At 51.3% G+C, this 280,290-nt stretch overlaps 5 protein-coding genes and 8 long non-coding RNA genes across 77 annotated transcripts in view; 7 read left to right on the top strand and 6 right to left on the bottom strand.

Moving 5' to 3' along the window:
* Nucleotides 1-5,576, top strand: part of LOC144336049 (uncharacterized) — a 6,903-nt gene extending 1,327 nt beyond the window's left edge. The window contains exon 2 of the long non-coding RNA XR_013407449.1: nt 2,599-5,576. This is a non-coding gene — a long non-coding RNA (uncharacterized LOC144336049). The remainder of the gene's footprint in view (nt 1-2,598) is intronic.
* The window catches only part of CARD14 (caspase recruitment domain family member 14), a 75,927-nt gene extending 9,977 nt beyond the window's left edge, over nt 1-65,950 (bottom strand). The window contains exons 1-19 of one of the 2 annotated variants that reach the window (XM_077973151.1): nt 65,835-65,950; nt 42,927-43,053; nt 40,040-40,659; nt 33,711-33,748; nt 31,788-32,506; nt 28,503-28,831; nt 22,482-22,627; nt 18,743-18,973; nt 17,589-17,726; nt 15,977-16,302; nt 11,624-11,791; nt 10,313-10,432; nt 9,288-9,413; nt 8,716-8,865; nt 7,556-7,672; nt 4,543-4,685; nt 4,247-4,341; nt 1,888-1,951; nt 1,472-1,664 (exon numbers count right to left, since the gene is read on the bottom strand). In XM_077973151.1, the coding sequence (XP_077829277.1) occupies nt 1,472-1,664; nt 1,888-1,951; nt 4,247-4,341; nt 4,543-4,685; nt 7,556-7,672; nt 8,716-8,865; nt 9,288-9,413; nt 10,313-10,432; nt 11,624-11,791; nt 15,977-16,302; nt 17,589-17,726; nt 18,743-18,953 (1,851 nt within the window). In that variant the 5' untranslated portion in view covers nt 18,954-18,973; nt 22,482-22,627; nt 28,503-28,831; ... (3 more) ...; nt 42,927-43,053; nt 65,835-65,950. Of the gene's footprint in view, nt 1-1,471; nt 1,665-1,887; nt 1,952-4,246; nt 4,342-4,542; nt 4,686-7,555; nt 7,673-8,715; nt 8,866-9,287; nt 9,414-10,312; nt 10,433-11,623; nt 11,792-15,976; nt 16,303-17,588; nt 17,727-18,742; nt 18,974-22,481; nt 22,628-28,502; nt 28,874-31,787; nt 32,507-33,710; nt 33,749-40,039; nt 40,660-42,926; nt 43,054-65,834 lie in introns of those variants that run through there. The other variant, XM_077973153.1, reaches the window with a different exon arrangement.
* A 101-nt stretch (nt 65,951-66,051) lies between these two features.
* Nucleotides 66,052-80,955, top strand: EIF4A3 (eukaryotic translation initiation factor 4A3). Of its 2 annotated transcripts, NM_001266416.1 has the most exon segments (12): nt 66,091-66,302; nt 68,797-68,869; nt 71,156-71,222; nt 71,626-71,688; nt 72,842-72,974; nt 73,238-73,318; nt 77,220-77,361; nt 78,117-78,255; nt 78,893-79,008; nt 79,888-79,995; nt 80,092-80,219; nt 80,712-80,946. In NM_001266416.1, coding segments are annotated over 12 exon segments (1,236 nt in total). In that variant the 5' UTR covers nt 66,091-66,133; the 3' UTR covers nt 80,729-80,946.
* A 954-nt stretch (nt 80,956-81,909) lies between these two features.
* Nucleotides 81,910-91,907, bottom strand: LOC144336045 (uncharacterized). The gene is made up of 2 exons (XR_013407445.1): nt 91,179-91,907; nt 81,910-82,792 (listed from the first exon to the last, which is right to left on the bottom strand). It is a non-coding gene; the product is annotated as an uncharacterized LOC144336045 (long non-coding RNA).
* On the top strand, nt 83,187-86,684 carry LOC144336044 (uncharacterized). The gene is made up of 2 exons (XR_013407444.1): nt 83,187-83,731; nt 85,987-86,684. It is a non-coding gene; the product is annotated as an uncharacterized LOC144336044 (long non-coding RNA).
* Nucleotides 84,085-85,894, bottom strand: LOC144336052 (uncharacterized). The gene is made up of 2 exons (XR_013407452.1): nt 85,799-85,894; nt 84,085-85,023 (listed from the first exon to the last, which is right to left on the bottom strand). It is a non-coding gene; the product is annotated as an uncharacterized LOC144336052 (long non-coding RNA).
* Nucleotides 91,908-96,160: 4,253 nt separating the features above from the next.
* GAA (alpha glucosidase) lies at nt 96,161-115,856 on the bottom strand. 12 transcript variants are annotated; one of them, XR_013407421.1, is made up of 21 exons: nt 115,771-115,856; nt 115,519-115,598; nt 112,284-112,858; nt 111,505-111,650; nt 108,917-109,082; nt 108,736-108,832; nt 108,185-108,304; nt 107,987-108,105; nt 107,766-107,897; nt 106,566-106,676; nt 105,788-105,901; nt 105,604-105,688; nt 104,518-104,635; nt 103,934-104,067; nt 103,618-103,769; nt 103,281-103,429; nt 98,874-99,015; nt 98,196-98,389; nt 97,680-97,882; nt 97,232-97,384; nt 96,161-96,766 (listed from the first exon to the last, which is right to left on the bottom strand). XR_013407421.1 is itself a non-coding variant. In XM_077973121.1 (21 exons), exons 3-21 carry the CDS (start codon nt 112,827-112,829, stop codon nt 96,707-96,709), a joined length of 2,859 nt encoding a protein of 952 aa, XP_077829247.1. In that variant the 5' UTR covers nt 112,830-112,858; nt 115,519-115,598; nt 115,689-115,856; the 3' UTR covers nt 96,161-96,706. The 12 variants fall into 12 exon arrangements, 8 of the variants coding, with proteins under 8 accessions (XP_077829247.1, XP_077829246.1, XP_077829248.1 ...); XM_077973121.1 differs by having other exon boundaries at nt 97,680-97,844; nt 98,240-98,389; nt 115,689-115,856; XM_077973120.1 differs by having other exon boundaries at nt 97,680-97,844; nt 98,240-98,389; nt 115,703-115,856.
* A 906-nt stretch (nt 115,857-116,762) lies between these two features.
* Nucleotides 116,763-179,947, bottom strand: CCDC40 (coiled-coil domain 40 molecular ruler complex subunit). 2 transcript variants are annotated; one of them, XM_015120498.3, is made up of 20 exons: nt 179,242-179,944; nt 177,690-177,753; nt 175,264-175,731; nt 169,678-169,801; nt 167,689-167,867; nt 166,470-166,553; nt 166,176-166,395; nt 158,572-158,729; nt 158,245-158,367; nt 152,129-152,250; nt 136,969-137,212; nt 136,700-136,882; nt 132,290-132,535; nt 131,003-131,216; nt 129,455-129,624; nt 129,073-129,164; nt 127,303-127,423; nt 122,231-122,419; nt 120,244-120,402; nt 116,763-117,840 (listed from the first exon to the last, which is right to left on the bottom strand). In XM_015120498.3, exons 1-20 carry the CDS (start codon nt 179,268-179,270, stop codon nt 117,592-117,594), a joined length of 3,438 nt encoding a protein of 1,145 aa, XP_014975984.2. In that variant the 5' UTR covers nt 179,271-179,944; the 3' UTR covers nt 116,763-117,591. The 2 variants fall into 2 exon arrangements, with proteins under 2 accessions (XP_014975984.2, XP_077829242.1); XM_077973116.1 differs by lacking the exons at nt 116,763-117,840; nt 120,244-120,402; nt 122,231-122,419; nt 127,303-127,423 and adding an exon at nt 128,204-128,870 and having other exon boundaries at nt 179,242-179,947.
* On the top strand, nt 145,664-152,332 carry LOC114673200 (uncharacterized). Its single transcript, XR_013407431.1, has 4 exons — nt 145,664-145,795; nt 147,085-147,161; nt 151,353-151,588; nt 151,701-152,332. It is a non-coding gene; the product is annotated as an uncharacterized LOC114673200 (long non-coding RNA).
* Nucleotides 152,560-154,330, top strand: LOC144336033 (uncharacterized). Its single transcript, XR_013407426.1, has 2 exons — nt 152,560-152,892; nt 153,285-154,330. It is a non-coding gene; the product is annotated as an uncharacterized LOC144336033 (long non-coding RNA).
* A 59-nt stretch (nt 179,948-180,006) lies between the features above and the next one.
* TBC1D16 (TBC1 domain family member 16) lies at nt 180,007-279,799 on the top strand. 51 transcript variants are annotated; one of them, XM_077969174.1, is made up of 12 exons: nt 180,007-180,139; nt 200,919-201,161; nt 203,463-204,060; nt 262,687-262,827; nt 263,688-263,835; nt 264,704-264,868; nt 265,416-265,564; nt 266,273-266,407; nt 267,440-267,626; nt 270,276-270,455; nt 273,198-273,344; nt 274,351-279,799. In XM_077969174.1, the coding sequence occupies exons 2-12, from the start codon at nt 200,981-200,983 to the stop codon at nt 274,597-274,599; spliced, it is 2,280 nt and encodes a 759-aa protein (XP_077825300.1). In that variant the 5' UTR covers nt 180,007-180,139; nt 200,919-200,980; the 3' UTR covers nt 274,600-279,799.
* LOC144336041 (uncharacterized) lies at nt 236,634-241,059 on the bottom strand. The gene is made up of 3 exons (XR_013407436.1): nt 240,843-241,059; nt 238,708-239,924; nt 236,634-237,891 (listed from the first exon to the last, which is right to left on the bottom strand). It is a non-coding gene; the product is annotated as an uncharacterized LOC144336041 (long non-coding RNA).
* On the top strand, nt 254,473-260,537 carry LOC144336042 (uncharacterized). Its single transcript, XR_013407437.1, has 2 exons — nt 254,473-257,780; nt 260,408-260,537. It is a non-coding gene; the product is annotated as an uncharacterized LOC144336042 (long non-coding RNA).
* Nucleotides 279,800-280,290: the final 491 nt, after the last annotated feature.

The raw sequence follows: 280,290 nt of genomic DNA, 5'->3' as shown, positions 1-280,290 counted from the left end.
TGCTCTGTCACCCAGGCTCGAGTACAGTGGTGCAATCATAGCTCACTGCAGCCTCAATCTCCTGGGCTCAGGCATCTGAGTAGCCAGGACTATGGGCATGCACCACTGTGCCCAGAAGTATTTCTTTTCCTAAAGTTTAATAATTCTGCTTCTGCTTTTAGGCCACATCAAAGTCACCCTCTGCCCATGTATTCACTTAATAATAATTAGTTAGATTGTACTTTTTTTTGAAACAGAGTCTGACTCTGTCACCCAGACTGGAGTGCAGTGGTGCGATCTCAGCATACTGCAACCTCTGCTTCCCGTGCTCAAGCGATTCTCCTGCCTCAGCCTCCCAAGTAGCTGGGACTACTTGGCGCCCACCACCACGCCTGGCTAATTTTTGTGTTTTTAGTAGAGATGGAGTTTTGCCATGTTGGCCAGGCTGGTCTCGAACTCCTGACCTCAAGTGATCTGCCTGCCTCAGCCTCCTGCTGGGATTACAGGCGTGAGCCACTGCGCCCAGCCAGGTTGTACATTTGTGTCCATTTATCTTCTCAGCAGTTTTGTGCATTTTATAACAACAAAAAAAAAGTTTTAGAAAATGTCCCCAAATTAGCTGGGCATGGTAGCACATGCTTGTGGTCTGGTCTCAGCTACTTAAGAGGCTGAGGTAGGAGGATCAATTGAGCCTGGGGAGGTCGAGCTGTGATTGCACCACTGCACTCTAGCCTGGGTGACAGAGTGAGACCCTGTTTCAAAAGAACAAAAAAAAGAAAAGAAAAGAAAAGATCGATGACTCACACCTGTAATCCCAGCACTTTGGGAGGCCGAGGCGGGTGGATCACAAGATCAGGAGATCGAGATCATTCTGGCTAACACGGTGAAACCCTGTCTCTACTAAAAACACACACACGCACAAATTAGCCGGGTGCGGTGGCGGGCGCCTATAGTCCCAGCTACTCAGGAGGCTTAGGCAGGATAATGGCGTGAACCCCAGAGGCGGAGCTTGCAGTGAGCGGAGATTGTGCCATTGCACTCCAGGCTGGGCAACAGAGCAAGACTCCCATCTCAAAAAAAAAAAAAAAAGAAAGAAAAGAAAAGAAATGCCCCAGTGGTTAAAATAGTGAATTATATGTCATGTGTATTTGAAATGCCCCAGTGGTTAAAATAGTGAATTATATGTCACGTGTATTTTACTGCACACACCCAAGTGACCACCACCAGCCCTGTCAAAGGGCCTCATGCAAAGACCCCTGGTCAGAAGTGCCACATAGCAGCAGCCACCGCGGGTGGTGTGCTGGGTTCCCCACGGCATGACTCTCATTTATAAATGAGCGGAACGCTTTACATCAGCCCAGGAAAGAGCAGGGGCCTAGCCCAGAGTGGATCTGCATGGTCTGGGGGATCTGAAGTCTGTCTGGGTCACCCCACCCACTGCCGCTGCCCCCATGAAGAGCCCGGGGGACAGGAGGGGCCTCGCGCGACTCACCATCACGATCTGGGTGCCCGGGCGCAAGGCCATCTGATCCGCCGCCGAGCCCGGGGTGACCCGGTGGATGAAGATGCCCGTGAGGTTCCCGCCGATGACGCCGATCTGCTCCAGCAACGCATCCCCCTGGAACGCCAGCACCGTGACCTGGCTCAGGATCCTGCGGGCTGGCCTCCGCCGCATGAGGACGCCGCTGCAGGCCGGGAGACGACCGGCTTGTGCACTGCCCAGAGTAGGAGAGCCGGCAAGGCCACCTCCCCATTGCTTCCCTCTGGCCCCAGTGTTCTGGAATTCTCCTCCCCCTCCATGGCCCCATGTGCTTCACCTCCCAGTGGTGATAGGACACTCACCCTCTGCTCTGCCACCCCCAGCCCTGGTTCCCCAGCCAGCCTTGGAGGGTCCCCCCTGCTGCTCACCTCTCCAAGACATCAAGGCTTCCAGGTGAGAATGGCTGCAGGCTGCTTTCCAGCTGGGGAAGGTCTGGGAGGAAGCCAAGAGCTCACAGATCTTGGTCACCCCATTGCTGATGGGGCTTCCTGTAACCTCAGCCCCTTCTCCCTCAGCCTCAGGCACCCCCTGCCTGTTCCATCCTCTGTGCTGAGGCTGAACTTTCTCTTCCTCCACCCCTTCCTCAATGCTTGGACGCTGATTTCATCTTTCCTAAAATCACTGTAACTAGTGAGGAGCTGCAACTGGGAAGGTCTGAGCACCACATGCTATTTTGTGATATTTGAATGAGTTGCCAACATTTGAAAGACAGGAAGATTTCACCTAAAATCTGGATTTCTGGCTTCACTTGAAAAAATATCTGCTGCATTTCTGCACTGACCTGTATTTCTGCGTGGACCTGCATTTCAGGACTGGCCTGCATTATTGCACTGACCTCCATGTCTGCATGGGCCTGCACTGGCCTGCCTTTCTTTTTTTTTTTTTTGAGACAGAGTCTCGCTCTGTCCCCCAGGCTGGAGAACAGCGGCGTGATCTCGGCTCACTGCAACCTCCACCTCCCGGGTTCAAGCAATTCTTCTGCCTCAGCCTCCTGAGTAGCTGGGACTACAGGCATGCACCACCACACCCGAATAATTTTCGTATTTTTAGTAGAGACAGGATTTCACCATGTTGACCAGGCTGGTCTTGAACTCCTGACCTCGTGATCCACCTGCTTTGGCCTCCCAAAGTGCTGGGATTACAGGTGGGAGCTACTGCGCGCAGCCCTGGCCTGCCTTTCTACATGGATCTGCATTTCTTTTGTTGTTGTTAGTGTTGTTGAGACGGAGTCTTGCTCTGTTGCCAGGCTGGAGTGCAGTGGCGCGATCTTGGCTCACTGCAACCTCCGCCTCCCAGGTTCAAGTGATTCTCCTGCCTCGGCCTCCCGAGTAGCTGGAACTACGGGTGTGCACCACCACTCCCAGGTAACTTTTGTATTTTTAGTAGAGACGAGGTTTCACCGTGTTGGCCAGGATGGTCTCGATCTCTTGACCTCGTGATCCACCCACCTCAGCCTCCCAAACATGCACCTGCATTTCTATGCAGACCTGCACTACTGTACTTCCCTGCATTTCCACGCTGGCCTGCATTTCTGTGGGGCAGCAATGACTGGCACTGGCCAGCGGCTGCCTGCTCCTTACCCCAGACCCCTCTGCTTCCCAGCTGGTCGTGGCAGGTCTCTGAGTTGTCAATCCTAGGACTAGAGGCTCCCCAGGGTCTCCCAAGCTCTAGCATTTTCCTGTACAGCCTGTGAGCACCCGAGCCAGGGAGCAGCCTGCCAGGGTCCACGGCTGCAAGTCTCACTCTGTGAACCACACAGGAGAACCAGGGCCAGCACAGACCTAAGAGTTCCCTAGGCCTGGCTCACAGGCAAAAACCCACTGGGATCACATTCAAAGCCAATGAAATGAGGTGTGTACTCTGGATGTATTTGAGGTCAATTCCACTAAAAGTATATGCAACCAGGGCATTATGCAGAATCCTCACAGAGGAAAAATACAGACGAATAAGCTCTCCCTTCTCATCTCACATCTAATTTAGATATGCCTTGGGTGGACTCTGTCAGTTTATCGCTGTTATACATAAAAACCTGTATGAGTCCCCAGAGATGACGGTTTCTGGTCGTGCGACCCACAGGAGGCACCTGGGCAGCGCGGGGCACTTGCGCCCCCTGGTGGCCATGAGGTGAATTCCAGATGGGGAGCAAAGCACCTACTGTGTGCAAGGCCAAAGGCTGGGAGCCAGTTGCGCTGAGGTGGAAAGGCGAAGGCACCCACCCGTGATGGGCCCATGGACTTTGGAAGGAGAGAGGGCTGGTCCAATCACAAACAGAAATGAGCCACAAGAGAAGCACGAGGCCTTAGAGCCACCGCCTGAGAGGAGAGATGCTCCCTTCAGGTAGATGTCACGCTGTGCCTGGCCTCAGCCTGGCACCACTAAGCGACCCTGCCTGCTGCCGTCTGAAACCACTGGGAAGCCCAAGCGTTGCAGATCAGAGCAGGGGGCTGGGTGCTGAGCGGGGCGTGGATCAAACACAACTTCCCTGGCTCTAGGGGAAAACACAAGGACGCCAGCAAACAGAGCGCAGCTGGCCTTTGGCTTATGCTGGCTGGCAGGCAGGACTTTCCCAAAGTGCAAGGTCGAGGCCAAGGTCAAGGCCCAGGGCAGAAGCTGAGCTGTGTTTCTATCTGCTCTTTCCCTGGAGAGAGGCCCCGGCCTTCTCATCCGCTCCCTGCTCTGCCCAGGGGAGGCAGGCTGCTGTGAAGGTTCAGGGTTGGGCACGCTCACCTGCCCTGTCTAGGAGCTCATCATCCAGGTGTGGGTCGCCCGCCTTAGCTCCCGGCGGGGCTCCTGGGTCTCCCTCCAGGATTTCCAGGCAGCTGCTGCAAAGCACAAGCAGCAGCAGGCTCAAACTACACCACCTGCTCCCTCTGAGTCCCCACGCCCCAAGCACTGGCCCCCAGCACCTGCCAGCTCCGCTTTGAGGGCAGGAGCTGCTGCCTGCAACACCCAGATGCCCTGAGGTCTAGGTTGGTGTCTCTGGTGAGTTGCCAGGAAGGACCCCAGTGCCACACGTGCTCTACCTGAACGACCAGGGTTCTTCCCCGAAGTCCTCAGCCACCCGCTTGCACAGGGACTGCTGGCTGGGGGGCACGGGGCTGCTGGAGCGGAAGCTGTCCGCCAGCTCGCGGCTGGATGTGTTGCTCAGGTCCGACCAGAGCTGAGACTGGAGGAGGGAGAGCAGAGGTCAGTGGGGCACGCACGAGGGCACCCCGAGACTCCTCCCTCGCTCCCCCACGGTGTAGAGAGAGTGAGCCACAGTGAGAACTGAGTGGAGATGAGGCAGCAGGAGGGGAAGGAAATGTGACCCCATGTGACATGGGGTCACATGCATTGAGCGCCTGCTGTATGCCAGACACTGGGGTCACGTGCACTGAGCGCCTGCTGTATGCCAGACACTGGGGTCACGTGCACTGAGCGCCTGCTGTATGCCAGACACTGGGGTCACGTGCACTGAGCGCCTGCTGTATGCCAGACACTGGGGTCACGTGCACTGAGCGCCTGCTGTATGCCAGACACTGGGGTCACGTGCACTGAGCGCCTGCTGTATGCCAGACACTGGGGTCACGTGCACTGAGCGCCTGCTGTATGCCAGACACTGGGGTCACGTGCACTGAGTGCCTGCTGTATGCCAGACACTGGGGTCACGTGCACTGAGCGCCTGCTGTATGTCCGGCACTCTATTAGCTGCTTGGCTTAGTTCTCAGGATAAATCTGTAAGGTGGCGCTGCTGTCCCATTTGACATGTAAAGTGATGTAGTTTGGCCATGTGTTCCCACCCAAATCTCACCTTGAATTGTAATAATTCCCTCAGGTCAAGGGTGGGACCAGGTGGAGATAACTGAATCATGGGGTACGGTTCTCCCATGCTGTTCTCGTGATAGTGAGTGAGTTCTCACAAGATCTGATGGTTTTATAAAGGGCTTCCCCCTTTGCTGAGCACTCATTCTCTCTCCTGCCGCTCTGCGAAGAGGTGCCTTCTGCCATGATTGTAAGTTTCCTGAGGCCTCTCCAGTCATGCTGAACTATGAGTCAATTAAACTTCTTTCTTTATAAATTACCCAGTCTCGGGTATGTCTTTACTATCAGCATGAGAACAAACTAATGCACAAAGCGACTGAGGCCCAGAGAGATTGAGTTAGCGGCTAGGGAGGGCAGGCTGCATTCAGAATGCACACTGACAAATGTGACATGCGAGGCACTGAGGCCACCAGGTGTGTGGGGTAGGTCTGAATCCAGCCCATTCTTTCACTAATAAGTATTCCTGGAGCAGCTACTATGTGCCAGGTCCTTTGATGGTGTCAGATGTACAACTGAGGACAGGCACCATCCTTGGTGTGGGGGAACCAATGGGCACCCATGGACCAGTGAGGTGGAGTGAGGCATTCCAGGGCTGTGGGCAACATGGGCAGGGCAGGGAGGCCAGGGCGGACTCTTTGGAGAAAGTGGCACAGAGGAGTGAGGTGGAGTGTGTGTGTTGGGGGCACATTCCAGACAGAGAGAGCAACAGAGCAGTGGCACACAGAGAGCCCAGGCTGTAGGAGGCAGTCCCCCTAGAGCGGCCAGATTAGAAAGCCGGGGCAGGAGCAGCGTGGCTGGAGGGGAGCTGATTGGTCAGTCGCCCACGAGGTCGGTGAATGAGGACGGTGTGTCCTGGTGAGCAGAGCTGCTGGGAGCCAGTTCTGAGCACCTGAGGTCCCTTCCCTTCCCTCCCTGACCCGACCCGCCCCCAGGGAAGGGAAACATGGCTGGACTCTGTCCTGTGGGGAATGGGGGGCACAGGGGGGCATTAAGGCAGATGCAAGAGTCGATTCAGTTGAGGGTTTGGACTGCTCTGGCCCAGGGAGTCCCAGCACTGACAGTGACATCTTCCCCTTGTGTGCACTCAGTGTTCTGGGGAAGATCCTGGCCTCCCCCGACTCTTTGAGTGGCCAGCGGGGCAAGTGAGCCTGGGCCTGATGCTCTTGGGGTGCTGCTGGGATGGTCCAGGAGGGAAACACCAGGTCCACCCCAAGGCATGGCAAAGGGATGTCAGGCTCATCTGCTTCTCACCCTCCCTCCCTCCCGGCTCCCGGCATCCTGCGGCACTGGGGCTTTGACCCCAGCATCCTCTCTCCCTCCCTCCCGGCTCCCGGCATCCTGCGGCACTGGGGCTTTGACCCCAGCATCCTCATGCCACATGCCCACTGTGGTGGGACCACCTCTTTACTTTGCCAAAGGGTGAGGGCAGATGCCAGGGACCTGAGGCTCCAGAAACCACAGTGAGGCTGGCATCCCGGGAACTGTCTGTACCAGGTTGAATCGGGTCCCCTGGAAACTCATGTCCAGGGACCATCTGTGCCAGGTTGAATTGGGTCCCTTGGAAACTCATGTCTGGGGACCGTGTTTACCAGGTTGAATCGGGTCCCCTGGAAATTCATGTCTGGGGACTGTCTGTACCAGGTTGAATCGGGTTCCCTGGAAACTCATGTCCACCCTGCAAATTGTGAATGTGACCTTCTTTGGGAACAGGATTTTCAGACGGGTACCCTGTCAGCACTTTGACTTTGGACTTCTGGCCTCCAGGACTGTGACAGAATCAACCTCTGATGTTTAAAAGTCTCGCAATAGGGCCAGGTGCAGTGGCTCATGCCTGTAATCTCAGCATTTTGGGAGGCTGAGGCTGGCAGATCATTTAAGGTCAGGAGTTCAAGACCAGCCTGGCCAATATGTTGAAACCCCATCTCTACTAAAAATACAAAAATTAGCTGGACATGGTGGTGGGTGTCTGTAATCCCAGCTACTTGGGTGGCTGAGGCAAGAGAATCGCTTGAACCTGGGAGGTGGAGGTTGCAGTGAGCCGAAATCACATCACTGCACTCCAGCCTGGGTGACAGAGCAGACTCTGTCTCAAAAAATGAAATAAACTCTCACAATTGCACCAACCTCTTCCCTGTGGGGACAGGGTGGAAGGAGGCCCACTTTTGTCCTGACAGAGGAGCCCCTGGCTGGCCCAGAGGGTCAAAGCAGTGAGGGAGGTGGGAGGAGCGGCCATACCTCCGTGGAGCTGACGAGGCTGCCGTCGCTGTCGCCTCTGGGGCGGATGGCGTGCATCCGCACCAGCCGCTGCTTCTCCCGTGGACAGGGCTCCCTGGTCCTGGCTTCCTGCTTGAGCTGCCAAAGACAGGCCAAACAGGCTGGTTAATTCAGGAAAGGCTCCTGTTCGAGGCCCGGGGGGTTTCTACCAGGTCAGCACCACCCGTTCCACCCTCCCCAGCAGTTTCCTCTCATCAGCTTCCAGAGAAAACAATCATGTCCCTGTCCTCTGAGCCTGGGACCCCAGCGTCACAGGATCACAGGAGCTGCCAATCAACGAGACTGAAAGAAACCAGCTGGACACACAGCATTTCATTTCTTTTAGAATATGGGTGATTTACCAGTTCTACGAATAATATATAATACACACACACACACACACACACACAGAGAGAGAGAGAGAGAGAAAATTGGAGGTAGGGAAGCAGAACCAGTTAGAGAAGAAAATAAAATCCACCCGTCATCTCACGCTCAGAATGAGCACAGCCTGCACGCTGGCGCCTGCCTCAGGGTTTTTCTCTGCGTGCACACGTGTGTTTTCACCATCGATGTGGGACGCTGGCCGTGTAGGGGTGAGGCAGGTGGATTCTGCATGCAGAGGGAGGAGCTCCTGTGCCTCCCTGGGGGCTGGAGCTGGAGCTGCCTGCCAGCCCAGAGCGGAGGCTTTCTAAGAATCCCGGCTGTCTGGGAACATGCTCCCTCTGTTACATGCAGGTCTGTCTTTCCGCTCTCAGACGCTAGGCTTTTAAGCATTTCAGGAACACAGCATCTACACTGCAAATGGCTGCCTGTGGACAGCTTCCAACGCCGACTGCCACATCCATCACCACACTCGACAGGTTCCAGAACCTTCCGCTAAGCTCCCCGTTCTATGATACGGAAGCAGACTCTACTTGTCTACCGGGCACCTTCAAGGTTGCACGGCACCATTCACGCGTGGGAGCCGGTGTGTCGGTCAACACAGTGACACTGGGCCGTCTCTGCAGGTGCAGCGTGTGGCCCAGCCTGGGACCCTGCCTGTCCTCCTGGTGCCTCCCTGGGCCACCCTGGGGCCCAGCTCTGTCCCGCTGTCCCCGCAGCCCCTGCCTGGCCTCCAGCTCGGGTCAGCCGGGAGCACTCACCACGCCCGGAGGCTCTGCCTGCAGCTGGCGGAGCTGTGTGCGCAGCTCACAGACCTGGTCCGTCAGCTCGAACACCTGCCTGCGGAGGGAGTCCTTCTCCACCAGGCTCTGCGAAATCTCTCTCTGAGCACTGTCCCTTGCGGAGTATGCCTGTGGGCCAAGACGGGAGGAAGGAGGCCAAGCCATCACCACGGGGGAGCCTCAGCTAGAGAAGGAGAGCCCTGTTTCTAGCCCGTGCTCATCTGAATCCACTAAATGGCCCACGCTGAGTTGTGCAAACTTAGGATTCATTTCAATTCATATTCATGTGTGCAGTTTCAACAAAACCCAATATTTGGGGTGCACTTTCTCAGGGTCATGTGCCAAGAATAAAAGCAAGAAGGACAATAGAGACAGCGTATGGACAATAGGCATGGGGGAGTGAGGAAACGTCATGTGGATCAAGGAAAGAGACCCTGTAATCTGGGACCAGCTGCCATCGAGGACAGGGAGCTATGAGACTGTCCCCGGAACCAGCCCTCCCCTGGGGAAGCAAGCACTGGGTGGCGGGGTGGGCCTGGCCTCTTAGGTACCTGGTCTCGCTCCTTCTGCAGCTCGCACACCTGGGCCTGCAGCGCGTTCACCTTCTCCCTGTAGAGCTGGCAGGCCATCTTACTCTTCTGGAACTGCAGCAGGGTCTGTTCCTTCTCTTCCCAGTACTGGACAGAGTGGGACACATGGCCTGTGGAGCTCAGCAGCTCTGAGGGTCTGGGCTGAGGAGGGGGTCGGGGAGCCCAGGGGTGGAGGGAGGGAGGTAGTTCTAGGGATGAAATAAGGTCAATTCTCACTCGTCTCTCTTTTTTTTTTTTTTTTGAGACGGAGACTTGCTGCAATGCCAAGGCTAGAGTGCAGCAGCACGATCTCAGCTCACTGCAACCTCTGCTTCCACGGTTCAAGCGATTCTCATACCTCTGCCTCCCTAGTAGCTGGGATTACAGGCACACACCACCAGGCCCTCTACTAAAAAAAATACAGCTAATTTTTTATTTTTAGTAGAGACAGGGTCTCACTATATTGGCCAGGCTGGTCTCGAACCCCTGGCCTCAAGTAATCTGCCTGCCTCGGCCTCCCAAAGTGCTGATTATACGTGTGGGCCACCGTGCCTGGCCTCACTCGTCTCTTAAGTGCTAGATTTCGAGGCATATCAAGACAGTTGCTTAGGCTGTTTATATCTGAATTAAAACAATGAGTGGATGTTACATGCATAGTTGTGTTTTGCTTTTTTAATGTCCCAAAAAAAAATTCCCCCTCCCTGTCCTCTTCTCTTCCACCGTCTCCTTTCCTCCCCGTTCCCTCCTCACCTAAGTCCCTGGCTCTCCCTGGGGCCCCGGGCCCTGAAATCCCCTGTGTTTGAATCACGCATCTGCCTGACCATGGTCTTAGCTGTGGGGTGTGAGTCGGAGCTCAGGGTGGCGCTGACAAAGCAGGTCGACCGTTTCGTTCAGCAAAATTATGTGAGCTCGGTGTGGATGAAGGAATCTGGCTTCCCCACGGACCTGTCCGCGCCCCCGGGACCAGCCCCAGGAGGGTCACAGGAGAGGAAGGGGTCACACAGCACCTGCTCTCGCTGCCTCTCAGCGGCCACGGCCCGCTCCCGCAGTGAGTGGATGCGCTCCACCAGCTCCTGTCGGCTCCCCCGCGCCTCGTCCAGGCTCTGCTCCAGAATGTCCTTCTCCGCCTGGGGCAGAGAGAGGTCATTTTGGGGTGCTGGCTTCCCCAGAGGCCTGCCCTACGCAAGCAGAATCCCAAGGAGACGGCGGCAACTTCACGGTCAGGTGTGTGGACGGACGGAGTCTTACTGCTGTACACTGGGCGGGGAGAAGCCACGGAAGAGCCACCCACCACGCCTGGAAAACGTGCACATTCACGTCCAAGGAGAAAGGAACGCAGGAAGCTGGCGACCTCTCAGGACACCTATTCCTCCCTTTACCAGGTCAGGCCTCTCCTCCAGCAGATCTCCCGGCAGTTCCGCGGCGAGGGAGAAACCAGCAGACGGGTTGTTCCCTCTGACACTCACTTCCCAGGAAGCAGCTAATAAACAGGGACACAATCCAGGCTGCAGGAGGGCCGGTGCCCCAGGCCCAGTGAATGCTTGTGGAAGGAATATCTCAATACTAATCTACTGAGAGGGGCGAGGAGGAGAAGCCGAGGGTCATTGCTCACTCACTGCTCTGCTTCAGAACCGCCCTCTCTCCCGTGCACGTGAGGCCCAGAGGGCGGAATCTTTCCAGGCAGAAAGGTTTCTTTCCCCATCTTTAACACGAATCCCATGTTTTACAATTGGCCAAGTCCCCTCCAAAACACAGTGGCTGCAGTAAACCCACCGAGTGGGGCACCTCCAGCGGCTTTCGTTTTCATTTGTTTGAAACAGGGTCTCCCTCTGTCGCCCAGGCTGGAGTGCAGTGCCGTGATCTCAGCTCCCCGCAGCCTGAAACTGTCAGGGTCAAGCGATCCTCCCATCTCAGCCTCCTGAGTAGCTGGGACCACAGGTGTGCACCACCATGCCCGGCTACTTCTTGTGTTTTTTGTAGAGATGGGGTCTCGCCACGTGGCCCAGGCTGGTCTTGAACTCCTGAGCTCAAGCTATCCGCCCATCTCGGCCTCCCAAGTGCTGGGATTACAGGAATGAGCCACTGTGCCCAGTTCCAGCTTTTAATACTGGTTCCAGCAGCTTTTAATTGTGCCAATTTTGGGGTCTGGGGAACAGCAGGAAGGAAGGAGGTAAAGAGAAAGTGGGTGAGAAGAGTCACCGAATTTCACCTCCTGTCCTTCGCCTCACCTTAATTAAACCATCTGCCAGAAACCCCACAGCCTGGGGCCAAGCCCCCAAGGCAGGAGGCTGCTCTCCGCCCGGGGGACCGGAACCTACCAGGCTGAAAGTCAGCGAGCGCAGTTTCTCATTCTCCTCCTTCAGGCGGTTCAGCTCCTCGTCCCCGGACTCCTGGTCGCTGGCCGTCCTCAGGGACTGCTCTTGCAGTTCCAGCTCGCAGGAGGAAACCACGTTGACTCGCTGCAGCTCCTGCCTCAGTAGATACAGCTGTGCAGGGGGGAGGCGACAGGAAGGGCGATGGAAACGGCTTCTCCCCTGACCAGGAGCTGGGTGGATTTCTCACCCTTCCTCCTGATGATGCTTTTCACACTCAGGGGGCTTCCGGCCTTGAGACTGAAAAACCCACAAAAGGGTTCACCTAATGAACAGTCCCAAATATTCGTCTGGGGCTGGGAGGACAGAGGCCTTTCAGCTCTGTTGTGTAGATGAGGCACCATGGTTGAACTCCATGCAGGGTTAGGGTCCCAGGAATAGACCAAGAGGCCTTGATAACCAGCTCCTGGATCTCTACAGCTGAGCAGCCGGCAGTGAGGGCCAGCATGCTCCCCGGCTTCCCTGCTTGTCCATATTCTTCTAAATACATCAATAAAGGGAATTTGGCGTCATGGGAATCAGTAAGAAGTGACAGAGAGGAAAGCCAGGTCGGATGGGGTGGATGTGCCTGGGAACGTGGGACTGGGGCTATTCAGACAGCAAAGCCCTGTACTGATTTGCAATCTGTGTGCAGGGCCCTGGCCTTCCAGGACTGTCCCACCAGGTCCTGCTGGCCTCCTTCCTCTGGACAGCAGAAACTCGAAGCTTGAGCAACGGGTCCGGCCTCTTCCCATCCTGGCGTGGCAGCCCTGGGGAGGCAGGACTTCTCCCATGAGGCAAGCCCGGGAAGTCTGTATGTCAGGGTGGGTGCTGGTGTTCACCCCTGGGCTGTGGCCAAGAAGGACCTTTCCACCTGGACGTTCCCCTCCCGACACCCGCTTAGCACATTCTCAATTCGCAAGTACCCAGCTCCTGCAATGGTCCAGCTGGGCTGGGCACGTCACAGTCTACAGATTCCAAAAGTAAAATCAAGTCAGAGTTGGAAGGGAACAGGAAAACATGAGACTGAAAGTGAACCAGAACAAATGAACCGAATTCTATTTCCCACAGACGCCATAACCACAATGAAGAGAGAGACAGACAGACAAGGACAGAGAGAGCGAAGCTACAGTGACTCACAAACACGGCGTTTGATTACAAACCCTCAGCCTTGAGCAAGACTGGGTGGTGGGGGGAGGTGAATTACAACCAAATCCAGTGCTCATCTGAGTGGGGTTGTTAATGGCAGTGGTATGGGCAGAGTGGTTCTGAAGCGATGTGAGATGTACTGCAGGACTGAGCATGGTGGAATGTGCTGGTCACGCGGGGAGCAGGGTTCCCACTGGGGAAGGAACACACACGTACGGAACGGGAGAAAGCAAGAAAAAGCCGCGGGGCATGGGTTGGAATTAGAGGTATGGGTGAGAACACAAGATTTCCGAAGTATGCATGTGAACTGTATGTATACTTCCATGCATATGAGTATGTGAGTGTACACAGACAAGTATGTTTGTGCGTATGTATATGTATATTTCCAAACGTGTATGTGTGTTTCCTAGCTCTGTTCCCTGAAAGGGCTGAGAAGCAGACACCCCAGTAGTGATGGGCACACCTACGCCCAGATCTTGTTCTCTAAAAGGAGACAGGAGTCCAGGCGCTGTGGCTCATGCCTGTAATCCCAGCACTTTGGGAGACTGAGGCGGGCAGATTGCCTGAGGTCAGGAGTGTGAGACCAGCCTGGCCAACATGGTGAAACCCCGTCTCTACTAAAAATACAAAAAATTAGCCGGGCGTGCTGCTGCTCGCCTATAATCCCAGCTGCTCAGGAGGCTGAGGCAGGAGAATTGATTGAACCCGGGAGACGGAGGTTGCAGTGGGCTGAGATGGCGCCACTGCACTCCAGCTTGGGTGGTAGAGCGAGACTCCGTCTCAAAAAAACAAACCAAAAAATAAAAAGAAAAAAAAGGAAGTGGGGCCCTCAGAGAATGGGCTGAGCCTGGATTTGGGGTAGGCCGGGTACAAGATGATCCTGTAATATCTTGTGAGGCCAGATAAGAAGTTGGTGCTCCAAAAACAAGGGACCTGTCTCAGGACATGGAGCTGGTTGAGGGCTCCATGGGTCACATCTGGGTCCATTTGAGACCAGAATCATTAAGGACAGTGAGAGGTCAGACCCCTGCAGAGTAGGAACCCATGAACTGCGCCAAGAACAGAGTCAGCCGCGGGAGAAGGGAAGGCAGAGGCCGTGGGCAGCAGCAAAGTGGGGCACTGGCATGGTCATTATTCACAACCCCCAGGGTAGAGACCAGCTCCCGCCAGAGTCCCCACAGCAACGTCCCAGGAAATGTCCCCCAGGAGCATGGCGCGTGCTGGTCTCAGCGCCCCACACCCGAGATGCTTATCAGTTGCAGGGAAGAAAAGAAAGAGCGATTCTGCAGTAGAGCAACTGGGCTGCACCTTGGCAAGTGGTGGAGGGTGACATCCCCTGTGAGGGGCAACAGGACCTCGAGAGCTCTCAGGGGATGCCCTGAGTCAGGCCAGCAGCCCCTGTGCAGGGTCCTGGCCAAAGAACATAACTTCTGTCTACACGTGGGAAACACAAGACAAACCCCCAAATGAGAGGCCGTCTATCATGGAAGGGAAGGGGTGAGGGCTTTAAAGGGGGCCACCTCGTAATAGACAAAGAAAGGCTGTGGGCTGTTCCCAAACAAAGGCAAGGAGGATAAAGAGAGGAACGGCGGAATGCAGGGCCCGACCCTGGGCTGGGGGGAAGGCTGTGAAGGGGTCACTGGGACAGATGATAAAACCGGAACACAGAAGGATTGGATAAAAACAGGGTGTCCATACCAAAAAGACTGAAGTTGAGAACTGCACTGTGGCTATACAGGAGCATGTGCTTATTTTCAGGAAGCAGACATTGAAGGGTTTGGTGGGGGTAAAGGGCCATGAGAGAGTAAAGATACAAATGATAAAGCAAGGGTAGGTGGGTATTCTTTGTACTGTTTTTATTTGTGTGATTTAAAAATATATATTTGAAATAATTTCTAAATGAGAAGTAACAAATTAAAAACAAACAACAAATGCCACGATTAAAGGCAAAGTGCTGGCCAGCGCAGGGACTCACGCCTGTCATCCCAGCACTTTGGGAGGCCGAGGCGGGCGGATCACGAGGTCAGGAGATCGAGACGATCCTGGCTAACACGGTGAAACCCCGTCTCTGCTAAAAATACAAAAAATTAGCCGGGCGTGGTGCGGGCACCTGCAGTCCCAGCTACTCAGGAGGCTGAGGCAGGAGAATGGCGTGAACCTGGGAGGCGGAGCTTGCAGTGAGCTGAGATTGCGCCACTGCACTCCAGCCTGGGCGACAGAGCGAGACTCCATCTCAAAAAATAATTAAATAAATAAAAATAAAAAATGTTTAAAAAGGCAAAGCGCTGGCCGGCTCAGGGGCTCACACCTGTAATCCCAGCACTTTGGGAGGCCGGGGTCGGAGGATCGCTTGAGCCCAAGAGTTGGAGACCAGCCTGGGCAACAGAGTGAGAGCCCCATCTCAAAAAAAATTTTTTTTTTTAATTAGCTGGGTGGGTGGCACAGTCTGCAGTCCCAGCTACTCAGGAGGCTGGGGACAGGATCCCTCGAGCTGCGGAGTTTGAGGCTGTAGTGAGCTGGGACTGCACCACCGTACTCTGGCCTTGGTGACAGAGTGAGACACTGTCTCTAAAAAATTAAAAATAATAGTAATAAAAATAAAGGCAAAAAGAAAATGCCAAAATGACAAAGAGTGCACATCCTCCATATTTTGAGAAGCCTTTTACCCAACAGTCAGGTCATTAGCCCCAAAGAAAAATGAGTGAAACACACTGAGTTTCAGAGGCCTGAGTTGAGAACCCTCCTGCCCTCCCCGCCTGAGGCCAGGACCAGCTGAGAAGGACAAAGGAGGACGACAGAGACTGACTATCCCGTGTCACTGCTGCAGCTGGGCAGTGGGATGCAGGTGGTTCTACAAATATGGAGCCCAGAGTGTCCAGATCTGCCCAGGCGTCGGCAGGATGGGCAGTTCACAGACATGCCGGCCAGGCCATGGGCAGCGACTGGACAAGGCACACCTCGCCGCCATGCAGGCTACACGGAGGGGCCTGGGTGGCCTCCCGGGGAGGGGAAGGATCAGCTTCCCAGAGGGGTCTCAGCCAAGGGTCTTGGGGCAGGGAAGTGTTAGACAAGGAAGAGGGGAAAGGAGTTCCAGGCAGGTGGACCAGCTAGTACAAAGGCCTGGGGGCAGACAGCAGCAGGGTCCCGCTGGGGTGCAGGGTGTCCCCCTACCTCCTCCTGCAGGCTGCGGCAGCGTGAGGCGGCCAGCTCCTTCTCCTGCAGGGCGCTGCTGTAGTGCAGCGAGAGACTGAGCATCTCGTCCTTCAGCCTCAGCACCTCGTGGAAGTGGGTGCTAACCTCACGCTTCATGCGGCTGTGGTCAGCCTCCAGCTGGTGCAGGCCCTCGGCACGGGTCTCGGCCAGGCCCAGGCGCTCCTGCAGCTGCTGGCACTGCCGCAGCAGCACCTCCTTCTGCCCCTTCTCCTGGTTCAGCTCTTCTTGCAGGCTGCCGATGGCCCCAGCCAGGCACTCGGTCAGCTTGGATGTCTCCATGAGACCTGTGGGAAGATGGGCAGGTGGGCAAGTGAGCAGGTGGGAAGCTGAGCATGTGGGCAGATGGGCATATGGCAGGTGCGCAGGTGGGCCGGTGGGCCGAGGCATTGCTCCCATGCCCCCATAGCCTTGCCCAGACTCCCCAGCAGGCCCCCAGCTTTAACCCGCTGATCTCCTTAAAAGCTCCTGGGCCTCAAGCAGACTCGGTGCTTTGGTTGAATAAACAGCGTGACTCCCGATTTTGGCATGAGGGTTACCCACTCTGACCTTCCCCATGAGACCCCACTGTTGAGACTTAATGACCCTCCTTGGTAGCTGAGATGTGCTCAGTGCTAACTCATTTTAATGTTATCCCGAGAAAAAGATAAAACAAGAATACGAATCCATGTACTAGAACTCTGAAGAACATAAACACACACTGTGCGGGAATACGGGGAAAATGGTCTGTTCTCCACCGTTTTGGGTCATGTGAGTCCTGCTCCTTTCTTTTTTTTTTTTTTTTTTTTTTTTTTTTTTGAGACGGAGTCTGGCTCTGTCGCCCGGGCTGGAGTGCAGTGGCCGGATCTCAGCTCACTGCAAGCTCCGCCCCCCGGGTTTACGCCATTCTCCTGCCTCAGCCTCCTGAGTAGCTGGGACTATAGGCGCCCGCCGCCTCGCCCGGCTAGTTTTTTGTATTTTTTAGTAGAGACGGGGTTTCACCGTGTTCGCCAGGATGGTCTCGATCTCCTGACCTTGTGATCCGCCCGTCTCGGCCTCCCAAAGTGCTGGGATTACAGGCTTGAGCCACCGCGCCCGGCCCCTGCTCCTTTCGATACATAAATCTTTCAACAGTTCCTCCAGGGAAGCCTAGAATTACTCCCTGAAGGAAAATGGTGAGCAGCACAGAAGGCTCTGCGGCCCTATACCCTCTGTCGCCTCCTAGGAGCTGGGCCTGGGCTGTTCTGGCCCCTCCAGCAAAGCTGCAAGGTTAAAGGCGGACTCCAGGAGACACTCCCTTGCCCTTTGCTTGTGTCTCTCCAAGCAGATCTCCCTACCCCATCCCTCAGGGGTCTCCTCTTGGCACTGGGTAATTAAGGACCAACCCTTTAGAGTCAAGGCGCAGGGGCTCCTTATCCTACCCACCCCCAATACAGGGAAGGGGTTCCTCACCCTCAGAGTGCTGGGGCTGGGACAGGGACTGCAGCCTGGAGGGAAGGGGAGAAGGGCGAATCGGCAGGTGAGCGGGGCACCTGGGGTTACCAGGAGCCTGAGGTTCCTAGGCAGTGCCTGCGATCAGAGTCGGAGCTCTCACCGCTAAAGTTGCTAAAGTCGACGTCAGGCTGCAGCCCAGTGACCAGGGTGTAGACGTCAGGGTTGTGGAACTTCAGGCTCTCCAGGAAGGCGATGGCCCCGTTCTTCCCTCGAGTCTTCAGCAAATCCAGCAAGTGCCCTTGGGAGGCAGAACCGTCTGTTAGCTACCAAGGGGGCTGGGCTCGCTGGCTGGCTTCCCCACGGGGTAGGGGCCTGGGGCTGGGGAAACCCCCCGCACATCTAAGAATTGGGAGGTAAAAGCAGTTTTCCGGGATCTGCTGGGTGGGATGCGTCCTCACTACTCTCACAGGCTCCCTTTACCCACATGACCTCAGTCAGACTTGAGAAGGGTAAAGCTGACATTTATTGAGCAAAAACTGCAACCCAAGTGCTCTGGCAAGCGTGGGGGGACGGGGACTGGGTGAGGAGGTCGGTCCCTGCTTGCAAGCACCTCCCTGGCAAGTCGGTGGGTGGTGCAGACGCAGGGTCCCACCACAGTGCCATCAGCTTCGGAGCCATGCACGGAAAGAAGCAGAGTGGCACCCCAGGGCTGCAGGGGACAGGTCCCAGGGAGCCTCGGGGCCTTCCACACCCAGGGCCCAGAGCCCATCTCTCTCAGTCAGAATGACTAGCGAGGATTAATCTCTCCTGTGTTTGGGGTTCATTCGCCAACATGCATGAATATTACCATGTTGACAGCTACCACCTACTGCCTGTTTTCTATAGCCCCAGCTTTGCAGTATTTTATAAACTAACTCACTTGCTTCTCCTAACAACTTTATATGGTAAAGCCATTAGCATCCTCATTTTTTAATGAATAAACACAGCTAGTGGGACCATCAGAATGGACTCCAAAGACATCGGTAGTGGTGTGAATGGTGGTTCCCCTTCAAAGACATGTTCATCTGGAACCTGTCCAGGTGACCTTTTGTGGGAAAAGGGCCTTTGCAGATATAAGTTAATGATTTCAAGATCAGATCATCCTGGTTATCCAGGTGGGCCCTAAATGCAAGAGCAAGTGTTTTTATAAGAGACACGATGAGAAGAGAACCCCTGAAGATAGAGGCAGACAGTGGAGCTATGTGGACCGAAAGCCAAGGAACACCTGGGGCCGCAGGAAGTTGGAAGAGGTGGGGAAGAGGGAGCTGCTCTCACCGGCCCTCATGGCGCTGTTGGTGAGCCGGGGGCTGTGCAGCACCTCCTCCTCGTCCAGCTGGCACAGCACCTTGGCCTGGCGCAGGTAGGGAGTGAGGCGGCTGGGGCAGATGCAGCGCACGATCCTGTGGCGGTGGCTCTCCATCATGTCCCACAGCGTCTCCTCGTCCAGTGCTGTGAGCGCAGAGTCCTTGCGGCACAGTTCCCCCATGGCTGGGCGCTGGAAGGACCCTAGGAGGGGTGGTCATGGGGGTGGAGCTGTCAGGTAAGCAGGAGCCCAGGACAACCAGGGTGACACCATTTTAAAATTAACTCCATCGTAAAATTTGCAAGGTGCACTCTTTGCCAGTCAGAACCCACGGTCCTGGGATGTTTACAGCAGAGGAAGCAGCATGGTAACGCCTGCAAGGACAAACTCCCATGACGACAAAATGTCCAGATGCCCATCACAGGATAAGATCTGCTTTGAAGATGATTATACTCATCACCATGGTGTTGGAACAACCTTGACGGTCTTTGCCATGCTGGTTTCTCCCTCTGCGTAAGACTGAGTGCTATGGCCCCACCTGCTCTACCCCAATCCTAAGCAATAACGTCGCTAATTCACACTTTGTTGTGTCAGTTACAGCTTTTTCTAAAAAATTAAAGTAAATAAATACTTATTTTTTTTGGCCAGGTGAGGTGGCTCACGCCTGGCCGAGGTGGGCAGATCATGAGGTCAGGAGATTGAGACCATCCCGGCTAACATGGTGAAACCCCGTCTGTACTAAAAATACCAAAAAAAATTAGCCAGGTGTGGTGGTGGGAGCCTGTTGTCCCAGCTACTGGGGAGGCTGAGGCAGGAGAATGGCGTGAACCTGGGAGGCAGAGCGTGCAATGAGCCGAGATCACGCCACTGCATTCCAGGCTGGGTGACACAGCGATACTCCGTCTCAAAAAAAAAAAAAGAAAGAAATTCATCCAAAATAATGGTAGTAGGCTAGGCATATTGGCTCATGCCTATAATCCCAGCACTTTGAGAGGCCAAGGCGGAAGGATTGCTCAAACCTAGGAGTTCGAGACCAGCCTGGCCAACATGGTGAAACCCTGTCTCTACTAAAAATACAAAAATTAGCCAGGTATGGTGGTATGCACCTGCAATCCCAGCTACTCAGGAGGCTGAGGCAGGAGGATCATTTGAGCCTGGGAGGCAGAGGTTGTGGTGAGCTGAAATTGTGCCACTGCACTCCAGCCTGGGTGACACAGGGAGACCCTGTCTCAGTAAACACACACACAAACAAACAAATAACAGTAGGGTAGCTACACTTTGGAAATGCTGCTTTATATATTCTTCACAAAAGGTAATTTTCATTAGAAGCAAGACTGTCGGCTTCTCTAGAGCCGAGATCGTGCCACTGCACTCCAGCCTGGGTGACATAGCGAGACTCTGTCTAAAAAAACAACAAAAAAGTTCCTATTGTTTTCAGCTACCTAGCAGGTGGTCCCTTGTTTGCAGCGGCCCAGGACACTGATACAGAGGACTGCACAGAGGACTCCACGTGAGGGAAATGTGCTGGGGAATGACACCGGGCACAAGTGCCTTGGGGAAGATGCTTCAGGGTCGTAACGGCCAGCACGGCTCGGCTGCGGAGAGTGTGGGCTTACAAAGGTGGCCAGGCAGACAGAGGGTGGACAGGTCCCCGAAAGGGCTGAGCTGCAGCTGGTCTGGGGCTACCACCAGGGCTGATGTCCCAAGCCCAGGTCTGTCTGGACAGAGACATGAAGCATGTTGCCGTTACAGCCCGGAACGCCTGCTCTTCAGGGGACACGCTGGCTAGTGCAGACTCTAAGAGCTGTTGGAGGTCCTCAGCGGTCACCTGCCCAGCCTCCCATCCCAGCAAGAGGCCCAGGCACCCTAGCTTTGGAGATAAGCTGTGTCCCCCGCTGTGCCCCTGTCTGAGCCCCTATGTGGCATCAACATAAGGCCATTAGCTCATGAATCCATCTAAATAATTTTAAAATGTTTTAACACTGTGCACTGTTTCCAGCATATTAAAAAAATCCTCCAAATAACAAATATCCTGCAAATAACAAATATCCGCGTACCCACTGTGTGGATTCAACCATCTTGACATTCTGCACTTCAAGTTTCTTTTTAAGGAAACGAGAGACAGATGGCACCTTTTGTTCTCTTCAGTCCCCCTTCCCTCCCTCTCTGGCCAGACATTCTAAAAATCATTTAAAAAAAATTTTTTTTTTGAGGTAGGGTCTTGCTCTGTTGCCCAGGCTGGAATGCAGTGAGGTGATCGTGGCTCACTGCAGCCTTGAGCTCCCAGACCCAAGCAATCCTCCCACCTCAGTCTCTCAAGTACCTGAAGCCACAGGCATGCGCCACCATGCCTGGCTTATTTTTTAATTTTTGTAGAGATGGAATCTCCCTATGTTGCCCAGGCTGGTCTCGAACTCCTAGGCTCAAGTGATCTGTCTACCTCAGCTTCTGAAAGTGCTGGGATTACAGCCCAGCCTAAAAATGATATTTTAAAAATCATTTCCTATAAGTGGAAGTGTGTATAAACAGCATATAGTATCTTTGCATGATACTTCAAGCAGACAGCAGGTTTACATCAACAGCACCTTCAGTGTTAGCTGGAACTTCACAGAAACTGTCGTTCTGTGCAAGGCTGTACAGCTTCTGAGGTTTCTCATACTGATACATGCAGCTTGATACATGCACGATCCCTCAGACTGTGCACCGGATTCAATGATATGAATCACCACGTGGACATATCATGCTCCTGTGTGAGGATATCAGGTTGTGCCTAATTTTTCTCCACTGCCCACAGAGCTGCAGCCACCGCCTTTGTTAATCTCTTGGGCACAGGTGGGAGCGATTCCTCACAGACCCGTATGAATTCCCGTGACCTGATTCTTTTCATTTGGAATGAGAGGCTGGACCATGGGAGACAGATGCCTCTTGAAGGGGTCTGTATGCTAAAAATACTTGAGAATCAGAGCAAATCAACACCTGCCATCTAAAAAATGGAAAATGGGCCAGGTGCAGTGGCTCATGCCTGTAATCCCAGCACTTTGGGAGGCCAAGGCAGGCGGATCACCTGAGGTCAGGAGTTGGAGACCAGCCTGACCAATATGGCGGAACCCCATCGCTACTAAAAATATAAAAATTAGCCAGGGCCGGGCGCGGTGGCTCAAGCCTGTAATCCCAGCACTTTGGGAGGCCGAGGCGGGCGGATCACGAGGTCAGGAGATCGAGACCATCCTGGCTAACACGGTGAAACCCCGTCTCTACTAAAAATACAAAAAACTAGCCGGGCGCGGTGGCGGGCGCCTGTAGTCCCAGCTACTCGGGAGGCTGAGGCAGGAGAATGGCGTAAACCCGGGAGGCGGAGCTTGCAGTGAGCTGAGATCCGGCCACTGCACTCCAGCCTGGGTGACAGAGCAAGACTCCGTCTCAAAAAAAAAAAAAAAAAAATTAGCCAGGCATGGTGACGAGTGCCTGTAGTCCCAGCTACTTGAGAAGCTGAGGCAGGAGAATCGCTTGAACCTGGGAGGCAGAGGTTGCAGTAAGCCGAGATCGTGTCATTGCACTCCAGCCTGGGTGACAGTGCGAGACTCTGTCTCAAAAATTAAAAAAAATATATATTTAAAAATTTAAATAAAACATGGAAAATGATCGGAGAGTCATGTGTGCAGGAGCAGCACCACAAGCCATCCAAGGAGCCGGGTCTCCGGAAGTACTCACCAGGGGTCTCAGGTTCGCTTTCGCAGGAGCTCCGTGCAGCGGGGTGAGGTCCTCAGTCCCCGCAACCTCTCCAAAGCCCAGTGTGGTGCCAGCTGCCTCCTCTCTGCAGGCTGCTGGGCAGGATGGAGCTGGGCAGAAGGAAGAGCCTGAAGCCAAAGCAGCACCAGGTGAATTGACGGTGATTTCAAGCCATGTGACCTGTTCCAGAACTCAAAGTTCGGCCACAACAACCGCAAGCGGCAGGGAAAAGACGTTAAACTGGGATCCGGGAAATAACTCGACAGACCTTTGACCCCTGTGGTTTTCCCAGTAACTACTGAAGCTTCCTTAGCGCTTGGAAGCAGACTTCTAGAATGTACCTGGGCTTTGAACCCTAGACTATCAAGGAGAGTTGATAGGCGCACCAGTTATCCAAAGCGTCCACAGGCCTGTCTGGGGCTCCCCACAGGGCCAGGCTACTCATATCCTTCTGTTGAGTCTCCTTGCCCAGAAGGAAGAAAAGCTGGAGAGGACAGCGAGGGGCCCAGAGGCCGGGGCCGGCAGGTGAGGAGGAGAGGAGAACCAGCCTAGGGCAGCTCTGCCTCACTCCTTCTGATCTCAGTCCTGTTTCTCACTGGAACAGGTGATTGAGGCTTGTGAGTCACCGATTGTGGCCCCCCCCCCAAAAGAATGCTGAGTTTTGACCCCCAGTACCTGTAAATAGGACCTCATTTGGGAATAGGTCCCTGCCAACATAATCAAGTTGAGGTCATTAAGGTGGGCCCTCGTCCAGGGATGGGTGCCCTTATAACAAGAGGAGAAGGGCTGGGTGCTGTGGCTCATGCCCATAATCCCACACTTTGAAAGGCCAAGGCAGGCAGATTGGTTGAACTCTGGAGTTTGAGACCAGCCCAGGCTACACAGTAAGACCTTGTCTCTGCTAAAATTTTTTTTTTTTTTTTTTTTTGAGACAGAGTCTTGCTCTTGTCACCCAGGCTGCAGTGCAATGGCACAATCTCGGCTCACTGCAACCTCTGCCTCCCGTGTTCAAGCAATTCTCCTGCCTCAGCCTCCTGAGTAGCTGGGATCACAAGTGTGAGCCACCATGCCCAGCTACTTTTTGTATTTTTAGTAGAGACGGGGTTTCACCATGTTGGCCAGGCTGGTCTCGATCTCCTGACCTCAAGTGATCTGCCTGCCTCGGCCTCCCAAAGTGCTGGGATTACAGGTGTGAACCACCGTACCCGGCCTAAAAAAAATTTTTTTTTAATTAGCCAGGTGTGGTAGTACACACCTGTAGTCATAGCTACTGAGGAGGCTGAGGTGGGAGGATTGCCTGAGCCTGGGAGGTATAGGTTGCAGAGCTGAGATAGTGCCACTCCACTCCAGCCTGGACGACAGAGCAAGACTCTGTCTTTAAAAAAAGAAGAAGAAGAAGAAGAAGAGGAGAAGGGCCCTAGACCTAGACGCCCCGTGACCACCCCATGTTGGCTGAGGCCGAGACTGGAGTGACATGCCGAGGGTCGGTGGTAACACTAGAAACTCAAGAGAAGGCATGCGGTAGACCCTCCCTGGAGCCTTCATGGGGGATGCGGTCCTGCTGACCCCTGGAGTGTGGACTTCTGGCCTCCAGAACCACGAGCAAATACTTTTCTGTTGTGTTAAGCCACCCAGTTTACGGTAATTTACGATGGCAGCCAGAGGAAGCGTGCACGGCGGCAAAGGGGATGTGGAAATTGTCCGTCCATCTCCAGGGATGCGCTGCCAATGGGCATGCTCCCATGGAAGGCTCCTGAGTGCCCGGCCTCCACCCAGTAGAAGCTTGTGTCGCTGGAGTCTGACTCCAAGTCAGAATGATCCTCTGTCCCACTTCAGGACCAGCTATATCATCTGTGGAGCTCAGTGCAAAATGAAAGTACGGTGCGCTTGTTTTAAAAACGTATTCAGGCCGGGCACGGTGGCTCAAGCCTGTAATCCCAGCACTTTGGGAGGCCGAGGCGGGCGGATCACGAGGTCAGGAGATCAAGACCATCCTGGCGAACACGGTGAAACCCTGTCTCTACTAAAAAATACAAAAAACTAGCCGGGCGCGGTGGCGGGCGCCTGTAGTCCCAGCTACTCAGGAGGCTGAGGCAGGAGAATGGTGTAAACCCGGGAGGCGGAGCTTGCAGTGAGCTGAGATCCGGCCGCTGCACTCCAGCCTGGGCGACAGAGCGAGACACTGTCTCAAAAAAAAAAAAAAAAAATTCAGAATTTCAAGGCAGCAATAGCAGAGCAATAAAGTCAGCCCAGGGCCCCCGACTCCAGCCCCGCCTCGCATAACTGAGGGGTCTTCAGGCCCACTGTCTATCAGGACGGTAGCTAAAGGTAGGGGATGGTTTCCTTCACAGAAGATGGAATGTCCTAAAGTTAACTGTGGTGTTGTTTGCACTTATCTGTGAATACACTAAAAGCATCGTAAACGGGTGAATTGTGTGCCATGTGGGTTATAGCTCTTCCTTTTTTTTTTTTGTGAGACAAGGTCTTGCTCTGTTGCTCAGGCTGGAGTGCAATGGTGCAATCTCTGCTCACCGCAATGTCCATCTCCTGGGCTTAAGTGATCCTCTACCTTAGCCTCCTGAGTATCTGGGATTACAGATATGTGCCACCATGCCAGGCTCATTTTTTTTTTTTTTTTTTTTTGGAGAGATGGGGGTCTCACTATGTTGCCTGGGCTGGTCTCAAACTCCTAGGTCCAAGCAATCCTCCCACCTCAGCCTCCAAAAGTGCTAGGATTGTAGGTGTGAGCCACTGCGCCTGGCCGTGAGTTATATCTCAACAAAGTTGTTTAAAAAAAAAAAAAAAAAAAAAAAAGATCCGGGCTTGGTGCAGTGGCTCACGCCCGTAATTTGGAAGGCATAGGTAGGAGGATCGCTTGAGCCCAGGAATTTGAGACAAGTCTAGGCAATATAGGACGTTCCTGTCTCTAAAAACAAACAAACAAACAAAAACAAACAAACAAAGATTTGAGAGTGACTGGCGATCCCACCCTGCCTCCCGCTTCCCTCTCTGACCCCACTCCCTGCCAGGAAGCCGGAGGAGGGTGGGCTGAGGAGGTCCCTGCAGCGACCGGTTCTGCCCCTGCCACCCCACGGCCAGGGCTGGGGGGTCCACAGTGCATGGGACACCGGCACCCTCTTTCCTTTCTCCTCGTTTTCAGTCTAGGCTGGGCCCCCTCCCAGCCAGGGCCTGCCTGTTCAGCGCCCCCACCACAAGCGGGGTTCCTTTCTTGCCAGCTCCTGTTCTCTGCCAGGAGGTGTCGGGCAGGAGCGTGTGCTCCGGGCGTTCCCCTGCCGGCCTCCTCCCTTCCATCCCCTTGGCTTCCTCATTCCAGAATCCCCGTTCACCTCAGCTGACCCCGTGACCCCCTAGGAATGTTTCTGGCTCCTGCGGAGGCGTCTGGGGTTCCCCTCACTTAGATGGCAACCATGTGGGCGCAGTCATTCCGTCACGTCAAGCCCAAAGTCTCCAGGTCAAACCCAACACAGGACCAGGGCAGCCTCCTGTACCTCCCTCCCCAGCTCCTGGCGAAATGAACCAAATGTTGCTTTTTAAAAAGTTAAAAAAATAAGTAAGTGAATAAAGCAGCAACCACAAAATGAGGAAAGGAAAACAACTTTTCTGCCACAAACTGAAAAATAGCAAAGGCCAGGCACGGTGGCTTACGCCTGCAATCCCAGCACTTCGGGAGACTGAGGCAGGCAGAACGCTTGAGCCCAGGAGTTCGAGACCAGCCTGGGCGACATGGCGAAACCCTGTCTCTACAAAAAATACAAAAATTAGCCGGGCGTGGTAGCATGAGCCCGTGGTCCCCAAGCTACTTGGGAGGCTGAGGTGGGAGGATCACTTGAGCTCAGGAGGCAGAGGTTGCAGTGAAATGAGATTGCATCACTGCACCCCAGCCTGGATGACAGAGTGAGACCCTGTCTTAAAAAAAAAAAAAAAAAAAGGAAAAAAAAAAAGGCCAGGCGCGGTGGCTCACGCCTGTATCCCAGCACTTTGGGAGGCCAAGGCGGGCAGATCACGAGGTCAGGAGATCGAGACCATCCTGGCAAACATGGTGAAACCCCGTCTCTACTAAAAATACAAAAAAAAAAAAAAAATTAGCCAGGCGTGGTGGCGGGCGCCTGTAGTCCCAGCTTCTCGGGAGGCTGAGGCAGGAGAATGGCGTGAACCCGGGAGGCGGCAGAGCTTGCAGTAGCGGAGATCGCGCCACTGCACTCCAGCCTGGGCGACAGAGCGAGACTCTGTCTCAAAAAAAAAAAAAAAAGAAAAATGGCAGACAAGCCCTGAAACCAAAGGAGTGGTGCCAAGGGGCACTGGGGGCACAGGTGTCAGTGCAACCCTTAGGGACAGATGCGGGAAGAGGGGGCCTAAGCATCCCTCTACTGTTTGGGCAGCTGAAGAGAAGTCTAGGGAAGTCAGAGAAAACGCCCCAGAGCTGCCTCCAGCTTCCGTGGGAGTCCTCAGCAGGGGTGGGGAGGAGGCTGTACTGAGCCGGGAGAGAGCCCAGGCCTGGCTGCCCTTCTCAGTGTGGGGCAACCACCGGATTTCTTTAATCACACATCCAGTACCAAACTACGGTGGGAATAGCGTCTTCCAGCCAAATAAGAAGATTCTTTACCCTAAGAAATAATGCAAGCAGTAGAAATCAGGGTGGGGGTAGGGGAAGGAAGTTGTCACTTTATCTTCCATGACCCTGTGCTATCTAAAATAAAGTAAGGCCAGGCGACGTGGCTCATGGCTGTAATCCCAGCACTTTGGGAGGCAGAGGTAGGCGGGTTGCCTGAGGTCAGGAGTTCAAGACCAGCCTCGCCAACATGGCAAAACCCCGTCTCTACTAAAAATACAAATATTAGCTGGGTGTGGTGGCGCACACCTGTAATCCCAACTACTCGGGAGGCTGAGGCAGGAGAATCACTTGAACAAGGGAGGCAGAAGTTGCGGTGAACCGAGATCGTGCCACTGCACTCCAGCCTGGGAGACAGAGCGAGACTCCATCACAAATTAATTAATGAATTACATTCAACAAAATGTTGATTTTATTCTATTTTCCGTTTTGTGGAGAATGGGGTCTTGCTATGTTGGCCAGGCTCTCAAACTCCTGGGCTCAAGCAGTCCTCTTGCCTCTGCCTCCCTGAGTGCAATGATTACAGGTATGAGCCACCAAACCCAGCACTGATTTTACATCATGTCACTAATTTATCAAGGTTTTTGTAATCTCTTATCTGAATCTTGGGGATTTTTAGGAACTAATAGTTCTGGTCATTGTGAAACTGTTCTACCTCATTTGACATTCCATTATTATTTTTGACAATTAAAAAATCTTTTTTGGCCGGGCGTGGTGGCTCACACCTGTAATCCCAGCATTTTGGGAGGCCGAGGTGGGCAGATCACAAGGTCAGAAGTTCAAGACCAGTATGGCCAACATAGTGAAATGCCATCTGTACTAAAAATACAAAAAAGTACCCGGGTGTGGTAGTGTGCGCCTGTAATCCCAGCTACTCGGGAGGCTGAGGCAGGAGAATCGCTTGAACCTAGGAGGCAGAGGTTGCAGTGAGCTGGGATCACGCCATTGCACTCCAGCCCGGGTGACAGTGCGAGACTCCATCTAAAAAAAGGAAAAAATGTCGAATCTGGATGCACTGCCTATAAGTTAGCCCAGCTTCTCACGGAGCAGTACGTAAAAAATAAAAACAAAAAAAAAACTTTTGCCAGCAACATCTGAGCTGAACTAAAATTTAAGTAAAATTAAAAGTTTACATTTAAATCATGTAGAATATGATCCCACTTTTATGAAACCGTGTTAGTTTATCTCTGGGAGTCCCTCAATCTATGTGCCCATCCATCCATTCATTCCAATCCATTCATTCATTCCAATCTGCCGATCAGTCTGTCCTGTCATTCTGCGCGCACGTGTGTGTGTGTGTGCGTGCATGAGACAGAAAGAAGGGGTTAGAGACGGAGAGGCAGAGAGCAGAGGGATTTGGGAACACTCCTCACCAATGCTAATAACGCTTGTTGTTCATGGTGGTCGATGTTAAGAAATCTGTTGAGGCCGGGCGCGGTGGCTCACGCCTGTAATCCAGCACTTTCAGATGCCGAGGCAGGTGGATCACTTGAGGTCAGAGTTCGAGACCAGCCTGCCAACATGGTGAAACCCCATTTCTACTAGAAATAGAAAAATTAGCCGGCTGTGGTGGTGGTCGCCTGTTGTCCTAGCTACTTGGGAGGCTGAGGCAGGAGAATCACTGGAACCTGGGAAGCGGAGGTTGCAGAGAGCGGAGATGGCGCCACTGCACTCCAGCCTGGGAGCCAGGGTGAAACTCCATCTCAAAAAAAAAAAAAAAAAAGAAAAAAAAAAAAGAAATCTGTTTAGAATAAACAAGCATGGGTTCAATAAAAACCATAAAGTCATTATTTTAGAAAACAATAAAATTAATCCAATTGATCAAACAGAGAAGGAGATGGGCCTCATCCTAGAAGTATTCGCCACGGAACACTGGGGTCCGAGGTTGTCTAGGACAGTCCTGTTTATGACTCTTGTCCTAGAGTAGTGATCAATGGTACCACCTTTCTCTCTCAATACAGACTCGGTTCAGGGGCACATCATCACGGGAAGGGGAGGCAAAGGCACACCGAGGCCAAGCTCCTCCAGCTACAGCAGGGACACCCGCAGAAATGTCTCCTCTCCTGCTCCCCTCAGCCCCGATGAATGCGGCGCATGGAGGGGGTGGGAGCCCAGGGGATGACAGATACTGGCTGAAGTGGGGAAAGTTCTAGAAGAGGGAAAGCGGGAGGAAGACTTGGCTGGTCCAGGATGCATCAGTTGGAAAGACAACTGTTTCTTACCCTCAGGGCAGGATTTCTTAGCTTTCCACTTAGTGAAGGACAGTGCAGCATCTTCATAAAATCCCGGTATTTGCCCCCAAATCTCTTACGAAACATCTACGTCAATAGGCATCGGCCTGAGCCTAGAGGTTCCAAAGCAGATGGAAAATACAGGAGTCCCTAAAGGGTCGCCTACAAGGTCTTTCTTTGTGGCCAATGGCCCTGTGATTAAGTTGGTTCCAAAGAGCCAATGACCCAAAAACTAGGGCTTACCACAGTATAATGTTTGTTCCTAGCAAATGACACTCTGGCACTCTCTCTAGTATTTCACTATATCGAGTTGCCAAGGGGCCACGTCTCCAGCTTGCGGCTGAAACCCTGGGAGTTCTGGACAGCCAGGTCTGTGTGGATACCCTGAGGACCAGGACTGGTGGCCAGCCCCGGACTACAGGTTCCTTGGGTGCCTTCCCAGAACTGGGTCCAGGTGGCAATGGCTGGGTCTGGGAGGGTCCTCTCGTTGGACTGCTCCTCTGCCCCTGACTTGCCCGAGCCTCACAGGACTCCTGAGGAGGCTCTGAGGGTGCTGACTGTGCCCTCCCATCAGACTAAACTCAGAAAGCCAGGGCAGCTCAAGCCAAAGCTGCCTCACCAGCAGCTGAAGGCAGAGGCTCTGCAGGACTCTCCAGACCCCAGCCTATTTCCCCAGCCAGCTGCCCCTCAGGCTTCTGGAGCCCCCAGAGCCACACTGGGCTTCGAGCATCCGTGGGTGGAGCTAAATAGAAGTCACTAGTCCCTTCTGCAGTTGCAGTGAAGCAACTTACAGTAGACTCCAGTGGCAGTTCACAATTGCAGGAGCTTCTTTGTAACTTGTCCCAATGTACATAGGGGTTAGTCCTAACAGAAAAAACAAACAAACAAAAAAACACTTTAGGGCTGGGCACGGTGGCTCAAGCCTGTAATTCCAGCACTTTGGGAGGCCAAGGCAGGAGGATCGCTTGAGCCCAAGAGATTGAGGCTGCAGTGAGCTGTGATTGTGCCACTGCACTCCAGCCTGCGTGACAGACCAAGACCCTGGCTCAAAATAAGGCAAAGAACGAAAGAAAGAGAGAGAGAAAGGAAGGAAGGAGGGAGAGAGGGAAGGAGGGAAGGAAGGAAGGAAGGAAGGAAGGAAGGAAGGAAGGAAGGAAGGAAAGAAAAAAAGCAGGAAGGCAAGAAAGCAAGCTAAATAGAAGTCACTAGTCCCTTCTGCAGTTGCAGTGAAGAAAGTAAAGAAGGAAAGGAGGGAAGGAAGGAAGGAAGGAAATGAAAGAAGGAAGGAAATGAAGGAAGGAAGGGGAGAGAGAAAGAAAGAGAGAAAGAAAGAAAAGAAAGAGAAAGAAAAAGAAAAAGAAAGAAAAAAGAGAGAGAGAGGGAAGGAGGGAGAGAAAGAGAGAAAGAAAGAAAAGAGGCCGGGAGCAGTGGCTCACACCTGTAATCCCAGCACTTTGGGAGACCAAGATGGGCAGATCACCTGAAGTCAGGAGTCTGAGACCAGCCTAGCCAACATGACAAAACCCTGTCTCTACTAAAAATAAAAAAAATTAATCGGGCGTGGTGGCATGCAACTATAGTCCCAGCTACTTGGGAGGCTGAGGCAGGAGAATCACTTGAACCCAGGAGGCAGAGGTTGCAGTGAGCCAAGATTGTGCCACTGTACTCTAGCCTGGGCGACAGAGGGAGACTTCTGAAAAAGGCAAGAAGAGGGGAGGGGAAGGGAGGAGAGGAGAGGGTCCAGAGATCCCTAATTCCAAACTCTGAATCTAACTGTACAATTCTAGAAGAACCTAAGATCATAAAATCCTGAGCATCTAAGATGTGGGTTCTCCTTATTTGACCCCTCCCAGGTCAACATCCTTCTCCTAACCCAAGGGTCAGTCTCTTCCCTTGCCAGTGAAGTAGGGAAGAAGGCACATGTACACACACACACACACACGTACACACCCCATGGGGGGCAGATGGTCACAAGCCCAGGAGGAGGGGGCACAGCTCATCCCAGCCCCCCAGTGCCATGACAGGCTCGCTGTGCCCCTGCTACCAAGAGCAGGCAGCTGGTCTTGCTCACTTTGTTCTGAACTTAGACACCTTCCTTCCCCTGTCTTTCGTCCCGCGGCAAAAGTGAGGAGATGAGAGTATAAAACGGAGAATCCCTTTCATCTAGCATGACCCGTGCTGTTTAAAGGTGGAACTCAGCATTCAGAGAATGTTCCAGCGATTGATCCAGCAACACAGACAAGCCGTTTTCTGCTCTCTAGTCCACACACAAGGCAGCACCTCCACTCCTGATGAGGAAGAAGCCGGCCCCTCCCACTCCCCTGGGACGCTCTTGGCCCCATCAGACCTGTGTCGGCTGAGCCCCTCCGTAGGCTGAGCCCTCCATAGGCTGACCTGCTGTCTGCCGGATGGACTGTGTGCACTTACCTTCACTCTCCCAGGGAAGCGAGGACTGAATGTGGCCCAATCTCTGGCTGAACTGAACAGCAGTGGACAAGCAGGTTTGACAGGCACGTCCCACAGGAGCAGTGCCTTATATGGGGCTTCTATGAGCCATTGAAGCACAGTACATTCCCACAGCTGGGCATTGATGTAAGAACCACAGGGATGGCGGAGAACAATCTGTGCATCTGGTCGACCCACAGAAGATGGTGACTGAGGGGAAGGCTTCAGGGCTGGGGACTGGGAATCCTCTCTCCTTTGTGAATGGTCACCCAGTTCATCATTTCTACCCTTGGGAAAATCCTAGGAAGACCAGGATAAATTCTAGGGCCCTTCTTGGTTCTCCTGATCCATTATCGGAAGTATCTAAATAATTACAATAGATCCATCTCAAGTCAACATTTCATAACTATTGTTTAGATTTAGATGAAAGTCTTGGTCCTCCATGTTGACATATGTCTAGAATCTGATCGATTTTTGCCACCTGCATTGTGGTGCCCTGATCATGGCCCACCGGGACCTCTGCAGTGGCTTCTAACTTCTTCCCATGCCCCCATCACCAGTGCTCAACGTAGCAGGCAGAGAAGTCCTGCTAGAGCATGAGTCAGCTCCTGTCATTCCCTTCGGTGTACAGGTCCTGGAGTCCTCAGCATGACCACGAGGCTCTGCTTATCAAGTCCTTGCTGACCTTCTCTCTCTTTCACCTGTTCCAAACACACAGCCTGACAGTCTTGACCGTCCAGGCACACTTCTGCCCCAGGGCCTTTGCACCTGCTGTTCCCACTGCCTGGAATACTCTTTCCCGTCCTTCCTTCCAGACTCTACTCAAATGCTACTTCCCAGATCATCCTACTTAAGTCTGTAGACCTCCCATCCCAGCCTTCTCTCCCCTTCTCTGTTTCATCTTCTCTGTGGGAATACTGCCTTGACCTAGTGTGTATTCTAGTTACGTGGCTTCCTGCCAGCCTCCCCACTCCTCAGTCACCTACTGAGGACAATAATTATTGTTTTTCTTGTTCCTTGCTGTGTCCCCACCCCTAGGGCTGTGATATTCCATAAATATTGGTTGAGTGAATGAATAAACATTGGTGGGGGCTTAGTTTCCAATGATGCAGACACTGAAAGAAGGGAAATTCACAGCTCCATGGCCTGAGAACCTTCAGGATTCTCCTGCAGATAGTCAAAGGTCAGCTTTCAAGGTCATGTAGCTCGTGGTAGCTGAGCAGCAACTCCCACCCAATCTCCTGGTGATGAGCCGGCTGAGGGCACAGCCAGATGGGCAGAGCAAGTGAGAACAGAGGCCGAGGCCAGGTGCGGACATGAACTCTCCAACCAGGGTTCCAGCCCCACTGGGTGTCAGCTTCCCCTTGGGCAGGTTGGTTAAGCCCCTAAGACTCAGCTTTCCCGGTTTCCTCCAGCAGGCCTCAGGATAAGCCCTGCCCCACGGTGGGAAAGCTCGCCAGCTCATCACACTGTGCTGGCCACAAAGAAAGTTCTAGTTACAGAAAATGCAAAGACATGCTGCCATTCCCAGTAAAAGAGGGGGCCAGAAGAATGCACCGGAGACAGGAGGAGTCTCACTAAGAACAGAAATAGCCATAGAAATAGTCAAGGTGCAGCCATAAAAAGGAACGAAGGGCCTTTGCAGAGACATGGATGAAGTTGGAAGCCATCATTCTCAACAAACTAACATGGGAACAGAAAACCAAACACCACATGTTTTCACTCATAAGTGGGAGCTGAACAATGAGAACACATGGACACAGGGAGGGGAACAACACACACGGGGGCCTGTGGTAGGGGGAGTAGAGGGAGAGCATCAGGACAAATAGCTAACGCACGTGGGGCTTAAAACCTAGGTGATGGGTTGACAGGTGCAGCAAACCACCACGCCACACATTTACTTACGTAACAAACCTGCACATTCTGCACATGTATCCCAGAACCTAAAATAAAATACAATAAAATAAAAACAGTCAAGGAAGCCACAACCCCAAAGGACCCTGTGTTTTCTGAGGGCAAAAACCGTATCTTAGGCTGAGTGTAGTGGCTCATGCCTGTGAGCCCAGTGCATTGAGAGGCTGAGGAGGGAGGGTTGCTTGAGGCCAAGAGTTCGAGATCAGCCTGGGCAACATAGGAAGACCCTGTCTCTACAAAAAATAATTAAAAAAAAAAAAAAAAAAGCCAGATGTGGTGCAACATGCCTGTGGTCCCAGCTACTCCAGAGGCTGACGTGGGAGGTTCGCTTGAGCCCAGGAGGTAGACGCTGCAATGAGCCGTGGTTGCACCACTGCACTCCAGCCTGAGCAGCAGAGGGAGACCCCGTCAAACAAAACAAAACAAAACAAAACAAAACAAAAAAACGTATCTTAATCACGATGGCGTCTTCAGGAGGGCCCCACTGGCAGGTCATCTATATCACACAGAATTGCAGCTGCGTACACATATCCAGAGCCAATAAAGCAGCACCTCTAGTAATCTGGCCAGGTTAGCTTAGGGTATCCCTAGAAAAACTCGGAAGGGGGACCTGCGGGACAGGGGCCAGCAGGCACCAGGACGGCACCACCCAGGGGCTCTGTGCCCTGTGGTAGTGATCAGTAAAGAAACGGACATGTGCCAGACTTGGGCCAGCTGTAGAGCTCCTCTGGGCACACTTTTTTTTTTTTTTTTTTTTTGAGACGGAGTCTTGCTCTGTCACCCAGGCTGGGGTGCAGTGGCTTGACTTCAGCTCACTGCAGCCTCCACCTCCCAGGTTCAAGCAATTCTCCTGCCTCAGCCTCCTGTATAGTTGGGATTACAGCTATGTGCCACCATGCCCAGCTAATTTTTGTATTTTTAGTAGAGATGGGATTTCACCATGGTGGCCAGGCTGGTGTCAAACTCCTGATCTCAAGTGATCCACCCACCTCAGCCTCCCAAGGTGCTGGGATTACAGGCATGAGCCACCACGTCTGGCCTCCTCTGGGAACTTTATTCATCCCTAGAATTTAGGGAGTTGGGGAAAAGCTTTGCCTTGAAATCATGATGTTGGCACCAGATGAAGATGGAGGCGTGAGCCCTACAAGAATAAAATTCAGATCCTCAAAAGAAACCCCCAAGATCAGGAGTTTAGGTTGATTGAGGTAGGGGCCACTACCTGACTCCCCTACCATGGGTGGATGTAAATAAAGGGTCAGGGTATATAAACAGGAGCTTATACATCTTCACTCTTGTACCTAGGGGCTGGGAGGATTCCAGGACTTACCCCAAGATACTCTAAACAGGTCCTCAACATCCTAGCTGGAGACCAGAGTAGGCGTCTTGGGCTGGGTGACTGGCTGTGGATGAAGATGAGTGGCAGCAGAGACCTCACGCCCACCTCTGGGCTGCAACAGTGCGTGCAGTGGGCTGGGTGGGGAACGGCAGGAAGCAGCTATTTCCACAAGAGCTGGTAAAACTGGTCACTCCTGTTGTGTTTTACAACTGCCTACCTGACAGCTCTGCTTGGGTGTCTAGCCGCCTCAAATATAACCTAGCTAAGTCATATCTACTGACTTCTTTTTCTTTTTCATTTTAAATACTGAGGCAAAATTCACACAACATAGAATTAACCATTCACAAATTAAAAAAAAAAAATACAGGGTCTTGCTGTGCTGCCCAGGCTGGAGTGCAGTGGTGTGATCATAGCTCACTTCAGCCCGAAACTCCTAGGCTCAAGTAATCCTCCCGCCTCAGCCTCCCAAGTAGTTGGGATTACAGGCATGTGCCACCACATTCAGCTAATTTAAAAATTTTTTCTTTGTAGAGATGGGGTCTTGCCATATTGCCCAGGCTGGTCTCAAATATCTGGCCTCAAGTGATCCTCCTGTCTCAGTCTTTCAAAGTACTGGGATTACAGGTGTATGCCACCATGCCTGGCTAATTATTTTATTTTATATTCTCTAAAGATGGGGTCTTGCCATGTTGCCAAGATTGGTCTTGAACTCCTGACCTCAAGTAATCCGCCCACCTTGGCCTGGGATTACAGTGTGAGCCACAATGGCCAGCCAAAATTACCATTTTTAAAATGAACAATTCAGGCCAGGCGCGATAGTTCACATCTATAATCCCAGAACTCTGGGAGGCCAAGGTGGGCAGATCACTTGAGGTCAGAAAATCGAGACCAGTCTGGCCAACATAGTGAAACCATCTCTACTAAAAACACGAAAATTAGGCCAGGCACGGTGGCTCAACGCCTGTAATCCCAGCACTTTGGGAGGCCAAGGCCAGCAGATCACGAGGTCAGGAGATCGAGACCATCCTGGCTAACATGGTGAAACCCCGTCTCTACTAAAAATACAAAAAATTACTAGGTATGGTGGCAGGCACCTGCAGTCCCACCTATTCAGGAGGCTGAGGCAGGAGAATGGTGTGAACCAAAGAGGCGGAGCTTGCAGTGAGTCAAGATTGTGTCACTGCACTCCAGCCTGGGCGAGAGAGCTAGACTCTGTCTCAAAAAAAAAAAAAAAAAAAGAAAGAAAGAAAAAAACACAAAAATTAGCTGGGATTGGTGGCGAGTGCCTGTAATCCCAGCTACTCAGGACGCTGAGACAGGAGAATCGCGTGAACCCTGGAGCAGAGGTTGCAGTGAACCGAGATCTCACCATCGTACTCCAGCCTCACTTCAGGTAACAAGAGTGAGACTCCATCTTAAAAAGATAAATAGATAGATAAATAAATAAATAAATAAATAAATAAATAAATTAAACAATTCAGGCCAGGCACGGTGGCCCACACCTGTTATCTTAGAACTTTGGGAAGCCGAGCTGGGAGGATTGCCTGAACTCAGGAGCTCAAGACCAACCTGGGCAACAAGGCAAAACCCCGTCTCTAATAAAAATACAAAAAAATTAGCCCGGGGTAGTGGTGTACACCTGTAATCCCAACTACTGGGAAGGCTGAGGCAGGAGAATTGCTTGAACTTGGGACACGGAGGTTGCAGCGAGCCAAGATCATGCCACTGTACTTCAGCCTGGGTCACAGAGTGAGACTCTGTCAGACAAACAAACACACACACACAATTCAGTGGCACTTAGTAAATATACAATGTTGTGTGACCACTATATCTAGTTTTAAAACATTTTTACCACCCAAAAAGAAACCACACACCCGTTAAGCAGCTCCCAGTCCAAGGCAACCACCAATCTGCTTTCCATCTCTGGATTTGCCTGTTCTGCACATTTCATATACATGGAGTTGTGCAATACGTGACCTCTTGCATTGGTGTCTTTCCCTCTACATGAGTTTTTGAGGCTTCTCCGTGTCATAGCCTGTGTCAGTGCCTCATCCCGGATGTGGCCATATCATATTCCACCATGTGAATGCCATGCTTTGTTGATTCATTTGTCTGTTCATGGCCACCGGGCTCCTGTGAGTGCTGCTATTGTAACCGTGCAGTGGGTTCATTTATCCCACTTCCCAGAAAGAGCCAATTTATCAAGACAGAGGAATTGCAATAGAGAAAGAGTTTAATTCATGCAGAGCTGGCTGAACAGGAGACTGGAGTTTTATTATTACTCAAACCAGCCTCCCCAGAATTCAGAGGCTAGGAGATTTTTCAAGGATAGTTTGGGGGGCCTGGGAATGAGTGCTGCTGGTTGGTTGCAGATGCAATGACAGAGGTGACAGTCTTGTTCTGGGTGAGGCCACAGGACACATTGGCAGGTTCAGGTGGAACTATCAGCTGTCAGAAATGCAAAACCCTGGCTGGGCGCAGTGGCTCACACCTGTAATCCCAACACTTTGGGAGGCCAAGGCAGGCAGATCACAAGGTCGGGAGACCAAGAACATCTTGGCCAGCGTGGTGAAACCCCATCTCTACTAAAAATACAAACAAACAAAAAAAATTAGCCGGGCGTGGTGGCATGCACCTGTAATCCCAGCTACTCTGGAGACTGAGGCAGGAGAATCACTTGAACCTGGGAGGTGGAGGTTGCAGTGAGCTGAGGTCGGGCCACTGCACTCCACCCTGGGCAACAAGAGTAAAACTCCACCTCAAAAAAAAAAAGCAAAATCCTGAAAAGACATCTCAGAAGGCCAATCTTAGGTTTATGTGTACACGTCAGCAGAACTCAGGCTCCTCTCATCCTCCTAACTTGGTAGTCTTTAAATTAGCCTTATGATGGCAGTTCAGTTTTGGAGAAGGGCTATTATCATTTAAACTGTAAACTAAATGTCTCCCAGAGTTAGCTTGGCACAAGTCCAGGAATAATAATGGGCAGTTTTGAGGTTAAAGACAAGATGAGGCGTTTCGCTTGAGTCCATGAGGTTGAGGCTGCAGTGAGCTATGACTGCACTACTGCACTCCAGCCCGGGCTACTCAGTGAGACCCTATCTCTTAAAAAATTAAAACAACAACAAAAACAAACAAACAAAACAACCAAACTGCACACTTTGGATTCCATGTGGGATTAACAATGGAAGCTACTCTATTTTGGAGTCTGGTATTTAAAATTCTCACTGCGGCTTGGGTTTGCTTCCTGATCAGGGAATCAGTCCCTACGGGTTTCCATTTATTGATCCTAATCCCTTCCATGAACAGCTTTTGATTTCCTGCCTTCTTCTGTCTTTGGGACACAGGGCTTTTGGGCCCTTGTGTGCAGGTGGTCAGCTGAGAAGCTGAGACCCTAGAGAATACGGCTGAACAGAAATGTGAGTTAGAGTCCATTTGTGGCTAGTGAAACTTCACTTTCTTTGAGCTGTCTTTGGGAGGATTCTGGGTCTTATACAAAAAGACTTATCAGCTGTTTGGTCCAGCTAAAATCTGGTAACAAGAGATTTGAAAGGATTTTGGTTGGGGGAGGGAGGGACAGCGTCTCACTCTGTCAACCAGGCTGGAGTGCAGTGGCGCAATCTCAGCTCACTGCAACCTCCGCCTCCTGGGTTGAAGCAATTCTCGTGCCTCAGCCTCCAGCATAGCTGGGATTAAAAGCATGCACCACCATGCTTGGCTAATTTTTATATTTTTGGTAGAGACGTGGTTTCACCATGTTGGCCAGGCTGGTCTCAAACTCTTGACCTCAAGTGATTCACCCACCTCGGCCTCCCAAAGTGCTGGGATTACAGGCGTGAGCCACTGTGCCCGGCCAATTCCTTCCCGCTTTTTTTTTTTTTTTTTTTTTTTTGAGACGGAGTCTGGCTCTGTCGCCCAGGCTGGAGTGCAGTGGCCGGATCTCAGCTCACTGCAAGCTCCGCCTCCCGGGTTCACGCCATTCTCCTGCCTCAGCCTCCCGAGTAGCTGGGACTACAGGCGCCTGCCACCTCGCCCGGCTAGTTTTTTGTATTTTTTTAGTAGAGACGGGGTTTCACCGTGTTAGCCAGGATGGTCTCGATCTCCTGACCTCGTGATCCGCCGTCTCGGCCTCCCAAAGTGCTGGGATTACGGGCTTGAGCCACCGCGCCCGGCCTTTTTTTTTTTTTTTTTTTTTTGAGACAGAGTCTCACTCTGTCGGCCACGCTGGAGTGCAATAGCACGATCCCGGCTCACTGCAACCTCCACCTCCCAGGCTCAAGCAATTCTCCTGCCTCAGGCTCCAGAGTAGCTGGAATTATAGGCACCTGCCACCATGCCCGGCTAATTTTTGTATTTTTAGTAGAGACGGGTTTCACCATGTTGGCCAGGCTGGTCTCAAACTCCTGACCTCAGGTAATCCACCCACCTCGGCCTCCCAAAGTGCTGGGTTTACAGGCGTGAGCATTCCTTCTCTTTTTAGACCACACAGGGTAACTTCCTGACATTGCCATGGCATTTGTGAACCGTCATGGCGCTGGTAGGAGTGTCATTTTGCATGCTAACACATTATAATCAGCATATAATGAGCAGTGAGGACAGCCAGAGGTCACTTCCATCACCCTCCTGGTTTTGGTGGGTTTGGTTGGCTTCTTTATCACATCCTGTTCTATCAGTAAGGTCTTTGTGACCTATATTTTGTACCAACCTCCTATCTCATCCTGTGACTAAGAATGCCTAACCTCCTGGGAATGCAGCCCAGTAGGCCTCAGCCTTATTTTACCCAGACTCTGTTCAAGATGGAGTCACTCTGGTTCGAACGCCTGTGACACCTCTGTTCACTTCATTTTAAAATAATGGTTCTCCCATATACTTTTACTCTGCCCCACTCCTGCTTCTGCTGCCATATTCAGTACCATGTAAAGAGATTCAGAGATTTCTAATGACCCAAAGCCCTGAAGGAACTCAGAAAAAAAAAGATGCCACTCACCGTTTGTTGGAGGCCTTCTGCTTTCCTTGTGGAGTTTCAAGCGTCACATGCAGAGTCTTCTGAGGTCTAAAGCTCTGCCCTCTTTTGCATGGTATTACCTGATCTCTTTGGCTTTTCGGGGATACCAAAAATTACCCAGTATTGTGAGAAAACTTGACCGTGGTTTGCGTAATGGCTAGGCAAGAGATACAGTTTTAGAGGTGGCTGATGGCAGTTGCTTACAGAAAATGGTTATTACTACAGGGGGTGACAAAAAGCATGGTCTGGGGCACCAGTGAGGTGGGAAATCAGCCAGATTTGTTTTCTGAGCACCGGTAATGGCCCTGCTGGTCAAAGCAGGATGCAAGTTGGGTACAGCGGCTCACGCCTATAACCCCAGAATTTTGGGAAGCTGCAGCAGGAGGATCACTTGAGCCAGGAGTTTGAGACCACCCTGGGCAACATAGTGAGAACCCCATCTCTACAAAAAACTAAAAAATTAGCCAAGCATGGTGGCATGTGCCTGTGGGCCCAGGTACTTGGGAGACGAAGGCAGGAGGATCACTTGAGCCCAGGGGGTCAAGGCTGCAGTAAGCCATGATTGTACCACTGTATTCCAGCCTGGGCAATGGAGCGAGACCCTATTTCAAAAAAAAAAAAAAAGCAAGCTTTAAAAAAAAAAAAAAAAACAGCTGAGACCAGCAGATGGAAACAAAAGTGACCTCCAGTTGCCCTCACCATTCATCAGCATAAAGACCTTCCTTACAGCACTATGACAGCTTATAAATACCATGACAATACCCTATATGGTTCCAGAACTTCCCCACTTCTTTCCTAGAAAATTCAGAATAGTCTACCCCTTGATTAGCATATAATTAAGACCAGGTATAAATGTGGCTAGCCAGTGCTCCCTTGTTGCAGCTGTGGCTACCCCTGCTGCTGCTGCTCCTCCTCCTCCTGCTGCTGTTTACTGCTACTCTGGCCTCTCCCTGTGGGTTAGCCCTGCCCTTAAATTATTTTCCGAGCAAAGCCAAGAACTCTGTCAGGCTAAGCCCCAGTTTTGAGGTGTGCCTGCATTACCTAGAGGCTATCAAAGCACAGCCCACCAAGGGATAAGACTCCCCGGGCGATAGGCTGACCACAGATTGGGATGACTGGCTTTGTTTCCGAGTACCCCCATTTTTCTAAAAGATGTTTAATTATTTTTTCCTCTCTTTTTTTCTCCTTTTCCCAGTTCCTGACTTCCTACTTAGCCCTTTAGACATGCAAATCTAGCCTTTTCTCCCCTCCTTCACCGGACAGTACCTCGAGATCCCTTGGCAAGTGTGTCTAACTCCTTGAGAATTAACAGTTGATTTACAGACCAAAGTATGCCTGCTATGGAACTCCCTCATCAGGAGGTGGCCTGGAGAGATAATGGCCTGCCCACAAAAGTGCCAGCAGTCACTAGCTCGACCACCTGATAGATAAGGCACTGGAGCTAGCATGAACCCACTTCTGCCCCTGCTCACTTCCTCCCCTGTCTTTTAGAAGTGCCTACTTTCTGTTCCAAAAGCAAAATGGGACAGCTAAAGGCAAGACAGATGCCTGTGCCACTTCCCCAAGCTAGCTTTGGAATAAATAACCTTATTTGTGCCAGACCTCATTCTAAATAATTGGACTCTGCACGTGGCCAGCAACTAACCTACTTTACTGCTCAGTTAGAGCTCTGGGTTGCCCACCAGGCTCCAGGGAATGGCCTTACAATGAAATGCACCGTGGGGCATCACACCTTCCCGTCCCATGACAAAATGAAAAGCATTGTGCAGGTATCGCACAGTCCAGTCCTGGGCTGAGATGAAATGCACTGTGGAGGCATTGTACTGTCCAGTCCCATGACAAAATGAAATGCACCATGGGAGCATCGCGTCATCCAGTCCCGTGCTGAGATGAAATGCACCGTGGGAGCATCGCACCGTGCAGTCCCGTGCTGAGATGAAATGCACCGTGGGAGCATCGCACCGTGCAGTCCCGTGCTGAGATGAAATGCACTGTGGGGGTATTGAACCGTTCAGTCCCGGGCTAAGATGAAATGCACTGTGGAAGCATTGTACTGTCCAGTCCCACGACAAAATGAAATGCACCGTGGGAGCATCGCGTCATCCAGTCCCGTGCTGAGATGAAATGCACTGTGGGAGCATCGCACCATGCAGTCCCATACTGATATGAAATGCCTTGTGGGGGTATTGAACCATCCAGTCCTGGGCTGAGATGAAATGCACTGTGGAGGCATTGTACTGTCCAGTCCCATGACGAAATGAAATGCACTGTGGGAGCATTGCACCGTCCACTCCCGTGCTGAGGTGAAATGCACCGTGGGAGCATCGCACCGTTCAGTCCCGCGAGGAGATGAAATGCACCGTGGGATGACCACACCGTCCAGTCCCGTGCTCAGATGAAACACACCATGGGAGCATCGCCCCATCCACTCCCGTGCTGAGATGAAATGCACCGTGGGAGCATTGCACCGGCCAGTCCCACGCCGCTCTCTTCTTTCTGGGACCCAGGATTTGGCGTAAAAATGGGATCTTTGATTTTGGAGGATCTGTGCTCTGCCTTCCAGCTGTGCCTGCTTCATGCATATTTAAAGATTAGGCCTTAAAAACTCCATGCTTGCTTTCCCCTTTTCATTAAAGGGCTCTACTCTTCAGGGTAATCTAATTTATCTAGTCATCTAATTAACAAACAAGCTAAGTTTAAAAACCAAAATGCAACATTCTAACACATAGGTGGTTATTTTGAAACTCTTTGTAAAAGAAGTTTACGTCTATAAAGGCAATCTCCATTTACAAGTGCATCTCCTCTCTAAACCAGGAGGAACTTTTAGGATGGGAAAGATACCGCTCACAGTTCACATAACAAACCTTACCTTTGCTTGGGCTGGGTATGGTGGCTCACGCATATAATCCCAGCACTTTGGGAGGCCAAGGTGGGCAGATCAGCAGAGATCAGAAGCTTGAGACCAGCCTGGCCAACATGGCAAAACTCTGTCTCTGCTAAAAAATAAAAAATAAAACTAACTAACTAAATAAATAGATAAATAAATTAGCCGGGCATGGTGGCATTTGCCTGTAATCCCAGCTACTCAGGAGGCTGAGGTTGCAGTGAGCCAAGATTGCACCACTGCACTCCAGCCTGGGCGACAGAGTGAGACTTTGCTTAGATCTAAGTTCTGTGCCTTTGAGATACAAATTTTCTACCTTGTTTCAGCTAAAGTCATGTTTTTGGAGATGAAAATTTAGAGTTCCCTAGCAATTGTTTTGGGCGGGAAACAGTTAATCAAGAGATTAATAGTCTGAAGTAAGGGAGACAAACTAGTTGAAAAATGGCAAATGAACAATCTTGTAAGTGTATAAGATCTGTTTCTGTTTGTGTGTTTGTATGTCTATGTGTTTATACATGTCACGTGTATGTCATGTTTCACTACCAAAATACATGAAAGAGCTCTAATTAATTGGCTTAAGGAAAAGGTAAGCACCTAAATCAAACATTTTATCAGAAAAATAGAAACGTTAACTTAAATGAGTTCTAATTCAGGTGACTCTAGTAATCTTTGGTAAATACAGTTTCTAAAGTGTTGGTAAAACAGGATAGTAAATGTCTTCAGAATTTAACGTAGACATTTTTGTCTAAGTCTAATGGTCAGATTCTGTCACCTAAATGTTTTAAGGTCATAAAACTGTTGCTTTTTTTTTTTTTTTTTTTTTTTTTTGAAACAGAGTCTTTTTCTGTCACCCAGGTGAGAGCTCAGTGGTGAGATCCTGGCTCACTGCAATCTTTGTTTCCTGGGCTCAAGCAATCCTCCCACCTCAGCCATGGGGAGGCATAGCTGCAGGCACTGTCCTTTGTCCTGGGCTCTGCATCTGGTACATTATTAAAATTGCTGATCTTCCAGGTTTTTCTCTAAAAACAAGTGTTACTAAGAGTTCACATCATAATTAATATATGTAATTAAAACTCCAGCCTGGGCTACAGAGTGAGACTCCATCTCAAAAATAAATAAATAAATAAAACTACTAGATACAAGAAAACCATTTCTATATGCAAAATATATGAGGAAAGTAAAATGTCTTTTTAGTAAAGGAGGTTATAAGAAGCCATACCATTATAGTTTTCATTAAAGGGATACTAATTTTGCCTAGTTAAGTTTTACATTGAGGGAATTTAAAAATGATAATAAAACTAAATGTATGTAGAAATTTGAAAAAGAAAATGGAAAATTGTCAAAGGTTATAAAAGGTTTATAAAAATCTTGTGGTCAAACTGGTTAAGAATGGATGGATTTGTTTATAAAATTTTATTAAAATTAGCTTTATTATTAATAAAACACTAATGCAAATGTAAAATTTGGTTTCCTTTTTGGAACAAAAGTTTTGTGTAATAAGAGATTGTCCAAGATTTTTGTTTACCTTTTCAGTAAACTTCAAAAAACAAAACAAAATAGGTGAGGGAGAGAGACAGATTCAGTGACCTCATGCTGTATTTATTAGTTTTTTGGTTTTTGGGTTTTTTTTGAGATGCAGTCTCGCTCTGTCACCCAGGCTGGAGTACAGTGGCGTGATATTGGCTCACTGCAACCTCCACCTCCCAGGTTCAAGTGATTCTCCTGCCTCAGCCTCCTGAGTAGCTGGGCTTACAGACATGCACAACTATGCTTGGCCAATTTTTGTAATTTCAGTAGAGATGGGATTTTGTCATGTTGCCAAGGCTGGTCTCGAACTCCTGACCTCAGGTGATCCACTGGCCTCAGCCTCCCAAAGTGCCGGGATTACAGACATGAGCTGCCATGCCCAGCCTGAATTTACTAGGCTTTATGATTGTTTAGGAAACTCTCTATTAAAGAGTAAATAATTTTTGCTTTTTGAAGTATTTGAATTATCATTTTGGCTCAGTGACCTTTTTACAGTGACCTGTGATTCTATTTTGTGATATGAAGCGTTTTAAACCTTTGATATTTGACAAACTATTTTCTTTTGAGCTATTTATAGCTTTTAACAATTGAGTGAAGTATATTCTTGTGAGCAAAATTTGAAGCATATTTCTTTCTCTTTATCTGATGTCTCCAAGTTTGAAAACTATTTGTGAGTATTCCTAATTTATGGCAATATAGTTATCTGCATAAGGTCTGTAAGAATCTGTTGTCTTTTATAACAGGAAACAGTTGGAGACACTGATTATTCTACCAAGGCTTTGACTAGAATGGCATATTTTAGATATGACTGGACTGTTTTGAGGAATTGAGGTTAACTTATAGAGTTGAAAAAAAGAGTTGAAAATACTGGTCTGGTACCTTGACTCAATGGTTCCCCTGCAAGGCTCCTGACCTGTTAAGTAAAGAATGTCACTTTCTGATTAGGCCCAGGAATCTCAAATATTTTGAGACCTCTAGAAGAAGTCATCCAATTCATACAGGTATCTGTAGGCACAGATAAATCTTTGCCTTGGTTCAGGAGGCTTTTACAAAGTCTGACCTTGGCCAGTCATGGTGGCTCAAGCCTGTAATCCCAGTATTTTGGGAGATCAAGGAAAGAGGATTGCTTGAGGCCAGGAGTTCAAAACCAGACTGTGCAACATAGTGAGACTCCATCTCTCAAAACAACAACAACAACAACAACAAAAAAGCCCAGCGTAGTGATATGTTTCTTTCATCAAAGCTACTTGGGAGACTGAGGTTGGAGGATCACTTGAGCATAGGAGTTCAAGGTCATTGTGAACTATGATGACATCACTGCACTCCAGCCTGGGCAACAGAGTGATACCCTGCATCAAAAATAAATAAATAAGGCCAGGTACAGGCAAAATAAATAAATAAGGCTCAGACCGGTCTGAGCAACATGGCAAAACCCTGTCTGTACCAAAAATACAAAAAATACCCAGGTGTGGTGGTGGGCGCCTGTAGTCCAGCTACTCGGGAGGTGGAGGTGGGAGGATCGCTTGAGCCTGGGAGGTGGAGGTTGCAGTGAGCCAAGATCGTGCCACTGCACTCCAGCCTGGGTGACAGAGTAAAACTCTGTCTAAAAGAGAGAAAGACAGAGAGATTAAATAAATAGTCTAACCTTATAAAAAGTTCCAGCAAAAGCAACTTAAAAGAGTCTATATGGCCAATCACTATTTTTACTATACTTTATGCAAATAATCGTGCCAAGTGTAATAAGACTGAAACTTATTTTGCCAATATATATTGGTCTTACTATGATTTATCCTTGATAACAATGGGAAACTGGAGAGAGAAAAATTATGTTTCAAAAGAAAACTATAGGCTGGGTGGGGATAGAAGTTCAATACCAGCCTGGGTGACATAGCAAGACCTCTTCCCTACAATAGTTTTTTTTAAGTATACAATACTTTTTTTAAGTATACAATACTTTTTTTAAGTATTCTTTCTTAAGAAAGAATACTACAGTACACTTTTCATTAGTTTCTAGCCTTGTCCATTGTTTTTTCAGTTTTTATTATTTTCTACAATTTGTGCTGAATCCTCTATTCTTATCTGGCTACAAATCTCCACACTAACATTTTCAAAATCTTCCATCTTTCTGAGGTGGACTGAATGAAATTGCTACTACATTTTCGCTGAGGCCTTGCAAGCTAAAGCTCATACTATTGAGGGAACCAGCCCCCAATATTTCAACGTAGGTTCTTTTTTATTTTCCCTAAGTGTCGGCTGATCTGAGAAATAAAGAGAAAGAGTACAAAAGACAGAAATTTTACAGCTGGGCCTCCAGGGGTGACATCACCTATCGGTAGATTCTGTGATGCCCCTTGAGCTGCAAAACCAGCAAGTTTTTATTAGGGATTTCAAAAGGGGAGGGGGGTACAAACAAGGAGTAAGTCACAAAGATCACATGCTTCAAAGGGCAATAAAAGATCACAAGGGCAGAAGGGCAGAACAAGATCACAAGGCCAGGGTGAAATTAGAATTACCGATGAGGTTCCATGTCCCACTGGGCACGCATCATCTTGACAAACATCTTAACAGGAAATGGGGTTTGAGAGCAGACAACTGGTCTGACTATAGTTCGCCAGGCTGGAATTTCCTCATCCTAGCAAGTCTGAGGGCACTGCAGGAAACCAGGGCGTATTTCATCCCTTATCTTCAACTGCATAAGATAGACACTTCCAGAGCAGCCATTTATAGACCTCCCCCGGGGAATATATTCCTTTCCCAGGGTTATTCCTTGCTGGGAAAATAATTCAGCAATATTTCTCTTATTTGTTTTCTGCAAGAAGAGAAATATGACTCTGTTCTGCCCGGCTCCACAGGCAGTCAGACCTGATGGTTATTTTCCTTGTTCCCTGAAAATTGCTGTTATCCTGTTCTTTTTTAGGATGCCCAGATTTCATATTGTTCAAACACACGTTTTACAAACAATATGTACAGTTAACGCAATCATCACAGGATCCTGAGGTGACATACATCCTCAGTTTACGAAGATGACAGGATTAAGAGATTAAAGTAAAGACAGGTATAGGAAATTATAAGAGTATTGACTGGGGAACTGATAAATGTCCATGAAATCTTCACAATTTATGTTCAGAGATTGCAGTACAGACAGGCATAAGAAATTATAGAAGTATTCATTTGGGGAACTAATAAACATCCATGAAATCTTCACAATTTATGTTCTTCTGCCATGGCTTCAGCTGGTCCCTCCATTCGGGGTCCCTGACTTCCCGCAACACATACCTTGTAATACAGAAAAGAAAAACTTGGCAGATTTCCACTGCCTTCTTCCACTTTAACAAACAATGTTTTGAATCTAACATCTGGACACCTCAATTGACTGTGTTTCAGACTCTAAGGAAACTGGTTTATAGATTGTCCCCAACAAAATCTTTGTCTTTCTTCTCTTTGCAAGCTGTGTTACTCCATTTTTCATTACAATAAAGGAATTCCTGAGAATGGGTAATTTATAAAGAAAAGAGGTTTATTCGGCTCACAGTACTATAGGCTGTATGGGAAAGGTACCAGCATCTGCTTGACTTTTGGTGAGACCTCAGGAAGCTTTTACTCATGGCAGAAAGTGAAGGGGGAGCAGGCATTTTACATGGAGAGAGGGAGTAAGAGAGGGGGTGAGGTGCCACAGGCTCTTTCAAATGAATGAGAACTCACTCAGGACGATAAGGACAGCACCAAGATACCTATGAGGGATCTGCCCCCATGATCCAAACACCTCCCACTAGGCCCATCTCCAACACTGGAGGTCATATTTCAACATGAGATTTGGAAGGGACACATGTCCAAACCATGTCACAAGCTCATCTGCAATGCCATCTCCTAAAATGAGGTGTAACTGTTTAATGGAATGGCCTATTCCCATTTAAAAAAAAAAAAAAAAACCCTGTTTTCCAAATGGAACCCCAAAGGAACTAAAAGTAGATAGATTCCTCTCAATGTCTGTTTTTGTCTTCCAGCTATACCTGTTTATTGGGCCCCAGTAACTGTATGCTTTCCTAGCCCTGTTTTTTGAAGGACTCCACCCTGAGGCCAATAATCCAATTAGGAGATTGGCAAAGGAAAAATCTTACAACTACTGGATTTTCTTCTGTCTGCCTGTGTAATCATATATGTGTTATGTGTGTGATGCTAATATAAAAAAGGGCTCTAATTAAATAAATGCTTAGATCAAATATTTGTGAAGGAAAAATAAAAACTGTGATGCCTTTTAGTTCATGTGACTTTAATCATTGAGAAATAAAGGCAGTTTTAAAGACCATTGGTAAAATACAAATGTCTTCAAAATGTAAATACATGGGCTGAATCATGTAGGTTAGATACTAGGTTTGCTAAATGTTTCAACTATCAACTGCTTCTTTGGCTTTTAAGAACTGTTTGACTTGTCTGCTTTACAACGTGGTAAGGCATGGGGACATATGGAATTAACCACATCCATAACTATGTTGGAAGGACTCAGACTTTATCTGTGCCTAGTACATAATTAAAACAACTTACCAGGTTTTATACTAAAGTTAAAAATTGCTGGCCAGGCGCAGTGGCTCATGCCTGTAATCCCAGCACTTTGGGAGGCTGAGGTGGGCAGATCACAAGGTTAGGAGATCAAGACCATCCTGGCTAACATGGTGAAACCCCATCTCTACTAGAAATACAAAAAAATTAGCCAGGTGTGGTGGCGGGCACCTGTACTCCCAGCTACTCAGGAAGCTGAGGCAGGAGAATGGCACGAACCCGGGGAGGGGGAGCTTGCAGTGAGCCGAGATTGCGCCACTGTACTCCAGCCTGGGTGACAGAGCGAGACTCCATCTCAAAAAAAAATTGCTAAGAGTTGCCATTATAACATGTAATTGAGACTACTAAAAATAGATTTACATGCAAGGTGTGTAAGGAAAGTAAAATATGCTTTTAATAAAAGACTGTCAGAAGGCATGGCAATGTAAATTTTTGCCTTGGGTTAAAGGATCATTGGTGGAAGGTTTGTACAAACTAATCTTGCAAAAGAAATTCTGTGTGTGAACATACTGACTAACTTCACAAAGGTATTATACGGTTTTTCCATAAATTGAACATTGAAATAAAAGCACAACAGGCCAGGCGCGGTGGCTCAAGCCTGTAATCCCAGCACTTTGGGAGGCCGAGACGGGCAGATCACAAGGTCAGGAGATCGAGACCATCCTGGCTAACATGGTGAAACCCCGTCTCTACTAAAAAAATACAAAAAATTAGCCAGGCGTGGTGGCGGGCGGCTATAGTCCCAGCTACTCGGGAGGCTGAGGCAGGAGAATGGCGTAAACCCAGAGGCAGAGCTTGCAGTGAGCTGAGATTCAGCCACTGCACTCCAGCCTGGGCAACAGAGCGAGACTCCATCTCAAAAAAACAAACAAACAAACAAACAAAAAACAAACAAACAAACAAAAAAACAGCACAACAAGGTTTTCTTAAGGCATGAATGCATTTTTGAACAAAAATTTGTAAAGGGTTCTAAAAGGTTTACAAGAATCTCACTTCATGGTCAAACTGGTTAAGACTGGATACAATTGGCCTGGCATGGTGGCTCACACCTGTAATCCCAGCACGTTAGGAAGCTGAGGCGGGTGGATCACCTGAGGTCTGGAGTTCAAGACCTGCCTGGCCAACATGGTGAAACCCCATCTCTACTAAAAATACAAAACTTAGCTGTGTATGGTGGTGGGCGCCTATAATCTCAGCTACTTGGGAGGTTGAGGCAGGAGAATCACTTGAACCTGGGAGGCAGAGGTTGTGGTGATCCAAGATCACACCATTGCACTCCAGTCTGGGAAACAAAAGTGAAATTTCATCTCAAAAAAAAAAAAAATAAATACTGGATATAATTAATCTATAAGGTTTCATTTAAAAAAATTCGGGTTGATATTAATAGTAGAATAATGCAAGGGTGAAATTTGGCTTTCTCCTCTAGAGCAGGATTTTTATGTAATATTAAAGACAGATAGGAAAGCTAAATCTTCCTCTGAATGAGTAAAGGTTTTTGCTTTGTTTTAAATTTTTTGAGTCATCATTTTGGCTAAAATAAATGACCTGTGGTAATCTGGAATTCTATCTCATAGCATTAAGTGCTTTGAACCTCTAACATATTTAACAGTCTTCCCCAAATCAAACTTCAGTTTCAAAATTGTCTTTCCTGACGCCCTAGCTTTTGGATGCTACAGAGGGCCCCTGGAGCATCCAAAAGAGAGGTAGACAGGATTATTTGACATGTTTAGTTACATGGGATTCAAAAGTGATGTCTAATCTCCTTTAGGTTATATTTTAGTGATAATATTATGTTCTAAAATTATATGGAATGTCTAAAATTCTAATGTCTGAGTATATGCTATCAATCTTAATTAAGGTTACGTTAAGTTATTGTAAACCACAGAAATTACCAAATTTCTTTGTCAATCATGTTCTGGACTGTAACCACCCTGGACATTTTGTCATTTGCAGACAATTGTTGTCTTGCTTTGATCCTTTTCTTTTTTTGAGATGGAGTTTAATCTTGTTATCCAGGCTGGAATGCAATGGCACAATCCTGGCTCACTGCAACCTCCACCTCCTGGGTTCAAGTGATTCTCCTGCCTCAGCCTCCTGAGTACCTGGGATTACAGGTGCCTGTCACCACACCTGGCTAATTTTTGTATTTTTATTAGAGATGGGATTTTGTAATATTGGCCAGGCTGGTCTCGAACTCCTGACCTCAGGTTATCCACCCGCCTTGGCCTCTCAAAGTGCTGGGATTACAGGTGTGAGTCACTGCACCTGGCTGCTTTGATCCTTTTCAAAAGATGGTTTATAATGAGTTATAGGACTTTGACAAGTGCTCTCAAATGCAGGTTTCTAATAACTTTGAAGATTGTGACATTGGAATAAAGAAAAAATGTACAAGACTCATGAAGAGCTCAAATGTTTATGAATATCAAGCAGAGCAAGAGTTAACAGAATGGACTGAACTAACATAAAACTAATCTTTTTAACCTTTTTGCTTAAAATGTTTCTGATCCTTGTTTGGTTTTTCAGAGTCAAGGAAGCTTATTTTGAGTTATTTGCAGCCTTTAATAATTGAGTAAGGTATACTGTTGTGAACAAAATTTGGAGCATGTTCGTTTCTCTCTGCCTGGACTCTCCAGAATTTGGAAACTACTTGTGAGTATTCTTAACCTATGGCAGTATAGTTATTTGCATTGGTGCAATAAGAATCCATTTTCTTTTGCAACAGGACACAATAGGAGAAACGGGTTGTTATACCAAGGCTTTGACTGGAAGGGTGTCCCATTAAGGAATCAAGTTTGACTTGCAGAGCCCATAAAATCCCCTTGGGAAAACTGGCCTAACACCCTGTCTACAGAGTCCCTGCACGGGGTTCCTAACCTGTGGTGAGGAAAGAATGTCACATTCTAACAGGCCCAGGTGCCCCATGTTCTTGGGACCTCAAGAAGAGAGGGAGTTACCCAACTCAGGGATCTGAAGGTACAGACCTGTGGCTGGGCTCAGCTTTACAAGACCTTATCTGAGATTCCTAGTGGAATAGAGTTCCATCAAAGACAACTGAAAAGTCTATGTGAAGAATAATTATTCTTGCTGCACTTTATGCAAATAATCAGGCCAAGTATAGGACTAAAGCTTATTTTGCAAACAACTCAGTCCTATCATGATTTCTTTTTGACAAAAAATGAGGACTGGAGTTGGAAAACTTATGTTCCAGAACTTATCATACGTTTGTCATTAAATTCTTTTTTTTTTTTTTTTTTTTTTTTTTGAGACGGAGTCTCGCTCTGTCACCCAGGCTGGAGTACAGTGGCGCGATCTCCGCTCACTGCAAGCTCCGCCTCCCGGGTTCGCGCCATTCTCCTGCCTCAGCCTCCCGAGTAGCTGGGACTACAGGCGCCGCCACCTCGCCCGGCTAATTTTTTTTGTATTTTAAGTAGAGACGGGGTTTCACCGTGTTAGCCAGGATGGTCTCGATCTCCTGACCTCGTGATCCGCCCGTCTCAGCCTCCCAAAGTGCTGGGATTACGGGCTTGAGCCACCGCGCCCGGCCGTTTGTCATTAAATTCTAATCTCATTAGTTGTTTTTGTTTCTGCCTACCTTTTAAACTAACCCTGTTTATTCCTGTGAACCAATCAACAATTCTCCAGCTGTAGCTCAAAAGTAACAAAATGAATGGGTGATGTAAAAATCTGGATCAATATTCTAGTTTTGGGCAATTATCCTACAAATCCTACCAGGTGATAGGAATAAATAGGCTGCCCAAAAACTGGAGGATTCTTTGTTTAGGAAAATAAGCCCAAGGAGCTAACCAAAGCCACATGCTTCCAAAGCTTAGCAGGCATGACTGTAGCCACCAGTTATCAGGGCTTGTCAGTAGCCTTGGGATTTTTGAGCTGTCCTTTCCCCCTTCTTTCATTTTCACAGCCCAAATTGTTTCTTCTCACTTAGAGCCCATTAAACTTCAAATGGTGATGCAAATGGAACCATGCATGGATGCGCCATTCTTTTTTTCTTTTCTTTTCTTTTTTTTGGTTTTTTTTTTTTGAGATGGCGTCTCACTCTGTCGCCCAGGCTGGAGTGCAGGAGTGCAGTGGCACAATCTCGGCTCACTGCAAGCTTCGCCTCCTGGGTTCACGCCATTCTTCTGCCTCAGCCTCCCAAGTAGCTGGGACTACAGGCACCCATCACCACGCCTGGCTAATTGTATTTTTAATAGAGACAGCGTTTCACCGTGTTAGCCAGGATGGTCTCTATCTGCTGATCTTGTGATCTGCCCGCCTCGGCCTCTCAAAGTGCTGGGATGACAGGCATGAGCCACCACGCTGGGCCAGATGCGCCATTCTTCTGGAGATCCTTAAACTTACCTCAGGAGGAGCCTAACTGCTGCTTCCCCAAAACAGCACCCCGTCAGCAGGAAACAGTTAAGAGTGGTCAGTGTCCACTTTCCCCAACAGCAGTTGGGGTCTCCACTCTTAAAGGGGGGAATGAAAGGAGTTAGCTAGCTTGCTTCAGGCAGATAGTAAGGGAAGGGTCCCTGGAGAATCTCCGACCTGCCCCACAAGTGCTTACACCAGATATTTTGTGCAGATAAGGGAACTTGCACAGGGTGCTTGCCTGAACATGACCGCAGCAGACTAATGGCCTGAATGCACACTGAGGGGAAGGGATGGAGCCAACAGGAATTTACACCTTATACAAATAAGGAACCCAGCTCCATTAGCTTTTATATAAAAGCCCTTGTGTTCAACTGTGAAGGGGGCAACCAGCAACCTGCTTTCAGCTCCCCTCTTTTTGCTGAGAGCTTTCTTTTTTGCTTAATAAATTCTACTCCACTCATTCTTTGATGTCCATGTGCCTATTTCTTCCTGGTTGTGAGACAAGAACCTGGACCTAGCTGAGCTACGGAGTAAACAATCCTGCATCGAAATGGTGTCCTGACATGCGGAAATGAAGATGTCTCAGTGTCTCTCTGAGCACTCCCCCCAGTCTCTCTCGCACAAATGTTGAAGTTTCTTTACTGTCTAAGACCCAGTTCTACCAAGGAGAACAATAGCTTCTTCTCTCCTCCCTGTTATTAACTATTGCAGAAAAGAAGACTAAGATGAATGCACACATGAACAGACTCTTTTGCAAGAATAAAGACTGTCTCCAGGGATCATTTGAATTCCATAGAGAGATACTGGCTGGGTGCAGTGGTTCATGCCTGTAACCCCAGAACTTTGGGAGGCTGAAGTGAGAGGATTCTTCAAGCCCAGAAGTTTGAGACCAGCCTGGGCAACATATTGAGACCCCGTCTCTCCAGAAAAATAAATAAATAAATAAACAAAATTAGCCACTTGTGGTGGCATGCACTTGTAGTCCCAGCTATTTGAGAGGGTGAGTTGGGAGGATCACTTGAGCCTGCTGAGGCTACAGTGAGCCAAGGTCATGCCATTGCACTCCAACTTGAGTGACAGAGTGAGTCCTTCTCTCAAAAAGAGAGAGAGAGAGAGAGAAACAACAAAGAGAACTATTTACAAGTAGATTTCTGTTCCCTGACCCGGTCATTCTCCCTAGTAATCATTTATTGCCCCTCAATAAAATCTCAACGGAATTCCTCTTCTCATCCCTTCCATAACCAGTTTTACCAGGATCCAAACCCTGCTTCTTTCTGTAACTTCAAGATGGTATACAAGCTTCTCTTAACTCATTGAGGGGTTGGATCTTCATTCTGAAGCCTCCTGTGTATACACATTATATAAGTTTGCATGCCTTCTCTCCTTTTAATCAATCTGACTCATGTCAGTGATTTTCAGCAAACCTCTAGAGGGCCGCCAGGGGCTACGGCCCCAATAGCCTCTGAGACTCTTTATGATCTGGCCCCACGCACCTCTCCTCCCACCGCACACTCCTTGCTCACCTTCACTATGCTACAAGCTCCCTGTCTTCTGTCCCTCAATTGTGCCAGTATCCTGCCTGTCTCAAGGTCTTTGCACTCACTGTGTATCTACCCAATGGGCTCCTCTTGCCCACTGCAGAAACAGATCCAATTCATTAAGACAGGGGAATTGTAACAGAGAAAGTGTTTTATACATATAGAGCTGGCTAATGGGAGGCTGGAGTTTTATTATTATTCAAATTAGCCTTCCCCCAAAACTTGGACGCTAAGGTTTTCAAAGACAGTCTTGTGGGGAGGGGTTGGCTAGGGAATGAGTGTTGCTGACTGGCGAGGGCAGAATCCTGAAGGGTGGAACATGGTTCTTGTGTGCATGCGTTCAGTCAGCTCCTTGGTGGGGCCACAGGAAGGTCAGTGGGTCTGGCTGGGGCCATCGGTCATGAGAAATGCAAAAAACCAGAAAAGCCTTCTCAAAAGACCAACATTAGGGTCTACAAGAGTCTAATTATCTGAAGGAGTAATTGGGGAAGTTGCAAATCTTGTGACCATGGGAATAATGGCTGGTAATTGTTTATGTCTATACTTTAGCAGAATTTACGCTCCTTTCATCGTCCTAACTTGGTGGTCTTTTATGAGCTTTACAAAGGCTTGGTTTTAGCTTACTAAACTAAAGGCTATTATCCTTTAAACGGAATGTCTCTTAGAGTTAACTTGGCCCAAGTCGAGGAATGACTTAAGGGCAGTTTGGAGGTTAAAGGAAAGATGGGGGCTGGTTAGATGCTATCTTTTCCACTGGCATAATTTTCTCAATGTTAATCTTTTGCAAAGGTGGTTTCGATCCCTCCCTTTGGGTTTCATCACACCTTATTCTTATGGTGTGGGCTATGGGAATGGAAAAAGGCTGATGACTGTTCTAGTGTTTTCAACCATCCCCTTTTCTTGGAACACTCCACCCCTGCGTGTCACTGTGGCCACTTCCTCTCAACTTAGGTGGCACCTACCTCCAGCCACTCATGTAAATCAGCAACCCATTAACTCTCTTCCACTTTGTGTTATTTTATTTACATCCCAGCAATTATCAAACCTACAATTATCTTATTTGTTTGTGTTTTTGGTCTTGTCCTCTTCTGCAACAGAAACTCTGTGAGGGCAGGTGCATTCTCTAAATCTATCCAGCAGTAAGAATGATGCCTGTTGCAAACTAAAAATAAAACCCCAAGACCCCCAACCAACTGAATGGACCCCCTCTTGGCCAAACGGACTCCAGAGAAACCTGTAAAACAATTCCCGGCCATGATGGGAAGGGAGGTCAGACATGCCTCGTTATGCCTCTTCCCTTTGGAGTTCAGGCACAACTGACCAGCATTGAGGTTTGTTAAAGCAAACCAAATATGGCCTGAGAAGGACTCCATGCTTCTAATATATTTGAGTCCTCGTGGACGAACTGCAACCTAACTTGGCAGACAAGACTGAAAACCTAACTTAGGAGTATGTGCCTGCAACAATAGCTGAGTCTTGGCCAATCCCAGCAGCCGTACTTCAACCACTCACACACTGCTGAGTGTTCAAACAAGGCAAACACCAACCTGTAACCAATCCAGCTGTTTCTGTACCTCACTTCTGTTATTAAGAACAAATAGTTCCTCTTCAAAGGGTTTTAGTCCCTGGTTCTTTGTTCTATTCTAAAAGGTAATCATACACATTCATCTATCAGCTCTCCCTCTCTCTGCTGTGCCCAAACATCCCAGGATGTACCATACCTATCCTTCCTGTCAAATGCCCACCGTCGCCTCCTTTGATTATGTCAACAGTAGCCAATTGGAATTAGCCTAGATTGTGCAGTCCAACCCCAGCCTGCAGGGAGAGGACACAGGAACAGGGCCTGCAGGGCCTGCATTAGAGATAAAAACCTCCTGCTCGCCTTTGTTTTCCACGCTTTCCTTTGCCTCTGCCTTGTATGCAGGAAACACCCTTCTATAGACGTAAATTGCCTTGCTGAGAAAACTTTTGCCTGAGTACTTGTTTCACTTTGCGACACCAAAAATTTGTTTCTAATACTTCCAATTTCTGTACGTCGCTTTACTTTTTCTATGTATAAATTTGTTCTGACCATGGGGCACCACCTGCAGTCTCTCTGAATCTGCTGATTTTGGGGGCTGCCCAATTCACAAAGCATTCATTACTCAGTTACACTCCTTTAAATTTAATTCAGCTGATATTGGGGGAACCCACCCCCAATAATTCAACGTTAATTCATGTAGGTTCTTTTCTATTTCCCTAAGTGTCGGCCGGTCTGAGAAATAAAGGGAAAGAGTACAAAAGAGAGAAATTTTAAAGCTGGGTATCTGGGGGAGACATCACATGTCAGCAGGTTCTGTGATGCCCCCCAAGCTGCAAAACCAGCAAGTTTGCAATAGTGATTTTCAAAAGGGGAGGTAGTGTACGAATAGGGTGTGGGTCACAGAGATCACATGCTCCACAAGGTAATAAAATATCACAAGCCAAATGGAGGCAGGGCGAGATCACAGGACTGGAGCAAAATTAAAAATGCTAATGAAGTTTCATGTCCCACTGGGCACGCATTGTCATTGATAACATCTTATCAGGAGACAGGGTTTGAGAGCAGACAACTGGTCTGACCAAAATTTATCAGGCGGGAATTTCCTGATCCTAACAGGCCTGGCAGCGCTACGGGAGACCGGGGCTTATTTCATCCCTTATCTGCAACCGCAAAAGACAAACATTGCCAGAGCAGCCATTTTAGAGACTTACCTCTGGGAACGCATTCTCTTTCTCAGGGCTGTTCCCTGCTGAGAAAAAGAATTCAGCGATATTTCTCCTATTTGCTTTTGAAAGAAGAGAAATATGGCTCTGTTCCGCAAAGCTCTCAGGCAGCCAGACCTAATGGTTATCTCCCTTGCTCCCTGAACATCCCTGTTACCCTGTTCTTTTTTCAAGGTGCCCAGGTTTCATATTGTTTAAACACACATGCTTTATGAACAATCTGTGCAGTTAACGCAATCACCACAGGGTCCTGAGGCAACATATATCCTCAGTTTATGAAGATGATGGGATTAAGAGATTAAAGACAGGCATAGGAAATCACAAGAGTATTGATTGGGGAAGTGATAAATGTCCATGAAATCTTCATAATTTATGTTCAGAGACTGCAGTAAAGACAGGCGTAAGAAATTATAAAAGTATTACTTTGGGGAACTAATAAATGTCCATGAAATCTTTACAATGTATGTTCTTCTGCCATGGCTTCAGTTGGTCCCTCCATTCAGGGTCCCTAACTTCCCACAACAGGCTGAAGTTTTTCTTTTAGATTAAAATAGAGATAAGATTGATCAAACAGACTCTTTGTGGCAATAAGATACCAAATTATAAACAAGACCTATGGCCATGGCAGGCAAAGGCTGATTCATATCCTACTAACCATAAACCCTTGTCAAACCTTTTTTTTTTTTTAATTAACCTGGTACAATGTGGCTTCCTTTCCAACCTGGTTCTGGATGAGCACACATGACAGAATGGAAATCAAAATATTTTACCATGAAATATATTTCTTTGACATATTTTGTAATGGCCCTGCAAAGTTGTCTTTTGGCTGGGTGCAGTGGCTCACAACTGTAATTCCAGCACTTTGGGAGGCCAAGGCAGGTGGATCACAAGGTCAGGAGATCGAGACCATCCTGGCTAACATGGTGAAACCTCGTCTCTACTAAAAAATACAAAAAATTAGCTGGGTATGGTGGTGGGTGCCTGTAGTCCCATCTACTCGGGAGGCTGAGGCAGGAGAATGGCATGAACCCAGGAGGCAGAGCTTGCAGTGAGCTGAGATCACGTCACTGCACTCCAGCCTGGGCAACAGAGCGAGACTCTGTCTCAAAAAAAAAAAAAAAAAAAGCTTTCTTTTGTGGGGGAAATTAATTTGCATCTATAGAGAATGTCCATTAACACATCCAGGACTTCCCTTTCTAGGCCTTGCCTGGATCTAGGAGAGATCTGCTGACAGCTTGACACCTTTAAAGTCTGAAAAGAGACATTTGCCATCCATTTTCTCGAAGGGCTGCTAGAAACCTATGAGGCTTTCATTTACATAACAAGGGCCTTCACCCCCACAATTGCCTTAATGCAAGCATTCCTTTCTACTTACTTCAGGTCTTTAGACAATAGCTTAACTCTTTTTGACTCCCCCAAAACGTAATATAAATAATAGCTTAACTCTCTCAAATGGCAACTAAAGAATCCCTAAACCCACCTATGACTTGTAAGCCCCTGCTCTGAGATATCCAGCCTTTCAGGCTGAACCAAACACATACCTTCCATGTACTGACTTATGTCTTTGCCTGTAACTCCTGTTTACCTAAAATGTATAAAGGTAAACTGTTACTGGCCAGGCACAGTGGCTCATGCCTGTAATCCCAGCACTTTGGGAGGCTGAGGCAGGTGGATCACCTGAGGTCAGGTGTTTGAGACCAGCCTGACCAACGTGGTGAAACCTCATCTCTACTAAATACAAAAAATTAGCCAGGTGTGGTAGTGCACACCTGTAATCCCAGCTACTTGGGAGGCTGAGGCAGGAGAATCACTTGAACCTGGGAAGCAGAGGTTGCAGTGAGCTGAGATTGTGCCACTGCACTCCAGCCTGGGCAACAAGAGTGAAACGCCATCTCAAAAAAAAAAAAAAAAAGTGGCCGGGCGCGGTGGCTCAAGCCTGTAATCCCAGCACTTTGGGAGGCCGAGACGGGCGGATCACGAGGTCAGGAGATCAAGACCATCCTGGCTAACACGGTGAAACCCCGTCTCTACTAAAAACTAGCCAGGCGATGTGGCGGGCGCCTGTAGTCCCAGCTACTCGGGAGGCTGAGGCAGGAGAATGGCGTAAACCCGGGAGGCGGAACTTGCAGTGAGCTGAGATCCGGCCACTGCACTCCAGCCTGGGTGACAGAGCCAGACTCCGTCTCAAAAAAAAAAAAAAAAAAAAAATTGGACACTGTCTCATGTGTCCGTGTGAAGAGATCACCAAACAGGCTTTGTGTGAGCTGTTTATTTCACCTGGGTGCAGGTGAGCTGAGTCCAAAAAGAGAGCCAGCAAAGTGTGGTGGGATTATCATTAGTTCTTACAGGTTTTGGGATAGGCGGTGGAGTTATGAGCAATGTTTTGCGTGCGGGGGGTGGATCTCACAAAGTACATTTGGAAGGGTGAGGAGAATTACAAAGAACCTTCTTAAGGGTGGGGGAGATTATAAAGAACCTTCTTAAGGGTGGGGGAGATTACAAAGTACATTGATCAGTTAGGGTGGGGCAGAAAGAAATCACAAAGGTGGAATGTCATCAGTTAAGGCTATTTTCACTTCTTTTGTGGATCTTCAGTTGCTTCAGGCCATCTGGATGTCTACGTGTAGGTCACTGGGGATATGATGGCTTAGCTTGGGCTCAGAGGCTGACAGAAACTGTTACCTGGGTACCTTGTGACCACTTACTCAAGGCTTTTTGGGTTTGTGTTTTTCCAGGCCACAGTCACTTCTATTGGTTCAGAATAACCCTCCTGAAAACATTTTTACAGAGTTTGGTTCTTCTGTTAACACTGCACATGTGCTAGACTCTGCCCAGCCAGTGCAGGTCCCAGAGTCAAGACAGCAGTGAGGTGAGTCCAGGCAGCACTCAGCAAGGTGCCTTGCCCCAGCCAGTTGGGTTTAGGCAGGGCTGTGCCTAGAAAGGAACAGTGTTCACCTTTAATACCTAGGGATGGGTGGAGGCTTCTGGCAGGAAGTCACTCCTAGTGGATGGCCTCCTGGATCAGATCAAGGTCACTTCTATCCAGGACATCAACTCCTGCAGTGATGAGTTACAGGAACCCAGCCCAGCCCAGCAGCACTGCCCCCAAGCCTCCTGGGCAAGATGAGCCCCCTCGCCCTTTTCTACCTGATTCCCGGAGCCAATGAAGGTAGAGGAAAAGGGACAGGTCGGGTCTGGAGGGGGGCAGACCACTGGGCTGTTCCCATTGTCACAGGGCAAACCCCCGAAGTGGGACTCAGTCTCTGAGATCACGTGGGCTCCTGGCTTCCCTCGGGAAGGAATTCAAAAGTGAGCCAATGGAATGAAGTGAAAGCAGGTTTATGAAGGAAGTAAAGGAGTAAAAGCTGACTACTCCATAGGCAGAGCAGCCCTGGGGTGTGCTGGTTGGCTTTTATGGTAATTTCTTAATCATATGCTAAAAAGGGGTGGACTGTTCATGAGTTTTCCGGGAAAGGGGTGGGCAATTCCCGGAACTGAGGGTTTCTCCCTGTTTCAGACCACACAGGGTAAGTTTCAGAGGTGGCCATGGCATGTGGAGACTGTCATGACTGGTGGGAGTGTCTTTCGGCAGCTAATGCATTATAATTAGCATATAAGGAGCGGTGAGGACAGGCGGAGGGTGCTTTCATCACCGTCCTGCTTTTGGTGGGGTTCGGAGGTTTCTTTACCACATCCTGTTTTATCAGCGGTTCTTTGTGACCTGCATCTTGTGAAACAAGCCCTGCCAAATTCTTATCTCACCATCTCCCCCACAGCAACCTCCTGTGCTCCTGGCCGGCTGGGACTGCATTGTGTCCCTCCTTCCCTCTTGCCCCAGAGGTCCACACATTGAGTAAGCCAACAGCTCTTTATTGAACAACTACTGAGCATTAGGGAAATAGTAGGGGTGAAACAGACATGACCCTAGCAGCCACATTTAATGGGGTGGGTAGTCTCCCTCTCCAAGGTGGAAACCATGTGGGAAGAGAGATACTGGTGACAGCGAGGATGCTAAGACCAGGCCTACGAGTCTGTCTACCTCGTGACTGGGAGCCTCTTTTCCTAGACACCATGGGGGCCAGGGACAAAGGGCAGGCACTATAGCCACTGTTTAGGGAACTCAGAGCCTGGCCTGCTTGTGCCTTTCCTTGTAGGGCACTTGAACTTATCACACTGGGCTTTAATGTCTCCATCAGTAAAAGAGACAAGATATCTGTTTGCATTCTCTACTTACGGAGATAATGAAGGTTTCCCATAGGAATGGAAACACTTATCCAGAAGTTTAAGCAGGGGACTTGTGGACAGAAAGCTAAGCTGGGCTGTCAGCTCTCATTTTTTAAGTAGATGTTATGCATAGCACAACAGAGCTACACAGAGTCGACGCTTTAACAAATCGGGTGCATGACTCACAAGACATGTTCTCAAGACACGGCTGACGCGATCCTAACTGCCTACCAGTGATAAACAGAACGAGGGGCTTGGAGTCCTGTTGATGTTAGGGCATCTGCTGAGCACCACATATGCCATGGAAAAGTACACACCATATTTCACAGCAAAAACCTCTTCTGCTGAGAGGAGATCTTGTTGCTCTCCTACATGACAAAAATATGAGTCTCCTCCCATCTATTCACCACCTTCCCACTCTGCGTTTTCCAAAGCCTTTTTGGCAACAGGGACGGGTTTTGTGGAATACAAATGTATTAGTCCATTTTCACAGTGCTATAAAGAACTGCCTGAGACTGCGTAATTTATAAAGGAAAGAGGTTTGACAGTTCAGCATGGCTGGGGAGGCCTCAGGAAATTTACAATCATGGCAGGAGGTGAAGGGGAAGCAAGGCACCTTCTTCACAAGGTGGCAGGACAGGAGAAGTGCCGAGCAGAGGGGGAAGAGCCCCTTATAAAACCGTAAGATCTCTAGAGAACTATCAAGACAATGCCATGGGGAACCCATCCCCGTGATTCAATTACTCCACCTGGTTTCTCCCTCCACACGTGGGGGTTATAGGGATTATGGGATTACAGTTCAAGATGAGATCTGCGTGGGGACACAAAGTCTAACCATGTCAATAACTTTTCCACAGGTGGTGGAAAAAAATTCTTCCGGAGATAGATGGGGTAGTGGTTTCGGGATGAAACTATTCCACCTCACATCGTCAGGCATTAGATTCCCATGAGGAGTGCACAGCCTACATCCCTCGAATGCGCAGTTCACAATAGGGTTCACAGTCCTCTGATAATCCAATGCTGCCGCTGACAGGAGGCAGAGCTCAGCTTAGCTCCCTTGCTTGCCTCCTGCTGCACAGCCTGGTTCCTTACAGGCCACAGACAGGTGCTGATACTGGTCCGTGGCCTGGGGTTTGGAGATTCCTACTCTAAAAAGTGGATTTACCCTCATAATCCCAGGGCCCCTCAGTGTCTAAGGAAAGAAGCTTCTTGGTCACAAAGGTGGACAGATCCATTAAGCTCTGGGTCAGCAGCCCCATCTTCAGCACCTCATGTCCTGCAATGTTTGTATGTTGGGGAGGGGTCCATTTCAGCCGATTAATCTCAAAGCAGGAGACCCCATGTCTGTCTTATGCCCCATCGTTTCCCTAGAAAGCATCGTTCACCCAGAGACTGCACCAAACCTCGCCAGCTCTCATCATTTTCATAGACTCTGGGCTAAAAAGCTATTGCTCCCCAGAAAAGTTAGAGACCTTTCAGATGTGTATTCAGACATCTGGCATAAACATTTCCAGGAAAACGGTGTAAAATGTTAGATCATCTAGTCACAAAAAGGTGAAGGAAAACAAACCTAAGCAGTTTGTGGATTAGATTTTAAAACTTTGAACAAGGTGAGGCCTGGTAGCTCACACCTGTGATTCCAGCAATTTCAGAGGCGGAGGTAGGAGGATCGCTTGAGCTCCTGGGCTGGGGCTGGGGTGTAGGGTCCTTGGTAAGGCTTCTGAATAAAACTAATTCTTTAAAAGCTTAACTGTATTTCTTTAGTCAACAAGGTATTTGACATTCTTCTCCTACACTGTCATTGAAGTCTGTGTGTATTTTACAACAAAGCCCTAGAGCACCGCCTGGCAAACAGTGTGAGGCATTGAACCATCCTTTGTAGAGTGAAGAAGGTATCAGAACTTACAATACTTAGTATTTTGGTTACGTGACACCAGCAACCTTACAAGGAATGTTTCTCGGGTCAATTATCTGTCATGGATAAATTCTGGTGCCAGAATGAGATTTGCTCTTGGAGAAGGCTGCATTTACTTGTTCACCCTTGAAATACTGCAATCCACCAATTTCTTGATAAAAGGGTGCTCTGGTTTTTTGTTTTTGAGATGCAGTCTCCATCACCCAGGCTGGAGTGCAGTGGCACAATCTCAGCTCACTGCAACCTCCACCTCCGGAGTTCAGGAGATTCTCCTGCCTTGGCCTCCAGAGTAGCTGGGACTACAAGCATCCGCCACCACGGGCAGTCAAGTTTTGTATTTTTTTTTAGTAGAGATGGGGTTTCACCATTTTGGCCAGGCTGGTCTCGAACTCCTAGACTCGTGATCCACCTGCCTCTGTCTCCCAAAGTGCTGGGATTACCGGTGTGAGCCACTGGGCCTGGCCAGGATGCTCTGGTTTTAACTAAAATTAACCTTCATAAAAGGAGAGCTTTCAAGCACTCCTGGAAAGAAGCCGTGGATTAAAGATGTGCCCAGCCATGTAAGCCAGATTTGTGATCATAAGCACAGGGCCGGACTCACGCCTGTAATCCCAGCACTTTAGGAGGCCGAGGTGGGCAGATCATGAGGTCAGGAGTTCAAGACCAGCCTGACCAACATGAGGAAACTCCATCTCTACTAAAAATACAAAAATTAGCTGGGTGTAGTGGCGCGAGGCTGAGGCAGGAGAACGGCATGAACCTGGGGGGCGGAGCTTGCAGTGAGCCTAGGTCACGACACTGCACTCTAGCCTGGGTGACAGAGCAAGACTCCGTCCAAAAAAAAAATGACACAGCTGGTGCTCGTGGAAATTTTTACTTTTCCCACAGTTAAAAACATGATTCTCAACAGCGTGAACTGCCCTTCAAAGATGATGGAGCTGCTTCAAAGTGCATTAGAGGAGCTGGGTATGTAGAAGCACTTCAAGTGTCAGATAAGAAAGTGGTTAGGACTGTGCGTAGCAGCGGCACCTGTGGTCCCAGGTACTCTGGAGGCTGAGGCGGGAGGATCGCCTGGGCTTGGGAGGTGGAGGCTGCAGTGAACGGAGATCGTGCCATAGCACTCCAACCTGGGCGACAGAGCCAGGCTCTGTCTCAAAACAAATGAACTAAAAGCAGGTTAAGATGCGCAACTGATTACCGTTCTGCTGGGCAATTACATGATCCCGTCTGGGTTATCTTTGCTGCAGGACACGCATTATTAACACCGTCTAGACAGGAGGCTTTCATTAAGAGTAAATTGCAGGCTCTGCGTGTATTTTACTTTATAACAGCTGCTTGCCGGGCACAGTGGCTCATGTCTGTAATCCCAGCACCTTGGGAGGCCAGGGCGGGCGGATCACCTGAGGCTCAGGAGTTCAAGACCAGCTTGGACAACCCTAACCCCCACCCTTCCCCCAACACCGTCTCTACAAAAAATTTAAAAAAATTAGTCGGACATGATGGCGCGCGCCTGAGGTCCCAGCTACTCCAGAGGCGGAGGCTACAGTGAGCCCTGATCCCACCGCCGCACTCCAGCCTGGGCGACAAAGAGAGACCCTGTCTCCAACTGACCAGGCAAACGGCGAAAACACACACAGGCGCGTCCCCAAAGAAAGACACCGGCATTAGAGGCCCTGGCCCTCCCCAGCGCAGACCCGCCCGAGCCCAGCGCCGCGCCGGCGCCCACCACCGGGGGCCGTGAGGGTTTCCACCCGAATCTCCCCGGCGAGCTGGGCGCCCCCACTACGGGTCCGCGACGCAGTCCACCCAATGCGGGCCCGAGAGAGGACCCGTGTTCGTCCTCTTCATTCGAGGCAGGGCTGTGTGGCGACGCCACCCGGACTGGAGGCCCCTGGCGGCCCCCAGCCTGTTGTCAGGGGATTCAGGGCCGCACGCCGCTCAAAGAGCCTTCGCGTCCCAAACTCCCGCAACCGCCACAAAACGCCACCAACTCTGGAAATCCACCCGCTTCCGTACCTTTTATAAGGAACCGGGTGCCCCGCCCTCAACGAGATCCCGCGAGAACTGCATATGGCGCGAGAGCAGAAACACCTTACTTTTTCCTGCGGCAAACGCCCAGTTCCCTTTCAAGTGACGAAGAGTGCCCCGCCCCAGAGGCGGGGTCGCCTCGCGCGCACGTACGCACGCACATACGCACGTACGCACGTCTTACGCTTTCTCACGCTAAGGCGTCAGTTCTCGGCCCCGGCAGCGAGAGGAGTCGGGAGGTGGTTTACGCTGTGGCGCGCGCTGTGCTCTTCCGCGGACTCTAAATCATGGCGACCACGGCCACGATGGCGACCTCGGGCTCGGCGCGAAAGCGTCTGCTCAAAGAGGAAGACATGACCAAAGTGGAATTCGAGACCAGCGAGGAGGTGGATGTGACCCCCACGTTCGACACCATGGGCCTGCGGGAGGACCTACTGCGGGGCATCTACGCTTACGGTGAGTGGGCGCGGGCCGCGGGGGCCAGCTGGCGGCGAGCCGGGGGCTGAGAGCCCGACTGGTGACTCCCGGGCCGGCCCTGCACTCCGGAGGTCGTGGTCAGGGTCGAGGCTCGGGGGCCAGTGACGTGCGACCCCCACCCCCACCCCTGCCCTCACGCCTGGCTGTGTCGGCGCGTTCGCTGTGTGTCCCCTGTGCAGAGCTCGGCGCTGGGTCCGTCGGGGGCTACAGCCGCTTCGAGGCACCTCGGAGTCGTTCATTCAGCAGATAACTGTTTTGTACCTACTAACTTTTCTAGTTACTGGGGTTTTGGCGGTAAACCAGATGGGTTTGCGCCTTTACGGGTTTTGAATTTCCTTTGAGGGGACAGCATGCGGTCAGATTGCCCAGGCAGTGGTTGTTGCTGGGAAGAACCCGAAGCTAGGTAATTGAATAGAGTGGGCCTGGGAAGGAGGAGATAATTAGTAAAGCAGAGAGGTAAGGGGGTTCGCAGGAGGGGGTGCCATTTGAGCAGAGGTATGGATGAAGGAGACTTTTAGGAGAGGAGGGAAGAGCAGTTGGGGCAGAAGGAACAGCTGGTGCCAGGGCTTTGCAGCCCTTAGCCAGCTGCATTCCAGGAACTGAAAGAAGTCCCCTGTGGTGGGATTTTGGAGAGCTAGTCAGGGGCCAGATTTAGCAAAGACGTGTAGGGGTGACGAATAATTTGAATTTCATTTGGAAATCTAGTGGGAAGCCACTGGAATGTAGTAAGTAGCTATGTGACACGATCACATTTACAGCTTTAAAGAGTCTTCTGGGTGTCTGTGAATTTCAGGTGAGGCGAGGCAGGGCAGGAGAGGAAACAAGAGTTGGGAAGCTTTTGCTCCAGTTCAGGGAAGAGAGGATTGTGCTGCCTTGGAGATGGAGTGCCAGGGAACTGACAGCATTGGCTGATGGATTGACTGTGAGCGACAGAAGGAGGAGGGTTAGTGTTTTCAGTAACCAGTGGTTGATGCTGCAAACATTTGGCTAGGTAGGCAGCACTCCAGAGAGTCAGAATCAGGAGTTGTCTCTTGGTATGTTTGAAAGATCTGTGGAAGTTGAGAGAGAGCCTGGAGAAGAGGTTGGGTTGGGCACATAGATGGGAATGGCCAGCATCTGGGGTAAATGGCCTGTGTTTAATGCTTGGGACAGGGACATTTTTTATCCTGTAGTTCTCTTTTCTTTCTTTCTGACAGTCCTGCTCTGTCACCAAGGCTGGACTGTAGTGGCATGATCTCGGCTCACTGCAACTTCTGCCTCTGGGGCTCAAGCGATTCCTTTGCCTCAGCCTCCCAAGTAGCCGACCACCATGCCCTACTAGTTTTTGTATTTTTAGTAGGGATGGGATTTTGCCATCTTGCCCAGGCTGGTCTTGAACTCCTGACCTCAGTGGTCTGCCAGCCTCAGCCTCCCAAAGTGATGGGGTTACAGGTGTGAGCCACCCCACCTGGTCTTATCCTGTAATTCTTGATGCCACAACAGTTTGGACAAAGTGAGGCGAAGGTGCTGAGGATGGGTGGTGAGAAAGCATCTCAGCCAGCCTTCCAGCGAGGCTGACAGCCCCACCTGGTTTCCTGGCACTCAGGCAGTCCCTGCCCTAAGACACTGTTGTTAGTTTCCCATCCATGTGCTTGCTCTTCATGAAGAGTTTAAATCATCTGCTATATTTGCTTTTGTGTTAAGATGGGAAATTGTGCTACATTTTCTTTTGTTTCTCATTTTTCACTATGCCCCAGAACTGAACAGAGCTACATTTAAGAGACTACCAAAAAATAACTGAACTAGAGTTTTGTACATAAAGTTTTATTTACTTACTTGAAAAACACATGGTTCTTCTTCAAAATAGCCTCCCCCTTTGGTGTAGTAGTTGCTTCGCAGGAGAGATGGTATGGTAGTTAGGGAGCTGCATCCAGACAGGAGAACAGCGTAGGACACCCCACAGTGTGACCCAAGCAGGTTAAATAGAGTTGTAGACCTGTCAGCAACACACAGACTTAATGCTAGCTAGGAGGAGAGAAGAATGGCTACAGTGACTTTCCTGGTTTTTTTTGTTTTTGTTTTTAATTTAAAAAGTAGTATAGGTTGTTTGTAATCCAGTCAAACCTAAGGAAGTAATTAGAGTAAAAAGTTAGCTGCTTTTCACCCCTCTACTGCAGTAACTGCCAGGAACATTTTGGCACTTCCAGATGCTGCACACCCAGAAGATTATCATTATTATTTTTCTGTATTCTACAATTTGGTGGTTTTTTTAAAATAGAGATTTGTCTTTACAAATAATATCTCATGTTAGTTTAGAAATCCACTTAGTCCGATTCATTGAGCCCCTGGGTTTTGAGAGCTTGCTATGTTGAACACTGGGTTAGGCGGGAGGACAGGTTCAAACAGCAAACCACGTCTGCCCCTGAGGAGCTCACAGTACAGGGTTTCTGTGCTGTCATTGTAGCGAGAGCTATTTTTTTGTTTTTATTTGCAGGTTTTGAAAAACCATCAGCAATCCAGCAACGAGCAATCAAGCAGATCATCAAAGGGAGAGATGTCATCGCGCAGTAAGTTGTCCTGGGGTGCGGCGCGGGGCTGGATGCAAATTTGGGCAGCGCAGTGCAGTTAGATGCTCTGGGATGACTGGTTCCCTCAGCTTCTACACACTCAGTACCAACACGTGCCCTGACTTTAGCCACAGGGTTTAATAATTTTTAAATTTCTGTTCTCTACTATAGAAAGCTTTCATTTTCTTTTTGAGATGGAGTCTCGCTCTGTCGCCCAGGCTGGAGCGCAGTGGCACCATCTCGGCTCACTGCAACCTTTGCCTCTCTGTTTCAAGCGATTCTCCTGCCTCACCCTCCCAAGTAGCTGGGATTACAGGCGCCCGCCACCATGCCTGGCTACTTTTCGTATTTTTAGTAGAGATGGGGTTTCACCATGTTGGTCAGGCCAGTCTCAAACTCCCGACCTCAGGTGATCCACCCTCCTTGGCCTCCTAAAGTGCTGGGATAACAGGCGTGAGTTACTGTGCCCGGCCAAGGCTTTCATTTTCTTAGCCAGCTTTGCTTGGTGGTTTGCTGGCAGGTGGAGTTGTATATAACACAATTTCGGAAAAACAGACTGCTTTTCCTCTGCTCTCACACCACCACCACAGTCATCAGCACAGAAGATGACTTGTGTGGGGGTTTTCCAGCTGGGTGTCCTCCAGTTCAGCTCATACCATCTGCCTGGAGACAGGCCATATCCCACAGGTTGAGGGCTCAGTCCCCTCAACCACCCTCTTTTCAGGCATCAATTATAAGTTTGGATGTCTAGAACTTCTGACCAAGCAGCTTCGAGTTGGCGTTCCCATGATCCCCTCTTTAGGTTGGATTAATTTGCTGGAACAGCAGCTCAGAGAACTCAGGGAAACACATTTAGTGGTTTATTATAAAGGGTGCTGCAAAGGATACAGATATGGGGGCGGGGGTGCAGCCTCCCAGAACCTCCTTGTGTTCCACTGTCTGTGTTCAGCCATCCAGAAGCTCTTCGAACTTGGTCCTCTTGGGTTTCTATGGAAAATTCCATGAGGTCAGCATTCTTTCCCCCGCCCAGGGAATAGGGCAGGAGCTTTTCTAGGATAATACCATAATGCTTTTTAAAAAAATTTTTTTTAATTTAAATTTTTTACTTTTTTTGAGACAGGGTCTTACTCTGTCTCCCAGGCTGGAGTGCAGTTGTGTGATTACAGCTCACAGCAGCCTCAACCTCCCAGACTCAAGTGATTCTCCTACCTCGGCCTCCCAGGTAGCTGGGACTAGAGGCACACATCATCATTTACGTTTTTTATTTTCTGTAGAGACAGGGTTTCCTTGTGTTGCCCAGGCTGCTCTCAAACTCCTGGCAGTCTCCCTGCCTTGGCTTCCCAAAGCCTTGGGATTACAGGCGTGAGCCACTGTGCCCGGCCTAAACATTTTTTGTGTTAAGATATGGGGCCTCACTTTGTCACCGGGGGGAATGCAGTGGTGCGGTCATAGCTCACTGCAGCCTCTAACTCCAAGGATTAAGGAATCGTCCCACCTCAACCTCCCAAGTAGCTGGGACTGCCTGAATGTGCTGCCATCCTGGTTGGTTTTTTGTTTTGTTTAGAAATGGGGTCTCTTCCTGTATGGCCCAGGCTGGTCTCGAATTCCTGGCTTCAGTCAGTCCTGCCTCTGCGTCCCAGAGTGTTGGGAATACAGGCCTGAGCCACCATGCCGTGAAATGAGGGTCTTTATGACTTAAAATCTGAAAGGCAGGGAAGATTAGAGCCCCGCTGTGGAGCAGGCGAAAGGAGAGCAGGTCAGAGAGATTGTTTCCTGAGGCCTAACAAACCCATCAATTTAGTAAGACTGTAACAAGGGCTATGGGAGCTGTGAGCTAGGAACTATGAATGAAAACCTGTATGTAGTCTTATCTCCTAGCACCACAAATCCTCTTTTAATAGCTTTATTCCTCGTTTGCCTAATTTCAAAAAACTCATTTACACAAAAATTTCTTTGGAGGAGTTAGTCCAAAATCCTACAAGGAAAAGAGTTGTATTTAGATAAAGGGGAGTCCTCCTTTTTCTGACACCTATGAAACACCTCTTGAAGTGACAGAGTCTGTGGCTCCATTGCCCCCCATGCAGAAGCCATATCTACTCTCCTCATGGACACTTAACAAGCTGTGACACTGGGCCCGAGTCCCGCCTCCTTGCAGTTAAGATGTTATTGGGTACAGGGGCTTCTTGGAATAAGGTACATAAGTGCCTCTGGAGCCCAGGCCTTGGAGTGCAGCTGTGACATGGCCTGTCCTCCCTCTAATCCCACTGCTCTTATTTCCTTCAATAGGTCTCAGTCCGGCACAGGCAAAACAGCCACCTTCAGTATCTCAGTCCTCCAGTGTTTGGATATTCAGGTAATTTGTCATTCTTAAAACAGACTGTTCTGTAATTCTAGGAAATAACTGCTTTTTCTTCTGTAACTACAGTGTTCAAAAAGTACAATTAAAAATTTTCTAGTATGTATTGACTCAGCAAATTTTTACAGAGTCTTAGTTGTACACTAATATTTGCACTAATATTCTGTCATGATTCTTTATTTAACTAGAGGAAGTTCTTGTCTGCAAACAAGGATCCTGACACATTAAGTTATTGCTGGATTTGCAATTTAAATGACATTAAGATTTGCTAACCTCTGTAAGAGATGAGAAGTATGATTAATATGAGATACTATTTCTCATATAGATCTCAGTGTGAATTACTACAATCCACCTTGATAATACTGAGAATTCTCTATTTTCTGATAAATTATTTCACCAGGTTCGTGAAACTCAAGCTTTGATCTTGGCTCCCACGAGAGAGTTAGCTGTGCAGATTCAGAAGGTGAGATGGCTAAAGATAGCGGTGTCCGATTTGCAAGTACTGCTTTTGTGATTTAGTTGTGAAACACTTGACTTATTTATTTAATCCAATCCTGTTTTCTGATACCTCAAAATTTTCTTCCTGATTAACATTTTGCCATGAATCATTATATAAATTGCTGGTTTGTATTAAGTCATTTTTGGTGTGGCTTGTGTGCTCTCAGTAGTTTTTTACAGCCTTAGGAATGTAGATTTTTCAGCAAAAAATTTTAATAAAAATAAATTAGGCCAAGGTGGGTGGATCACCTGAGGTCAGGAGTTTGAGACCAGCCTGGTCAACATGGTAAAACCCTGTCTCTACTAAAAATATAAAAAATTAGCTGGGCGTGGTGGCAGGTGCCTATAATCCCAGCTACTCGGGAGGCTGAGCAGGAGAATCACTTGAACCCGGGAGGCAGAGGTTGCAGTGAGCTGAGATTGCGCCACTGTACTCCAGCCTGGCAACAGGAGTGAAACTCCGTCTCAAAAAAATAAATTGTACCCATTTTATACTTACATAGTATAAAGATGTATATTTAAAAAGATGTATATTAAGATGTTAATGTTGGTTTCTTTGGTGGATGGGATTATGAATTTTATATGTTGTTTTCTGTTAATGGTATAATTTTTGTAATAAGAAACCAGCAGGCCGGGCGCGGTGGCTCATGCCTGTAATCCCAGCACTTTGGGAGGCTGAGGCAGGCGGATCACAAGGTCAGGAGATCGAGACCATCCTGGCTAACACTGTGAAACCCCATCTCTATTAAAAATACAAAAACAAAATTAGCCAGGTGTGCTGGTGGGCGCCTGTAGTCCCAGCTACTAGGGAGGCTGAGGTGGGAGAATGGTGTGAACCTGGGAGGTGGAGCTTGCAGTGAGCCGAGATCACACCACTGCACTCCAGCTCGGACGACAGAGCAAGACTCCGTCTCAAAAAAAAAAAAAAAAGAAAGAAAGAAACCAGCAAAATTACCTTGATTTTGTCAGAGAAAAGAGCAGGTGAATTTTGTGTTTTCAAGATAATAATGGCATAAATAATAATCGGTGATCATCTTGGAGTAGAAACAATCTTTCTTTTTGGAAACCACGGATGTTTCCCTCTCCCACCCTGGACGTGAACCTGTGCTTTGATTTAGGGGCTGCTCGCTCTCGGCGACTACATGAATGTCCAGTGCCATGCCTGCATTGGAGGCACCAATGTTGGGGAGGACATCAGGAAGCTGGATTATGGACAGCATGTTGTCGCGGGCACTCCAGGGCGTGTTTTTGGTAAGCACTTTTGTCACTAAAAATGGTACTGCCAGTAGTATTTGTAAGACGCACTTAAACGGTACAGGACGGCTTTCAGTTTGGTGGGCTGCATGGTAGACTTTTGCACCTGGATCACTTGCGGGAGGTAGAGGGAAGGTCTCTGGAACACTGAGACCAGCTGGAATGATGAGCTCTTTCCTGGGAGCCTCAGGTGTGATTATTTCAAAATCTCATGTTATAGATATGATTTGTCGTAATTATTTCAAAATCTCATGTCATAGATATGATTCGTCGCAGAAGCTTAAGGACACGTGCTATCAAAATGTTGGTTTTGGATGAAGCTGATGAAATGTTGAATAAAGGTATGAGTAACAAGAATTACTTTTCTACTGACGTAATTCTTAGTTCTTAAATTTTCACAGTGTAAAACAAACAGATAGCCAATGAATGTTCTGAATGTGAGTAGTGTTTTCATTGTGGAAAAACAGTTGTGCCTTGGTGGCAATTATGAACAGAAATTCCTACCTTGATTTTATTTATTCATTTTTTGAGGCAGGGTCTTGCTCTGTTGCCCAGGCTGGAGTGAGCACAGTGGCATGATCATGGCTTACTATAGCTTTTGCCTCCTGGGCTCAAGCAGTCCTCCTGCCTCAGCCTTCTGGGTAGTTGTGGCTAAAGATGTGTGCACACATCTTCAGAGAAGTGGCTCACCATGGCTTGAACTGGATGGGGCGGGAGGGAAGTGCAAGAGATGAACCCTGAGCTGCATATCCAGGGCTGCAGTGAGAAGGCCTGTTTGACCCACAGTTTTATGCAGCGGCATTGATCCAGGTGAGGTGGTGGCCTCACCCACGTGGCAGTGGGGATCCAAAGCAGGGGTCGGATTGAAGGAAGGGAAGGTTTGAGGGAAGGTTGAGGGCTGGTGGCTGGCCCCTCTGCCACCCCCACCAACCCCTAGGCAGCCTTCCTAACTCAGGAGGGTCCCAGGCATGTCGCTAGGCTGGCACATGGGTGGTAAGGCAGATGGCAGGTGAGGGCGGATCTGGGAGTCAGGTGGCATAGTTACTTCAGACTTGACATGTCTTAGCTTTTAGGTGCCTTGGTACACCCTTAGTCTGTCACATGCTTGGAAGGGTCTGGCCTCGGCTGCGTGTCGACAGCCCCCTGGGTAGAGCCAGGCAGTGGGGTCCATGAACCCCGGGAACATGTGGGCCAAGTGGAAGAGCAGACAGCTGGGAGACGGGGGCAGGGGGACCTAGGAAGCACAGAGTATGTCTCATGGAGAGGTGGGACAGAGCCCAGGGAGGACACAGGGTCAGCAGCCACCAGGGGCCTGGCAGGGGTGGGTGGGCGGGTCAGCACTGGAAGGGGGTCCTAGAGCCTCCTAGGGATCTTCTGAGACAGTTTCTGTTGAGTGCTCAGAGCCAACTCCAGGCTCCTCCGTGGAGGCCTGATGTGGTGATGGGAGGATGGAGAAGGAGCAGTGTGGTGTGGTTGACAGAAGGCTTGGCCGAGGGGAAAAAGAGAGAAAGGACACTTGAGGGTGGAGGAGCTTTTATCAAAGTTGGAAGAAACGTGGACATAACTCATAGGCCCATTCAAGACAGACAAACTCATGGGCCAAGGTCAAGGCCATCTGTCAGGATGTCCATTGTCAGAGAGCCTAGAGTCAGGAGCGCGCGGCCCACTGGGGCAGTGGCTGCCCAGAGCGGCTGTGGAGTAGCGGAGTGCAGGTGCCGGTGACTTCGTCATCGAGGCCTTTAATCCTGGGCTGGGGGCTAAAGACCCAGAAGTAAACCCAGGCAGAGCTGTGAGACTGCAAGCTGAGTGGCTAGAGAAATGAGTTCAGAGGAGCAAGGAGGGAAGGGGGCGCCGCTCCGGGAAGGACATGGCCCACGGGGGTTATGGAGCAGTGGAGGGCAACACCAGCAGGGCCCGGACTTCCTACAAATGCCTTTCATGTTCTTTTGTAATATATGCAAATACATGTTTATTGAGGATACATAGTTATAAAAAATGAATAAAAATCACAAAATAAGGCTGAGCTTGGTGGCTCACACTTATAATCCAGACACCTTGGGAAGCCAAGACGGGAGTACCATTGAGACCAGGTGTTCAGGACCAGTCTGGGCACCAGAGAGAGACGTACTCTCTACTAAAAAATTAAAAATTAAAAATTAGCAGAGTGTGGTGGCATGGGCCAGTCCCAGGTACTTGGGTGGCTGAGGCGGGAGGATCACTTGAGCCCAGGAGTTGGAGGCCACCGTGAGCGGTGATTGTGCCATCCTGGGTGACAGAACAAGCCTGTCTTAAAAAATATTGCAAAATATGTGCGTGGTATTATGATACATATACATATATACACTATGCATCTATGCAGCAGCTCCAGGTGGGGAGTCTCAGAGTTCACTGGAGGGCACTGCACTCCTGTCTCCTGCTTGGTGGGCAGGAAAAGCCCCATTCCCCAGTCACTCACAGACGTCATCTCCTGTGTTGAGGATTGTGTTGGTGTGAGAGCAGAGGAAAAACCTAATTTGGGGGTTTTTCCTAAAACAATATGTTTCCAGACTTTCTGTACATAACTGTAGTTAATAGATGTGGAATCACGTGTATTCGGTTTGATAATCTGCTTTTTAAAAAATGCATCTGTCCATGATAAGTGTTCTGTGGCCTGTTTAATGGCAATAAGGTATTCTGTTGGAGGGATGTTCCATAATATATTTCTTGGTTGTGTAGGCTATTTCATTCTTTAAGATAAATTGGAGGGTGGGCACAGTGGCTCACACCTGTAATCCCAGCACTTTGGGAGGCCGAGGTGGGAGGATCACCTGAGGTCAGGAGTTCAAGACCAGCCTGGGCAACATGACGAAATTCCGTCTCTATTAAAAATACAAAAATAAGCCAGGTGTACGTGGTGGTGGGTAGTAATGTGTGCCCATAATCCCAGCTACCCGGAAGACTGAGCCAGGAGAATTGCTGGAACCCGGGAGGTGGAGGTGCAGTGAGCCAAGATCGCCCCACTGCACTGCAGCCTGGGCAATAGAGCAAGACTCTATCTCAAAAAAAAAAAAAAACACACACCCACATGCACACAAAGATAAATTGGTAGGATTCGGATGTACACTTTCTTGGATTTTCATAGGTGTTTTGAAGTGAGGACCTCTAGGTGATAGCAATTCTTCTCTTAGAATAGTGATTGGGAAATGCATGGTGATGTGTCACCTCGAATTCACTGTGAGGGTCTGTGGCAGGCCCCCCAGGGTCTTCATAAGGGTATCAGGTGGGTGGTGAGGAAGTGCTTTGTTCTCAGCACTCACCAGCGGTACCCGTGGGCATCCTCTCAGCCACGTCTCGGGCCTCTGGTTCCAGCAGTTTTTTGGGGGGCCTGTGCTCTGAGCACCTCACATCCCTCCCCTCCTCCTTCTGGGGCCCTTTATTGGACCCCCTGCTCCTCGTTGAGGTTAAAGGTTCGGTGACCACACTCAGTTTCTGTGGTGGCTGAGGAAGCCCTGGGTTGTGGGTGGCTCTTTGTGCTTGTGGCACTTAGGGCAGAGGTCCTCACAGTGAGGGGCACAGGCCGGGAGCATCCTTGTCACCTGGGGACTTGTAGAAATGCAGATTCTCTGGCCGCATATGATTTATGGAGTCAGAGCCTCCAGTTCATTAACTGGCCCTGTGGTGAGGAGGCTGGGCCCCTGCCTGCTCCTGGCTCCCTTCTCCTTTGCCCAGCTCTGCCCAGGCCTGGCGGAGGGTGCATGTGTGCTGGCTCCCGTGTTGATTCCGCCTGTGCCATGTTAAATAATGTGAATAAGTGGGCAGCATTTTTCACTGGGAGATTTTCTGTAACAAGATGTCTGGGTTCTCTTTAAAATGTGGCAGGTCTGGGCCCAGTGGATGCCAATCTCACAGGACAGTGGCAGGTGGAAGTGAGTCGGGACTGCGCCGCAGGCATCTGAGATTGTGGGTGACTCAGGCCAGCCTCTCTATTGCTTTTTATTTGGCGTCTAGGACTCTCGGGGTGGGTTTCTTGATCCCTAGAGCACTTCAGATTGAAGAAGCACCAGAGGAAAACCAGATTCCCTCAACCAGATAACACTCGGGGGGGGGCGGGGAGTAGGGACGGAGAGAACGCGTGGATGTGGCCTGGTTCTGTAAAAGTGAGATCCTGTCAACCGTACCTTATCCCCACTCTGCCTCTCACCCAGTGGGAACGCTGGGCGTGCCGCCCTAAGCATCCCTCACCTGTCTTGCGCCCTGTCCCAGGTTTCAAAGAGCAGATCTATGACGTGTACAGGTACCTGCCTCCAGCCACACAGGTGGTGCTCATCAGTGCCACGCTGCCACACGAGATTCTGGAGATGACCAACAAGTTCATGACCGACCCAATCCGCATCTTGGTGAAACGGTAGGAGCCCCTCTAGTCGAGTTTACTAAAACACTGGGCCCCATTTATAAAGGATTTTATGTCGTAATTTCAAAAACTTTTTATAGCCAGGGTGTTGCTGTGTTGCTGAAGCTGGTGTCAGAATCTGGGCCTCAGGCTATCCTCCTGCCTGAGTGTAAAGGAATTTAAAGCATGCAAATTCTTTTAAAATTCCTGTTTTGAAAAACTGAATAGGCTGGGCTACATAGGGAGACCCTATCTCTACAAATAATAAAAGATTAGCCAGGTAGGGTGGCACATGCCTGTAGTCCCAGCTACTCAGGAGGCTGAGGTGGGAGGATTGCTTGAGGCCAGGAGGCTGAGGCTGCAGTGAGCTGTGATCGTGCCACTGCACTTCAGCCATGGCAACAGAGCAAGACCCTGTCTCAAACAAACAAAACAAAACAAAACAAAAAAACCCATCTTTTATAATACTCATTGTGGTTTGAACCAATAATTCTAAATTTAAAAATTAGATGACTGTATTTACTTACCAGTGTTTTGTTTAGAATCATATTCCACGTGGTGCACATTGTGAAATGTTCAGTAGGATACAGAATAGAGACCTGTGTGACGGAAGTGCTGACGGGATGGAGGATAGGGCTGGGGCGCTGGGTCTGCACCAGATACCACGGTGTGACCTTCTCCACCGGGGTCTCCCTGCATCCTGGCTTGGCCCGCCCTCAAGTCCTAGCTGGAAGAATGAGGATGTAACAGGATTTGTCTTTGTCCTTCAGTGATGAATTGACTCTGGAAGGCATCAAGCAATTTTTTGTGGCAGTGGAGAGGGAAGAGTGGAAATTTGACACTCTGTGTGACCTCTACGACACACTGACCATCACTCAGGCGGTCATCTTCTGCAACACCAAAAGAAAGGTAAGAGGTACTGCATGGCCTCCATGTGCTTGAAGGGGAATTGCAGATTGAGTCTCTGAATGACTTAAATCAAGATTTTTCAGTGAAGGGCCAGTTTGTCCATATTTTAAGCTTTCGGGGTATGTGGTCTCTTGCAAAAGCAGCTGTAGACAATATGCAAATGGTCAGATATGGCTGTGACCATTAAAACTTTATTTACAGAACAGCGATGCCAGCCACCCTGAAAGATTCAGATTTCGTTGAAGGTGGAACCCAGGCTTGAGTAGTTTTAGATCCCCAGGTGATGATAATGTGGAGGCAGACCTGAGGACTGTCGGCCACTTTCCTGAGAAAGGAAAGGAATTGGGCTACATTCTGACAAGACTGGAATTCAAATTTCAAATGAGAATGAGCACACCTGGCCCCCTCCCCCATAGAGTCATTATGTGGAGAAAATGAAGTAAGAGGGTTTTGTGAGTGCACCCCAACATTTTCTGGGAAAAAGTTTGTGCATCCAGTTAGGATGATCCTGAGTTTTAAGAGCAGTTACTTTGAGAATATTGATACTGGTTCTGCAAATGATGGGGGTAAAATCCCGAATGCACATCTCTGGTTTGGTGTACGAACTTGCAGTAGCATCTGCTGATTGGATTTGTAGGTGGACTGGCTGACAGAAAAAATGAGAGAAGCCAACTTCACTGTGTCCTCAATGCACGGAGACATGCCCCAGAAAGAGCGGGAGTCCATCATGAAGGAGTTCCGGTCGGGCGCCAGGTGGGTCCGCTGTGCTGTGGCTCTGCCGGTCAGGGTTTGCTAGACTGTGTGCTAAGCACTTCATATGCACTGCCTGAGGCAGGCCCCAGAGCTGGGGAGATGACGAGCTCCTGCTCTGAAAGCTGAGGCCCTGGGTGAGCAGAAAACCTTCCAGTTAATGAGACGTTCGCTGTGTTCCTGTAATACTTCGGTTGAGGTGATAATGATCCTTAACTAGCCAGGTTGGCACTTTGGTTACAAGTGTGTGTCTTCTTTCCAGTAAGTACGGGTTTTCTGTTCATCGTTTCAATTAGTTTAATTCCACAGTGGTCAGGTATCTTCTCACTGCAACCTCTGCCTCCTGGTTTCAAGTGATTCCCGTGCCTCAGCCTTCTGAGTAGCTGGAATGGCTTTTTTTTTTTTTTTGCATTTTTAGTAGAGACGGGGTTTCACCTTGTTGGCCAGGCTGGTCACGAACTCCTGACCTCAGGTGATCCGTCCACCTCAGCCTCTGGCAGTGCTGGGATTACAGGTATGAGCTGCCACTCCCAGCCAAAGATACTGTTCTTAATTTGTTGCTAGGCAAAAGTAAAATATTTTTCCCAATTAATTGGTTTAGAACCGACGAAACAAGTTAAAGGTAGTGTAGTAAAAGATGTCTGTTTTTTTAATCTGATGGAGCACATGACCGAAGTAACTAAATCCAGCAACAGCCCCTCTGCACAGGGATTTCTGGTGCTGTCCCTGAGGCTTCATGTTTGCAGACAGACTGGTGTGAGGGGGAATCTCATATCTTTTGAACTTGTAGCCAGGATTCCTCAAAATTAGCAATGGAAGCAAGTCCAGTCTTAAACTTGCATGAGTAATTTAATCGCCTCAAACACACTTTCTGTTTTGCAGCCGAGTGCTTATTTCTACAGACGTCTGGGCCAGGGGGTTGGATGTCCCTCAGGTGTCCCTCATCATCAACTATGATCTCCCCAATAACAGAGAATTGTACATACACAGGTAGGATGCAAGCTCTCATTGACTTCACTTCTGTGACACATTTACTAAATCTTGATTGCTGTAGATACTGACTGTGATATTGTTTTATTCCTGAAGAATCGGGAGATCAGGTCGATACGGCCGGAAGGGGGTCGCCATTAACTTTGTGAAGAACGATGACATCCGCATCCTCAGAGATATCGAGCAGTACTATTCCACTCAGATCGATGAGATGCCTATGAACGGTAGGAAATCGTCCAGCTCTACTGGAATTGTAGAGAGAACTTCCCTATTCTTAGTTTGGGGCACTTGAGTTTGTTTTTTTGTTGTTGTGGTTTTTTTTTTGAGACGAAGTTTTGCTCTGTCAGCCAGGCTGGAGTACAGTGGCATGATTTTGGCTCACTGCAACCTCTGCCTCCTGGGTTCAAGCAATTCTCCTGCCTCAGCCTCCTGAGTAGCTGGGATTACAGATGCGTGCACCATAACCAGCTAATTTTTGTATTTTTAGTAGAGACGGGATTTCACCATGTTGGCCAGGCTGATCTTGAACTCCTAGCCTCAAGTGATCTGTCCACCTTGGCCTCCCAAAGTGCCAGGATTACAGGCGTGAGCCACTATGCCTGGCCTGTTTTTTGTTTTGAGAAGTCTCTTGTGAGATTTTAGTTAAATTTACGTTACAAATTTTCTTTTTTTTTTTTTTGTATTGTTCCTTAATCTGTTTCTTTCTTCACTTTCAGTTGCTGATCTGATCTGAAGCAGATCGAGGGGATGAGTGAAGACTGTTCACCTGTTCTGTACTCCTGTTTGGAAGTATTTAGGTCCAGCTTCTATTTAATGGGGTTTATATGGACTCTCTTCTCATAAACGGCCTCCTGTCTCCCTCCGAAGAGGATATGGGGATTCTGCTCTTTTCTTATTTACATGTAAATAATACATTGTTCTAAGTCTTTTTCATTAAAAATTTAAAACTTTTCCCATAAACTCTATATTTCTAAGATGCCACCAGCTTCTCTAGTAACTTACTGTGTAGTCTTGGGTCATTTCACTCACTTTTCTAATTTTTCTTTTTTTCTTGAGGAGTCTCCTTTTTTTTGAGAAGGAGTCTCCCTCTGTCGCCCAGGCTGGAGTGCAGTGGCGCGATCTCAGCTCACTGCAAGCTCCGCCTCCCGGGTTCACGTCATTCTCCTGCCTCAGCCTCCCAAGTAGCTGGGACTACAGGAGCCCGCCACCACGCCCGGCTAATTTTTTTGTATTTTCAGTAGAGACGGGGTTTCACCATGTTAGCCAGATGGTCTCAATCTCCTGACCTCGTGGTGCAGCCGCCTTGGCCTCCCAAATGCTGAGATTACAGGCGTGAGCCACCGCACCCGGCCCATCTCACTCACTTTTCTAATCTTTTTTTTTAATTTGAGAGAGTTTCATTGTTGATGAGTTTTGCTCTCCCGCCCAGGCTGGAGTGCAGTGGCACCATCACAACTCACTGCAGCCACAACCTCCTGGGCTCAGGCGATCCTCTCAGCTCAGCCTCCTGAGGAGCTGGGAGCACAGGTGCATGCCAGCACACCTGGCTAATTTTTAACTTTTTTGTAGAGACAGGGTCTCTCACTTTGTGGCCTAGGCTGGTCTGTCACTCATGGGTTTAAGTGATTCTTCCATCTTGGCCTTACAGAGTGCTGGGATAACAGGTGTGAGCTGCCGTGCCTGGCCTCACTTTTCTAATTTTTTTTTTTTTTTTTTTTGAGAGCCAGGATCTCCCTGTCTGTCGCCCAGGCAGGAGTATAGTGGCAAGAGCATGACTTGCCACAGTGTTGACAAACCAAAACAGATAATTATCTGTTTAAATATTTAAATTATTAAAGTATTATTTAAGTTATCTGTCCAAATATTTAAAGTAATTATGTAGCGATATAGGCACACAGCACCACAGCTGCCCAATTTTTAATTTTTTGAATGTTTTTAAAGACAAGAGTCTCCCTCTGTTGACCAGGCTGGTCTTAAACTCCTGACTTCAAGCAGTCCTCCCGCCTCAGCCTCTCAAAGTGCTGGGAATACATGCATGAGCCACCGATCAGGCTCTAATACTTGAAATGGAAACGTTAAAACTAACTGGCCCCTCCCTTCCCGAAATTGGTTGGGATGATAATCTTCATTTCAGGGTTAGGGTGAGCTTGGAAATATTTTTAAATTTCATCAGGTAATTCTACTTGAAGGCATCTGAAATTGTATAGTTTATGAATGGAACTTCCTTCTACTGAAACTGTGACTGGACCCGTGCTAGCCAGCTGGTGGCTGGTAGACCAGCTGCATCATCAGGAGCTGGTTAGAAATGCAAGTGCTCGGGCCCTGCGCTGGCCCTGCTGAGTGAGAATCTGCGGATAACAAGGCTCTCAGGTGGCACTGCTGGCCGAGCGGGAGGAGCATGAGACTACAAGCCCAGGCAGCTTAATGAGTTCCTGGCAAGGAGGAACCAGATACAGGTGTGTTCAGGGCATTTGCTCAGCAGCAGTGCAGAGTGATGCCCACCACAGCACTGACCAGTGCCAGCCTCAATGTCCGTATCTGCCAGCGCCTGAGCTCACTGAGGCTCACCTGGTCTCATCAGGAGCTGCTGCCAGGCTTATGTTAGAGACGAGGAGTGGCTCAGGTTTCCACAGTCACTGCAGAGGATGGAAGGCCTCCATTGCCAGTAAGAATGATTGTAGATGAATAAGCACACGGTGTTACAGCAGAGGAGGCAGCATTGGTGCCTTGGGGAGGAGATGGCAGGAGAAGGGGGCGGAGCTTAAGCTACCCCACACACCATCTAGGAAAGGTCATCCTAAAAGGAAAAATACAGAACAAATGTTCATGAAAATGTGAAACTGTGCTGACAAATCAGAAATGGTATGTGATGATCCAAAATTTAAAAACCACCAATCCTAAAGGTTGACAAAGTTTCCAGACTTTCTGGAGAGCGGCCTGGCCCTTTGGCAGTCAGTGATGAAAATGCTATTTCCCTTTGATGGTGTGTGGTTCTGCTGCAGGCAGCTGTCTGGAACGTGGACTGCTCCAGGAAGTTCAGCATTGCTCCTACCTGCACCAGGAAAGGACGCCAGGTGCTCACGGAAGGGGGCGTGGTACGGGAAGGGGTGGAACATTTACAGTGATGCTGGGAAGAGAAGGGTACGAGAGGTAGAGAACTCATGGAGGTTCTTGGGCAGGATGGTTTGAGGCCAGGAGCCTCCCAGAGTCCAAATGGAATTAAGTTCAGGCAAGGGGTCTGCTGAGCCTTGCTAGGTAGGTATTTTGGGCCTCTGGTCAGGAGGGAAAACTGGCTCTAGATCCTGAGGGGCGTCCCAAGGTCCCAGCAGCCAAATCCAGATGAAAGCCCCCCTCCCCCGGGTTATACGCTTCATTACAAAAGTATAATCTCACTGCAAAAAAAAAAAAAAAACCATAGAAATGCATAATTTAAAAAAGTCATCCTTAATCCTCCTACCCAGATATAACTCACAATTTGATGACTGTCCATCCAGTATTTTAATTCATCTTGTATATCATTTATATGAAGACCTTTTTAAGCAAAAATGGTAACTCACTTTGCCATTATTAACTCAGGTTTTTGCTTAGTAATGCATCATATATATTTCACTATGTTAAAAAAAAAAAAAGCTACTTTTCCATCCTCTATACCATGCCTCCTTTGGAAGCAGTTGAAGATTCATTAGAATAATCTATTTTTTTTAGATGGAGTTTTGCTCTTGATGCCCAGGCTGGAGTACAATGGTGCAATCTCAGCTCACTGCAACCTCCACCTCCCGGGTTCAAGCTATTCTCCTGCCTCAGCCTCCTGAGTAGCTGGGATTACAGGCGCCTGCCACCACGCCTGGCTAATTTTTCGTATTTTTAATAGAGTCGGGGTTTCACCATGTTGGCCAGGCTGATCTTGAACTCCTGACCTCACGTTACTCTCCTGCCTTGGTCTCCCAAAGTGCTGGGATTATAGGCATGAGCCACTGTGCCCAGCCAGAATAATCTTTCGAAGTGATTTTTGTGATCAAGGTACATGTTTCAAATGAACGTTCCAGAAAGATTTTCCGCCAGTTTACACTCCTAACAGTGTATTTTCTGTTTTTCTTTCTTTTTTTTTTTTTGATGGTTGAAATTTATTCAACAACTATATGTAGGGTGCCTTGTCTTAAGCCAGGCAATTTTCCTAAAAGGAAAACCACATAAAGAGGGTTCTAACCAAGAGCCAGAGTGCCCTGACCCTTTGTTGTATGTCTAAAGTATAGAAATAGAGTGGTAATGTTGATGCTGTTGGCATGTTTCTTTGTAGTAAGATTGTTTAAAATAACATACACAGACATAAAATGTATGATGAAAATAGCACAGCACAAAAGAAAGGAGTAATGGAAGTATACTGTCAAGATTCTTACACTATTACTTGAAGGCAGATTGTGATGAATTAAAGATGTAAAACATATATAAAAGTGTTAAGCAATTTTTAGGTATGAACCTTTCAAGCAATACAAAAATGTGAAACAGAAATAAAGAGCCAACGTAGGAGACAAAATAGAGTTCTAAGGAATACTTAATCCAAGAATCCTGAAAAGGAAGGAAAAGGGAAGAGAGAACTTATGAGATGGACAAATAGAAAACAAAACGGTAGGTTCGAAATAACCATGTCAATAATTACATTTATTGCATGTGGTCTATCTCCCCTCAAACTAAAAGAAAAGCAAGCTAAACCCAAAGGAAGCAGAAGAAAGGAAATAATAAAGATGAGAGTAGAAATAAATGAATAGAAAAATAATAGAGAAAATCAGTAAAACCAATGGTTCGTTCTTTGAAAAGGTCAACAAAATTGACAAATCTTTAGCAAGTCCAAGGAAAAAAATGTTCAAATAACTAAAATCAAGAGTGAAAGAGGTGATGGTACAGATGACCTTACAGAATACAGAGTATCAGTGCCATGAATTGTATGCCAACAGATTAACTTTGATAAAATGGAGAAATTCCTAGGACAAACAGAATGACTAGTAAGTAAAAAGATTAAATCTCCCAGCACTTTGGGAGGCTGAAGCGGGTGGATCACGAGGTCAGGAGATTGAGACCACGGTGAAACCCCGTCTCTACTAAAAATACAAAAAAATTAGCCGGGCGTGTTGGCGGGCGCCTGTAGTCCCAGCTACTCCGAAGGCTGAGGCAGGGGAATGGCATGAACCTGGGAGGCGGAGCTTGCAGTGAGCCGAGATCGCGCCACCGCACTCCAGCCTGGGCGACAGAGTGAGACTCCGTCTCAAAAAAAAAAAAAAAAAAAAGATTAAATCAGTAATCAAACTGATTATCAAAGAAAAGCCAAGGCATGTGAATCCTGCTAAACTTTTATAGAATTATCACTATCACAATTTTTGTTTTTTGTACACAGAGTCTCACATAGACATAGTTATCAATAGAATAAAGGACAAAGTCCACATGATCATTTACAGATACAGAAAAAGCATTGGACAAAATCCAGCACCTTTTCAAGATAGAAAATAAGAATGGGAGGGGGCTGCTTCAACCTTATAAACAGCATTGATGAAAAACCACAGCATTACCCACTAAGGTTGGGAACAAAATAAGAATGCTCTTGCCACGTCTATTCCAACATTGTACTGGAAGTTATGAGCCAGGACAATTAAGCAAGAAAAGAAATAAGGCATCCAGATCGGAAAGGAAGAATCAAAACTCTCTAGTCACAGATGACATGATTTATACCTAGAAAATCTTAAGGAATTTACACATTTAAAAAATCACCTATCAGGCCAGGCGCGGTGGCTCAAGCCTGTAATCCCAGCACTTTGGGAGGCCGAGACGTGCGGATCACGAGGTCAGGAGATCGAGACCATCCTGGCTAACCCGGTGAAACCCGGTCTCTACTAAAAAATACAAAACACCAGCCGGGCGAGGTGGCGGGCGCCTGTAGTCCCAGTTACTTGGGAGGCTGAGGCAGGAGAATGGCGTAAACCCAGGAGGCGGAGCTTGCAGTGAGCTGAGATCCGGCCACTGCACTCCAGCCCGGGCGACAGAGTGACACTCCGTCTCAAAAAAAAAAAAAAAAAAAAATCACCTATCAGAACTTACAAATGAGGTCAGCAAGGTTGCAGGATATTTGTTCAACATAGGAAAGCCAGTGTTTCTGTACACTAGCAATCTGAACAACCTGAAAACGAAATTAGGAAAATAATTCCATTTATAATTGCATCAAAAAGAATGACATACGTAGGAATAAAGTTAACAAAAGAAGGTCTATACTTGTCCACTGAAAACTACTAATAGCTTGTTGAAAGGCATTGTAAACCTAAATATATAAATATCCCAGGTTAATGGATTGGAAGATGGTATTAGATAACTTTCCCAAACTGATTGATATAGTTAGGCTTTGTGTCTCCACCCAAATCTCATCTTGAATTGTAATCCCCCAGTCCCTACATGTCAAGGGAGAGACCAGGTGCAGATAACTGAATCATGGGAGCCATTTCCCCCATGCTATTCTTGTGATAGTGAGTTCTCACAAGATCTGATGGTTTTATAAGGGGCCCTTCCCGCTTCACTTGACACTTCTTGCCGCCTTGTGAAAAAGATTCCTGCTTCCTCTTTGCCTTCCACCATGATTGTAAGTTTCCTGAGGTCTCCCCAGCCACACTGAACTGTGAGTCAATTAAACTTCTTTCCTTTTTAAAGCACTCAGGCTCGGGCAGTTCTTTATAGCAATATGAAAACAGACAATATACTGATCTGCAGTGTTGAGGAGAATGTGGAGAAATTGGAACCCCCATACATTGCTAGTGGGATTGTAAACGGGCACAGCCTTTATGGAAAACAGCTTGGCAGTTCCTCAAAATGCTGAACATAGGAGTTGACCTAGCAATTCTACTCCTAGGTCTATGCTGAAGGAATTAAAAAAAAAAAAAAAAAATCTGCACACATAAACCTAATGTGTCGTAGCATTGTTCGTAAGAGCCAAAAAGTGGACACAAGCCAGATGCTCATCAGCTGATGAATGCATAAGCAAAACCTGGTGAATCCACACAATATTGCTTGGCAATAAAAAGGCATGAAGTGCTGACACACTACAACCTAGATGAACCTTGACAATATGCTAGGTGGAAGAAGGCAGACACAAAAGGCCACGCATGGTGTGATTCCATTTATATGAAATGTCCTGAACAGGTAGATCCATAGGGACATTGGCAGGAAACCATTCACAGCGGTTTCCAGGAGCTTGAGGTGGGAGGAGGGGGATAGGTGAAAAAACGAGTGACTGAAAATGAGTATAGGGTTTCTTTTGAAGGTGATTACAATGTTCTGAAATTAATTAGATAATCGTGATGGTTGTACAAGTGTACTAAAAACTACTGAATTGCATACTTCAAAATGGTAAATTTTATGGTATGTGGATTACATCTCAGCACAAATATGAGGAATCTCATGCATCCTCCTCTAAAATTACACTTAAAAAGCAAAAAGCACGAGCAAGGGAAAAAAGCAAATTGCCTACTGCAAAATTAAAAGACAGATATTGTTAGGCTGGATTATAAAGCCATACACAACTATATACTACTGCTTATGAGAAATATAAAGACGAAAGTGAAAAGATGGAGAAAAATATGCCATGGTAATGCACACATCAAAATAAACCTGAAGCAGCTCTATTAATATTAGACAAGGGAGATCTCAGAGCAAAGAAAATTGCAAGGGACAAAGAGAGTCATTTGATAATGATAAAGGGGTAGTTCATTAAAAGGATATAACAATACTAAATACCTATGCACCTAATAACAGAGCTTCAAAATACAGGAAATACAGGAAGCAAAAATGGATAAAACTGCAAGGGGAAACAGACAAATCCACAGTGGTAACTGGGGCTTTCAGTAACCCTCTCAGGAACAACGCACAGGTGTCCTCTCCCTTCTGTTCAGTATTACACTGTGGATTCTGGCCAGTGCAATAAGGCAAGAGAAAGAAAAGGCCTCCAGGGTGGAAAGGAAGAAGTCTTTCTTCACAGATTATATGTTTACGTAGAAAATCCTAAGAAGTCTACCACAAAGCTACTGGAACTAATAATTGAGTTTCGGGAAGGTAGCATTCTACAAAGTCAATATAGAAGAGTCAGTTGTATTTCTATATGCTAATAATGAACATTTGGAAAGGGAAATTTGGAAAACACCACCATGTACAGTACCATCAAATACATGAAATACTTGGGGGTACATTTGACAAAAGATGAGCATACTCTGTGATTGAAAGCTACCAAACATTGCTGTGAGAAATTAAATATGTAAATAAATGAGACACTGAGCAGACTGGAAGAGTTGATATTAAGACATCAGTTCTCCCCAGGTTCATGTATAGAGTCAACACAATTCCAACCAAAATACCAGGAAGCCTCTTTTGGGAGAGTGGGGATAGGGCTAAACATTGACAAGCTAGTTCTTAAAGTTATATGAAAATACAAAGGATCTAGCATAGCCAAAACAACTTTGGAAAAGTGCACCAAGCTACTCCTGATACCAAGAAATATTGTAAAGCTACAGTAGCAAAGACAGTGTGGTATAGTCATAAATATAGACCTGTTGTAGATCCAGGGAAAACAGTAGAAAGTTCAGAAAGACTACACATTTATGGTCAATGGATTTCCAACAAAGGCACTTCAGCAGTTCTATGGGGAAAGCATAATGATTTTTGGGGTGTGTGTGTGTGTGTGTTTTTTTTTGTTTTTATTTTATTTTTTTTAAAGATAGTCCCGCTCTGTCGCCCACACTGGAGTGCAGTGGCCATGATTTTAGCTCACAGCAGCCTTGACCTCCTGAGATCGAGAGATCCTCCCACCTTAGCCTCCTTAGTAGCTGGGACCACAGGCATGTGCCACTGCATGCATCTAATTTTTTATTTTTTATTTTTATTTTATTTATTTATTTTGAGACAGAGTCTCCCTCTGTCGCCCAGGCTGGAGTGCAGTGGCGCCATCTTGGCTCACTGCAAGCTCCACCTCCCAGGTTCACGCCATTCTCCTGCCCCAGCCTCCCAAGTAGCTGGGACTACAGGCGCCCACCACCACGCCCAGCTAATTTTTTGTATTTTTAGTAGAGACATGGTTTCACCGTGTTAGCCAGGATGTCTCCTGGCTATGGTGATCTGCCTGCCTCTGCCTCCCAAAGTGCTGGGATTACAGGCGTGAACCACTGCGCCCAGACTAATTTTTTATTTTTTGTAGAGATGGGGTCTTGCTGTGTTGTCCAGGCTGTTCTCTAACTCCTGCTCAAGAGCTCCTCCTGTCCCGGTCTCCCAGTTTTGGGATTACAGGCATAAGCCACCACACCGGCCCTATAAAGAAGCCTTATGTAGTAGGTGGAATAATTGTCCTCAAAGATTGCCATGTCCTAATCTCTGGACCTTGTGAATATATCACTTTACATGACAAAAGGGACTTTGCAGATGTAAGTGCAGGATATTGGATGGGGGATCCTGGATTATCTAGGTGGACACAATCTAATCCCATGAGCCCTTAAAAGTCAAGACTATTCTTTGGCTATGGTTGGTCAGAGAATGATGTGATGGAAGGAAGGACAGGCATGAGAGGGACTCAAGCCCCCCATTCCTGGGGTTGAGGACGGCATGAGCCAAGATATGGGGGAAGCCTCTGTAGGCTGAGAAGGACTGACAGCAGGGAAGCAGAGACCTCAGTGCTACAACTGCATGAAACAATTCTGCCAGTAGCTCACGTGGGCAAGGAAGGAGGCGAATTCTGCCCTGGAGCTTCTGGAAAGGAAGGCAGCCCTGCTGACACCCTGATTTCAGCCAAGAGAGTACCCTTGTATCAAATGTCTGACCTATGGGACTGTGATGAAATACATTTGTGTTATTTTAATTCCCTAGCACTGTGGTCATTTGTTATGGCAGCACTAGAAAACTGACGCATGTTATAACTCTATAATCAGGAATGACCCCGTTTAACAATGAACAAAAGATGCGAACAGACTAGCTTTACCAAAGAAGATTTATGGATGACAGATAAGTGGGTGAAAAGATGATCAACATCAGTAGTCATCAGGGGAGTGTAAGAGCCACAATGAGATACAGAGTCACCAGAATGGCTAAAAGGAAATAGACCACGCCCACACTGGCCCGGATACGCAACCCCTGCCAACTCCCCTGCACAGCCAGGAGGAATGCAGAATGGTGCAGCGATTTGGAAACAGTTTGTTAGCCTCTTAAACAATGAATGGTTTACCTCCCATATGAACTGACCACATCACCCTTGCTATTTGCCCAAGAGAAACAAAATAATGTCAAAGACTTGTCCATGACTGCTCACAGCAGCTCTATTCATAATAGTCAAAAATTGCAGAAAGGGGCTGGGGGTGATGGCCCACATTTGTAATCCCAGCACTTTCAGAGGCCAAGGCAGGAGGATGACTTGAGGCCAGGAATTCCAAACCAGCCTGGGAAACACGGTGAGACACCATCTCTACAAAAATTCTTAAAAATTAGCCACTTGTGTTAGTGCATGCCTGTAGACCCAGCTACTCAGAAGGGTGAGATGGGAGGATCGCTTAAACCCATGAGGTTGAGGCTGTGGTGAGTTACGATGGAGGCACTGCACTCCTGCCTGGGTGACAGAGCAAGACCCTGGTTTTTTGTTTGTTTGTTTGTTTGTTTGTTTTGAGACGGAGCCTTGTTCTATTGCCCAGGCTGGAGTGCAGTGGCACGATCTCAGCTCACTGCAACCTCCACCTCCTGGGTTCAAGTGATTCCCCTGCCTCAGCCTCCCAAGTAGCTGGGATTACAGGTGCCCACCATCATGCCCAGCTAATTTTTGTATTTTTAGTAGAGATGGGGTTTCCCCATGTTCACCAGACTAGCCTTGAACTCCTGACCTCAGGTGATCTGCCTGCCACAGCCTCCCAAAGTGCTGGGATTACAGGCGTGAGCACCATGCCTAGCCAAGACTCTGTCTTTAAAGAAACAAAAAAATGAAAAACAATTCTGATGTCCATAAAGGACAGAGAAAGAAATGGTGGCATTTGCATACAATGGAAAACGATTTAGCAACTAAAAAGGATGAGTTATTGATGGATAAATCTCAAAGAAATTATGTGGAGTAGTGTGACAAAAAATTTTCCCTTTATATAAAATTCTATAAAATACAAAGAAATATATTTTGACAAAAAACATACCGGTGGTTGCCGGTGGGTGGCTGGAGACTGAAGACTGAAGGCGGCTGGACACTGAAGTGGGGGATTCCAAAGAAGAGGGAAACTTGGAGGATGATGGAGTGGCCACCATCTAAATCGTAGAGCTGGTTCACAGACATTCGTATGTCAAAACGGATCAATTTGCACGTTTTAAATATGTGTGGTGCATTGTCCATGGATTATACTCTCTCATGTGGGTATCGCCGACAGGAGTCCTGTCTATTTCAGTCACCATTTCATCCAAGTCCTGGAACAGAGCCCGACCCAGAGCGGGTGCCCAGCACACGTGGGGAAGAACAACAAGTGTCCGGCTTCACGCATGGTTCTGACTGTGCTTCCAGCCCGGAGGCTCTGCTCTTCCCACAGACCCTTTTCCTTGTGAGGCAGCTGGAATCACGCTGCTGCCTGCATTCCCGGTTCCCGACGTCACACCCGGGTTGTTCATGAGGCCATGGGAGCAGCTGTAGGTGCCACCGCGGAAGTCCGTCTTCTCTGCTAATGCTGAGCTTTTTTCCCTCTTGTCCCCGACATGTATATAACCAGCCTGTTCACATTCCACCTTCTCACCTGGGCCTTCCCTCCGGCCCTCACCCACCATAATCCTGGTCATGTGGCCTTCTGCAGGCAGGTGTGGGGGTGGGGTGGTATAGCGGCACCATCCCTTGTCCTAGCTCCTCTCTGAGTCTTCACCAGATCAGGAGGAGCAGGCATAAGACCCACAGGGCCCCACAGTGGCCGCCAGAGGGCTTCTCTGCAGGCCATGTAATGGATCATTGATGTCATTGATTTGCAACAAGGAAAGCTGCGCAGTTGTGGAGACACACCTGGGGGCTGCCGCCAGACAGCACTGATTCGTCCTTGGAGTGGGCTGGGAAGGCCATCATCTTCAGAACGCTAAGGACCTGTGGGCTCCACGCTGGGCCTTTGGCTAATGTCTTACACTTGAAGATTCTCTGCTGGTTTCTATCATCAGCCCCGGCTTTCTGATCCATTCCCCACCAGGCAAGGAAAGAAAGCAAGTGTTTCTATTAATCTATAACAGTGTAGACGGGAAAGAACGCACCACCCGCTGCGGGACCGGCCACAGAATTTGCCGAGGGCCTCTCACAAAATGGAGGGCCGTGGGGCCCCTTGTTCAAAAGCTATTCACGATTTCAAGATGGTGACCGTGGAGCATCAAACCCAGCTGCAGCCTGCTGAGCTCCGGGCCTGTGGGCCTGCATGGGTCACACCTGTGAAGCTGGCCCAGCCACACACAGTGACTCATTGCCCAGTACATCAGCCAAGAGCGTTTCGTCACCCACAGCAGGCCTTGTTTTAGAGGCAGAGCTGGGAAAGATATGAGGGGGCTGAGCCACAAGACCCCCAGGACGTCTTCTCCCAGGGCAGAGGGGTGCCAGTTTGAACGCCCCTAGGCACTAGGATGTCTGCACTACAAGGCTCCCTGGGGTCCACATCCACATTGCTTTATTTTTATTTATTTATTTGAGGCCGACTTTCGTTCCTGTTGCCCAGGGTGGAGTGCAGTGGCACGATCTCAGCTCACCACAACCTCCGCCTCCCGGGTTCAAATGATTCTCCTGTCTCAGCCTACTGAGTAGCTGGGATTACAGGCGTGTGCCACCACGCCTGGCTAATTTTGTATTTGTAGTAGAGACGGGGTTTCTCCATGTTGGTCAGGCTGGTCTTGAACTCCCAACCTCAGGTGATCCGCCCACCTAGGCCTCCCAAAGTGCTGGGATTACAGACGTGAGCCACCGCACCGGCCTATTGCTTTAAAATTCACCTAAGTTTAATAGGGTCCCACCGAGGCAGGGCCTGTACCAGGCACTGGTGAGAAAACAGATGAAGCTATCTCGGCCGCTGCCTTGAGGTGCCCCCAGGCCAGCGTCTCACGTGATGGGCTGTGCTGTGTGGACCAGCCTATGAGGAGACCCCTGGCCTCTCAGAGGATGGAAACAACAACTCTCCCCACCCCGATGCTGTCCCTTCCCACACAGGGAGCATGTCCCTCTCCATGCCATCATCCTCACTCAGGACTCCTGATAGTCCCGTCCTATGGTCTGAAGGTTTGTGTCCCCCCACAAATTCCTATGCTGAAACCTAATCCCCAATGACATGGTTTTAAGAGGTGGGGCTGACCGGACATAGTGCCTCATGCCTGTAATCCCGGCATTTTGAGAGGCTGAGGCAGGTGGATCACCTGAGATCAGGAGTTCAAAACCAGCCTGGCCAACATGGTGAAATCCCACCTCAATTAAAAATGAAAAATAAACTAAAATACAAATACAACTAAAGATCCAATTAACCAGGCGTGGTGGCAGATGCCTGTAATCCTAGCTACTCGGGAGGCTGAGGCAGGAGAATCACTTGAACCCAGGAGGCAGAGGTTGCAGTGAGCCAAGATTGCGCCACTGCACTACAGCCTGGGTGACAAGAGTGAAACTCGGTCTCAAAAAACAAACAAACAAACAAAAAAAAGAGGTGGGGCTATGTTGGGAGGTGATGAGTCCCGAGGGTCCTCCATCCTCATCAGTGGCATTCAGCGCTCAAGGGAGCTTGTCTTCGCCTTCCACCACGATGATGGAGAGTGCGCCGTTCATGATGCAGAGAGCAGCCCTCACCAGACACAGAACCTGCCTCCATCTTGGACTTCCCAGCCTCCAGCCCTGTGAGAAATCCATTTCTGTGTTTATAAATTACCCAGTCTCGGGTATTTTGTTATAGCAGCCAAGAAAGGGTTAGCTCCTACAAGGGGCTGAGGCTACAGTGGCCCTGCTGGGCTGGGCGGTGGCACAGAAGGTGAGGACGCTGATGGCCGGTCCAGGCTGGCCAAGGCCACCACTCTCCATCAACCCTGCCTAACTGTCTTGGGTGTCAACTGCAGACCTCATGGGCCTGGCAGAGTGTTAGGGGAGGATGCCCTCAGCCCCGAGGCCAGGCATGCTGCCGGCCTCAAGATAAATGCCCCTGCTTCTTAACCCCACATGGGACTAGGATGAGGGAAGGAAGTAACATATGTTATTATCACTACTATGTCCACCTTACAGAGGAACTCTAGGGCACGAGATGACTTAGTGATGTCAATCTGGATGGTAAAAATGGCACGTGGGGGTCAGACCCTGGCCTGTGACGTGGCAGAAGGGCAGTGTCACTTCTATAAAAGCTGACCCAGAAGACAACAGCACTGGTCACCCAGGTAGACACACTGCCCCCCAGGAACTTCATGCTGCTCCCCGGGGAAGTCACCGCACTGTCTGCTCCTGGTTTTCAGGAAGGTGTTAAAAGTAATCCATCGCTCTGCAGAGGACTTCGAGGCTGGCCTTTTTTTTTTTTTTTTTTTTTTTTTGGGATGGAGTCTCACTCTGTCGCCCAGGCTGGACTGCAGTGGCGCGATCTCAGCTCACTGCAACCTCCGCCTCCCGGATTCAAGCAATTCTTCTGCCTCAGCCTCCTGAGTAGCTAAGATTACAGGTGCCCACCACCACGCCCGGCTAATTTTTGTATTTTTAGTAGAGATGGGGTTTTGCCATGTTGGTCAGGCTGGTCTCGGACTCCTGATCTCGTGATCAGGAGGCCTTGGCCTCCCAGAGTGCTGGGATTGCAGGCGTGAGCCTCCATGTCTGGCCTTTTTTTTTTGAGATGGAGACTCACTCTGTTGCCCAGGCTGGAGTGTAGTGGTGCAATCTTGGCTCACTGCAACCTGTGTCTCCCGGGTTCAACTGATTCTTGTGCATCAGCCTTCTGAGTAGCTGGGACTACCGGCACACACCACCATGCCCGACTAATTTTTTTTTTTTTTTTTTGAGACAGAGTCTTGCTCTGTCACCAGGCTAGAGTGCAGTGGCGCGATCTCGGCTCAGTGCAACCTCCGCCTCCTGGGTTCAAGCAATTCTCCTGCCTTAGTCTCCCGAGTCCAAGTAGCTGGGACTACAGGTGTGCACCACCATGCCCAGCTAATTTTTGTATTTTCAGTAGAGACAGGGTTTCACCATGTTGGCCAGGATGGTCTGATCTCTTGACTTCGTGATCCACCTGCCTTGGCCTCCCAAAGTGCTGGGATTACAGGCCTGAGTCACCGTGCCTGGCCTTAATTTTTGTATTTTTAGTAGAGATGGGGTTTCACCATGTTGGCCAGGCTGGTCTTGATCTCTTGACCTCAAGTGATCTGCCCGCCTTGACCTCCCAAAGTGCTGGGATTACAGGTGTGAGCCACTGCGCCCGGCTTAGGCTGGCCACTTCTTTGGCCCCACTAATTCTAAGTGATAAAATGAAGTGTCTGACTAGCTAAGGGCAGTGATTTCTCCTGGTGTTGTTATTTCAATAAAATGGGCTTCTTTCCCTTTCTTTGGGCTCGCCGGGGAGAACCTGGGCCTGAAATCCTCTCTAACTGCATCACCTGGGGACAGATTTCTGGCCTCTGCCTCAGGTCTTAGGCCCCACTGTTGGAAGGCCCCTTCCTTCCAGGCTCCTGTTGTCTACACAGCCCTGGGGGCCACATCTCCCACCACATGCCTGACACCAGGCCCCACTGGACATTCCCCAGTCACCTTAGAGATGGGGGAGGCAGGAGTGTGAGGATGAATGGGGAGAGGTGAGGAGGGGAGGGGAGGGGAGTGGAGGTGAGGTGGGGAGAGAGGACATGGGGAGGGGAGGTGAGATGGGATGTGAAGGTGACACGGGGACATGAGGTAGGGATGTGAGATGGGACACAAAGGTGACATGGGGCTTTAGGTGATGCAGGGATGTGAGGTGATGGGATGTGAGATGGGGACAGCATATGAGGTGACGTCAGGCCTCGTGACATGGGGACATGATGCAATGGATGCCAGCTTGAGACAGAGGATGGTGCGTACCCTCCGTGGGAATGTCCGGGGGCCTGCTGAGGACAAAGGAACTGCCTCGGTTCCAGGGCCCCTGGACACATGCTCCCTGCCCTGAATCCCAAAGAGACCGGCAGAAGCTGATTCCAAATGCCCCTTTTATTAAAAACAATTGCACCTCAGATTTAGAATCTCCCAAGTCTTGTGAATTTTCCTGAGTTCCGGGGCTCGCTCGGGGACCAGCAGGCATCCAGCCCTCTGGGCAGCCGGGCTGTGGTGGTGTTGGGGTGGAGCAGCAGGCGCGAGGCAGGAACTGAGGCGCACATCCCACACCTCCATCCGAGCACCCCTTTCTCCAGTGCTGGGGACAGATGGAGGGGGGTGGCTAATGCTGCCCGCACACCGGCAACAGGTGAGGGGGGCAAACCTGACAATCTTACTAACGCAGAGCAGCCCTCCGGGGCCCCGGCCCACGGCGCGATAGAGGGAGAAACCTCTCCTAGACATGTTGGGAGTCAGAGCCCCGGCCCAGGAGGTAGAAACGAGCGATGTGGGAGCTCGGGTCAGTGCTTAGCTGCAGGTGACGCATCCAACCCCCAGGCCCACACATAGCTGCTGCCCACACACAGGCTCTGCTGCCCTGGGGAACCAGTCTCCCTCCGGAGAGACTTCACACACTCCGCCCTGCTAAGACCAGCTGATGAGAAACTGCTCTCCCACCAACAGCGAGACAGGGATGTCCAGGACCTGGAAAAGAGAGAGCACAAATGGAGCAGCACGAGATCCCAGCCGCAGCGAGACCCCAGCGCTCAGAAGGCAGCTCTAGCTGGCCCCGAGATCCCAGCAGCAGCCAGGCCCGGCGCTCAGGAGGTGGCTCCATCCAGCCCTGGGATCCTTTGCGCCCGGTTCCTCCCCAGCAGGCACAGGGGGACCCTGGCTCTCAGTGCCGGTCACCCTAACACGTGCCGGAAAGGCAGTGCTGCTTTAACACGGCTCGAGGGTCGCCATCGTGGCCCCATCACCCACGTGCAGACACAGAAGGACGAAAGGCACAGCCTGTGTGGCCTGACCCTTCCCACTCCTCCCCAAACGCCCCCTTGGGAGGTCCCAGCGTCTCTGCTCCTGGCATCGGGTCACCAGGACCCCCAGCACCTTCTGCCCCCTGCACCATGGCTGGGGGACGGGAGCCTGTGCCCCTCTGGGCCCTCTTGCCTTGGTGTCGGGGCTGTAGGTGAAGTTGGAGACAGGGGCGCCGTTGGAGAGGACCTGCTGGGGCGCTGTGGCCACGCCCAGGACGGTCACCTTCTGCAGCTGCAGGCCAGCCCCCTCGCTGGTCACATGTACCAGCTCATTCATGACCGTGTTCTGGGCCGAGCAGAGAGAGATGAAAAGACAGAGAATGTGGAGGTGTCAGCAGACAGCTGGGGCAGGGACACCCATGAGAACAGGGACTCATGATGGCTTCAGGGGGACGACCTCCCTCTGTGTAGACGAAAGGGCAGAGTGCACGGTCCCACTGCTCACTCTAGGACCCCGGCCCACCTGGCAGAATGCCCCAGTGGCAGGCAGCCATTGTGGGACCCCCAAGCCCAGCTCTCCTCACCCCTCCTCAACCCCTGGCCGCCCCCTACCCACCAGCCTGAGCAGCCCCAGGACTCACACTCCTGGCCAGGAATATGACCTGTGTGTAGGCCCCTCGCTCCAGCACTTCCAGGCTCTCTCCATCGTCCCAGAACAGCTCCCCTTGGGCCTCCCCACCCTTGGTCAGGGCCACAGCCAGGGCCATGGGCTGCTGGCGGGACTCTGTGGTTGTGAGGCCAGGGCCCTGGAAAGGGAAGGACACATGATGTCATCATCCCCACCCTGGTGCCTGCGAATGCTAGGCTGGGACAGCACCAGGCTGCCAGGAACTAGGATCTGCAGGAAAGCCTGCGGCCGCAGGGGCTGAAACCCTGTGGTGATGGCCCAAGACCCGCCCCACCTCATGTGCTATCCCACGGCTGCTGGAGGCCGGGCCCGGCAGCACCTCCACCGTGCAGCCACTGAGCTCCTGCTGACCACACTCCATGCCTTTGCAGGGCTGTGCCCTCCCCACCTCACGGGCCTGGCTGGCTCCCTGGTAACCTACACTGGCGGTGGCGGCCCCTCAGAAGTCCTGCCTGGGTTTCTCCCCCACCATCTCCCTGTGCCTCCCCTGGCTCTGCCACCTGGATCAGGTACCTGCAGGGGGATGATGTGCCCAGCCCGGAGGTGGACATTGATGGTGTCCAGGGGGGCTGGCAGCGTCACCCACTGCCCCTCGCTGTGGATGGCTGGCTCACGGGGAGCTGCAGGTGGGGGCGGGAGGCTGCCAAGGGCCTCTATTGGCACCTGGAGGGAGATGTTGCTTTGAGAAGGATGCTGGGCCGTGCCGAGGCCCCCCATGCTGTCCTCAGGAACCAGGCTCTCTGTCTCCCGGGGCTCCACGTGGAGGCCTAGGAGGCCTGGCACAGACGGGCTGAGCTATGACTTCAGGGGCAGACTCAGGGCTCACCGTAGGGACCCTCCTGACCACTGAGTGGGGACAGAGCCTGAGAGGCCTGGGTATGCTGGTTCAGCACAGCCTGTGACGGCCGTGGGACTCAGGGAGGTTCTGCGAGCAGGTCTCAGTCTGCTCATCTGGGAAATGGGGATGGTGTGAGGAGTGGAGGGGCTGATGGGTGCAGACCACCCGGGCTGGGGCCTGGCACACGGCCGGGACTCAACACATATGCTCCGCTTTCCGCCACCTGGTCACACCAACTGGGTGGAGGGGGCAGGTGGGAGGGCCACTCTGGTCTCCTGCCCCCCTGGGGTTTAGGGTCCCCAGACTCACCGTCTCCAGGTTGTACCATGTGCCTGAGGGGAAGTAGCCGGTCACTTCGGCCTTCCCGGCCTGCAGCACTGGGGTGATGAGCAGGGCCTCCCCCCACAGGAGCTGGTGGTCCACAGTCCAGGTGCTAGAGTCCTCGGGGAACCTGCAAGGGGGACGGGCACACAGGCATACGGGCGATGAATGGGATGGGGCTGGCTTTCGTGCCCCCCACAGGGAGACACGGGAGGAGAGGTGGAATTCTGCTTTCTGGAGCTCAAGGAGCTGGAGGACTTGGAGGACTCAGGTCAGACGGGCAGGGATGACTGCGGCAGACAGAAGTCAATGCCGGAGCTGGGAGAGGCCGTCTCCCAGGACATTCTGGCAGCTGGGCTCAGGGCAGGAATAGGGGCTTGTACTTGAGGCACCAGGATGGACACAGCACTGGCCTCCCTTTGCTTGCTCACTTATCCTCCAGTGACCAAGGCAGTGCGTGCTCATCGGTCAAGTATTTGGAAAGTACAAACAAGTATCAACAGAGAGAAAAGATCCCTCCAATCCCCTAACCACAGGCAACCTGAATTAACATCTGACAAAAAGATGAATGTGCACGCGCAAGCAGCTCTGCGGAAGAGTCTCCGTCTAACGGAGACCGTCCTGCCCTGTGATGCGGCTCTGCCCACGTCCTGTTTCCGACCCCCGGACGTGCAGGCAGCATCCAGTACTCAGCTATGATCCCTGCATGGATACTCAATTCATGGAGCTTTCATGCCTTTTGAGGTGACTTCTTTAGGCCCTATTTCTATTTGTAAAATTAACGCATCAATTCAACGTGAGTCTCAAAAATACTGACGGATAGGTACTGCTGCTTTCCACAAATGTGCTAATTTATATTCCACCCTGCTATTCCGTTCACTGTGTTCTTGCCAGCAAGAGATAGTCTCATTTCCTCTAATGTATTCTAATTCAGAGGCAAAACAAATGGTATCTTCCTGCTTCAAAATATTTCTTGCAAATTACATTTCTTGGAGTGATGTCAGTGAAAATGGTGAAATAAACACCTCTGAAATCCTCTTCTCTGTAAAAACAGACACATAGGCAAAAATGGTCAGAATTGACATTTTTAGGACTCCAGAAACTAACCACAGGCTTGCAGTGATCTGGGGAGCGTGTATTTAAGAAAACGGCGGCTGGGGGCGGTGGCTCAAGCCTGTAATCCCAGCACTTTGGGAGGCCGAGGTGGGCAGATCACGAGGTCAGGAGATCGAGACCATCCTGGCTAACACGGTGAAACCCCGTCTCTACTAAAAAATACAAAAAACTAGCTGGGCGAAGTGGCGGGCGCCTGTAGCCCCAGCTACTCGGGAGGCTGAGGCAGGAGAATGGCGTAAACCCGGGAGGCGGAGCTTGCAGTGAGCTGAGATTCGGCCACTGCATTCCAGCCTGGGTGACAGAGCGAGACTCCGTCTCAAAAAAAAAAAAAAAAAAAGAAAACGGCTGAATCTTTGTAAGAACAGCAAGAATCCTCAGCTTCGCTAAGTGCTGAAGATGCTCCACCTCACCCCAGCCACCTGGCAAAGGCTGGGAGCCTCACGGATGCCACGTGTGAAGGGTATCTGTCCAACCATCAGCTGTCCACTAAGCTAGTCAAGCAGAGACTTTCGTGGCCACACACAACAAAGAACACAGACCTTATGGAATTAGCGCAAGAAAGTCACCAAACAATCAGCAACAGCAGCGCGGCCTGAGGGGGATGGGGAATCTGACGACCACAGTGGCTGCACTGAAAATGTCCAGTCTGAAGCAAAAATGTATGAGACATGCAAAGAAACAAGAAAGTATGGCCCACAGATGGGGGGAAAGTAGTTAAAAAAAACTGTCCCTAAAAAGGCCCAGACATTGGACTTACTAGACAAAGACTTTATGTCAGTTACTTTAAATGTGTTCAAAGAGCTCAGAGAAACCACGGTTAAAGAACTAAAGGAAAGTGTGAGAACATGACTCACCAGATAGGGAATGTCCTTAACAAGAGAAATTTAAAGGAATGAAACAGAAATTCCAGAGTTGAAAAGAGAGCAACTGAAAGGAAAAGTTCACTAGAGGGGCTCGACAGCAGATGAGAACAGGCGGAAAAAAGAATCAGTGACCTTGAAGATGGGGCAGTCGAGACTATGGAGTCTGAAGAACAGAAAGAAAACACAACGAGGAAGGAGTCAACAGAGCTGCAGAGACCCCTGGGCACCGTCAAGCATACCAATGTGTGGAACGGGAGACCCAGAGGTAGAAGACAGAAAGGGGCAGAAAAAATATTTTATGAAATAATGGCTGAAAAACCTCCCAAGTTTGATGAAAAACATTAATGCATATGTCCAAGAAGCTCGACAAACTCCAAGATGAAGTCAAAGAGATCTACACCTAGACACACCATCGGAGCTTCAAAGGCCAAAGACAGAGAATCTGGGAAGAGGCAAGACAGAAGCTACTCAGCAGAAATCATGGAGGCCATGGACTGACAAGTTCAAAGTGTTCAGAGAAATGACCACCAGTCAAGAACTTTACGTTGAGCAGAACTTTCAAAGAATGAAGGAGAAATTGGCCGGGCACGGTGGCTCATGCCTGTAGTCCCAGCACTTTGGGAGGCCGAGGCGGACGGATCATGAGGTCAGGAGATCGAGACCATCCTGGCTAACATGGTGAAACCCCGTCTCTACTGAAAATACAAAAAAATTAGCCAGGCATGGTGGCGGGCGCCTGCAGTCCCAGCTACTTGGGAGGCTGAGGCAGGAGAATGGGGTGAACCCAGGAGGTGGAGCTTGCAGTGAGCCGAGATCGCGCCACTGCACTCCAGCCTGGGCAACAGAGACTCTGTCCCAAGAAAAAAGAGAAAGAGAAATTAAGAGACTCTGAAGTCAACAAAAAGCGAGAGAATTCATCACCAGCAGAGCGGCCCTACAACAAATACTAAAGGGAGTCCCTCTGTGTAAACGAAAAATGTTAGACAAGAAGTCAAAGCCACATAAAGAAATAAAAACATGGGTAAAGGTTACTATCGGTAAATATAAAAGGCAGACAGTATGTATGTACTTTTTGCTTGTAACCCATTTTTCCCTCCTATTTGACTTATAAGACAACTGAATAAGGCAGTCATTATCAATCTGCGTGGATGGGCTCATAACGTATACAGATGTGGAACAGCACAGAGGAACGAGAGGCAATGGAAACCACATAGAAGCAAAGCTTTTTTACACTATTGAAAGCAAGCTGGCATCAGTTCCGACGAGGCTAAAATTAAGATGTTAATTGTAATCCCTATGGCAACCACTAAAAAAAAAAAAACAAAAAATTGGTGTAGTGAAAGAAACGACAAGGTCATTAAAATAGTCATTAAAACACAAATTGCGTTTCTTGGATTTCCTGGTGAAGAACGTGTGGATACCATTCGTATCTCCTGTTTTGCAAATAGTGTTCCTCCAGTTTGGTTCTTAGTCTTGGTCTCACCAACGTACGAGTTCTCTATCTATTAGGAAGAGTGGCTATTTGCCGTTTTATTGACGATGCCTTCTCTGCTGTTACAATCCATGTTCAGAGCAGTTTTAATCTTTTTGTGTTTATATTCAGAGATTTACATTTTTTTTTTTCTGCTATGGTCAAATAAAGTTTACCTTTTTTTTTTTTCCTAAATGAAACCTTTCCCTTTCTCTTTGCCTTGATACTTAGCCCTCTGCCTCCACAGCAGAGGCACACATTCACTTCTCTTTTCCTGTGGAGTCTTTCACAGCTTGATTTCTATTTTTTTTGAGACAGAGTCACACAGGCTGGAGTGCAGTGGCGCGATCTCGGCTCACTGCAATCTCCTCCTCCCAGGTTCAAAGGATTCTCCTGCCTCAGACTCCTGAGTAGCTGGGACTACAGGCGCACACCACCACGCCTGGCTAATTTTTGTATTTTTAGTAGAGATGGGGTTTCACCATGTTGGCCAGGCTGGCCTCGAACTCTTGACCTCAGGTGATCCACCTGCCTCAGCCTCCCAAAGTGCTGGGATTACAGGCGTGAGCCACCGCGCCTGGCCTCCACAGTTTGATTTTTGACATCAACTATTTATCTGGAACTTATGTTTCTATGGTACACAAGAAAAATAAATTGACTTCCGCAAATAGTTAACTATTACCTTCCTCTCTGGGAATCCTCCCTCAACACACTGACGTGAGGGGCCGCTGTTAGGAACTCCTCGTGTGTACTAAGACCTGTCTGGGGATATTACTGGGTTTTCTTGCTGCCCTTCTCCCTTAAGCCAGGCCCAAATGTTGTCTCACTCAGTGGCAACCTGCGGGGTCCTGGGGGACACGGCCCGCAGCAGGACAGGGCAGCCCGGGTGTCACGTGCCCCTCCCCCAGGGCACACATGGGCCACGCCCCTGCCCAGGTCACTCACTCCAGGAAGAGAGGCCGGGCCACGGTCTCCCCAGCGACGTGGGCCTGGTGGAACAGCGTGTACAGGTGGGGGAGGAGTGCGTAGCGCAGGGTGAGGGCCTTCCTCATGGCCTGCTGGGCTGGCTCGCTGAAACTGTATGGCTCCTGGGGCTGCAGGGCAGGCGGGGACAAAGGAGGCCTTGGGTCCTGGGGCCGCGGTCCCCCGGAGTCCCTGCCTCGGGAGACCCGCACTTCCTAACCACCCAGCATGGGGTGCTTCTCCAGCGGGGGAGGGATTCCCAGGGGAGAGTCTGGGGTGGGGGGATCCCCCACCTGCCACGCCGCCACCCCCACCCTACCAGATTGAGCAGGCCGTTGTGGTTCCGCATAAAGGGGTAGAAGGCCCCCAGCTGGGTCCAGCGCACACACAGCTCCTCTGAGGTGTTGCCCAGGAAGCCGCAGACGTCGGCCCCGACCAGAGGCACCCCCAGCAGGTTAAACTGCAGGATTTCTGGAAAGGCAGAGTCAGGCTGGGCCTCAGTCTGCTGCAGCAGAGCCAGCTCAGGCCAAGGGACCCAGAGCCCCGCCTGCTGAGTGGGCAGGGAGCCCAGGCAAGCCTCCCATAGAGGCCCCCAGCTCTGTTCCGCTGAGCAGACCCTCCTGGTAGGAGCTCACCTGGCACGGAGGCGGCGAGCTGCTCCCAGGAGCTCCACACGTCCCCCGTCCAGTGGCCGGCATATCGGCCGTGGCCAGCAAAGGTCGAGCGGGAGATCACAAATGGGCGTGTCCCCCGAGCCTTCACCAGTGCCCTGGGTGGGTAAGGGACACCGTGAGGGCTGTGTGCAGCAGGGTCACCCGGGAACCCTGTCACCAGCAGGGCAGAGCTGGGAGCAAGGAGCTGTCTGTGATGAGGCAGAGGCTAGGGAGGAGGACGGTGAGGCCACTGCCCACGTCTGCGGGCACAGCTGCCTCTGTCCAGGACCTCCCCAGCCTCACAGGAGTCATGAGGTCCCCGCTGATGCAGACTCCCTGTCAGCATCCAGGGTCCTTCCTCTCCAAGCCTCAGGCATGAAGTGGGAGGGAGCTCTCCAGCTTCAGGCTGGGGTGCAGGCAGCGGGTGGGGACAGCACTCAGGCTGCCAGCAGACCCCGGGTGGTCTGGGCCTCTGCTTTTCCTCCTCCCTGAGGCCCTGCAGAGGCCCCAACCTTATGGGACAGGCTGTGAGGGCAGAGCCCAAAGGGGAGGGACGGGGCCCTCACCTGTAGGAGGCAATGGCTTCAGTCAGGCCGTAGAGGTTGTGCAGGTTGTAGTGTGTAGAGAGGAACTGGTGGCTGGAGGCACAGATGGTGGCCGCCTGGAGGGTCCCCCCAACCACCCCTGGAAGAGGCAGGGGCTGGTTTCCAGGGAGCTTCCTCCCGGCAGGCTCCAAGGTGCCCTCCCTGCCCCCCACCTCCCGGGAGCCCCCGTGCAGGTCGCTGCCTCTTCAGGCTGGCCCTGGAGGTGCACCTGCAGCCGCTCCCCATGCCCCTGTGGGGTTGGTGTTGCCCTGGGAACCTGGGGCACATCCTGCACCATCTCCACTGCTTCCAAGACAGGGCCGGGTGGGTGCTAGGGGCTGGGCTCTGCAGACCCCCAGACTTCACATCCACCATCTCTTAGCCCGTTCCAAGCATCCCCCTGCCTGTTTACCTAAGCTCCAAACCCCACCCTCTGACTGATTCTTCGCTTGGCCAAGCTACAGCCTCAGGCCCCCAAACCTTCTCCCAGGCCCATCTGTGTACTTCCTTGTAAAACCCAGTTTCTGCCATTCCTGCGAAGTCAGTTTGGCAAGAAGCCCCATTCCTCCACTACCCTCAGGGGACGTCTGGTCACCCTGGCCTGCCTTCGGCAAGAATCTTGCTGGGTCAGTTTAGCCGGAAACCCCCTGACCCCCATGCTTCCTCTTGGTAATTCCCACCTCTGACCCCCACCCTGCTCCCTGGCTAGAAACCCACTTGCCCGCGCTGCATTCGAGTGGGGCCTGACCTCTCCCCACGTACGGGTAGGTCCTTGCTTCGTGGTCCCTGCGCCTATCGAGACTGCCCTGAGTTAAGTCAGCCTCACTGTGCTCTGGCAAAGCACCCCCGAGCAGCGCCTCCTCCGGCAGGGCCTGGGCCTCTGCACCCACCCTGTCCTCACTGCTTGGCTGAGTCTCCCTGCCTGAGCCTTTCTCCTGGGGTTCCCCTCCCGCCCCTTTCCTGGCTGGCCCATCTGCTTCTCAGAGATGAGGGCCCTCAGTCGCCCAGGCCAGACAAGGGAGTCTCTGGTTTGATGAAGTCCCCAGGGTAGGTGGGGGGTGAGCTGACCAGGCACGTAGGGTGGCTCCTCCAGCTCATTGTGGGGGCAGCCGTCCTCAGAGCCCCTGATGAAGTTGGAAGGCTCGTTCATGTCCTGCAAGAGAAGCTCTGCTGGTGGGTGACTCTGCCCAGAGTGAGGAGGGTGGGGTAGTCCCCAGGGGCCTTGGGCATGCTCGGGAGGGGCCACACTTACAATCCACATGCCGTCGAAGGGCACCTGGTCATGGAACTCAGCCACCATGTCCTCCCACCAGGCCAGGGCTGCGGGGTTGGTGAAGTCAGGGAAGGCAGTGGACCCAGGCCACACCTGGACAACGAGAGGCTAGAGTGGGGAGACCCGGCCCCACCCAGGGCCTGCACGGAAGCCCCACTGAGCCTCAGCCTGAGCAGAGGGGCAGCCTCACTCTTAGGGGATGCCCACATTTGTAAATCTGAAGGACCTGCACCCTGGGGGTCAACGGGTAGCTCTTTCTACACAAGGAACTGATGCGGGGCCAAGGGGCCTCAGCCTGGGGAAAACAAGGGGCCACCCCCAACACGTCACCCAGGGGCTGGGCTTCAGAACCAGAGAGCGTCAGGGAGAAGGGCAGTGGAGACGGCCCCATATAAGCCCTGCCAGGGAATCTCACATTCGCACCAGACCCTCCCTAGCTGCTCCCTCAGCGGGGCCCCTGCCCGGAGGCCACTGGGGGAGCTGGGAGGACAAGGAGGACCCTAAGGCCTCACTGAGGGTCTGCAGAGCTTGTGCCTGGGCCAGGTCCAGCTGCCCATGAAGTCAAAGGCCTGCTGATGGAAGAACTCATGGGGGCATTCCTTGTAGGAGCCACCATCGTCACCACTGTGGCCCACTCCTCTCAGCTCTCCCACTGGGTGTGCTGGCTCCTCAAATCCCACCCTCTTCCTGAGCAGCTGCCGGCTCCTCCTGGCTGGAGGCCTCTGCTTTCCAACCCGTCCCCTGGGCCCTGGCCTACCTTCCCGATCAGCGGCTGGCCGGTCTCGTTGGTGATGAAAACTCTCCTCCGCAGACCCTCGTCGTAGGGTCTGTAGCTCCCGGCAGGGCCCGAGATGCTGATGGCAGGATCCTGAGAAGAGGGAAACCCGTTAAGGTAAGGGCGGCCCAGAGCCCTGGCGCCAGCCACAGGGAACACGGGAAACTGAGACAGCGAGAGGACGAGGCGGGGGATGACATCATGCGTGTGTACAGCACGCCCGCCTGTGTACCTGCACACGCCCGCCTGGAGAGGAGCCAGGGCCAGGGGAGTCAGGGCCAGCTGGCTGATGAGGGGCATGCCGGAATGGAAGCTTTACCTTGTCTTTAAACCTCTAGAGTTTCCCAAGTGTTCCACAGTAATCACTTTTCTTTTACAATTAAAAAAACGTGAGAAAGAAGAGGTCTGTTTCCACTCCTGCTCCTAGGGGCTACTAATGTTTGCTGCCCGCAGAGGGCAGGGCTGGAGACGGGCAGCGGCAGCACAGCGCCACGTCTCATCGGCGCTTCCTCTGCGGCAGCGGATCTTCCCGGCAGGAGCGGTTGGGTCTTTTCAGCTCGCCCTGCCTCCCACCTCCTGCTCTGGCCATCATGCCGGGCACCAGGACTTGGGCTGGACCAGTCCGCAAACTGCATCCTTCTGGCTGTGGGACTGGCTCAGGGAAGGGCCTCTTTGTGCTTGTTGACTCAAGAGTCCTGCCCTGGGCTTTTCTATGGGAGCTGACGGGAAGTCTCCGCTCTGGGGTGCTAGCATGAGGGCCGGAAGCCAGAAGCTGCCCTCACTCACGTCGTCCTTTCCAGCGATTCAGAGCCGGCCTGAAGGACAGGCACGGCCAGAAGGCACACGCAGCTTCCACAGTTCCCACATTACCCGCGCCCGGGGCCATCAGGTCCTCTACTTTCCAGGACCAGGCGACATCAGCTTATCGTGCCTCTGGCCTTTCGCTTTAAGGCAGTTTAAGTAACCTACATCGGACAGAACCCGTTTCCAGGGACCCTCAAACCTGACCTCCCTGGACAGCAGGGGCCAAGCCTACCAACTTGATACTCCCTCGATATCACAGAGACCCTCAGAAAACATCCTCGATGACCACACAGGCACGAGGATGATGCCACACAGAGGAGCCACCACTGGGCACCGGGCGGCCCCCTTCCCAAAGACCCACAGCGTGGGGGCACACACCACAATCATCACGTAGCGCCGGCCGCCCTGGTGCAGCTCCTGCACCATGGCTGGGAAGTCCCGGAAGCCATCCTTGTTGAACGTGAAGTCCCTCCGGGAGTCCATGTAGTCCAAGTCGTTCCACTGGACGTCCTGCAGCCACAACACGGGACCATCTGCTGCGGCCTGAGGAGACGCATCCCAGCCAGCCCCTCGCCTCCCCCGCCACCACCCCAGCTCACCAGGGGGAAGTGGGCCCTGGTCATGTTCTCCACCACCTGGCGGGTGATGGCGGTGGAGGAGTAGCCCCAGCGGCACAGGTGGAAGCCCAGGCCCCAGTATGGCGGCATGAACGGGTATCCTGCAGGCCAACACCGACTTCATGAGCGAGGCGGGAGGCAGCCTCGTGGTGGGGGCCGTGGCCAGGGAGCAGGACCTACCCACAACATCCAGGTACTGCCGCACCACGCTCTTGGGCTCCGGGCCCAGGAAGATGTACACATCCAGGATCCCACCTGTCGACCTCCAGCTAAGGGCAGGGCTCGGCTGCAGGACCACATCTGGAAGGGAAGCAGCTCTGGGGTTTGGGGACAGATTCTTCACCTGAAGGGCTCTGCACCCCACAGATGGGCCAACCACAGGCGGACAGCAAGGCTCTCTCCCCATGGGGGGCTCAGAGTGGCCTGGGGAAGCCGTGCTAAGCCTGACTCAGGAGGAACCTGGCACGGGACGGAATGATATGTGGCCCCAGCCCACCTCCAGGCAGGACCCCAGAACCCTCCTTAGGAGCACAGAAGGCCAGAGCTGGGAGAGGCATCAGCCCATGGGACTCATTTCCCAGAAAACACGAGGCCCAGCACTGTGCCCAGGGCCCCTCATGTGGACCTCCAGTCTCCAGGGCAGGCAGCACGGAGAAGACCCGGCCCGGGCACTGGGTGGCGGGCAGCACGGAGGAGACCCCGGCCCAGGTGCTGGGCGGTGGGCAGCTTACCCATGGCATTGCTGTTCAGCAGGAACACCCCATGTGCCGACCCGCCATCCTCCAGCGCCAGGTAGAAAGGGTGAGACCCGTAGAGGTTCGCACCGGGCTGGGACACGCAGGAGACGGCGCTTCAGCACCTGTGCTCCCCAGCTCTGTGCCCCCGCCCGCTGCCCGCTGCCCACTGCTGTACCGTGGGCGCGAGGTCCCGGTTCCACAGGGTGATCCTGGTCCAGCTGGTGCTGAGCATCAGGGGACTGAGGTGCTCGGCGAGTCCTGTGATGTACTGCGAGGGCAGCGAGGTGGACAACTGAAGGAACTGGTCCGCAAAGAACAGGGGCGCCACCGTCGTGTTCAGCCTGCAGGACAGAGGCCAGCCAGGCTTGCTCACACCCAAGGGGCCAGATGAGCCCGAAAGCACCCAGAGAGCACCCCCAGGCCCTGGTGCCCTGGGAGGGCGGAGTGGCCTGGCCAGCCCTGCAGCACATTGACCCTGGGACAGGTGACCGTGCCAAGCCCTGTAGCCCTTGGCACCCTGGCACCAGCATGATAAACACTCAGGGCACATCAGAGGAGGTGCACTGCCTGGCTGGGCCCACACCACCCCGACGGGCCCCCAAGTGGCTGACCTCCAGGAACCAGCCGGCACCAGAACTGTCCCGTGAACCCTGACCCCAAGCAAGGCTAGGCGGGGGCTGAACAGAACCTTTCCAGGCCTAGGAGCTTGTGGCCAAAGTCCTCCCAGATCCAGGCCCAGCCACGCCCCAGAGGGACCCCTGGGGTTTGCTGGGGGTCAAGTGCAAGGCAAACAGCACCTCCAAGGAATGAAAGCCACAGATAAGCCCCGTCCACAGGAAGACGTGTCCTCTGTTAACACATCACAGCTAATTTCACAGAACGTGCTCACACCGCACCCACCATTCCCTGGGCAAGACTACGCTGACTGCTTTCACAGCCGAAATCTGTCAAGGTGCCTGTCTGTTGCTTGTTTTTTGAGACGGGGTTTCAGTCTGTCACCAAGGCTGAAGTGCGGTGGCAAAACCATGGCTCACTGCAACCTTGTAGAATGCTGGGCTCAAGGGATCCTCTTGCCTCAGCCTCCTGAGTAGCTGGGACCACAGGCATGTGCCACAACTCCCGGGTAATTTTTTATTTTTATTTTTAGAGATGGGGTCTCGCTATGTTGCCCAGGCTGGTCTTGAATTCCTGGGCTCAAGTGATCCTCCCACCTTGGCCTCCCAAAGTGCTGGAACTGCAGACATGAACCACCACACCTAGCCTGATAAGATGCTTTGACAAACTTCTCTTGGGTCTTTCTACTCAGAGGTTACCTCAGAGAGACCACCCCTGTGCCCCGCATCTGCACAGCTGGCTTCCAGAGAGGCCCCCCTTCCCCCTGCGTCTGCACAGCTGGCTTCCAGAGAGGCCCCCCTTCCCCCTGCGTCTGCACAGCTGGCTTCCAGAGAGGCCCCCCTTCCCCCTGCGTCTGCACAGCTGGCTTCCAGAGAGGCCCCCCTTCCCCCTGCGTCTGCACAGCTGGCTTCCAGAGAGGCCACCCCTGCCCCTCCATCTATGCAGTTGGCTTCCAGAAAGGCCAACCCTGCCCCCAACATCTGCACAGCTGCCTTACAGAGAGGCCACCCCTGTGCCCTGTGTCTGCACAGCTGGCTTCTAGAAGAGCCATCCCTGCTCCCATGTCTGCACAGCTGGCTTCTAGAGGAGCCATCCCTGCTCCCATGTCTGCACAGCTGGCTTCTAGAGGAGCCATCCCTGCTCCCATGTCTGCACAGCTGGCTTCTAGAGGAGCCATCCCTGCTCCCATGTCTGCACAGCTGGCTTCTAGAGGAGCCATCCCTGTCTCCACCGTCTGCACAGCTGGCTTCTACAGGGGACATCCCTGCCCCATGTCTGCAGAGCTGGCTTCTAGAGTGCTCTCTGTGTGGCTGCTCCCTGATGCTGTGGCTGCTCCCTGATGCTGTGTCTGCATGGACTTGCTTATGGCTTCCCCTCACTGTGTGACCATCCCCGAAAGCAGGATCCAAACTACCCAGCACACGCAGGGTCAGTGCGTGAACACTGAGTAAATGAAAGAGCAAAACAAGAAAAACGTGTTTCCAAAGGCGACTTCTCTTAAGATTAAAGCAAATCCAAGCGCTGTGGTTCTCCTGAGTTAAATGACAAGCAGGGACTTGGTCAGTCCTAAGCACGTGTTTATGTGGGATTTAGACCTACATGAGTAAAACACCCAGGCAGCGCCCTGTGAGAAACACGCTTCGCCCACACGTCGCCCTCCCCATCATGTGAGAAACACGCGTCGCCCTCCCCATCGCGCGGGAAACATGTGTCGCCCACACGTCGCCCTCCCCATCACGTTCGGGAAACACGCGTGGCCCTCCCCATCGCGTTCGAGAAACACGCGTCGCCCACATGTCGCCCTCCCCATCACGTTCGGGAAACACGCGTCGCCCTCCCCATTGCATGGGAAACACGCGTCGCCCTCCCCATCCCGTTCGAGAAACACGCGTCGCCCTCCCCATCGCGCAGGAAACACGCGTCGCCCTCCCCATTGCGTGGGAAACACGCATCACCCTCCCCATCCCGTTCGAGAAACACATGTCACCCTCCCCATCGCGCGGGAAACACGCGTCGCCCTCCCCATTGCGTGGGAAACACGCATCGCCCTCCCCATCCCGTTCGAGAAACACGCGTCGCCCTCCCCATCATGTGAGAAACACACGTCGCCCTCCCCATCAGGGTGCTGACACACAGCCCAAAACTCACAGCACACGACCGTCCAGCTGCCGGCGCACAATCACCCCGAAGGGCTCCTCGGAGAACTCCACGCTGTAGAGTGGGGACAGTGCCCGGCTGGGGACACGCGGGGTCTCCAAGGGCACCTCGTAGCGCTTGTTAGCGGGATCTTTGATCTACAAGAAACGGGGGTGTATCGATGTCCCCCACAGCCCCCTTACTCTCCAGAGAAGAACCCGCACCCCAAGGACAGGGTCAGGTCCTGGTGCAGTCGCACGTGGGTGTGGGACCACGGGCAGCGCATTCAACCTCTCTGAGCCGCGGCTTCCTCATCTGCAGAGCCAGGAGGAGGATGCGTCCTCCAGGATGGAGGTAAAATACAGAACACCTGATAACTCCGAATTTCAGATAAACAAAAGCAGCTTTTCTAGTATAAATACATCCCAAATATTGCATTCTTATGCTAAAAAACAAAGTCATGCCTGGGGTATCTGCAAATCGGGTTTACTGGGTGTCCTGTTTTCATTCGCAACCTCTGGCAGCCCTACTCTACCTGATCCACCTTTTCATAAAGATGAATGTGCCCCAAGTCCTGCCTTCTGGAGCACCTGTCACTGTGGTGTCCCCACCGCTCCCCGAGGGGCGCTGCCGTGTCTGCTCACACCTTTGCTCCCAGCAAGGGCCCAGCACACGGTGGTGCAACACGCACCCCACCCTTGTGAGGTGCATGTGTGTCGCTGCCCACATGCACCCTCTGCCCCCGCCCCCACCTCTGCCCCTGCCCCCGCTTCTGCCCCTGCCCTGCCTACTGTGAAGTGGAGGCGGTTCTCAGTCTCCATCATCACGTCCAGCCGCAAGGTCAGGATGTCCTTGGGGAAGAAGGTGGGGGTGGTACGGGTCAGGGTGGCCGTGTAGCCCATTTCAGAGGCACTCAGGTTCTCCAGCTTGTAGCTGGGGTAGCTGGGTGGGAAGAAGCACCAGGGCTGTCCCATCTGGGCTCTCCGAAGTTCCTGCTTTGCAGGGATGTAGCAGCAGCCGCGGGCCTCGCACTGTTCCTGGGTGATGGCCTTGTCAGGGGCACAATCGAAGCGGCTGTTAGGGGGGACGTCGCACTGTGTGGGCACTGCTCTGGGACAGCCGGGGTGTGCCTGGGCATTCTGGGGCCCTGGCCTGCTGGCTCCCTGCTGGCGAGCTGGGCGAGTCTCCTCCAGGACCGAGGAGGATCCACTCAGCTCTCGGGGAACCAGCAGGAAATCATGGAGCAGGATGTGTCCCAGGAGCGCAGCGGTGGCCAAGGACACAAGGGCACAGACGGCCAGCAGCCGGCGGGAGCAGAGCGGGTGCCTCACTCCCATGGTAGATGACCCGGACAGCTCCTGGAGGCCTGCAGGAGAAGAAAGCTGGTTCAGCAGGGAGGCAGGAGGGGCGGCACTCACGGGGCTCTCAAAGCAGCTCTGAGAACAACCGTGGCTGGCACTGCAGCACCCAGGCAGGTGGGGTAAGGCGGCCAGGGTGGGTGCTGCAGTGCTGTCTCGAATGGGGAGAGGGCCAGAAGGAAGGGCGAGAAAAGCTCCAGCAGGGGAGTGCAGAGCACTTGCACTGTCTGCTAAAATGTTACAAATCAAATACGCTTAGAATGTCCCCAGGAAGACCAGCAAGACAGGTGGACACTTGAAACGGGCCAAACAGCTGCCGCCTGGGCCAGAGTGCTGTGGAGAGATCTCAGCTCACTGCAACCTCCACCTCCTAGACTCAAGCAATCCTCCCACTTCAGCCTCCTGAGTAGCTGGGACTATAGGCACACACCACCGCACCCGGCTAATATTTTTGTATTTTTGTAGAGATGGGATTTCGCCATGTTGCCCAGGCTGGTCTCGAACTCCTGAGCTCAAGTGATCCACCCGCCACTCGGCCTTCCAAAGTGCTGGGATTTCAGGGGTGAGCCACCACGCCTGGCTGGGAGCCCCACTTCTGCATAAAGGTGTGGCCTGGTCCACTGGGTGTTAGTGGAAGTGATTCTGGCAACTCATACGTCCTTAGGGAGACCCGACACCTTCCCCTGCTCTCTTTCCTATTGACTGGTGCACAGATATACCACAGTGGGGAATCCCGGGCACTGCAGCTGAGGGTGACACTCTAGGGGTGGCAAAGCCACAAAAGAGACAGGACTTAACCTCTGGCGACTTTGCAGATCAGAACCCTTCCCAGCCACTGAGGCACGTGGGGGAGAAACAGTCTCGTAACAGTGGCTGCACCTGGAGCCTCAGATACAGACACAACAAGGATGTCGTGTGCAGATGAGATACAGCAGTTTGCTTTCATGACTGCTGGTAAGATTAACAAGCGCCAACTCCCTTTGTTTTGCTTGTCTGTACATTAGCATCTTATGACAAACATTCTATTAGTCTGGCTCCTCCCAGGAGCAGCGGGAACCCACATGCGATTCAATATGCATGGATTTTAATAGGGGAGTACTTTGACGTGTAATACACCATGGGGAGCGAGTGGGGAAGGCTGGGAGAGCCACTGCACCTATGCAAGTCTGACCCCAAGGGAAGGAGGAAGAAGGTGTCCTAGGAGCAAGGCCATGGGGGAGGAATGCAGGGAGGCCCTCAAACCAAAATCAGCCATCAGAGGGGTCTGTGTCTCTGAGGAACGGGCCTTGGAGCAGAGGCAGGGAAGGATTTCAGAATGCAGCCCCTGGCCAGTGAAGCTCCCTGGAGCAGAGGACCATGAAACCTTCTCCGGTACTGGGAGCTGGTCACACACCAGGAAGAAGTGAACTCAGGGCCCGAGGGAGTCTGACCTGTCATGTCATGTTACAGAAGGCTAGGCTGGGAACACTCTGCCCCCGGCCGGACTTGGTGTTCCACCGTGGGCCACTCGTAAATTAGGGCTCTCTGGGCTGGAGGGTGAAACATTTTACCCACACTTCTGACATCTAATGTGTAGGGTTTTTCTCACGCCCATCAATTCTGCAACTTTCTGGACATGGCTGGCTGTCCTACGAATCAATTCAATCCTGACGCTACCTGGAGTCAGCGCAGACTCCACAGGTTAAGGGCTGAGTCCCACAAGACTGCCCTCACTTCAGAGGCCAATGGCAAACCCCAGGTTGTCACTTGTACTTTTGATCAACTAGTTATAAACTCAGGGGTTCCCAGGACTCCCTCTTCAGGGTCACAGAATTCAGGGAAGTGCGTTTCTTACATTTGCTGGCTTATTACAAAGGATAAAACTCAGACAGCTATATGCAAGAGATGCGTGGGGCCTGGTGTGGGGTGGGGGCACTGATTCCGTGCTCTCTGCTCGCACCACCCTCCAATGCGTTGGTGTGTTCAGCAACCCGGAGGGAAGCCCTCTGATCCCTGTGCGTTTTTCTGGGGCTCCATTATGCAGGCATGGTTGACTAAGCCACTGGTGATTAACTCAATCTCCAGCCCCTCACCCCTTTTCCATTCCAACCAGTCATCAGGCCTTGGTCTTTCTGGCCATCTGCTTTCATCACGAAGCCACCTGGTGTCCCCAGTCATCAGTCACCTCATTAGCAAAAGGCTCTCTCATCACTCGGTTTCCAAGGGTTTTAGGTGCTGTGTGCCAGCAACCAGGGACAAAGACCAGAGACAGTCACCCCTGGCCTGGCCTAAGGGGGTCTTTGTGATTCAGACACTCAGATCTCAGAGCTGGCCCCGGGGGCCCTCACTCAGACCACGGTGTCCTCACTCCCCAGGGATTCAGACCCAGTCATGTGCGTCCTGCAGGAGCGGGAGAGGTGGCTCGGTCCCCGCCAGGACTGAGCACTGCATCAATCAAAAGGGGAAAGCCTAGAAGCGGGAAGCCGCAGCCTTCAGCCCCAGCCCGACACAGGAGAGCGGCTCCCCGTTCAACTCTGAGCTGAACTCAGATAAAGACAGCGAGGACTAGATAGAGGTCCGGGGCTCAAGCTCCGCTCAGGGAAAGAGGCTGGGGGCGCGGCTAGGCGGGTTCAAACCCGCTTCTGGGGTGTTACCGCCGGCAGCGCGGGGCAGACGTCAGGTGTCTCACCCGCTCCGTGCCTCAGTTTCCCCGTCAGCTGCGGCACGCGCAGAGCCTCCCTCGCTGAGCAACGGGCGGACGAGGAGAACCTAAAGGTGTCCGGGGTCTTTCGCGTCACCGAGGTCACTGTCCCACCTGCTGCCTCATCCCCGGCCTCCACCCGCGGCCCCGGCGACAACCTCAGCTTTCCCACCTGAGAGGCCGCGCGGGCAGCCGACTGCCCTACCCAACCGTCCCTCGCTCAGCCCCAGCCCCGCTCACCTCCGCGCACGCGCGCCCCGGCAGCCCACGGAGACTCCGGGGTCGTGCCCGGGGGCGCGCAGAGGCGGGTCACGTGACCGACAGGCGCTCGTCGCGGGGCGGGGCCGCGGTGGGTCACGTGATGCGGCCTCCTGCGCAGGCGCCCGAGGCAAGGGTGCGCGTCCGCGCTGCGCCGCCCCCAAGTGACGGCTCGGGCAGAGCGGGCCTGGGCGCGTGTTCGCTCTGGGAGGGGGCCCGGGGACCGCGTCTGGCTGCGCGTTCGGCGTCCCGCGGGGAGAGGCCTACGCTTGCTGCCCGCTGCCAGTTCCTCTTGGGTCAGAGATGGGGCGAGGCCCCCGCTGGCGCAGTCCCGGCCCGGTCCCCGGTCCCCGTGGGGTCGGAGATGGGGCGTGGTCCCCACTGCCCCAGTCTGGGTCCCAGCAGCTCGTAGGGCTTTGTAAGGGGCTGGCCCAACCGCGTCTTGCGCCCGTCCCGCCAACACGTCCCGAGGGCGTCGTCGGAAAGGAGGCCAAAGGCGCTCGGCGCCAAGTTAGAAACAGCCAACATTTGGAAAGTCCTTAAGTGTGCTCCATAACTCACACTGATTCCAGAAAGAAATAATCAAAACATTGTGATAACCCATAAAACTGACACAGGGGGAATTTTTTCATAAAATGAGAAAATGCTTACATTAAGAGGAACACATTTTTAGGTGTGAGATACAAAAAACACACGCTATAACCTTAACTTGCCTAATAAAATGTATGTGCAGAAAAATACAAAAGGAGCCACACCAAAACACGGAGGTGGTGTCCCTGGCTAGCGGCATAGGGGTACTAAAAGCCCCGCTTCCAGCTTGCAGTGAGTCGAGATCGCGCCACTGCACTCCAGCCTGGGAGACAGAGCGAGACTCTGTTAAAAAAAAAAAAAAAAAAAGGCCCCCCATTCCACCTCTGTTGTGGTTTCTGTATTTCTACAATGTTTTAGAATAAGTAAGCGTTACTCAGAAAGGCTTAGATATTCAGAAAAAAAGATTTTATTCTTCTACTGATACGTTTGAAAGAGAAATTATTTTGTAGAGCATTTTCCCTTTAAACTGCAAAGAAGCCCCAAGGTCATTGGTACTTGGAAGTCCAGGGAGAAAGAGCGCTGATTAATGATGGAGAAGAGATAGGTGGGCAGACTGGGGCATAGTCCCTTGGTGTGGATGCCCCAGCGGGCTCTTATTTCAGTGCTTACCCTGTTAGGTGTGTCTGGGGCCACTGACTTTCTGCTGCAAGTTGTGGATCTGAATTTAACTCAAATGGGGACGTGGGGACAGGAAAAGGGACCTGAGCTTTCTAAGGGGTGGGGTGGGAAAATCTGGAAAAGAAGGTGGTTTATGGGTTTTCAGATGCACCTAGTAGAGGGAAGTGCTGGGGAGCAGCAGTCTCCCAGGCCAGGCTGGCTGGAGCCACCTTAACTGCTCAGCCTAGCAGCTTGCAGACCTGTGCCAGTGCTGTGTTGTGAGAGGCACGTGCAGATTTGGGAGTGCTGCAAAGCAAAGTGTTACCTGGACGAGTAAGCCCAGTGTGGGAGTGTGGGTTTGCAGTCACAGGCTCTGTCTTTGGAATGGGAGGCTTACTGGGATGCCATGGGAAATGCTAGAATTTTACTTGGTTTATTAAACTGCTGAGTGGCTAAAACGATTCCTACGGGTGGGGCTGGCTTATTTCTCTTAAACGATGCCCTTCTGAGGGTACCTGTGGTTTTTAGGAACACAAAAGGTTCCAAGTCCCTCATAATAAACACAATTCCGGATCTCTTCCTGGAGGCCTTGCAAGGCGGGGTCCAAGCTGCTCCCTAGGAGGGCCCCGGTGACTCGAGCTTGTTGGCGATCGTCTGGCTGATTTTGTGCAGGGCCTCCTGAAACTGGGGGTACTCGTCTTGCACGCGGTCCAGGATGGTGGCGATGAGACCCAGCCGCTTGTCCAGGCGCTGGCGCTCCAGCACTAGGGACTGCTTGGAGCGGAACAGGAACACGTAGCGCCCCTCCTTCACGGCCTGCAGGTGCTTAAGGCGCGTCTGCAGGGCCACAATCTCTGAAAGGTTCTGGGTAGGAAAAGAGACTCCATATAGGACTATACAAACCGGAAGAAAGACACCTGCTGGCCCCCCACAAACTCAGACTCCAGGAAATGCCGAAAAGGAGGTGAGACCTACGCCTGAAAAGGGACGGCATGAAGGCGTTGCACCCCTGGATCTCAGGGAAGAGACTGAGAGGCACTGGGTCTGTGCCTTTATGGGTCATCCATCATCGCCATCTAGGAGGCATTATTTTTTTTTTTTTCATTTTTTATTTTTTTGAGACAGAGTCTTGCTCTGTTGCCCAGGCTGGAGTGCAGTGGTGCAATCTCGGCTCACTGCAAGCTCCGCCTCCCAGGTTCACGCCATTCTCCTGCCTCAGCCTCCCAAGTAGCTGGGACTACAGGCGCCCGCCACCGGCTAATATTTTCTATTTTTTAGTAGAGACGGGGTTTCACTATGTTAGCCAGAATGGTCTCGATCTCCTGACTTCATGATCTGCCTTCCTCAGCCTCCCAAAGTGCTGGGATTACAGGTGTGAGCCACTGAGACCAGCCGGTATCCTTTTTTTTTTTTTTTTTTTTTTTTTTTGAGGCAGTCTCGCTCTGTCACCTAGGCTGGAGTGCAATGGCACAATCTCGGCACACTGAAACCTCTGGCTCCTGGCTTCAAGCGATTCACCTGCCTCAGCCTCCCAACTAGCTGGAATTACAGGCACCTGCCACCACGCCTGGGTAGCTGAGATTACAGGCACCTGCCACCATGCCTGGCTAATTTTTGTATTTTTAGTCGAGATAGGGTTTCACCATGTTGGCCAGGCTGGTCTCAAACTCCTGACCTCAAGTGATCCACCTTCTGCGGCCTCCCAAAGTGCTGGGATTATAGGCGTGAGCCACTGTGCCCAGCTTAGGCAACCTTCTTGACATGTGCCATGTGTCAGGTCAAGTGCCAGGCATGCTCCCCTCATCATCTCAGTTGGCCAGGCCAGAACCTTGGAGCCATTCTCCACCCCAGTCTCTGCTCACACCACAGCCAACCCAGCAGGAATCCCACCGGGCGATGTTGGCACCACACATATGCAGAGTCTGATGGCTTCTCGCCAGCCCCACAGGGGCCACCCTGAAGCACTGCAATAGCTGCAGACGCCCCCCTGCATCCACACTTCATCCACATGCAACATCAGAGCTGGGGGAGCCCGCTAAAGTCCAAGTCACCTCTCAGCCCCGACGCCCTCCTCTGTGTGCCCACCTCCCCAAGAGAAAAGTCCAAAGTCATGATGGTGCTCTCCCCAAGGCCGCACACAGTCTGGGCCGGCCCTCTGCCTGGGTCTTACATACCCTAACCTCCCCAGCCTGCCCCACTGGCCTCTGGTAGCCCTTGTGCAGTCTCAGGCTCCTGCCTTGGCTGGGCTGTCCCATCTGCCTGGGGTGGTTTTGTGGGCCGTCCCCTCCTTCAGGTCTGGACTCTAGTGTCTGCTCCGCGGGGCTTCCCCACATCACCCTAACTCAAACTGTCAATCCCTCAGTTCACCCCAATGCCCCTGACGCTTCTTTCTCTGGTTTATTTTCCTCCAAAGCATTTACCACCACCTAACACACCATTTCCTTTTTTCTTTTTCTTCTTTCTTTTTTTTTTTTTTTTTTGAGACAGGATCTCCCTCTGTCACCCAGGTTGGAGTGCAGTGATACAACCTTGGCTCACTGCAGTCTCGACCTCCCAGACTCAAGCGATCCTCCCACCTCAGCCTCCTGAGTAGCTGGGACCACAGGCGTGTACCATCATGCAAATACACTGTATTTTTTTTTTTTTTGAGACAGAGTCTCGCTCTGTCGCCCAGGCTGGAGTGCAGTGGCATGATCTTAGCTCACTGCAAGCTCCGCCTCCCGGGTTCACGCCATTCTCCTGCCTCAGCCTCCCGAGTAGCTGGGACTACAGGCGCCCGCCACCTCGCCCGGCTAGTTTTTTGTGTGTGTTTTTTTTTTGTTTTTTTTTTTTTAGTAGAGATGGGGTTTCAACATGTTAGCCAGGATGGTATCGATCTCCTGACCTCGTGATCTGCCCGCCTCAGCCTCCCAAAGTGCTGGGATTACAGGCTTGAGCCACCGCGCCCGGCCCACTGTATCTTTTAAAATTATTTCGCTCATCATCTGTCCTCCTGCCCCAGGAGGTAACCTCTAGGAGGGCAGGGATGTTTGTCTTTTGTGTTCTATTTTGCAACCCTCGCACATTGAACGTGAGCCCAGCCCGTAACAGATACTCCATCAACATTTGTCAATTGAACAAATCACAAAACCACAAACATGTGAGCAGCCAGTGGTGCTATCACTGGCCTGGGATCAAGAGAGGACAGAACTTAGGGGAGGCAGGACCCCTGTGCGAGTGGCACGTTCCATGGCCTTCATCCCCAGTGACCTCCTGGGACATGTTTACCTGTCGTTTGAGAGCCCCAAGCCGGGTGAGGTCGGCCTCAAGTGTGTCGAAGTCTGCCTGTATCACCGACAGCTTTTCCTGCTTCTCTAGGAGGGAGCTGCTCACATTTCTTTGGGTTTCTTCCAGTTCCAGGATGGTTTTGGTGCACTCCTCAGTGGCCTAGGAGAGTCACAGGACCACGCTGGGCCCCTGCAGCCCGGCTACTTGGCAGATAGGGAAGAGTCAGGCTGGGAGGACCTGCCAGGCACCTTCTACACATTCCATCTGAGGAGGCTCACAAAGAGGAATGGGAGCTGCCGCCTTCAGGAATGGGTGGGCTGGAGAGGTGAGGCCTGGGAGATGCCAGGCCCAGCCGGCCCACGCTGCACACTGCTCCCTTAAGGCGGGTGTGGCCGAGATATGGGGGCCTGAGCGGTTCTGGGGCTCCCCATGCAGTGGGTCTGTCCCCGGGCAGGGGACCGGCACAGTTCAGCAGCCGTGTGCCAAGGGCAGGGCTGAGGCTGTAAGGGCCGAGAGGCGGGCTGGGGAGCCTGGGAAAGAGGAGGGTGGGGGCCTCTGCTGAGGGGGAGGCAAGGCTGGCGCCATCTGTGTGGTGTTCATTCCGCCTTCCGGGAAAGCAGCACAATTAAGAGAAAGGAAAGCCCGGCAGCAGCGTTTGGCAGCTGACATGGTCCAGAGGATGATGGAGGAGACACAGTGACTCTCAGGGCTGGCTGGGGACATGGAAGGTCTTTGCGGGGGGGATGGCAGGGGTGAGGACAAGAACCTGTTTGTGCGTCAGTGATGGCGTCGTGTGAGGTGCAGGGCCTGGGACTAGAGGACTTGAGTGTTGCTTGGAGCAGACGGGGGTGAGGGGTGGGCATGGGGGTCCTGGCAAGGGACTGAGGTGGTGCCCAGGGCAGCAAGGAGTGGTCAGGGGCTGGGCTAGGAAGCTGAGGGAGGGATGGACATCAGGAATGGCCAATGTGGCGGACAAGGACTGAGAAGAGGCCGCTCTTCCGCCTCTCTCCAGAAACTTCCAGTTACTTCCAAATGAGCAGCCCAGGCATGTCTGTCGTTTTCGGCTAGCCTTTCCCTACAGGGGTGATTTCAGCACTCTCCAGGGAACCCTCTGGGTGACTCTGAGCGGTAGGCACCCATTTCACAGGTCAGTAAACTAAGGCTCTGGGAGGTCAGACTGTATGCCCCAGTCAGGAATGGTCCAGCGTGGCTCCAAGCCATGCTGTCAGCTGTCCCCAAGGCCACCTACCCACCCATGGCTGTGGTTGCCGTCACATTTAACTCTGCCCCCCACCCCCCAGCAGACGAGGCCCTGCAGGTCTGGCAAGGCCCACAAGCTCTGAGGTCACACAGTGGGTCAGTGGGGCCATGGAGCCAACCTGGGAAGTGTGAGTGCAGGGCCCCTGGCTGGCGACAGCTGAGGTAGTCAGCACCGGACAGCACCAGCTGGGCCCTCCCAGCGCAGGCCCAGTGGACATGGCCTGGTGTACCGGGATGCAGGCTCTTGGGGAGCCCGCCACGCTCCCATTAGCTGGTCCCCGGTGCCCACTCAGGCTCCCCAGCATGAGCCAGCCTCTTCCCCAGAACTCTCTACCTCCCCAGTGCCACCTCTGATATACAGGGAGGGGCTGAATGAAACATGGCCGTCCTTGGCTGTGAGCATCTCTGTCCGGTGTGGGCATTCTGCAAACTCCCAGAGACAGGCCCATGGCAGCAGCAGGTTAGCAGTGCTGAGCACAGCCCCTCTAACAGCCTCTGGGTCCTCACCCCAGACCTGGCACCCAGCAGCAGGTTAGCAGAACTGGGGACGGCCTCTCTGCGTCCTCACCCCAGACCCGGCACCCAGCAGCAGGTTAGCAGGGCTGAGCACACCCCCTCTGACAGCCTCTGCATCCTCACCCCGGACCCAGCAGGACGCCTTCCTGGAGTGTTCCTTGAGTCCCAGAGGGAGAAGCAGGCGCCCAGCTTCCTTTCCGCTGCTCCCTACCTTGCGAACATCCCTGATTTTCCGGCGCAGCTCAAGCTGCTTGTGGTGGAACTCGGTGCGGGTGAGCGCCTTCCTGTCCATCTTGCGCTGCCCCTCGGCCTGGGTGGTGACGGTCTCTCTGCGGGCAACCGCCAGCTCCATGGCGCGGATCATTTTCTCCTGCTGCTTCAGCAGCTGCCCAAGCCTGACCTGGGAGACAGGACAGAGGGGCTGGGGCTGGGGCAGGCCCGAGCTGCAGCCTCAGAGAGCGAGCGGCCGGGGCGCTGGCCTCGCTCATCCTCAGGTGACATGTACGGGGATCGGCGGGGAAACAGTGATGCCTGTGCCGCCAGGAGGAACAAGGGACATGGAGGCCGCAGCCCTGGGTGGGAACCCGGAATCCACAGGCAGACAATGCAAGGCGGAGAAATGGCCGAGACCTGAGGCGACCAAGGAGGCATGAGAACTAAAAGCAACCAAGCAAAAAAAAAAAAAAGATTCTATGTCTTGATGGTGTCAGTGGCTACGTAGATGTGTGTGTGTGTTAGAACCCACCAAACTGCGTTTTTTTAAAAAATTTTTTAATATTTGTTTGTTTGTTTGTTTTTTGAGGCGGAGTCTCGCTCTGTCGCCCAGGCTGGAGTGCAGTGGCGCGATCTCGGCTCACTGCAAGCTCCGCCTCCTGGGTTTACGCCATTCTCCTGCCTCAGCCTCCTGAGTAGCTGGGACTACAGGCGCCCGCCACCGCGCCCGGCTAATTTTTTGTATTTTTAGTAGGTACGGGGTTTCACCGTGGTCTCGATCTCCTGACCTTGTGATCCGCCCGCCTCGGCCTCCCAAAGTGCTGGGATTACAGGCGTGAATTTTTTAATATTTTTGAGACAGAGTCTTGCTCTGTCACCAGGCTGGAGAGTAGTGGAGCGGCTTGGCTCACTGCAACCTCTGCCTCCTGGGTTCACGTGATTCTTCTGCCTCAGCCTCCTGAGTAGCTGGGATTACAGGTGCCTGCCACCACGCCTGGCTAATTTTTGTATTTTTAGTAGAGATGGGGTTTCACCATGTTGGCCAGGACGGTCTTGATCTCTTGACCTCGTGATCTCCCCACCTTGGCCTCCCAAAGCTGGGATTACAGGCATAAGCCACTGCACCCAGCCTTTTAAAAAAAAAAAAAAAAAATTTTTTTTTTTAGATGGAGTCTCCCTCTGTTGCCCAGGCTGGAGTGCGGTGGCACGATCTTGTTTTAACCACAACTTCCACCTCCCAGGTTCAAGCAGTTCTCCTGCCTCAGCCTCCTAAGTAGCTAGGATTACAGGCACCTGCCACCACACCCAGCTTTTTTTTTTTTTTTTTTTTTTTTTTTGTATTTTTCAGTAGAGACAGGGTTTCACCATGGTGCCTAGGCTGGTTTTGAACTGACCTCAAGTGATCCACCTGCCTCGGCCTCCCAAAGTGCTAGGATTACAGGCGTGAGCCACCGCGCCCAGCCCAAACTCTGTGTTTAAAATAAGGACATTTTATCTTATCAAAGTTAAGCCTAAAGTTGATGTAAAAGAAAAAACAGGCAAGAATCCCGAAGATCAGCAGGGTGAAGGGAGACCAAGCTCGCTCAGGTTTACATGTACCATAAAGTGACTTGGAGCCATGAAGACACACTAAAAAGTCTGTGGGGCGAAAGAGCCCCTAAACAGAGGGCAAAGGCAATGACAGGCCAGAGACACTATTTTCATAGGTATTGAAGACAGGGGTTAATAACCCAATATATGAGGAACTCCTAAAAAATGTTAAGAAATAAGAAAACAGGCCAGGTGCGGTGGCTCAAGCCTGTAATCCCAGCACTTTGGGAGACCGAGGCAGGTGGAGCATCTGAGATCAGGAGTTCGAGACCAGCCTGGCCAACACGGTGAAACCCCATCTCTATTGAAAATACAAACAATTAGCTGGGTGTGGTGGCTCATGCCTGTAGTCCCAGCTACTCGGGAGGCTGAGGCAGGAGAATCGCTTGAACCTGGGAGGCGGAAGTTGCAGCGAGCTGAGATGTGAGCACCACTGCACTCCAGTCTGGACAACAGAGCAAGACTCTGTCTTTAAAAAAAAAAGGAAGTCAGAGGAATTTCATAAGTACAGAGTTACAGAAATCAAGACAGTAGGGCATTGGTGAAGGACAGAAACATGAATCAGTAAAACAAAACAGCCCAGAAACGAACTCACACAAATGTGTCAGCTGATTTCAACAAGGCCTGGGAGGTAGTTCAGTGGAGGAAGGGCAGTCTTTTCAGTAGGCAAGCAAGGCTGACTCAAGTGGACATCCAAATGCAAAAAAAAATTAACCCCAATCCACAGCTTGTACCATACACAAAAATTAACTCAAAATACATTATAGACCTAAATGTAAAACCTAAAAGCAGGAAGCTTCTGGAAGAAAATAGAAGAGAAGCTCTTTGGGACCTTCAGCTAGGCAAAGGCTCCTTAGATAAGCTACTGAAACGATTCATGGAAGAACAGACTGAGGGGTGGGTGCCGTGGTGCACACCCATAATCCCAGCACTTTGGGAGGCCCAGGCAGGAGGATCCTTTGAGCCCACAAGGTCAAGGATGCAGTGAGCCATGATTACACCGCTGCACTCCAGCCTAGGTGATAGAGCGAAACCCTGTCTCTAAAAGAAGAGAACAGACTGTGTAATTGGACTTCACCATACAGAAGAATCTCAAATGCATGAGGCTAAGGAAGGAAAATCAGGCTCAACATATCTCACCCTGTTTGACCCATTTATGTGACATTCTGCAAAAGCCAAAACGACAGGCATGGAGACAGATTGGTGGCTGTCATGGTGGCTGGGGTGTGCGGTGAGCTGACTACAGAAGGCATGAGGGAATTCGAGGATGAGGAAATATATCATGATGTGGCAATGGCTACATGATTGTACGTCTCTATCAAAACTTGTAGGGCTGGCTGGGCACAGTGGCTCACTCCTGCAATCCCAGCACTTTGGGAGGCCAAGGCAGGTGGATTGCCTGAGCTCAGAAGTTTGAGACCAGCCTGGGCAAAATGGCAAAACCCCGTCTCTACTGAAAATACAAAAAATTAGCCAGGCATGGTGGCACACACCTGTAATCCCAGCTACTCAGGCAGCTGAGGCAGGAGAATTGCTTGATCCTGGGAGGCGGAGGTTGCCGCGAGCCAAGATCACACCACTTCAGTCTGAGTGACAGAGAGTCTGTCTCAAAAACAAAACAAAAAACAAACAAACAGACAAAACAAAATAACCCAGAAAATCCTCATAGGGCTGAATACTGTAATCTGTGAGCTTCCACTCAACTGAAAAACCTCAAAAAAAAAAAAAAAAAAAAAGATAAATCACACCAGAACTGAGGAGAAGGTACGGCTATGACAGCCGCCATGTGCTTTTTAGACAAGTAAAATGTCAGGCTGTTACAGTCAGAATTTATACACCCTTTGACTTAGGAACCTCACCTTTGGGAACCTAGTCTAGAAGACGAAGAGAAAAAAAAAGAACCAGTAAGGAAGAATGTGATCATAATGCTCCGCGATGGCTGATTTTATGTTAACCTGACTGGGCTAAGGGATGCCTGGATAGCTGAGAAAACATGATTTCTGTTTTGAGTGGGTCTGTGAGGGTGTCCCTGGAAGTGATGGGCATTTGAACCAGTGGACAGAGTAAAGATCCCCCTCGTCAGGGTGGGTGACATCACCGTCTGTTGAGGGCCTCAGTAGAACAAAAAGGCAGAAGAAGGTGGTGGGGCGGGGTGGGGCGGGGGTAGGGGAACACCAGGCTGGGATGACACCATTGCTTCCTTCTCAGCCCTTAGACTTGACTGAATCAGGGGCTCTCCTGGGTCTGCAGATTAGATGTCCAATCCTAGGACTTCTCGGCCCCCATAATCATAAGAGCCAATTCTCATAATAAATCTCTCTCTCTCTGTCTGTCTGTCTGTCTTTCTCTCTCTCTCTATCTCTCTCTCTGTGTAGTCTACTGGTTCTGTTTCTTTGGAGAACCCTAACACACATTGTGTCTAGCACAAAACAATAACGCCAACAACAAATTGGAAACAACCTGAATTTTCACCAACGTGGGACTGGATCTGTAAATTGTGAAATATCCATAATATATATTATAACTGTTACAGAATGGGTTAGCATCCATGTAGGGCCAAGGCAAGCCCTGCCTGTGCATTTGTGTGAGATCTGAGAAGGTGAGAGGCTTTTTCCCTGCAGTGGCTGACACGGTCGCCCTGGCTGAGGAAGGGGAGCTGGGAAAGGAGGGACAGGGAGGAACAGCCCGGACCTTCTCTTTGCCCCCTACTCTGTGGGGGAGAACTTGGCTTGCTCCAGCCAACACACGTGGCTTCTGTAATGTGAAAAGTCAATTAAATTGGGTATTTTTAAACACAACGTCTCATTAGCATATGCACTTGATCTGGAAAATAACTCAGCAGAGGAATTTTTATTTAGCATGGCATTGTGAAAATGAGACCCATTAATGTTATGAACTGCTCTTATTGTTATCCTTAAGGCCCTGAACCTTTAGCTTGATTATCACTTGCAATTTAATTACCAGGCTTTTAAAGGCAATGAAATCTAATTGTGACCGTGAAGAGAAAATGTGGCTGTGAGGGATGAGACGGGGGTGCTCACTGAGCCTTTCTGTGGTGTGAGACTCTGTCTCCCAGTGGGATACATTAGAGGGTCACGAAATTTGAGGGTTACAGCTGGCATTTAAAAATACCAGAGTGCTGTGATTACATGGAGTAGGAATAAAACAGTGTTTTGCGAAATGACACGCACACGCTTGTGTGTGCGTGGTATTGTCCACAGTATTTCTGCACAGCAAGAACAAGATGCCGTGAAAGCTGGGTCAAGGGGGACGTGCACTTTGCCAGCGCTCCGTTGGAGTGCAGGTCACTCTGCTAGAGTGGGTCGCTCCCCGGAAATCTCACCCGCTGCCACCAGCCACTGTGGCCAATGTGGTTCCCACCGGAGCCCTGGGGCAGCCGAGGGCCTTGGTGTGGCCAGGTCTCTGGAGCCCAAGGGCTGGCACCCAGCAGCCCCTGCCACGCGGCTCTCCTCCCCTCACCTTCATCCTGTGGATCTCGCCCTTCATGGCCCGGATCTCCGTCTGGCCGATCTCGGAATCCACTGAAGAACGCATCTCTTTTGCCAGTTGGATTTTTTTCTCCCAAAGCATAATCTGGTGTCTTGAGAGGTAGGAGAGGCAGTGTAAGAAATCAGGAGTTTTCTTCTGATGCTTCGGTGAGCTCTAAGGCTTTACAAGGCTCTCAGCTGCCATGGCAGAGCCAAGCAGCTGCGACAGAGAGCGTGAAGCTCTCAAAGCCTGAAACGTTCACTGTTGGGCTCCTTATGCAAACGTTTACCAGCCTCTGGCATATAGGGGGAGAGAGGGAGATGGGGGTAGGAAAGAAAGAGAGAGAGAGAGAGAACAGGGATATATAACTGTAGGAGCTGAGAAAGTCAGTATAATTGATAGTAGCTGACTTAAGGAGAAGTTAAAGGCCTGAATACACCAATAGTCTAAAAGCTATTTAAATGTCACCAAAGATACAAGCCCCCCAAAGCATTGGTCCCAGGTGGTTTTTTGCCTGGATTCTATCAAACCGCAAGGAACAGGCAATCCCTGTGCTATTCATCCCTTCCAGAGCACACTGAGAAAAGGATGATGCCTCCACACCACGCCTGCTCCGCACCCTTTCCACAGGGAGATGTGGGCCCACGTGTGTGACCGGGAAAGATGGCCACGAAAATACTAAAGTGCTTCAAAGGGGAACTTCTGAAACAACCCCATTTGTGTAAAAAACAGAGCAAAACAAGAAAGGAATATAGCTAGACATTGGTTTTCTGGGAAGTGAAGAGCGTTGGAATTATATGCAATTTTCCCTGGCTATGTTGCACGCATTGTATAATTTAAAATGTTTAGAGCTGGCTGTGTGGTACTTTAATAATCAGACACCATAAAATAATGGATATTTAAAATCTTTATAGCAAAGAAAGCCATTCAATTTCCAGCAGTAACTCATTTGGCTCAAGAGCTGCTGCCAAGGGTGGCAGGCAGAGCTCTGTGGGGAATCTGGGATCCACTAGGGTGGGTTCCAGACCCATGCCCAGGTGGTCTTTTTCTTCTTTTAAAGACAGGGTCTCGCTCTGTTGCCCAGGCTGGAGTGCAGTGGTGCAATCCTAGCAGCCTTGACTTCCTGGGCTCAAGTGATCCTCCCACTTCAGCCTCCCGAGTAGTTGGGACTACAGGCGTGCACCACCATGCCCGGCCAATTTAAAACATTTCTGTAGATATGGGGTCTCACTGTGTTGCCCAGTCTTGTCTCAAACTTCTGGCCTCAAAGGAGCCTCCTGCCTTGGCATCCCAAAGCACTGGGATCGCCGGGCACGGTGGCTCACACATGTAATTCCAGCACTTTGGGAGGCTGAGGCGTGCGGATCACCTGAGGTCAGGAGTTCAAGACCAGCCTGGCAAACGTGGTGAAACCCGTCTCTACTAAAAATATAAAAATTAGTCAGGCATGGTGGCGTGCACCTGTAATCTCAGCTACTCAGGAGGTTGAGGCAGGAGAATCACTTGAAGCCGGGAGGCAGAGGTTGCAGTGAGCTGAGATCACACCACTGCACTCCAGCCTGTGGGATAGAGCAAGACTGTCTCCAAAAGAAAAAACAAAACAAAACAAAACAAAACAAAACACACACACACAAACACACCAAAGCACTGAGATATAGGTGGGAGCTGCCACACCCGGCCTCGTACATGGTCTTCAACGGACAGAGGCCTGCAGGTGCAGTGACCTTCATGACCCATGTGTGGCTGGAGACTGCGACTCACTCTGCTTCCACCAGTTGATTGAGGAGGGTCGCCTTCTCCTCGCTGAGCTGGTTCAGCTTGTCCTGCATCTTGATGGTCTCCCTCTCAGCGTCCTGCACAGGGGCGGGGCGGGACAGCTATGGGAGGGCCATGGGATTGTGGGTGCCGGGGCTGGTGCCCTCCGTCCCAGCACCGAGGGCGGGATTGTGGGTGCCGGGGCTGGTGCCCTCTGTCCCAGCACCGAGGGCAGGGCTGAAGGCTGGATTTCTAATCCCCCTACAAGTATCTTGAACGGGTGTGGAAGTTACGTCCTGGTGCAGAGCACCCCCCGTAGGGACCGTGCCCCCGAGTCCCCCCGCCCTCCATCGTCCCGAGCCCCGGGACCGTGTGGACGCGGCCTGACCTTCAGTGAGCGCACGAATTCATTCTCCGTCACCCGGTTGTTCTGCTCCAGCTCCTCCGAGCTGCACCGGTTTTTATTCATCAGCACGTTGAGCTTCTTCAGGTCGTTGTCCAGGTCCTTCATGTGGTGCTCGATCTCCTTCTGCTCCTTCTTCTCCTGCTCAATCTTGCCTATGGCAGAGAACAGAGACTTGGGGAGAGACCCCGGGAGGGTCTGGGTCCTCGCCTGCAGGCAGCGGCGTCTGAGAGGTGAGCCGGGGTTTGTCTCTCCCTGTAGCTCCCTTCATCCCCTTGCTCTTGTCCTTCCCAGTGCTCCTGCCTGAATCTCACCCCTGCCAGGACAGAGGAGAGGAGAGGGGTCTCTTCTCGGCGGCTAAGCTCCCAAAGCCTGGTCCTCCGAGGGAACCGAGAGGACCCGCCTGTGGGGACAGCCAGCAGGTGTGGGCGGGGTGTGTGGGAGGGCCAGGCTCCCTCCCCCAGGACACGCACAGATCTGTGGAGCCTGGGGACCTGGTTGATGCTCAGACACTGTGAGTCTCCAGGAGAGCGGGGCCCTTAGACCCCTGCCCCGCCCCAGCCAAGCTCAGGGGTAGGGGCAGAAAACCACAGCCCTTCTTGATGTGAAGATGAGTGGAGGGCACGAGAGGCCACAGTTGGTTCATCCGCTGGCCACTCCTCACAGGGCTTCTCTGTCTCCTCCTGCTGTCCCCACGGTGTGCCCCGACTGCCCCAGGGCATGGGCATGTGAGCCCCTCTCTCTGCCCTTTCCATGGGCGATCCCATCTCACAGCATGGTGTTTCGGCACCTCTTGCCTTGGGACACCGATATTCAGCTGACAGCTCCACAGGGTCTTTTAGGACTCGCTACTCACCAAAAGATGGGCTTGGGCAACCCAAGGGCAGGGCGAGAGGCAGCAGGACCTCCCAGAAGGGCACGCGATGTGTCTGGGCAGCATTTCCCATGGGGGCCTTGCTGCAGGCCTGACCAGCATGGATCCCTGACCCAAGACCAGGCGGGACCCGGGATGTCTCGGCAGGTGGCCATGTAGGTGGAGAGTGGTCCAGGAAGGATGCCCGCCTCCCTCATTCCAGGCACCCTGGCGCTTTGGCAGCCCCTTGGGCCTCAGAAGCGTTGGGGAGTCCTGGCGGAATGGTTTTCTAAGCCCAACTGGAGGTGATGTGGGGACAGCACCAGGAGCCCGCCTGGCAGGACCCTGGCTCTTCCCGTGCCAGTGCTTCCACCTGAGTGCCCTGGCTTGGCGGGGATGATAACCTTCCACGCTCCTCTCTCAAGGAGAGCTCCGAGGTCTGTGAGTTTGGAGACATTTCGTGACATTTCTCAACCCTGCCGCTGTGACTGCGAACTGGGCAGCTGGGCAGGCAGTGGTTCACATTTACAAAATATGGGGAGCACGCGCGTTTGTTATTTGCTTTCAAGGCTGCGTGCAAATCCAGCAACGTGCCCCACTGAGTGTCCCTCCCGTGGGAGGTGCCCCCGCCCCAGAGCTTGTCTGAGCATCACTGCAGGGACGGGCATGGCAGCTCTTACTTTCTACTCGTAGTTTCTTCTGCTCCATGATGTGGAGCTCCTTCTTGGACGCATCCAGGGAGGCCAGCTGTGCCTCCTGCTCCTGTGTCACCTTGACCATCTCCTGCTGCAGGCGCAGCCAGGTCACCTGGGCCTGGACCACCGTGGCGTTGTGCTCTTCGATCAGCTTGCTCAGCCTTTTGATTTCAAGCTCCAGGGGCCCCACTTCTTCCCCCTAGATGGGATATTCATCAAAAAGCAAAATTGGGGCCAGGTGTGGTGACCCATGCGTGGAATCCCAGCACTTTGGGAGGCTGAGGCGGGTGGGTCACCCGAGGTTAGGAGTTCAAGACCAGCCTGGCCAACAGGGTGAAACCCCGTCTCTACCCAAAATACAAAAATTAGCCAGGTGTGCTGGTGCACACCTGTGGTCCCAGCTACTTGGGAGGCTGAAGCAGGAGAATCACTTGAACTCAGGAGGCGGAGGTGCAGTGAGCGAGATGGCGCCACTGCACTCCAGCCTGGGCAGTAGAGCAAGACTCCGTCTCAAAAAAAAAAAAAAAGCAAAATTAGCCTTCTTGGGCTCAAATGTCTTTGTGAGTGGGCTGCAGAGGGTCTGGACCCCTGAGGTCATGAAACTGGACGAAGGCTGAGGGGCTCAAGTTAGCTCTCAGCAGGGTTGCAAGCCACAGACACCGTTGGAGGAAATATGACTAAGGGGCTCTGGAGCCCCCTCTAGCTTCCCCATGGTGGGTGCACCAGTAGGATGGGTGGGGCCTCTGGAACCCAAAGGGGCTTTGAGAGTCCCTCAAAGAGGGACAGGAACCTGGATGACGTATATGGCATCTGGAACCCAAAGGGGCTTTGAGAGTACAGGGACCTGGATGACGTATATGGCATCAGGCCTCAAACGCATTAGGCTACTACTCTTAGAGCAGCAGAATATTTCGTGCTGGGTGAAAATTATTTGGAATTCAGACTTCAGTGGCCTTGAATAACATCTGATTGGACACAGCCATGCCCATTCCTTTACATTTTATCTACATTCCTTCTCACTATGGAGGCAGAGCTGTGTCACTGTGGGAGAGACCAACTCGCCACAAAGCCTGAATGCTCTCTGGCCCTGTGCAGAAAAATATGACTTAGAGCGCTTGGCACACGTGCCATTTTGTCTGTAAAGTGGGTGGGGAAAGAGGCAGCTCTGTGCCTTCCGGGAGTTCAGGTCTGACCATAGGGGACCTGAGGGAGCTCTGCCCCGCCAGGTGCCACAGTCAGCCGGGGACTGCGTCTCCCTGCCCGGGACCTCACCCCCAGCTCGGACACCATCCGCTCCAGCTGCTTGTTGAGGAAGTTGATGAGCCCTTGCTTCCTCTCGATGAGGATTGTGCGCCGGGAGATCTCGCTCTGGCTGTTGGTGATGAGCTCGTTGACTTTCTTCACGTCCTGGTCCAGCTCCAGCAGCGTCTTCCGGTGTGCGTCCAGCCTGCTGCTGGTGCGTGTGATGTCCAGGGTGGTCTGGGCAATGTTGCCGTCGATTTTGGAAAGATGTGTCATCTGAATTGATGAAAGGAAATGCCTGTGAATATTGCCCCCACCAGAGGCCTGGGACGAGTTTACCGATCCACCGTTCCCTGACGGTCGGGATGTTCCTCTGGAGAAATTCCAAACTCACAGTCCTGAGAGCAGGAGACTGGATTTCCCGCCGTCTCGAGGCCCCAGCAGGGAACCTGCTTGTTGGAACCCAGATGTTGGGTTTTTACATAAAAGGGAGATCATGGTATTCACTTTTCTTATTGATGTGGTTTGGCTGTGTCCCCACTCACCTCTCATCTTGAATTGTGTCCCCGTAATCCCACGTGTCAAGGGAGGGGCCCTGTGGGAGGTGACTGGATCATGGGGGCCATTACCCCCATGCTGTTCTTGTGATAGTGAGTGAGTTCTCACGAGATCTGATGGTTTTGTGTGTTTGACGGTTCCTCCTTCACACACTCTTTCTCTCCTGCTGCCTTGTGAAGGAGGTGCCTGCTTCGCCTTCTGCCATGATTGTGTTTCCTGAGGCTTCGCCAGCCATGTGGAACGGTGAGTCAATTAAACCTCTTTCCTTTATCAATTACCCAGTCTTAGGTATTTCCTTACAGCAGTGTGACTAACACACTTCTTAAATAGGAGCACACACATTGTGAGGAAATGTGAAAAAACAGGCCAGAATAGAGGATAACACATTCAATTGCCTGCAGTTCTGACACAAGTTAGCTACCATTCCCATCTGAATCCATTTTTCCTTCCAGGCTTTTCTATATAACTCTCCAAAATAAAAATAGGATCACACCCTACACACTGGGTGCTAACCTGCTTTTTAATCTGACAACGTTCTCTAAGTTTTAACGGCTGTGCTACACTCTGTCACATTTGGAGCATGGTTTATGAAGCAAGAAGCAATCGTTGGACACTGGTTCCTCTGTGGGTTCTGACCCGTCCTGCTGTCCTGCAGGTCTGAGCAGCCAGTGCTGGCCTCCTCTGTGGGCTCTTTGGAGGCACTAGACAGATTCTTTTGGATCCCTTCTGGCAATGGGGATTTTATTGAGAGGACGTTTGTGAGAACGTTTGTGAGAATCAGGAGTGAGGCAGTGACACTCACGGCTGCAATGGTACGGCCAGAGCTGCTCTGGGAATAGGGAGCTGCTCTCACCACTGGGACAGGGTCCTCTTCCCCAGGGCGTGGCTCTGACAGGTGGCCTCAGGCCACGTGTCTGCCCTGACCACCACTGCCCGTCGGCTCCTGCCACACAAGGCCTCAACTCCCTCACGTCTGTGGGTCCCGCCTACCCCAGCCTCCTCAGGGCCATCTGAGCTTCTCCTCCCACCACGCCTGTGGGCTCCACGTCTCTCGCTGGCCACCATAGGTGACTTCCCAGGAGACCCAGCATCCCCAGAGTGCGGAACCCAGACCCTGCCCACCTGGAGTGGAAGCTTCCAGCATCCGGAGTTGTGTGGCAATGTCAGCTTGCAGCCTCCTCCTTTGCCAAGGTCACCCTGAGATCTGGGCCCCACAAGGACTCCTGCCTCCCCCCCCCCAGCTGCCCCGCAGGGGCTGTGGCGCCAAGTCCCCTTCAGTCCCTCCCCCGTCACAGCCAGGCCTGCCTCCCCTGCTCCACTCCGGACTGTTTGTGGTCCATGCGGACCCCACCCTGGCTCCCCCCAGGCCTCTACACCATTCCTGGATTAACTGCCTGGACCCCATGACGGCCAGCTCCAGACGGGTGGTCCCGCCCATCCACACTTTGCTCCTCCTCCCAGATATGCCTCCCCACCCCACCTTCTATCAGCCCATGGGGCTTTGAGCAGTTCAAAAATCAGGTGGGAGGTACCGTTTTCAACAGCTGGACTGGCATCCGTTGGAAAATTGTCGTAACAGACGAATTTGTTGGTCCAAGACTCTTTGCTGCCCTCTTCTGGAAACTGGCAGCAGTACAGGTATGACCTATCGGGCTGCCCAGAAAGGGGCTCGGCTGGGGCCCTGGGGCTCTGGGGCCTGGGGCCTGGGGATTGGGAACTGGACTTGGCAGCGTAGCAGCACGGCTGGACAGGCTCCTTCACACCCACCACGCCCTTCAGCTCTGCCTGGCCAGCTCCTCTCCCACTCCTCAGGAGGGCAAAACCAGCAGAGCTTGGCATCGGGAATCCGTCACTCTCTCCGAGACTAAAATGGGGACTGTTGGACAGGCCCCACTGCTGGGATGTGCCCTGGAAATGGCGCGGTCTGTGGCGGCCTCTGGGGGGGTCCTCCAAAGGGGCCTGCTTGAGGCCGGTGGGGGAGGGTTACCCCTCAGGAAGAGGCAAAGAAAAAACCATTCAAGTAAGGAATTGTTTTTTCTAAGGACACAAGTCCCCTCCACCCCCTACCACAGGCGATAAAGGATAAAGCAAGATCCCAGGGGAAGTGAACGTGAGCTCACAATCGGGGGTGCCCTGCCATGGAATGCACGTTGAGGTCACACCCCAGGGCGCCCCAGGGAAATCTGCCTTTGACTGGCAGCTGGCCATGCGGTGGCTCACACTGTAATCTCAGCACTTTGGGAGGCTGAGGCGGGTGGATCACAAGGTCAGGAGTTCGAGGCCAGCCTTGCCAACATGGTGAAACCCCGTCTCCACTAAAAATGCAAAAATTAGCCGGGCACGGTGGCGCATGCCTGTAATCCCAGCTACTTGGGAGGCTGAGCAGAAGAACTGCTTGAACCCGGGAGGCGGAGGTTGCCATGAGCCAAGATGGCACCACTGCACTCCAGCCTGGGTGACAAGAGCGAAACTCCATCTCAAAAAAATAAACAAATAACAAAATAAAATAAGATAAAATAAAAACGAGAAACAGCCTGAAGTGCCTAACAAGAGACTTAGTAAACAGAATATGTACATTTGTAGGATAAGATGTTATACAGAAATGAAAATTGAGGTTTTGAAGAATATTTGGTGGCATGAGGAAATGTTATGTTGAATACGGTCAATACAGCAAAATGAAAAGCTATACAAGTAGCAAAGATTCATTGACTCCCATTCTCTGTGTCATAGCTCAGTGATGTTAATCACAAATGGATGTACATGGACCTGGGGGCTGGGCACAGTGGCACAGGCCCAGAATCCCAGGGCTTTGGGAGGCCAAGGTGGCAGGGCCACTTGAACCCAGGGATTCGAGACTGCAGTGAGCTGTGATTGTGCCACAGCACTCCCACCTAGGCGACAGAGACCCTGTGTCAAAAAATAAAATACATAAATAAATAAGAAAAAGAAAATGGGCCTGAGTCCAGTGCTGCATAAGGTGTGTGCTTGTGTATGTGTGTGTTTGTAGGAGTTTGAGTGTGTATGTTTGTAGGACTTTGAGTGTGTGTATGTGTGTAGGATTTTGACTGTGTGTGTGTGTGTAGGAGTTTGAGAGTGTGTGTGTGTGTGTGTGTAGGAGTTTGTGTGTGTGGTGTGTGTGTATGTGAGTTTGCGTTTCCTTGTGTGTGCGTGGGGGCACGTGCAATTGCATGTGTGTTCGTGTGTGTGAATGTGTTTGCATGTGTGAGAATGACTACATGTGTATGTTTGTGGGTGGGTGCAAATGTATTTCTGTATTAAAAATTTCCAGAAGGAAATTTACCAAATTAAAAAAAAAAAAGTTGCCTCTGGATGGTGGGCCTAGAGCTGTCTCATTTTCTTCTTTATGCCTTTCTGTATTTCTAGGTTTTCTTTCTTTTTCTTTTTTTTTTTTTTTAGACGGAGTCTCGCTCTGTCACCCAGGCTGATGTACAATGGCATGATCTCAGCTCACTGCAACCTCTGCCTCCCAGGTTCAAGCGATTCTCCTGCCTCAGCCTCCCGAGTAGCTGGGATTATAGGCGCCCACCACTGCACCCAGCTAATTATTTGTATTTTTGGCAGAGACAGGGTTTTGCCATGTTGGCCAGGCCAGTCTTGAACTCCTGACCTCAGGTGATCCACCCGCCTCGGCCTCCCAAAGTGCTGGGATGACAGGCCTGAGCCACCGCGCCTGGCCTATTTCTAGGCTTTCTACAGTAAAAATGTATCACCCTTACAACCGGAACGCCATGGAAAGGCGTGAGCACACGAGGGCCCTCTGCTCACACTGACTCCGCCCTCTCCGCCCCCAGTACGCCTCTGCCCTCACATGCGCAGGCTGCAGGCGACTTCGCACAGCCCCACCCTGGGGCAGGGGCCTACCATGTTGGTCTTCTCCTTCTGCAGCTTCAGGATGAGCTGGTTGAAGTATTTGGTGGTCTTGTTGGAGGTCATGTGCTCCTGCAGCTTCTCCCGGATGGCGGCGTCTGTCTTCCTCCTGAGCTCCAGCTCGCCCTGGATGGCTTGGCGGATGGCCTGCAACTCCTCTGTGAGTATCATTTGTTCCTGGAGAGGAGGAGCCACAGGGTGGATGTGCCTGAAGAGGCACCACAGCGTGCCAGGCGTGACCTGTGGGGCGGGCCCGGCCTCACCAGCTGGTCCTGGCTGAGGGCATCCTCTGTGTCCTGCAGGGTGAGCCTGTAAGTGTTGAACTGGCTCTGCAGGGCCACCTGCTTGGTCAGGCACTGGGTGGTGAGCTTCTGCAGCAGTCTGACTTCCGTCTCTGTCCGGTTCAGGATGCTCGCCAGCTTCTCATTCTTTTCTTCCTCCTTCATGATGGATTTCTTATAGGCCTCAATCTCACTGTCGATGGACCTGGCTTGATGCTGGCATTCTCTGCAGAAATGGAGGGGGAAGAGCCAGTTACGTGTGAGACATCAGAGAGCCAGTGCACAGAGCTGTGCCCCACACGAGGGAGCTCACTAAGTAGAACTCAATGCATAGAGAAATAAATTAGGAAGCCAACTCTTTTTTATTTATTTATTTATCTTTTGAGACAGAGTCTCACTCTGTAACCCAGGCTGGAGTACAGTGGTGCAATCTCGGTTCACTGCAACCTCCGCCTCCCGGGTTCAAGTGATTCTCCTGCCTTAGCCTCCTGAGTGGCTGGGATTACAGGTGTGCGCCACCATGCCTGGCTAATTTTTAAACTCTTTTTGTAGAGATGGGGTTTCACCATGTTGCCTAGGCTGGTCTCCTACTCCTGAGCTCAAGCAATGTGCCTGCCTTGGCCTCCCAAAGTGCTGGGATTACAGGCGTGAGCCACTGCACCCAGCAGGAAACCAACTTTTTAAATAGTAGCCAAATCTTTAAAAAATGTTTCTATTAAAAATTTTTATGGATAGATTGGCACATATTTGAGAGGTACATGTGATATTTTGACGCAAGCATACAGCATGTCACGATCAAATCTAGGTAACTGGCCATCTATCACCTCACACGTGATCCTTTCTTTGTGTGGAGAACATTCCAAATCTTCTCCTCTAGCTATTCAGAAATATACACTAACTTACTGTGAACTGTGGTCACTGTGACATGCTATTGAACACTGGGCCTCGTTCCTTCTCCCTCACTGTATTTTGCACCCAATAACCAAATCTTGACTATTATTTTCTTTTTTTCTTTTTTCATTTTTTTTGAGACAGAGTCTTGCTCTGTTGCCCAGGCTGGAGTGCAGTGGTGTGATCTCTGCTCACTGCAAGCTTTGCCTCCCGGGTTCAAGTGATTCTCCTGCCTCACCATCCTGAGTAGCTGGGACTACAGGCGCCCACCGCCACGCCTGGCTAGTTTTTTGTATTTTTAGTAGAGATGGGGTTTCACCGTGCTAGCCAGGATGGTCTTGATCTCCTGACCTTGTGATTCGCCCACCTCGGCCTCCCAAGGTGCTGGGATTACAGGCGTGAACCACCGCGCCCGGCCAACTATTATTTTCAAATGGATGAACAGAACTATTACCTATGGAAAGTCCACGTTGACAACTCTTTTGTACTATGATTATGGGGAGAAGGAAAGCGACACGTGGGTCAGAAGCTGGGCTGGGGGTTCTCATCTGCCCATCTGCCTTAACCATGACAATAGTCCTAGGAAGGAAAGAGTCCAGCGTTACAGATGTGGCCACTGAGACTCAGAGCATTCCAATCACTAGCCCAAGGTCCGCAGGAAATGGTGTGGCTGAGGGAACACCAGCGGGCGCGCTTCAAATTCTATTGTCTTTCCCCTTAGCATGCTGCGATGAGATACCTGTCATTAATATCAAGCTCTAAAACACAGATATCGGATAATCAGATCTAAAATACAGATTCAAATCCTGTATTTATTGGAGTGCAGCGGCACGAGCTTGGCTCACTGCAACCTCTGCCTCCTGGGTTCAAGTGATTCTCATGCTTCAGCATGAGGATTTGAATTTTTGTTTGTATGTGAGGCATGTTTTCCTATTATTCTGAGATGTTCTGCTGTACTTTAAACATTCCTTTCTGTCTCTCTCTCTTTTTTTTTTTGAGATGGTGTCTCACTCTGTCACCCAGGCTGGAGTGAAATGGCATGATCTCAGCTCACTGCAGCCTCAAGCCACCCAAGTAGCTGGGATTACATGGTGTGCGCCACCATGCTTGGCTAATTTTTGTATTTTTAGTAGAGATGGGGTTTTGCCACGTTGGCCAGGCTGGTCTCGAGCTCCTGACCTCAAGTGATCCACCTGCCTCGGCCTCCCAAAGTGTTGGAATTACAGGCGTGAGCCACTGCGCCCAGTCATCCAGTATCTATTTTTTTTTTTTTGAGACAGAGTCTCACTCTGCCACCCATGCTGGAGTACAGTGGCATGATCTCGGCTCACTGCAAACTCCGCCTCCTGGGTTCAAGTGATTCTCATGCCTCAGCCACTCGAGTAGCTGGGACCACAGGCATGCGCCACCATGCCAACCTAATTTTTTTTTTTTTTTGTATTTTTAGTAGAGACAGGGTTTAGCCCCATTGGCCAGGCTGGTCTCGAACTCCTGACCTCAAGTGATCTGCCTGCCTTGGCTTCCCAAAGTGCTGGGATTACAGGCATGAGCTACCACGCCTGGCCATCCGGTATCTATATTTAATGGGTGTGGATATTTATTGATACACTGATGACATCAGAAAAAGACAAAAAACAGGAAAGGGCCTCATTACGGATCGATGAGGATGATTAAATTATGGCACAGGCATCATTTAGAACACAGTGTGAAGAGAACTGAAAAGAACAACGGTGATTTCTGTGTGTTCTGATGTGAAATGACTCTAAGACACAGCACAAGAAAAACCGAGGTACAGAGCGGGACACACCAAGCTGCCACGGGTGATTTTTAAGTGGAGAGAAACGCCTGAGAATAATGCATATGCATGCATGAAATGTATCTGGAAAGGCTTTTATGAAACAGTAACAGGTTGCTTGGAAAAGAGAATCGAAAGACTTGGGGATAGATGTAGGAAAAATATGGAAGGTATTATTCTAGTCCAAGAAGAAAGTACTTCTTGAATATTCAAATAAACACTTATTCAAAGGATAAGACACTATCAATAGAGAAAAGAAGCCTGGCCCACATGGTGAAACCCCATCTCTACTAAAAATACAAAAAAAAAAAAAATTAGCCGGGCATGGTGGTGTGCACCTGTGGTCGCAGCTACTTGGGAGACTGAAGCATGAGAATCACTTGAACCCAGGAGGCAGAGGTTGCAGTGAGCTGAGATTGTTCCGCTGTACTCCAGCCCAGGTGACAGAGCAAGACTCTGACTCAAAAATAAAAAAAAAAAGAAGATACTGGAGAGATTTGCCATGTCCGTGAAGCAGAAGATTTAATATTATTAAGGCCTCAATTCTCCTCAAATTGATCTATGGACACAATGTAATTTCAGTCACATCCCGGAAGGCATTTTCCCCCCAGAAACTGACAAGCAAGTTTTAACATTTAAATGGAAACCTAAAGGACCTAGAGTAACCAAAATAAGTTTGTAAAACAAAATCAAAGACTCATACTATCTGATTTTAAGATTTTCCATAAAGCTCTAGTTAGAAAGACAACGTGGTATTAGTGAAAGAATGACAAAAAGATCAACGGAACAGAATCGAGAGTCCGGAAACAGACACACACACACACACACACACACACACACACACATGACCAACGGATCTTTGACAAACGTGTCACAGGATTTCAACAGGAAAAGGACAATCTTTTCAACAAGCGCTGCTGGGACGACTAGAGAGAGACACACAAAACCTGCGCCTGGACCCCACTCATACCACAACAAAAGTGAACTTGAAATGGCCCAGATGCCTAAATGCAAGACCTAGAAAACTTTAGCGGAAAACCTGGGAGAAAATCTTTGTGACCCTTAGAGAGTTGTTTTTTTTTGTTTTTTGTTTTTTTTTTTTTGAGACGGAGTCTTGCTCTGTCGCCCAGGCTGGAGTGCAGTGGCACGATCTCGGCTCACTGCAAGCTCCGCCTCCTGGGTTCAAGCCGCCTCCTGCCTCACCATCCTGAGTTGCTGGGATTACAGGTGTGAGCCAACGCGCCCGGCCAGAAATCTTTTCCTTTCTTTTCTTTTTTGAGGTGGAGTCTTGCTCTGTCCCCCAGGCTGGAGTGCAGTGGCGCGATCTTGGCTCACTGCAGGTTCCACCTTCCGGGTTCACGTCATTCTCCTGCCTCAGCCACCACACATCTGCTAATGGCTATATTTCATGGCTAAAATTAGATGACTGGTAATATCAAATGTTAGCGAGGACATGGAGCAACTGGGACTCTCATAAACTGCTGGAGAAAATGCAAATTGGAACGAGTCACTTGGGAAAACACTGCAGCAGTTGTTTTCTTGTTTGTTTGTTTTTGAGACGGAGTCTCGCTCTGTCACCCAGGCTGGAGTGCAGTGGTGCAATCTTGGCTCACTGCAACCTCCACTTCCAGGCTCAAGCAATTCTCCGGCCTCAGCCACCTGAGTAGCTGGGATTACAGGCATGTGCCACCATACCTGGCTAATTTTTTATATTTTTGGTAGAGATGGGGTTTTGCCATGCTGCCCAGACTGGTCTCAAACTCTTGAGCTCAAGCAATCTGCCTCAGCCTCCCAAAGTGCTGGGATTACAGGTGTGAGCCACTGTGGCCTGCAAGCATTTGTTATAAAGTAAAATGCACGTCACTTCTAGGTACAGGCTGACCTTGGAGATACTGTGGGTTCAGTTGCAGGCCACCACAATTAAGCGAGTATCACAGTAAAACAAGTCACACAATCGTTTTTGGTTCCCCGGTGCATACAGGCTGGGCGCGGTGGCCTACACTTGTAATCCCAGCACTTAGGCTAAGGTGGGCAGATTACCTGAGGTCAGGAGTTCGAGACCAGCCTGCCAACATGGTGAAACCCCATTTCTACTAAAAATACAAAAATTAACCAAGTGTCGTGGTGGGCACCTCTAATCCCAGCTACTGAGGAGGCTGAGGTAGGAGACTCCCTTGAACCCAAGAGGCAGAGGTTGCAGTGAGCTGAGATCACACCACTGCACTCCAGCCTAGGTAACAGAACGAGACTCCATTTTTAAAAAGAAAAAGAAAATTTCATTGCTAAAAAATGCTAACAATCACCTGAGCCTTTATCAAGTCATACTTGATAAAGTATGCTGGTAGAGGGTCTTGCATTGATGTTGCTGGCTGCTGACTGATTAGGGTGGTGGTTGCTGAAGGCTGGGGTGACTGTGGCAATTTTTTTTTTTTTTTGAGACAGGGTCTGGCTCTGGTTCTGTCACCCAGGCCGGAGTGCAGTGGTGTGATCTTGGCTCACTGCAACCTCGGCCTCTTGGGCTCAAGCCACCTCCTCCTTCAGCCTTTCAAGTAGCTGGGACTACAGGTGCACACCACCCCACCTGGCTAATATTTGTATTTTTTATAGAAATGAGGTTTCACCATGTTGCCCAGGCTGGTCTCCAACTTCTGAGCTCAAGTAATCCGCCTGCCTTGGCCTGCCAAAGTGTTGGGATTACAGGTGTGAGTCACCCCACCTGGACGGCAATTTCTTAAAATAAGACAACAATGAAGTTTGCCACATGGATTGACCCCTCTTTTATGACAGATTTCTCTGTAGTATGTGATGCTGTTTGATAGGATTTTACCCAGGCAAGACCTTCCTGCAAAATTGGAGTCAATCCTGTCAAACCCTTTGCTGCTTTATCAACCAAGTTCATGGAATATTCTAAATTCTTTGTGTGTGTGTGTGTGTGTGTGTGTGTGTGTGTGTGTGTGTGTGTGTGTGTGTTTTGAGACGGAGTCTCGCTCTGTCGCCCAGGCTGGAGTGCAGTGTTGCGATCTTGGCTCACTGCAAGCTCCCCCTCCCAGGTTCATGCCATTCTCCTGCCTCAGCCTCCTGAGTAGCTGGGATTACAGGCGCCCGCCACCACGCCCGGCTAATTTTTGTGTGTGTGTTTTTAGTAGAGATGTGGTTTCACCGTGTTGGCTAGAGTGGTCTCGATCTCCTGACCTCGTGATCCACCCGCCTTGGCCTCCCAAAGTGCTGGGATTACAGGCGTGAGCCACCATGCCCACCCAGAATATTCTAAATTCTTTGTTAATTTCAACAATGCACATGGCATCTTCATAGGAGCAGATTCCACTTCAAGAAACCGCTTTCTTTGCTCATCCATAACAAGCAACTCCTCATCCATTAAAGTTTGATCATGTGAATGCAACAATTCCATCCCATCTCAGCTCTACTTCTCATTCTAGCTCTTGCTGTTTCCACCACATTGGCAGTGACTTTCTGCACTGAAGTCTTGAACCCTCAAAGTCATCCACAGGGGTTACAATCACTTCTGTTAATGTCGATATTAGGTTGGTGCAAAAGTAATTGCGGTTTTGCCATTAAAAGTTATATTTTGGGGCTGGGCGTGGTGGCTCACGCCTGTAATCTCAGCACTTTGGGAGGCCGAGGCGGGCAGATCACCTGAGGTCAGGAGTTTGAGACCAGCCTGGCTAACATGGTAAAACCCTGTCTCTACTAAAAATACAAAAATTAGCTGAGCATCTGGCCTCAGCAGCAACCACCCCTGCCTCCACCCTCTGAGCTTTGCATGTTCCACTAACCCTGGGTGGGCGGCAGATGGAGGTGTACACACACAACATGTCTTAAGTTTGCTGTCTTAAATGGGGGCAGTCCGTGGTTTTGCCGAAAACCAATTACAATAGTTAACGTCAAAGGTCACTGATCACAGATCACCATACCAGGCGATGACAATGAAGAAGTCTGAAATATGAGAACGACCAACACGTGGTGCAGAGGCAGGAACGGAGCACAGGCCGCTGGAGAAATGGTGCCGACGGACTTGCTCCACACGGAGCTGCTATCAACCTTCAATTTGTAAAAAATGTGATTCCTGTAATCCCAGCACTTTGGGAGGCCAAGGTGGGCGGATCACAAGGTCAGGAGATCAAGATCACCCTGGCTGACACGGTGAAACCACGTCTCTACTAAAAAATACAAAAAATTAGCCGGGCGTGGTGGCGGGCATCTGTAGTTCCAGCTACTCGGGAGGCTGAGGCAGGAGAATCGCTTGAACCAGGGAGGCAGGGGTTGCAGTGAGCTGCAGTCACCCCAGTGCTCTCCAGCCTGGGCGACAGAGTGAAACTCTGTCTCAAAAAAAAAAAAAAAAAAAAGTGATTCCACGCAGTAGGAGAAGGCGAGACACACTGAAACGAGATGTGCCTGTATTTACCCAAGAGAAACGGAAACAGGTATCCACACAAAGGTCTTTTCAGAACAGTCACAGCAGCTTTCTTCATGGTATTCCAAAGGTAAAAGCCAAATGTCCATCCGTTGGTGGATGGACAAATACATCTGATGTATCCATGCAAGGGAATACTATTCAACAATAAATAGGAACAGACTACTGATCTTGCAACATGGGTGGGTCTCAAAAGCATGATGCCAAGTGGAAGAAGCCAGACGAGAAAAGCTACAGACTGTGCGATTCCATTTATATGACATTCTAGAAATGGCAGAGCTATAGGCACAGAAGGCGGCACAGCGGTTGCCAGGGCTGGAGGTATGCAATTTTGTACATAAATTATCCCTAGTAATCCTGACTTCAAGTAAATAAGTTACTCATTTTCTTTTTTTAGGAAGGAGCGGCCTTATAAATATCTAAATTTGACAATACAAATAAGATGTCTGATTTAAAAAGATACACTCACAAACTGTTCGACAGAACTCCTAACATGCTGGCGGGGGGCTGGGGGAGGAAACGCGTGCCTGAGGGTGCGCGGACATGCTAACAAGTCTCCTTGTCACAAACGGAGAAAGACGATGGTATTTTAAAATCCTTTTCTCTGATTTTCAAATGTCCTGTAATGCAATCACTTATGCTTGATAAGGGTTTTTTTTTTTTTTTTAAATCACACTTTAAAAACTCCGTAGATTAGCAGGCACCAATAGAAAATACAGGTTCTCGTCAGCTCACGGTGGGGGTGCAGCCCAGCAAACCCGTCGTAAGTTGAAAATATCCTAAGTCCAAAATGCAGGCTGCGTGCGGTGGCTCATGCCTGTAATCCCAGCACTTTCAGAGACCAAGGAGGCAGATCACCTGAGGTCAGGAGTTCAAGACCAGCCTGGCCAACACGGTGAAACCCCGTATCTTTTAAAAATACTAAATTAGCTGGGCATGGTGGTGGTGCATGTCTGTAATCCCAGCTAGCTGAGCGGTTCAGGCAGGAGAGTCGCCTGAACCCAGGAGGTGGAGGTTGCAGTGAGCTGAGATTGAGCCATTGCACTCCGGCCTGGGCGACATGAGTGAAACTTCATCTTAAACAAACAAACAAACAAAAAACCCAAAATGCACTTCCTGCAGATTGCCTGCCAGGCGCCCCGGCCCAGCCCAGCCTCCCTCAAACGTGCTCAGGACACTCCTATGAGCCTACGGGTGGCAAAATCATCTCACACAAAGCCTGTTTGATAACAAAGTGTTGGGCATACATGTAATTTATTGAATACGGTTCTGAAAACCAGGGAGGTTGTGTGGGACTCGAAGCCCAGTTTCTGTTGCCTGCCTGTTGCTTTAATACCATGGTAAAGTCCAAAAATCGTTAAGTCAGGGACTGTCTGTAAACGAAACAAAAAGAACATATGGAATCTAGAATATGGCCCAGGTGTTGGGCCCTGGGCCTCTGAGGATGAAGGGGGGAACGCAGGAGGTGTCCAGCAACCTGTGGTCAAGGCCGGGTTCTCTCCCAGGATGCTGCCCACGGCTATTGTCCTCGGGTTGGCCTGCCTGGCAGCCGTGGCCACAGCTGAGGGCCTGGGAGGAGGCTGTGAGGCAGTGCGGCTGACCGATTCACATCTCGGGGTAAAGGGGCTGCGGCTGTGGGCCAAGACCTGTCTGCCCCCTGTATTTCCTTTCAGGAAATAGGACAAAGGCAGGTAAGAGGACGGGTGTTTTTGGCTGCAAGTCCCAAGGGCGTGTGAATTCTGATTAGGTTATCTGCCCCCAAGTTAAGTACAGTCCAGGCTTTGTTTTCTGAGTGAAAGTGAGCCATTTCCCTGCATACGTGATGGGAAGGGGCTGACTGTGGGCGCCTCGTGGTTATTCACCAGGGACCCATGTTGGATTCCGTGGACCGCCGTGGTCTTTGGAGGGTTGGTGTGGTGGGGCCGGTCTGGTCTCGAGGGTCACACACGGCTCCTTCAGGACTTCCGGCTGCTGGGGAGGGCAGTGTCCAGCTCCCACAGGCAGGCCCAGATGGACAGGGGACGTGCTCACAAGCACGGTCATTCCCCGGTGGGAAGGAGGGACGGGACACCGTGAGCTACCACAGCAGTCCTGACGGGCCTCACCCATGTCCCTGTGTCTGGGGACATTTATTTCTGTTTGTTTATTTGTTTGTTTGTTTTTGGGACAGGTTCTGACTCTGTTGCCCAGGCTGGAGGGCAGTGGTACCATCTCGGCTCACTGCAGCCTCGACCTCCTGGGCTCAAGCAATCCTCCCACCCAGCCTCCTGAGTAGCTGGGACTACAGGTCTACAGGTGCACACCATCATGCCCAGCTAATTAAAAAAATTTTGAGAGACAGGGTCTTGCTCTGTTGCCCAGGCTGGAGTGCAGTAGTACAATCACAGTTCACTGCAGCCTCAAATTCCTGAACTCAAGTGATCATCCTACTTCTACCTCTCAAGTAGATGAGACCACAGGCGCACACCACCACACCTGACTATTTTTTATATTTTATTTTAGAGACAAGGTCTTACTATGTTGCCCAGGCTGGTCTTGAACTCCTGGGTTCAAGGGATTCTCTTGCCTCAGTCTCCCAAAGCACTGGGATTACAGACAGGAGCCACTATGCCTGCCCATGGGGGCACATTTCTAAGGGGGTTGTTACTCTGTCTTTGGTCTGTGGCCTCAGGTCTGCTGGGTCACCAGTGTCCTTGGGTATATGGGGCGTTGGTGGTGACTGGGCCCCACCTGCCAGATCCCCAGGCTAGAAGGAGGCCTGCTGGGGACACTGTGGCAATGCCCACACCCAACCCATCCCACACTGCCTTCCACTCCTTTCTCCTCCATCAACTGGGGGCAAGGACAGTGTCCCCTTTGACGGGCTACACCAGACCGAGCTGAGCCTGGGGCCTGTCACCCAGGAAACGTGAAATTGCCTGCTTGTTGACTGGCTCTAATTCTGCATTCAGTCTTTCTCCATCCTGTCCTCCCTCCCTAGGGCAGGCTCCAGCACTCCACACCAAGGGGAAGAGCCTTTGAGGAGTCGTCTCTGCCATCATCAAGATTGAGGGAAAAGTAAGTCTAGGAGATTAGGGCAAGCCCTCAGTTTTCTTTCTTTTTTTTTATTTTTTTGAGACAAAGTCTCGCTCTGTCGCCCAGGCTGGAGTGCAGTGGCACCATCTTGGCTCACTGCCACCTCCACTTCCCGGGTTCAAGCGATTCTCCTGCCTCAGCCTCCTGAGTAGTTGGGACTACAGGTGCCCGCCACCACGCCTGAATGACTTTTTGTATATTTAGTAGAGACGGGGTTTCACTGTGTTAGCCAGGATGGTCTCGATCTCCTGACCTCGTGATCCACCCGCCTCGGCCTCCCGAAGAGCTGGGATTACAGGCGTGAGCCACCGCGCCCGGCCCCTTCAGCTTCCTTGGGTTGACGTAAACAGGAAACAGAATAACACGTTTCATGTTTCTCCTGAACTTTTATGACCGTGTGCAAAACCCCTGAAGAAATAGGGAAGACAGGAAAAAAAAAAAAAAAAGCAGCCAAGACAAGCACAGCTTCTGAGCTAAGCTTGCAGCTTGTGTATGAGACACGGGGGCAAGATTACGGTTACCGCCTCCTCCACCACAGCAGCCCCCCACCAAGGACAGGGAAGTCAGACTGTCTTCAGAGCATTAGGTTGTAGACTCGACATCAGATGAAGAGAGACACGAAGGCATGGGAAAAGAGAAAGGGTGAGGTTCGGCTGGAACCTAATCAAAGGTATTAACTTATCTGAAAAAATGCCACGGGCGTCAGGAGGGAGGAGGGGTGGGGAATGGAATGGAGAAAGCAGCCAAGGTCAGGGTGAGGGTTGCTCGGGGGACACCTCCCACCCATGTGGTTGGACTGGCCATGAACTTCGGGGAGGAGGCAGGAAGCAGGCAGGGCTGGGGCCCAGGCATTCTGCCCTCTAGCGGGTCCCTGAGCATGGGTCTGCGTCATCGATTCCTGTGTCCTCCTCCCCCACAGATTAGAATCTGCTAGTCCAAGTGTGCAGCATTTGGTTCTTTGGTGTTTATATTCCTTTTTTTTGGTACTATCTTGGCTCACTGCAAGCTCCGCCTCCCGAGTAGTTGGGACTACAGGCGCCCGCCACCACACCTGGCTAATTTTTTTTTTTTTTTTTTTTTTGAGACGGAGTCTGGCTCTGTTGCCCAGGCTGGAGTGCAGTGGCCGGATCTCAGCTCACTGCAAGACCCGCCTCCCGGGTTCACGCCATTCTCCTGCCTCAGCCTCCCGAGTAGCTGGGAGTACAGGCGCCCGCCACCTCGCCCGGCTAATTTTTTTTGTATTTTTAGTAGAGACGGGGTTTCACCATGTTAGCCAGGATGGTCTCGATCTCCTGACCTCGTGATCCGCCCGTCTCGGCCTCCCAAAGTGCTGGGATTACAGGCTTGAGCCACCGCGCCCGGCCTCACCTGGCTAATTTTTTATATTTTTAGTAGACGGGGTTTCACCGTGTTAGCCAGGATGGTCTCAATCTCCTGACCTCGTGATCCACCCGCCTTGGCCTCCCAAAGTGCTGGGATTACAGTCGTGAGCCATCGCGCCCGGCCTCTTTGGTGTTTATATTTCATCACGCACACGAATGGGCTGTTATTCTCAGTTACACGTCAGGTTCTGGTGAGCTCGATTCATGTAAACTAACTCCAGGACAAGTGTGCCTTCTCGGTTTGATGGCAAAACCAAGCTTCTGGGCCAGGGGGTCCTGCCCCACAGGGATCTTACAGGGTGAAGGCTCCAGACATGCCCAGACAGCCACCAGGGTACTGGTCCTGTATGCACCATCCTGACCATCAGCCAGGAATGTCACCATTTTCTAAGATGCTCTACAAATCTGAACATCTCAAGGTCAATATTTGAGGTATAGTTCAGTCACTGCACTCCTAGCTTGGAAGTCCTAAGCAATGCAATAATTTATTTCTGTAATAATGGCCCTCACCTATTAAACCTGTCTCCAAGTTGCTTCTTCAAATCTATCTGGGTGCAAACAGCAAATCTCTGCAATTACTGTTTACACTTCTCACAATGTCCTACACGGCCTGCACTTTTAAAAGATTGGCTGGGCGCAGTGGTTCTCTCCTATAATCCCAGCACTTTGGGAGGCCAAGGCGGGTGGATTACCTGAGGTCAGGAGTTCAAGACCAGCCTGGCCAACATGGTGAAACCCCCTCTCTACTAAAAATACAAAAATTAGCTGGGCGTGGCAGTGCGTGCCTGTAATCCCAGCTACTCTAGAGGCTGAGGCAGGAGAATCGCTTGAACCCAGGAGGCAGAGGCTGCAGTGAGCCAAGATGGCACCACTGCACTCCAGCCTGGGGGACAGAGCGAGACTCCATTGCAAAAACAATAAAAATAAAATAAATAGAAGATGGGCCTCACGCCTCCACGGGGCCTTGGTGCACTGAGCTGCAGCTGAAGTCAGGGCTCTCTCATTCGTGAAGCGTTTGTGCGTGTACATATTTGGTTAAAATATTCACTCAACATTCTGTGCATGCATGTTTTATAAAACAAGATATCTATTTTTTTCATCGATCCGATTGGCACAGTCCTGAAGTGTGACAACACGCTGAGCTGTCAGGGGACTTTGAAACACTGCTGCCGGGGGTGTGACTGTCACAATCCTACTTAGCAATACCCACTAGACCCAGACATTCCAGGCTTGATGGATAATATAAAAAAAATTAGGCCGGGTGTGGTGGCTCATGCCTGTAATCCCAGCACTTTGGGAGACTGAGGCAGGCAGATCACCAGGTCAGGAGATCGAGACCATCCTGGCTAACACGGTGAAACCCCGTCTCTACTAAAAATACAAAAAATTAGCCGGGTGTGGTGGCGGGCGCCTGTAGTCCCAGCTACTCGGGAGGCCGAGGCAGGAGAATGGTGTGAACCTGGGAGGCGGAGCTTGCAGTGAGCCGAGATCACGCCACTGCACTCCAGCCTGGGCGACAGAGCGAGACTCCGTCTCAAAAAAAAAAAAAAAAAAAAAAGTCATTCCCTTCACTCTCATGAGTCAACAATATAAAGCCAAAGGGAACACTGTGGTTTGATATAGGCGATGTTTGGTTGAAGCCTGGTTTCCCCTGTAAAGATGCAGGTAGAGGAACCGGAGCCAGCTGTGGCCGGACAAGGGCCCCTCTCCCTGTGTCACCGGGGTTGCCAGCACACCGGGACGAGAGGACTTGGCCATCTGCCCACATGGGCGGCTTTTTCCTTCTGCCCCAAGGCTAGGACTTAATACCTGACTGTTAATTACACTGCTCAGCTGCCACGGGCCTTGAGAAAAGTCAAGGCTGGGTTCTCTCTGAGCATCCAGCACCTAGCCTGACTCTCCAAGGCTCATGGCCTGTGAACTCCGCAGTGTCCCCAGGGGAAGGTGCCACCTCCGAGATGTTCCTGTGGTCCAGCTCTCCCCTGCATTCCAGACTAACCAGCGTCCTCTCTGCAAACTGTCCTCGTTGCCCTCAGAGACATGGCTTCCTTTTGGTTGCAAAACATTGTAAAAATCGTATTCGATCAGGTCTCCTCCTCCCCAGCCCGCAGTCACTAGCACCCCCTCCCACGACAAGCAAAGGCTCCTGGTTTTCTGGGATCCCCTCCCTAATTTCTGTGCAATCGCAAGAAAGCGTATACGTTCGTCCAGTCTTCCTTCCCTCTCGTGCTCTGTGGGAGCACACCACACACACTGTTCTGCACCTCATTGCTTTTTCCACTTAACAGCGTGTCCTGAAGCACTTCCCAAGTCAAAATACAAACACCGCTCATTCCCGCCTTGCCACCATGTGGCATTCCACTGGGATACTTCAACGGGGAAGCTTTCTGCCCGGGGCATCGAGGGTGTTCGCGTGCCTTTGTTCATTGTGGTGTTGCTGTAGATAACCAGGTCCAGGAATGCTATGCTCACCAGGGTGCTATGTAATTTTTTTTAAATTCAAGCAATTCTCTGCCTCAGCCTCCCGAGTAGCTGGGATTGTAGGCGCCCGCACCATGCCTGGCTAATTTTTGTATTTTTAGTAGAGACGGGGTTTTACTATCTTGGCCAGGCTGGTCTTGAACTCCTGGCCTCATGATCCACCTGCCTCGGCCTCCCAAAGTGTTGGGATTACAGGTGTGAGCCACCATGCCCGGCCGGAAATGAGTATGTTTAATCCAGCATTATTCATTTGAAAATGTTTTGGTCTAAAAACTTTTAAAAACAAAACGGTTTCTTTTTGTTTCTTTAGTCACAGGAGCCAAAAGGAAACGCATCTCCTGGTTGTGTGACTGCTGCGGGCCACCTGGCTGTGGGTGCTGTGGGACCAGTCTGTCCCTCATTCCTTGGTCCAGCCTTTCTTGAGCGCTTGCTGTATGCCAGGCTCTGTGCTGGGCACAAGGGGTGGAAACTACGAAAGGTGGACGTGAGGTTAAAGCTCAGCGGGTGAGCCACGTGCCACCACAGTGCCCAGCTTTTGCCTTCCGGGTCCCGACACCTGGTCACCCTGGGTGGTTTTAGGAATGAAGGCAGCACCTGTGTCTCCAACGCCCCGCCCCGAGCCACGCATCCATCCCCAGAAGTGACGGGATGCCTGGAGGAGGCCTCTTCCTCCCCTTCCTTTGGAGATTAAAACAGAATTTCAGTTGGAATGCAGCCCTCAGGCAGAACAACTGGACGGGATGGGGTTTCCGCACTCAGGTAGTGATACTGCAAATCAAAGGGACACCTTTACCTCCCAAAGAGACCTTTCTCTTTACCCTGCTCTCTGTTTCTACTTAATCCTGCCAGGAAATCTGAGCAGAAAAGCCTCACTCCTCCCAGTGCCGCAGTGTTGGAAAGGATTTAAGAATCGCTGAAATCTTATCAAACAATGAGGGAGCTTTCCGGATGGAAGCCTGGACCCGGGGCTCCAGGTGCACCCTCTGTCCCAGAGATCCGGTGGACCCAGAAGGAGGCGCGTGGGGCAGGCCTGCCACGGACCCCTGGGGTTCCCGTGTGTCCTCACCGCCTGTGGCCCTGCAGTACCTGAGTGCCTCCAGCACTGCCCTGTGCGCCTCGTCACGGTGCTTCATGCCCACCAGGCTGGTGGCCCACTGCTGCAGGATGCGCCTCTTCTCCATGCTGATGGCATCGATCTCTGTGCAGGCCTGCAGCCAACGGGGGAGAGGGCAGGAACGGCTGTCTCATTTCATTTGCGAGTAAAGCCCAAGAACACTGGAGCCTCACATTCCCAAATCTTCCTCTTTTCCTTCTATCACCTACTTTCCTTGATCATGCATCCGCAGAGGAGTAAACATGAGCCTGAATGTAGCTTTCAAGATAACCCGCACCTGCTTTGAGCCTTTGCTCAGGGCCTGTGGTGCTCAGTGCTTGGGAATGAGGAGGGAGAGGGAAGGCAGGAGAGGGAGGAAGGGGGAGGGAGGAGGGGGAAGATGAAGGAGGGAGGAGGGAGGAGAGGGAGGAGGGGAAAATGAAAGAGGGAGGAGGGGGAAGATGAAAGAGGGAAGGGGAGAGAGAGTGGGGAGAGGGAGGAGGGAGGGGAGGAGGGAGAAGAGGAGGGGGATCCTGGCCAGCATCCGTGAAACACCATTGTGGGGTTGGTGGTGTCATTGATTCGGGCTGAGGTCCTACAGGATGGGACGGGCCCAGCACCACTTCCTGTAGGGAGCCCACGATGGAAGGAGGTGTTTGTCTCAAGAATGACCAGACCTGGATGCTCTCGTCCAGCCAGGAGAAGCAGGGCTGCCTAGACTGGGAATGAGGAGGCACAACTGGACAGTCAGGTGTGGGTAGGTCAGGCAGGCTGAGGGAGGCTGGAAGTCTAGGGGCATCGTGGGGGGCGGGGAGGGGCCACCTGCAGTAAGGGCTTGGCCCCATGTAGGGAAGGGGCTTGAAAACGAGGTGGGTGGTTCAGGAATTTACTCCAAGGGCAAGGGGAGTTCCTTTATGCCCGGGGCACAGAGGTTAAGGCTGGTACAGCTGCCTGGGCTGAATCTCACCTGCTGTGCCTCAGTGCCCCCAGCTGTGATATAGGTACAAGAGTGGCACCTACATCCCGGGGCTGTCGGGTCAAGTGAGTTGAGGCCTGCATGCCCAACACAGCCTGGATCGTGGTCTTATTTTGAGTGGTGTTTGGGATTCTTGATGAGTCATCCCCTAATGCAAAGCACTGTGACTTTAGCAAGCCGGCGGCCCGAGTCAGCCAACTGGGGCATCCTGCGGAACGCCAAGTCCCAGAAGTGCCGGCACGCCGTGACACCCAGACAAGCTTGGTAGACAATGACTGAAGCCACAGTGCATTAGAACATCACAGGGGAGCCGAGGGCAGCGCCAGGCATGAGAGAGGCCATCGCCCTGGAGACACCACGCTGGGTCGTGAGGGTTTCTGAACCATCTATTCATTATGATATAACCTAAAAAGGTGTGAATTAAGTACACCACGATGAGGGGGACTGGTTTTTCCTCTCACAGACACTTACTTAGGATTACTGAGCAGCCTAGGAAGGGACATTGTGTACATCCAGGGACTGGCTTCCCTTTCGTCTGTAGTATTTCCTTGTATTGTAGCTGACATGTTACAGCTCTCTCTCTGGGGTACAGAGTGATATTTCGCCACTTGTGTACTGCTTGAATCAGGGCAATTAGCATATCAATCACCTCCAGCAATTGTTATTTCTTTGAGTTGGAAACATTCAAAATCCTCTCTTCTAGCTATCTGAAAATGTACAACAAATTCTTGTTAACTAGGCCGGGTGCGGCGGCTCATGCCTGTAATGCCAGCACTTAGGGAGGCTGAGGCGGACGGATCACCTGAGGTCAGGGGTCTGAGACCAGCCTGACCATGGGGTGCAGGTGTCTCTTGGATGCACGGACTCCCTTTCCTTTGGATAAATGCCCAGTTGTGGGACTGCTGGGTCACAGTTTTGTACTGGGGTAAGTTATTCACAAAGGAGGCTGCTCTGTGCCATTGGGCAGTGGGAGCCGGCCCAGGCAGCAGGTGGGCACCCAAATCCAGCCAGGATGCACCTTAAACCGAGCCTGCGCGGGGCCTCCCCATGGTGTCCCCAAAGCTGCCGGCCGCGGCCTGGTTGACTGAGGTGCAGGTCAAGGCATAAAGGCGGAAAGATGGCTGCTGGGCTCTGTCACCTGTGCCTTTAGACCTCCGTTTTTCACAAAGGCAAGTGTTCGGCCAGTGTGAATAGAATGTGCAAATAAGCAAAAAGAAAATGAAAATGCCAGTAATCCTACCACTTAGAGATAACCATTTCCAGCTTCTCACCCCTGTGATTGTGTGTGTGTGAAATCAAATTCTTTATATTGTTTCATAAGCTCCTATTACTTTTTTTTTTTTTTTTTTTGAGACTCTCGTCACCCAGGCTGGAGGGCAACGGCACAATCTTGGCTCACTGCAATTTCCGCCTCTGAGTTCAAGCAATTCTTCTGTCTCAGCCTCCCGAATAGCTGCAATTGTAGGCACTCACCACCACGCCTGGCTAATTTTCGTATTTTTAGTAGAGACGGGGTTTCACCATGTTGGCCAGGCTGGTCTCGAACTCCTGACCCTTAGGTGATCCGCCCACCTCGGTCTCCCAGAGTACTGGGATTACAGGTGTGAGCCACCATGCCCAGCCACATTAAAAATTAATGTATTGTGCCAGGTGCAGGTGTATTGTGCCAGTGCTGCCCATAATCCCAGCACTTTGGGAGGTTGAGGCGGGGGGATTGCTTGAGGCCAGGAATTCCCAACCAGTCTGGGCAACAAAAAGAAACCCCGTCTCTACGAAAAGAATAATAATAAAAAAAAAATTAGCAGGATGTGGTGCCGTGTGCCTGTGGTCCTACCTACTTGAGAGGCTGAGGTGGAAGGATTGCTTGGACCCAGAAGTCTGAGGCTACAGTGATGGCCCCAGTGCACTCTGGCCTGGGTGACAGAGTAAGACTTTGTCTCCAAAAAATGAAAGTAAGAAAATAATATCGACACAGGTTTCCATGTCAGTAGAGCTCTTTTTGGTGGGGTATATTCTGATGCACAGGTGTATGAAAATGGGCTTCACTAACGTCCCCTTCTTGGGGTCCTTCTTGCTGATGACACAGAACACGGTGATGAGCGCCATCTCCCCCATGAGTTTCTATTCATTGTATTTATTTATTTGGAGATGGGGGTTTCGCTCTGTCGCCCAGGCTGGAGTGCAGTGGTGCAATCTTAGCTCACTGCAGCCCTGACCTCCTGGGCACAAGTGATCCTCCTGCTTCAGCCTCCTGAGTAGCTGGGACTACAGGTGGCTTTACTGTTTTTAACATACAAAAATGGTATCTGCGTACATCTTTGCTAGGTTCCTTGGAATGGAGTCTAAGCCATGGCAGGGTGCGGGGTTAGGGTTAGGGTTAGGGTTAGGGTTAGGGAGTGGCTGCATATGACCATATTGCCCTGGATAAAGATCTTGATAAAGATAAAGGCCAATCTGTATTTTCGTGGTCAACAGCAGGGAGGGCTCATCTCTCCTTATCTTTGCCAACTCCGTAGGGGACTCCCTGTCCTTTGGTTACTTGTGACTTCACTCGATGAACGGGGGGCCTGCTGTTGCCCCCGCACTGTTCCGGGTGCTGGAAATGAGAAATGAACGAAGTGCGGGCGGCTCCCTTCCCTGGGGGAGGTGCATGGAAGAGAGGGCGGCAGGTGCAAAAGGAACCACGTAGCCCACCTGCCTCTAGGGTGTGGAAACACAGAGGCGCGTCTCCTTGGCTTTCAGCATCTCTTCACATCCCTGGATTTACTAAAGGCTGTGAGTTGTCTTCTCCTGCCTGTCTCCCCACCTTCATCTGGTTTGTGGGGTCCTTAATCTACAAAGGTTTTATTGAGGGTGTGATTGCCTTCCTAGTCTTTTTTGTTTTGTTTTTTTGAGATGGAATCTGGCTCTGTCATCCAGGCTGAAATGCAATGGCATGATCTCGGCTCACTGCAACCTCTGCCTCCTGGGTTCAAGCGATTCTCCTGTCTCAGCCTCCCAAGTGCTGGGATTATAGGCACGTACCACCACGCCCAGCTAATTTTTGAATTTTCAGTAGAGATGGGGTTTTGCCATGTAGGCCAGCCTGGTCTTGAACTCTTGACCTCAGGTGATCTGCCCACCTCGGCCTCCCACAGTGCTGGGATTACAGGTGTGGGCCACCGCACGCGGCCCCTCCTGGTCTTTCCCTTTAAGGTTCCTGCTTTTGGTGTTATGCTTCGAAAGGCCTCCCCGGCCCAGGATTATATAAATATTTTCATTTGTTTTCGTCTGGCACATTTTCCCCCATTTAAATACTTGATTCCATCTGGAATTTATTTTAGTGTCTGGTATGAGGAAAAGATTTAATTTTTTCCCAAATGATTAACCAAATGTCCCGACATCATTGGATGCATAATTCATTCGCTCTCTGGTAATTTATAATCTACTAGGTTTTTATATAAACTCCGGCTTGCTTTGGGGCTCTCATAGGCTTCAGTGTTTTGCCTGTCTATCTTGTAACACATTATTTTAGCCTCTAGAACTTTATGGTTTTGTTTTATTTTAGACAGGGTCTTGCTCCTTAGCCCAGGCTGGAATGCAGTGGTATGATCATAGTTCACTGTAGCTTTGACCTCTTAGGCTCAAGTGATCCTCCTGCCTCAGCCTCCTGAGTAGCTGGGACCACAGGGGCACACCACCATGGTGGGCTAATGTTTTATTATTATTTTATTTTTTTTGTAGAGACAGGGTCTCACCATGTTGAACAGTCTGGTCACGAACTTCTGGGCTCAAGCCATCCTCCTGCCTCAGCCTCCCCAAGTTCTGGGATTACAGGTGTGCACCACCTCGCCTGGCCAGAGCTTTACTGTATACTTCAGTGTTTGGTGGGGTGATGCTAGGGTGACCTGCCATCCTGCTGTGTCCAGGATCCCCTGGGCTTAGCATGGAAAGTCCCTTGTCTCGGGGACCCCTCGGTCCTGAGCAGAGTGGCATGGTTGCTTGCCCCATTTGAATCTTCTCTTCCAAAACCATTCTTGGCTAGCCTTCCTAATTTATTTTTCAGAAAAAACTCCAGAATTGTTTGGTTAATTAAGGGATTGTTTGTTCCTGGGATTCTGATTGGGACGTGCTCTACTTTAACTGCATTTGCAGCTGGAGACACCAGTGATGAGTAACGCCTAGCCCTGGGCCCTCCCTTTCCCCCTGGGAGCCCAGCGTGCTCATCCGTTCCTTCAAGTCCTCTTCCATCTCTTTAATCGGCTGGGCGTGGTGGCTCATGCCTGTAATCCCAGCTCTTTGGGAGGCTGAGGTGGGTGGATCACCTGAGGTCAGGAGTTTGAGACCAGCCTGGCCAATATGGCAAAACCCTGTTTCTACTAAAAATACAAAAATTAGCCAGGCGTGGAGGTGGGCGCCTGTAGTCCCAGCCACTCTTCTGCGGCAGAAGAATTGTTTGAACCCGGGAGGCGGAGGTTGCAGTGTGCTGAGATCGCACCACTACACTCCAGCCCGGGTGACAGAGTGAGACTCTGTCTCAAAAAACAAACAAACAAACAAATAAAAAGTTAATTGTTTCCTCTGTGTCATTCCCGCACCCGTGAACGCAGATGGTGACTCACATATTTTTTTTTAAGTTGCAGTAACTTTGGTTTCTGGTGCTGCCACTACAGACCTGAATCTGGGGCTGAGAGGGAGCAGCTTCCACCCACTTTGTCCCCTCCATTCCCTGCTCCACATGGTGCGGAGATGTAGGCGCTACCCGGAAGGCCGGCTGCCCACGTGGGTGAGAATTGTTAGAAAGACTTCAGTCCTCCCTGGAAGGGGTCCCTGCAGGCTAAGGAACTTGCCAAGCATCCCCCCAGCAAGCTGGCCTTGGCGGTCATGAAGAGACTAGAGTACCTGAACCCTGCGAGGCCTTCTGTCACCCACTAGCCAGGGAAGGACTAGGAATCCGGGCCATCCACCTGTCGGCATCTACTGTGGCCCTGCCATGGGGAGGGCCCGACGTTTGCAGATACTGAAGGAGATGTAAGTTGGCTGCAGTCACTCATCCAGCAGACGGGCAGGTGCAGTCTAGTAGACCCACCAGCACCCCGTGCATGAGCACTCACTGGTGGGTCAAACACTGAGAGCGGCAGGGACTGCTCTTACCTCACTCACTGCTTTCCTTAAAATCCGGGTGTCCTCAGCTTGGGCCAAGTACTGAGCCTCAAACAGAGCAATGTCTTCTTCCAGCTGCTGGGCTCGAGTGGTGAGCTGGTCCACATACAGGTCCTGGGAAACAGGATGAGAAGCAGCCCCGTCAGGAGGTGTCCGTGGCTGAGGGCCTGTTCTCCACCAACCCTTGATACAAGTCGAGGCCACCCAGGCCGGCCACCACCCCTCCGGCCGGAAGCCTTCAGGCAGGAGACAAAGCTGAGCCCCTTTTTGAAGCTCCACGGTCTGGTGATCATTAAACATGTCAAGTTTGCAGAATACCTGCTTTTTCTTCTCGATTTCTGCCCGGATCCTCTCCGTCTCGGCCTTCTTCACCACTTGCTTCATCACACGGATGTCGTCCCGCATATCCTGGTCAATGTTCTGCATGTAGAAGAGATGCAGGGCCAAGTTCTCCATCTCAGTCTGCAGAGCTGCCACTGCAGGTGGGGCGGGGGGTGGTGGCAGAGAGAGAGAGAGAGAGAGAGAGCGAACGAGTGTGGGGAGGCTGTCCCAGCGTCCCCCATGCAAAGACCTAGGAGGAGGCGGGGAACAGCTGCCCTGGGCACCCTTCCTGCCATTTTTGGGTGAGAGTGGGAAACTGCTTTTAAACTATCAAGACCCAGACTTCGTCAGCAAAGAGTTTACAATCTCGTGGAAGAGACAAAAATATACGGAATCTACATCCACAAATTGCAACAAGCTGTTCCATTCCCCACCAAGTCTCAGAGATCCTCCCGGTAGTCTAAAGAGACGTTGAAATGGTGCCAGGTGGTAAGGCTTCGGATTGATTGGATAGATTTCTTACCACTGAAAGGCTGGCAACCTTAGGTGGAGTCTTAAGTCCCCTGGGAGGAGACCAGAGCATCCAGGGCAGGCTGAGCTCCACGGACGCCCCTGCACTGACGCCGCCAGGCAGCAGCGCGGGGCAGAGAGGACGAGGCTGGAAAAGGCAGCACCTTCCATCCCAGTAAGTGACAGATTTATGTCAGTGCTCTCAGAGGACGCCAAGGCCCGAGGAACTGATTCCTTTAACAAAACTTGCATGAGATGAATTTCTAAAGCTACAGTACCAATTTATTGAGGGAGCTACATGTGGCTCAGTACTTGTTTACCCACCGCACAGAGCACTCCTTTTCAGTGGCTGGATCCAAACAGAAAACGGAATTACAGGGCAAAAGACTGCTGGACGCGTATCATCCTGGAGCCAGGTGTGCTCGAAGGATACAGCTTAAACTTGCAAAACCATTTTGGGGCCGGGCGCGGTGGCTCAAGCCTGTAATCCCAGCACTTTGGGAGGCCGAGACGGGCGGATCACGAGGTCAGGAGATCGAGACCATCCTGGTTAACACGGTGAAATCCCATCTCTACTAAAAAATACAAAAAACTAGCCGGCCAAGGTGGCGGACGCCTGTAGTCCCAGCTACTCGGGAGACGGAGGCAGGAGAATGGCGTAAACCCGGGAGGCGGAGCTTGCAGTGAGCTGAGATCCGGCCACTGCACTCCAGCCTGGGTGACAGCGCGAGACTCCGTCTCAAAAAAAAAAAAAACCATTTTGGCTGGGCGCGGGGTTCACGCCTGTAACCCCAGCACTTTGAGAAGCTGAGGTGGGCGAATCACTTGAGGCCAGGAGTTCAAGACCAGCCTAGCCAACATGGTGAAATCCTGTCTCTATTCAAATTACAAAAATTAACAGGGCATGGTGGTGCACGTCTGTAATCCCAGCTACTCAGGAGGCTGAGCGGGAGGATCACGCCACTGCACTACAGCCTGGGTGACAAAGTGAGACTCTGTCTCAAAAAGAAAAAAAATGCATTAATATAGTTTGCAGTAGCTAAATTTCAAAGTAAATTTCCTTTAAGTTCTCTTTGGGGACTTGCTTCTTTTTTTTTTTTTTTTTTTGAGCCCAGGAATTCCAGATCAGCCTGGGCAACACAGTAAGACCCTGTCTTTCTCTCTCTCTCTCTCTCTCTCTCTCTATATATATATATATATATACACACACACACACACACACACACGTATATGTATATATATAGAGACCAGCCTGCATACATATATGTGTGTGTGTGTATATATATATACATATATATATATATAGAGAGAGAGAGAGAGAGGGAGAGAGAGAGAAGTAGCCAGACCTGGTTGCGCGTGCATAGTCCTAGCTATTTGGGAAGCTGAGGTGTGAGGATCACTTAAGGCTGGGAGTTCAAGGCTACTGCGCCGTTGCACTCCAGCCTGGGCAACAGAGCAAGATGCTGTCTGGAAGAAAACAAAAGCGAAAAGAATCCACGAGAATCTACGTTGCCTCTGTGGAGGGCCCTGGTGGCTGAGTGGTAGAAGGGGCAAAGAGAGGAAAATTTTCTTTTCGTTGTAGAGCTAGCTCTTGCATTTTGAACCATTACTTTTCCAAAATAAGTAAATAATTATGTTGAGTAAATTTAGGTTCACCCAAAACATCTCACCATGGATGGTAACGGGAATTGCAATGGATTTATTGCTAATTTGGAGGGAAATGGCGTTTTTATATCACGCATCTTCCCAGCTGGTAACGTGGGCACTCCATTTATTTAAATCTGTTTTATGACCTTTCATAAAATTTATTGTTCTTCTTCAGATAGGCTCACTTATTCCTTGTTGGACTTATTCCTGGACTTAGTTTAAAGTTGTTATAGCTATTATGAATGAGCTTTTTAAAAAATTGTAATTCCTAACTATATTACTGGTGTAGAAGAAAACTATAGAGCTGGCATCCAGCTACTTTATTGATTCCTTACTGTTTCTACTGACTTTTTTTTTTCATTAGTAGAGGTTGAGAGTTTCAGTATTTCATTCCTAGATCCATATCTCATTTCTTTCTCTTATTTTCTTTTTTTTTTTTTTTTTTGAGACGGAGTCTCGCTCTGTCGCCCAGACTGGAGTGCAGTGGCGCGATCTCGGCTCACTGCAAGCTCCGCCTCCCGGGTTCACGCCATTCTCCTGCCTCAGCCTCCGGAGTAGCTGGGACTACAGGCGCCCGCCACCACGCCCGGCTAATTTCTTTTTGTATTTTTAGTAGAGACGGGGTTTCACCGTGTTAGCCAGGATGGTCTCGATCTCCTGACCTCGTGATCCGCCCGCCTCGGCCTCCCAAAGTGCTGGGATTACAGGCTTGAGCCACCGTGCCCGGCCTCTCTTATTTTCTTTGTGTTGCTGGAGCCTCCAAAACAGTCTGGGGTAACTGCTGTGCTAGCAGGCCGCCTCATCTCATTCCTGATTTTAAGTCTAGTCTTTCCACTGGATCACATTTTCTTGTTAGCTTCTGATAAATACTTAGAACTTTCTTTCTAAGTATAAATACTTAGAACTTTTCCTATTTTGGGATGGATGATGAGTTTTATTAAATACCCATTTGGCACACACCCAGGAAGCCTTTTTTTGTTGGCCAGGCTGGAGTTCAGTGGCACAATCTCGGCTCACTGCAACCTCTGTCTCCCGGGCTCAAACAATTCTCCTGCCTCAACCTACCGAGTAGCTGGAATTACAGGCGCCTGCCTCCAAACCTGGCTAATTTTTTGTATTGTTAGTAAAGACAGGGTTTCACCATGTCGGGCAGGCTGGTCTTAAATTCCTGACCTCAGGTAATCTGCCCGCCTTGGCCTCCCAAAGTGCTGGGATTACAGCCATGAGCCTCCGCGTCCTGCCTCCATCCTTTAATTTATAAATATAATGCATGAAATTAGTAGATTTCCTAATTGTGAATTATTCCTGTGTGAATTCCAGAAGTAAATCCTACTTATTTTGCTAAAGTTTTGTTCAGGATTTTCACTCTTCATACGTGGGGCCACTTTACAGTTTCCTGTTTGTATGCTGTCAGCGTTTGCAGCCAGGCTTTCACTAAGCATTGCAGGACCAGCCTGCGGGGAGTTTCCGGAATCTTCCATCCCCTGGAGCTTTGCTAACACAGGAAATGTTTGTTCCTTGAAGGTTACTAGAAGGCTTCCATAACATCTTTCAATATGGGTGCATTTAGGGAAAACAGATTTTTGACATTTTCAATTTGTTCCATGATGTAACTAGTGCAATGCATAGCATTCTTGAAATTAAAAACAAAAACAAAAAAACCCTCCCCCAAGTTGTCCTCATTCCCAACGTTGTGACTTGCATGATCTCCTTTTTATTGCCAGACAAGCCAGCACTGTGTAAGGTTTATTGGTCATTAAAAAAAGGCAGTTTTATTTATCAAGTCAATTCATTTTTGATTTATTTCATCAGCTTCTGCTTCTGATCTTTATTGGTTTCTTTTTCTATTTCTTTCAGCTTATTTCCCTCCTTTGAGCTTCTCAAATAGAATGTCTGTTTTCAGGCCTGTTTGTGGAAATGTAAGTAAACTCTGTCATGGGTTTTGTCTGAGCAGATTTGGCTGCAACTGGAAGTCTTCACGCGTGGACTTCCTGTTGTTAATTTCCAGAGTCTATAACTGACATGCAGGTCAAATGCTAACAATCCTTCTCCCTTAGAATTCTGCATGCACTGGGAGGCCGAGGTGGGCAGATCACAAGGTCAGCCTGACCAACATGGTGAAACCCCGTATCTACAAAAAAACAAACATTAGCCAGGCATGGTGGCATGTGCCTGTAGTCCCAGCTACTTGGGAGGCTGAGGCAGGAGAATCGCTTGAACCTGGGAGGCGGAGGTTGCAGTGAGCTGAGATCACGCCACTGCACTCCAGCCTGGGCGACAGAGAGAGACTCCATCTCAAAAAACAAAACAAAACAAAACAAAACAAGAATTCTGTATGCATTGACATCCTGCTATTTATATTTAAGTTCTGCAATTCTCAGCCCTGGCCACATGTTAGCATCATCTGGAAGCCTAAGGGTAAAAAAGAAAGCCAGAAACAAACAATGCCTCATCCTTCCCAGAACAAATCAATCTGAAATCTGGGCTGGGATGGGTCCTGGTGGTATTGAGCTCTCCCTGGTTCCTCCAAGGGGCAGCTGATGGAGACCTTGATGAAAACGCAGCCCAGGCCCGGCCTCAAGAGGCCATCTGGGTTTTCCCGCCTAGAAGCCTGCAGCATTTTTTCTTTTGCAGTGGAATTTGGAAATCCCACCAGCAATGTCAGGGAGGTTCATTTCCTCTTTCAGCTGCATGGCCTGTCACGAGTCTTTCTATCTGCAGATTCGTCTTTCCTGAACTCACACATCTGTTCTCCTGGTCATTGGCTATTGCCTCTCATCTCCTGAAATCTCTCTCTTATGGACATTGGTTTGATTTTCCTGATCTATTGTCCATGTCTTTTATCTCCTCCTCAAGATATCCAACATTGTGTGTTTTGCTCTATTTCCGGGGAAGATTCCTCAAACTGGCTTTTTACTTAAGAAATTCAGTTTTCAACGCATTCACTTGTCTAGTTAGTGCCTTTTGGGGGGATGATGATTATATTTTTAAATTTCACCTACCCCTTTTCCTAACACTTTGTTCTCTTTACAGACACAACGTCCTCTAAAATCTCATGAGACTACCAGTTGGTGCCTCCGCACGCTCTGTTTTTGGAATCAGGGCTGGGTTTGCCTGTCTGCTCAGCTCAGTCTCCTCTCAGGTCTGGGGATCTCCAGTTGGTAACTCACATTTTGGTGTGAAGGTTTAGTGACTGTGATGGTTAATTAATACTGAGTGTCAACTTGATTGGATTGAAGGATACAAAGTATTGATCCTGGGTGTGTCTGTGAGGGTGTTGCCAAAGGAGATTAACATTTGAGTCAGTGGCCTGGGAAAAGGCAGACCCACCCTCCATCTGAGTGGGCACCCTCTAACCAGCTGCCAGCGCAGCTAGAGTATAAGCAGGCAGAGGGCACCCTCTAACCAGCTGCCAGCGCAGCTAGAGTATAAGCAGGCAGAGGGCACCCTCTAACCAGCTGCCAGCGCAGCTACAGTATAAGCAGGCAGAGGGCACCCTCTAACCAGCTGCCAGCGCAGCTACAGTATCTAAGCAGGCAGAGGGCACCCTCTAACCAGCTGCCAGTGCAGCTACAGTATAAGCAGGCAGAAAAATGTGGAAAGCGAGACTGGTGTAGCCTCTCAGCCTACATCTTTCTCCTGTGCTGGATGCTTCCTGCCCTTGAACATCCGACTCCAGGTTCTTCATTTTTGGAACTCAGACTGGCTCTCTTTGCTCCTCAGCCTGCTGATGGCCTATTGTGGACCTTGTGATCCTGTGATAATACTGAATAAACTCCCCTTTCTCTATATATCTATCCTGTTAGTTCTGTCCCTCTAGAGAACCCTAATACAGTGACTGATGGGCTCCGTCTCCCTCCCAGATGAGGCAGGTGACCGTGGGCTTTCTCCAGGGCCTAGACCCCACGTCTCACCTAAGGGACTGTGCAGTGGTGGCTGACCCCCAGTTAGGGCCGGGACCGCTGCCCAAATTCTTCAGTTCTGAGAAGGCAGAGATGGTGCTGTTTGAGGCAGGTCTTGCCAGGTTGAAGAGCCTTGGCTCCAGCCCTTTCCTAATCTCCAGGAAGCACAGAGTCCACCAGAGTGTTTAGATCTTTTCAGAATCCCACCCACGCTTTGAGCCCTAGCAGAGGGGAGCCGGCAGGCACTCAACCCCAGCTCCATGGCTCCAGCCTCGCTGAGCAGAGGGCAGCCGGCGGGTACTCTACCCCAGCTCCACAGCTCCAGCCTCACTGCAGGGGTAGAGAGCAGGTGGGGGCATGCGTCCTCCTTCAGGAGGGTCTAAATTCTGTTACTTCTGGAGGATGCGGTTTTTTCAGTTCAGCATGGATGTCACGTTCTTTGCTTTTGGTGTTTTCTGTTCATTTGATGGTAACTGGAGAGAGGTTCTTGAAAAGTGCCCACTTACCCTAACTCTGAAATTTCCAGAAACCTCTTCCACTTTTCTCAGGGTTTAAAATGTTTCTTTCCAGAACAGCTGGGATGGCCACGCGCTTCTGTTTTCTTCCAGGTTTGTGTAGGCCATTTCCCCATGATAAGAGTAATACAGAGTTGATTGAGAATGTTGAAAACATCAAAAAGCATAAAGACTGAAATACTACATAGCCACAAGAGGAAGCCACTGTGCCCGGTCACCTACATGACCAGCTCTGTGCAAGCACGTTGCTTTAGTGGTAATGTTGCATAGCATGTGCCGTAGCCCCCACTGTCTTATCTGATTCGAAGCTACCCAGTGACCTGCTGCACACATCCTGCGGTGGTCGGGCCCTGGGCTATGGTCTCACTGTTGTGCCAGCCCTGGCCTCACCCTTGCATTCGCACCTGTCGAAACCCTCCAGCACCCCTGGTCTGCTCTCGCCTCCTGGTCTTGCCTATCTTTGGACCTCTGCGGCCCACCCGTCTCTCCCAGTTTTGAGTCTCTACACCCTGGCTGTTAGCAGCTTCAGCATTTGCTGCTTTGTCCTGAGAGGTGCCATTTAACATATGTATGACCGAGCGCGGTGTCTCATGCCTGTAATCCCAGCACTTTGGGAGGCTGAGGGAGGTGGATCACCTGAGGTCAGGAGTTTGAGACCAGCCTGGCCAACATGGTGAAACCCTGTCTCTACTAAAAATACAAAAAATAGCCAGGCATGGTGGCAGGTGCCTGTAATCCCAGCTACTTGGGAGGCTGAGCCAGGAGACTGGCTTGATCTTGGATTGGGGAGGTTGTAGTGAGCCAAGATCACGCCATTGCACTCCAGCCTGGGTGACAGAGTAAGACTCTATCTCAAATAACAGCAAAAAGACATTTGATTTATGTGCCTTCCCCTCCTTAAAAGGGTGGGAATCCTTTCAGGACACACACATCTTACTTTTCTAGGTGCCTGGCCATGGTACATGGGGACACCCCCGGGAAACCCCTCCAGGACCCGATGGCATGTGGGGCCGCGGGGTTGCCTTACGCTTTTTGCGCTCCTCGTTGGCGGCCGCGCAGGTCTTGGTGTAGAGTGCGCGGGCGCCCTGCAGCTCCTCCTCCTTCTGCCTGCGCTCGCTCGAGGCGACTGAGTGGCGGTCGTGACTCTTCTCCAGCAGTTTCTGCAGGTGTACCAGGTGCTGCTGCACCTCATAGAGATTCACCCCGAGCTCCTGGCGCTGGGCTCGGCTCTGCTTGGTAGCCACAACCTGGACCAGAGAGAGAAACAGGGTCACCAGGACGCAGGCATCCGGCCAGGGTGGGAGACTGGACGGATACATACCAGCTCTTGGAGGTCCAGCTTCAACTTTTCGATCTGTCGGTTCAGGTAGTTTTTCAGGGCAGCCTGAAATCTCACCATCAGGGGCTAGAACAATGGAAAAACCACAGGCGGTTACCTTCCTGGTTACCCTCCTGCCCAACCCAGGGCTCAGCCACAGGTGGCCACAGGTCTCCCTCTGGTGGGCCAAAGGCGACTTCTGTGTGGAGTGCTTCCTGCTTCTGCTTGGGATTCTTACTCTGGGAGCCACAAATTAAAGGCACCTCATGGTCTCATCTCAGGTACTTGCAGAACTGAATGCATATTTTGGCAAAATGATGGTGAGCTGGGGCCAGAGGGTGGGCGGAGCAGTGGTCTGGGGGGGGAACCTCCCCCTGCAGCCCCCAGTTCCTTCCTGCAGCTCCTGGAGCTCTGCAGCTTTCCTGATGGGTGAATGAAATCAACATCTGCCTTTTCCCCTTGCCAGTGGGTAGGGCAGGGAGCTGCGATCCAATTGGTGCCCTCAAGGCAGTGGCTCCTAAGATAGGCCCCACACCCCCAACCCCAACATTGGCAATGACTAGAGACATTTTTTTTTTTTTTGAGATGGAGTTTCGCTCTTGTTGCCCAGGCTGAAGTGCAGTGGTGCCATCTCGGCTCACTGCAACCTCCACCTCCTGGGTTCAAGTGATTCTCCTGCCTCAGCCTCCTGAGTAGCAGGGATTACAGGTGCTCACCACCACGCCCAGCTAATTTTTTTTTTTTTTTTTTTTTTTTGTATTTTTAGTAGAGACGGAGCTTTACCATGTTGGCCAGGCTGGCCTTGAACTCCTGACCTCAGGTGATCCATACACCTTGGCTTCCCAAAGTGCTGGGATTACAGGCGTGAGCTACCACGCCTGGCCTGGAGACATTTTTGATGGTCACAACCAAAGGGGGGATGCTCCTGGCATGTAGTGGGGGGACCTCAGGGATGCCGTTCAACACCACACAAGGCACAGCACAGAATGACCCGGCCCCACAGGGCAGGGGTTGAGAAACACAGGCCTTACCTGTACCAATCTTAGAAGACAGTACCCTACGAAGAGGCAGGTCAATCAGTGCCCATAAACGGTGCAGTGAACAGGTGAGATACAAGTACCGCATGTGGGGTCAGGAGTGGGTCACAGTGCAGGCAGAGAAAGGGGCCTGAGTCATTCTCCATCTGTGTAGGCAAAAGTAAAACCCGGGAAGGCTTCCTTACGTGGTCTGGGTCCAAAACCACCAGTCGGGACCCTTCATCTTCTCCTTCCTCGTCACTCCCCTCGGACTCCACGCTCTCTGCCACGGCCTCTTCCTCGGAACTGGGCTGCTGGATCTGGTCCTGGAAGACTGGCCGGTCTCCTTCCCTGGGGTGGGCATCAGGCGCCGTTGAGGGGATCACTGTGGGGAGAGACAGAGACACATTTCAGAGCTGCTCAGTGATTCTCTTCCGGGGCGTCAATGGCACAGCTGCTGTCATGCCTCCTGCAGCACGATGGGAAGGTGACAGCAAAAGCATCCAAACGGCCTGTGGGTCAGACATCATTTACCCCATCTTCTATTCACTGACTCAGCGCATCCCAGAGAAAGGGCCCCGTTTTAAAGGTAGGCAGCGAGGAAATTATTTTTGAGAGGCTTCTTTACACATAAAGAGTGAATAGAAAGGTGGCCACTTAACTAGTGGATTAGATAGCTTTTTTTTTTTTCCCAGACAAGAGTCTCACTCTGTCGCCCAGGCTGGAGTGCAGTGGTGGGATCTCAGCTCACTGCAACCTCCACCTCCCGGGTTCAAGCGATTCTCCTGCCTCAGCCTCCTGAGTAGCTGGGATTACAGGCACCCGCCACTATGTCCAGCTAATTTTTGTATTTTTAGTAGAGACGGGGTTTCACCATGTTGGCCAGACTGGTCTCAAACTCCTGACCTTGTGATCCACCCGCCTCGGCCTCCCAAAGTGCTGGGATTACAGGCATGAGCCACTGCGCCCAGCCTAGATTTGAATTTTTTTAAAAATGTGAAACAGCTGATAAGACTGTAAAAGAAAGGAAATAATAAATGAGGGTCTAGTTTTGGCCTTTACATAATTCTAGGTTGGAGGGATCCCTGTTCTGTTTTGTACTAATTTATTTATTTATTTACTTATTTAGAGACAGGGTCTTGCTCTGTCGCTCAGGCTGGAGTGCAGTGGTGCGATCTCAGCTTACTGCAACCTCTGCCTCCCAGGTTCAAGTGGTTCTTCTGCCTCAGCTTCCCTCAATCCCTCGGGAGTGACAAGTAGCTGGGATGACAGGTATGCGCCACTACTCTTGGCTAATTATGTTTTGTTTTGTTTTTTTGAGATAGAGTCTCGCTCTTGTTGCCCAGGCTGGAATGCAGTGGCTCAATCTTGGCTCATTGCAACCTCCGCCTCCCAGGTTCAAGTGATTCTCCTGTCTCAGCCTCCTAAGTAGCTGGGATTACAGGCGCCTGCCACCATGCCTGGCTAATTTTTGTATTTTTTAGTAGAGATGGGGTTTCGCCATGTTGGCCAGGCTGGTCTTGAACTCCCGACCTCAGGTGATCCACTGGCCTTGGCCTCCCAAAGTGCTGGGATTCCAGGCGTGAGCCACGGCACCCGGCCTGTTTTTTACTAATTTAGACAGATGCTGTTTTCATGTCCTTTGCAAGTAATGCAAGGTTTTGGACTGGCTGCAGGTTGGTACCACAGGGAATTTGCAACTTCCTGATCTGCCCTCCCGTGTCCACAGCACTGGGATGCCGGGACTACATAAGAAGACGGGGGTTCTGGAAAGCCTTTGAAAGTCAGCAGACAGATTCAGGCCTGGGGGTGCTGTCACGGCATGCCTCGCTCTGAGACCAGGAGGCAGTGAGAAATGGCCGTCAGGAGATGGGGCTGGGCATCACTGAATCTCGGCGAAGTCTGCATTCTGTCACTTAATCGAACCAGTTCCTTAATACCCTTAGGGGAACTGTCTGTTGAATGCAGAACGGTTCCTACTTCATCAGTCACTGTTAGGATTAAATGAGATAAAACAGTAAACACCCAATAAATGTTATCCATATCTGTTAATAAGATTTTTCTCTTTCAGCTCACAGCCACTCAGGAAACAGGTAACAAACGGATGACAAACGAGTGGCGTCCCTTGCACAGAAGGGCCCGTGCAGGTGGCTTAATGCCGCCACAGCAGGATGACCTCAGCGGGTGGGCGGCACCTGGCTCCTGTGAGACGAACTCCTCCAGGTCCGAGGACTCGATGCTGCTCCAGTGGCTCAGCCGGAAGCGGTGCCATGCGCCCGTCGGGAGCCCCTGCCCCTGGGGCTCCCCTGTGGATCCTGTCTGTGGCAAGAACAACCCAAACTAAGTCAACAAGGGATTAACTGCCACAGAGAAGTTATTCAATTTTAACTCATTACATTTGTGAAAATTGTCAGAATCAAAATATAGTCACCTGCGTGTTTTTTAAAAAACCTGGCCAGGCGCAGTGGCTCATGCCTGTAATCCCAGCACTTTGGGAGGCCGAGGCAGGTGAATCACTTGAGGCCAGGAGTTCGAGACCAGCCTGGGTAACAAGGTGAAACCCCGTCTCTATTAAAAATGCAAAAATTAGCCAGGTGTGGTGGTGCATGCCTGTAATCCCAGCTACTTGGGAGGCTGAGGCACAAGAATCGCTTGAACCCTGGAGGTGGATGTTGCAGTGAGTGGAGATCACAGCACTGCACTACAGCTTGGGCAACAGAGCAAGACCCCTTCTCAAAAATAAAGTTAAAATCGAGTCGGGTGTTTTTATGAAGGGAAGACATTTTCTTATTGAAATTTCCCTAAAGGGGGCTGGTTTGAAAGGAGAGAAGAGGAAACAGTCCTCTTGGGAGACCCTGGCTGGGAGCCGAGGCTTTCCCGCATGCTTTCATGAAGAGGGTGCTCAGAATTGTGGTTTCCCGTCCTTGAGGCGCTCAGCATGTGGGAGCAAAAGATCCCATGACCCACACATTCTTGTGCCTGAGTGTTTACACTTAGCTACAGACCCAGACAGGCAGAAACCACTCCTTTATTATTATTTTTTTTATTATTATTGAGTAAGGGTCTCACTCTGCCACCTAGGCTGACGTGCAGTGTTGCAATCATAGCTCACTGCAACCCCCAACCTCTGGGCTCAAGTGATCCTCCCTCCTTAGCCTCCAGAGAGCTGGGACTACAGGTGCACACCACCACACTGGTCTAATTTTTTAATATTTTATTTAGAGGTGGGGTCTGGCTATGTTCCCTAGCTGGTCTCAAACTCCTGGCCTCATTCAGCCTTTCCGCTTTGGCCTCCCAAAGTGCTGGGATTACAGGTGTGAGCTGGGGGAACCACTTCTGAATTCCCTGGGCAAGGGAGAGGTAGATGTTTTCCATTTGAACATTTGCAAAAGTCAAATGCTGATCTTTATATCCAAGTGATTTCCTATTACTTTAACAATTACGTTAAATTTTGAGCAACATATCCTCCTAAATAACAGAGAGAGGTTCCGTAAAGGAAACTGATATTTATTTGGGGATAGGGCATTGCAGTGGGAATACAGGTGCCATAGTAAATTATGTTTGTATTCAGGGAGGTCAAGGAAGATGAAAGTCAATACAGGAAAAATGAGGAGGATGACATAATTGTTTGTGGTAATTCTCCTTGGCTGTAAGGATCGATAACAGGGTGCCATCACTGGAAGTTTCCACAGGCAGTTGCTGGGCAGCTGTCCTTGTGGAAGTGTTTTTTTGTTTTTGTTTTTGTTTTGAAAGGTTATGATGACCTCTGTGCAACACTGTGGGTTTTGCAGAGTCTTTTCTGATAGTTTTTGTTATGAGAAACCCTCCCCTTAATGGCTTTCCCCAGCTCTGTTTTTCAGGGTTGTTGTTGTTGTTTTGAGATGGCATCTCGCTCTGTCGCCCAGGCTGGAGTGCAGTGGTGCGATCTCAGTTCACTGCAAACGCCGCCTCCTGGGTTCAAGCGATTCTCCTGCCTCAGCCTCCCGAGTAGCTGGAATTACAGGCATGCGCCACCACACCTGGCTAATTTTTGCATTTTTAGTAGAGACGGGGTTTCACCATGTTGGCCAGGCTGGTCTTGAACTCCTGGTCTCAAGTGATCCGCCTGCCTCGGCCTCCCAAAGTGCTGGGATTACAGCCATGAGCCACTAGGCCTGGCCTGTTGTTGTTGTTAAACTCTTAAAGGTGGTTTTGGTTTTATATTTGTCACTTGTGATCATAAAACTTAATTAGGGCTCACCGAATACCAAAGCATGCTATTCTCCAAAGTGACTTTTAGAAACTCTTTCGGGTTTCCCGGCGGGGGGAGTAGGAGGGATGGGTGCCTTGTGGTTCAGAACGGTGGCTTTGAAGCAAGAGCCACCATTTGCCACAACAGCTGGGTGACTATGCAATGACCTTTCACCTCTCAGTTTCCTCATCTGTACAATGGGCACAATCATAGTTCCTACCTCATAGGGTTGTCAGGATTCTAAGACAACACAGAACGGTGTCTAGCCCATAGTCAGTGCTCAGAAGCATAAAGCAGCCTCTTTCCCTGCCTCCCTTCCACGCTCCCATCTCCCCTTCCAGAATAACTGAAACCTAAGCTATGCTGGGGGTTGGGGCAGCCAAGGCAATGAAAGTGGGAGACAGGTCACATCCAGGGGGATTGATCACATTGGTGAATATAGTAAGGATCATGGGGCCAGGCTTCTCCCTGTTGGAGAAAGAAGCTACAAATATGGAAGAGGAGGCCGGGCGCAGTGGCTCATGCCTGTAATCCCAGCACTTTGGGAGGTTGAGGCGGGAGGATTGGTTGAGCCCAGGAGTTCAAGACCAGACTGGGTATCATGGTAAAACCCTCCCGTACAAAAAATACAAAAATTAACTGGGCATGATGGTGAGTGCTTGTAGTCCCAGACTACGTTTCAAAAAAAAAAAAAAAAAAGGAAGAGGAGAAAACTGGGAGGGACCCCTTATGGAGGTGAGATGGAATTAGAGGGGCTGTTGTGAGCCAAGGCTGGGGGCAGGGGTGTATTCCAATAAATATAGATGTGAGCGAATATCTGTGTACATGGAACATACATAAATGTGGGGGAAGTATGGACAGTACATGCACACAGGTCCTATCTCCTGCCACTGAGAGGGCCTGGGGACAGTGACACCCCAGCATCAATGAGGACCCCAGCACCCAAGTCATAACTTCTAAATTCTATTTTCCACTAACAGAAACAGAGCTCCTGGAGAAATGTCTGATTCTAAGACTGGGCAGTCTATGCCAGAAAGCAAGAAAGTCCTCAAAGAAGGATGGAGGTGCCTCAGACGACACAAAAGCTGGTTTAAATGGGCCCTCATTGGCCAAACTGAGCATCAAAATACATAATGACAATAACAGGTTATAACCCAGTGAATCACATGCAGAGCCTGAGTCTATGCAGATGTAAGAATATAAATAAACCAAGAGTTTAATGAGGAACCGACATTCACATGGCTCTGAAGTGGCTCCCTGTGTTTATCTCAGAGTGCAGGGTTGCCTGCACATTTGAAAATCAACCAATGTAATCTACCAAATTAACTAACTAAAAAGGAAAATACAGTCTTCTGAACAGACACAGAAAAGGATTTGACAAAACCAATACCCTTTTATGATTAAAAAACAACAACCACCCAACAACATTCAACAAACCGAGAATACAAGGGAACTTCCTTAACCCGATAAAGGGTATCTACAACACCCACAGCAAACATGGCGCTTTACAGTCAAAGACTGAATGCTTTTCCCGTAAGATCAGGGCAAGACAAGAGGTCTGCTCTCACCACTTCTATTCAACATGGTGCTGGAGGTTCTAGCCAATGTAATCAGGCAAGAAAAAGAAAGAAAAGGCATCTGGATTGGAAAGGAAGAAGTTAACTGCCTTTTTTCTCAGATGACATGATTATCTTTGTGAAAAAGCCTACGAATTCTACAAACAAGCTAGTCTAACAAGTGAGAGACTTTAGCAATGTGGCAGAACATCAGGTGAATATACAAAAACCAATTGTATTTCTACATGCTAGCAACATACTATTGGAAACCATTTATAATGGCATAAAAATGTGAAATACTGGCCAGTAGCGATGGTTTACGCCTGTAATCCCAACACTTTGGAAAGCTGAGGCAGGCGGATCATTTGAAGTCAGGAGTTCAAGACCAGCCTGGCCAACATGGTGAAACCCCATCTCTACTAAAAATACCAAATTTTAGCCGGGTGTGATGGTGTGTGCCTGCAGTCCCAGCTACTCGGGAGGCTGAGGCAGGAGAATTGCTTGAACCCGAGAGGCAGAGGTTGCAGTGAGTCAGGATCATGCCACTGCCCTCCAGCCTGGGTGACAGAGCGAGACTTCATCTCAAAAAAAAAAAAAATTCTGGAAATTGCCTTGCTCCATTTCCAAGGAATGCTCAGGCATCATTTAGGGTGTTGCCCAGGCTGGTATTGAACTCCTGGCCTCAAATGATCCACCCGCCTTGGCCTCCCAAAGTGCTGGGATTACAGGCATGCACCACCATGCCTGGCCCAATTTCCAGATGTTGAAGGTTGTGCTGCAGCTGTTTGTGGGAAACACATACAGAAGCATTCGAAGGCTTTGGTGCATCAGATCCACAACTCACTCTCCAATGTTTAAAAAAATAAAAGATCCATTTTACTGCACTTCATTTTTTTCTGTAACTTTGTGATTGTTTAAAGAAAATTGGGCCGGGCACAGTGGCTCACGCCTGTAATCCCAGCACTTTGGGAGGCCGAGGCGGGCGGATCACGAGGTCAGGAGATCGAGACCATCCTGGCTAACACGGTGAAACCCCGTCTCTATTAAAAATACAAAAAATTAGCCGGGCGTAGTGGCGGGCGCCTGTAATCCTAGCTGCTCGGGAGGCTGAGGCGGGAGAACGGCGTGAACCCGGGAGGCGGAGCTTGCAGTGAGCACACCACTGCACTCCAGCCTGGGTGACAGAGCGAGACTCCGTCTCAAAAAAAAAAAAAAAAAAAAAACTTAATGAAAAAATATAAGAATGCAGCTATTGTCTCATTGTTATTATCTAGAACTGCACTATTCATTATGGCAGCTGCTGGCAACAGGTGGCTATTGAAATGGAAATTACAAACAGTTAAAAGCTCCATTCCTCCAGCTTGCAAGTCACATTTGGAGAGCTCTCTGTAGCCACATATGACTGATGGACCATATTGCACAATGCTGCTCTGGAAGCCTGGAAACATGGATGCCCTTAGGTGGATGGCGGCTATGGAGGCCTCCGGCCTTGGCCTTGGGAACGCTGAAGCAGAGTCCAGGATCTCTCAGCATTTGACCGTGAATCCTGAGACCTAAGCTTGCTAAGAATTTTTTTTTTTTTTTTTTCCAGACAAGGTCTCATTCTTGCCCAGGCCAGAGTGCAATGGTGCGATCTTGGCTCACTGCAGCCTCCGCCTCTCAGGTTCAAGCAATTCTCCCACCTCAGCCTTCTGAGTAGCTGGGATTACAGGTGTGCACCACCACGCCTGGCTAATTTTTGCATATTTACTAGAGACAGGATTTCACCAGGTTGGCCAGGCTGGTCTCGAACTCCTGACCTCAGGTGATCCACCCACCTTCGCCTCCCAAAGTGCTGGGATTACAGGCATGAGCCACAGCACCCAGCCCTGCTAAGAAATTTCTAACAGGGATTGCAGTTTGTATTTATAGTGTATCCCCAAGTTCCTCACATAGGGTGACAAACCCTGTAGGCCGTGAGACACTGGCACAAAACAGAGGTCAGGACTACTCACCAATCTGCCTACGGCTGGCCCAGAGGTGACCTGGCCCATTTGCTCCGACGGGCCTAAGACTCTGTGGGATGGCTCTGGGGAGGTGACCCTCCCTTCTCTGGATTCTGGTGGACCAGTGGCCTCTCGGTGGGAGCCTTCGAGACCAGCTTCCCTACTAGCACTATCGTGTGCCTCCTCTCCAGGCAGTTCCTGAGGACTGAAATATGGGTAAGTCATATCTGTAGCACCGATCTGCCCTTCGGCAGATGAAGCTTCCGAATAGTAATATTCCTCTTCGCTCTCAGCATCTCCATAGGACACAGTCTCCTCTTCCACTGTGGTTTCCCCTTCCACGGCAGCTTCCCCTTCTGTCTCGACCTCCCCTTCTTCAATTTCAGCTTCCGCTTGGGTTGTGACTTCTTCAGGATGCTCTCTGCTACCGACAGCTTCTTCACTTTTCTGGCCATCATCCTTCTCTGGTGGTGACGCCTGTAAAGGTGTGGCAGGAAAAAAAATCAGGAAACAAAGTATAAAGGACCTTGTGAGGTTTTATTCTTTATAGTGAAATTATACTAATGGGAAAACTGCATTTATACCCTTCTCAGCATCTGTAAGAGATCATGTTTCACTTTGGGAGGCCAAGGCAGGCAGATCATGAGGTCAGGAGATAGAGACCATCCTGACCAACATGGTGAAACCCCATCTCTACTTAAAATACAAAAATTAGCTGGGTGTGGTAGTGCGCACCTGTCATCCCAGCTACTCGGGAGGCTGGGGCCAGGAGAATTGCTTGAACTCAGAAGGCGGAGGTTGCAGTGAGCCGAGATTGTGCCATTGCACTTTAGCCTAGAGACAGAGTGAGACTCTGTCTCAAAAAAAAAAAAAAAAATAAATAAATAAAAAATCATGTTTCATGCTTCAGTTTATCTGTTCTTTCTTTTCTAATTTTTTTTTTTTGTGACAGGGTCTCACTCTGTTGCCCAGGCTGGAGTGCAGTGGCATGATCTCGGCTCACTGCAACTTCCATCTCCTGGGTTCAAGCGATTCTCCTGCTTCAGCCTCCCGAGTAGCTGGGACTACAGGTGTGTACCACCATGCCCTGTTAATTTTCCCATTTTTAGTAGGGATGGGGTTTCATCATGTTGACCAGGCTGGTCTTGAACTCCTGGCCTCAAGCGATCCATCCGCCTCAGCCTCCCAAAGTGCTGGGACTACAGGCATGAGCCACCATGCCCGGCCCTCTCTGCTTTTCATAATCATTTTTGCATCCTTCGTTACAGGAAATGAGTTCTGAAAAACTCAGGGCAACCCAAAGTTGGACATTCTTTGCATTCCTAACTAATCACTGACACTTTAGAATGGGGTAGGAAGAAAATGAGTCTCTCTTCAACTGAACTGAGTTTGTTCCGGTGCAAGATAATGTCATCACACAATATACTTGATCAAGTCCAAATTCTCTTTATTTATTTATTTATTTTTAATTTAATTAATTAATTAATTAATTTATTTATTTATTTTTGAAGTCGGAGTCTTGCTCTTTCGCGCAGGCTGGAGTGCAGTGGCCGGATCTCAGCTCACTGCAAGCTCCACCTCCCGGGTTGACGCCATTCTCCCACCTCAGCCTCCGAGTAGCTGGGACTACAGGCGCCCGCCACCACGCCCGGCTAGTTTTTTGTATTTTTTAGTAGAGACGGGGTTTCACCGTGTTAGCCAGGATGGTCTCGATCTCCTGACCTCATGATCCGCCCGTCTCGGCCTCCCAAAGTGCTGGGATTACAGGCTTGAGCCACCGCGCCCGTATTTATTTATTTTTTGAGATGGAATCTCGCTCTGTTGCCAGGCTGAGTGTAGTGGCACAATCTTGGCTCACTTCAACCTCCATCTCCCAGGTTCAAGCCATTCTTCTGCCTCAGCCTCCTGAGTAGCCGGGACTACAGGCATGAACCACCACTCCCGGCTAATTTTTGTATTTTTAGTAGAGACAGGTTTCACCATGTTGGCCAGGATAGCCTCGATCTTTTGACCTCGTGATCTGCCTGTCTCGGCCTCCCCAAGTGCTGGAATTACAGGCGTCAGTCACTGCGCCTGGTCTGTTTATTTTTGAGACAGAGTTTCACTCTTGTCACCCAGGCTGGAGTGCAATGGCATGATCTTGGCTCACTGCAACCTCTGCCTCCCGAGTTCAAGCCATTCTCCTGCCTCAGCCTCCTGAGTAGCTGGGAATACAGGCACACACCACTACGCCTAGCTAATTTTTATATTTTTAGTAGAGATGGGGTTTTGCCATGTTGGCCAGGCTCGTCTCAAACTCCTAACCTCATGTGATCCACCTGCCTTGGCCTCCCAAAGTGTTGGGATTATAGGCGTGAGCCACCACGCCCGGCCTCTGATTCTCTTTAATTCCTAGTAAATATAAGCCCCGAATAACTTCCCATAGGGAATTTTACCATGTGGCTTTCATTATTCTCTTCCTTCTCTTCCTCAGAAGCCAATCCATCTTCCGGATGAGACCTGGTTTTAGAGAAATAATTGAACAGTTTCAAGCAACAGTTTTCTTTTTCTTGGCCCTTATCCCCTCCTGAATTCTGCATATCTGTTTATTTACTTGTTACTTCTCTGCTCCCCCACCCCCAGGCTGTTGTCAGGACTTTGTACTGTTTGTCAGGAACCATAGCACTATATCATGCCTGTCGGGTGGCAGAGGTGCCACAAAAGCAAAGCTCCATGAATGAATGAAAAATATAATTATTAAAACATTGAAGGAACAGCAGGATTAGATCACCCCAGAAAAGTCACCTCAAATATAACTCGTGTCTGGGACAAAACTGGGGAAAAGAAATACAAAGTAGAGAAAATAGTGCGATCAGAGTAAATGTTCTAGGGACTCTGAGTTTCTCCACGATTTATGTAGCACAAGAATGCCGTGGTATATATATATATAGACACACACACACGTATATATATACACACATATATATACACACACACGTATATATATACACACATATATATTGCTTTTTTTAAAAAATTAAAGATTCAAGCTATTTTTATCTGTCAAAGGAATATAGATATGTTCGAGACAGACAGTGACATTTCCCTGTGATCTTCCCTTTCCTTCCCAAGATAATCACTGGTAACATTTAGGACTACATTCTTTCAACATTTTTCTATGCTTTAAACACACACACACACCCTGAATTAGAGATCATAGTATACCTATCCTTTTACATTTATGCCTATCGTTTTATTAATAATACCTTTAGTCTTTCCATGTCAGTACATACAGACCCACCTTAAAAAAAAGAAACAATACCGATATGTCTAAGGTAAAAAGGCCAAAATCTTTCCAATCGTTTCTGTCCTTTCATACAGAGCCTAAGCGAGCAGAGGCCGGTGGCAGGGATCTTCACCCAGCCGCCCTCCCTGTGCGCGCTCAGTGCTTCCACCCAGGCCCCAGGACGGTGACCGCGGTCCCCTAACCGCAGGGACCCCTCCCATCGCGGGTCACCCCCAAGCCTGTGAGAGGGGATCTGTCCTTGCAGGAGGGAGGCACGGGGCCGGGCTGGTCTCCGGCCACAGCGAGTGGCCCCGGCGCAAGGTCAGGGGCGGCATCCCACAGACCCGCGCCCTGCAGAGCCCTCTGCTCTTAGGAGGACTGCGCGCAGGGACCGCCACGCAGAGTGGTTGCCATGGTGACTGCAGAGCGAGCGGTCCCGGGTTTTAGAGGGAGTCGCGCGTTTGGAGTAGGGGAAAGAGGGAGGCTGAGAGAGGACAAAGGGACAGGAGGCAAGAAGTGAGAAGGGTTGGCGGGGGGCGGGGGAGCCTGAACGCAGTGGATGGGCAAGGCCAGCAAAATGGCGAGAGAAGGGATACAGGCGAGAGGAAGTGGGAGTGGAGGCGAAGGGGCTAGGCAGGGGCCGACGCGGGGGCCACCTGGCGCGGTGACCGGAGAGCGCGGCCTGGCGGCTCCAAGACCCGCTGCCCCTCGGCCCGGCTTACCCGCCAGCCGCGCCGCCCGGTTCCGCCATCTCCCGTTGCTAGGTGACGCCGTCAACATCCGGCGGGGCCGGGACCACGCGCGCTGCGAGGGCGGGGGCCGCCGGGGGCGGCGCGGCCTTTGTGCCATCTCCACGCACGCAAAGACCCTCGCCATCTCGATGTGTCATCCCTTAGACTGTAATTAGAGCCCGACCATGCATTTCCTTTATCGCTCTCTGCGCTCAGGTGGCCCCTCGACCGCCCTCAGTTTCTGTAAAGCGACAGCGGCGTCGGCTTGTGCCCAGCGGGCGGCTCGAGGTCCCGGAGGGACCTGCCGGGCTCCTGGGGACCCCGGACTGCTAAGCGCCCGGGAGTGGCAGGCGGGCTGGGGGCACCGGAGGCAGGGGACCCCTCGCATGGCGCGCGCTTTTCCATCTCCGGCCCTAGGGGGCTCCGGCGCCCCTCTCCAGGGGTCCTACGGAGACTCCTTGGGAAGCAGGGACGTCCGGGGGGCTTCCGGAGCGTGTCTTCCCTTCCTAGCCCCAAATAGGAGAAATCTCCCTGCAGAGGGCGGCAGCGGAGGGCCTGCGCGCACGCGGAGCATCCGAGGGGCCCTGCCTTTCCCTCGGGGACGCGGGGCTCGGGTCGGGGCACAGTCCCCGGGGCCGGGGCGCGGCGAGGCCTGAGGGAGGGCCAGCAGGGTACGAGAGGCTTGGGCCCAGGGCTGGACCAGAAGGCAGGCGGGGAGCCCGGCCAGGGCAGGCAGGGGCCGGGCCGGGGGCGGGCCTGGGGGCGGGCCAGGGGCCGGGCCTCCCCGCGCGTCCCCGCCCCGCCGTGCCTCACTGGCGGCGGCAGCGGCGGAGGCGACGGTGGCGGCTCTCCGAGCCGGCGCGAATCCGGCCCCCGCAGCGGGACCCGGGTGGGTATCGGGGCCCGGACTGGGCCGCAGGGGCGGGGTCCGAGGGGTCCACCGCGCACCGAGCAGCGCCCCCTCGGCGGAGCTGGGGCGGGGACGCGCGGGGCGCGCGGGGCGCGTGGGCCTGCAGCCGCCGGACCGGGGAGGGGCCGGGGTCCGGTCGCTGTCCTCGGGGTGCAGGGCGCCAGCAGGAGCGGGAGCGTTGCGGGAGGACCCGGATCACGCAGGGACACCCGGGGACATTCCCCCGCGGCGAGTGAGGGCGCCCCGGCCTCGGAATGGGCCTAATTCGGGGAGACTGGTCCCCGCCTTTCTGGAGCCGTGGACCGGGGAACTTGCGGTCTTTGTCTGACTGGATCGGCGGAGCAGACGAATGGGAACTTGTGGGGTGCCGGCGCGCGCCCACACAGCCCCCAAAGTGTGCGTCCCCCCAGCGGCGCGCGCTCAGCTTTCCTGGCCTGTCGGGCTTGGTGGTCTGGGTTGTTTAAGATCCGCGTGTCGGGATACTCACTTCCGTTCCGCCTGGGCTCCCTTGTTCTTTCCTTTGGGGGGGGGGGGGAAGGAAAGAAAAGAAAAGAAAAAGAAAGAACGAAAGGAAGGAAAAAAAACCCGGAAAAACTGAAGATTGCTAAACATAACCTAGGGGATCCTGCCGGAAGCCGCTGAATCCTGAAATCCTGTGATTCCCACACTCAGAAGCTGGTGTCGTATGTTGGCCACAAAGTAGTTCAGATTCGATTCAGAAATAGAAAATGAATAGAAACGACATAACAAAAGTTAGTCTCGCCTTCCTTATGGTAAAGTTTGTTTTACTGTCTGGGTCAAGTTCAAATGAGAAGCTGGGCTGATTGGCCAGCCTCTGCGACTTGATCCTAAAGATCTACTTTCTTTTCTACCAGAAGGCACCTAATTCTTTTATCTGGAATAAAAAGGTCTTAAAGATGCTCACGTGAGGCAGCATATTGCCAGCGGGTGGGCGCAAAGACTGGCGCCTGGGAATTCCATTCCAAATCTGTTACCGATTGATCAGAGCACTTTTTCAAATCTGTACCTCAGTTTTAGAAAATTCTCATTAGAAACGTTAACAGTAAAATTGGTGAATACTAAACACTTTTAAGAACCATGAAAGCTTTTGCAAATAAAGAATAAAGTGAGGAGTAACTTTGAGTATTAACTACAAAGTTCATTAATGGCTGTTGTTTGTATCCTGAGTATGTTTATTGTGCGCATCTTTTTGGTAAGTGGCATGTTTATAGTGAGACTATGGCTAAAGAAAGTTTTCATGGCTGGGCGCGGTGGCTCACGCCTGTAATCCCAGCACTTTGGGAGGACAAGGTGGGCGGATCACCTGAGGTCAGGAGTTCGAGACCAGCCTGGCCAGCATGGTGAAACCCCCATCTCTACTAAAAATACAAAAATTAGCCTGGTGTGGTGGCGTGAGCCTGTAATCCCAGCTACTCGGGAGGCTGAGACAGGTGAATCACTTGAATTTGGGAGGCGAAGGTTGCAATGAACCAAGATGTGCCATTGCACCCCAGTGCAGGTGATAGAGCAAGACTCCATCTCAATTTAATCCTCTAGCAATTTTGGTGATTGTGTTAGTAGTTCCTAGTTATCATGTATGAATTCACTTAACCCACAAAACAAGCTCATGAAGTCAGGACTGCAGTTATGCCCATTTACAGATGGGAACGCTGACGCTTAGAGAAGTAACTTCCTCAGGTTCATGCAGTTAGGAGTGACAGAACTAGGCCTTAGGCCCAAGACGTCCCAGCTCCAGAAAACCGTTGTACCACTTTGCCCTCTGTCTTACAGAGGGTGCCTACCATTCATATACAAACGTTCTGCCAAGTGGTTCATAACAGTGCAAGGAGGTGGGACTAATCCCATGTTACCACTAACTGCCAATCTCGGTTCACTTCAGTCTGGAAAGCATCCCCCAGGCTTCAGGATAAAGGCACTGAATTTGCGGAACCTACCCACTGGTCTCTGCCCACAGTTTTGGGTAGTAAGGTGCAGTGGTTAAGAACATGGCATAGAAAGATGAACTGCTGGCTTCAAATACAAATCCTGGACTGGGCATGGTAGCTCACACCTATAATCCCTGTATTTTGGGAGAATCACTTGAGCCCAGAAGTTCAAGACCACGTTGGGCAACCTAGAGAGACCCTATCTCTACAAAAAATGAACAAATTAGCTGGGCATGCTGGCGGGCACCTATGGTCCCAGCTACTTGGGCGGCTGGGGTGGGAGGATAGCTTGAGCCCGGGAGGTCAAGGCTGTAGTGAGCCATGATCAGCCTCTGCATTCTAGCCTGGGTGACAGAGTGAGACTCCGCTGAAAAAAAAAAACTAAAAAACTCAATCAAACCACAACAAAAAACAAAACAACAACAACAAAACCCCCAACTCCTCTGGCACTTAGTTAATTCTTCAGTGCCTTAACTTCCCCATCTATACTCTACCTACTTCAAAGACTTGGTGCAAGGATTATGGAAAGCATATTGAATTCCTGACACATAAATTACCATTTAGGATGTGGTAAGTAATTTCAAATGGTAACATTTTAACATCGTTATTAATGACCATTATTTGGATTTTCCGTATTTAACATTTAACACAAAACATTTCGTTTTTGTGCTTTGACTCCTCACTCCACTTCGTGTCGTCCATCAGGTGGAAAGCGATTCCAGGCAGATGTAGGATCCACTATTTTGTGCATATGTGTACTCTTATCTTTATAACTTGGCGGGGGGCTGGGTCCCTGCGGAATGCTGTGGGGAGCAGAGCTGATCAGGTTGCCTGGCAACACCCCACCTCCTGTGAACATTTTAGCTCCCCTTCTTCCCTGGCTGAGGGACCGTGATTTTTGTCACAGGCCTAAATTCTCTTGTAAGATTAGCTACTTCGTTTCATCCAGCGTTAAGCTGCGGGGCGGGTGGCTCTGGGATGTGAAGGTGACGGCGGCCGAGGATGATTTTATGATCGAATTGTACATCATTTGTATTGCGTTTGAATTATATTGCTGTTAATGAGGCCAGTGCACAGGAGAGAGCGCAACTTTGCACCCTTCCCAAAAATACGGGGCAATGATGTTGGAAACCTTTTTCCATTCACATCGGCGGCGGTGTTTTTTATCCTGTTGGCTTTATTGGCGTTTTTATCCTAGCTGTCCTTTGAGCACCTGGTCTTGCATCTCTAATAAATCTGCTTTTATGAGCTGTCTGGTGGCATCTGATTTGAAATACGTTCTTTACTCTGTCTTCGGAACTTACATAACCATCCTCAAAGGATGAGAGAAATTGGGCCACTGTAAGACTGAGTTTGATTTCTGCCCGTGGTGGCTTGTGTCACATGAATAACAGAAAGAAAAGAGAGAGAATCCAAATCCACTGTCCAGTTGGGACGGGCTGCCCTTCTGCTGCTGAGCCTTGGGTGGTGAGTTTGTGCAGGTGTTAGAGGGTAATACATGTGTCTGCTTCTCTGAATGGGCTGCAGACGCTGAGATGTGGCAGTGTTTTCTCCGTGGTCTTTCTGGATTGGTCACTATGAAGCCACCGTACTGCGGGTGCCAAGGCCACGTCCATGCTGGCTGGCACACTTCAGTTGTGGGCTGCTTTTTGCATGTTGAGTGAGAGCCTGAATTCAGTGGTCTGATATAGTTCATCTTTACTCTAACCTTCAGGAAGTGGGAGAAAGGGCGTACTTGACAGATGTCATTTGACAGCCTTTTGAGTTTTATTTTCTGTAACTTAAATGCTTTCTTGATCAGTTGTGATGCTTTTGGGTGTTTTTAATATGTCCCCCCAATTGCAGTTTCGTTTGGCGAGGCGTTCGCTACTGCTTCACTCACAGATGCTGAGAAGCTTTAGGCTCCATGTTTATAGGCACAGCATAGAAGTAGGGGGTACCTGAGCCAGACTCTGGGCGGTTTTTGATTTCCCGGCTGGGTCTGCATCTTCCCTTACCCTTTGGGTTTAGTCTTTCCTCGGTCCCAGATCCAGGCTCACCTCTGAGTTGAGTTTCTTCTCCCAGGCCTGACTTCCTTGACTCTTTGCGGGGGAAATGGGATTTTAAAATTTACTATCGAGGGTGTATAAATGGCAGATGGTCCCTCCTTGGAGGCAGAGGCTTTGGGGTCTTCCAGGGAGTAGGTGCTAATCAGGGTGACCGCTGGACAGTTGCAGAAGGAGAGTCACAGCCACACAGGCCACCAGGTTTTCCCTCACCACCGTTTTGGTGATGGTCCTGCCCCGTTACAGCCTCTCAAGGGGCCTCTTGCCCTGTGGTCTAAGATCCCAGCACTGCAGTGAATGCCCTAAGCCCTAGTTCCTTCATTTTAAGTACGACTTGATGTCCCGTTCTCACTTCTGCATAGAGGCTCATCTTTGGGCCCCGGCCTTTCCGGGTGTATCCTGAATGTGGCTTCTGTGTGCAGCCAGTATCTTTATTTTCTGAGTTAATCCTGTAACTTGAAGTTCAGCACAGCTGCGAGAAGAAGTCGTAGCGGCCCCGCACGGGATTATCCTCGTGATGAGACTGAAGGAGCTACCTTCCCCAGCCCTGTTGCGCAGGGACTGGGTCCTGATCCTGGCTGCCTACAGGATTTCATGTCGCCCTTTGACCTGCAAAGCCAGGGGTTCCCAGAAAGATGGGTAGGGCGCCTGCCTGGCTCTGGGCAGGTGGAGGGAGCTGGGGCCTCCTCCAAGGCATGCCAGCAGCAGATGTTTTGCAGTGGGGGGAGCGCGATCCTTGTTTGCGTGTGTCTGGCTCATGTTTAATAAGGTGTCGCCGTTTCCCTGTTCTTTGTTGCTTGGGCTTTGAGGGCAAAGCAGATGAACCAGTTTCTGCCAGCCATGTGGCAGGTGACCAGGTTCAGTGCATTTTGCTCCTGAGCAGTCTGGCAGTGACACGGCCACGGGAATAATCAGCTGTGGGCTGTGTCTTGTGGCCCCCACACCCTACCTGCCTCTGCCTCTGCCCCTGCCTGTCACTAGCGGGCATGGGCTGCGTCCCTCCAGTGAGTGGGTACTGCCAGCTCCATGGGTTTCCAGGACCGGGTCTGTCCTGCTGACCGCTGCATCCTGGCCCCTGACCCCAGGTGGCCCTGAGGCCAGTGCACGGCACCGAGTGAGCAAGAGAAGAGGCTGGGGTGATACCTCTCTCCTAGTGGCTCCAGGCTACCTCCAGGAGGGATCTGGAGGAGACTTTTGCACCTCTGTTCTTTTTGTTTTCCTGTTTGGGAACTGGTGGAGCCCTTTAGGCCAGGACAGGAAACCAAGGCCTTAGATGGAGGCAGCCTCTGTGGGCAGGTCCTAGTCATGAACCTGCAGCCCTCCTGTGTCCATTCTCGCTGCCCTGACCGGGACGTTGGGGCCCAGGCACGCTCCTCTCCTGGGTTCTAGGCCTCGGTCCTCACCCTGCTGCTAAATGAGTAGTCACTCTGCGTGGAGGTTTCACCGTCCGTGGGTGAGCAGGTCAGAGGCTGTCCTGCGAGTTGGAAATCAGCTCCTTACAGTGTCCTTGGCTTGGTGTGGTTGGCAGAAGAACGGCCCCCAGAGATGCCCATGTCCTAGTCCAGGGAATTTGTAAATATGGCAGGTTACGTGGCCACGGATTCAAGTTGGGGATGGAATTAAGGTTGCTGCGCAGCTGACCTTGAAATGGGGGATGATCCTGGGTTATCTGGGTGGGCCTGATGCACTCGCGGGATCAGGCAGGAGAGTCAGGGTCAGAGAGATGAGGTATGAGAAGGAATTGACTGGCCACTGCTGGCCTTGAAGATGCAGGAAGGGGTCGAGAGCAAGAAGTGGGGGTGACCTCTAGAAGCTGGAAAAGGCAAGAAAGCAGACGGTCCCTTAGAGCCTCCAGGAGGAACCAGCCCTGCTGATACCCGGTTTTAGCCCCGTGAGACCCATTTCAGATTTCAGACCTCCAGGACTGTAAGGTCATGCATTTGTGTTGCTGTAGCTGCTAAGTTTGTGTTATTTGTCACAGCAGCCGTAGGAAGCTCATACATGTGGAATGAGGGCTTTCAAAAGGAGACGAGGGGAGAATGTTGTGTCATTTCTTTATCTGTGTTTGCTCATTTCTGGTTTTCTGGTGACTTTGCCACTTTCTACATTGAGGAGGACTCTGTTTTCTAGGGTATAAGTCACCAAATCTTGGGCAATGAATTTTGGGTAGTAGGTGTCTTAACCTCATGCCCTGTAAATATTTGCTAGAGAAGACCCACCCCCACCACTCACACAGTGAGTCACAAAATCTTTGGCTGCTCCAGGCCAAGTTTCAGCGGCCAAGTGGCTCCTAGGGGACGGGAAGGGAACATGTGTGGTTAACAGCAGGTCCGCAGCTGCGCCCTGTGTCAGCTCCAACCCAGCAGCCCGGCCAGTTCCCAACAGCATTGTGAAGAATACATCTGCTGCCCCTCTCCTCCCCTGCCCTCCCCTCTCTCTTTGGGGCTTCGGGGGTTTCCCACATCTTTACCTTGCAGGCAGCTCCCCCTACTCCAGCCCCCTCAAAGCCCTCTCGTCCTGGAAACAGACTTCAGCTACCTTTATCACCAGTTTAACACCCCTGCCAGCTGCAGGTGCTGAGACTCCATGCTTCTCAAAGGTGCTCTAATTCTTAAAGAGTTGCAGGTTTCTGGGAAAGAGTGACTCTCTGGTGGAGGAGTTTCTGCACAGCTTTTTGTTTTATGAGCCTGTGTATTTTTGTTGAGGAACGGCCAAGTTGTTCTTTCCTTTCGAATTATACAATGGCCTATTTTTGCAGAAATCTGGCCCTACCTACTGGTCATCAATGGCTTTGAGCAGCACAGGAATCAACTGGTCAGCAGGATGTGGTGGCTCATGCGTGTAATCCCAGCACTTTGGGAGGCTGAGGTGGGCGGATCACGAGGTCAGGAGATTGAAACCATCCTGGCCCACGTGGTGAAACCCCATCTCTACTAAAAAACAAATACAAAAGTTAGCTGGGTGTGGTGGAGCCTGTAATTCCAGCTACTCTGGAGGCTGAGGCAGGAGAATTGCTTGAACCTGGGAGGCGGAGATTGCAGTGAGCTTAGATCACGCCGCTGCACTCCAGCTTGGGCAACAGAGTGAGACTCTGTCTCACAAAAAAAAAAAAAAAAGAAAGAAAAGAAAAGAAATCAACTGGTCATCATGCCCCAGTCCGATGGTTCAGAACCAGCATCGGTGCTTTTACTTTTTGCCTTCTAAAATCATTCTTTTTTTTTTTTTTGAGACAGAGTCTCACTGTGTCTCCCAGGCTGGAGTGCAATGGTGCCATCTCGGCTCACTGCAACCTCCACCTCTTGGGTTCAGGCGATTCTCCTGCCTCAGCCTCCCAAGCAACAGGGATTACAGGCACGTGCCACCATGCTCGGCTGATTTTTGTATTTCTTTTTTTTTTTTTTTTTTTTTTTTTGAGACGGAGTCTCGCTCTGTCGCCCAGGCTGGAGTGCAGTGGCCGGATCTCAGCTCACTGCAAACTCCGCCTCCCGGGTTCACGCCATTCTCCTGCCTCAGCCTCCCGAGTAGCTGGGACTACAGGCGCTCGCCACCACACCCGGCTAGTTTTTTGTATTTTTTAGTAGAGACGGGGTTTCACCATGTTAGCCAGGATGGTCTCGATCTCCTGACCTCGTGATCCGCCCATCTCAGCCTCCCAAAGTGCTGGGATTACAGGTGATTTTTGTATTTCTAGTAGAGATAGGATGTCACCATGTTGGCCAGGCTGGTCATGAACTCCCGACCTCAGGTGATCCACCTGCGCTGGCCTTCCGAAGTGCTGGGATTATAGGCATGAGCTGCCGCGCCTGGTTATTCCTTTTTTCTTTTTTTTGTACACTCAAGCTGATGCAAGTTGTAGATGCTGGCTTCACTCCATCTGTGAATTCTTTGTGCCAACTGCCAAGTTGGCATTGCTATCCTTTCCATCAACAAAAACAAGGCATTTGGAACCTTAACGAAGATGGCATTCTGGGAGGCACATTATAAAAGGAAGCGTCTCGGAGGTGTCATGCACTCAGCAGCTTATAATTGAAAATACAAATCGACAAGGACATCACCGTTCCAAAACACAAATGTGAAGTGGATACATTTGAGGAGAATGGGGGTTCTTATTGTCAATGATCTACCCTTAGCTGCTTCTCTCTCTCTCTCTCTCTTTTTTTTTTTGAGATGGAGTCTTGCTGTGTCACCCGGGCTGGAGTGCAGTGGTGCAATCTCAGCTCACTGCAACCTCTGCCTCCCAGGTTCGAGAGATTCTCCTGCCTCAGCCTCCCAAGTAGCTGGGATTACTGGCATGTGCCACCACCCCCAGCTAATTTTTGTATTTCTAGTAGAGACGGGGTTTTGCCATGTTGGCCAGGCTGGTCTCAAACTCCTGACTTCAAGAGATCCGCCTGCCTCCCAAAGTGCTGGTATTACAGGCATGAGCCACTGCATTTGGCCTCTTTTTTTGGTGGGGGGACAGAGTCTTGCTCTGTCACCCAGGCTGCAGTGCAGTGGCGCAATCACAGCTCATTGCGGCCTCGACCTCCCACCTCAACCTCCTGAGTAGCTGAGACTATAGGCACAGGCCACCAAGCCTGGCTAATTTTTAAAGTGTTTTTTGTAGACATGAGGTTTCTCCATGTCACCCAGGCTGATCTTGAACTCCTGGGCTCAAGCAGTTCTCCCGCCTCAGCCTTCTGAGTAGCTGGGACTATAGGCACATGCCACCATGCTTAGCTAATTTTTGCTTTTTTTGTAGAGACAGGGTTTCAGCAGTTGCCCAAACTGATCTTGAACTCCTAGACTCAGGCGATCCGCCTGCCTTGGACTCCCAAAACTGTTAAGATTACAGACATGAGCCACCACGCCCAGCCATTTTAGCTTCTCTATCCATCTTCCTGTCTCAGGATTTGGGGAGGGGATTTGTAATAATTGCCACAAGGTGCTTTGAGCATCTTGCATTGCTATTTTGATTTTGATGAACTCTGAGTCCTTCCTAGAGACTGGAAAAGCCTGGTGTCTGTTCTTTGCTGCAGGCCTGTCTCAGCTCCCTTTCCAGTGTTCATTCATTTTGTGTCTTAGGAGTTCTGCTGGCTGCCCCCGCCTCTGTTCGTGTACTCATGAGAAGGCATCTGGCCCCTAGGAAGAGCCCCAGGCCCACAGAAGGAAACCTGGATGACCCCTTGCTCTGAGTTCCATACGGGGGCAGCCTTTCTGGCATCCAGCTTCCTTCCCTCCCAGGACAAATGGTTATCTTTGGTCCCCTCCAACCCCGAAGGACTCCAGGTCCCTAAGGTCATGGGCATCAACTACTCCGCACTGCTGTGGACAAGGGCCATTCAAAGTCTTGCATCTTGCAGATTCAAGGACATTAGGAAACTCTCCCACCAGACAACTTGGGCTGCTGGCAGCCGGGTTCTCAGTCCGGGAACCAAATGTTCTCTTTGACTCTGCTCGGTTCAGCCTGCCTCTAGTGCCTGCCTGTTCTTGGCGTTGGTCCACACAACTCCACCCTTGTCCACGCCTTCTCCACGCCTCTTTGGATGCAAGCTTCCTGGTCTCGAGCCTCTTTTTATTTTAAACTAATAGATTCCCCCCTCCCCGAGAAGATAAGGTTTGTTTGTTTTGCAGAGAGTCTTGCTCTGTCACCCAGGCTGGAGTGCAGTGGCATAATCTTGGCTCATTGCTGCCTCCACCTCCTGGGTTCAAGCGATTCTCATGCCTCAGCCTCCTGAGTAGCTGGGATTACAGGCGTGCGCCACCATGCCTGGCTAATTTTTGTATTTTTTAATTAGTGACGGGGTTTTGCCATGTTGACCAGGATGGTCTCGAACTCCTGACCTCAGGTGATCCGCCCACCTTGGCCTCCCAAAGTGCTGGGATTACCGGTGTGAGCCAGGATGCCTGGCCGCCCCTTTCTTTTTAATATTGAATAATACTCCATTATTTAGGTGTATCACAGTTTGTTTATTTATTCACCTATTGGAAAACATCTTAGTTGCTTCCGAGTGTCGGCAGTTATGAGTAAAGCTGCTCTAAACATCCGTGTGCAGTTTCTGCGTGGCGGACTTTACTGTTTAGAGCAGTTTTAGGTTTGCAGAAAAATGAGCAGAAGGTACAGAGTGCTGTATGTGATGAGATGGGGACGGGAGACCACCGCTTCCCTGTGGGGCTTCCTGTCTCATGGATCGAGAGTCCTTAAGGCCTCCAGGGCCTGGGTCTTAGGGACACAACCAAGGGACAGAAGTGGACCAGAGGCCACTGCCCTGGGCAAGCTTCTGGCCATTAGGCAGCAGTGTGTCCCTGGCACTCTAGCGGGAAGGTACTCCTGGGACGGGGGGGGCGGGGGGGGGCTCCCAGCAGAGGGGTGCTCCCAGCAGAGGGGTGCTCCCAGCAGGCAGACCCTGAAGCCCAGGCACCAAGGCTGCTGCAAGACTCTCCAGGGCTCTCCAGGGGCATTTGCCAGGCCCCTCATTCAGCCCTCAGAGCCCAGGCGCCCCCTCCTCCAGCTCACAGCACCTGCACTTCCTACCGCCCAGTGACAGGTGGCTGACTTGTGTCTATGGACCCAGGACAGACCAGCGTGGGGGCTGGGTAGGGAGGCTCCTGCAGCCCTGGATCCACCTGGGGCTTCCCTAATCCTGGAGACAGCTGGGAAGGAGTGGGGCCCAGGCAGTGGCTGGCGGGTCAACAATGGGGCTCTCGGAGAACAGAGGCAAAGCTGGTAGAACAGAGGGTGTGTGGTGTGGTGTGTGTGTCTATGGTGTGTAGTGTGTGTGCCTATGGTGTGTGGCGTGTAGTGTGTGTGTCTATGGTGTGTAGTGTGTGTGCCTATGGTGTGTGGTGTGTAGTGTGTGTGTCTATGGTGTGTAGTGTGTGTGCCTATGGTGTGTGGTGTAGTGTGTGTGTCTATGGTGTGTAGTGTGTGTGCCTATGGTGTGTGGTGTGTAGTGTGTGTGTCTATGGTGTGTAGTGTGTGGTGGGTGCCCACACGTGCGTGCTTCTCGTCCTCTGACTCCTCCAGGGCGGGAGCAGTAGGCATGAGTTTGGGATCTCCTTGGGGCTGGGGTCCCTGGAGCGCGCCCTGCCGGGCTGGCCTGAGGTGGGGCCTCCGGTTGTGGCCAGGGCTGCGGGTTGGGCCGGGCAGAGGCCTCTGGCCCCGAGCTGTGCTTTGTAGCGGAAAGCCAAAAGCCGCTTCTCCTTAGCCAGCGGCGGCCGGCGAGGGATTTGGGCCCCGCCCGCAATGGGCCCCGCCCGCACTCGCCCAGGGCTGCGTCCTTAGCTGCTGCGCTTGTTCTCCAGCCTCGTCCTGCAGGGGCCTGGGGGCCCTGTCCCCTGGAGCTCTTTGCTCCACGCCTCTGACAGGGTCGGGTTAAACTCAGCTTTCTCTTCTCTGGCTGGAGGACTCTTCTCTGGCTGGTGGAGCTGCAGAATGAGGGCGCTGCCAAAGTGCATTTTGGACCCTGAATGGAAATTCACACCAGGGCTGGAGGCACCGGCTGGCCCTGGGAGGTGGAAGATGAGGACGACCTGACACACCCCGCTGTGACTGTGGCTGTGACTGTGGCTGGGGTGGTGGGACGGAAGCCCACAGCGGGGCCAGGCGGGCCACCGAGGAGCAGGGCCACGCCAGCCATGCCCTGAGCTGAGGTGGGGGGCCCAGCGGCGGTTCTCGCTCCTGGCCTGCACCAAGGTGAGGAATCCCCGGAAGGACCCCTGGGTGTGAGTGTCACTGAGCATCTCTTTAAGCTGTGGCCACACAAAGCAGGATTGAGATTCGGGGAAGAAATGGCCGCAGGGGCTGTGGGCCTGTCTCTGACGAGCTTACTCTGGACTCATGGGGAACCGTGGCTTCATGCTGGGACTGCGGGGCGGAAGGAGGGCATGGAGGGCTTTGGCTGCCCAGGCACTGTCGCATGGTAGCCTCCGAGCAGCTGTCACCGGAGCCTGTTGGCAGTTCCCCTGGAGGGTCGCCTGCTCATCAAGGGGAGGGGAGCTGCTGGGCTTGGTCTTTGAAAGGGACGTCTGCTGAATTTCTGAAAATGTATTTTATTACAGGTGCTCTCAGCAGGGTGGAGAGGGTGGCCTGGGGGAGGCAGTTAAAATGACCCCACCTGTCCATTTCACGCTAAACCTTGCCTGTGATGAGCCGTTACCCTCACCGGAGCGTGTGGATAGTGTGAGAACCGCAGATCTCACACACGTGTTTGTCACATGTGCAGGGTTGGGGCAGCTGAGAGGGTGTGGACCATGAAGTGGGCCAAACCACATAGGCCTCCGGGTCATGGCCAAGGCACCTCTTAAAATTGTCCATAAAGTTTTATATAATAAATGTCCCCGGCCAGGCATGGTGGCTGGCGCCTGTAATCCCAGCACTTTGGGAGGCTGAGGTGGGCAGATCAGCTGAGGTCAGGAGTTTGAGACCAGCCTGACCAACATGGCAAAACCCTGTCTCTACTGAAAATACAAAAATTAGCTGGGTGTGATGGCGGGTGCCTGTAATCCTAGCTACATGGGAGGCTGAGGCAGGAGAATCGCTTGAACCTGGGAGGTGGAGGTTGCAGTGAGCCAAGATTATGCCATTGCACTCCAGCCTGAGTGACAGAGTGAGACTCTGCCTCACAAAAAATAAAAACAGGGCCGGATGTGGTGGCTCACGCCTGTAATCCCAGCACTTGGGCGGCTGAGGCAGGTGGATCACCTGAGGTCAGGAGTTCAAGACCAGCCTGGCCAACATGGTGAAACCCAGTGTCTACTAAAAAAATACAAAAATTAGCTGGGCGTGGTGATGGGCACCTATAATCCCAGCTACTCGGGAGGCTGAGGCAGGAGAATTGCTTGAACCTGGGAGGCGGAGGTTGCAGTAAGCCAAGATAGCACCACTGCACTCCACTATCCTGGGCAACAAGAACAAAACTGTGTCTCTAAATAAATAAGTCCCAGCTTTATTAATTTATCATAGATTTCAGTGTTTTTGTCAGATAACTGAGTAAACAATAAAAACAGGACCTAGCAATAAAAACAACATAAACATTCAATGAACTGCTCGATACTTTAGTTAACATTTGAGTCCCTTTCAGGTAAATGTATGCTTTGAATTCGGCTTCTGAAACATTAAAAGTAGTTCATTGAACATAGAAGAAAATACAGACCAATGTTTAAGGATCTTTAGCTTGGAAAGGATTATCTTAAGTATAAAAGTAATAAAGGAAGTCACTAAGAAAAAGTTACCATCAATTTACATAAAAGTTTAAAACCTCCATATGTCAAAATAGATAATATAAATAAAAGGCAAACAACAAATTAGGAGAAACACATGTAGCAAATATAGCAAGGGATAATGATCTTTGCTCTGTAAAGAGTTCTTACATATCAATGAAAATTCCATCTCAGCTTAATCTCTGTATTAAAAATAGTAAGAATTCCACCAGCCCAGCAGAAAAATTGGCAAAACACACCAACAGATACTTCACAGCTAAACACAGATGTCTAATAAATACAGGATAATCTGTCACCCAGGGTGGGGTGCAGTGGTGCAATCACGGCTCAATGCAGCCCTGACGTCCTGGGCTCAAGTGATCCGCCTCAGCCTCCCAAGTAGCTGGGATTACAGGCGTGCACCACCACGCCTGGCTAATTTTGTATTTTTAGTAGACATGGGGTTTCTCCATGTTGGTCAGGCTGATGTCGAACTCCCAACCTCAGGTGATCCACTCGCCTCGGCCTCCCAAAGTGTTGGGATTACAGGCGTGAGGCACCACACCTGGTCTTATGCTTTTTAAATGTGTTAATATTGTGGTATATTTGTTTGCTGGGGCTGCCCTAACAAAGTACCAGGGTCCAGGTGGCTTGAGCAATAGAAATCTTCTCTCTGACGGCTCTGGAGGCAGGAAGTCCGAGATCAAGGTGTGGGCAGAGTTGCTTGCTTCGGAGGCTGTGAGGGAGGGGCTGCTCCAGGCCTGCTCCTTGCTGGCAGGTGGCTCATTGTATTCACAGGGCGCTCTCCTTGTGTACAGGCACCTGCTGCCAACTTCCTCTTTTTATACAGACACCGTCATATTGACCTCAGTGTAACTTGATTACCTTTATAAAGACGCTATCTTCAGGCCGGGCGCGGTGGCTCAAGCCTGTAATCCCAGCACTTTGGGAGGCCGAGACGGGTGGATCACGAGGTCGGGAGATCGAGACCATCCTGGCTAACACGGTGAAACCCCGTCTCTACTAAAAAATACAAAAAACTAGCAGAGTGAGGTGGCAGGCGCCTGTAGTTCCAGCTACTCGGGAGGCTGAGGCAGGAGAATGGTGTGAACCTGGGAGGTGGAGCTTGCAGTGAGCTGAGATCCGGTCACTGTGCTCCAGCCTGGGCGACAGAGCGAGACCCCGTCTCAAAAAAAAAAAAAAAAAAAAAAAGACGCTGTCTTCAAAAACAGCTTCATTCTTGGGTACTGGGGTTTAAGACTTCAACACAGGAGAGGGCCGAGATTGTGCCACTGCACTCCAGCCTGGGTGACACAGTGAGACTCCATCTCAAAAAAAAAAAAAAAAAAAAAGACTTCAGCACAGGAATTTTAGGAGATGTACTTCAACCCTAAAATTTGTTATAAGTATATTTCACCTGGGAAAATATAATTATGATCCAACTGAAAGCAAGACATGATATAATTCCAGGGAGTGGGTTTTTAATTCATTCATTCATTATAGGGCACAAAATATAGTAGAGAATACACAGATGTCTTAGGATTATGTGATTTAAGGGACACGTATTCTTCCTTTTACTTCTGAGTGTGTTTCATAACTAAAAGAATGTTGAAAAAAATGCGTCAAGGATTCTCCACTTCTAGTTTGATGGTGACCAGAGGTTGGGAACTAGGTTGGATTTTGATGAAATAGCCTCTTGCAAAAAAGCAAATACACTTTACAATTTGGAATCTCCTTTAAAACTTCTAGCACACTTTTTTGATTATCCTCAGTGCTGGCAAAACATTTTCACTTAAAGAGGATTTTGATTTGGGGAAGCAGCTGAGAGCTATGTGCAGCCAGCTCTGGCGACTGGGGCGGTCATACTGAGTAGCGCCGTTTGAAACACAGAAGGAGGTGGGCTCCAATCCTGCTGCGGCCTCGTCCGCTGTGGACACCACGCAGGCTGTGGAGCACCCAAAACGTGGCTGGGCAAAACTTTGATGTGCTTAAGTGCAAAAATGCCCAGCAGGCTTTGAAGACTTTAAGGACATAAAATAGGCCGGGCGCAGTGGCTCACGCTTGTAATCCTAACACTTAGGAAGGCTGAGGCAGGAGGATCACTTGAGGCCAGAAGTTCAAGACCAGCCTGGGCAAAGAAGTGAAACCTCATTTCTACAAAAAATAAAAAAATTATTGGGACATGGTGGCATGTGCCTTTAGTCCAAGCTACTTGGGAGACTGGGCAGGAGGATTCCTTGAACCCAGGAGTTTGAGAATATAGTGAGCTGTGATCGCACCACTACACTGTAGCCTGGGTGACAGCCTGTCTCTAAAAAAAAAAAAAAAAGAATGTAAAAGATTTCATTAATAATTTTTTCAGGCCAGATGTGGTGGCTCACGCCTATAATCCCAGCACTTTGGGAGGCCGAAGGGCGGCTTATCAGGTCAGGAGATCAAGACCATCCTGGCTAACACGGTGAAACCCCCTCTCTACTAAAAATACAAAAAAATTAGCCAGGCGTGGTGGCGGGCACCTGTAGTCCCAGCTACTCGGGAGGCTGAGGCAGGAGAATGGCGTGAACCCAGGAGGTGGAGCTTGCAGCGAGCTGAGATCGCGCCACTGCACTCCAGCCTGGGTGACAAAGCGAGACTCCATCTCAAAAAATAATAATAATAATAATATTCTTTTCATATTGACTACATGCTGAAATAATAATATTTTAGATGTATTATGCTAAAAATTATTAAAATTAATTTCACTTTTTTTTTTTTTTTTGCTTAAAAACCTATGGCTACGAGAAAATTTAAGATTGTATCTGTGGCTCCTGCAGTGTTTCTGTTGGACATGGCTGGTCTAGAGGACAGGGAACAATTTTCTTGCAGGGCTTATTAACTGACCTTGCAATTCTTGAAGAATTCTTGAATTCTAAAAATATTCTAGACAACATTAGAAAGAACACAGCTTTTCCACATGATTATTGGGAAGGACAATACGGTTTTTGATTTGTAGTTTGCAGTGTGATTTTTTTTTAAAGTTTCATCACTTAGTTGTCATATGTCACTGTGTGGGATGAAGTGTTTAGGCCAGGAGTGGCCAGAAGGCTTCCTGGAGAGGTTGGCCGGGAGCTGGTTTGGATAGGTGGAGAAGAGTCCCCCGAACTTGCTCAGATGGTCTATGCCAGGGCACTACCATCTGCAACCCACAGGCCAAAGCCAGCCTTCCACCTGTTTTATGCAGCTTATGAGCTAAGGATGATTTTTACTTTTTTTTTTTTTTTTTTGAGATGGCGTCTTGCGCTGTCACCCAGCCTGGTGGGCAGTGGTACGATCTCGGCTCACCACAACCTCCGCACCCCGGATTCAAGCGATTCTCCCGCCTCAGCCTCCTGAGTAGCTGGGATTACAGGCATGTGCCACCATGCTTGACTAATTTTGTATTTTTAGTAGAGACGGGGTTTCTCCATGTTGGTCAGGCTGATGTCAAACTCCTGACCTCAGGTGATCTGCCCACCTAGGCCTCCCAAAGTGCCAAGATTACAGGCGTGAGCCACTGCGCCCGGCTGGTTTTTACGTTTTTTAAGGGGGTTGAAAAAATGGAAAGAATTTTTTTTGGGACATGTGAAAAATGATCTAGAATTTAAGCTTGGGTGTCTATCAGTAAAGCTTCACTGTCACAGTCATGCCCATCATTTACTGTCTGTGGCTGCTCCTGCACTCCAAAGGCCGAGTTGAGTGGTCACCACAGAGACTCTCTGGTCCAGAGAGTCCAAAGCATTTACTCTCTGGCCTTTTGCAGAACAAGTTTGCTGACCCCTGCACCAAGGGGTCGACTTCTGCTGCTGCCTTCATTAGACATGTTGAGGGGGCCTAAGAAGGGGTGGGCTAGGGAGAGCCGAGTGGATGAGGGCCCTGGAGATGGTCGAGATCAGGCAGAGGGCGTCTGTGGCTCAAGGCTGAGGAGGTGAGAATCTGAGCTGGGTCCCCACCCCCAGAACTGGTGATTTTCAGAAGTGATGTTGACATTGGGATCTGTGAGATGGGGAGACGGGAGTGATAGATCTGTCAGAGGAAAGACACGGGAATGGGAAGGCCACTCCTGGGCTGGCTGGAACATCTTTGGAATATTGTGCTTGAGAAGTCAGCAGCCATGGAGACAACTGGAAATACACAAACAGGGTTGCGGGAGGCTGAAGCACGGAGGGGGTCAGAGGAGGGAAGCAGAGAGGCAGACAGCGCTGACCGCCTGGTCCTGGGACGGTGGCTATCACCACTGACATCTGCCCCCTGCCTCCTGCCAGGACGGGAGCCAGTTCTGCTGAGCCAGCGGGGACCCCCCCTACCCACCCACCCTCTGTCCCAGAGCCTCGCCAAGTGCTGGGGGTGAAAAGGAGGTGATTTAGGGACCACCCTCAACCAGCTCTGGATCTTTGGAGAAATGTAAAAAATGCAGAAAGTTCAAAGAACAAGATCACATACCTGGAGACCCTCTGCCAGTTGATAATGTTTAATTTTTTATTGTGGTAAAATACATCCAAGGTAAAACTTACCACTTTAACCATTTTTAAATATCAGGTTCGGTGGCATTGAGTACATTCAGTGTAGTCAGTGGACAGAGCCGCTGCCACTGTCCATCTCCAGGACGCTTTTATCCTCCCAAGCTGGAGTCCTGTCCCCCTTAAACATGACCTCCCCATTCCCCCCACCTCACCCCCTCGCACCCACCGTTCCACTTCCTGTCTCTATGAACCTAACTACTCTAGGGACCTCACACGAGTAGAATCGTGCAGTACTTGTCTCTTGTGACTGGTTTGTTTCCCTTAGCGCAATGTTTTCGGGGTTCATCCATGCCGTAGCAGGCGTCAGACTTTCTTTTCAAGGCAGAATAATCATCCCTTGTACCACATTTGGTTTATTCACTCCCAGTTGCTAATTCTTTTTTGTTTTTTTGAGATGGAGTGTCGCTGTGTCACCCAGACTGGAGTGCAGTGGCGTGATCTCAGCTCACTGAAACCTCCACCCCCTGGGTTTAAGCAATTCTCCTGCCTCAGCCTCCCATGTAGCTGGGACTACAGGCGTGTGCCACCACACCTGGCTAATTTTTGTATTTTTAGTAGAGGCGGGCTTTTGCTATGTTGACCAGGTTGATCTCGAACTTCTGACGTCAGGTGATCCGCCCACCTCGGCCTCCCAAAGTGCTGGGATTACAGGCACCCAGTCAGAATTTCCTTTCTTTTTAAGGCCAAATAATATTCCATTGTACCACATTTGGTTTATTCACTCCCAGTTGCTAATTCTTATCATGTTGGCTTCAAGCCTTTTCTTCCTTCAAAGAGATGAAGGTGAAGCCCCTCTGTGGCTGTCCTCTCCCAGACCCCCAAACTCTGCAGACTTTTGTGAAGCTGGCCTGCATGCAGCCCAGCCGTGGTCAAAGTCCTGGACATCTCCCATCAGTGACCAGGATGCAGCATGGCTCTGTGCCTGCCTTTTTTTTTTTTTTTTTTTTTTTTGAGTTGGAGTCTCGCTCTGTCGCCCAGGCTGGGGTGTGGTGGCGCAATCCCAGCTCACTGCAACCTCCACCTCCCAGGCTCAAGCAATTCTCCTGCCTCAGCCTCCCGAGTAGCTGGGATTACAGGCTCATGCCACCACACCCAGCTAATTTTTTTTGTATTGTTAGTCAGGATGGGGTTTTGCCATGTTGACCAGGCTGGTCTCGAACTCCTGAGCTCAGGTGAACCGCCTGCCTCAGCCTCCCAAAGTGCTTAGATTACAGGCATGAGTCATTGTGCCCGGCTGTGCCTGCCTCTTCACTGACATGGTCGTTCCTTGGCGTGGCTTGGTGTGTGTGTTTGTGAGCTCCACGTGTGTACAGAAGTCTAGTTGGTTCTTATCTGCTATCTAGAGGTTCAGTGGTTTCGTTTTTCTTGGTAGAAACTGGCTGCAAAGCATTTGAGTAGGTGTCTCCTTGGGTTTCTCCAGGCAGAGTCATCAAATGTTTTAGGTCACAGCACACATTATATATACATTTCATACGTCCCAGGTTGTCTTACCCACACTGGTGTGTCCTCATGGGGCAGAAGTTCCCTGACACAGTGCTGAGCCTACCTATGGCCAGGGTTCAAGGGCATTTTCTATTTTTTTTTCTTTTTTCTTCTTATGCTGGTGTTGACCCACTAAATTGATTTCAGGATCTACAATAGGGCTGCAAATTGCAGTTGGAGGAACCACCCTTAGGTATTTCCTAATAGAGGAATTTCAGGGGGCTTTGGGCCTTCTCAGTGGTGCCAGATCCTGCCATGTTGCTCCCGCCTTGGAGGAGGCAGGACTGGTGACAGCTCCCCTTTCCCTCATCCTCAGTATTTTTAGACATAAAATTGCTTTTACTGGTCTGTTGGGTGTTGAATTTTTGTTTGAAACTGAGAATCTCTTTACATATTTATCAGTTCTTTGGTTTTCCTCTTGTATGGAGCACCATTTTTTTTCTGTTGAGATATTACTCCTTTTCATCATGAATTTATAGGAGTTCTTTATATATTCTGGATACTAATCCTTTGGTTTATAAATTTTCCTTCTTTCTTGTTTTAGAGACAGAGTCTCGCTCTATTGCCGAGGCTGGAGTGCAGTGATGTGATCTCAGCTCACTGCAACCGCCGCCTCTTGGGTTCAAGCGATTCTCCTGCCTCAGCCTTCCAAGTAGCTGGGACTACAGGCACCCGCCACTGCACCTGGCTAATTTTTGTATTTTTGGTAGACGTGATGTTTCGCCATGTTGGCCAGGCTGGTCTCGAACCCCTTACCTCAAGTAATCTGCCTGCCTCAGCCTCCCAAAGTGCTGGGATTACAGGCGTGAGCCAGTGCACCTGGCCTGTTTATTTCTTTTTTTTTTTTTTTTTTTTTTGAGACGGAGTCTCGCTTTGTGGCCCAGGCTGGAGTGCAGTGGCTGGATCAGCTCACTGCAAGCTCCGCCTCCTGGGTTTATGCCATTCTCCTGCCTCAGCCTCCTGAGTAGCTGGGACTACAGTTGCCCGCCACCTCGCCCGGCTAGTTTTTTGTATTTTTTAGTAGAGACGGGGTTTCACCATGTTAGCCAGGATGGTCTCGATCTCCTGACCTCGTGATCCGCCCGTCTTGGCCTCCCAAAGTGCTGGGATTATAGGCTTGAGCCACCACGCCCGGCCTATTTCTTTTTAATGAATTGGAAGGGCTCACTTGTGCTGACGCAGGTGGGAAACTGGGAAAAGAGAACGCCTGGAGGTTTTTGTGAAGTTGCTGAGGTGGGAACGGGGTTCCTGTAGCTTAGTGGTTCTCCGTGGGAGGGATTTTGTCCTCCAAGGCACATTTGGCAAAGCCTGGAGATGTTCTGGTTGTCATACTGGGAAGGGAGGTGCTAGTGGCATCCAGAGCCGAGGGACGCTGCTCAGCCTCCTGCGATGGACAGGGTGGCCTGGCCCAGGTGGAGAATGTGGCCTACCCCGTATAGAGCTGGGCACCAGCAGGATGCACCCCTGTGGTTAACCAGTACCCACTGGGTGCCGAGGCGACACGTACTGCTGTGAGACAGGACGCAAGTCCACGACCTTGACCATCTCCTCTCTCTTCCTCCCCCAGGCAGGTCTTGACGAGCCCTGCCTGGGCTGACGCGTGCGGAGGATGGAAACACTTGCCCGGCAATGTCTCTGGGCCGCCTCCTTCGCAGGGCCTCCTCCAAAGCCTCGGACCTCCTGACCCTCACCCCTGCTGGCAGCGGCAGCGGGTCCCCCTGTGTCCTGGATGGAGAGATCATCTACTCCAAGAACAATGTCTGCGTGCACCCGCCGGAGGGGCTGCAGGGGCTGGGGGAGCACCACCCAGGTGAGCCAGGGCAGGCGAGGCTCCAGGGTCACAGAGCCCAGGTTATTTTCTGAGTGAGGGCTCTCAAGGCCCTGGGCCACAGCACGTAAGAGAGACAAGTGTGTTTGGTTCCTTTTCCAGAGCATGTAACTAACTGCAGCTGTCCTCCCGGAAGGAGGGTCTGGGGGTGTTAAGTCTGGCTCATGGCAGGCTGGGTGAGTCCCTCAGCCCTGCTGCTTCCAGAGGGAGGGACAAAAAGATGATCCCTGAGGCCTGCCTGGCCCCTTGTCATTCGTGTGAATGACTTGCAACAAATAAATGCATTGCTTTGTTCATCTGTTGCTTTATTTAATTTGCACAACCACCTCATGGGCGTGGCCAGGGCCCCAGCAGGCCTTTTAGATGGGTAAGGACGCTGGTGTTCAGAGAGGCTGAGGGACTCTTGGCTGCACAGTGCCAGTGTGCGGTGGAGGTAGGGCTGCAGGGCAGTCTCTGGACTCTTTCTTCTCATTTCTTCCTGTTGCCGTCCCCTTCCCTGGCTGCTAAAAAGATATTTCAGGGCCCTGCAGCCTAGCTGTGGCCTGCACTGGCACACCCTAACATTTGCTTGGCCTGGGCAAGAGTACAGACAGAAGGCCCAGACAGATGGCAAAATAGTAAAGTTATCGTCTGGGCACGGTGGTTCACACCTATAATCCCAGCACTTTGGGAGGCTGAGGTGGGAGGATTGCTTGAACCCAGGAGTTCGAGACCAGCCTGGGCAACAGAGTTAGACTTCATCTCTATTTAAAAACAAAGTTATACATTACAGTGAGATCTGGGCACTTCATACAAATTATGTTTCAGTCAAATACTGAATACATTTTAAAACAAGACAAAAGTTTAAATTACGCCAATGCCAATGAAACATTTAAAGCGAGTGTTCTGTCCCCCTGCCTTGATAAGTGTATCTTTAAAGCCACTGGCTGGTTGGCTGCGGCTGTGTGGGCAGGGGCTTCTCTGGAGTGCCCTAGAAAGGGGTGCAGGTTCTGGGCGATGCGGCCCCTTGACCCGGAGGTCGCCTGGCCTGAGGTCTTCTAGAGAGAGAGAGACCGGGGAGCAGCCGTCTCGGACCCTCTTGCTGATCTCAAAGCTGCGTGCTTCCAGGATGTGGAAACACTTCTCAGCCTCAGGCTCATGTTACCCTAATGCACAGCTGGCTGACATTCCCCACATTTCCCAGCTTCTCTTGGCAACAGGAGCAGTGCTTAGGAGATTCTAGGGGTCTGAGTTGTGGAGACCTGGAGACTGGGTGGTGGAGGCCCAGGAATTGGGATATCCCAAAGCTGCTTGATGTTGTGTTAGGAGATGCCACCTCCCGCCAGAACTGAGCACTCACCCACTTGCTCTGGCCCAGGAGAAATTGCTCCTCTCCATGTCCCCAGCAACCCCGTCTGTGACGCCAATGCTCACCTCTAAAGGTGGCCCCTTCCTCCAACAACCTGCATTTTAAAAATGCCACGAGTGCCACTCATGGTTGGAAAAGATCCAAATACCACCCAGCTTGGATGAATTCTTTTTGTGCAATGGAATGAAGTCTCCAGCCTCCATCCCTCCTAACAGTGCTGTGAAGCCATGAAGCTGGGCGCCTGGGCTGCTGGGCTCACACACACAGGGAGGCCTGAGGCAGGTGAGCCCTGGGGCCAGGGTTGGGGCTCTGAACACAGGGAAAGCCCCTGGTACTTGGAAAAGCGCATGGCAAGCCTGAACGGGTGGCTCATCGCCTGCGATCCCAGCACGTTGGGAGGCTGAGGTGGGTGGTTCACTTGAGCTCAGGAGTTTGAGACTAGCTTGGGCAACATAGTGAAACCTTATTTCTAAAAAAACCCAAAAAAATTAGCTGGGTGTGGTGGTGTGCACCTGTAGTCCCAGCTATTCAGGAGGCTGAGGTGGGAGGATTGCTTGAGCCTGGGAGGTGGAGGTTGCGGTGAGCTGAGATTGTGCCACTGCACTCCAGCTTGAAGCACAGAGTGAGACCCTGTCTCAAAGGAAAAAAACAAACCCAAAAACCAAAAAGAAAGGTGCATGGCAAGCTGGTGCTCGGGGACCAGTGCCCCCTGGATCTGCTGGACGTGTGTTCTTAGAAAACATGTGTAGCTGGAATTCATTTCAAGCTCCCCAGTTTCCCGCTGGTGTTTTTGCTCAGGGCCAGGCTGTATCTGAGGCCGGACTGGCACTTCACTGAAGGGCGGTGGCCTCTCCGAGCAGCTCGCCAAAGGTGCCACAAGGGCCTCATCCACAGCCTCCTGGTCTCTAACACACCGTCCCCCTGGCTCCTCACAGGTTACCTGTGCTTGTACATGGAGAAGGATGAGATGCTGGGAGCCACCCTCATCCTGGCGTGGGTCCCCAACTCTCGCATCCAGAGGCAGGACGAGGAGGCCCTACGCTACATCACGCCCGAGAGCTCCCCCGTTCGCAAGGCACCCCGCCCTCGTGGCCGGCGCACCCGGAGCTCAGGAGCCTCCCACCAGCCCTCCCCCACGGAGCTGCGGCCCACCCTGACCCCAAAAGATGAGGACATCCTGGTGGTGACCCAGAGCATTCCGGACGGCGTGCTCGCCAGCCCTGCGCTGGAGGATGAGGAGAAGCTGGCTCAGGGCTTGGGGGTGGATGGTGCCCAGCCAGCCTCGCAGCCTGCGCGCAGCCCCTCTGGGATCTTGTCGACAGTCAGTCCGCAGGATGTCACCGAGGAGGGGCAGGAGCTGCGGCCCGAGGCCGGGGAGGAGGATGGCTCCTTGGAACTGTCAGCTGAGGGCGTGAGCAGAGACAGCTCCTTCGACTCAGACTCAGATGCCTTCTCCTCGCCCTTCTGCCTCTCGCCCATCAGCGCGGCACTGGCCGAGAGCCGCGGCTCCGTGTTTCTGGAAAGCGACAGCAGGTGAGTTCCTGGTTCTGGGTGTGGGCTCTCGGGAGGCCCCCAAGGCCTGACCTGGGCAGGAAGCAGTCACCTGCATCACCTGTGATGCTAGGTGAGCGCTGGAGGCATCTGCCCGACCTGCCTGTGACTGTGGCTATGGCAGGAGCCCCTCCCCGAGGCGAGGGCTTCAGCAGGGAGTCCCCACTTTCCACTCCACTGAGAGGACTGTGAAGGGTGCGCCGGGACATCCACATTCTTCTCTCTCCTTGAGCCTTACTAGGACTAAACAGGCCCTGCCAGGTCTGACAGGTCCCTGACCAAGGCCAAGCCCCCAGGAGTCCTTGTCCCTTCTGTTCCCATCTCCGGAGGGGCAGGAGATTGCCAGTCCTCAAGCAAGTGCTCGCGAGGCCCGGTGGCATCATTAGGCTCACGCGCAGGGCTGGCCTAAGCCCAGATGTGCTGCTCTGCTTGGTCCCCAGCTCCCCGCTCTGCCCTGCAGCCCACCAGGCACGTGACCTGGCCCCCTGTGGTCCCCGGAGGTGTTAGCCTCCCTCTTTCTTATAGCTGTGGAGGATGGAACGTAGTCCTGGGGCAGTGTTGACCATATTCACTTGACTCGGCAGCTGCTCTGCACCCCGGGGAGTCCAGCCGGAGTACCTGGACTCCTTGGTGGCCACGTTTGCAGGAGCTAGAGTTGGACCCATGCCCTGTGGGGAGTTCCCTGGGTCTTGGAACCCAAAGAGACTTTCCTGAGTGGGGAGGGTTGCATGGTGCCACGAGGGTCCTCATGGCCTTGGGGTGAGTGCCAGTGAGGTCGCATAGGCATGGAGCCCCAGAGCCAGCACAGGGGCCGTGCATCCAACTTCCACAGCCCCTTCCTATGCCCTGGCCGTGGTCCTTATGCTCATTAGATTTCTAGGCAAATAATGATGGTGACCACAGACAACAGTAAGAACTGACATCAGTCAGCAAGCAGGTCATTAACTGTTGAGCTCGTGGTGTGAGCTGGGCGCATGCTGGACGTGGGTGGTCCAGGCCTCGCCTGGGCGCTGGACACCACGGGCTGTGGATGGTACACGTGTGTGCTTTCCACAGCCCCACGCCCTGTGAGGTGGGCCCTCATCTTATCCCCTGCTATCGAAGGGGAAAGGGAGGCTCAGAGAATGTCAGCAACTTGCCAGGCATCACCCAGCCAGTGCCCGGGCCAAGCTGGGATGTGAACCCAGCTGGGTCTGCCCCAGGGCTGCAGCATAAAAGGTCACCCCAGGCCGATTAAGCCAGGGAGTGGCAGGGCATGACGTAGGGACACAGGCTTTGCTGGCCTCAGCGGGGGTGACTGGGGACAGGTTCTTCCCTGATTTTATCCCTCCAATAAGATCAGGGTGAACTGATAACATTCATCTCAATTATTTGAGAGTGCAGATAAAAGGACTCCAGGTCCCAGGAGGCTTGCTGAGCTGGGTGGCGTCAGGGGCCAGGGAACCCGAGGGGGTGGTGGGGGATGGGGACCGAACGCTGGTCCTGGCCTGGGTCCTGCTGGCCGGACTCAGTCGGAGCTCCCCCTGGTGGTGCCAGGCCGACAGTGCAGCAGAGCCTGCGGGCGTCCCCATGTCCCCGCATCCCCAGGGCCCAGGCGAGGGGAAGGTCCCAGCTGTGTCCCAGAGAGGTGGTGGGGTTGGCCCACGGTCTTGGGGCTGAGGACTCCGTGGCAGAACCACAACCAGAACCTGGCCAGTCAGCGCTCTGTCCAGCAGCCCCATCTCGTAGGGAGCTCAGGTTTAGGAGTTAGGGAGTTGAGTGCTGGTTGAGTCCTGGCACCCCTGGTAAGTGTGAACCTGGGAAATTCTTTCTGTTCTTGGAGGCTCGGTTTCCCTGTTTGTAAGATGAGGCTGGTAATGTCCACTTTCTGGGGGTATTGTAAGAATGCACCCCGGTTCCCCTTTCCCTGCCCTCCGCCTTGCTGGTTCTCCAACCTGGCTGCATGTGGGGTGCTCCTGGGGGGAACCTTTATACAACGCTGATGCCCAGGTGCCTCCAGGTTCTTCTAGAGTAGTGATTCTCACCCAGGGCCGAGTCTGTCCCCAGGGGGTGTGTGGCAATGCCAGGAGACACTTTTTTGTCACAACTGAGGGTAGGGGTGTATTGACATCAGTGAGCAGCGGACAGGGGTGCTGTGCACTCACTCTGGAAGCCAAGCTGCCCCTCTGCCTGGGACCCGCCGGGGGCCTCCCATCATTTTCAGGATGAAGTGTCATCTCCTTCACTCGGGGTCGAAGGCCCACCACCATCTGGCCCTGCTGAGCGATGCCACCTCCCTTCCTGCCCCCGCACTGTGCACACCTCCAAGTTCGTCATCCTCTCTGCCTCTAGATCTCGTGGGGCTCTCTCTACCTCATGCCTTTGGCCAGGGATCCCCTCGGCCTGGGCTTCTTCCTCCCAGTCTCTCCTAACCGGCCAGCTTGTATGTTTGAGACTCAGCTCCTGGGGCGGGGCACCTTCATGTCAGCTTTTGGTGGAGGCTTCTCTATTCCCCCCAACCCTGGGCTGAGGAGGGCACTCCCCATGGCCCCCTTCTCTGCTCTGACACTCGAGCCCCCACTGAGATACCCCGTCCGCCTGTCCGTCCCCAACTGCTGGGAGGCAGATGGTGGTGAAGGAGCAAATTTTGGGGCCCGACAGATCTGTTTCCAGTCCTGGCATCACCCGAGTTGTGTGTGATCTTGTGGCTGTTACCTCCCATGTCCAAAACACAGATTCCTCACGGGTGTGAAATGGGGCCAAGAACCCCCGTGTAGGCCGAGCACGGTGGCTCAAGCCTGTAATCCCAGCACTTTGGGAGGCCGAGACGGGCGGATCACAAGGTCAGGAGATCGAGACCATCCTGGCTAACACGGTGAAACCCCGTCTCTACTAAAAAAATACAAAAAAACTAGCCGAGCGAGGTGGTGGGCGCCTGTGGTCCCAGCTACTCGGGAGGCTGAGGCAGGAGAATGGCATAAACCCGGGAGGTGGAACTTGCAGTGACCCGAGATCTGGCCACTGCACTCCAGCCTGGGCGACAGAGCGAGACTCCGTCTCAAAAAAAAAAAAAAAAAAAAGAATCCCCTTGTAGGGCAGAGTTGGCGTGAGGGTTGAGTACCAGCCTGGGGCATGGGGTCAGCAAGCCTGGCCTGGGACTCATCCCCACCCAGAGACCGTGACTGGGGGTGCTTACCGCAGCCTGGTCCTGCTCCTGATGAAGGCTCAGAAAATGCCTCTTGGCCACGTGGCCGCGGGCTTGGTGCGGCTTCACTCCTCAGGCCTGTGTCCGCCCGGTCCAGGCGGGGCTCGCTGAACCTGGCGAGGTGCAGCTTTGTGCTGGGACGAGGTGGATGTGGATGGGACTCTCCTCACTCCTCCGGAAGTGTGTGCTTTGGTCCAGGCTGTGAAAACAGCCTGTCTCCAAGACAGACTGCTGGGAGCTTTCTTTTTATTTTAAAAAAAGTAGATACAGAGGCCGGGCGCTGTGACTCATGCCTGTAATCCCAGCACTTTGGGAGGCCAAGGTGGGTGGATCGCTTGAGCCTAGGAGTTCAAGACCAGCCTGGGGAAAATGGCAAAACCTCGTCTCTATACAAAATACGTAAAAATTAGCTGGGCATAGTGGTACATTCCTATGGTCCCAGCTACTTAGGAGGCTGAGGCAGGAGGATGGCTAGAGCCTGGGAGGTGGAGGCTGGAGTGAGCTGTGATCACGCCACTGCACTCTAACCTGGGTGACAGAGAGATACCCTGTCTGGAAAAAAAAGAAAAGAAAAGCAGACAAGGATTCTGAAAGGGGCTGGGTGAGCCCTGGAATCTGCATTTCCCTGGGCTTCCCTTGCTCCTGTGTGCTTCTGGGCCCCCACAACGTGGTAGACGCAGGAAGCAGAGGTGGCGCTTCTTGCTCCCTCCCCATCCCCCGGGCCTTCGTGTGATGGGACTGGAGATCTTGGCTAAGGTGGTTAATTGTCCTAGACGCTGTAGAGAAGGCGTCCCCAGCCCAGTTGCCCGTGAGAATGCCCTGGGCAGCTTTACAAATCCTGATGCCCAGGCTGCACCCAGACCAATTAAACCAGGATCGCTGGAGTAGGGGCCCAGGTATGGGAATGTTTTGAACTTCCTGGGGGTTTCTGAAGTGTAGGCAGCGTTGAGAACCCCTGCTGTGAAGGGGCTCAGAGAGAGAGAGAGAGAGAGACAGAGAGAGAGAGACAGAGAGACAGCGCGAGTGAGAGAGCGAGCGCACGCCTGGTGCTCTGGGGTGGGGAGGGGCGTCAGGGCCGAGGCCCCCAGAGGACTGGCCACTCCGCAGGGGTGTTGGTGAGGACTCGGGTGCACCCATCGCCACTCTGAGGGGTGGGACGTCTAGTAATAATTAACTGTGTGGTTGAGTCCCCCGGGAGGGCAGAGCAGGTAGACCGGCTCGAGGGTCCCCTCTAGTGGTGGATCTGAAGAACTGCACGTGCAGGCTGCGTGTCTGGCTGGGATTGGCCAGGATAGACAACGCCCCCACCCACCGCGGGGCCGAGGGTGCCCCAGGTACGTGGTTATTTGGCAAGTAGTTCACAGAAGAGCGGAGGGGTTAGAAAAGCGTCCCCTGGGCTGCCCACATTCGTGTGCTACCTGTAGAGTATGGCCAGGTGGGGCCTGGAGGGTGAGCCCACCTACCAAACCCAGGGGTCTCCTTTGGAACCCCCAGCCCCCAGTGCAGCGACGGCCTGGAAATCCTTGACCAAGTGAGTATTCAAGGCTGACTTGGGGGATGGGCTGATAAGGAGAGCTGCTGTGCCAGTGCGAAGTCCTGCCTCCTGGCGCTGAGACCCCAAGACCCTGGGCTTCCCCGAGCCGGGGGTGAGTCCTGGGCTGTCTTGGTCCTGTACCCTCCTCAGTGTCAGAAAGCAAGGCTCTGGGGTGTGCTGGGGAGGGTGACCACCAGGCACGACTGGTCATCCTGCCCTTGGTTTCTGTGCTGGAAGGTACCCTCCAGCCTAAAAGGCCAGTTGGGTGAGGGTATGGAAAAACGGGGCACCATGGGGCCGGCACCGTGTCCACTGGCCCTGCCCTGGGGATGTGCATTGATGACCTGGATAAAGAACTGAAACAAGCCTGGGAAACATAGAGAGACCCCGTCTCTACCAAAAAAGAAAAAAAATTAGCTGGGTGTGGTGGTGCACACCTTTAGTCCCAGCTACTCCAGAGGCTGAGGCAGGAGGACTGCTTGAGCCTGGGAGGTGGAGGCTGCAGTGAGCCATGATCACACCAGTGCACTCAAGCCTGGGTGACAGAGTGAGACCTTGTCAAAACAAAACAAAATAAATACCAGATTCTGCTCCCTAAGTGAAAATGTCTGTTCTGGGCCTCATCCTAAGAAAGAATCCAAATTACGTATAGAAAGGCCAAAGTGGCCAGCATGTAGCTCAGGCCTGTAATTCTAGCACTTTGGGAGGCTAAGGCGGGCAGATCACTTGAGGTTGGGAGTTCAAGGCCAGCATGGCCAACACAGTGAAACCCCGTCTCAACTAAAAATACAAAAATTAGTTCAGCGTGGTGGCATGTGCCTGTAATCCCAGCTATTTGGGAAGCTGAAGCAAGAGAATTGCTTGAACTTGGGAGGCAGAGGTTGCAGTGAGCCGAGATGGCACCCCTGCACTCCAGCCTGGGTGACAGAGCTAGACCTTGTCTCAAAAGAAAAAAAAATTAGAAAGACAAAAGCATCTGCATGAAGATGTTCATTGTGGTATTCCTTACAGTGGAGAAAAAGGGGCAGATCGTAAGAATCCAACAGCAGAGGAGGTGGATCAACTAAGGTCTCTCTAAGGTCCCTCTATTGGATCAGGGAGTTTCCAAACCTGGGCTCACAAGCCCCTGAAATCTTACCCCACCTTTTTCATATGAGGAGGGGGCACCATCTGACTTCCCAAAAGGTCTGTGACCCGTAAAAGGTTCAGAAGCTCAGTGCTGCCAGATAGAAGATGTGGGATTGACAAGGACTGTCAAATAGTCCATGCTGTGTTGCAGAGTAGCAATTTACAGTGAATCAGACACAAAGCAAGAAACAGGTTATGATTCTGCACATTGCAGTTAAACTATGTGAAGACGCCTGAGGTGTGGATGAGGCTGTCACAGCAGGGCTGCCCAGCAGAGCTTCTGCCAGGACAGACAGAACCCAGGTCTGCGCCATCCTGCACAGCAGCTGCTGGCTTCATGCAGCTCTTGAACCCTTGAAATGGTGCAAGTGCAACCGAGCAACCGAATTTTTAATTTTGCATAATACGGATTAATAAAATTGTTTTTAATTTAAAAATGTTTTTAAATTTCGTTTTTAGTGACAGAGTCTCACTCTATGGCTCAGGCCGGCGTACAGTGGCGGCAGCACAATCACAGCTCACTGCAGCCTCGACCTCCTGGGCTCGAGTGATCCTCCCACCTCAGCCTCTTGAGTAGCTGGGATTGCAGGTGTGCGCCACCAGGCCCAGTTCATTTATTTTATTTTATTTTTTAGAGACAGAGTCTCACTGTGTTGCCCAGGCTGGTCTCAAACTCCTAGGCTCAAGTGACCCTCCTGCCTGGGCCTCCCAAAGTGCTGGGATTACAGGCATGAGCCACGTGCCTGGCCTTGATTAATATAAACTGGAATAGCACCTGTGATCAGTGGCCACGGCAGTGGATGGCAGAGGTTGAGAGGAAGATGTGTCCATATGTTAGCCTAGTGTGATTATGAGCACTTTTTAAAAAGAAATTTCTGTTTTCAAAAATGTTATTCTGTGATTATATTAAGCTTAAGATGAAAACCAATGTATAAAAATAGACAGACAGGGAGAACCCTGCACATTTGGGCGGGTTTAGCATCTCCCACTGCCCTTCATGCTTGCTAATTAATGAAGAGGCCTCCAGGGCAAGCTGGTCACTGAGGTCCTTCCAGTGACACCGGTGCCACCGCCCTGCCACCTTAGGTCCCGTGCCACCAGCGGGGCCTCCCCCTGGGGAAGTGAGTGTTTCCTTCTGTCTCTCCCCAGGTCCTCTTGTCATTCCCAGCATGTGTTCTCGAGGCAGCCAGTCTAGGCAAGATGGTGTCTGGGTGTTGGGAGGGGCTGGGTGGCCTGGCCTCAGGGTTTGGCCACTTATTACTGTGGTTTCTGTCATACAGTTCCTGCCAGGTCAGACTTAGTCCAGGCGGGTTGGTGCGGCCACAGGTGGGCAAGGGCCAGGAACAATGTGCTGCCCACCCCCGGGGTCCTGCTGGGACCCCCTGCCCTCCCTCTTTCCTCTTGCCCTTTCCTGCGCACAAACTGGACACCTCACCCCAAGCATCGCCGCTTCCCACCCTGCTCCCTGCAGCTGGAATGTTCTCCTCTCTCCTGCTGAAACCCCAGCCCACCTGCAAGCAGAGAAGACTTTCTCCTCCATAACCCTGCTGGGACCTGAGTTTTCTCTCTGGAGAGATCCCATCACGGCCGCGTGCTGTTCCCTACGTGCGCCACCGTGCCCGCGTGCTTCCTCGCGGGGCCCTCCCAGTGCCTGGGCCGGTGCTGTCAGCAGAGCGTCCTGCAGTGCACGCGGTCCTGTGCCTATGCCCCACTGTGTGTGGTCACCACGCCCTGGAAACACGGCAGATGTGGCCAAGCAACTGGACTTTGGTCTTTCTTTATCTCCAATGAATGTGAAGTTTGATAGTCACAGCAGGAGGCTTCCGTGCCTGACAGCACAGGACTGGATGCAATGTTCCTGGGAGGATGGAAGGTGGACCCTAGAAACGTAGCAACCCTCCCAGCAGGACAGGCCCAAAAAATTCTGACAGAAGTAATGGGGGAAAGATAAGATGATAAGATAAGGCCCCTTTACTCCCTCAGGGTGGCCGCCGTCGTGGGGGCAATAGCACAAAGGTTCACCAGGAGCCGACCAGTGCTTGGACAGCAGACCCCAAGGCGTGGCTATTCCCCACCTCACATGGCTTCCCTGGCAGGTGCCGGCCCACCCCGCAGGGCATGCAAGGCAGAAATAAACGGCATCTAAGTGCTTTTTGCCTTTAGGAGGAACAGGCTCCCTGTTGATCAAGTATCAGTAGCAGTGGCTGAATTATTAATGGCGTTATCATTCATCGTTGGTGTAACGGCCCCTGTCCTCCCACACAGCACAGAGGACAGAAATGAGGCTCTCGGGGAAGAGTCCAGTCTCAGAATAAACTAGAATCAGTGCGCTCGGTGGGCCAGGACCCATTGCTGGGAAGCATCCTTGCAGGAGCTGCCATGGAAGGCCCTGGGGGTGTCACCCTGGCCTCGAAAAGGTCTGCTCAGGCTCTGGATCCCTTCTGCGTTTCCTGCCATTCCTTTTCTGCCCAACCCTCCAGGCAAGCCCGAGGCAGATGAGAAACTCCTAGAGACGGGCAAAGAAGTGAGCGGTGGCACACGAATCAGGACGCGCTTTGCCCTTCCCGTCTCTGTTCCGGGGTTCTGGGGTGCAGCAGCTGCCCAGCAAATCAGAGCCCAGAGCAGGAGAGAGGGGGACGCAAAGCGGGGGACGAGGAAGGGAGTGGGAGGCAGGGGTGGAGAGAAGGGCACGTGAGAGGGTCCAGGGTAGGAGACAGCAAGGAGGGGGGCAAGGAGTGAGTGGGGAGGGTGGGCCGTGCATGTCTTAGGGGCCACTCCAGCAGCAGCGGGGACCGGGGTGGGTGCAACACAGATATCCAGGAGCTGCCGCTACCCAGGGGAGGGACAGCTGGGTCCCAGAGAGACCTCAGAGGTGGGATGGCCCGGAGCTGGGAGGGCTGCATCCTCCATTCCTCCCAAATTTCAGGATCAAGTCACCGATCCCCGTCGTGGGCCAACCAGGGTGCCCGGGGATGCCCTGAGAGCGCCCGCCGCCCCCTGAGGATGCTCCAGGAACCCCCGCCCACCCCTCCTGGGCCCCAGCACAGCCTGGCAGCCGGGAAGCCAGCAGCTCCTGAAGATCTGTTGTTTGGGTTTGTTTGTGCTTCTGTAACCGGGAGCTGAGATTTATTTCTTTAAAACATCCCATTGCCCGACACCCTGCAATCTGTTCTGTGTGGCGTTCAGACTAATCTCGTCTTGTTTCTGTAGCACTTGGCAGGCTCTGTGTGGCGTTCCTCCCTCCCCCAGACTCCCCCCCGCCCAAGCCAAGGTGGCCACTACCAGCTGCTCTGCCTGCGCCCAGAGGGTGGCCGATGGCGGGGGTCCGAGGGAAGCTGTTACAGGAAGGGCAGCTGGCTGGTCCAAGCCCCGTGGACTGGCGTGTGGCCACGGTCAGTCTAGAAATGGCCACAGGACATGGCCTCGTCCCGGGAGTCTCACTGCCAGGTGGAGAGGCCAAGCAGGCGCCCAGCCGAGCACTGGCCCCTCCCTGGCTGCCCCTCAGCTCCGGGAGCTTGGAGGGGCTGCCAAAGAATTCGGCCAGGACACCACCATGCCCAGCCCTCTGGTGTGCGACTCTGGCGTGGCTGTTTGGCTCACACATGATGTCTAGGCAGAGAAGGGGCTGGCAGGCTTGGTTGGGCGAGGCCTGTGAGTGGGCAAGCATTGGTCAGAGGCCCAGCTGTGAATCGAAGCCCCACTCAGGACCCCCAGGGGTGGCCTTGGATGATGCTGAACTACTCTGTGCCTCAGTTTACTCCTCTGTGAAGTTGGGGCATTATGGAGGTTCAGGAAGGCTGTGCATGTAAAGCTCCGCGCAGAGGGCTCAGTACAGGGCATTAAACAGTCATCATCACTGTGTATCTGACTGAGTTACCAGCCCCGTTGGATGTGCTTGTATCAGTGTCCTGAGGCTGCTGTGACCAAGGACCACAAACTGGGTTCTTGAAACAAGAGAAATTTATTCTCTCACAGTCCTGGAGGCCAGAAGTCCAAAATCAAGGTGTCTGCAGAGCCAGCCTCCCTCTGGAAGGTCTAGGGGAGGGTCCTTCCTGGTCTCTTCCAATTTGGGTGGCTGCAGGCATTCCTTGGCTTGTGGCCACATCGTTCTGACCTCTGCCTCTGTTGCCACATGGACAGGGTGTGTCCCTTTGTGTGCCCTCTCTTCTTCTCATACGATGCCAGTCATTAGATAGGGCCCACTCGAATGCAGGGTGACCTCGTCTTAGCTTGGTGACGTCTGCTGAGACCCTATTTCTGAATAAGGTCGCATTGGGAGCTCCCATGTGGACACGAATCTGGGGGGAGCACTGTTCACCGCCACACATGCTCTATGGGTGCTGACCTGAATCCCAGACACAGAGCCTGATGTCCGTGTGGTCATCACCCCATTTTAGGAAAGGGTGACGCAGAGCTCAAGCCTCCAATGCAAAGTGATGGCTGAGCAGTGACTCTGGTTAAAAATAAAAAGCGAAAAACCAAACACAATCAGGGCCCTGAGCAACCCCTTGTTTCTGTCGTGTCAGTTGCTCCTCATGGCCCAGCCTCGTTGACCCTGAGAGCTGAGCGAGTGAGTCTGGTCAGGAGTCCTAGACAGGGGACAGTCCCTGGGGCCCCAGCAAAGACGCTGTAGAAATGGGCTTCAGAAGAGACAAAAGAGATTGTGCTCATTTTAGAAATTCGAGGGTGGCCGGGCACGGTGGTTCACGCCCGTAATCCCCGCACTTTGAGGGCCCACGGCGGGTGGATCACCTGAGGTCAGGATTTCGAGACCAGCCTGGCCAACACAGCGAAACCCCGTCTCTACTAAAAAATACAAAAATTAGCCGGGCGTGGTGATGGATGCCTGTAGTCCCAGCTACTCAGGAGGCTGAGACAGGAGAATCGCTTGAACCCAGGAGGCGGAGCTTGCAGTGAGCCGAGATCACACCACTGCACTTCAGCCTGGGCGACAGTGAGACTCTGTCTCAAAAAAAAAAAAAAAAAAAAAAAAAAGAAATTTGGGGGAAAGGCAGAAGGGAAATATTTGTTTGTGATCTTCGATCCCTCTGGTGTTGCCGTTATCATTTGGGTAGGTTTTCTTCCTGGCTTTTCAAAGTTGGGAATTGTAATTATCTATTCCAGGGTTGGCAGGTGAGCCAGACAGCAAGTATTTTCTGCTTTGGGGGCCAAATGGTCTTGGCTGCAGCTTTTCAACTCTGCCCTTGTAGCATGGAAGCCACCACACAATGTATGTTAATTGGCATGGCTGTGTGCCATTAAATTCTTTTTTTTTTTTTCGAGACAGTATCCACTCTGCTGCCCAGGCTGGAGTACAGTGGTGTGATCTTGACTTACTGCAACCTCCACCTCCTGAGTTCAAGTAATTCTCCTGCCTCAGCCTCCCGACTAGCTGGGACTATAGGTGCGCACCACCACACCCAGCTAATTTTTGTATTTTTACTAGAGACGGGGTTTCGCCATGTTGGCCAGGCTGATCTCAAAACTCCTGACCTCAGGTGATCCACCCGCCTCGGCCTCCCAGAGTGCTGGGATTACAGGCGTGAGCCACCGTGCCCGGCCCCATTCGCATTTTATTAAGGATACTGAAAGTGGAATTTCATATAATTTTCGTGTGTTGTGAAATATTCTCCTCTGGATTTTTTTCAACATTTAAAAATGTTCCAAACCATCCTTCACACGGAAACCTGCGCACAGGTGTTTGTAACCGCTTCATTCATACAGGTGCAGTGGAAGCAGTCAGGATGCTCTGCAGTGGTGGGTGGGTGAGGGAACAGCGGCACGTCCCTGCAAGGGAATATTGTTTATTGATGAAAGGAAATGAGCTGTCAAGCCTCGAGCAGACGTGGAGGATGCTGAGATGTACATCACTATGTGAAAGAAGCCAACCTGGGCCGGGCGCGGTGGCTCACACCTGTAATCCCAGCACTGTGGGAGGCCGAGGCGGGTGGATCACTTGAGCTCAGGAGACCAGCCTGGGCAACATGGTGAAACCTTGTCTCTAAGAAAATAAAATAAAATAAAATAAAATAAAATAAAATAATAATAATACAAAAATTAGCCGGGCATGGTGGCTCACACCTATAGTCCCAGCTATTTGGGGGGCTGAGGCAGGAGGATTGCTTGAGCCCAGTAGGCGGAGGTTGCAGTGAGCTTAGATGGCACCACTGCCCTCCAAACTGGGTGACAAAGTGAGACCCCATCTCAAAAAAACAAGAAAAAGAAAGAAAAGAAGCCAGTCTGAAAAGCCTGCAAGCGGCATGATTTCAGCTCTAGGACATTCTGGAAAAGGCAAAATTAGGAAGACAGTGAATAGATCAACACCTGCTGGGGGCTCAAGGGGAGAAAAAGATAAATGGGCAGATACTGGATTCCAGGGGCAGCAACACTATTCTTTTCCTTTTCTTCTTCTTCTTTTTTTTTTTTTTTTTTTTTGACAGAGTTTTGCTCTTGTCACCCAGACTAGAGTGCAACGGCGCACCTTAGCTCACTGCAACCTTTACCTCCCGGGTTCAAGCGATTCTCCTGCCTCAGCCTGTTGAGTAGGTGGGATTACAGGCACCTGCCACCACACCTGGCTAATTTTTGTATTTTTGGTAGCGACGGGGTTTCGCCATGTTGGCCAGGCTGGTATCGAACTCCTGACCTCAGGTGATCCGCCCGCTTCGGCCTCCCACAGTGCTGGGATTACAGGCATGAGCCACCGTGCCTGGCTGCGGCGACACTCTTCTGTCTGAGGCTGCCGTGGTGGACGCCTGCCACTGTGTCTGTGAAACCCCATAGACTGTACACTCCAAGAGTAAACCCTAGTAGAAGCTGTGAACATCAGTTATTACTGATAATGTATCAACATTGGCTCATCGGTTATAGCAAATGTACCACACAAATGCAAGACGTTAATAGTATGGGAAAGTGGCCGGGCGCAGTGGCTCACGCCTGTAATCCCAGCACTTTGGGAGGCCGAGGTGGGCGGATCACCAGGTCAGGAGATCGAGACCATCCTGGCTAACACGGTGAGACCCTGTCTCTACTAAAAATACAAAAAATTAGCCAGGCGCGGTGGCGGGCACCTGTAGTCCCAGCTACTCAGGAGGCTGAATCAGGAGAACGGCGTGAACCCGGGAGGTGGAGCTTGCAGTGAGCCGAGATCGCGCCACTGCACTCCAGCCTGGGGGACAGAGCAAGACTCCGTCTCAAAAAAATGAAAATAAAATAAAATAAAATAGTATAGGAAAGTGTGTGCATTGAGGGGGAACTTGCTGTACTCTGCTCAGTTTTTCTGTGAACCTAAAATCGGTCTAAAAAAGTCTATTCATTTTAAAAAGTCTTCGTTCATGGGCTGTGCAGAGGCAGAGGGCAGCCTCAATTTGGCCCTCGGGCCACGGTTTGTGGACCCCCGGTTTAGGCTAGCCGTGCCCAATAGAAATGTAATGTGAGCTACCTCTGTGATTTAAAATTTTCTATTGGCCACATTTAAAAGTTTTTATTTTGAAGTAACTACAGGAAGTTTCAAAAAAAAAATGGTACTGGGAGGCCCTATACACCTTTCGCCCACTTCCCCCCGTGGTGACATCCTGCATAGAAATGTAGTGCATTCTCCAAACCAGGAAATTGAGGTTGGTACAGTCCACAGGTCTCACGGGTATTACAGGCACCCATCTGTGCTTGTGTGTATAGAATCCTGTGCCACTGGGTCACATGTAGCTTCCCGCAACTACCACCACTAGCTAGACGCTGAACCACTCCTCCACCACAGGGTTCCTCCACGCTGCCCTGGCATAGAGTTCGCCAACTCCCTAACTCCGGGCAACCACTCCTCTACAGGAATTTTACGTAACTGGAACCCTGCACAATGTCAGCTTTGAGACGGACTTTTTTTGGTTCAGCATCATCCCGTGAAGCTGTATCCAAGCTGTCGTGCATGTCGAGAACCTGTTCCTCTTAACTGCTGAGTGGCAGTACGCCATGATGTGGCCATCCCACAGTCTGTGCGCTCACCCACTGAAGGACACGAGCCATGGCTTCCCATTCAGAGGAGATTGTGAATAAAGCTCCCAGAAATATTCATGTGTGGGGTTTTGTTGGAATCTAAGTTTTCATTTCTCTAGGATAAATTCCCGCGAATGCACTTGCCGAGTCATATGTGGATTGATTGTGTGATTAGTTTTTGTAAATACGTTTCTTAATGTAGTAAAATTAGAGACAGGGTTTTTGCCATGTTGCTGAGGCTGGTCTCAAACTCCTGGGCTCAAGCAGTCCTCCCGCCTCGGCCTCCCGAAGTACTGGGATTGTAGGCGTAAGCCACTGTGCCCAGCCTGTATGCTTAATTTTTAAAGAAATTGCTAAACTGTTGCATAGAGTGGCTGTGCCATTTTACACTCCCACCAGAAATTTGTGAGTGCCCGTTTCTCCACATCCTCATCAGTATTTGGTTTTGTCACTATTTTTTTTTAAGCATCCTCATGGGTGTATAGTGACATCTCATTGTGGTTTTAATCAGCATTTCCCTAATGGCTCATGACGTCGAATATCTTTTTGTGTGTTTATTTGCCATCCAGGTATCTGATTCTTTGGTGGAAGATCTCTTTGTCTCTTAAGCATCTTATGTCTTAATAATATGTATTGAAAGGCTTATGGGGACAGCCTTTGGTTGGAGGATTTTGAAAAAAGTCATAATATGATTTACTGTGGCTACCAGAAGTGATCATTTTGTTCCAGTGACAGGTAATAACCTGCTTTTTTCTTCCTATTAATACATGATTTCTTTTGTGGCTGTAATAAAACAATGTATACAAATGATTCATTGCAATGAAGACAGGTACCCAAAGAGACAAAGAGACATAGTCTGATCCATTTTTTGTTTGTTTACTACTGAGTTTTGAGAGTTGATTATACATTCTAGAAACTAGTCCTTTGCTAGATACGTGGATTGCAAGTATTTCTCCCAGTCGGTAGTTCTTTTTTTCATCCTCTTAACAGGATCTTGCATAAAGCAAAAGACTTTAATTTTGATGAAGTTCAGGTTATCAGTTGTTCCTTTTATGAATCATACTTTTGATGTCAAGCTCAAGAACTCATGACCTAGTCCTATATCCTGAAGGTTTTTTTCTTTTTTTTTTTTTTTTAGACGGAGTTTCGCTCTGTCACCCAGGCTGGAGTGCAGTGGTGCCATCTTGGCTCACTGCAAGCCCCACCTCCCGGGTTCACCCCATCCTCCTGCCTCAGCCTCCTGAGTAGCTGGGACTACAGGCGCCCTCCACCACGTCCGGCCAATATTTTCTATTTTTTAGTAGAGACGGGGTCTCACCATGTTAGCCAGGATGGTCTCAATCTCCTGACCTGGTGATCCGCCCGCCTTGGCCTCCCAAAGTGCTGGGATTACAGGCTTGAGCCACCACACCCGGCCAATCCTGAAGGTTTTCTCCTGTTATTTTCCTCAAAGTTTTATGGGGTTGAGGTTTATTTTTTATTTTGCTTATGGATACGCAATGACTCCCGCGTCGTTTGTTGAAGAGGCCGCTCTTCCTTCACTGGGGTGCTTTGCTCTTTTGTCCAATATCCGTTGGGCATATTTGTGTGGGTCTTATAGGTAAGATTTTTTTTTTTTTTTGAGATGGAGTCTCAGTTTGTCACCCAAACTGGAGTGCCATGGTGCAATCTCAGCTCACTGCAACCTCCATTTCCCGGGTTCAAGAAATTCTCCTACCTCAGCCTCCAGAGTAGCTGGAATTACAGGAATGTATCACCACGCTCAGCTAATTTTTGTATTTTTAGTAGAGATGGGGTTTTGCCATGTTGGCCAGGCTGGTCTCGAACTCCTGACCTCAGGTGATCCACCCGCCTCGGCCTCCCAAAGTGCTGGGATTACAGGCTGTGAGCCATCATGCCCGGCCATAGCTACATTTTTACAAGTGAAAACACAAAAAGAAAACAAACAAAAAAGGTGAAAATTTTTGTAAACTACCCAGCATGTTCAAAATAGTATCATTCCAATGTGGGATGAGTATACACGGCCGCCGATGGGAAGTGTTTTACATTCTCTCTGTTTACCAAGTCCTGGGAATTTCACATGTACTTTACACCTAGACCACGTCTCAAGTGCGATGCCACATGTAGCTTGGGGTCACTGCTTTGGCCAGCACGGGTCTACACAGATTGGCGACCTGCGTTTTTGAAAAAACATTCTCGGCCAGGCGCAGTGGCTCACGCCTGTAATCCTAGCACTTTGGGATGCCGAGGCTGGTGGATCACCTGAGGTCAGGGGTTTGAGACCAGCCTGGCCAACCTGGTAAAACCCCGTCTCTAAAACAGACAGACACTCAGCCACACTTGTGGAAACCTCCGCCCTTTGAAAGGTGCCCTTACAAAATTTTTGTATTTTTACAAAATGGGTATTTTGTATTGGGTATTTTTACAAAATGGGTATTTACAGATGGGCGTGGTGTTTTTTACAACCGGGTGTATTTGCAACCGGTGTATTTACAAGCCGGGCTTGGTGGCGGGCGCCTGTAATCCCAGCTGCTCGGGAGGCTAAGGCAGGAGAATCGTTTGAACCCGGGAGGCAGAGGTTGCAGTGAATCAAGATCACGCCATTGCACTCCAGCCTTGGGGACGAGAGCGAGACTCTGTCTCAAAAAACAAAAACAAAAAAACATTGTCTGGCCAGCCCTTCCTCATGGACTCCCTCTTCCTTTGTCCTTGATGGTTAGGCGACCTCTAGGAGGAGGGGTTTCATTGCCTCTCGTGGGGGGTTCGCAGACCCAGCACCCCCTGGCTCTGAGCTGGGATTCTAGAAGTCACCAGCCAGGTGTGTCCCCCAAGGGAGCTGGATTCTAAAGAGATGTCGGTGGAGCCAGTGGTGGGTGATCTTTAAGACAGATCTGGTGGGCTGTCTTAAAACCATGCTGTTGTTTACTGTCTTCCAAAGGACTGACAGCTCTTTAAAAAGCTGACCTTTCTAGTAAAACTGTCAGGACAGGGAGGAAATAAGTGCATCAAACCTCCTGAACCAAAAAGGAGGAAGTTCAGGCTCCTGGAGAGGCAGTGCTCCCCGGGGATGGGCGCTCCCTGCGTCAGGAGGGCTGTCCAAGGCCAGGGAAATGAAACTTGTCAGCCTTTTCCACCGCAGCTCACAAACCATGATAACTGCTCCGGGAGGCCTTGACGCAACCCGGGCCACTGGTTGCACGGGGGCTGGGGGCTCCTGGTGCTCTCAAGGGCCTGAGCTGCTCTGAACACACAGAGTTGCCCTTGGGAGCAGAAGCCAGAGGCCCCCGGGCTCCAGCTCTTGCATCAGCAGCCCTGGCAGCGGCCCCACAGGCCACGTGAGCTTCTGAGAGCTCTGAGCATGAGGTCACGGGCGCCCAGAGGCAGTGACGTGGCAGCGCCTGTCTCCTGGTGAGTGGGGGAGCTCACACCGTACCTCTGGGGACCCACGCCTGGCTGTTGCAATGTAACCCAACCCCTGATGAAATCTTCCCTAAAAGTTGCGGGTAGTAGGGGCAAAGGACCTTTTGTCTTGCGGTCGAAAGACTCCCGTAGCTGCTTCTGTTTGCCTTCATATCCTTCCCAGCAGAGTAAACAGAAAGGACATTTTCACGTGGCTCTTTCTTCCAGTCTAAACAGTGTTCCCTAAACACCTGCAAGGCAGAGGACACAGGGCTCCTGGTGCCCATCCATCTAAGTGCTTCCTGGCCTCAGGGAATCTGCTTTGGGAACCTGAAAGTAAGGTTTCCCTGACCGTCAAGAACAGACAGACACTCAGCCACACTTGTGGAAACCTCCGCCCTTTGAAAGGGACTGGCTGGTGGAAGCAGGCGGCCTAGGGCATATCCCTGACCTTACTACCCCCAGGTGGTGACAGAAATGGTCTTTAAGTGTGGGACCCTGGAGCCAAGTCCTTGGCCACGCCCCAGCTCTGCCTGGCTGTGTGCTGGTGGGTTATGACCCTCATTGCCTCAGTTTCCCCTCTGCACAATGCGGCTGGCGCTGGTGTTCCTTGCCCCATAGACTGTCATGAGAAGTAGCCTCTGGACAGGTCCTGAGAGCAGTGCCCATGTCTGTGCCATCCGCTGGGACTGGTGTTGGCCTGGTACTGTACTGCCTCACCCTTGTGTCCCCAGGAGGGGAGTGGGGTTGAGACCAGCCCCAGGGGTTATAAGGACAGTGGGGTTACATTGACAAAGGCTATTTCTGTTACATTTTGTTCCCTGGTTTCCAAAATGAGGTGCAGGCTCTGCAGAGAAAGCAGGCTTTCCCTGAGGAGCAGAACGAGCTCTCTGAAGGTCGGTGCTGGGGCTGGGTGATGTGAGAGCAAAGAGCTGGAAGTGGGAATGTTCTGGAAGGAGGGAGAAGACTAGTGGCTGATATGTGGTCACTGGAGGAGGAGCCCTGCGATATATATAAGGTGGGGACAGGGAGAGGAGAGGCAACCTGGGACCCCGAAAACTGGGTAGGTGGTCGCTGTGGCCTCTCCTGGGAGCCTCGGACTGGCGGTTAGGGCAGACTCCAGTAGATTGTAAAGGCATCAGGATCTGTCTTGCTTCTGTAAATATTTAAACACTGGGAGGATTATTTTTGGTAGCTACGGTCTCTCTCCGAGCCTGGCAGGCTGCCGGGACGGGTGTCAAGTGACATTGGGCGTAAGGCTACCCCACCCCCGGCCCCCACCGGCTCCAGGCTCCCTGCGTTCACCTTTCCAATGGCCACAGTTTGATGTGGGTCACGGTTTCCCCTTCTGGGAGACGTGGAGAGATGGTCTCAGGCGTGCGCCTTCAGCACGACCAACAGGGATTCCTCGTCCACACAGTTTCCTGACAGCGGTTGAAAGGGACGGGTCTACGAAGGCCAAGAACAGCAGTGGAGTGTGGGGTCAGGAGCCCAGCGGGGGGTACCCCGGGGAGGGGCCGCCTCCGCCAGACCCACCCCGGGTGAAAGGATGCATTGTGTGCCCGCAGCATGAGCGGAGCTGCAGACAGGCGTCTTTGTAGGGTCCACGAGCGGGAAAGTGCTTGCCGGCAGGCATCCCACACAGGCCAGCCGGTGGCCACGGCCGGGACAGGCTTGGACACAGGGCATCGCGGTCTGGCAAGGATGGGGGGGCCCTAGGCCCCCGGCCCTTTGCAGAGTGTTGCTCGTTTTCTCCCACCCCAGAATTGGGCTTGGCCAACACAGCCCCCCCTCGCCCCCCCACCCCTGCCAGCTGCCGGGGGGCCCTGTGAAGATGGCGGCACCGCCCCTTGGAAACTCCATCTGCGTGGAGGTGGCACTTCTGCTCGGGGAGGGATCCCGGTGCCCAGCAGATGGCAGGCTTCCCCCAGATCAGCCTAGGGCTGGCTGGGTTGCCCGCAGTGCACACCCCCGCCCTCCCCCTCCCCTCCCCTCCCCTACTTCTCCTCTCCCCTCCCCTCCGCCTTCCTGCCCCACCCCCACCTGCCTGTCCTTGGAGGGCGGCACTGCCTGCGTCCCTCCCCACCTGACCTCCCTCTTGCCTCCCTAACTCCTCCAAGCAGATTTTGGTGAATCCTAAATCACGTGGATGTTAACTAGCAAGTGCCTGCAAGCAGTTCTGAGGGCCAGGCTGGGGTGCACACTCACTTGGGCCAGGTCCCGCTGGTCAGGGTCAGCCAGATGCCACTCCTGCATCCTGTCCACTTTTAGCAGCCTTCTGTCTTCCTGGCTGACTTTCTGCCTCTTCTCTGGATGTCTGGCGGGTGGAGAGGTGGAGAGCTTCCAGCACAACCTCACCCCACTCCACCTCACACCAGCCTCAGCCTCCCCTGAGACCACACGGAACCCAGACACGTGTGACCTGCAGCCCCAAAGCAGAGACTCCTGGCCGATGGGGTGGGTGGGAGGCCTGACACAGCCACATGCAGCCTGCTTTGTGTCATTCCTGCTCTCCCGGGGTGGACGCAGGGACCCCCTGGGACAGCCCAGCTGGGTCTCCAGGGCGGCCATGTCTGGAATTTACTCTGTGAACCTCTGGCTTGTTAAAATTATTTCATAGATGATTCATGGTCATATAGAAGTGTCAGAAATAAAGAGAAGGAGCTCAAACAGATACGTGTCCACCCCTGCCCACAGCAGCACCATCCACAGTAGCCCACAGTGGAAGCACCCACGTTCCTCCTGACGGGTGACTAGAGAAATGCAGTGTGTTCACACACACGTTTCACACGCACCCAGCGGAATGTTCAGCCTTGGGAAGGCAGTTCTGACACACGCCACAACATGGATGAGTTGAGGACGTTATGCCGATTGAAATAAACCAGACACAAGGGGTCAAAACTGTGCGATTCTACTTGTGTGTGGCCCCTGGAGTTGTCAGACTCAGAGATGGAAAGAATGGGGTGCCAGGGGCTGAGGGAGGGGACGTTAGGGAGCTGGCGTTTCATGGGGACAGAGCTTCCGTTTGGGAAGAAGGAGAGTTCTGGAGATGGGTGGTGTGATGGTTGCACAAAAATAGGAATGGTATAACGCCACTGAACTCTACGTTAAAAACGGTTAAGGTGGTGAATTTTCTGTCATGGACATTTTACCACAATGAACAGAGAGAAGGAGAAATCAGTTAAGATCTTTTAAGGTGACTGGCACTGTGAGACTGGTGCACGTTTTCCCAGCCTTTTGGGAACTGACTTCTTGGATTAGGTCTGTAAAGCCTGTGTAGGTTGTCCCCACCCCAACAATTGGTCATGAACTTCAAGCATTGGGAAATCACGCTGGAGGTGGCTGCCCAGGCTCACCTCTGCTCAGGTTAGAACAGGAGACTCACATGGGGCAGGTGCTGCGCTGTGGCTGGAGCACTGCTTGGGAGCGTGGGCTCCCACCACCTGGAGCCGGCCCCTCGCTGGCTGGGCGCCCGAGACCCATCACCGCACAAGCCTTGTGAGAGCTACGGCTGCTGTCCACACGGCTTGTTCAGGCCGAGTTGAAGCCTCCGTCCTAGCAGCTGAAAGTCAAATCTAGTCATTAGACTCTGAAAGCTGGTTCATGTCAGAGACCTGACATGGAGTGTGGGAAAACCTTGACGGAAGCTTCCAGAGCCTGGCAAGATTAGATCAGGAAGTAACACTTTACCTACTGAGCTTAGAAAAATAGACTCTCCCTGTTGTCTTCTGGGAACTGGGAAATCTGAGCGCAGGTTTCTGGGCATGGACACTGCACACAGGCCTGCCCCTGGGGGTGGGCAGCAGCTCCCCGGCCACCCCAGGAGAGTGGGGACCCCTCGGCTGATTTTGGGAATCCAGAGGGGGTCACCATAGAAGGCTGGTGCTAGAGTGGTCATGAGGGTACAGTGGGCCCCTCTCCCCGCCCCTTGACCCCAGTCATCTTTTCAATACCGTTCTCTGGTGGGACTTGCGAGGGCCGGTGCCGAGGCTGCTCTGCTTGTCCAGTGAGGACGTTCGTGTATTTGAGGGCGTTTGTGTATTTGAATGAAGGTTGTGGTGTCTTGGCCTCTTGGCCTTTGGCGTTGGCAGGTGTCTGGGCAGAACCAGCCAGAGCTGCTGGAGAATACATGAGCAGTATCTAGAACAATCTTGAGCTCCACAAGGCCGGTGTGCCATGCCAGACTGTTGGGAAGAGGCAACGATGACTCGTATTTGTGACTCTGTCCACGGCAGGCAAAGCGAACCGTGGCTTTTCATCCCGGAAATACCCCAGCGCAGTGTTTTTGTGGGAGCTTGTTACTCAGAGCAGGCACGGAGTGGAAAAGGGCCCAATCAAGGCCGCAGTGCGGGGGCTGTCAGAGCAGGGCAGGCCCGGAGCCCAGGACTCTGCTGAACCCACCACCAGTGAAAGGGGCTTTGATGTGTCGAGTGATAAAACCCGTCGGACAGGACCTGGGAGGGATTCTGGCTTTGGAGCAGGACCTGGGAGGGATTCTGGCTTTGGAGCAGGACCTGGGAGGGATTCTGGCTTTGGAGCAGGACCTGGGAGGGATTCTGGCTTTGGAGACTTTGCTGTGCTTAACTCGTGGGCAAAAGTTGTCCCTGTGCTGGCCAATTTTGTTTTCATCTAATGTGGGGATCCCTGTTCAGGGGGCACACAGTGCTTGCTGTATTTGAGGGTCTTGAGTGGTCCTCCACATTTGGGGTGTCCTGTGGGCCACATGGAGCCCTGAGAAGGACTGACAGGTGTTGGGGAGTCTGTGTTTGTATCTTGGACGATGGAGGAGTTTCCCTAATCATGGTGTTTTTTCAAGTTAAGAAACTTCCTTTGGAGAAGCCTTTTTCTCTTTTACCGACGAAAGGCTTTTCCTCGGCAGGAGGACTGAGGGCGCTGGGTCCTGAGGGAGGGCCTGGGGCTGGCGGGCAGGTGTGGGTTGGGGAGGGTGGCAGAAGAAGTCTATGCTGAGGATTTCCACGGGGCTGGCCAGGCTACACAGCACCATGCTTAGCAGGATTGGACTTTGATTTTCTGTGGCTCTCACTGATAAAACAAGCAGGGGCCTCCTAAGTTTTGCTTCGAGGTTGACTGCCGATTAAAGAACCAACATCTGGTGCATAGAACCCTCCAGAAACAGTCTTTTTGCCCTTAATGTTAATTTTTTCCCCCTTCATTGGAGTTGATTTGTTAAGTTGCTGGTGTGTGTTGACAGAATTGTTTGGTGCAGAATGCAGGCACGTGGGTTCACCAGGACCCTGGCTTGCCGAGTGGGGAGGTGGTCGACTGTGGACTCTGGGTGTGTTTGACTTTCAGCCATAATCTTATGATTGGGACGCCTCCGTCCGGTTCCTGCCCCCTGTGCCCCTTGGGCACATGCCCAGTGGCGCTTGGACCTGACTCATAGCTCTCTGCAGTTGACAAAAGGAAAATGTTTCAGTTTGGGTAAATCAGCCACAGCTGGAGCCAGGGAGAGGCCCATGGGCTGGCGACTTTTCAGGGTGGTGGTGTTTGTTCAGTGTGTTGTTTTGCTCTGTGACTTCGGGGAGCGCATCAAAGGCTCGGCAGACGCCCACTTGCCGAGGAGCCACGGCCCTGGCTGGTGGCCAGGCAAGCACCTCCCAGGTAGGCGTCAGGGGAAACATCCAAACTAGCAAATAAAACGGCTTCTGGCAGGGCGTGCTATCAACCCTTCTCCCTTCTAAACGCACACACAGCTTCACAGAGAAGAACTTAGAAGTATTTTGTTTGAATCAGAAGGAAATATTTAATATCGTCTCATTCTCCTCTGCCTAATTTTTTTTTAAACCACATTCAGAATTGCTGGGCAACCTCATTTCCCCACATTGAGGATTCTTCCCTCAAAATCTCTGGCAGGCGTAAAATCCGAGAGCCTGGGAGGGTTTCTCTGAGCCTCTGCATCTCCCAGCGCCCCGCCCCCGCCCAGCACTCCTCTGTTTGCGTTAAAAGCTTCAGGAAGGGAAATTCCTCACCAGCCCGTAAGCCGCTGTTTGTAGGAGCCCTTAAACTCTGCGGAACCCAAATCTCCCAGTACTGACTTAATTCCCTTCTCCCTGAGAACCGGCTCCCTGCAGCACTCAGGGTTTTGCCTGCAGAGGGAGGCCGCAGTTGGGAGTGGAGAATGCCCAGCCAGGGGCTACCTTCATGGGGACACTCCCTGCCCCCAACCCCACCTTCACTCGGAAAGAGTAATGACTCCTGGTCACCAGGCAAACTTCTGTACCTGTTTATTCTGGTTTAAAAATAGGTCAGGCATGGTGGCTCATGCCTGTAATCCTAGCACTTTGGGAGGCCTCGGGAGGAGGAGCACTTGAGCCCAGGAGTTCAAGATCGGCCTGGAGAACATAGCGAGACCCCATCTCTATAAAAAATACAAAATTTAGCTGGGCGTGGTGACGTGCACCTGTAGTCCCAGCTACTGGGGAGGCTGAAGTGGGAGGATCGCTTGAGCCAGGAGGCAGAGATGGAGGCTGCAGTGAGCTGTGATGTCACCACAGCATTCTAGCCTGGGTAACGGAGCGAGACCCAGTCTGAAAAAAAATTTAAAAAAAAAATTTCTTTTTTCTTTTTTTTTTTTTTGAGACGGAGTCTAGCTCTGTCGCCCAGGCTGGAGTGCAGTGGCCGGATCTCAGCTCACTGCAAGCTCCGCCTCCCGGGTTCACGCCATTCTCCTGCCTCAGCCTCCCTAGTAGCTGGGACTACAGGCGCCCGCCACATCGCCCGGCTAGTTTTTTGTATTTTTTATTAGAGACGGGGTTTCACCGTGTTAGCCAGGATGGTCTCGATCTCCTGACCTCGTGATCCGCAAAAGAAATGCTTATTCCCCACTCCCACCCAGACCAAGATGCTCTGGAACAATTTTCTCCAGTGGTTGAGTTTGGGATCAGGGCCTAGAGAGACCATCCAGTCTCCTGCCCCTGGTGGGCGTCCAGTTCTGCCTTGGGCGGTGACACTAGGCACAGCCCCGTGGCCCATCCTGGCCCTGATCTTTTGTGGCTCTCAAGGGAAGTTCTTTGGCCCCACCTCAAAATTCACAGGGTCCCTCTGTGGAAACAAAACGTATGCCAGATGGATTTGCTACAAGGCCGTCCCGGGAAGGGAGCCGAGTAAACAGCAGCAGAGACTGGAGGGTGCAAGGGGACAGCTGACCGCAGTCCAGCTCCTCCCGTGCGTCACCCTCTCCCACCAGCCCGGCCTCGGGCTTCTCGTTCACCCACACCTTCCCGAGAACTTGAGCGGAGGTGTCATCTCCCGCTGCGGGCTGAGGCTCTGAGGAGGGCTGGGCGCATAGAAGCTTCCTTGGAATGGAAAACCCAACTAGGATATTGGTTTCCGAGAGGAAGCCCATTCACCCACCGTGGTGGCTCTGCCCTTTAATAAGAGGCAAAGAACTCGGGCGCCGCGGGTACTGGTCACTCTGTCGGGGCAGACGTACCCCTTGCCATTCATCCTTCAAAGGCCAGGCTTCGGCAGGGGGTGGCTTGTGTGGTCTCTCTTTGGCCTTTTCTGATGGAAGGTCCAGGGGTAGGGAGTCCTCATGTGGTTGCTCTGCAGGGAGGGGGCCTCCGAAAATATCCTGCGGCCTCTTACCCACCACGGCAGCACTGACGATGCTGCACTGGGGAATCCACTCTTGAACTCTGCTTTGAAGCGCTGCACATTTGCGTCCGCTTGGACTTCTGTCTGTGAGGTGCTCAGAGGTCACCTTGCGTTTATGAAGTGAACGTGGCCTTGGGATGTAGACCTTGGGCCCCAAGTCCGAGACCAGTGAATAAAGTGAGAGATGGCTTTGCCCCAAGTGGGTGAGGTGGCCCCGGCACCCACGCTCGCCGCCTCCTGCCTCCCGTACGTTGGGACCACGAGGAAATTGGCGCTGCAGTGATTCATGCAGCTGCTAATCAAAAGCTTTTATTTCCTGATTATCTCTCCGTTTGAGGGATGGCAGATGCCAGTGCCGTCAAAATATAAACAGATTCTAGTCGGCACCTTTCAAAGCAGAAACCAGCCGTTCTGAAGAGCAGAGGACCGTGCCCCTTCTGCCGCCTGGCGGAAGAGTTTCGTTGGGAAAAATGGTTTTTCATAACCTTTCTGCTTTCTTATTTAAATTAAGCTTCGCCAGGAGAGTTTGGTAGTAGTAGAGGGCTCCTAATTTGGTCCCCTTTGACCTCCGCAGCCTTGATTGACAGTTTGTTGTGGGGATTGAAGTTGTGGCTGCGAGGTGGGAGCCAGCAGAACAAATACCCTAGGACAGCTGGGCATCCCTGAGGACCCAGCCGAGCGGGGGGCGTGCGCAATTAGAGAGGTCTTCACACAGAAAGTTAATTAGCTACTAAATGGCATTTAGCACAGTTTATGGGAAATGCATGTTTGAAAAGCAAATGGAGATCAATGTGGAATGGCTGCCACCGGACAGGGACCCTTGGACCCAGCGCCAGTCTGAGGGCCTGGGGGGCCACCCCCTCCAAGTGTGCCAGGCTGGTGCCTGCTGAGACTGAGCTGGGAGATGCTCCTCGAGGATCTGCCTGGCCTTGGAGGGGCAATCCTGCTTCGCACCCACGGCTGAGCTTCCCTGTCCATAAAAAGGGAGTAAACACGTCTTCAGTTTTGGGGAACTGTGTTGGCCGTAGGCTGGGTAGTGACTCCCTTCCCCACCAAATTCATGGCCACCCGGAACCTCAGAATGTGACCTTATTTGGAAATAGGGTCTTTGCTGATGGGATCAAGGGAAGGATCCAGATGAGGTCGTCCCGGATTAGGGTGGTCCTAAATCCAACGGATGTCTTTAAAAGACACAGATGGACACACAGACACAGGAGGGGCAGGGAGAAGGAGGCAGAGATGGGGGCGATACCGCTGCAGGCTTGGGGGCTTCCAGGATCCAGGACGAGCACCTCCAGCTGGAAGAGGCAGGAAGGACCCTCCCCTGGAGCCTTCGGAGGGGGCACAGCCCGACTAGCACCTTGACTTCAGACTTGTGGTCTCCAGAACTGCCAGACAATTTCTGTTGTTTTCAGGCTTCTGATCTGTGGTCCTTCATTATAGCAGCCCTGGGAAATGCCCTGTCACCACCAAAATGCAGCCCCCGAAACGCAGTCCCTAGCTCCATCGCAGGGCCGTGTCCGAGGCTGGAGGATGGCGGGGCGGGGCGGGGCGGGGTGAGCCAGAGGGAGGCCTTAGGACCTGCTTTCCGTTTCTGTTATGACCTGAGGTCCGACTTCAGTGTGGTCTTTTCACCTACTTGTCTTAGTTCCCCGTTGGTCCTGTGGATGGATTGCTTGGTGTTAATTTTGTTTTGGGGAGGGTGAGTTTTGCTCTTAAAAAAAATTCTTTTTTTGCCTTTACTGTTTTCCATGTTTCGGAGGGCTTTTGTTTTTTTCTTCTCTTCTCTTTTCTCTTCTCTTCTCTTCTCTTTTCTTTTTTTCCTCCCTCCCTCCCTTCCTTCCTTCATTGTAGAAGTAGCACCTGCTCCTAAGGAAATTCTGGGAGAGAGGGAAAAGACAAAAGAAGGGCGTGAAGCCCCGCCACATGCTCCCTGCTGCCCAGCTTACCATCGTTAACTTTTTGGTGTATTTCCTTCAGCCTTGTGTTTATTTTTACTTTTTACTTTTGCTTCCGATGCCTAAGTTATTTTACAGAGTTGTAGACAGGCAGGCTATATATAAAATGTACTTTCTTGGTTTAAATTTTTTTTATTTTTTATTTTAGGCCAGGCACAGTGGTTCATACCTGTAATCCCAGTGCTTCGGGAGACTGAGGTGGGAGGATCACTTGAGGCCTGGGCAACATCGTGAGACCCCGTCTCTACAAAAAATAATTGAAAAATTAGCTGGGCATGCTAGCAGATGCCTGTGATCCCAGCTACCCGGAAGGCTGAGGCGGGAGGATGGGCTTGAGTCCAGGGGTTCAAGGCCAGCCTGGGCAACAAGTGAGACCCCCTGCCGTCGCTATAAAAAATACAAAAAAATAGCCAGGTGCCTGCCTGTAGTCCCAGCTGCTCGGGAGGCTGAGGAGGAGGGATCGCATAAGCGCAGGAGGTCAAGGCTGCAGTGAGCCGAGATCACACCCCTGCACTCCAGCGTGGGTGACAGAGTGAGACCCTGTCTCTAAATAAATTTTAAAAAAAAATTTAAGGTTGTCGTATTTGATACGTGCAGAAGAATATTTGTAGCATGTTAACCATGAAACACAATCACAAAATGAATCCCGTGACCTGGCGCCCCCCGTGTCTGAACTAGAGCTTCCCAGGAGGCCAATACTCCACTCCTTCCTCCCCAGTCTGGTCGTTCCGTGCCTCAGTCTGCAGGAGGAACCACCTTCCGGAATGCCGCGGGTGGTACTTCCTTGCTCTCCGAAAGCAGGCTTTGCACGCATGTGCACTTCTCAACAACGCACGCTTCCGTCTGCCTTGCTCTGAGCCGTCAGCGGCTCAGCTCCGTGTGCCTGAGGTGCTGCAGGTACTCACTCCGGCGGGGGGGACACTGCCTCTATGGCTGTTCCCAGGTTGTCCACGCTCTTGTTGACGACTGTGTGGTTTCGTTTGGGTTTTTCTCTGTGAATGTCACCGTGACAGCTCTGGTGCACATCTTTGGTGCGGAGGAACAGGAGCCCCTCCTGAGCCCTACGATGCGCGCTCAACCTCCTGAGACACACTGACTGCATTTCCTGGGGTTGGGCCAGCCGACAGCTCCCGGGATTCCGTGGTCTGTCTTGCCATTCTCAATTCATGCCCTGCCGTAAACCCCTCCCGCACCGCTACGTCTTCTGAACGGCCACCAGGTTTCACACCTGCACAGCAGCCTGTTGGCGAGGGACGTAGCATTTCACTTGCCCATGCCCCTTCCATGGACGTGGAGCTGCTCCTGGCTTCCCGCTTGTCCTTGATGAACACGTCTGTGCTTGGAGCTCTGCACACAGGGGCTCAGGGTGGATGTGTGTGCACACGCACAGGGATTGCACACAAACATGGATGACACACGGGTTCATTGTTTATGTGTACACACACATGCATGCACAAAGAAGTTCAATGTCATATTATTTACTTTACAAAAAAAATGAAATGAGTAACATCCGAATTCTTGTCTACAGGGATTTTTTTTTTTTTTCTTTTGAGATGGAGTCTTGCTCTGTCGCCCAGGCTGGAGTGCAGTGACGTGATCTTGGCTCACTGCAACCTCCGCCCCCAGGGTTCAAGTGATTCTCTTGCCTCAGCCTCCCGAGTAGCTGGGATTACAGGCGCTGGCCACTATACCCAGCTAATTTTTGTATATATATTGTTTTTATTAGACAAGGATTTTCACCATGTTGGCCAGGCTTGTCTCGAGGTCCTGACCTCAGGTGACTCACCTGCCTTGGCCTCCCAAAGTGCTGGGATTACAGGCGTGAGCCACCGTGCCTGGCCTCAGGGACTGTTTAAAGAGATGCACGGTACCTGTACACACGTGCACACACAGGTTCAGTGTATTGTGTGCAGACATGAACACAAAGAAGTTCAATGTGATATTACTGACTTTACAGAAAAATGAGGCAGGGCGCAGTGGCTCAGGTCTGTAATCCCAGCACTTTGTCAGGCTGAGGCTGGTGGATCACGAGGTCAGGAATTCAAGACCAGCCTGGCCAACGTGGTGAAACCCTCTCTCTACCAAAAATCCAAAATTAGCTGGGCCTCATGGTGGGTGCATGTAATCCCGGCTACTCGGGAGGCTGAGGCAGGAGAATTGCTTGAATCCGGGAGGCAGAGGTTGTGGTGAGCCGAGATCGCGCCATTGCACTCCAGCCTGGGCGACAGAGCTAGACTCTGTCTCAAAAAAAGAAAAAAAACACAGAAATATGAGAATGGAAACAGCCCAAGTCTTTATCTGTAAGGAATGTTTAAAGAAAACGTGAAAGTGGCCCTCAAAAAGAGGTGCAGCTTCTCCCTGCAAACCAATAGGCCCTGGATACACTAACTGAAAAAATCCAGGCGTAACACAGTGTCGACAACACGATCTCACTTTTGCTTTAATACATGTGCATGTGTGTGTGCGTGTGTGTGCATTGTGCACGCGTGTGTGCATGTGTGTGTGTGCATATGCACACAGGGAAGCCCAGGAGGGCCGCGCCCTGCTGTTCCCTGGAGCGCCCTTGGAGGAGTGGGATTGAGGTTGAGCCGAGGCTGCCGCTGCAGGGACGGATGTGGGTCTGCTTTGTGCCTGTGGCGGGTTCAGCGTTTGTGCAGTGAGCACGTTCTTGCTGGGATTACAGAAGAGCTGAGGGAGCCGCTCCGGGGGTGGTGCGTCCCTTGCCCTCCCAGTTCTGGAGGTTTGGCCTCCCCGCTTTGGAAAATGAAGTGTTGCTGGAGGATGGCTGAAAAATCATGTGCATGCGCATTTCTTTATCACCGACGATCTTGAATATATCTGCATGCTTGTTCACCTGGTGTCTTCTTTTGTGAAGTGTGTGCCAAAAAAGGAAGGGGTTAAACTCGTCGGGGGCACCCAGAGCCTCCCTGTCTTCATCCCTTCTCCCCGGCAAGCTCTGAGGAGGTATTAGAGGATTGCTGGAGGTGGAGGCCCGAGGCCTTCTCCCAGCAGGGCCCGGGCAGATGGAGGGTCTAAGACCATACTTGCTGCTGGGGAACAGCCATTTTGCTCTAAGAATTTTCTGCCGGCCAGGGCCCCGGTCCTGGTTTGCGTCAAATCCTCTGAGCCGGGCCAAGCAGTGCGTTGGTGCGGAAGATGCTGGCTCCCCTGAAACTAGGCCCAGGAGATGGAAAAAGCCGAGTGGAGATTAAGGAGGGAGCGAGGAAACGATGCCTAAACAAGTTCTGTCTTTCTGTCACTGCTGCCATAAGGGGCTAGATACAGAATTCAGCTTTACTGTATCAAGCCTGTGGATGGAATTGAAATGAATATAATGAGTAGCCAAGGTCCTGTCAAAGGATGTCGGTGATTGGTATCATGACTGTTTGCCCGTTGGGGTCGGGGTGCTGGGAGTACCCACCAGCTCCCTCAGGGCCTCCTGGGGCCCAGGTCACACCACAGCCCCTAGCCATGGTCCCAGCAGCCCCCGGTCAGCTCTGGGTCAACTCACAGGCTCCCCTTTCAGCCTGCAGGGACAGTAACAGGGACCAGGGCACAGATTTGGGCAGTCCCAGGTGTGCCACTGAGTCCGAGAAGATTTTTGGGAAGCACCAGTCAGGCCTGCGTGTCTCTGCTGTTGGGGTGCGCGGAGGCGTTTCGAGTGAACCCTGGGGGGCTGAAAGGCAGGACCAAGCTGTGTGGGATGTCACAAAGCCCAGCAGTTCGGAATCTAGAAGGTTCTGGCTTTCTGTTCCCCGTTCCTGCCACCTGCTGTGTCTCTTCGCCAATCCCTACCCTCTCTGTGCCGTGGTGTCTGGGTTAGGGAGAGGAACAGACTGGGCCTGGTGATCTTCAGGGTTCTCTGGGGCCTGTGGGTTCTGTGTCTTTTTCTGGACAAACGCCGGTTACGCCACCCCACAACGTAGCACCCCAGACTCCCACCGCGTGCTCCCCTGGGAACCTCTTCTTAGTGTCTCGTTCCTCCGGGAAGGAAGGAAATCTCCAGCCTATTAGGCGGAATTTGCTGGCCCTACATGGTGGTCAAGAAGCCCCCGCCTTGAAGCCAAGAGAGAAGGGGAATGTGGGCTGAAAGCCTGAAAAAGAGTTCATGAAATTTAATCAGATGCCTAAGGGGAACACCTAAATTTAGTCAAATTATTATTAGTATTCACTCCATTTTTAAATTGCCTAGGGGAACGTCACAGAAAAGTTGGGAAGCCACCAGCCTGGGTGGTGATTATTCTGTTTCTGCAGAGCAGTGGGATACGCTGGGAGGCACGGAGGCCCCGATGAACCTCACGGCCGCCCTCCATGGCACAGTGAGCTGCTCCTCCAGGTGTCAGGATGGGCTGCCCAGAGGGTCTGGGGAGGCACCGGTGCCCAGAGCCGTGTCGGGCAGGCCTGAGGGCTTCCTGTGTTTGGCCATAATGGATGTGTTTGGGACCTGGACCTTGGCCTCCTGCGCCCCAAGCTCTGGCCCACAGAGCCCACCACCTAGAAGCCAGAGCCCACCCATAGCAAGGCCCCGATCAGTGAAGACCCCTCCCCTCCTTGCTACTTGGTTATTCTCTGGCCTCAGCCTCCGCTCGGTTCTGTAGTCAGGGTGAGCTTTCGGTGGGTGTGAAGGGAGACCAGGGTCCTTTCCTGCTCCTAGTGAGACCCGTGGGATTCGGGGCCTGACAAGTTATATTCCTTTCTGGGCTGACGTTCCAGCCGTGTTTGCAGGAAACGGTGAAGGTCGACGTGTGCCTTTTTATGGCATCGAATAACCCAGACCTGCAACAGGAACCGTGAGCGTCTTTCTGTCCCCTAGAAGTGTTTAGATACTAATTGACCGTTCGGTCCTGCAGAGAAGACACAAGAACGTCTTCACGCCCAGGTGCATTTGCAGCTACGTGGTCCTCCCACCTCCCGGTTCTGGCCTCTCCCATCTCCCCTGGGTTTCCATGCAGTGTCGCAGCTTCACCTCGAGAGGGCCACGTGATTGGCGGCACTGGGGATGCCCGAGCTCCCGATCCCTCTGCCGGGGTCCAGGGCGGCATGGGTGTGCCTCCCTGGAGCGTGTGTGCTCTGGGTGTGGGTGTGTGTCCGCAGAGTGGGTGTGCTCTGGGCATGCGTGTGCCTCCCCGGAGCGTGTGTGCTCTGGGTGTGGGTGTGTGTCCCCAGAGCGGGTGTGCTCTGGCCTTCCCTGCCCAGCTCCGGGCGTCGCCAGGTGGCCTCCGTGGGCCTGCCAGGGCCCAGCTCCTGCGGCTCCTTTCCCTAGGCTGTACAGAATCTCCCAGGTGTGATGCTGATCGACAGACTGAGAGCATGGAGCCCATGAGGGCACTTTGGTTTAGAATCATCTCATTTGGTTGCCCACATTAAGCGCCTATAAAATCTAGGGGCAAAAAAAATTAAACATTCTTTTTGGGTTCACACAAATCTCTTGGCTGTTTTCTTCCCAGTAACGTGTATTTCAAGGACGGAGTCGGGAGGGAATGAAAACAGAACAATTGGCTCTCAAAAGCCTGGTTCAGGAGCAGCTGGGAGTGGTCTCCAGACTGCTGGAGCTATTAATTATTTTGCTTTATTTATTAGATGTACCCAGCGTCCCTTTGCCTCCAAGCATATTTGCAAATGCCTTAAGGGAAAAAGAAAAACAAATGATTCCTGCCATCAGCGTCTCCAGCCCGTAATGAATAACACCGTGTAATCACGCTAAATGGAAAAAGCCCAGTATCGCGTCACGTGCACACCCTGAGTCTGAGTCATCACAGTCGTAAATGCACAGGACCCACGGAAGCTCAGAAACTCGTAACAGCCGTGAGATCTGTTCGGCGAACATTTTCTGAATTTCCCTGGGAAATCCACAAGGTCACTCCATGTGACTAAGAAAAAATTAAAACAGAAACAGCATCCAAAGGCCTGGTGCATTCTCTCCTCCTACCTGCCGCGGATTCTTGCCAGCCTGTCACAGCCCCCACCCCGCCCCCACGCTGGCAAAGGAACAGAAGAGAGGCCCGGCCTGGTTATCTTTTCCTAAACTGTGCTGGTAATCAACCTGAAGGATGTGCCTGCCCCCTTCCTCCCAGTGATTTACACCTTCCCTAATTAGCCCTGAGCGCGCTCACGTGGTGTGGCAGATCGGCAGAGTTAATCGCTGGAGCAGAGACCCTGCCTTCCCAGTTCCCAGCAGCTCTGGCTCTGGAGTGCGCCTCCCGCGCCGCGAGGAGCTGCGATTCATCCCCCACCCCGCCTGGCCCTGCATTTTCCGGCCTTGCTGCTCCCAGTCCCTCTGGCCGGAAAAGCCAGGCTGTCTCGGTGCATGCAGGATGTCGGCGCTCGAGAGCTCGGCCACGACTATGAGGCAGGTTCTAGGGTTGGGATGGCAGAATCCGGCCAGCTGTGCGCCCATCAATTAACATTGCCACTTATGTCAGAAATGGCAGCTGGAGCCTAATAGAGCCAGCTTCCCGTTGTCCCCCTCAGCATCCAGGCCTCTGTAAAGCTTAGGAGTCCCACCCTGGCAGCAGAAGGCACCGCAGTCGCCGAGGGCTTATTGCTCTGCCTCTTCGTCCTGGCAGTGGCATCGATCGTCCTCCCGTGCACAGCCGGCTGGGCTCTGCAAACAGACCCCAGAGCTGGGCCTGGCGGCCTCTGTGGTCAGCGGGAAGCTGGCAGAGTCCAGCCTCGCGGCTGGATGGATCCAGTACCGCCGTGTGCACATGTGTGTGTGATGCTAATTATGCCAGACGTGCTTCAGTTTTGCTGGGAACAGTTAGCTTACTGCGCATTTCAGAAACTGCCAGGATTTTAGAGCCTAATGGGGTTCCTAGAGATCGTAGTGTCCAGCCGACTCATCGCCGTCTCACAGGTGGGGGAAGGAAGGTGCAGAGAGAGACAGCTACTCCTCCGTCATCCCCGTCCTCCTGTGTGCCAGGCCCTGTGGGGCGAGGGTTGCAGAGATGGCTGAGACATCGCCCTTGTCTGGGAGACCAAGACACAGCAGTGGGTTGCAGATGCTGGGAAGGGGCCAGGTGGAGGGATGAGGCGTCGGGGAAGGTGGTCTCCACCTTGTTGGAGTCAGAGACCAGAGGTGGAGGCTGCTGCTGCACACGGACCCCTTCCCATCCCATCCCCTCCTCAGCCTTGTAATCTGTGTGACCTGCACGTCCCTGTGCACCGGGCCGTCTCTGGGATGGGGCGGGGCTCCATGCCTCTTCCCTTCACTTACTGAGGGTGGTAGAGGCCGTGGGGCTTCAGGAAAGCTTTGGACGTGGGGCTGGGGCTCGCCTTGTTGGAGAAGGCATGAAATGACCTGGCAAAGTAGGATATTCTGGCGGACGGATCGCTGAAAATGAATTCATGGGCAGCAGAGATGCTTGGGTTGAATGCTGGATTTTATTCCTCCGTTCCTCCTGCAGGGGGTCCTGACACTTTTAAGTCACCAGAGCGGCTCAGCAGGCAGGTAGAAACTGCCCCATCCCGTGTTCCCTGTCACCTTCTACAGGGCAGGCCTCACCTGGGCTGTGTGAAGCAGGAGAGGTTGCGATGGGAGAGGCTGGGATGGAGCAGCGGCCTCCGCCTCTGGGCTCGGATTCCGTAGAGAGAAGCCCTTCGGAGTCTGTTCCAGATGAATGGAAAGGCACTGTCAACGGAAGAGGCTTCAGAAAAATCTCAAACTTGCTGCTCCCTTTGGTTCCCTGCCTCGGGGGACTTAAACCCTCCAGATAATGACCTGGAGAAGACCCCAGGGCCCAGGGTATCAGGGTCCGTTCGCATCCAGCGTCCCTGCTGAGTCAGGAGCTGTGGGGGTCTTGCTCTTTGGATCTCTGGACATTCACCAGAATCCCCTAAGCTGGTCTTTGCACGGTGTGTTTCCCTCACCCTCTTGGGCTTGTCTTTGTTGGGAAGGATGTGGGCACACCACAGATGTGACCAACGCAGTCATTCGTGTTTCAGACGTGTAAACACACACGTGCACACACGCTGCTGTGTGCCTTCCTGAATCCTCTTCTCTCTAGAACTCTTCTTCCCAAATGTTCAGTGGGCTTCTTGTCTGTCGGCCAACATTTGAAAGCCCTGCGTGAGAAAATGCCTTATGGTTAAAATGTAACAGAGGCTAAAGAGCGGTTTTCTCTTGCTGCAAGAGAGATAGCTTGGGACAGTGCAGGGGCCGGTGTGAGCAGTGAGCTCTCTGAGCCTCAGTCTCCGCATCAACATGTAGGGTATCAACAGAGGAGCAGGGCTATTGCATAAGCCTTTAGAGTAAGCACTGCCCAGTGTAGGTTGGTTCTTATTTGATTCCATCTGGCTTCCAGGTTTGCCTGGACAAGAGTTAGTAAGGCTGAGGTCACAGGTTGACCTGGATGTGCACCTGTTCTGCCTGGCCGGGACAAGACAGAACTTGGAAATGGCCGAGTCTGACACTGCTGCTTGGCGTCCCCATGCCCTGACTGGCTCTGTTGCCTGGGAAGCTACAGAAGCTGTGAGGGTGTAGGAAGGTCTGTACTCATGTCACGGCCTGGAGAGCTGCCTGCCGGAGCTGCTGCCGCCATCCTGAAGCCCAGAGCTCTGGCCAGTCTCTGCACAGACCCTGTCCGTTCCAAAGTGGGGCTCACGCTCTGCAGGTGTAGGCGGACGCAGGCGTTGCCCGAAATCGTATTGTATGAAGGGCTGCAGGGAGAGTTAGTGGGCAGCGAGCGACAGGTTTGGGCTGGCTGGGGGTCCCGAAGCTGTGCACGGTTTGTTGCAGACTGGAGGAAAAATGATATTTGTCTTTTCGCTTCAGGGTGGACCTGTTGTGGGTGCTGGCTCTCTTCATGCACGACCCCCCCCAGTCCCCAACCCTCTGTCACTCGTTGATCCTTTGAAATCAGGAGTTGGGGCTCCAGAGGGCATTGCGGTTGCTCCCGGTCCCATTCTTTTGAGCAAGCTTTTTGTGTAACTGATCAAGGAATCTTCACAGGGGCTTAAAGAACACCTGGCTGGCTCTGAGCAGCCTTTTAAGTAGGCCACGGAGGAGGCAAGGGTTCCCAGGAAACCTCACAGCCAGCTGGGGCGAAGGGTGTGAATAGGACTTGGCAGAAATTCCAGTCGGCCAGAGCTGAGGCTGCACAAAGCCGGGCGTTCCAGTCCAGGTAGATTACAGGAGATCGGGTTTGTTTTGCTCTTCCTTGAACCCCAAAGACTAGCTTTCCTGACATGGAGTTCACCAAATGCGAAGGGAAAAAGTAAACAAAAGGACACAGAACCCGCCGTGTCCCAAAATCCAATGCCCTGCTGGAGGGTGAGGAGGGACGCAGCCCGGCGGATTGTTCCAGGTGTTTGTGGCCTTGCAAGTCGCTCCCACTGGCAGTGGGGACGGCCCGGCCAGCAGAGGGCTTCTTCCTCGGGCCTTCCCACCTGTAGAGGGCGCAGTGGCTGCAGGGGTGGCCCCAACCCCAGGTCAAAGGCAAGAACTGAAACCAAATCAGGAATCGGACAAGGAGTTAGCGACAAAGCCACTCTCAAAGCAAGGCGCCCAGGCTTCTCCCTCTTGCAACGTTTCCGAACCTATTCCACAAACTCCTCAGCATCATAAGATAAACCAGAGTGTGAACCGAGCCGCCTGCCAGCCCCACCTGTGGGTTGGTGCAGCCCTTGCTGGGTCCCCAGGGTTAGCCAGCCCTACCGTGTGGGTGCCATGCCTGAGAAGAGCCTGGGAGAGCCAGGGAAGATAAGGGAATGTGCTTTAGGGTGGAGGAAGCCAAGAAACTCTATGGTATTCACCTGTTTTTTGTTTTTTAGTTGCAATAAAATACATATAGTCCCCCCTCACTGCAGCTTTGCTTTTTGCAGTTTCAGTTATCCTCGGCCAACCATGATCCAAAAGCATTAAATGGGACTGGGCACAGTGGCTCACACCTGTAATCCCAGCACTTGGGGAGGCCAAGGTGGGCGGATCACCTGAGGTCAGGAGTTCGAGACCAGCCTGGGCAACATGGTGAAACCCCATCTTTACTAAAAATACAAAAATTAGCCAGGCATGGTGGGGCACGTCTATAGTCCCAACTACTTGGGAGGCTGAGGCAAGGAGAATCGCTTGAACCTGGGAGGCAGAAGTTGCAGTGAACCGAGATTGCACCGCCACACTCCAGCCTGGGCAACAGAATGAGACTCCATCTCAAAAAAAAAAAAAAAAAAAAAATTGGAAGATTCCAGAAATAAACAATTCATGAGCTTTAAATTGCATGCCATTCTGGTAGAGTGATGAAGGCTCCTACCCTCCCCCTCCATCCCGACGGCTGTCTGGGTGATCAGATCGGCTGTCCCAGGATCTCAGTGCTTGTGTTCAAGTCACCTTTATTTGACTGAATAATGGCCCCACAGCACAAGAGCAGTGATGCTGACAATTTGGATGTGCCAAAGAGAAGCCGTAAAGCACTTCCTTTTAGCGAGAAGGCGGAAGTTCTCAACGGAATAAGGAAAGAACAGAATTCTGTGCTGAGGTTGCTAAGACCTATGGTAAGAATGAACTTTTATTACAGTGTATTGTTTTTGGGGAGGGTTTTTTGTTTTGTTTTTGTTTGAGATAGCGTCTTGCTCTGTTGCCCAGGCTGGAGTGCGGTAGTGCGATCATGGCTCACTGCAGCCTCCCAAGTAGCTGGAATGATGGAGTGCACCACCATGCCTGGATAATTTTTTGTTTTAATTTTTTATAAAGATGGGGTCTCTCTGTGTTACCCAGGCTGGTTTTGAACTCCTGGGCTCAAGTGATCTACCCATCTCAGCTTCCCAAAGTGCTGGGATTACAGGCAGGAGCCACCGCGCCCGGCCACTTATTTTATTATTATTGTTGTTCATCTCTTACTGTGCCTAGTTTGTAGATTAAGCTTTATCATAGGTGTATGTATAGGAAAAACATAGTATTTATAGGGTTTGGCACTATCCAAGGGTTCAGGCACCAACCAGGGTATTGGGTTGTACTCCTCTTGGATGAGGGGGTGCCACTATAACATAAAATTTACCATTTTAACCATTTTTGTTTTTTGTGATGAAGTCTTGCTCTGTTGCCCAGGCTGGAATGTAGGGGAGTGATCTTGGCTCACTGCAACCTCTGCCTCCCGTGTTCAAGTGATTCTCCCACTTCAGCCTCTTGAGCAGCTAGGACTATAGGTAGGCACCACCATGCCTGGCTGATTTTTTGTATTTTAGTAGATATGGGATTTCACCATGTTGCCCAGGCTGGTCTCGAACTCCTAAGCTCAGGCAATCCGCCCACCTTGGCCTCCCAAAGTGCTAGAATTACAGGCATGAGCCACCGCACCCAACCTTCACCATTTGTAAGTGCACAGTTGAGTGGCAGTAAGTGTATTCACATTGTTATGCAGCCATCACCACACTCTCCACCTCCGGAACTTTTTCGTCTTCCCAAACTGAAACTCTGTTCCCGTTAAACAACTCCCCATCTCCTCTCCCCCAAGCCCCTGGCAGCCTCCATTCTACTTTCTGTCCCTGAGTTTGACTGCTCTGGGGACCCGATAGGAGTGGAATCATGCAGGATTTGACCTTCTGTGTCTGACTTCTTTCACTTAGCATAATATCAAGCGTCATTCACGCTGTAGCCTGTGTCAGAATCTCCTTCCTTTTTAGCAGGGCGCGGTGGCTCACACCTGCAATCTCAGCACTTTTTTGGGAGGCCAAGGAGGGTGGATCACGAGGTCAGGAGTTTGAGACCAGCGTGGCCAACATGGTGAAACCCTGTCTCTACTAAAAATACAAAAATTAGCCAGGCGTGGTAGTACGCGCCTGTAATCCCAGCTACTCAGGAGGCTGAGGCAGGAGAATCGCTTGAACCCGGGAGGCGGAGGTTGCAGTGAGCCACGATTGCGCCATTGCACTCAGCCTGGGCGACAAAGCAAGACTCAATCTCAGGGGGGGGAAAAAAAAAGAATTTCCTTCTTTTTATAGCTAAATAACCTGCCATTGCATGCAGGGACAACATTTTCTTTCTCCATTCACCCATTGATGGACACTGGACTGCTTCGGCCTCTGGCCATCATGAATGATGCTGCTGTGAACACAGGGTACACATATCTGTTCCAGTCCCTGCTTTCAGTTCGTTTGAGCAACCTTTTTAAAAATCAATGCCAGGGCCATTTTCAGAGCACTTCGGCCAGTTCTCCACGGACCTTCCTTGTCCCTGCACCCACTCAGGCTCTTTCTTCCCCACAAAGACCCCCACAGCCAGCCCCCATGCCACCTACTCCACGAGGAAGCCTTCTAGAGCCCCAATCCCCACCCCGTGGGATGCTCCCGTCTGACACCTCCCAGCATCTCACAGCTGAAGTGGTGTCAAAATGAACCACGTCCTCAGCTCACCTCCTATGAGGTCCGTGTCTCCAGGTGGGTCGGGCACCAGCTTCCTCAGGTCTTCCTTGAGAGATGTTGACTGTTGTAGAGAAGAGTGACTGACTCTACTTTTATGAGTCAAGTTGAAGAATACATTAAAGACCCTTCTTTTCTAATTGCCCCAAGCCATTATTCCAAAATGGTATCTACTGGCAACATGGGAAGATACCTTCAAGTGTGTGTAAACCCGCAGAACGAACTTTAGAAGAAGAGTCACTCAACTGCTGACCAGGATGACTTGGGGAACAGGGCTTCCAATGCTGATTCTGCACGCTTGTCTTTTTAAAATTTTCAACCACAGCGTGAATTTATTTACTACTTGCAGATGTTAAGCAACTTAAAAAATACTGGAAGTGTAGGCCGGGCATAGTAGCTCATGCCTGTAATCCCAGCACTTTGGGAGGCTAAAGTGAGTAGATCACCTGAGGCCAGGAGTTTGAGACCAGCCTGGCCAACATGGTGAAACCCTGTCTCTACTAAAAGTACAAAAATTAGCCAGGCCTGGTGGTGCACACCTGTAATCCCAGTTACTCAGGAGGCCGAGGCACAAGAATGCGTTGAACTGGAGAGGTGGAGGATGCAGTGAGCCAAGATCACGCCACTGCACTCCAGCCTGGGCAATACAGAGAGACTCCATCTGAAAAAAAATAAAAAATAAAAATACAGGGAGTGTATATTAACGTAAAATTATTTACAATATGAGATCACTTCCATTCTCACACTGGGAGGAACATAAAACTCAACAATGGAGGAGCAAACTGAACCTCCGCTTCCAGAGGGTGGCGCTGTTTTTGCACCGAGCTGAATCTCCGTTTCCAAGGTGGTGCTGTTTTTGCACTGGGACTCGTATAAGGACTGGTGCTTTCTCTGATGTGCTTAGCTTATTACAGGCAGGCATTTCCCCTGGGCCCTCTGCTAGCTCTTCACCTTCCTGCAGGCTTCACTGAGGACCCCCAAGTCCACCTCTCTAGAGTGGCCCTGCCCAGCCCCTCCACCTCCCACCCTGTGTTCATTCCCTTTGAGCACCCCATGACCCATTTACCGTTTGCTGCCTGGCTCCCCACCACAATGAAGCTCTTCACGGTTGGGGACCTTGTCCCATTGTCTGCAGGTTGAGGTCTGGGGGGACACCCAGAACTTTTTATTGCAGAACAAATATTTTCTCAGGCCATGCTTTGTACAAGACCCTTTGGTGGGAGATGTACAAGATAAATCAGACGGGAGAGAGCAGGTGCATAGTGACTTTTTAGTCACATAGCATGTAAGTCACCCTTTTAAAGTGTACAATGCAGTGGCAGTTAGTACATTCATGAAGCTGTGTAATCACAACCTGATTCCAGAACATTTTCATCACCCCAAAAAGAAACCTCATACTCCTTAGCAGCCACAGCCCAGCTCTCCCTTCCTCAGCCCCGGCAACCACTAACCTGCTTTCTGTCTCTGTGGATTTACCTATTCTGGATATTTCATATAAATGGAATCATAGAACATATGGCCTTTTGTGACTGGCTCCTTTCGCTTAGCATCGTGTTTTCAGGATTCGTCCATATTGTAACGGGCCGGTACTTCATTACTGTTTATAGCTGAACAGTATTGCACTGTATGGATGCCACAGTTTGTTTATCCAGTCATCAGTTGATGGACATTTTTCTCTTTTTGGATATTATGAATAATGCTACTGTGAACATTTGTGTACACATTTTTATATAGACAACTATTTTCTGTTCTGTTCTTTTTTTTTTTTTTTTTGTGATGGAGTCTCGCTCTGTTGCTCAGGCTGGAGTGCAAGGGTGTGATCTTGGCTCACTGCAACCTCCACCTCCTGGGTTCAAGCGATTCTCCTGCCTCCCAAATAGCTGGGATTACAGGCATGCACCACCACGCCTGGCTAATTTTTATATTTTTAGTAGAGATGGGGTTTCACCATGTTGGGCAGGCTGGTCTCGAACTCCTGACCTCAAGTGATCCGCCTGCCTCGGCCTCCCAAAGTGCTGGGATTACAGGCATGAGCCACCATGCCCGGCCCTATTTTCTATTATCTATATGCCTATGAGTGGAATTGCTTGGTCAAATGTTAACACTGTGTTTAATTTTTGAGGACCTACCAAACTGTTATCTACAATTGGCTACTCTATTTTATTTTCCCATCAGCATGGAATGAGGGTTCATATTTCTTTAGGAGCTCCTCACCAACACTTAGTATTTCCCATTTTTTAATTGCAGCCATCCCAGTGGGTGTGGAGTGGTATCTCAACGTTGTTTTTGACTTGCATTTCTTTTTGTTTGTTTGTTTTGAGACAGGTTCTTGCTCTGTTGCCCAGGCAGGAGTGCAGTGGCACAGTCTTGCCTCACTGCAACCTCCATCTCCCAGGTTCAAGAGATTCTCCTGCCTCAGCCTCCCAAGTAGCTGGGATTACAGGTGTGCACCACCATGCCCGGCTCATTTTTGTATTTTTAGAGAGATGGGGTTTCACCGTGTTGGCCAGGCTGGTCTCGAACTCCTAACCTCAGGTGACCCACCCACCTTGGCCTCCCAAAGTGCTGGGATTATTGGCATGAGCCACCATGCTCAGCCTTGATTTGCATTTCTCCAGGGAATAATGATGTGCAGAATTTTTCATGTGCTTATTGGCCATTTATATCTTCATTGGAGATATGTCTATTTAAATTCTTTGCCCATTTTTAAATTGAGTCATTTGTCTTTTTATTCTTACATCTTAAGTGTTTTTTAAAAATATATGGGTACTAGTCCCTTGTCAGATATATGATTTAAAACAATTTTCCTCCCATTCTATGAGTTGTATTTTCACTCTCTTGATAGTGTTGAGTTTTAAATTTTTATGAAGTCAGATTTATCTATTTTTTTCTTTGGTTGATTGTCTTTTTGGTGTCATATCAAAGTATCTATGTTTTCTTCTAAGAGATTTATAATTCTAGCTCTTACACTTAAGTCTTTGATCCATTTTAAGTTAATTGTTGTAGACAGTGTGAGGTTATGGTCTGACTTCATTCTTTGCATGTGGCTATCCAGTTATCTCCATGCCATTTGCTGAAAAGACCATTCTTTCACCCGGTTGGGTGCAGCAGCTCATGCCTCTAATCCCAGCATGGCTATAATCCCTTTGGGAGGCCGAAGCAGGCAGATCACTTGAGCTCAGGAGTTCGAGACCAGCCTGGCCAACATGGTGAAACCCTGTCTCTACCAAAAAATACAAAAATTAGCTGGGTGTGGTGGCACACACCTGTAATCCCAGCTACTCAGGTGGCTGAGGCATGAGAATCCCTTGAACTCAGGAGGCAGAGGTTGTAGTGAGCCGAGATCTCGCCACTGCACTCTAGCCTGAGTGACAGAGTGAGAAAATGTCTCAAAAAAATTTTTTTAAAGATTTTTCTTTTATCAATTGAATTGTTTTACCAAGCTTATTGGAAACAATTGACCATAAATGTGTGGGTTTATTTCTGGACTCTCAATTCTATTCCATTGATCAGTATGTCTATCCTTATGCCTGTATCACACCATGTTGATTACTGTAGCTTTGTAGTAAGTTTTGAAATTAGGAAGTGTGAATCCTAATTTTTCAATGTTGTTTTGGCTATTCTGGGTCCCCTGTATTTCCATATGAATTTTAGGATCCACTTGTCAATATCTGCAAAAAAGGCATCTGGGATTTTGATAGAAATTGTGTTGAATTGTTGAATCTTCATATCAATTTGGAGAGTATTGCCATCATAGCAATATTAAGTCTTCCAATCCATGAACATGGGATGCCTTTCCAATTATTTAAGTCTTTAATTTGTTTCAATGTTTATAGTCCTAAGTGCACAAGTCTTGTACTTGTGTGTGTATGTGTGTTGTGAAGATAATTGTTTTATTAATTTTATTTTTGTGTTGTTCATTGTCAGTGTATACAAATACAATTCATTTTTAGACATTGATCTTATATAATGCAACCTTACTGACTTTATTGGTTTTAGTGGGTTTTCTATGTGTGTTTGTGTGTAGACGCCTAATGATATTCTATATGCTAGATCATGTCATCTGTTAATATAGTTTTACTCCTTTTTTTTTTCAATCTTCTTCCTTTTCCTTTTTAAAATTTTATTTCTTTCAAAGATTTTATTTTTAAAATCTTTCTGCCTTTTATTTCTTTATCTTGCCTAATTTCCCAGGTAGGCCTTCCAGCACAATGTCGACTAGAAGTGGTGAGAGTGAATATCTTTGTCTTGGTCCCAGTCATATGGGGGAAAGCTTTCAGTCTTTCACAATTAAATTTGTGGGTTTTTTTTTTAAGTTGTTGGTTTTTCATATATGCCATTTATTAGACTGAGGAAGTTCCTTTCCATTTTTAGTTTAGTGAATGTTTTTATTTTGGAATGCTGTTGGATTTGTTAAATGTCTTTCTGCATCTTTTGAGATGATCTTGTGTTTCCTGTCTTTTATTTTACTAATCTAGTGTCTTACATAGATCTGTTTTCATATGTTGAACCAGTCATGCATTCCTGAGGTGAGCCCCACTTGGTCATGGTGCACAACTCTTCTTACATGTAGTTGGGTTCAGCTTGCTAGTATTTTGTTGAGGATTTTGGGGTCTATTCAAAGGGATCTGAAGTTTTATTTTCTTGTAATGTTTTCGTCTGGTTTTTGTTTCAACAAATGATTTTTATACAAAGTCAAAAGCAAAACACATTAAAAAAAAAAAAGACTGATGCCGGGCGCAGTGGCTCAAGCCTGTAATCCCAGCACTTTGGGAGGCCAAGACGGGCGGATCACGAGGTCAGGAGATCGAGACCATCCTGGCTAACCCGGTGAAACCCCGTCTCTACTAAAAAAAAATACAAAAAATTAGCCGGGTGAGGTGGCGGGCGCCTGTAGTCCCAGCTACTCGGGAGGCTGAGGCAGGAGAATGGCGTAAACCCGGGAGGCGGAGCTTGCAGTGAGCTGAGATCCGGCCACTGCACTCCAGCCTGGGCGACAGAGCTCCATCTCAAAAAAAAAAAAAAAAAAAAAAAAAAAAACAGACTGATAAGTTTCTAAGGATTTTCCAGGGGATAAAGGGAAATTAGCATATATTGGACCTCCTGCATGTCTCAGACACTTGGCTTAGTGGTTTCCCTGAGGATTGAAGGGAAGCCACCTGGAGGAAGTAGGGTTTGAGCGGGGCCTTGGAGAGTAGGAAGAATCAGAAGAGAGGGACAGAGCAGAGGGACCCACGTAAGCAAATCCTGGAGAGAGGAGGTCCTGGGGTATGGAAAGGAAGTGAGCTGTCATGTTTGCCTGTGATCTAGTGGGGGCATGGTAAGGGACATACTGGATTGAAAAGTGTTCCCTCAAATTCATGTCCACCTGGAAACTCAGATTGCAATGTTACTTGGAAATAGAGTCTTTGCAATTAGTCAAGATGAGGTCATTCTGGATTAGGGTGGTCTCTAATCCAGTGAGTGGTGTCCTTCTAAGAAGAGAAAACAGACACAGGAGACCCATACACGGAGGGAAGAAGGCCACATGATGATGGAGCAGAGACTGGAGTGATACAGCTGCAAGCCACGGAAGGCCACAGATGCCAGGAACTGCCTGAAGCTGGGGAGACTCAAGGGAGGAGTCTTCTAGACTTTCAGAGGGAATGTGGCCTGCTGGCACCTTGGCTTCAGGCTTCTGGTGTCCAGAAGTGTGAGAGAACACATTCGTGTTGCTTTAAGCCATGCAGCTGTGGTGTTTCCTGCAGCCGCCCTAGGAAACTCATACTAGGGAAAATGAGGAAAGAGGCATCCAGGCCAACGTGTAGGGTGGGCTCAGTACCCATCTATGGATGGGAGTTTGACTGGCAGACAAAGCTGACTGTTGATAGTTTCTGAGCCAGGAGCAGGGGTGAAGGGGAGAAGTGGACATGGTTGCAGAGACATTCTTTCATAGATGTTGGTTTTAGCGTGTTGTCTTCTTTTCCAGTCGTTGTGACCGCTGTCTCTGGAAGGCATATGCCGAAAGAGTCAGGAACGTGAGCTTCCCATTGGCCACGCCTAACTGTCCATCCTGCCCTGCTGTGGGCCATTCTGAAACCTGAGGACATGATTCCTGGCCTCAGTCTCCTTAGCTATAAAATGGGGTTAGTGCTGTCTCACCCACAAGGTTTACATAAGGAAGTCTTCATAGCAATTAGGAGAGCTCCTGGCACACAGGAAGCTCCAATAAATGGTAGCCATGACGATAATTGGTTATTTTGTCTCACCTTTTTCCTTTCTAAATTATTATTTTTTAAAATATGATATTAAAAGACACACAGGCTTCTTTTTAAAAAAATTAGTACAGGCCAGGCGCGGTGGCTCACACTTGTAATCCCAGCACATTGGGAGGCCAAGGCAGGCGGGTCATTTGAGGTCAGGAGTTTGAGACCAGCCTGGCCAACATGGTGAAACTCCGTCTCTACTAAAATTACAAAAAAATTAGCCAGGCGTGGTGGCACATGTCTGTAATCCCAATTACTCGGGAGGCTGAGGCAGGAGAATCACTTGAACCTGGGAGGCGGAGGCTGCAGTGAGCCACCAAGATCACGCCACTGCACTCCAGCCTGGGTGACAGAGCAAGACTCCGCCTAAAAAAAAAAAAAAAAAATTAGTACAGAAAATTAACTTATGATTTCTGATTATCAAAATGATACATTATGCCTTTTAGAAAATTCTTTTAATGCGATGAAAGTATATTATAGACATGCCATCTAGATATGATCATTATTATAGTTTTAGTATTATTTTCTAATCCTACATTTGCATAGATATACCTGTCAATATATATTATATATAAAACAGTATTGATAGCATTTTTTAAATAGTTTTGCATCCTCCTTTCTTCATTCAGCATAATAGTGTGAGGATGCCTCTGGTCATCACATACTTTTATTAAATATTTTATAATTGCTTAATGGTGTTGCATCATATGAATGTGCCACAATATATTGAAGTATTCTCCTATGGTTGAAAATTTAGCAATAATACTGAGAGTTGAATATTGGTGGGTTTTTTTACAACTTTCTTGAAGTATAATTGTACAATCAACCACACGTGTTTAAAGTGCACAATTTGATCAGTTTGGACACATATAATATACACTCATGGAGCCATTGTCACAATCAAGATAATGAACAGATCCATCACCCCCAGAAGTTTCTTCATGTCTCCCAATGTCTTATCTGCAATTTGGCAATGATTTCTTGGATATGACACCAATAGCACAGGCAATAAAAAAAATAAACTGGACCTCATGAAAAATTTAAAAATGTGTGCATCAAAATATAGTATCAGCAGAGTATAAAGGCAACCCACAGAATGTGGGAAAATATTTGCAGGTCATATATGTTTAATAAGGAATAATTGTCCAGGATATGTACAGAACTCCTAAAACTCAACAACAATTAAACAACAACAACAACAACAAAAAAAAACAATAACTGGCTGGACATGGTGGCCCACGTCTGTAATCCCAGCACTTTGGGAGGTCGAGGTAGGCAAAATCACCTAAGGTCAGGAGTTCGAGACCAGCCTGGCCAACATGGTGAAACCCCGTCCCTACCAAATATACAAAACTTAGCTGGGCACGGTGGGGTACGTCTCTAATCCCAGCTACTTGGGAGGCTGAGGCAGGAGAATAGCTTGAACCTGGAAAGCAGAAGTTGCCTTGAGCCGAGATCATGCCACTGTACTCCAGCCTGGATGACAGAGCAAGACTCTGTCTCCAAAACAGACAAACACAAAAAACAACCAACCAACCAAACAAACAAACAAAATCAAACCCCAAACAACCCAATTCAAAAATGGTCAAAGGATTCAAAAAGACGTATCTCTAAAGAAGATGCACAAATGCCTGGTAAGCACATATCAGGCATTTGTGCTCAATATCATTAATCATCAGGGAAATGCAAAATCAAAACTCCAATGAATACAACCTCCCACCCATAAGGATGGCTACTATCAAAAAATAAAAAGTAACAAGTGTCAGTGAGGATGTGGAGACATTGAAATCCCTGTGCATTGCTGGCGGGAATCTCAGGCCGTACAGCTGCTGTGGAAAACAGTATGGCAGTTCCTCAAAAAATTAAAATAGAATGACCATATCATCCAGCAATTCCATTTCTGGGTATATACCCGAAAGAATTGAAAGCAGGGACATAGATATCTGGACACCATGGCTTCACAGCATTATTCACAACAAGAACATGGAGCAACCCATCAATTGGTGGATGAAAAGATAAACAAAACGTGGTCCATCCGTGCAATGGAATATTATTCAGCCATAAAAGGGAAGGAGGCCAGGTGCGGTGACTCACGGCTGTAATCCTGGCACTTTGGAAGGCCGAGGCGGGTGGATCACGAGGTCAGGAGATCGAGACCATCCTGGCTAACACGGTGAAACCCCATCTCTACTAAAAATACAAAAAATTAGCCAGGTGTGGTGGTGGGCACCTGTAGTCCCAGCTACTTGGGAGGCTGAGGCAGAATGGCGTGAACCCTGGAGGTGGATATTGCAGTGAGCCGAGACTGCGCCACTGTACTCCAGCCTGGGTGACAGAGTGAGACTCCATCTCAAAAAAAAAAAAAGGAAAAAAAAAAGGGAAGGCAATTCTGACCCACGCTACAGCATGGATGAACCCGGAGGGCATTATGCTAAGTGACATAAGCCAGTCACAAAAAGACAATACTGTATAATTTCACTGAGATTAGGTGCTAAGAGTAGTCAGATTCACTGAGATAGACAGTTGATGTTGCTTGGCGTGTGAGGGCGGCAATGGGAAGTTAATGGGCTTTTTTTTTTTTTTTTTTTTTTCCACCCAGGCTGCAGTACAGTGGCATGATCTCGGCTCATGGCAACCTCCAACTCCTGGGTTCAAGCACTTCTCCTGCCTCAGTCTTCCCCAAGTAGCTGGGATTACAGGCGCCCACCACCATGCCTGGCTTTTTTTTTTTTTTTTTTTTTTTTTTTGAGACGGAATTTCGCTCTTGTTGCCCAGGCTGGAGTGCAATGGTGCGATCTTGGCTCACTACAAACTCTGCCTCCTGGGTTCAAGCGATTCTTCTATCTCAGCCTCCCATGTAGCTGGGATTACAGGCTCATGACACCACACCTGGCTAATTTCTGTATTTTTAGTAGAGATGGGATTTCATCATATTGGTCAGGCTGGTCTCGAACTCCTGACCTCAGGTGATCTGCCTGCCTCTCAGCCTCTCAAAGTGCTGGGATTACAGGCATGAGCCACCGTGAATTTTTGTATTTTTAGTAGAGATGGGATTTCATCATAATGGTCAGGCTGGTCACAAACTCCTGACCTCAAGTGACCCGCCCACCTCAGCCTCCCAGCGTGCCGGGATTGCAGGTGTGAGCCACCATGTCTGGCCTGGAAGCTGCTGTTTAATAGGTATAGAGCTTTAGTTTTACAAGATGAAAAGAGTTTTGGAAATGGAAAGTGATGATCATTGCACAACGTTAGAAATGTATTTAATTACTGAACTGTACATTAAAAAAATGGTTGAGATGGCACCAGGCATGGTGGCTCATGCCTGTAGTCCCAGCACTTTGGGTGGCTGAGGCGGGTGGATCACCTGAGGTCGGGAGATCGAGACCAGCCTGGCCAACATGATGAAACCCCATCTCTACTAAAAATACAAGAATTAGCTGGACATGGTGGTGCATGCCTATAATCCCAGCTACTTGGGAGGCTGAGGCAGGAGAATTGCTTGAGCCCAGGAGGCGGAGGTTGCAGTGAGCTGAGATCTTGCCACTGCACTCCAGCCTGGGCAACAGAGTGAGACGACTCTGTCTCAAAAAATAAAAGAGGTTGAGATGGTAAATTTGATGATGGGTATATTTTAACACAATAAAATAATAGGAAAAAGGAAAAAAGTTACATCTGCTTTGCATCACTCTAGATTTGTTTGCCTTTCCTAGAATTTTACGTAAATGGGATCACACAGTACATGCTTGTTTTTCATCCTGCTTCTTTTAGTCAGCGTAATAATTTTTTCTTGTGTCCACGTTGTTGTGTGTTACTGCTGAGTAGTATGCCATGGTATGTACAGACCACAATTCATTACTGCGTTGGCTGTTGATAAACCCTGGGTGGTTTTCAGTTCTTAGCTATTTTATTTTGTTATTTTATTGTTAATTTTAATTTTAATTTTAATTTTTTGAGATGGAGTTTTACTCTTCTTGCCTAGGCTGGAGTGCAGTCATGTGATCTTGGCTCACTTCAACCTCCACCTGCAGGGTTCAAGCAATTCTCCTGCCTGAGCCTCCTGAGTAGCTGGAATTACAGGTGCCTGCCACCAGGCCTGGATAATTTTTTGTATTTTTGGTAGATATAGCATTTTACCATGTTGGTCACGCTGGTCTCAAACTCCGGACCTCAGGTGATCCACCGGCCTTGGCCTCCCAAAGTGCTGGGATTACAGGCATGAGCCACTGTGCCCGGCCAGTTCTTAGCTATTTTAGATAATGCTGTTACAAACATTTATGTGCAAGTCTTTGCATGTGGACATAACGTTTTTCTCTTGGTAAATACTTGGGAATGGAATAACTGGAAACAGGCATGTGTTTAATTTTTAAGATATTGCTGAGCTGTTTTCCTAAAGTGACTGTGCCATGTTGCATTCCCACCAGCAGTTCGTGAGAGTTCCACTTCCTGCATGTCCTCAGCAACACTTGCTATAATCAGTCTTGTCCACTGTAGCCATTGCAATAGGTGAGTAAGAGTATCTCATTGTAGTTTTAATTTGCATTTCCCTGACTACAAAGGATGCTGAGTATCTTCTCATGTAGCTTTTTGTGTCTGGCTTCTTTCACTTAATACATCTGAGATGCCTCCATGTCATCATGCATAGCAGCAGTTTGTTCCTTTTTATTGCTGAGGCATATGTATTCCCTTGTTCAGATGTACCATTGTTTAGCCATTCACCAGTTGAAAGACGTTTGTGTTGTTTCTTGTTTTTTGCAATGATGAATAAAACTGCTATAAACATTCACACACAGATTTCGTGTGAACATTTTCCATGTATTTTGGGTAAACACCTGGGGGGGATTGCTGAGTCATATGGTAGGGGTGTGTTTGACTTTATAAGACACTGCCAAACAGTTTTCCAGAAAGGTTCTATCATTTAACTTCCCGTCACGTGGTAGGGGAGCTCCGTTACTTTCGCCTCCTGGCCAGCACTCAGTTCAGTTTAATTCCTTTGGGTTTTTTTGGTTTTTTGGTTTTTTGGTTTTTTTTTTTTTTTGTGGGGTTTTTTTGAGAGTCTCACTCTGTCACTCGGGCTGAAGTGCAGTGGCATGATGTCGGCTCATTGCAACCTCGCCTCTGGGGTTCAAGCGATTCTCCCGCCTCAGCTTCCAGAGTAGCTGGGATTACAGGGGTGCACCACCACACCCGCTAATTTTTTGTATTTTTAGCAGAAACAGGATTTCACCATGTTTCCCAGGCTGGTCTTGAACACCTGAGCTCAGGTCACCTGCCCGCCTCGGCTTCCCAAAGTGCTGGGATTACAAACTTGAGCTGCCTTGCTCACGGCCTCATTAATTTGTTTTTCAGTCATTCCAATAGATGCGTGGCGGATCACGTCATGTTCCTTTAGATTGCATTGAGGTTTCTATTTGCGTTTCTCTAATAATGAATGATGTTGAGCACCTTTTCATATGCTTCTTGGCCATCTGAATATCCTCTTTGGTGAAATGTCTTTTCAAATATTTTGCCCATTTTTGGATTGTGTTGTCTTATTACTAAGTTTTGAGGACCTTTTCTATATTCTGTATAGAATGATGATTTAAAGCATATTACGGATTTATATGATGAACCCTTTATCATATAAGCATTTGGCAAATATCTTTTTCCCAGTCTGTGGCTTATCTTTTTTATTTTCTTAATAATATCTCTTAGAGAGTAGAAGGTTTTCATTTTAATGAAGATTAATTTTTTTTTTTCCACTTACGGTCGTATGTTGGTATCTGGTCTAAGAAACCTTTGTCTAACAATACTGTTGTATTTTAAGAGTTTCTTATACATACTCTGGATACAAGTTTTTTATTGACTATATGTTTTGTGAATATTTTCTCCCAGTCTGTGACTTGCATTTTTGTTTCCTTTAATGGAGTATTTTGATGAAAAAAAAGTCTTTAATTTTCCAATTTATTATTTCCTTTACAGTTTGTGTTTTTTTGTGTTCTATCTAAGAAACCTGGGCCTATTCTAAGGTTACACAGGTTTTCTCTTACAGATTCTTCTGGAAGTTTCCTGTTTTATGTTTCACATCTAGGTCTGTGATCCATTTTAAGTTAATTTGGGGGAGTGATGGGAGAAAAGAGTTGATGTCAATTTTTTTCATGCAGATATCCTGTTGATCCAGTATCGTTTGATGAAAAGCCATCCTTCTCCCCTGAATTGTCTTTGCACTTTTGTAAATAATCAATTGATATTTTTGGACTCTGTTATGTTCCACTGATTATTTGCCTATTTCACCATAGTTATCTTTTCACCAGTACCAAACTATCTTGATGATAGCTATGTAGGTCTCAAAATCAGATGAATCCTCCAACTTTGTGCTTCTTTTTTATAGTCGCTCCGGTTATACGAGCTCAAAATTTTGGGGTCAGCTTATCAATTTTAGTAAAACTTCCTGTTGGAATTTTGATTGGGCTTGTGTTGAATCTATCGGTCAGTCTGGCAAGATTGTCGTCTTAACCATGTTGACTGTTTTATTCCATGGACATGGTGCTTCTCTCCATTTCCTAAGATCCTATTTGACTTATCTCAGCAATTTTTGTGTTTTTCAGTATGACGTTCTTGAATGTCTTTTGTCAGGCTTATTCCTAAGTGTTTCATATGAGGATTTTTTTGCTACTGTAAATTTAATGTTTTATTTATTTCATGTTCCAATTGTGCATTGCTACTGTTTAAGAATACAATTAATTTTTCTCTATTAACTTTTTATCTTGCAGTTTTGTGAAATTCAGTTATTAGTTTTAAAGATTGTTTTATAAATTCCAGGAGGTTTTTCAGGTGAACAGTTGTATCAGCTGAAAACAGGGACAGTTTTATTCCTTCTTTTCCGGTCTTTATGCATTTTATTTCCTTTTCTTGTCTGATGCAGAGGCCAGGGCCTCTGTGAGAACATGGACTAGAAGTGGTGGGAGCAGGCATTCTTGTTCCTGCTCTTGGGGGGAAAAAATTCCATCTTTTACCATTAATTATGATGCTAACGGTGGAATATCTGTGGGTGCCTTTATCAGTTTGAGGAGCTTCTCTTCCATTCCTAGTTTGTAGACAGTTTTGTCATAAATGAGCATTCAATTTTTGTCAAATGCTTTTCTGCATCTCTGCATGTATGCCTTTATTGTGGGAACCTCTGGCTATTTCCTTAGGATTCATTCCTAGAAATGAAAGTGAAAAGTCAAAATGGATAAACATTTTTAAGCCTTTGGCATCTTGTTTCCAAATTGCCATTCAGAAATATGTGGTCAGGGCCGGGCATGGTGGCTCACACCTGTGATCCCAGCACTTTGGGAGGCTGAGGCAGGTGGATCACGAGGTCAGGAGTTCCAGACGAGCCTGACCAACATAGCGAAACCCCATCTCTACTAAAAATACAAAAATTAGCCAGGCATGGGGGCAGGCACCTGCAGTCCCAGCTACTTGGGAGACTGAGGCAGGAGACTCGCTTGAACCCGTGAGGCGAAGGTTGCAGTGAACCAAGATCGTGCCATTGCACTTCAGCCTGGGCAACAAGAGCAAAAATCTTCATCTCAGAAAAAAAAAAATTGGGCAGTTTCTATTCTTCCTCCCCCTGAGCTGAACGAGAATGTCTGTTTCCCCAAATCCTTTACCACACTAGATTTTATAATTTGTTAATTGATGCCAATTTCATAAACCACCCCCCTACCATGCTATCCTGTTTATATTTCCATTTATTGCATTACCCTGGGCCTGGAAATTTTATTCATTATTTGTATTTATTCTCTACTAAATTTTTTATTTTCCTTTTGCCAGTTTTCTGTTGGGCATTTATATTTTTCTTTTTAATTTACATACTTTTTTGCATATTAAAGATGTTAATCTTTATCATATGTATGTCCCAGTTTCTTTGGCTATTCATTTTGTTTTGTTGGGGTTTTTTTTCAAATAGATTTTATTTTTTGGAACTGTTTTAGATTCACAGCAAAATTGAGTGAAGAGTACAGAGAATTCTCATCCATCCCCTCCCCCCACACGCACAGCCTCCCCCACCAGAGTGGGACTCGTGTTACAACTCACAAGCCCATACGTCATTGTCACCCAGAGTCCATAGTTTATGTCGACATTCACACTCCATCTTGTACGTCCTATGGGTCTGGACAAATGTATAATGACACATGTCACCGTGACCACTCTGGTGTCATACCGGTGTGTCACTGCCCTAAAAATTCTCCGTGCTTCACCTTCCTACCTCCCCACCAGCTCCTGGCAACCACTGATCTTGTCACTGTCTCCATGGTTTTGCCTTTTCCAGAGTGTCCTAGAATTGGAATCCCACAGGGTGCAGCCTCATCACACTGGGTCCCTTCGCTTAGTAAACCCCTTCGTAAGATCCGTCGAAGCTCCCTCCGTGTTGTTTCACAGCCTGACAGCTCATTTCTTTTTAATGATGAGTAATATATTCCCTCGTCTGGCTGTACCACAGTTATTTAAACTTATTTATCCATTCACCACCAAAGGACATCTTGGTGGTTTCCAGGTTTTGGCAATTATGGGGAACCACCAAAGGGTGTCATTCTTTCCAGCCTCCTCTCCCATCACAGCCTCCTCTCCCATCACAGCCTCCTCTCCCATCACAGCCTCCTCTCCCAACCCAGCACACCAAGCACACCCTGCCCACTCCTCCAATACCTACAAGTCCCTCCCAGCATACTGTGTCCCGCTCACTGAACGGGGCACGCCAAAATTTCCAGAAACCAGACAGAACACAGAGACTCGCTTTGGCAGTCACGGGTGGAAGGCCCCCTCTCTGTTGCTGTGGCCGGAGAAGGCTGGTCCCCTGGAGGGTCAGCGCCAATTTCTATCCAGGCAAGAGTCCCGGATTCAGGGGCCACCGCACACCTCCCCCAGCAACGTGCCTCCGGGCAGAAGTTGGCTTAAACCCTCTCACAACCCCTTAGGGGCAAATTATTTGCATTAATTAATTGATTGATTCATTAATTCAGGACACTGTGCTTGGGACCTACAGCTGGGTTCCCATCGACTTTTTGTTCAGCAAACTCAAAAGGCTCAGGACAAAGAAAAGCAAGAGGAAAGTTAGCAGTTTAGGTATTTTAAATAATGCTAAAATCTGGCCCTGGTGTCTCTAACCTTGAGAACCACAGCTCAATGTGTTTGAAGGTTTCTTCCTCCCCCGCAAGCTTTTTCTGAGAGCTGGCCTGTCCTGCGTGTGTCAGTAATCTATTGCTGTGGAACAAATCACCCTCAAACTTAGCAACTTAAAGCAACCACCGGGCCCGGTGCAGGGGCTCACACCTGTAGTCCCAGCACTTTGGGAGGCCAAGGCGGACGGATCACTTGAACTCAGGAGTTTGACACCAGCCTGGGCAACATGGCAAAACCCCGTCTCTATAAAAAATACAAAAATTAGCCGAGTGTGGTGGTGAGTGCCTGTAGTCCCAGCTACTTGGGAGGCTGAGGCTGGAGGATCGCTCGAGCCTGGGAGGTTGAGGCTGCAGTGAGTTGTGTTTGCGCCACCGCACTTCAGCCAGGGGGATAGAGAGACCTTGTCTTTAAAAAACAAACAAACAAAAAACCGCTTCTTTGCTCACAGGGCTTTGGTTTGGGCTGGGCTGGGACAGGCTGGTCTGCTGGGCTCCCTGGAGTTCACTCAGGTCGCTGCAGCCACCAGGAGGCTTGGTTGGGTGGAGGGTCTGGAGTGGCCTCCGTTGACAGGTGTCGGGGCTCTGGTGCTGACTGCCAGTTGCGTGTGTCTCTCATGAACTCTTGTCTGTCTGTCTTGCCTGTGCCAAGAGGGAGAGTGAGGGGCTGCCCAGGCCCCAGAACTCGCCTAACATCATGTTTGCTACATACTATTGGTCAAAAAAGGCCCACCTAGATTCAGGGGTGGAGAGACAGGTGCTATCCTTGATAAGATGAGCTGTGAAGAATTTGAGGCCATTTCAAATCTCTATCTGTGTCTGACGTGGCGCAATTTACTGTGGTGGAGAGAGAACCCAGTTTTTGTGTTTTCCAGTGATATTGCTGACTTTTTTTCATTATTACTTTTACATTTTGGTGGTCTTCAGAAAATGATAGAAATGAAGAACTGCTACATTTCTTAAAGTTTAGCATCTTCTAGTTTTATGTATGAGATATTTTTAACGTAATAGCATCTTGGGAGTTATTGCCTGCAAAACCCATCCTTTCGGTTTTAATGCATCACATAATTTTATGAACAAGCTAAATTATTTGCAGCATATATGAATATTCTTAAAACCAAATTGCTTTACGTGTGTAGAAAGATAAGCAAAAATAAAACACTGTACATATTTCATTTTCCCTGTAGTTTATTTTCTTTAAACATTTTTTTCTATGACTTCAAAATTCCCAGACACTTTACATTTTCACTTCAGGCATGACTATTAAATGGCTGTGTGTTCTGTGCCAAGCCAGGGCCAGGAGCTGAAGATGAAGAGACACGATGCAACCCCCACTCCACAGCAGCCTTGAGGGGCACCAGACCTCGTCCTCCATGACCACACAGGGTACCTGCCAGACATACCCCAATTAAAGCGAACTGAGGTCTCCATCACCTTCGCTCTAGTTGGAGCCTATGGAACCCAGCTGTAGGTCCCAAGCACAGTGTCTTGAATTAATGAATCAATCAATTAATTAGTGCAAATAATTTGCCCCTAAGGGGTTGTGAGAGGGTTTAAGCCAACTTCTGCCCGGAGGCATGTTGCTGGGGGAGGTGTGCGGTGGCCCCTGTGTCCGGGACTCTTGTCTGATTTGAAATCGGCTCTGGCCCTCCAGGGGACCAGTCTTCTCTGGCCACAGCAGCAGGGAAGGGGGCCTTCCACTCGTGACTGCCAAAGCGAGTCTCTGTGGTCTATCTGGTTTCTGGGAACCTTGGCCTGCCCCGTACGGTGAGGGGACACAGTGTGCTGGGAGGGACGTGCAGGTTCAGGGGATTCTGCCGCTGGGTGTGGTGAGAAGGCTGGGGGAGGAGGCCGGGAAGGATACCACTAATGGCCCCACCCGGTGGGTCAGGCCGGCGGGCAGCACGCGGGGCAGCAGCTCTCCCAGCCACAGCAGCCCCGCGGTTCAGGGAGCAGATGATGAAAGGGGGCACCCATGGGTGCGGTGGGGCCTCAGACCCGAGACCTGCCCTGTGTTGTGAGCAATGATTCCGAAGCACAGCTCCCACAGGGTCAGAGGTCAGCTTGAGAAGATTTCGGGAGCCCTCGGCCTTCTGGGCCCGTCCATGGCGCAGCCACGGCAGTTCGAGTGATGGGCCCATGTGCCCATCTCTGATCTGGTTTTACCTGACTCCGTTTCCTTGAGAGCCCAGGGACCCCAGCAGTGGGAGGGCCTGTTCAGCTGACTTCCTTAGGCAGGTGAGGAAGAAAGGCCGCCTTCCACTCGCCAGGCCCAGGGCTGTGCCTGACGCAGTAGAGGGTTCTAGAAAGGCCAGTCAGGTTTCTCTCTTTGAAGTTCCAAGTGGGGAGGGATTGTGCTGGAACCCTCCAAAGGAGCTTTACTTACTTAGACCTGGTGCTTCTTGGAGGAGGAAGTGCCTCTGGATTGATGGCCTCCAACACTTTATGTTGTGAGCTCAAACGGGAAGCAGGAGCAGTGAATACAGCTGAGTCTCTGTGGGACGCTGCAGTTGGGGTCCAGAACTGAGTCTTGCCTCTACTCTGGTTTTATTTTAGCAGGCATTTGCTAAACATTACTATTAAATCTCAAGAGAGGGTTGGGCACAATGGCTCACGCCTGTAATCCCAGCACTTTGGGAGGCCGAGGTGGGCAGATCACCTGATGTCAGGCGGTCAAGACTAGCCTGGTCAACATGGTGAAACCCCATCTGTACTAAAAATATAAAATTAGCCAGTTATGGTGGCAGACGCCTGTAATTCCAGCTACTCGGGAGGCTGAGGCAGGAGAATCACTTGAACCCGGAAAGCAGAGGTTGAAGTGAGCCGAGATTGCGCCACTGCACTCCAGCCTGGGTGACAGAGTGAGACTCTGTCTCAAAAAAAAAAAAGAAAAAAGAGAAGAAAAAATCTCAAGAGACAGGATTTAACCTGTGATGTGGCTGAATCTGTATAATAAAATATTTAGCAATTTGAAATGTAACAAACTCATAAAAAATAACAGAATAAATGGGGTTGTCCTGCTGAACTGCAGACAGCTGCACAATATGCTGGTGAGAACATGGGCCACAAAGCTTGGGTTCTAATCTCCGCTCCACCACTTGCCAGCTGTGTGACCTTGGGCAAGTTACTTAACCTCTCTGGGCTTCAGTTGCCTCTTCTTTATAATGGGGTAATACCACTATTCATTTCAGAGGATTTTTGTGAAGATTAAATGCAATAAAAGCACCTGAGAAGCATTAGCTCAGGGCCAGGCCCATAGTCAGTGTTTTCATAAACGCTCATGACGTTATTAATAGTACTGAAAACCCAAATGTTTCCTAACCAAAGCGTAAACTGAACCAGTACTTTTCAGGAGAACAATGAGCTGGTTTAAACCACGGCGGAAGCCCCATGCTATCTAAAATCATCACAAAACAGCTACTTTCAGTAAAGCTCAGCCCCATGCTGTAGGGAAACCAAGCCTTGTTACTCTCCTCGCTTTACCCATGGGGAAACGAAGGCTGAGAGAGGCTAGGTGGCTTGGCCAAGGTCACCCAGCGAGGAACCCCAGTCAATGTGATCTTGGCTCTCAGGGCGATGACGACTTACTGCCTCTATTGAAGTGGAATGGAATTTGATCATGAAAATGCTTTCTCATCCAAGTGGAAGTAGAACTGTGCAGTGGGGTTCATACATGCCTTCATTCACAGATGTTTACAGGGCATATTCAGTTGTGCCTGTATGTGTGTTTAAGCTTGTTGCGTAGGTTTAAATGACTTTCCCCATGCCCCCTGTCCCCCTCTGGGTGGTGTGGGCAGGGTGATGTGTGGCCATCATCACATGACCTGTTCCACCAGCCCCCCATCCAGCTCCGACACCGGCCTGCGGTTCCCGGATAGCAACGGCCTCCTGCAGACCCCGCGCTGGGACGAGCCGCAGCGGGTGTGCGCCCTAGAGCAGATCTGTGGCGTGTTCCGCGTGGACCTGGGCCACATGCGCTCCCTCCGCCTTTTCTTCAGGTAGGAAGCAGCTCTGGGCGTCTCCTGGGAGTTGGTCTGTGTGTGCTTGCTTTCCCTGGCAGCCTGTGCTTTGTGGCCGGTGCAGTGCATGGCGTGGGGACGCAGGGCCCTGGATGGAGTCTTCCCAAGCGTCTGCCTTCCTCCCTCACTGATCTTGCGGGCAGCGGTTCCCCACCGCGGCTCCCTGGCGGTTCTCAGGCCAGGTGAGCTACCGAACTCATTCCCCTACCTTCAGCGTGATGGTAGCCAGCGACTGCTTGCAACTCTGGCTTGGGAGAAGAAACCAAACCAGGGCGGAGAGTAGCAGCTGCAGGCCTCTGTGATCCCCGGGAGATGCTCTGGAGCTCGGCCACCTGTGCGGGACGGGCCGCAGCCTTCCGGATGGAGGCTCCCTTCCTTTCGTGATGGGTGGGCGATGCCTAGTTTCCTGCAGTCATTCCCCACATCAGATCCTCCTCCTTATAGTCAGGGCTGCCCAGCCGCAGACAGCACCAATAAGAGGCCCGGGCTTAGAAGAAGCCGGCGTATCCAGAAGCTGGGGGGGTTCCCAGACCCAGAGCCACATTCCAGCCTTTCATCTAAGGGCAGCCGGGGTTGGGCTGACAGCACTGACGGATGTTTAGTGAGTTTCCCTGGAGGGTTCTCCCAGAGTTCCACCCACACGCAACGAAGGAGGTCTGTTCCCAGGAGGTTCTCTTAGCACATGGCCCACCGGGGCTCAAAACTGGATTCCAGGGCACTCAGCACTGGGACCCAGGTCTCCCGGACTGCAGGGACCATGTAGCTGGGCAGGTGGTGGTGGGGAGAAAGTCGCTCTGGCAGGTCTCCAGAGAGGAGCCCCAGGGCCCCCCAGAAAGGAGCAGTTTTGTCATCTTCAGCAAAGGGGGTGACGGTTTTTGTTCGGTGTAGTTCTGTCCCCTCCCGCCAGCAGCCAACCCCACCGGGACCCACTGTTTCCTGCTCCTGAGGTTGGCGACAGTGGCCTCTGATTATACTTGGAAATAAAACCCCCGTGTTTACATATTCATCGGGCTTTCCTCTCCCCTCTCCAATGGCCCTTCAGCGACGAGGCCTGCACCAGCGGCCAGCTGGTCGTCGCCAGCCGAGAGAGCCAGTACAAGGTCTTCCACTTCCACCACGGTGGCCTGGACAAGCTGTCCGACGTGTTCCAGCAGTGGAAATACTGCACCGAGATGCAGCTCAAAGACCAGGTAGCCCAGCAGACCACCCCAGACGCCCCGCGGTTGACACTTCCCCCCCCCATGGGCCCCATCTCCCTCCTGGGTCCCGTGTTGGGTTCCGGGGCCCGGGGGCTTACGGGGTGTGACCCACGGTAGCTTTCGGCCTTCAGAGCAGCAACTTCAGGTTTGAAACCTGTGCCCAGGGCTTTCTGTAAAGTCAGTGCCCTGCACTTGAAAAATCGTGTTTTGACAAGACTTCCTGCCATATTTTGCTCAATCTACGTACAAATGTAATAAGAGCTCTTTAATTATCTGTTGAAGATACTGTATGTGCTTATTAGAAACAGGGCTGACTTTAAAATTCCCTTCCTTCCCACAGAGCCTCCTGCTGGCTTCCCTTATTACAGTAGCATGGCTTTTTTTCCCCCTACATTGAACAACCTTTGATTTTTGAATTAAATGTCAGCTGCAGTTTTGCCCTGGATTCGTGACTGCTCGCGGAGACAATCTGACAGGCTGGCTCCCTGCTCGCAGGACAGCGATCCCTTTGTATGTGGCCAATCACATGTAATTCATTGCAGGCCCTCCCGGCAGAGGGAAGTTAGGCCGAACGAGGCATTAATTCCGTTTCTGCGGCTGGGGTTGGAGAGAGTGGGGGCGGCGGCACAGTGGGCCGGGGAGGAGAGAGCCGCAGAGGGAAACCGATTTTAAGATGAAGGTATTTTCATTTTAATTGCGCCTAATTACACTCGCCATTTAGGGGTTTGTATGCAAGGGACGGCCCTTGCCCTCCTTTCAGAAGAGAGAGAGGCTTTTAATCCTGGGAAAAGCACCGCTGGCCTCTGAAGCCGCACGGCTGAGATCCTGACCTTTGCCCAGTTTTCCTCCCATTTAGCAGGTCGCCCCCGATAAGACATGCATGCAGTTCTCCATCCGCCGCCCCAAGCTGCCGTCCTCCGAGACGCACCCCGAGGAGAGCATGTACAAGAGGCTCGGCGTCTCTGCCTGGCTCAACCACCTGAACGAGCTGGGCCAGGTGGAGGAGGAGTACAAGCTGCGGAAGGTGAGGTCTGAGCCCTCCCCGCTGGCCCCGTGGAGAGCCGGCCGGGAACCGGGAATGAGCAAGAGGGAAGGAGGCCAGGGTCTGGCCGCCCGCCCGCACCCACGGGCCACCTCCTTGGGAGAGCCCCGTTTTCTTGTGTGAGGCTCTCTGTGAACACTCCGATAAAGCAATCAAAGCTGCTGCGTTGAAAAAAAAAACAAAAAACAAAAAAAAACCTCCCTCGAGGGTTTGGGGGGATACCGTGTCAGCCTGTATAGAAGGGTTTGCAGTGAAATGCAGCGTTTCCAAAACCAGGGATTAGGCCATGACGTGAGAACGACACGTTAATCTGAGCGCCACCCCAGGGGGGGCATTGACATTGAAATGAGCCGGGTTTGTGTCCTGTATGGGAATTGAAGACCACTGCTTTCCCCTTGTAAATATGTGCAAATTGCAGAGATCTGAATCCAGGCGCACCAAAGCCACCAAAACACACATCTCTGGGGATTTGGGGGTTCTTTGAGCTGCCCTGTTTTATCCCCTCCCCAACTTTTGCCGCTTCCTCCAGGCCATTTTCTTTGGCGGCATTGATGTGTCAATCCGGGGGGAGGTCTGGCCCTTCCTGCTGCGCTATTACAGCCACGAGTCCACGTCGGAGGAGCGGGAGGCGCTGCGGCTGCAGAAGCGAAAGGAGTACTCTGAGATCCAGCAGAAAAGGTAACCGCCGGGGCCAGCCCGGCCCACCCCGCCGAGCCGCAGAGGAAAATGTCATTTGAAAAGGCAATTTGAGGTGCAATTCAGCATTGATAATATGTTTCGTGACCCATAGTTTCTTTCAGAAATGGGTCTCCCAGGAACGTGAGTGATAGGGTGGGATAAGTGCAGTCATTAAACCAAGCACTCGGGCCTCGGAACTGCGGGGCTCGTTAGCTCACATGTCAAGGTTTTAGAATTCTCGTTCAACAGACTTAACTAGGCGCTGACGTCCCACAGCTGAAGGCTGGGGCTGGGAGCAGGGCCTGGAGGGGTGAAGGCATCCGGAGACTCTGTCCCACCTGGGCTCTGCTAACCCAGAACTGGGGTCAGCTCTCTCTCCAGGAGGCTGGGACTGGGTGAAGCCACTGGGCTGTGCTCAGCTCCCCTCCAGAACACTGGGCCAGGGCCAAGACCTCATTACCCATTAGGCTACAACTTGTTCTTCTCTCTGGGACGCTGGAGCCTGTGAGGCGGAGTTAATATCAGGGAGAGCCTTGGATACATGCCACCCATCCGCCTCATCCGGGAGGGTTTGCAGCCAGCAGCAGCCACCCAGCTCCCATCCAGGGAATGGGGGTTGGGAGGAAGTGTGGCTTCCTGGAATGTGTGCACCACACGATGCCTCCGGCTGCCACCCGCTGACCCGACTCGGTGGTTGGCTCCACACAGGCTCTCCATGACCCCTGAGGAGCACAGAGCGTTCTGGCGCAATGTGCAGTTCACTGTGGACAAAGACGTGGTCCGGACCGATCGGAACAACCAGTTCTTCCGAGGGGAAGACAATCCCAACGTGGAGAGCATGAGGTACTCCCTCCCCAGCCACCTGCAAGTCTGCAAGTCTCACCTGACCGCCCTGGGAAGTGGATGAGCCCCCAGCCACTTTCTGCAGGGGCTCTCTTCCAGGTTCATACGTCAAAGCCCCGGAAGTGAAGGATACGCTATTCATGGGCTACCTCAGTTGGCATCTCAGAGCCGTGGCATCCCAGGGAAGCCACCCAGGTCCCTGCCAGTGGGGCCCGCAGAACCCCTCTATCCCCTGGGCACCACCAAGCCTGTCCTTGCTTGGCTCACACCAACCATGGACCAGCTTCCCCATGCACCCCCTCCATCTCCCCGTGGGTGGTCCTGCAGTCATACAGCCACACAGAGCCAGAGGCTGGCATCTCTGACATTCTGCTGCAGCCTAGCAAATAATTGCACAAAATTAGCAGCCCACAGAAATGTCCCTGCCAGCCCACCCCTTGTCACAGGCAGTCCACCCTTCAGAAAATCAGACCCATGTTCCCCCTTACCCCTGCTCTCAAGGTTCTGGGCCTAGACAGCAGCTAATAGCAGGCCATTACTTCTTTTTTTTTTGAGACAGAGTCTTGCTCTGTCATCCAGACTGGAGTGCAATGATGTGATCTCGGCTCACTGCAACCTCCACTTCCCGGGTTCAACCTATTCTCCTGTCTCAGCCTCCCTAGTAGCTGAGATTATAGGCGTGCACCGCATCATGCCTGGCTAAGTTTTGTATTTTTAGTAGAGACAGGGTTTCACCATGTTGGCCAGGCTAGTGTCGAACTCCTGACTTCAGGTGATCTGCCCACCTCGGCCTCCCAAAGTGCTGGGATTATAGGCATGAGTCACCATGCCCAGCCAGGCCATTACCTTTTGCAAAGCAAGGGTCTGTGTGTCTGGAACCTAAGCTTGGGCTCTGAAATGATGGCAGAGCTGCCTTCCACTGAGATGAAGGCAAGTGAGGGAAGGCGGGGTCTCCAGCTTGGGGTTCTACGGGCTGGGCAGTGTGCTGTGGTGAGGGTCATCCCGCTTACTGCTGTCTCCACTGTCTCCCAGGAGGATCTTACTGAACTATGCCGTGTACAACCCTGCCGTCGGCTATTCCCAGGGGATGTCGGACCTGGTGGCGCCCATCTTGGCCGAGGTCCTGGATGAATCAGACACCTTCTGGTGCTTTGTGGGTTTGATGCAGAACACAATCTTTGTCAGCTCCCCTCGGGACGAGGACATGGAGAAACAACTGGTGAGGCTCAGAGGATGGGTACCTCTGAGGGCATGTGAGGGCCCATGCTGCCTCTCCCCTTGTAGCCAGGGTTGCCGTGGTGACGCGTGGCTTGGCTGCTATAGGTCAGTGGGCAGCGAAGACACCAGGATAGGACTTGCCTGTGGGATATGGGTGACTTAGCCCTGGATCTCCGGGGGCTGGCCCCCTGACTCCCTGCAGGTCCAGGGGCCGTGTTGTGTGGGCTACCCTGGTGGCCTCCCACCCCTGCATGTGACAACCTGGCCCAAGCTCCCTGGCTGGCAAGGAAGGGGAGGCACCATCACACCCAGCCCCCTCTGAGCTTTAGGAAATGGGTCCTCAGGTGTGTCTAAGCTGCTCCCCGCAGAAGTCAACACAGCCAGGGCTTCTGAGTGCGGACAGGAAGAGGAGGGGCTCCTGAAACTCCCTGAGGTCTCCGGGGCAGTCCTCACACCCCACCCCTTCCCTGGGGTGCCCAGCTGTCACGTCTCCCGTCAAGGCCTCTTTAAAAGGACCAGCCCTATGTAGACCAGGAAGCACTGACTGTCGGTGGTGGGGCTGAGCCCAGCTGGGTAAGGCAGCACCAGAGGGCCAGTGTGTGGGACCGAGCCAGGGCACCTGCTCACTGTTCTCACCACGCATCACCCGTGTCTACCAAGTACCTGCCGGGTGCGGTCACCAGACATTCACCCTCCCGGCTGGGCCAGGAAGCTGGCATTGTGAGCAGAGGACGCTGGTTGTTGGGGAACCCTGCAGGAGGCGCCCATGATAAGGACAAGAGGGCTTCTGCACTAGGGACAGCTCCAGGGTGTGTGGGGTCTGGCCCTGAGTGTCGCTAAGGCTGGGCTGAGCAGAGCAGTCCTAGTGGTGGGACTGAGTGACCCGGTCTTCCTGGACCAGTAGTGAGGGAGGAGCTGATGGAGGGCCTTGAAGGCCAGGGCCACAGGGTGTGTCTCATAGAACGAGGGTCCCCACTGCACGGCCACAGAGCGTGTCTCAGAATGGGGGTCCCCGCCCCAGCACACTGCGTGTGTCTCATAGAATGGGGATCCCCACCCCCAGGCCACAAAGCGTGTCTCAGAATGGGGGTCCCTGCCCCAGCACACTGAGCGTGTCTCAGAATGGGGGTCCCCGCCCCAGCACACAGAGTGTGTCTTATAGAACGGGGGTCCCCACCCCCAGGCCACCGAGCATGTCTCAGAACGGGGGTCCCCGCCCCCAGGCCACCGAGCATGTCTCATAGAATGGGATGCCCGCTCCCAGGTCCGGGACTGGCGCTGGTCCGTGGGCTGTTAGGAACCAGCCGCACAGCAGGAAGTGAGCGGAGGACGGGCCAGCGAGCATCCCTGCCTGGGCTCCACCTCCCGTCCGATCAGCGGCCACATTCGATTCCCACAGAAGCTCGAATCCAAGAACCCTTTGTGAACTGCATGTGAGGGATCTAGGTTGTGCGATGCTTATGAGAATCTAATGCCTGATGATACGAGGGGGAGCAGTTTCAACCCGAAACCATTCACACTACCTTGTCTGTGGAAAAATTGTCTTCCAGGAAACGGGTTCCTAGTGCCAAAAAGGTTGGGGACCACTGCTGTAGACTGACTATTAGTGGGTCACTGATGGCAGGCTGGGAGGGTTGAAGCCAACAGAGAGAATTTGAAGGCAAAGGAGCCCAAGCAGGGAGGTGCAGGCACCTGCACAGGGGGTGGGAGTGGAGCGTCTGCAAGGGGGTCATCCACATGGGTGGGCTTGACCCGGCTGCAGGCCACAGGGCGGACGGCTGGCTGCACATCTTCAGCGCAGTTTCCGTGGGAACAATGGGCCACCTGTGTGGGAAGGGGGCATGTGGCCCTGAGCCCTGCCCCAGGATCCCCCCAGCTGTGATCTAACTCCACCTGGGCCGGGGGGCTGACCCCAGCCGAGCCTGCTCACTCTGCATCAACGGGTGGGTGTGACGTCAGGCGTCCACATTGCCTGGGGAGGCAGTTACAGTGTCCAACGCCATTCGCCCCTGAAGGCTCATGGCAGCACATGGCCGGGTGACTCATTGACTGCTGGAGATTGATTTTCCAGCGACATTGATGAAGTCAGTGGCCTGGGCCCGGGTGCTGCCAGAAATAGCCCCAATCTTATTCCACGTCACTGGGAGGTGACCTTAATGGCAGGAATCGAGCATCCTGGGGCTCAGACACGTCCCCTTCCTGCCCTAAATCAGCTCTGGAAGATGAAAGATCTGGGTGAGCATAGCTGAAGAGGGGTGGGGGCGCTCCCTGGATGATCCGCTCACCTCACCAGGAGGGGTGGATGTGGGAAACAGCCCCCAAGTGTCCACCGAGAGTGGGGAGCCTTCCTGGCCATGGAGCGGCTGCCCAGCATCCGGCCACTCCAGGGAACAATGCTCTGCCTCACTCTGGGCCATGCCACAGCCTCCGGAACAGTCAAATCTGGGAGGAACTGGCAGAGGCAGGTGTGAACCGATTCCAGTGGTGGAATAAAGCACTGGGGGGCTGGCATGTGGAGCAGGTAGAGGCCCCTGGCTGTGCTTTTCCAGGTTGGGGTGGCCCGGGGAAGGGCCCCAGTGGGAGTGGGCTCCCTGGGCAACAGGCTTGCATGGGACTAGGGCTAACTAACCCATGCTGGCCTCGCCCCCAGCTATACCTTCGGGAGCTGCTGCGGCTGACACACGTGCGCTTCTACCAGCACCTGGTCTCGCTGGGCGAGGACGGCCTGCAGATGCTTTTCTGCCACCGCTGGCTCCTGCTGTGCTTCAAGCGGGAGTTCCCCGAGGCTGAAGCACTGCGGATCTGGGAAGCCTGCTGGGCCCACTACCAGGTGAGCCAGGGCAGGGGCCAGGAGGCCTGCTGGGTTTACTACCAGGTGAGCCAGGGCAGGGGCCAGGGCCGGGGAGGTTGGGACCATGGCCCCTGAACCACCGTGGCCACCCTGCCTGCTGCCCCTGGCCGCCTCGCCGCCCCCCAACCACAGCCACACATGAGTCCCCCATATGGCGACCGCCTTCCCGTCCCACGTGGCTGGCTTCAGACCTTGCAGCTCGCCTCCCCAGTCACTGAAATCGATGCAAATTGCCCGCTGACTGCACTCATTACCACTTTCTGGGGCTGAGCTCCCTCCTGTCACAACCAATCAGTGTGAGTGACACTGTCGGGGGCCTACGCTAGACCACAGCAGCCCAGGATGCCGGTACCCAGGAGCGTAAGCCAGCACCGCCCTGCCCCCTCGGGACCGCCCGGCCACGAGGGACGAGGGCCAACTCACCCGTCACCCTCCTGTGCAGAGAAAGGGCCTGAGATTCCCACTTCCCTGTCGGCCCCTCCAGAGGGCTCCAATCAGTGATACCGACTTCCTCTCTCCGTCCACCGTCACCAGCATCTTCTCAGCAAATTCCCCTTGGAGCACAGCACTGGCTCTGTCACATGGCCTTAACGCCCAAATTAGGGACAAGCTGGAGATGTCAAAAGATAAGCAAGTCTCTTTGAATCCATCAGCCTTTAAAAAAAAAAAAAAACTCACATTGACGCATCCAGGAGGGCTGGACCCTTTTGCAGGAGCAGGCTCCATCCACCACGGCAGCTCCAGCAGCCTCCATCAGAGAGCCCTGAAGATGCAGGTAAACACCCATCTGCTGGAAGACATTTGCGTCAGGGTCTCCCGTCCTCACTCACACTGCAGGGGGCTGATATCTGATGAGAGAGAGTCTGAAGCCACGGAGTGCCGGTGCCACATGCCGCCTTTGCATGCATTCGTTGGCTCGCCCTGGCCCGGGTCTAGGTTTCCTTCCTGGCTTAGCCTGCTGGACGTGGACGTGCAGGGTGGACGGTCTGCATTAATAAAGGGAAGCACGGCATGGATGGTCTGAGACGCTTCATTCCCACCACCCCCAGAGAAAAAAATCGTGCCTCATTGCATGTTTTCCCAGTGGCAAATTTGCCGCCCTCATTCCTTTATGTTCAGGCTGATGTCACATATGAACTCAGGGCGTGGCCCAGCAGACAGGGCCCTTTCCCACGGGCACCTACTATGTCCCGAGTGTAATGAGATCTAGTTGGAATTCCAGCGGGAGGCCGATGTGACGTGGGATCTCTGTTGGCTGCTGTTTTGTTGGAATCCACAAAGCACGTTTCTGTTGTTTTCAGACTGTGGGCTAGATTTAGCCACAGTCGGTCCCATCCCTCGATCAATTTGGTAGTCTTACGGGGTGGGGGTGGGCTGCCAGTGAGCTGGGAGTGAGCTCTGTGGAATGGGAAGGTTGCCGCCAGGTGAGGTCTTTAACTGTTCAGTGACCCCTGAGCGAGAAAAGGCCTTTGATGCTATCCATCCGCTGCCAGCGTGTGGTGGGGCTGGACGGCCCTACGCCCTGCCTGTCCTGGGAACTGAAATCCGCCTATACTGTACAGGCTGTGGAGATCGTGCCCTCCCTCTCCCTCCCCACATTCCTCTCCCAGAGAAGCTGGGCGTCCACCTTCCTGCAACCCCTCCACTGTGTCTCGCACCAGCCACAGTTCAAATCACTGCAAAAGGATCCGTCAGAGCCAAAACAAGACCGTCCCAGATTAGTTCAGAGGAAGCAGCCGGGCAGCCTGGTGCATGGTCTCTCCAGGAGCAGGCTGGGGCGTGGGAGTTGCCTGTAGCCTCTGCCCTCATGGTGTGCTCTGCTCAGCCTGGGCTGGGGACACCGTTCCGTCTGGTTTGTGTGGTCGACGTCAGGAGACTAAACATGGACTTCTCAGTGCCCCCGTCCTTCCTGTGCCTCCGGAAGTGCGTGTGCCTCAAAGGTGGCGTGCCTTGAGGCGTCCAGGCCGGAGAGCACACAGGATGCAGCCGTCAGGACCCGGCGTGGGCTTCCTGCGGTGCACAGCGCATTGCTGGCAGGCCCCGTGGGGCGGTCTTTAAAGGGAGGGCTGCGGAGTCCTCAAAGGGCGCCCAAAAAGAGGCTCAAGGACAGCGCGATCATTTCAGCCACCCCATGGGCGAGCTGCTGTGCCCGCTCTGTTAGGATCTTCCCACTTTTCTAGCCACAAACCCTAGAGTCGTCTCTGGGGCATGATTTGGGGGGTGAGGCCTGGAGCCAGGAGGATAGGCTGACCCGTGGCTGGCTGCCAGAGGCACATTCCACGAGCCGCTGGAGTGAGTTCTGACACAGCCTTCCACACACACCGTTGCTCAGGACCGTTACAAATGAGTCCTCCCCATAAGCGCAGGCCAGGCCTTCTGAGGAAGGCACCTCCCCACCGCCCCCACCCCCGTCATGGAGACCACCCACATTGCCCCCCAGGAGAGCAGCAGCAGCCCGTGGGGCTGAGCTCAGTGTCGTCCCCTGTGGATGTCACAGCAGCCTGGGCATGCGACCCAGGATGGACCCCGTGTGTGGGTGGGGAAACTTAGGGCCGAAGAGGCAATGCAGCTCGCCCAGGGCCACACGGCCCCCGAGCTGGGCTGTGAGCCCCGACACCTCGCCCTGGAGCCCTCGCTCGCACCCTGGCAGTCAGTTTCCTCCTGAGTGCAGGGCCTGGGGCTCGGTCAGAGCCCGTGTCTGAACTCTACCCCCCTCCCCAGACCGACTACTTCCACCTTTTCATCTGCGTGGCCATCGTGGCCATCTATGGGGATGATGTCATCGAGCAGCAGCTGGCCACGGACCAGATGCTCCTGCACTTCGGAAACCTGGCCATGCACATGAACGGGGAGCTCGTTCTCCGGAAGGTGAGGCTGCCCCAGACGTGGGCCCCGCCCCACCCTGCCCCCAGAGCCTCAGTGCCAGCGGTTAGTTCTCAGGAAGGTGATGCTGCCCCAGACATGGGCCCCGCCCCCAGAGCCCCATCCCCACCGGCTCATTCTCAGGAAGGTGAGGCTGCCCCAGATGTGGGCTCCGCCCCCAGAGCCCCATCCCCACCATGGCCCCCCAGCACGTGCCCTGCCCCCACCCGTAGCACTGGGGGCTCCTTGCCAAGGCTTCGCAGTCAGCACCTGTCTTGGCCTGGCTGTGTCACCTCGGCTGTCCCCTCACTGTCCTGGGGTGCCAGCCCTGACACAGGAGCCTCCCTTGCTGGCTGAGGAGGGAACGGATTCCCCGGGGCTGACGCACAGGACAGGTACAACCCAGAGCTAGGAACCCTGAGGAGGAGGCTGGACCCAGGGGCAGGGTAGCCAGAATACTGGAGGCCTTGGGCTTTGGCCCCCTCCCCCACTTCCCAGACTCCTCCTGGAGATGCTGCCTGTTAGCTCTGTGGTTGTCCTCAGGGCAGTGAGGGGGCATCCTGAGGTCAGTGGTGCCCCCCGGCACAGGACGCAGATGCTACAGGAGCTGAGAGGCTGCTGGGGTGGGGGGGGTGCAGAGCAAGGTGTGGGGGGAAAGAGAGGGGTGCTGCCGAAGGGACAGGTGGGCTTGGCTGGGCGCGGCCCAGCCCTGGCTGGTGTTGGTCCTGTTCACCCTCCCGATGAAGCCCTTTCAGGGACCTTCCTCACCTTGAGTCACCTGTGAGCACAGCCCAAGCGCCTTGTGGGTCCTATCACTGCAGCCACCTAAGACCCAGGGCCCGTGGTGCCAGTGATGGTGGGAGATGCAGGCAGAGCCCTCAGCCCAGGACTCAATGAGCCCCCGAGGTGCAGGCCGTTGCTGCTGTTGCTCTTTGTTGGCCACTCCCGTGGGGACCCTAGGCTGCCAGGCTGTCCCCCGGCCCCTCCTCACCCCCCCGTCCTCTCTCTGCAGGCGAGGAGTTTGCTGTACCAGTTCCGCCTCCTGCCCCGGATCCCCTGCAGCCTGCACGATCTGTGTAAGCTGTGCGGGACAGGCATGTGGGACAGCGGCTATATGCCCGCGGTGGAGTGCACTGGCCACCATCCAGGCTCGGAGAGCTGTCCCTATGGGGGCACGGTGGAGATGCCTTCCCCCAAGCCCCTGAGGGAAGGCAAGAAGGGCCCAAAGACGCCGCAGGACGGCTTTGGCTTCCGCAGATAGGTCGGCCCCTGGCGCTGGACAGGGGTTGAGGGGACCTCCCCAGAGGCCCCGGGCACGGGAGGGGGTGGGGCTGGGCATGAAGGGGACAGGGGATGGTAGAAACCTAAGGAAAATGCTTTTGGACAACTTGAGAGGAACCTTTTCATACTAACGACAAAATTAGAGTCCGGAAGTGACAGAAGTCAGACCTACAGCCACCCAGAGGAAAGTCAGCTCCTGAAACGCTGCAGTGGAACGCGTGGCCACCGCACCTGAGACGCAGGCCGGCTGGACTCTCCTGCTGGCTGCCCTGGAGGATTTCAACACGTCCCAGGATTTGCTCCAGCCTCACGGGCAGCCAGACAGCATCACCAGGCCATGAGGAAAGCAGAGACAGGAGAGGAAGGCCTCACTCACCCACCGCGTCGAGGGCTGCAGAACAGAGCAGGGTCCTGTCCAGGGCCGGAGACATCCTTGCAAGCCAGACACACTTCCTCATGAGACCTTGTTCTCTGGGAGTGAGCCAAACACACTTCCCAAAGCTTCCCCAGCCACAGCTGGGATGCTGATGGAAAGACATCTGCCATAAAAAAAAAAAAAAAAGAAAAAAAGAAAAAGATAAAAAGCTCAACCCATATGGGGATAGAGAGGTGGAAGAGCAGGCAGGTTTGAGGAGCTGGGGCTTGTAATGTTCATCCATTTAAACATTTCGTCCTCCCGGTACACGAAGGGAACTCCCTGCCCAGGAGCCTGAGCCTCAGGCTGTTGGAGAAGCATCCGATGTCTTTTTCTTAGCTGGGGGTCTTCTACGTGAGGTGCCTTGGCGTTGTTTAAGGTCAGCTCCACCAAATACAGCAACCAGCTGGGGCTTGAGTGGGTTGATGTGTGCGTGTGTCCCTGCGTGCGTGCATGCATGCGGGTTTGTGTTTGCAAGGTCCTCTGACGATGATCTGCCTTGTCCCAGGGACACGGTAGTATATTAGCCGACCAACCAAGACAAGGACACCTGGAAGTAGTTAGACTCTTCCACTTTCCTACAGGACCTGTGAACTCAGATGTGTAAGTCAGCTTCTCAGGTGATCGGACATGAGAGCGACCAGTGAAGGAGTCAGCACTCAGGGCTCTCTGCCTTCTATGTGGGAGTGAGGTCTTCCCAACAGACTCTTCCCTACTCCAAAAGATTGTCTATCAGTTGCTCCTTCTGGGATCTAGAGATGGACAGACAAGGGTGTGCGATCTATGCTATGAGAGTTCCCTCCCAGCCAGCTTAGAAGTGTCGAGCCATCTGCACAGAAAGCCACTCCTTCAGCAAGAAGACCAAATCCCTCCTGAAATCCTCCATCGCGTCCTTCTGGGGAGAAGAGCCCTTGATGTGCTGAGAACCATCATGGGGACCGGGACCGAGGGCTTCTTCCCACTCGAAGCTTTTCTCCCTGGAGGGTGGGCACTGCTGGGCCATGCCACTTCAAAGCAGTGTTTCTCAGCAGGAAAGAGGAGGTCACCACTCCTCCTCCTCCTCGGCTTCTCTTTTCTCCATGAACCCAGGTTCTCCAGCAGGCACTTCCAAGTTCCCAGGTCTGTCTGCCCAAGAGCCTTTTGGGGAGTCAGTGCCCCCGTCCTGGGGTACCGACCATTTCTGTCTAGCAGTAGGGGGTCCTGCAGTGGGAGTGGGGTGGGCTTCTCATCCACGTTGCTTCTGCGAAGTGAGGGTTGCCTTTGTGGGCTAGGGCGGTGGTTAGAACTTCTGCCCTGACCCTCCGCTAGAAACCAGTTATATCCATTGCCACAGCAATACTGTGTAACAAATCCCCCAACGCTCCGTGGCCTGCAACAATCAGCACTGATCTAGAGCAGGAGTCAGCAGTTTGGGGCGGGGTGATTCTTCTGGTCTAGGCTGAGCTTGCTTGTTTAGGGCCAGTGGGCTGTTCAGTCCCAGGGGCTGCTTATGGTGCAGAGGTCAGACCTGGCCCTGCTCTGTGGTCTCTTGCATCCCTCCCGCAGGCCAGCCATGGCAGAGCCAAAGGCAAGGAGGGAGAGACGGCAAGTGCCTTTCCAAGCCTAGGCAGACACCGCACCTGCAGCCCTCCCCTTGGCCACAGCAAATCACGTGGCTGGGCTCAGCATTAAGGGGTGGGGGACGGACCTGCCACTTTAGCGTCCCCTCTGCACAGTTGGGTGGCAGTAGGCTGAGAATTTGGAGAGCTGAAGAACTGGGACTCTGGAGAGTCTGTGTCCTAATAAGGCCTGCTTTGGAGCACTCCTTCCCCACTCACCCTCTCCAGGAGAACAGCATCCCTGATCCTAGCATTTCACTAGATACCTCGTGCCTTTGAGCTGCTGTGTTTGGGAGGGAGGAAGAGGGTAGGCAGGTCCAGGGCTCCCCTCACTTAGGAAGGTCCTAGTAGAAGGCATTCCTTCTGAGCCTCCTGGCCCTACAGCTTCTCACTCCTGCTGCTCCCCAAGACCTGACCCAGACCAGTCAGCTGCATCTCTGCACCAAGTACCACCCCCGCCGTGCACTGCTCGCACCTCACACTCCCCATGGGCTGGCCGGGACCCCAGTGAGGTCTGCACCTCTCCCACCAGCCAGGACCTCGGAAGCCGTGACCTGGATGTTCAGGGCTTGGTGGAGGAGACGCTGCTCCGGGGGGATGGAGAAGCCCCGCCCCTCCGCAACTCCCTTAATCTGGATGCAATTAGAGGAAACCAGCCAAAAACCCTGCGGCAGCTGTTGCCCCGGGATTATTCCCAGCCAGTGAGAGGCATTAGGGCGATAATTCAGTCATTAGACTTCTAGCCTTCCCACCGCCAGAACGTGCAAATAGGGGATAATCAGCCCTGCACGGCCATCCTCAGCAATGCTGCTTATTTAACCCATTTTTTAAAATGACACTTAATGTTATTGGCTGGCGTACGTGTGTGCGCATACTTAAAAGTTGACGCGTGCTACGGCCCTGCTGCTAATGTCTGTGCTGACAGCGTTACCCGATGTTGCTCAGGGCCTCTGGGAAGAGAGGGCACCTTTGATGTGGGCGTGCTGGCACCCAAGAGGCCGCGCGGTCAGGCTCGATGCTTGCCGACTCTGGAAGGTCCCGCCAGGGTTGGGGGGTCGGGTGAGCGCTCAGAGAGATCTGGGGAGGAAGCGAGGAGCCTGGTGTCCTCACCAGGTGCAGAGGGGAATTGTGTTCTGCTCCAGAAGGTTCTGACTCAAGTCTCAGCCCCTAGGACTCAGAACTCACAAGTCATGGACCAAGTACGGAGGGAGGGAGGGCCCCAGCCCACCCCTGCAGAGGAGGAGGAGGGTCTGAAGGTGGGAGGGGCAGCTCCATGAGCAGCCACTGTTCCTGACCAGCCAAAGTGTCGGGCGCCAGGGGAGGTTTCCATGTCCAGGAGGGAGAGGACCTCCACCCTCTGACTTTTCAGTTTTCCGTAGCAGCCCAGTCTGAAGCTTTGCAGGGGTGGGCAGGGCATCAGGACAAGATGAAGATGCTGGTTCTGGAACCAGGCCTTCCCTTGGGCTAAGGGGCAGTGGTTGGCAGAGGTTGCCCAGCTCTTTTGGAGGCCACTGGGAATAGAGGTGGGGTGGCAACAGGAAATGGGGTGCGGGCTGTAGACCACAGTGGGTGGGGTGTTGCTTCCGTTCCTGTAAGGTCCGCCCCCCGAGTCCCCTCATCTGCTTCTTGTTTGGCAGAAATAGCTCTGGGGCACAGCCACTTGATGATGGGAATCTGCTCACGCCATGCCCTCTGGGGAAGGAAATCTCGCTCCTTGTGCAGACTCTCCTTTCCCCTGCGGGGGTGCTGGGGGTGCCAGGGCTCCACCCTCGGCTCGCTGGGCAGAGGGAAGGAAGCACCTCCCTGTATGCTCTGCAGAGGCCCCTGCAAGTCACTTTGCCTCAGAGGAAGGAGGAGAGGTCCCCTGGGAAAACACACACACACACACACACACACACACACACACACACACACACACGTGCAGGGGTGCAGCCTAGGTCAGTGGGGCCAGGACTGGCTGCCCAGCTGGGCCTGCCCCATTCTTGGAGTCCCTGAGGAATGGGCCTCAGGATCCACTTCATCCCCTGTTTCTAAGCCAGGCTGCATGGCCATTCCGGGTTTGAAAGCATTTTGCCCTGTCTCCAGTCAGAGGGAACTGCCCCCAAACTAGAAAGCTAATTTCCCCTGAAGGTTCGTGAAGCCAGAGGCATGCCCTTGGGGGCTGGTCGGGGGTGGTGGGGCCAGGGTGAGAGGCGGTGCTGTGGAAGGGGCCTGGCCCCTGCTGCCCGCGACTCTCCCCGGGTGTGCGGCCTTCTGCCTCCCTCAGGCTCAGTTTCCAGCCTGTAACGAGAACAACGATGCCTGCCTGCCCAGGCCACGTCCTGGGACCACAGTGGGGACTCTTAAGTGTAAAGCTGTCATGAGGATGGTTTATGAAGTCCCAGGGACCACACCTGCACTCAGGGAAGAGACCGCTGACCTCAGCCATCAGCCATGTGCATCGTGGGGGCGGCGAGCTCAGGACGGAGAGCTCTTGCCTGGTTCGGAGTCAGCACACCTGCACTCCCTTGCACACACCCACCCAGCTGTGTGTCCTCCACCAAGGGCGAGCCTCTCTGTGACTCTTCTGTAAAATGCACCCCGTTTTGCCCACTCGTGCCATGAGACACATCCTCAGCCATCCCGCCAGGCATGAGCGCGTGAATGCACGTGCAAAGCTCTCCACCAGAAGGGTGGTGTGGGCCCTGCAGGTCCTAGCCCTCGGCCTTGAAGCTCCCTCAGGCTGCAGACTCTGGCCTCCCGGGTCTGAACATTAGAACCGGGGAAAGGGGTGTCCCTGAGCAGAGCCAGGAGTGCAAACAGCCTTCAGCCGTCTGGCCTTTTAAGTATATTGTGTTGCGTTTCCAGGTAGGAAGGTAGCATTTCAAGTTCAAAGAGAGATGAGTCATGCAACCATCTTTCCTCCAGCACTTTCGGGGTAAGAAGGACAGTTTTTCTTATGGTTTAGGGGAAATTTTCATGAAATTTCCACCATTACCAATAGATTACTGATGTCCATGGCAAGTGATCTGTTCTTGGTATTTTGTTTTGTTTTGGTTTGGTTTTTAAATGTAATCGCCCATTGGTCAGGCCCAGGACTGGTCACCATGAGCTCTGCTAGCCACGGCCCCAACAATGCTTCCGGCTCTCATGGATTCCACAGCAAATAAAACTGTCCTGAAAACAGATGCACACTGTACAGTGCCTCTAGAAGGTCTGGTGGGACTTGCTGGCTCGAAGCACGGCAGGCTCTGTGCTGGGCAAAGAGGGCCCCGTGGCAGCCCAAGGGCAGCCTGCAGACTCCAGTGTGCCCTGCTTTTCCCGTGTTCCGAGATGGAGGAGGGGAAGGTGTAAAAGAGCTGGATGGGGGCTGTGGGGACCGAGGGTCCCGGGAGACTGGCCAGGGACTCGGCAAGCGCCCGCTCTAGCAGGCCTTGCCCTCTGGGCTGTGGTTGGATAGCACTGGGCCTGCAGGGTGGGCTGCGAGGAGGAAGAGCAGCTCTGGAACCCGGGCCCCAGCAGGCAGCGATGGGAGAATTGACGAGTGCTCGCGGGGTCTCACACGGGAAAGGACCGGTTAACTGAGCAACTGGGAGCCTCGCTCCCGCCCCAGTGCCTGGAAACACAAACAGCATTTTATTGCACCTTGGCTGCCGGGGCTCTGGTTTCAGGAAAAGCC

The sequence above is a fragment of the Macaca mulatta genome, chromosome 16, assembly GCF_049350105.2.
Source record: "Macaca mulatta isolate MMU2019108-1 chromosome 16, T2T-MMU8v2.0, whole genome shotgun sequence".
Classification (NCBI taxonomy): domain Eukaryota; kingdom Metazoa; phylum Chordata; class Mammalia; order Primates; family Cercopithecidae; genus Macaca; species Macaca mulatta.
The sequence above is the reverse complement of the archived record's forward strand: the minus strand, read 5'-3'. Positions and strand labels throughout refer to the sequence as shown.

Coding starts and splice junctions, on each gene's coding strand:
- EIF4A3 (XM_077969202.1), top strand. CDS start 66,134: ATGGCGACCACGGCCACGATGGCGACCTCGGGCTCGGCGCGAAAGCGT. Junction 71,223..72,841: donor TCCAGTGTTTGGATATTCAG/GTAATTTGTCAT, acceptor GCTTTGATTTAG/GGGCTGCTCGCTCTCGGCGA. Junction 79,009..79,887: donor GAGTTCCGGTCGGGCGCCAG/GTGGGTCCGCTG, acceptor TCTGTTTTGCAG/CCGAGTGCTTATTTCTACAG.
- GAA (XM_077973117.1), bottom strand. CDS start 112,829: ATGGGAGTGAGGCACCCGCTCTGCTCCCGCCGGCTGCTGGCCGTCTGT. Junction 105,902..106,565: donor GCCAGCCGCTGATCGGGAAG/GTAGGCCAGGGC, acceptor CTCGTTGTCCAG/GTGTGGCCTGGGTCCACTGC. Junction 103,770..103,933: donor GCTCGCCGCCTCCGTGCCAG/GTGAGCTCCTAC, acceptor CTGCCTTTCCAG/AAATCCTGCAGTTTAACCTG.
- CCDC40 (XM_015120498.3), bottom strand. CDS start 179,270: ATGGCGGAACCGGGCGGCGCGGCTGGCGG. Junction 132,536..136,699: donor AGAAGGAGAAGACCAACATG/GTAGGCCCCTGC, acceptor TCATCAATTCAG/ATGACACATCTTTCCAAAAT. Junction 120,403..122,230: donor AAATCAGGGATGTTCGCAAG/GTAGGGAGCAGC, acceptor TGACTCTCCTAG/GCCACTGAGGAGTGCACCAA.
- TBC1D16 (XM_015120368.3), top strand. CDS start 200,981: ATGTCTCTGGGCCGCCTCCTTCGCAGGGCCTCCTCCAAAGCCTCGGAC. Junction 262,625..263,687: donor TCCCTCCGCCTTTTCTTCAG/GTAGGAAGCAGC, acceptor ATGGCCCTTCAG/CGACGAGGCCTGCACCAGCG. Junction 263,836..264,700: donor AGATGCAGCTCAAAGACCAG/GTAGCCCAGCAG, acceptor CCTCCCATTTAG/CAGGTCGCCCCCGATAAGAC.